The following is a 288,358-nucleotide window of genomic DNA, read 5'->3' as shown; positions in this document are numbered from 1 at the left end:
AACTGCCAGAAAAAACAAGTCTTCAGCTATTCTTGGATATAATTTGTCTATAGCCTATATATGTCTGTCTATATATATATATATATAACACACACACACACACACACACATATATATATATATATATATATATGTGTGTGTGTGTGTGTGTTGTCAAGGCTCTTGGACTGGCATCTGCACACAGTAATGAAACCTCTGCTGTGGGGATCGATGCAAGCTGAGGGCCAGGATTCTCCATATTGTCAAAGATGCAGCTTGCCTCAAGAGTTCTAGACGCTCAGACAGAAACACTTGTTTGAAGGAGTCACACACATCGGTAGAGATACATAGCACTGTTCTTGGGTTGGCTTACATTACACAAACACTAAACATCACACTATTTAAAGGGATATGTCAACCTTCTTAGATAGTACTTCATTATTCCTTTACATACTGCACAAACTGTGAGTAGTCATCTTTCTCTTAAGTAGTTTCTAAGGCTATGTTCAGACTGCAGGCAAATCAGATCTTTTCAGGCGACAGAGACGATATGCGAAAGATCAGATTTTGCTGGCAGTCTGAGCATAACTTTACTTCCTGTTTCACTGATTAAACTGATTCTGTGGTGAAGTAAATACTAAAGAAAAAACAAAAGTAATTTCTGCCTGAATAAATGAGTTCAGGCAATAATTTAAAAAACAAACTAAATTCTGTATTAGTAGCCTACTCAATTTAAGCTTGTAGAAATTAAAGCGTAAATATCAATGTTATAAAATTAAAACTTAGTCAACTTTCTGATACTGGTGCTCCCATCATGTACTGGGGCACGAATAATTTATACGGTTGAATTTTTCACTGTTTCCAGCTGTATTTACACTGTTTTATTATTGCTTTTGTTGTTAGGTTTAGTAACTTGCTGTTTTGTGACATCTCATTTTCTACTCAAAATGACACATTCATACTCAAAAATGATCCAGCGAATGTTACCGTTAATATGTATTGAGCACCAAGTATTGAGATATCTGTGTTCGGGTGAGTACCGCACATTACTTCTGTTATAGACATGTTGCCTACACCATTTTTTCTGTATTATTTTCTTAGATGTTCTAAGTAAAGCATACACTTTAAAAAGCATGGCTTAATTCAGTGCTATATTGTTTGAGTAATATGTACTTGAAACAGAGTTTTGCAAAGTAAATTTCAACTAAGCAGAAATAACTTTAATTGGCCAAGTTAAAGTTACTTATTTTGTTTGTTATTTTTACTTAAGTTAGTTAAAAGATTTTACTTAATTCCATTGTTTTATAAAAATATGCATGCAAAATGTTTTAAATGCTACAAGTGAATTTAGGCATTGCAGTATTATAATGTACAAACGCAGCATTTCTGAAGGATCATGTGACACTGAAGGCTGGAGTAATGACTGCTGAAATTCAACTTTGACATCACAGGAATAAATTACAATATTTATTAAGTGATAATGTACATCCAGACGGTTGTTATCGCAGAATAAACCCCGACAGAGTGATCAGGACCCCGAAGCGGTTCGGCTTATTACACGGCTGGTTGCCACATAAGTAAATAATTAGACACAAAATATTGACTTGAGTTGAAATATTTTACTAGGTCTTTAAACGCAAAGCTTCTGCGAAGAAAGCATTTGCTAGCAAGCAGCAAGTTCAATATTGGTTTGAGATTAAACTGTTTTAAAATCTTACCCGTTTGTTATCTTATAATCTATTACAGTGGACAAAAAAATCGTCGCAAAATGGCAGCAGCTGTGTTTGTATGAATCAAGAGAGCGAGTCTGTGATACCCAGATGACATAATTAAATAATTGTATACAAAATATTGATTTGAGTTTTAATATTTTATTAGCTCACCAAACACAAAGCCTTGATGAAGAAAAACAGTTCCTAGCAGGCGTATAGCTCTGACTTCACCTGGATGAGCCTGTGTTATCAGTTTTTACCGGTTGTTATCGGGGAATAACATGCCGCTGGATGGCTCAATTGACCAATCTGAATCAAGTATCCCACAGAGCCGTGTAATAAAATATAATACAATTAGAAAACATTTTACAATTTACAATATATTATAGTTTTTTTTCCAAATAAATACAGCCTTAGTAAGCATTAGAAACTTTTTTCAAAAAAATCTCAATGCCCCAAAATGATGAGTGTGTGGGTGCACTGACATGTATTAAACATCCTATATCCATCGGGAGAATGCTCTGTGAGGTCAGTCTAACAGCAGGCAACATTTTGAAAACTTCTTTCAAATTGATTATATACAGAAATCTTATACTTTTTTTATGTATAGTTTTTGGAATGACTAATGCAATCACCACAGTGCTTCTCAGGCTAACAGGAACTTTGAGTAAACTAATGGAAACTGTGACATTTTGTGATATTGTATTAGAGTTTTGGCCAGGTACTGAGAATAGCTTGATTAAAAAATAATGCCTGTGACCTCCAATGGGATAATGCAAGAGCTGGATGTGATCCACAGTAATACACCATACAGATGTTACAACTCTTTGTATTTTAATCTAGAAAGTTTCCATTTAAATCTTTGTTTTAGTATTTGTCTAATGTTCTGTCGTAATGCTCTTTCAACAGTGGTCCTTTCTAGGGCAAAATTCACAATTTACCCATACAGTATTTGATCACAAGTTGGGAAAGAGGTTGATAAAGTGGCACACCTTACACAAATCATTTCTAAAAGGCGAGTAAGTCTTTGCTTCTGCGTTTTGGGAGTTTTTGTTGCAGATCAGGTTATGCGGGCAACCTACACCCAGGGTAAATGCTCCCACAGGGGTCCTTAACCATTTGTTGGCAGTTTGCATAACAGACAACTAGGGCTTGAGTTCACTTGGCACAATTTATCACACACCGAATAGGTCACTGCACTCGTACTGACTGGGCTGATTCTCATCTCATTCTTTTTCTAGTCAGCTCAATTTGCACCTTGACAAAATCTTTGTGGATTTGTGTTCCTGATCTCTTCTCTGTGGGGTCATGATAAAAAGTACAATCAAGCTCAATAATGTCTCAAAAATTACAGTTGGCTTTAATGATTATCACCTTGTGCTGTTTTCTGCTATGCTTCCCACCATTGGCCTATTTAATGGAAGCATTTATATTCGCACTAATGTAATGAGTTGCATTTGCCATTAGATGGATCGTGTGGCGTAAATACTCTCTTTAATGTAGCTGCAAGGTGCAGTGATACTGAATGGCTGCTAAACGGTCATTATATACTCAGCCAAGATTTGCTTTGGAATTAATTTATTGTGTAGGTGTTATATTGCCTCTTTTAAGCAATTTTGCAGAAGATACCGTCCATTTATTTCCCACCGTACTTTTCAAGTGTGTGTGTGTGTGCTTCCTGGAAAAGCCCTGACCTCTTCATGAAGTTGGAAAATATGCTGAGCAAGGTAAAAAGAAAGCATCTCTTTTTTTGAGCGTAGACTAATTTAAAGGCACTTACTCCACCTAGCTGGCTTATGCCATGGAATATTTAATCTAATTATGCAAGCAACATTTTGTTTCCATAGAGAGGTGCAATAAAGTGTATTGCACTTTACAAGTGCAATATTTCTCCACAATCTTTTGGTTGGCTGCTCTGCTCACATTAACTGTTAGCTGATACGTCTGTTGCAGTTCCAGCACAATGCAGGGGTCTGTTTGTAGTGAGTGTCTTTATGAAAGGCAAAATATTGATACCAACTGTGTAATTAATTAAACCACATTCATCACACATTTCACTAAGCACATTTGGTGTTTAGATGTTGATTCAGAACATGAACTGCTTTGAAATGAAAAGACAAATCAATGCTCCTAATCTCATCGTCTCACTATCAAAGCTAAATGTGATCCATTTTCAACACTCCTCAAGTCTTCTACCACAAAGTTGGTGCCAGGATGCATAACTTTAAGGGGGTGATTAGTTCGGATGGGGGACTCCACTGACATTCAGTTGCTATTCTTGCTCTACTGCTATTCTGAATATTGGGATATTTTGTATTATTTTACCCAAGTAAAATAACAACTGTTTGTCTGAAAATTTTACTTAGGTTTCTTAAAAAAAGTAGTAACTATATAATATGTCACATACTGCTCTGAGACAAGAAGGTTGAGGATCCAAATGCAGTTTTATTGAACAGAGGGTAATTCAAAGATGCAATCCAAATCCAGGCAAGGGTCATACACAAACAAGTAATCCAAACAATAACAGAAAGGGGCTGAGGCAAGGAGAGAAATCCAAGGGAACAGGCAGAGAGTCAAGGTAACCAGGACACAGGAGAAACAGGACAAACACTAAACAAGACTTCGCAGGGGATGAATGTGAAAACCAGGCTTATATGGGGTGAGCTAAACAAGGTAATGACATACAGGTGAATGTGATCATGGCTGATTAGTCTTGGCAAAGGATTATGGGAAATTTAGTTTTTGGATGTGTGGTGATTGTCCGGGTTGGAGTGCCCTCTGATGGTTATCCCGGGCACTCTCACTGATCGTTACAGTATCATTTTTTCTATTTCTATTTCTATAGAATTTTCTATTTCTATAGCTATTTCTATTTTTATTTCTACAGCTATTTCTATAGAATTTTCTATTTCTTTAGCTATTTCTATTTTTATTTCTACAACTTTTTCTATAGCTATTTTTATTTCTATAGCTATTTCTATAGCCATTTTATTTTTATTTCTATAGTTATTTCTATAACGATTTATATATATTTTATTTCTATTATTTCTATTTCTATAGCTATTTTTTCTATAGCTATTTATATTTTTTATTTCTATAGCTATTTGTATAGCCATTTCTATTTCTATAGCAATTTATATACTGTATATATATATTTCTATAGCTATTTTTATTTTTATTTCTGTAGCTTTTTGTATAGCCATTTCTATAGTGATTTATATATTATTTTTCTATAGCTACTTATACAGTATAGCCATTTCTATAGCTATTTCTATAGCGATTTATATTTTTATTTCTATAGCTATTTGTATAGCCATTTCTATTTCTAAAGCTATTTAAATTCCTTCCTTCCTTCCTTCCTTCCTTCCTTCCTTCCTTCCTTCCTTGGCATCATACCAAGAGTCATGAGATGTAATGTGTCACTGTGGAAAGTCGTACTTCATGAATGTTTAATTCTTTAATAGTATCACAGAGAATATTAAATTAATAATGGACTAGAGTATCATCTTTTAAAAAGGCATTCATAATCACACTTTTGTCTTTGAGACCAGAGAGAAATATTCAGGGTCAGGACTAAAAGTTTTGCTGGATTTGTTTATTATGTGATTGTTTCAGACTAATTCTGCCTAGAGAATATTTGTCCCTCTTTGGGAGCAGACGTGAGCTCAAAGTAAAGGAAACAATGTGGAATGAGCTCAAGCCAAACAAGTAAAGCCTATGATCGATTACTTTTCCAGTAGTCTTTAAAAAAGCATATTAATCATGTGGAATCTGATGCAAGTTGATTTATTAAAAAAAAAAGAAAAAAAAAGGAAGACTGTATAGTTTAGTGGAAAAATATGGAACAGAACATTTTTAAATATATTGCATAGTATATGTAAGGGTTAATGTAGAGCAAGGCGATTGTTGTAGCGAATACAACCCCGACAGGTTGATCAGGTCTTGAATCAGCCTGAAGGGGTTGTATTCGCTATAACAACCACCTCGCTCTACATTATCCCGCTTATTACACGGCTACCTACCAAATTAATCAATAATTTAACACAAAATATTGATTTAAACGATTATTTTGCTTCCGCTAAAGAAAATAGTCCGTTCCGTCTCAACGGTTAGAATTAGGGCTGGGCGATATATCGCATGACATTGTTAGGAGCATCTCGTCAGTAAAGCCGGTTCCTTGATTAGTAGTAAATCGCCATCACCTGCTTTCAGATGGAGCGGCATTCACTACAAAGAGCCGTAGTTAACTGACAAGCTGAGCCATATCGCATTAATTATCGCGGACATACTACTAATCTTTTACTACTAATCAAGGAACCAGCTTTACTGACGAGATGCGCCTAACAATGTCATGCGATATATCGCCCAGCCCTAGTTAGAATCCTGCGTCCATAGCAACGCTCTGTTTTTCATGGCAACGGTGTGTTATACTTAGCAGTATACTTACTTTCTACATTAGAATTCAACCAAGCCATGTAATATATATATATATATGTTATGTAATATATGTGCTATGTTAGCATGCTGTCAGAATGACATCTACAAAGAAAGTATGATGAATCGTTCACAATCAGACCAGCGACATGCATTGAAAAAAGGTCCAGTTTTGAATTCATGTTGACTTTAATGTGTGCCAAATCAAGTATACCAGCTGATAAAACACACGCACACACACACGCACACACTCACACACTCACACGCACACACACACACACAGTCCGTCTCACCACAGCAAGTGACTGAACAAACAACCCTCTCCCCTGTTTACCAGAACACTGATGCGAGGCGAGCTGTCAAACGACTACCCATCAATTTTATCAGCTCAACAAACAGCATTAACCCTATAAAGCCTCTGTTCGCATATTTCTAAGGCCTCTAAATTATCAACATGATCAAAACTTTGATGTTTTGAAAACCTGTTATACCTACACAATATATTAAATGCATTCTGTCTTATCTGCATAAATATCTTATTGATATTTCGACTTTTTCAAGTATCAAATAAGCTTTTGGGGAATGTTAATTAGTACATCTTTCAATTATGGTATTGCATTACATTATATCAACCCCCCCCCCCCCCCCCCCCCAGCTTTTTATCCAACGTGACTCACAAATGAGAAGAGCGAATGAGGCGAAAAGAAAAAGGATTGAACCAAATATTAAATTACCAAAGACATCAGCTCGCATGAGAGAGAGACCGTTTGTTGTGGTACTATAGATCTATTTTATATAAGCTTTGGAAAAACTTTGAAAAACAGCTGCTTAGTAATGCATAGTTGTCCCATAATGCAACATGTGATGCCAAAAATATAGCTTGGTACATTTGTAATTCATCATGGCATGATCCAGACAAATATTAGATATGATACTGATTCAAATTCAGAGGAAAGCATCTACGGACGAGAGCAAAACCCCAACAATGTCCAATACAACCCTCAAAAGCTGAAATGATCAATAAACCATCAGGCCATCTGTCACCAAAAGCAGATTCAAGGGAAAGCGGGGTGTGAGATGAATGATCGCATTTCAGCAAGCTGAAAAGAAGTGATTGCGATCCAAGGTTTCTTTTTCAAATAACATGAAGGGAGAGTCACAAAGGTACTCCGGTAACTGAGAGAGTCTGAGTATGATTCATTGTGGAGGGAAAACTTCAAATAGGCCTAATTTTAGAAAACTATGAGAAGAGAGAGCAGTGGCACTGAGATAGGCCTGAAATAGAGGTAAATAAGCAAAAAGTGATAAAAAAAATGTCACTTTTAAAAAAATGTATTATGTCAGTCATTAATTACTCACTCTCATGTTGTGCTAAACCCAAATGATGATGTTTTTTCTCTCTCTGTGGAACACAATATGTTTTTGTTTGACTTTTTTATTTCAAAGAAATAGCCTATGTTTTGAGTCTTTTTTTCCCATTGTAATTGCACTGAAAGAAGACCATTATTGAACATTTCTCAATGTGTGTTCTAAAGAAGAAAGTAAACCATTCAGGTTTGAAAAAAATATATATGATAAATGGAATGTAGTTTATAATTCATTTTACTTCCATAATCTAACCTATTTCAAGTAAAATAGGATGAGAAAATGGCAGGATTTTAGGCTACTCATTGATTGGATCATGAAAAGTGCTTGGAGGAGTGGGGTTATGACTTTTTTCAGATATGGATACATTTAGATTTTTGAAGATCTTGCACAATACCAGTACTGAGAAAGTAAATATAGAGGTTTCTGCTCCGTTATGTTTACTTTCACATTGAAAGAAACACTTTGACGAGCATCCGTCGCTTCATAATAGTTTCAAGGAAGGCCTTAAGATTTGTGATATTATATTTCCCATTAATGTTTAAACCAGCAGACAGCGTCTCTCTGTCACAAGTGCAATATTTCTGATTTGCGATGGGGAGCCGTACGTCTATGCAAATGATCCAGGGGATTAGCGGTTGCGTTTTCCGTATGGAACATAAATACATAAACATGCTGCCTCTTTTCTATCATGTAGACCTGCCAGACTGCAATGAAAAATGTTGCAGGATGAAATTACGCTGTTGTTGACACAAAATGGGCATGAAAGCATATTCCAGTTGTAGTTTCCATACTGCAGGGCTAAATCCTGGCAGTCGACGTTAAATATGAAAATTGAGCTCCCGGTTGTGATTGATTGCAGGAATGAGAATGAGGGGGATGGGGGGGGGGGGGGGGGGGGGTACTGAAGAGGTATACTTTTTTTGTGGCAGTAATATTTCTGAGTTCAGATACAGATCAAACCTGAGGCAAAACAAAAGAAACAGGCCTATTTAAAACACTGACAGTGACATTGTGACTTTGATATGTATTTTTTTTACCCCATCATCACTGTGAATTTGGACATACTTCTTTTGTTACATACTGTTTTTCACCTGCTCTATAGTAGGGAAGTGTGCTAGTGTACTTAATAAATAATCTATACTTCTATCTATACTTCATAAAGATTTGCCGCCACCTGCTAGACGTAACGATGCAACTTGTAAAAAAGTCACTGAACAATACCCACCAACAAAATATTGCATTTTAATTTTTTTTACATACTTTTACCATTCTTTTAGCAAAATTGTCATTTGTAATTTTTCCTTAATTGACAATAAAATCAAATTGAGCTGTTTCTAGTGGTGCAAAATTATCAGGCTAATACAGCAAATGAATCGCTTCAAGGAAAACAATATATTTTTAAGGTTTTCTTTTCGTTCTTTCTTTCTTTCTTTCTTTTTTTCAAAGTAACTGGAGAAGCTGTAACTTGCCTCTGGCTAAATGATGTTACAGACCATCCTCATTGATCATGTCACTTGGGACCATTAGCGGACTGATATGAAATGGTTTACTCGTTTCCTTTTATTTTTCTGCCTAAGAGCAATTTACTTGCTACCAGCTTTGTGTAGGAAGCAAGCATTTACAGATACGGCATTCTGATCAAGAGCGGGCGTAGGTGGACATGCAGTCAAGTCAGACACTATAGTTAATCAAAAAGAATAGAGATGTAAGAAGTTCCACAAGGCACACCACTTCCTGCATTCACTGATACTTAAGTGGATGTGCATCTAACAAGCAGTTACTCAGTATTTCTATTCAATACATTGTTCAACTTGATTCTCAGTTTAGATGGCATTCACACAACCCTAGGCATTTCTAGACCTTATTCAGGCCAGTTTCTGACACTTTCATCTCAGCCCCCAACTCTACCCCTCAAAAATTCTGCAATTAACAAATCTGTTATTTTGTGATCTGTCTTCATTTGTTTACTGGAAAAACAGCTGAAATCCTTATATATGATATATATGATTATTAAATCAGTATATATAATAAACAAAAAATCATTAAAATCAGTCAAAAGAACATTTTCCATCTGTCTGTCATCACTTTCACAAGATGTGTTAGCCTGTTTCTTCTGCTCTCTCACAAGATATAATTATCCCTCCCTCTGAGTACTGTGTTTTAAGTTGTCCTCATATTTACCTAGGCTTCTGTGGTATTCTGTCTCCATCATGCAATATTCACCAGAAAACTCCTTCCAATATTTCCGGTGTCAGGATGGTGAGAGATGGAGTAATGAAGTCCCAGAGAACAGGACAGAGCGCCTCAGCTGTCACCACTGGCTGCTGATCGCATCTCTTCTTGCTGGTTTAATATCTCGAAAAGGCATCTTAAATACAGTTTAATGAGGTAAACAAAGCAAATGAGATTTAATTTAGTTAATCTTTTAGCTTTATTTAACAAGAGCTGTCTGTATTTATAATACCATTATGTATTCTGTGTTAAGTATGTGTTCTGTGAAAATTCAAGGATATTTTTACACAATAGCTGTATTTATTTAAGAATAATGTTATTGTATATGATTTAAAAGTTTGGGGCTGGTAAACGTTTTTGTTTTTAAAATAAGTATCTTATGCTCACCAAGGCTGCATTTATTTGACCAAAACTACAGTAAAAACAGTAATATTGTGAAATATTATTACAATATAAAATAATACATTTTAATACATTTTAAATTAAAATTTATCCTTGTGATGCAAAGCTGAATTTTCAGCATCATTACTCCAGTCTTCAGTGTCACATGATCCTTCAGAAATCATTCAAATATGTTGATTTGCTGCTCAATAAACATTTATTATTATTATTATTATCAATGTTGAAAACAGTTGTAAAACCACAATATATTTTTTTAAAACAACAATATTTTTTCAAGATTCTTGGATGAATGAATAGAAAGAAGTAGGCTATATACATTTTTTGTAACACGTTTTTACTGTCACTTTTGATTAATGTAGGCTATATTGCTTCCTTGCTAGATAAAATTATTAATTTCTCTCTCTCTGTCAAAAATTAAATTAAATATTGTACTGTGGCTATATAAAGATCCAGAACACATCCGGTCGCCAATTGTGTGTTTTTCGAGCTAAAACCGTCCGGTTCTGATTGATGCAATCTCTAAAAGACCTTATTATGTGAGGGATAGTGTGTTGTGATGTTATTTAATGTGTTTATGGATTGTTCTGCTTATGAAACAACACTGCAAAAATATCTTACAAAGAAATTTCAATCGAGAATGCGAATGTGACATCACGCATTTCACTCCGCGTTGCATTTCGGGAAGGTGCCGCCATCTTGGCAGGATACGCTATCCGTTGCCATGGTTACTTCGATAGTGAGACCAAGAGAAATAGCGGCAGAGAGAAAGAGAGCAGCTTGATATGTTTTGCAAAACAGCGCAGTTTCTTTGGAATAAATGGAGAAAGAGGAAGCGAAAGGAAAGGGGCTCTATCGAGAGAGACTACATAACAACGCCGGCAGCTTTATTTAGAGAAACTGCTTGACATCAACAACATGGACCTGTATGACCTGCAGCTACAGAAAGGACGAAAACACTACCACCTTTCACATACCCTGACATTGTCAATTACCATGGTTTATGGTATCAGTGCCTACACATTGCAAGAGTTCAGAAGGTTTAAGTCATTAGAAGCTTATGAACAATTCTGCAAGACTTACAAACCCACAAAGCTGTAAACAGAGAGAGCTCAGTCATATTTGAGGTTTCAGGCCTCATTCATTATGTGGAAATAAATGTGATATGAATTGGATACATGCATTTGCACCTGACGTGAAAGCGGACAGATCGGATATTCCCCTGTCAATACGAGTCGTACGTCATTGAAACATTTCGCGGTACAGATATATCTAATTTAACAAATTAAACAACTCTAGTTGACTAACAGAGTATTCATTTTGTTTGTTTGTGCTAAATAAAAGGCGATCTGGCGCTGAAATGTGTTGCTTTTGAAATCATGAGTGCTTGTTGTCGCTGCTGTTAGTTTAGTGACAAGCAGTTTAACTAAATAAAACTGTTGTTATTTAGTCTCTCCCGATAGAGCCCCTTTCCTTTCGCTTCCTCCTTCTCCATTTATTCCCAAGAAACTGCGCTGTATCGCAAAAGGGCAAACAAGTATCAAGCTGTTCTTTCTACTCTCTCTGCCGCTATTTCTCTCGGGCTCACTGTCGAAGTAACCATGGCAACGGATAGCGTATCCTGCCAAGATGGCGGCGCCGCCCCAGCATGCAACACAGCGTGACGTAGGTTCGCATTCTCTATAGACAACAAACTCCGGACAACAACATGAGGTGTGGACATTTATAACTGATCTAGGATTTTAATACAGCCTTTTACAGCGGATGCCAGTGAAAACACGATAAATCTATCCAGCACACGCCTCCTCTGAATAAGGTAATGGTCATTTTTGACAACTTGCTTATCTTTTTTTTTCTACTAGGCCTACAACTGATTCTTTTCAATGAATCACTTGAACTGGTTCACAAATCACAAAGAATGATTTACTCGTGACTAACGCATTCTCGATTGCCAGTGTTGTGCTAAGAGAACTAATTGGTTGATTCAGTGTAGAGACTCAAGTTAATAACTCAAAGAATTTGTGATAAATCTACTACAAGCTTTACTTATACTTTTACTGAATTATGATGTTTACAGGATTTGTGTATCATGGAGCACCACTGAATTTTTGTACCATGCTATGAAATCTACTGTACTGAGATGGTACAGTATAACAATACCATCTCTGTACCACGGTACTACTGCCACATTATTTATTCGTTTTTGGTTAAAATCTCTCCAGCTCTTCCAGTCTTTTCCATCACATACAATCATCAGTTTGTGCAAACAAAATCAAAGCTCCGCTGTCCTGTTATATGTGATCAACTCAAGTGTCTATGATAAACAAGGAAAGTCATAATGGACTGTGAAGGAAATAGACTGAAGCAAGGAGAGGAAATAGTGAATGATAGCTTCTTTGTCAGGGTTTAAGTGCAGTGTGTGAATTAATCCTGTTGTGGTGGCGGTCCTAAACCGTGCATGGGAGGCTGTGGGAGAATGATAGATGTGGAAGCCAGAGCTGCTGTCTATCTGTCAGCCAAAAACAGTCTGCACATCTGCTAACATAATACCGTGGAGACCGGTCTGGCACGGAGGAAACAAGGGGGGGGTTAAGAAAAATATTTCAGGGGCAGGAGAATACAAGGGGTAGCGAAGGAGGTGGCAGTGAATCAGAGAAATGTCAGCGCCAAAGCCCTTGATTGATTATTGAGTGAATTAGCATGGCAGCATTAGCAGCAGATACTCCTCAACAACATTTCCAGACCGGCATATCTAATTATCTGTGCTTTTGCCAGGAATTATTATCACTTCTGAGTAAACAAACAGACTAGCGTTAGCCTGCGCATTCAAAATATTTCATTTAGGCCCACAAAATCTTAGCCGAGTCGCTCAAGGCTAGCGGATCCATCAGGTCAAGTGTGCTGGCAGGTCTTGTCGTAAAACTGTCGAAAGATCCACTCTCCTTCCATTACCTAATAAATCTATGAAGCGCAGTGTAGCGCACAGCTCCACTGTTCTGTAGCATAGCATGCTAACCAGAATATCTTTTCACGGCTAGATATATCTGAAAAAATTATGCTAAGTTCAACTCAGAAAAAAATACAATAGTTATAAACATCAAGTATAAACATCAAGATGTGCTTCTTAAAGTAGCAAGGGTTAGATGTTTTCTGGCAAATTGAATTTAGCTGTCAAACTTAATATTACTTGGTTTGTTTCTTAAAAAACTTATTTATGAGGTAAATAAAGCAAATGAGATTCAATTGAGTTCATCTTTGAGCTGTAACAAGTGCTATCTGTATTTATAATACAGTCACGTATTGTGTGTATATTATAGTGATATTATTGCAAGGTAATTATTATTAGCTCTGAGTAAACAGACTGACTAGCGCTAGCCTTCGCGCTCAAAATGTTACGTCCAGGCCCCAAAAAAGGTGTTCAAGGCCATCGGGTCGAGTATGCTGGCAGGTCTTTTCGTAAAACTGTTCAAAGATTCACTCTCCTTTCATCCCCTAATAAATCTATGAAGCTATTCCGTAGCACAGCATGCTAAACAGAAGCGAGTGCCAGAAAGTCATGATGAAGTGAGTGGATAAAAAAGATTGCTGATGACTCTGTCCCCAGTTGCAGTACATCACCACGACTGGGCATCTCACAGAGATGACCTGGACATGTCATGTCCTGTTTTGCTCTAAGGGTTTAATTCGCGCGTCCAGCAAGCGTGTATGAGATGAATGAGCATGTCTCTGTCTTTGAATCTTTCTCTATCTCTCTTTCCCACCCTCTCCTTTCATTTTGGCCTGGCTTGTGTAAATTAACCAGCCAGCATGCTGGTACTCAGGAACAGTGCTTGCCTGCATGCTGGTGCCTGACAGTGCTCAGGAACACTGATGCAACATTACAAAAATTGCTAAATCATTGGTGCCAGCCTGGTCACCCACATCTGTCCATCATCTTCTGACAAGATGAATTCGCCTGCACTCTGACAATAACTTACTGGCGGCTATGTGGGTCTGGGGTGCTGCTATAGGCTGGAGGGGACCTGGTGTTTATTGGAAGATTACATCCCATATATTGCTGTCAAATGTGGGAGTGCTACAGATCGGATAAGACACAGACATGTGACATTTGATGGGAGAACTGCTGTTGTAAGGATGCATAGTACCATATAATTATTGTTACATTAATATTACATTAATTATGGATGTACACAGGCCCCTATAATCACATTTTGTTTATTATAAAAAATTTAATTTAAGATTTATATATATATATATTTTATAGGATTTATATATATATATATACAGGATTTATATATATATATATATATATATATATATATATACAGGATTTATATATATATATATATATTATATATATATACTTTTTTTTTTAATTCTATATATGATATGTAGCCTACCTGCGTGCAGGTGCATGTTTTTCAATAAACCATTGTTAAAGTTGGCATGAAATGGAAAATCATTATTTCATCTGTTTTATAAATGCACCTTTTGATCTTTTTGTGAACGATTCTGTCATAAACAGAAGAGGAGACAGCAGATTCACAGAAACAGGTAAACACAAGGAATGAATCAGGGAAGCCAACTGTATTAGAGAAAGTCACTGATTCACCACTTAGCTGGTAATAGAAAGTATCATTGTCCTTTGCAGGTATAGAGGAATGAAAATGCAATGCATGGAAGATGATGATGAAGATGAAGATGAAGCAGTCAGGAGTCCATACATGGTAGTGAGTGACGAGACCAGACAAATTGATGTGTGGAGACTGGTGAGTATTTAACAGAGTTCTTGGTAACACTTTACAATAACAGGGCATGAATAATCATGTACTAATACCTGAATTAATCCTTAACTACGTCAGGAGTCATAATGATTCATGCATGAATAACAGCAGTGTGATAAAGCCAAATAGTAAGGCACAAGGACACAGGATTTCTAACAAACAAAATGGGTTTTATTTTACCCAAAAATAAGAAAAAGTCACAATTAAGGAATACAAAATAAATCAACTTGTTCTAACAAATAATCTAGCTAGACTTAAATAAACTAAGGTCAACAAAACAACTCAATATAAAGAAAAGCTAAGGAGAACTGAACTGACCTCTTAACTGAGACAACAAACAGGTATTTATCACAGACGGTGAGCTCACTTAAACAATACAGGGGAAAGCATACAATCAACATTTTTATAAATCAACAAATTATTTACAATTCAACTAATCAAAGTAAATAGAACAACAAACAAAACAAAATAATAATACAAAACAACGAATGTTCAAATTCCATTTCTTTCACCCCCCTATGACTTAGCATCTAGTTGGTATCGGCGAGCGGAACGCTCAGACCAGAGCCGTTAAATATGCCATTTCACGCAGTCTTAAGCATGTTAGTACATGTTTGATAGTTAATGCATTAATTAACGTTTAGGGGTAAACTAAATCAGTCAGGCTCCGTAAGAATAAATAATAAGTAATCTAAATTTGAATTAAACATAACTCAGACAGCAACATGGTGTCGACCAAGACTCAGCCCACATCTGGTATGTGTCGAATCCACATGTACCAGATGTGGCCCGGATCTGGGCCGACACTATGTTGCTGTCTGGGAAATCCTTAACAACACTCTTTAACTATTAATTCAGGTATTAGTACATGATTATTCATGCCCTGTTATTGTAAAGTGTTACCGAGTTCTTAATGAGTGTGAACAGGTGCAGCTGGTTAGTATTCGGGTGAGTTGAAACGAGTGGGTGGACCTGTAGGGTCTGGCGCTGATGTTGTTGCTGAGTCTGTGACAGATTCATCCATGCTTGCTTTTTTTTTTTTTTTTAGCTTGTAATTATTAATCAAAATGTCTTAAGTGCACCTTGAAACAACAGACTTCTTTCTGGTGATGTATGCAGGACTAATTTAATCTGCTGAAACCCATAGGGTGTACTATGGAAGTAAATGGGTCTCATCAACTGTTTGGTTACTGATATTCTTAAAAAAATTTTTTTGTGTGTGTTCAGCAGAAGAAAGAAATTAATTCAGGTTTGCAGTGTTTCCTCTAGAATTTTTTTCAGGGGGGGTGGTACTTCTAGTGTACTCGCAGAGCGGCCGTGTTATGGATACGTGGTGCACATTTTTTTTTAATCAAAAAGCATGTCTAATTAATTGAAATCATGAAACATATACAATTATTAAACAATTACAACAATTATTTAATTATTACAACATTTAAAAAACAAATTCTATGAAATGTTTTTTTTCCACACAAATTCAGTGTTGTATTTTTTCTGGTAATCAAATGAAGACATAAAACATTAATTTAATTTATTTTAATCATATGAAATTAAACAAACGTTTTGTCTAACAACGTGCTGCACAATGAGCTATACTGTTAAAATTAAAACATGGAAGAAAAATTTTGATTATATCTTAAAAAAATAAAGTTTTGATGATAATTTATTTGTATTAGTGTTAGTATTATTATTACATTGAGATGTATCTAAATTCTACTGTACAACAGTAGCCTAATATATTTCCGACAAGTTAAACCGAACTTTTATTTTGACGGGTTGCCGTGAAGACCTTTGAGTTTCTGTTTATGACAGATTTTCTCAAATGAAGCAGTTAAATGCTCACGAAGTGACTTTCAGAGCGGATCTAGAGTCTGGAGATGAAGTTCATGCATTTGTGTCCTCATAGGCAAAAAACAGTGCGAGCGTCACACATGCTTCAGTGTGTGTGTGTGTGTATGTGTGTGTGTGTGTGTGTGTGTGTGTAAGAGAGTGTGTAAGGTAAATTAAACTGTATCGTCTGTACCATTAATTCACACAGAACAAGCAGGATTCGTATTTAGATAGTCTTTCTGCGGTTTAAAATTTACACACACTAGTCTATTTTGCGATTTGATTTCAAGTGTACTGAAGTAAGTCTCAAGTTCCAGCTGTCGAACAGGTGGAATTTTATTTCAAAGCCATACACAGTCACTGTATGTGTGTGTTGTTGTTTTGTTTGTTTTCAACAGGATGGATTATCAGTGGAGAGTGGAGTTATGATCAGGCTGGGGGAGCTTCCCAGTAAACAATTACCATCTTTCAACGTTGAAATATGGTTGAAAATAAGGTCCACCTTGGACTGATTTACGACGTGATTTCAACTAAGTAGTTTCGGGCCGGACTGTTTGACTATGTGTTTTCAACTGATCATCTAAGACAGGATAATACATTCTAAAATAATGGAGAAAAACAAACTACCAAACCATGTTCATTATTATCTGAAATAAATTTAAAGAGTTTTACATATTCCATCAAGACGTTGAAGATCGACCTGTTCTCAACGTTGAAAAGTCGTAATTAGACGTTGAAGATGTACGTCTATTCAATGTCTAATAGACGACTATTTGCTAGCTGGGTTGCCATTCCTGTTAGCGGTGGAGTGATGATGAAGCTGGTTAGTGGCGCTATTGGAACGGTGGAGTGCTGAAGCTGGTGGGGTGATGGTGAGGCTGTAAGTGTAAGATAGAATATAATATTGTTTGAAATAAGTCAGAAAATCATTGTCAAGTGCCAAAGATACCACAAATGGTGTCCTGGAGAAACTTAACCCTCTGGGGTCTGAGGTGTTTTCTGGGCCCTGGAGGTGTTCTGACATGCTCTGACATTTGTGCTTATTTCTCTTATGACATTTTCATGGCTAAAGTCTGATTACACCGTATTCAGCATTAACTCTGCTACAATAATATGTCAGCAGCATGTATTCAAAAGTTTGTAGTTTTGAGATAAATGGGCGTATGCGCGTGGTTTGTGAAAAAACAGAAAAAAATTGTCACTGAAATAAGGTCATGAAATATATATATATATATATATATATATATATATATATATATATATATATATATATATATATATATATATACATACACACATTTTAGTCCGGCACCAGTTTAACTAGTAGCTACAATGTAAAGTTTATGCAACAATAACATGCTTACTATTATGAGTGGAAACAGCACAGCATAAACACATTGTGTCTTCCAAACTCAATGAAAAGCAGAGGAGTACTGAAGTCTCTGATTCTTTGTTTTGAGGTAATGAGGGCATTTACAGGTCTGTGTTCCTTCACGTGGATGATTTGCATGTGAACAGCTCTTGTGCGTGGCTGTGGTCACATTAAAGTTAATGAGCATGCGCTTGAGAAACTTGTTGCTTTCATACGGATTACTTAAACAGAGAATATTTGTTTTTGATATAATTTCCATCATTTAAAAAATAGAGACTTCAAGCTTTGTAAAGACATATGTCTCATGTCAGTGTGGCAAGCATTCGCTGAGTTACAGATCATTTTCTGCCGCGTTTCAGAATGAACTTCACATTGAGAGGTTAACCCCAGAGGGTTAATGGCCTTCTGCTACTCCTCTATTTTGTTTGTGCTCAGTGCCATTACTGTGTGGCGAGAGGACATGATGTCAAACCAGTGGTCCACCTGCTCCAGAAACCATGCTGTTGTCCAGTAAGAGGGGGTCTTTGTTCCTGCTCCAACATGTATTTCAGGCCTGCACTTGTTGCCTTGCTAAAGACATTCATCGCAGGGCCCACCTTCATCTTGTCAAAATGACTGGACTGAAGGGTTTTACTTGATAGATTTGGAGCAATTTTCAATGTCATCCCCTTTTGAAAATCCACCAAATATTTTAGTGGACCAATTGAAACCTCATTGAAGACAAGGTTCTCCTTCTCTACCGTATCTGGAGGAATCGTAAACATCTGTCCATGGACCAGGGCGCTCTTCAAGTTCTTAACCAGATGTGGGACATCTGGCATGAAGTATAACCTCTTGTCTGGTCTTGCAGGATGTGGGACAGATGTTTTGTTTTGATCCACTCCAAAGGCCTTCCACATTGCCCGATTTGGGCTGCCCATGTCGGTGGTGACGTTAACCACATGAAGCCCTATGGAAGCTGCCTTGTCAATAATGATGAGGATGATAGGCTTGTAGATTGCCCCATTAGTGGAGTTGCCACTGTAGTGGTAAGCTACAACTTGCTTCCATCGTGTTGTGGTCCCTGCCAACATAAAAACACACGCATATGTTGCTATTCCTGTGTGGCCAGGTAATGTCACGTCCCCATAAAGCTTCCCTCTTCCCAGGTGCAGATCCGCACTTGGTGTAATTGCCATCTCATCCAGAGTTAGCACACATTACGTCTCCATCTCTGTCAGGCCATCTACCTTCAGCATTATCTCTTGTTGTCTCTCCCTGGACTTCTGTTAAAGAGGCCAGTTCATTGCAGGACCAGGAGAACGACACACCCTCACAGTAAGGAGGTTGTATACACTTATGGCGGGCATACATGGTGCGAGTTCGGACACTTGGCAGGTCGTGAGATATTGCACACGTTACAAGTCAGTTAAACTGATAATCGTGTCAAAGCAGCTGGTACACGGCATGACTGTCCTGCACAAATTTTATCCCGAGCTGGCGGCAATCACGTGAGCTTTCGCGCTAAACACAGAGACTGGAGCTTTCAATGTTGCAGGCAACTATAGCTTCATGTAGAAAAATGACAGAAATGTGTGTGCACATGATTTGTTGAAAAGCAGAGAACAGTAGCCATTCCTTTCAACATAAAAACTTGAGAGAAAGAGAGAGAGAAGTGTGTGTGTGTGTGTGTGTGTGTGTGTATTCATATCAGATTTATAAATGCATGTATAAATGCATGTATTCATATCAGATTTATTTCTGCATATAAATGAGGAACCCATGTGCTTTTTTCCTGCTTATATTGTATGGTCGTGGGTCATATCCGCTCTGTGTCACATGGGAGGAAAAACATCGGAATTGGGTCACTTGAACCATGTAATGTACGGTACATGCGGCCTAACTGTCTGCTTTGTGTTCTGTGACACAAATTTGTGTTGCATTGGAACATTGTGTTGCATTTGTGTTGCATTCCTTGTTTTGGCCACCTGATTGCAAGTGTGTCAAATGAAGTAATCTGTGTGCTTCAATGTGTTCTGTCTCTATTTTCTGCCTTTATACTTTCCTTAAATGCTGAAATGTGCCCTGGTTTCAGATAGAAAAAAAAAGACTCATATGTACTACTGTACACTCAAAGCGCTTTACAATCATATCAGGGAATCTCTCCTCAACCACCACCAGTAGTGGATTTGATGCCATTGCATCTGTTAGTTTATAATAACAATGCTGGTTGCAAATGACAGCAGTTTAGAAGATCAGGATGAATAGTTTAAAACAGTTTCAAGAGTCTCAATGCTGGGGAAGAAGCATCTTGTGCAGAGAGATCATGATTAGGGTGTTTCTCTGGGAATCAAATGCAATTATGCTGTGATTGTGTACAGCCAGATATATTATATGCAGGCTGCAAAACGTCATCCTCCTCTAACCTAAATTTCTTCAGTTATTTACCATCTGTTTTGAAAGTGTTTTCAATGAGACACCAGGTGAGAAAGGGATTTTTGAAAAGACGGAGAAGATGTTTTGAAAGTGCTGTCGCAATCAGTAGGTTCTCAAGGAGACACCAGGTGAGCAAAATTGCTTGATCCTTTTAGATGGTACAAAGAAAGGGATATTTAAAAAGAGAGATGGGAAAGTGTGCTTTAAGTCACCCTTAGGTGTTAACTTACGAGACAATGCAGGTTTACTGAGGAAAAGAGATAGTACAGTCAAATATGTGAAGTACCTAGATTCTTCAGTGATGGTGTTTAGTGATGAATGATAGACGTACATTGCTTATCCGCAAAGATAAAAACCATAAATTGGTTGTACAAGACAAATGGAAGAGTTTTGATTCTAGTGCTACAGTGGAAGTGAATATTAGATGGAATTTTGATTCAATTTGTGTGTCCCAGTTTAGGCAGATCACCCTCAGAGGCAGAGACTTTTAGGTAGATATGAATGTGTAGCACTGCGTCTACCACTGTCAATTAACTGTGGTCTTTGAACTGTTGAAGCTGACAACCAGATCCTCTTATAATAGCAAATGTACAGTGTACAGTATATGTGTTCAGCTCTGAATAAGATCCAATTAGGCTGATAATGTGCCTAGTATGTTGCCCAACACAATATTCAATGGACTCCCATTTAGGCTAAGGTATTTTCTCCAGTATTTCTGATGTAGTTATGACATAGCTGCTTGTTTTCAAAGTTTAAACTACATTACGTTAAAATAATAAGAGTATTTTAATATAATTTATTTTAAGTAATTTGAAATCTTTCTGTGGCCTCCTTTCTGTGGAAATTTGCTGAGGCTTATTAGTGGCCTCTGGGCCCCTGATTGAGAACCACTGTTTTTGAAATTCTTTAAATTCAATTTCAGACACTTCTTCCTCCATTCAATCTCCCAGACTGATAAAGTAGATGTAGGAGAAAGCGTACTCTATTATCCTGAGGTCTAAATTGGTTTCACTCATCAGATGAGGCTTTGAGATCACAATGAAGAGGCAACAACAACAGCAACCTGGCTCTCCAGGCTGCATCTGTCTTAAAAAGGTGGTTATATTGTGTTGCTGGTATAATTACTTTCGCTTTTTTTTCTTGGTCTTACATCTCGATGGATTTTGTCACTGCAGCAGTCTCCATCAAAACTCATATCATGGTGGTGGACAGATTTTCCAAAGCCTGGCATTTTGTGTCTCTAGTCATTACTCTACTGCATAAAGAAGTTGTTTGATTGTCTAATACTATTAAATGTAACACTGTGATGCGTGAGTTTGGAATCTAGTTGTCACAAATGATACTTGAATACTGAATGCTAATTGTGATGCAATAATGGTTCATTGTAAATGTTGACAGGTCTCAAAAGTTGCCCTTGGGTGCTGTCAAATTCCAAACTCAAGCATTACTTGCCTGATTAAACACTGACGTAATCACCAGTGCATCCAGAGCAGCTCATGATTTATGAAAATAATTTCACATGTGGGCAGCCATCGGAAAAAAGGAGTGATCAGAGCACCGAGTGCGACCTACGTGTGTACGTGCCTGCCACTAACCAAGGACTCATTTGTTTGATTGAGTGTCGTGTGTGCACAACTATTTTGCTGAGACCTCCACTGCATGATCTCTGAATGTTGTTATGGCCTCTTTGCCTGAGAGAGAAAGATGTTTTCTGTGAAATCAAGTGGTCTGTTTAATCAGAGACTGTAAGGGACCGTTCGGTATTTATGGAATGGACCAACAGAGGAAAATAGGGGAGGGTCATGTCTTTTTATTCTTTGTTGAGGGGAGGGTCATCCAATTTTTTTTAGTCTAGAGGGAGGGTCACCCAACTTTTGTATTCATGAAAACAGTAAAATTTCAAAGTGGCTTGTTTTGTGCATATTTTCCATGTAGTTCCATGTGGCTCTCTCAGTCTCGGCCCCTCATCGCTAGCAGATGGGTCTGACCCAACAAAAATCCAGTTTGGCGCTGTTTGACTATGCGCATGCACTTTGGGCTTACGTACGCGCTTAGAAAAAGTGCGTCATGTCAGAACAGAAAGCCAATGAAATGTTTACCCGGCAAAGCTTTAAATATAAAAGCTTTGCCGGGTAAACATTTCACGAGCAAACAATGAACTTTTGTGATTGCGAATAAGTGCAGTGTCCTGTGAGTGTAACTCTACTGCTGCATTAACATGTGATGTGAATGTACGTCAGGTTTTACAGTATTGGGACTGAGGCGCCAGAACTGCAGCTGATAGAATGTGCGCTGTAGCACGATACTACCATATTAGTTTCCATGCTTATTGTGTTTCCACAACAATGTTAGTGAGTAAATCTACTGAAATGGCCGCCATAACAGTGGAGTCTAAAGCCTAAAAGTCTTTGTTACAAGATACATTTACTTGAAGTAACACTGCATGAGACTTGTTCACATAGATTGAATGTGGAATGTGTATTTTGTCAATTTTTCATGTTATATTCATAAATATATTCTCTAAATACCTGTAATGATGTCTTTGCTATGTTGTGTCTCTAGTGAATGTTGCAGTGTTTTTTTTTTTTGTGTGTTTTTTTTTTTTTATGATAAGGAGACAAAGTTATTTCAAACACTCGATTAATTATTCTCTTTTGTTGGACAGCAGGTTTGTAACCATAGCGCGTCGGCCCTGGAGTCACGCCTCTGGCAGGCTGAAGAAAGAGAGTTGTCTCCACGTTAGTGGAAAACCACACTTCGCCGTTTCTCCCAATCCACCCAGATCCAGGATCCTCCGAATCCTCCTCGCCTTCAGTGGAAGCTAGAGAGGATGATGAGGGTGCCACATCCAAATCAGGATCTGACTCTCCTGAGTCTGTGGTGTCAGAGGGAGAAGACGATACATCCTGCAGCTCGCTGGAAGGGTCAGGCTGCATAATCATCTCTGAAACTTCACTACAAGTCAAGCCCTTTCTCATGTTGCTTGCTGCTCTTCTCACCATCAAATGACCAGCAGGCTTGCATGCACGCGTTTAAATCCACATGCTTTGTGTTTGTTTAGTCTGCATTTCTCACCATCAAAAGGCAGCAGATGCATAAATACACTTACTTTGTTTTTGTTTACTCCATGTAGTTCTGAGAGCTGAGGTGCATATTTTGATTATCTCAGACGCATCAAGGTGAGTTCACACAAACACACACACACACACACACACACACACACACACACACTTTATTATGCTATTATAATCCATATAAACTGCATATAACTCCATGTAAAAGCCAGAAACTAAGCTTTTTTTTGCACAGGCCTATCTAAAGGGTTAATGGTGCCACCTGGTTATCAACAGTAAAAATTACAAATTTTACCTCTTCCCAACAGGGAAAACCACCAACAATCAAAAATGCATGATTATATGGTGTCATGGCTTTGCAATCAAAAAATGTGGTTATAATGGAAGTCAATGGGGCAAAAACAGCCACGAACAGTAAATGAGGGAGAAAAAGTTAAAATCTGATGCTGCACAAAAACTAACAATGCATCAAAACCAGTGTTGTTTCTAATCTTTGACATGTCCAAGACTGTGATAAAAGGTTAAAAAAAATCCAGTCTACAATCACATTTTATATTGAAAATTAGTCATTTTGTGTTTTTTTTTTCCAAATCGGTGACATCATTTACAAATTTGGCAATTAAAGAGTTAAAATCCTGATTTTTTTTTAAACATTTAGTATTTTTGAGCAGGACTGAGGTTGATTAATAGATGTATGCAAAAAAATTGAAAAAAATATTTATCTGATACATTTTTACAGCAGTTTAAAGTAGTGGCTGTTTTCAGCCACAAACATAACGAAAGGTTGTAAATTTAAACAATGCACAAGGGTTAATAGTGCAGCCCTATATTAACCTCACACACAAACAAGCACACAACAAACTTTAGCTTCGCACCAGAGGTTGCGTTAACTGAAAATTTTGGGCCTTAATGGGTGGAGCTAGAATATCCAACGACACCCTAAGTCTACCCACAACTCTATCCCCCCACCCCCTTAGAGCTCCAGAGAGGAGGAGCTGGACTAATCCCACCCCATTGGAGCTCCAGAGAGGAGGAGCTGGTCGTTTTTTGACTCTGCAGTGAGTACCACTTGGATCTGATTGTAACTTGTAACTGTAATTCTCACCCCTGCCCACTTGGTGGCGAGTGCGCTCTTGCTGACTGTCAAGTTAATGGTCAACAAATGTCTTTTCTGAGTGACTCTGACATTGTTTACAAGTCTTTCCGTAGCTGAAACACTGATTGAGCGATTACATGAGACTGATTTCGGTAAGTTGGACTATCTTGCACCATATTTTCTGATGTTCATTCATGTTTATTTCGTTCTGTAACGTAGTACAGAGGAAGATTGCATTCACTCGCGCTTCGCTTTACTTGAACGGCGGTACAGCGATCTCTCGCGCAAAAACGGCATTGTTTGAATTTTGTGATAAAGTGGACAGAATTTGAAAGCTGAGACTTTATTTAATATCATAAGTAAATAAGCACAAAGCTTATTGCGATTTATTGGACAAACATTCATGATATAACCTACAGTAAAAAGTGACTCACAGTCTCTGTTCAACTTTCTTAATTATCATAAATAAATAAATGCATAATAGTCTAAATGCTTGTCCTGTAAGTTCGGGAATAAATTTGAAAATGTGAACAAAAACAGAGCCGATTAAATGGCGTACTATCAAAATTAAAATGACGGACAATGCGAAGTCTAACGCGACCTATGCTTCACACCATCAAGTGGCCCTGTCTCAGACACATGCAAAAATGTATTAAACGCATGATAAGGTGGTACATTGATTCATTGCACAGACTGATTTTTTTGTAACATATAGCCTATGTTGCACTGTACAGCCCCATAAATTTCAGCATTTTCAGACGCTCAGTTTTTACTACTTTTGTGGATTATAGTTGTTTTCAGCTCTTGGTTTGCTCTGTAGGCATGCATATTTTGTCAAAAATGTTGAATAAAAAAAAAAAGGTGTCATTTGAATGTATGAAAACAATTGAACATGCTGTCTAGCTTTAAAGGAGCCATATGTAAGATTGTGGCCAAAACTGGTACTGCAATCACTTTCAAATTACTGTAGAGCGGTGTATCCCCTCCCCCTCCCCCCTGACTCAAGGTTGCCAGATAGGCTGCAGGATCCAGCAGGAACGTAGGCTGCTACGTAGCTGTGGTAACTAGAGCAGAGCTGGCAACCCGGATGCCGAAACACTACTGACTTCTGATTAGTAGATAGGTGGAGGGTGGAGCATCAGGCCAAAACACAACATGACAACATCAACATCAGTTGAGGGCTGCAACTTCACTTTTTAAATGACAATATCCTGGCCGGACTACTGTTGTCAGTGATATAAGTATTTGAAATGAACATGATTTCTTAATGTCTAGTGACATATCAGGGCCTATATACATATAATTGAAATACATTTCTTACATACAGCTCCTTTAAGTAGATCTACAAACCACTGCTGTTCTCACTGATCTTATATATGGAGCTACATCAGCATGCATTTACTTCCTCAGTTCAATCTAATGGGAAACTAGAAAAGTACACCATCTGTTAAACACCCAAGCAGTTTTCCCAACAGACAAACACTCTTTAAAGGTCAAGCCTTCTTGCTAGTGTACTATATAGTGCTGTTAGAACCTCTCCTATCAACTTATGCAATCAAATGTAAATTTTTACCTCTCTTCACAATCATTTCCATAAAAAGCTTATCTGTAAAGGCTCTTCAGTAATACATATAGCATCCACTCTTCCATGTAGCTGTTTTGTGGAGAGGTTGAGATTTCAATTCTGTGTTCTCAAATTTTAAAAGCCTTTTTAAACAATCCTGCTCTCCTGACTATTATATGACAATGCCGTGCCAAGGAATCTTAGCTATTCTTCTGTCAACAGGAGTGCTTTAATTTCTCTCTACGTTTCCTCTAATATTATTTGCTAATATAATCTAAACAGTGTTCCTGAAGAGCCCTGATACTCAGGCCCCAAACTGTGAAGGACTACATTAACACCGACTGCTGTTATCCATGTAGATAACGTTAACAAAAGCTACCATTTCAGACTCTTCAGCATTTATTAACAAAAATAATTGTCTGACCTCCATAATTACATGTGCTCAGTCTAATCAAATTAGATTGAATACCTTGCCTGAACTTTACCTTCTCCAAACCAGCCTGAGTAGCGCGTAACAGTCAATACCCGTTATCTGGCTTTCCAATGATAAATGCCAGCATTGTATTGACCCTACCACGGGTCACTGCTTAGCTCTCCACACCTGTCTTACTTTGACAAATAACCAAAGAACTTCCAGGTCTTTTAACCTTGTCAGATACTGTGCCCAACAACATCTGCCAAATTTAGAATGCCATCTGCTTGCAAAGACTTACATACTAAAACCCTGGAAAGCCGCATGAAAACTCTGAGCTTATAACTGGTGCCAGCTATGAAGAGCTCTGTGAAGATTTCTGGATGTAGGCCACTAAAATGTACATAATACACAATTTAAAATACGTTGTTTTTTTGTCTCTCTCTCTTTTTTCTGTTGGAATATATTTTAAAATGTAATTTATTCCTGTGATGGCAAAGCTGAATTTTCAGCATCATTACTCTAGTGTTCAGTGTCACATGATCCTTCAGGAATCATTCTAATGTGCTTATTTGGAAGATTTCTTGTTATCATCAGTGTTGAAAACAGTTATGTTTTTATGATTTTTTTTTTTTTTTTTATGTGATTATTTGATGGAATAGAACGTTCAAAAGAACAGCATTTATTTGAAATTGAAATCTTTTCTAATAGATGCATTTACTGTCACTTTTGATAAATGTATTGTGTCCTCACTGAGTAAAAGTAGGAGTGTACAGTTCCTATTGATGCTTCTAAGATTAGTCTGTAGTAGTACAGAGCAGGACGCTGTTTTTTGCACACTATCAATATTTTGATAGTTTTGCTTATGTTTATTTTTTTTTTTCCATTGGTTCTTATTTTGGCTCTATTGTCTCTGTTAATTTACATGAAAACATATGCTGCTTGAGGATTTGGTAACTATTGCATTAAGCATTACAGTAAACATCTAGAAAGGTTTCTTGAAGCTTAGCACGCAAAGTACTTTTATTTACTCAACAGACATGAAAAGACTTTCAACCATCCAACCCATCATAATGTTTAATGTAAACAAGGTTTGTTGATTCCTATAATTACATGCTTTCAAAGCATTATGAACGGCGTAGTATGTCTTAATCATTTACAGCAACAAAGGACCTTTATATCCCATATATAATTATGCGTGATATTAATGTTATTTTCTACTTGACTGTCCCAGATCTACTCTCTGGCTTTGGCAGGGAATTTTTGTACTTTTGGAAATTATTGGACGTAAATGCAATGTTCAAAAGTTTTTTAGTTATGAGTACAGGACTGTGATAAAGACTTTTGGAAAAAGGTGGCTAGTCACCTCTTATGTGAAGTTTAAAAAAGTTTGCAAGAGAGAAGACAGTGCGGATGTCTTTTCTTTTCAATAATTTCAATGATATTTTGCATTCTTTCAATTATATAAGTACTTTTTTTGTTAATATTAATATTTATTAACACATTATTATTATTATTATTATTATTATTATTATTATAGAAGTAGTAGTAGTAGTAGTACTAAAAGTAGAACTAGTAATGTTATATTTTAATTTCAGACCTTTAGGCTTCTGAAGTTCACTTAACATCTTTGAACTTTCACTGACTTTTTGACATAGAGGGCTGTTCTCACAGGATACATTATTTGTTTTACATCTATGCTCCACTTTTCTTTTCTTTTTACTAATACACTATTTTATTTGTATTGTAAGTTGTTGAGTTTTAGGGGAATTTTTGACACTGCTGTATATTTGAAGATTATAAGCGAACTGCAGATCTCATTTTTGACATTCTTTTTACCTTAATGAGTGACTGAACGCATATTCCAATGCCAAATTGACAACTGTGATGAATTCTGAATGACCTTAGAGGCTTCACATGGAGCTTTGTTCCTATCTTGAGTGACACATGGCAGATTGGGATAAAAAATGATCCAATATAATTTTTTAAGTCTATCTCTTTGTGTGTGTGATGTATTATTCACACTTGCTGACACATCCTCTGCAGTTTTATAAGACACTGATATTACACCTGTTTAAAAGGCAGTACTGTCCGATAGAGGCATTTAAGTTAACATTGATCCACACTCATTTCCATTTCAAACCTGCCACTCAAAAACCTTGTTGTGATTCTGTGCTCCATGTGATATTCTGCTTCCTCTGCCTCAGCTGAATTACTCGAGTTTTTTACACCTGAGAGCGCACTAAGAACTTGGCCTCGTCTTTGAAGTGATATTTGCTGTGCATATATATGCATATCGTGAAAGTTTAAGTTTGAGTTTAGCTTTTAAAAAGCTATTACCTTCGATCGCTTAGCGCTTCAAAGCTTAGCCAAGAACCATAGTAACTGCAAAGTGGTTCCTCAGAGGACTAAACAATTATTGTTATGGCCAATATATTGAAGTCATAAAAACACTTTACTGGGGTAATCAGTAATTACTGGAAAAATAAGCATGTTTACAAGCCAAAAAAATTGCTTACGGTGAGAAATGGGCATCTAAAGAGCATGTAGCTAGAGTCAGAAAGTGTATTATTTTCAGAATGCATCCATTATTAAGTGAATGGCTGAAATTCAAAACTGTGGCTGGTTGCCTATTATGTTGCCTATATATGTTACTAGTAGCCTATTAATCATCTAGTTTTTTCCAAGACTGGTTCTGACCTTTTAAAGTCACTTACATAATGTATATTGATCTGATTTAAGTAAGATTGATTATCTAGCTGATCTATCATTTTATCTGATTATCTACTGATCTAACTGCTATTGGTCAAACTAATCCTTAAGTTTATGCAACTGAACGTTTATATTATATTTTATGTGCCTACTAGTAATGGATGAAGCTGAAGTAGGTTCTCCACATATTATTGGCCATGTTGTGTTCACTCTGCAGTTGGAGGGCAAACAGAATAAAAACTATAGAAAATGCCACCAGTCATGGCAGGGAACTAATAACACACAACATGCTGCATTCACATTCCCATTAAAACATTTACTGAGGAAGTGACATTTAACATGTAAATCTCTTCATGCCTCAACTCTCACTCCTAATGTAGACTCTAGAGAGTGCGTCGTGACTCTGCACTGGCCGATAAATAGATTACCGCAAATATGGTGAGGAAATGAATAAGCCACTGCACACAATACACTCTGCAACCACTTATACAGGTTCACTCTTCCGTCGAGTTTATCTGGAGTAAGAGTGAAGAAGAAACATTGAAGGCAGAGATGAGGGAAAGCCACAGACATATCACCTTGTAACTCAAGACTGATTGCCCGCTGAAGCTAAGCAGGGTTGATCCTGGATAGTACCTGGATAGGAGACCTCCTGCGGAAACCAGGTTGCTGATGGAAGAGGTGTTAGTTTGGGCCAGTAGGTGCTCACCCTGTGGTCTGAGTGGGTCCTAAAGCCCCAGTATAGTGATGGGGAATATACTGGAACAAGCATCGTCATTCAGAGGAGATGTTAAAGAGAGGTCCTGACTCTCTATGGTCATTAAAAATCCCATATTCTCATTAAACAGTAGGGGTGAAAACCCAGGCGTCCTGGCCTAATTCCCTCCATTGGCCTTTCTCAATCATGGCCTCCTTTGAATTGACTCTCCATGTTCTCTCTCCATGTATAGCTGGTTAGCGCACTGGCACCTTTGATCTGTTGCTACTGCACACTGGTGGTGGAGGAGGAGACGACCCCCTGTGATTGTAAATTTTTATGATTGTAAAGCGCTTTTGGTGTACAGTAGTACAAAGCGCTATATAAATGCCTCCTTGGTCTGGAGAAAGTACCTGGATAAAGCTATATGTTCTCATTCATGTAAATGGTAATATTTATAATAGATAATACAGTATTTATTATTTATTTAATATTGCAGCCTGTCACTCGCATGAGATCACAGCAATATCAAACTTCAACGATCCAATCAATACCCGATGGACAAAAAAAGTAAATAAAAATAAATAAAATTCAGGTAGGGAAGAAAATACTATCACAACTTCCTTTTCATGCCGACTTTATCATCTATAGAACTTTCTATTGTTTAAAAGGGTGATACAGTTCTTTGGTCTAAGGTTCTTCAGACTAAGAAAAATGGTTCTTTTAAGATTTTTCACTGACAAATACAACTTTGGAGAGTTACAAATGTTTTTTTTCTGGCACCTTGATCTTTTTGTTGTGGGCTTTAGACTTTAGAGCTGCAAAAAAATGTAACAAAACATATAGTACTAATTATACTATAATGCAATATATGTTATTGAAATATTGTTTAAAATTAAAATTTTCTTCAGTAGCCTACTCACATTTACGTTTGAGTGGTCATCAATGGAGAAATATACTTTTTGGTAGTAGAATGGTGTAAGTATGACCAGAATTATCTACCAGCAGGGGCTAATATGGTTAACCAGCTAAATAAAATCTTAATTTTTGGCCAGTGGAGAAGTCTTCTCTTTAAATATGTAATAGTGTAAAATAATAATTTCTTCAATTTATTTATTTATTTGTTTTTTTATACCCAAACAAGATTGTCAAATCAGCTAAACAGATTTAACATCAGAAACAAAGCCACGGGATTGTCCAGATGCTTAAACATCTGCTACAGCTACAAAACCTACTACAACCAGTTTTCAATAAATCTCAATTGCTCACCATATGAGCTCATCCAGGCACATATTGTGCCCTAAATTCTAACAATTTAAAACAAGTTTCAGTCAAGTCAAGTCACCTTTATTTATATAGCGCTTTTTACAATACAGATTGCATCAAAGCAGCTTCACAGTGGTAACATGAAAATAATACAACAAAGTTTGTTTCTAGAAGAAAATTGCATCATCGTCCACCCTAAGTAAGGCAGATCAAATTGTTGAATATTAAATGTCCCCAACTAAGCAAGCCAAAAGCCAAGGCAACAGTGGCAAGGAACCAAAACTCCATCAGGTGACAGAATGGAGAAAAAAACCTTGGATGAACGGGGGCCAGTTCTCCTCTGGCCAACGAGCGAACAGTGTATGATTATGATCCAGGCAGCATTACAGGTCAGAAGTCAGATGGGTCGTGTCGATGAGGCCTTCACAGGGCTGATGAGGCTGGCACTTAAGGGATGCGTCATGGATGGGTCCAGGTGCAGGTCCACCATCTGATCTGGATATGGCCGGGATCCAGCTGACTTCAGTAAACAGGGAGGGACTGGCTGACACTTCAGGACTGCATGCCCATCGTGTTAACCCTGTTCCAGCTGACCTAAACTATGCATCCTAACATTGAATTATAGAAGTCTATAATGTGTTATGTGTATGCTAGGTCAAAGAGATGTGTTTTTAGTCTAGATTTGAACTGAAAGAGTGTGTCTGCTTCCCGGACAATGTTAGGAAGATTGTTCCAAAGTTTTGGTGCTAAATAGGAAAAGGATCTACCGCCAGCAGTCGATTTTGATATTCTAGGTATTATCAACTGGCCGTAATTTTGAGATCGCAATAGATGTGAAGGACTATAATGCGTTAAGAGCTCGCTCAAGCACTGCGGAGCTAAACCATTTAGTGCTTTGTAAGTGATCAGCAGTATTTTAAAATGTATACGATGTATAATAGGGAGCCAATGCAGTGTTGACAGAACCGGGCTAATATGGTCATATTTCTTGGTTCTGGTAAGAACTCTAGCTGCTGCATTTTGGACCAGCTGTAGTTTGTTAATTAAGCGTGCAGTGCAACCACTCATAATAGCATTACAATAATCTAGCCTTGATGTCATGTATGCATGACTAATTGTTCTGCATTTTTCATTGAGAGCGTAATTTACGTAATTTAGATATATTTTTAAGATGAAAAAATGCGGTTTAACAGATGCTAGACACGTGACTTTCAAATGAAAGATTGGTATCAAAGAGCACACCCAGGTTCCTAACCGACGACGAAGACTTGACAGAGCAGCCATCAAGTGTTAGACAGTATTCTAGATTATTACATGAGGAAATTTTTTGTCCAATAATTAGAATCTCAGTTTTTTTCAGAATTAAGTAGTAGGAAGTTGCTAGTCATCCAGTTTTTTATATCAGCTATGCATTCCGTTAATTTTGTGAATTGGTAAGTTTCGTCAGGGTGTGAAGAAATATAGAGCTGCGTACCATCAGCATAACAGTGAAAACTAATGCCATGTTTCCTAATGATATCTCCCAAGGGTAGCATGTACAAGTGAACAGCAACGGTCCTAGAACTGAGCCTTGTGGTACGCCATACTGAACTTGTGATTGATAAGACATCTCTTCATTTACTGCTACAAACTGATAACGGTCAGATAAGTATGATTTAAACCATCCTAATGCAATTCCACTAATGCCAACATAATTTTCGAGTCTATTTAAAAGAATGTTGTGGTCGATAGTGTCAAATGCAGCACTAAGATCGAGTAACACAAATAGAGAGATACAACCATGATCGGAGATAAGAGCAAATAATTTGTGACTCTACTGAGAGCTGTGTCAGTACTATGGTACGGTCTAAATCCTGATTGAAAATCCTCACAGATATCATTTTTCTAAAAAGGAACATAGTTGTGAAGATACTGCCTTTTCTTAGCCTGGATGCCAGCCGAATTTAGCCCCGCAAACAACATTTTTAGGTCGGGAAGTTCGGTCTGGACTTGATTCGTTGTGGAGCTATTATGCCCGAACCAAAGCTGTTTGGACCAATCAAATTGTCAGGGCGGGCTTTATACGATGATGGACAGATGATCAACAGTAACGTAATCATCCACGTCACCAACAAGCGCTTGGGTTGAATTCGTTTACAACAAAGATGACTGGCGCTGGAGAATTGAGATTTCACACTTACAAATAAGTCAGATAGAATAAATGCATATTTGGCGTACTGTCTGAGGAGAGGGCTCCGGGATCGGTATTCGGCCCGAACCCAAAGTACTCCCCCGTATTCCAGGCTGTGGAGGAACAGGCCAAGAGTGAGTGGAGGGATGCTGAAAACTGTCAAGGAATGTTAGGTGAGTTGACAGAGTGAATAAATATATGCTTCCTCTCATGCTGATAGGGTAGACATGGTAATTGTTTGATAACAAGTTGATTGGATTGATTATTTGAACGTGCTCCTCCCGAACTTTGTTTATGAAACATCATGTGTAGATTCCGCCATCGCGTCTGTTATAGAAGATTAGCCTAGGTTTCCCCATGCTGCCTTGCGCACAGCGCGATTTTATTCACGCTGCTAGGCAGCCTGGACACCATGGACCAGATTTTCCCCTCAAAAAGGGAACCAATCACAGAACGGGGAGGGAGCAGCAAGACGATTACGACGTCTATGCGACACACCGAAGCAGTTTGTTTATATCTATGGATCCAACATGGCATCAGACGCAAAGTTACCTTTCGATGCAGCCTTAGATAGTGTTCTAAGTAGTTTAGAACGCAAGTTTATTTCGTCTTCTTCCTCGTCAAATTTCTGTCGCTCTACATACGTCATCTGGTATAATTGAAACGATTGGCTATGAGCTACGTACAGGCGCATTTGATAGACATTCGTAGCACCCAATAAACGGCTCTGGGCATTCGTAAACCACGCCTCAAATACGAGAAAATGAACATGTGGTTCCCAGACCACGTCTCAATGAGACGAGGTCTGACGTTAGCCAGGCTAATAGAAGATATCGACAGCGCATTAATTTGAAAAGAGGAACAGAGAACCGCGATCAAGGCATTTGTCGATCGGAAAGATGAATGAAGAACATACGTCACTTACTCCGTTGCTCTGATTGGTTGTAGGTCTATCCAATTGAGTGCGGAGGCATTTTCCTTCCTGGCTAGCCTTTTTCGAGATCGGAATCAAATCAAAGTTTATTTATAAAGCACCTTAAAAAACACAGTGTGTGCCAAAGTGCTGTACAATTTCAAACGGATTAGATAAAACACAGTAAAATAGATAAATAAATAATACAATATAAAAATGAAAAAATAAAATAAATAAATAATAATAATAATAATATAAACATAAAATCACAGCCTAACGGTCCTTACAAAGTAGCAAAGGCCTCATCAAACAAATATGTCTTAAGACGAGTTTTAAACATGGTTAGAAGTAGAGGATCTGATAAACATTGGCAACCCATTCCACAACTTAGGAGCAGCAACTGAGAAAGCATAATCTCCTTTAGTTTTTAAGTGTGACCAAGGAATTTCAAGGAGCAGCTGATTTTGGGATTTCAGAGATCTCTGTGAGCAACTAAAATGTATAAGTTCAGAAACATATTTTGATGCCAGTCCATGCAGAGCTTTATATTAATTGACTAATTCTGTAGGATCAAGTTGTGTTTTTTTAACAAGCGGTTTAATCATAGCCAGCTTAAAAGTTTTTGGTACGTATCCTAGAGACAAAGACGAATTAATGATATTAAGAAGAGGATCTATGACCTCTGGGAGCATCTCTTTCAGTAGCTTAGTCGGTATAGGGTCTAACATACATGTTGTCGATTTAGGTGATTTAACGAGTTTAGCAAATTCTTCTTCTCCTATAGCAATGAATGAATCGAATTTTTCCTTAGGGAGACTACAATGCACTCCCTGATGCGATACTGTAGTAGATGGTGGCATAGTTATAATTTTCTCCCAGATATTATCCATCTTATAGGTGAAGAAAGTTCATAAAGTCATTACTGCTGTGCTGCTTGGAAACTTCTGGGCTTGAAGCTTTATTTTTCGTTAGTTTAGCCACTGTTTCAAATAAATACCTAGGGTTTTGTTTATTTTCTTCTAATAGGGTTGAAAAATAAGCAGATCTAGCAGCTTTTAAGGCCTCTCTGTATGCAATTGAGCTCTCTTTCCATGAAATGAGAAATACCTCTAGTTTTGTTTTCTTCCAGTTGCACTTCTTCCAGTGACTTTTCTTTAGTGTTCCTTTATTTTTCCTATTTTTTTTTTTCAGTCGTTCTCTTGAAATATCAGATGTCTGCATGTACAAAAATGTGAACATGACGTCCTGCTGATTAAGACAGAGACAGGATGTTGTAATTGTAAAGTAATTCTTTCAAAGATTTAATTCTGACATTATTATTATTTGTCACAATTAGTATTATTTGTCATACTTTTGGATAAGAATTGTTTGCTAATTACCCGAACTTTCTCCTTTTGTGTTGCATAGAAAATGTGATAAATAATGTGTATAATGTGGCACAATTTTGTAACCTTTAAAGAGTGAAAAATAATAGGCACTGTCCTAGTGAAAAATAAATATACTAAAATGTATTTGAAATACATTTATTTTATGCTAAGTATACTGTAGCATATTTTTATGCTACAAATACATTTATATTTATGTACTTAATATAAATATCCTGCAATTGTACGTTTATTATGCTAAATTGTAACAACTCATTTTGTACTAAAAGGTGATCTATTATGCCCATTTTCACATGATGTAATATAAATCTCTGGTTTCTGTGAAGTTTCAGCTTTTATTATAGTGTCAAATTTGCCCTTATGTGGGTGTGTGTGTGTGTGTGTGTGTGTGTGTGTGTGTGTGTGTGTGTGTGTGTGTGTGTGTGTGTGTGTGTGTGTACCTTTAAATGCAAATGAGCTGCTGTCGTTTTTGGATAAAAGCATCTGCTAAATGAAAATGTAAATGTATTCAGTGGCATAGGCCTTGTTCTCGATATGAAGTTAGAGCACAGTGTTGTCAAATATCTATTCCGAAGCTGTAGGGGGAGCTCTATAGAGAAACCTACGAGCAAAAAGCGATTTAATGCAAGTGCTGAGGTCCAACTAAAGATATACTTACAGTGGTGGCCAACATTATTAGAACACTTGCCATATTTAAGAGGTTTCAGTTGTTATTTTCCAAGAGGACAATGACCCTAAACATTCCTCTAACTATTGCCGGAATTACCTGTGACGGAAGGAATCTGCTGGAACATTGAAAATTATTGACTGGGCCCGTCAAAGTCCGGACCTCAACCCCATCGAGCAAATTTTGGGCGAGTTGGAAAATAAACTGGACAGATCTATTGTACATTCAAAGGAAAGCCTTTGGCTTCAGTTTCAGAAGGCATGAGATAACATTAGTTTTGAAGTATTCAGGAAATATATTGACACTATGCCAGAGAGATGTGCTGCTGTAATTGCTGCAAAAGGTGAACATACCAAATATTAAAGTTAAAAGTGGATCAAAACAGTACGACTCACTTCATCTGATATTTGTTGTGCTCAGAGGAACCATCTGCATGTTTCATGAATATGAAATTAAAACATGTTTTGGAGACAATTTTTCGCCCAAAATTTTCAGATCTGTCAGGTGTTCTAATAATTTTGGCCACCACTTTAAGTATATTTGATTGTGCTGAAGTGGAACTATTGCAAGTATACTTTAGGTACACTTTAAATATTTTGCATTTAAATAATTATATTATACAGAGATCATACTATCCTTACTAATAGTGATATTAAAACACATATTAGGCTTAATATTAAGAAATTAGCATTTTGCAATAAAGAAGTACTCCAAATAAAGTTTAATTATAATATTTATATCAGTAAGTCTTAAGCGATATGTCAGTAAATACTGTATGTTAATAGATTTGCAGTATGAAATAAATGTATTTTAAATAGATTTCCGTATAGGTTTTTTAGGTGCACATTGTAACATCCTGCTGTTACATTTTCCGTCAGTCGGACGTCATGTACAAGATTTTCTGTAAAAGCACACAGACCCCCTGCTGCTGTTTGAGCATCCTGACATTTCAGATGTAGGATTGAACAAAAAAAAAAAAGAAATTCGAATTGAACATGCAGGACATGTATTTTTGGAGGTTTAAGCTTGTTCTAGTTTGTTCCACTGGGATGTCTGTTTAGCATCAGGAGCTGTTGAAAAAGATTTAGGTCCATTGGGACCACACAAACCAATGTTCCAACACAGTCCAAGATGTGCATAAAAAAAAAAAACAAGAAAAAAAAAAAAAAAAAAACATTTGCGGCTGCAGTGTTAAGGGATTTATTTGTTTACCCTGTTGTCACAGTGTCTTAAAATAACTAATTTTTATTGCACATCATGCTAAAAATTTGCTACTGTGAAAAAACCCTGGGAAAGTGTTGTGAGATTGTACAAGATGAATGACTAGCGTCCCAGATTCAACGTGTGGGTGTGTGTCTCTTTGGGTATGAGTGTGTGTGTAATTCCATGCATGGCTGTCTTGCATACAGATTATAAAGTCACTGAATTGCTGTCTCTCACAGTCACACTGTGTGTGTTTATTGCATGTATGTGTGTTTATTGCTTGTGTGTGTGCTTGTTTGGATTTTTAAAGCAGTCCATTCTCTCTGTTCCATGACTATATCTAGTGTGTGTGTGTGTGTGTGTGTGTGTGTGTGTGTGTGTGTGTGCGCGCACACTCAGCATGATCTCATTAGTCAGAGATTCTTCAATTAGGGCAACTTTTCTGCCTGGATGTTTTAATATATATATATATACATACAGTGAGGAAAATAAGTATTTGAACACCCTGCTATTTTGCAAGTTCTCCCACTTGGAAATCATGGAGGGGTCTGAAATTGTCATTGTAGGTGCATGTCCACTGTGAGAGACATAATCTAAAAAAAAAAAAAATCCAGAAATCACAATATATGATTTTTTAACTATTTATTTGTATGATACAGCTGCAAATAAGTATTTGAACACCTGTCTATCAGCTAGAATTCTGACCCTTAAAGACCTGTCAGTCTGCCTTTAAAATGTCCACCTCCACTCCATTTATTATCCTAAATTAGATGCACCTGTTTGAGGTCGTTAGCTGCATAAAGACACCTGTCCACCCCATACAATCAGTAAGAATCCAACTACTAACATGGCCAAGACCAAAGAGCTGTCCAAAGACACTAGAGACAAAATTGTACACCTCCACAAGGCTGGAAAGGGCTACGGGGAAATTGCCAAGCAGCTTGGTGAAAAAAGGTCCACTGTTGGAGCAATCATTAGAAAATGGAAGAAGCTAAACATGACTGTCAATCTCCCTCGGACTGGGGCTCCATGCAAGATCTCACCTCGTGGGGTCTCAATGATCCTAAGAAAGGTGAGAAATCAGCTCAGAACTACACGGGAGGAGCTGGTCAATGACCTGAAAAGAGCTGGGACCACCGTTTCCAAGGTTACTGTTGGTAATACACTAAGACGTCATGGTTTGAAATCATGCATGGCACGGAAGGTTCTCCTGCTTAAACCAGCGCGTCAAGGCCCGTCTTAAGTTTGCCAATGACCATTTGGATGATCCAGAGGAGTCATGGGAGAAAGTCATGTGGTCAGATGAGACCAAAATAGAACTTTTTGGTCATAATTCCACTAAACGTGTTTGGAGGAAAAAGAATGATGAGTAACATCCCAAGAACACCATCCCTACTGTGAAGCATGGGGGTGGTAGCATCATGCTTTGGGGGTGTTTTTCTGCACATGGGACAGGGTGACTGCACTGTATTAAGGAGAGGATGACCGGGGCCATGTATTGCGAGATTTTGGGGAACAACCTCCTTCCCTCAGTTAGAGCATTGAAGATGGGTCGAAGATGGGTCGAAGATGGGTCGAGGCTGGGTCTTCCAACATGACAATGACCCGAAGCACACAGCCAGGATAACCAAGGAGTGGCTCTGTAAGAAGCATATCAAGGTTCTGGCGTGGCCTAGCCAGTCTCCAGACCTAAACCCAATAGAGAATCTTTGGAGGGAGCTCAAACTCCATGTTTCTCAGCGACAGCCCAGAAACCTGACTGATCTAGAGAAGATCTGTGTGGAGGAGTGGGCCAAAATCCCTCCTGCAGTGTGTGCAAACCTGGTGAAAAACTACAGGAAACGTTTGACCTCTGTAATTGCAAACAAAGGCTACTGTACCAAATATTAACATTGATTTTCTCAGGTGTTCAAATACTTATTTGCAGCTGTATCATACAAATAAATAGTTAAAAAATCATACATTGTGATTTCTGGATTTTTTTTTTTAGATTATGTCTCTCACAGTGGACATGCACCTACGATGACAATTTCAGACTCCTCCATGATTTCTAAGTGGGAGAACTTGCAAAATAGCAGGGTGTTCAAATACTTATTTTCCTCACTGTATAGATAGATAGATAGATAGATAGATAGATAGATAGATAGATTTTGGTTGCCGTTAGAGTGACTGTATAACAAACAATGTCTTTTTCTTACAGGATAGCGGGAAAGCTGGAGCTGGAAAGCTGGAGGGAACAAGGAATTCAGGAACTATATCTCAGGTGAGTAGACAGGTAAGTAATCTATGGTCCAAGTCGTAGACCAGACAAATGCCTGAGGCTGAGGTGTGTGCTTATACTGTGGTGATGAGCATTTGTCATGTGATGCAAGTGATGAGTTTTGAGTGTGAGTGCAGCAGTGAGGGAGGACTGATGCACTTGTGAAAATTATATTATATTATATTATACTAGTGCAAAATCAGTTATTGTGTGTGTTTTTAGTAATTGTTGGTTTGGTGTGTTTGAGTGCTCATTGTTACAATTACACAGAAAAAGTTCAGTGACATTTTTATTTGTGCATGGTAGAAAGCCAATGAAGAGTTTGGTTCCAAAACGCGATAAACGCCATTTTTCAAAAACATTGAGTTCCTGCAAAAATCAGTTTTGTATAGGGTAGGTATTGAAAAGTCAATTTTTAATTTTACGTAAAATGCCATATCCGCTGTGTTATTTTGTCATGTTTTCTCCCTTTCTTTCCAAACTGAGACAAACGCCAGTCTCCTTTCTCTGCAGAATGCGATAAATCCGCTCAACCAATCACAGCGCACCATTCCACGCATTGTAAACAGTAACGGCGACACTTTGAATACACCCGGCATCCTAGTTCTACTTATCCATTTTGTACTTTTTGATCAACAAACAAACAAAAAAAAGAAAAAATTTGACGCCATTGATGAACCTGTGGTGGTTTCTGCGGTAGGGAAGAAACGTACGCCATCAAAATCTAATCATTTACGTGAGGAGATTAAGAAGATGAGGCACGCGGGAGGAGGAACTTGTTCTCACACAACAGCATTAAACTTCTGTCACGCTGACACGTTGACCCCAGGGGATCTTTTGAAAAACGTTCAATTGTTTTACTTAAAGTCAATGAAAACGAGCAGGACCAAGCCATTTTACAGCTGATCGCCATCAGAAAAGTTCAGGAGGCATTTCTTAAGGCCTCATTATACTTCTGCGTCGGACCTACGCCGGAGCCTATACGCCGTAGGCAACGTGTTGGTTTTAATTTATACTTCTGCGTCGTTGTCCGCGTTGACGCGCACCTAGGGAGCATGTGAAACCCCGAGGGAGGGGTTCTGGCACACCAATCACAGCGTTTGCGTCCGCGTAGAATTGACGCGTTGTTACATTTTTGGAGAGGTGCACGTCAGGGTACGCCGTACGGTACGCGCGCTACACACAGCCTACGACGTAGCTACGGCGGCAGTTCGACGCAGAAGTATAAATAGGCCTTTAGCGGTGGCTGATTGAATGTATTTTTAGTCCAGAACGTGCCTGTATATAAGATTAACCGAGTTCAGAGGCTGTCATATGTGGATCAACTGATCAACTTAATTGAATAATTATTGATTAATTATTGATTGCATTATGAAAAAAAAAAAAAAAAGTGTCATGAATTTATTGCATTTTGGGGAAAAAATTATCTGTTTTTATAATAAATCTTTGAAAATCAAAATCTGGATTATATATTTTTTTGTTATTATAACCTAAATATGCTATGTGAAAGTTTTAAACAGAAAATAGTGGTTTTCATCTGGCCACTTTCTTGGTAAAGAAAACACATTTTTACTCAAATTAAAATTAAAATCGGCTTCTTTGACCGATATATTTAATGATATCTTTTGCATTTCTAATCCAAACAACGTCAAACTTGGCACTGCACTTACTCGTGCCGTAGTGAGACACCTGTCAAGTTTGAAATCCATCGGACTAACGGTTCGAGAGATATGCTAATAACAGACATACTAACTGACAGACAGACAGACGTTTCTGTAATTTATATATTATATTATATTATATATTATTAATTTTAGTTTTTCCAATTCACTTTGTAATTTAAAAAAATAATAATAATAACTTGTAACAATTTTTTATGCTGCATGAGCTTTTATTAATGTTTAGTGATGTTTTTTCTATGTGTGACTTCTAGTGTGGATTTATGAAAGCAGTTTTTGCCACATAATACGCCTTTATTGTTCTCTGCAAACAAGGTTTGCCCTTCATTTCACAACAGGTTCATTTGAATAAAACTACCATTGTACCACACTAGGGTGAAAATCAAAGGTTCCTGTCAGACAGCTGCAGCTCATACAGAACGCTGTTGCCAGGATTCTGAGCAGAACCAGAAAATATGAACATATCACACCAGTCCTCGAGTCTTTACACTGGCTCCCAGTTACATTTAGGATTGATTTTAAAGTATTATTACTGGTATATAAATCATTCAGTGGCCTAGGACCTCAATACATTGCAGATATGCTCACTAAATATAAACAGATCACTCAGATCATTAGGATCACATCAGATAGAAATATGGTTCACTCTAAGCATGGTGAGTCCGCTTTTAGCTACTATGCCAGCCGCAGCTGGAACCACCTTCCAGAAGAAATCAGATGTGCTCCTACACAGTCACATTCAAATCCAGACGTCCGACTGATTGCACTGTATTTTATTTTGCATCCTCCTTTTTATTCTAAACTGAACTCATATGGCACTGAGATTTGGGTAAGAGAGATGAAACCATGCTGATGGCCTGGGTCTGTGTTGGAGTAGTGAGGTTGACGTGATTAAACTCAAGGCTCTGTGGGGTGTGGACTGGATTGATTCCATTCCTAGAGCTTCCGAACAAATGGGTTTTTGGGGTGCGGACTGATGAGGCAGTGAACCCGAGGTTACCCCGTGAGTCAGTCCTACAGCTCCTCCTGTCCGATTTTAGGGGAAAATTGGGTCCATCGAAGACGTCCAATAGATTTCTTAGGCGTGCCGAAATAACACCACAGACACAGTGTAATTACCATGGGAAAATCTCAGAGTAAAACTGGGAGTTGTGAAAAATATGATACACGGGAGTTTTGCCTATGTATCATCTTTTTACTCTTTTAATTCATTTTATAACTGTATCTTACATCTCTTTTAATTTCTTTTATAACTGTTTTAATTTTCCTTGCTTTTATTTTGTGATTATTTAATTCCTTTCTGTAAAGCACTTTGAACTGCCATAGTGTATGAAATGTGCTATATAAATAAACTTACCTTGCCTTGTCAGCAAACAATGTCCTCGATAGCAAAGAGAGCAATATTTCTTGATTGTTGCAGGCCATCTCGACTTCTGGACTTCAGATTCCCTCTTTGGTGTGTGTGTAATATTTATATTTATGTAACAATACTTAGACCAGTGGTTTACTTAGACCAACATTCTCGTACAACCTAGTCACAATGTTGCTCTAATTTGTTCGATTTTGATATCAAGACTGTGTGAGTGACATATTTTGATTTATATCAATATTTTTGTATTTAAGATCAATCATGGTTGCGCTTTATTACCACTTTATTATGTACAGAATTGCAACAAGGTGAACATATTTAGACAGGTTGTGAACCCTGTCTTCAGACAGTTGAATATAATTTTCAAAAAAGTCCAGTACAAACGTTACTGCCGCTCGTCAACGGCAGTTGTCGCAGTTGCTATAGGTGACAATAACAATGTTCTGTAGGCTAGACCATCCCATTTAACAATGCTTGGTCTGAACTTCGCAGCCTCTGAATTGGGTCACTGCTATATACACAGGTTAACTAAGCAGACTAGAAACAGGTGTTCAACTTAACCAGTAACCATGGCAACAAATGAAGAGCAGGAAAGTGGGAAACAAAGGAAACAGGAACAGAACACATAAAAAAAAAGCCAAGGTGTTACAAACTAAAAGTCCATGAAAACAGAACTTAAACCTGACAATCACAATGCATTTCCATGTGTTCTGCCAATTTTGCAGCCCAAGTTGAACATAAACATTACAATACATTTTAGGTCAATGTAGTCTATAATAAAACTTCTGCATTTCTAGAAGCAATTGGAAATTCTAGATCACTCTGTTTGCATTATCAATCAATGCCATGCTGAATCCAATGTTTCTGAATCAGCTTATCTTCATGAAGATGAACATCTAGATGCTTTTCACAGAGTTGGAAGGCAAAAAGTGCAATGTCTCACAATTTTTTTTGAATCACCTCAATTTTATGCCATTCAGTTATTCCATTTTAGCAGAATAAACATATTGTGTGATCAGCTCTGTCGTATCAGCATGCAGCTTGAGAAAGATTATCCTATTCACATCATGCATTACAGAGGTTAGAATGTATGCTATCCACTAAACTTATTAAATTAAAATCAGAAATGAGAAATTATATTGAATAATTCCATATGTTGCATACATGTTATGTTACAAAAATGTACATGAAAATGCCAATGGTACAAAAAATAAATAAAAAAATCTCTATGACCAGAACTGAAAAGTAGAATTGGAAATCTCCAATCCACAATTACACATAATTTAGAGTATGTAAATGAGTCATTTGTTGTCTAAAATCACATCAGTTGAATGAATTCCTAATTAGATGCTAAAAATATCCATAATCATCCTCCTCCTCCTTTTCCCCACTAGGACCTCTGGAAAGATTGCACTCGTAATCCGGGTTACACGTTTAACAATGAGAGGGATTTATTACATTATGCAATCTCTTCTGTAAAGTAATGATCAGATTTCATCACACTGAATGTAAATGTAGACACATATACAATCTCTCCTTCATTACAGTGCCAGGGCAGATGGGAGTCTTAGTGCGGTGCTGTTTTTGAGGCTCACAAAAGAGCCTGACAGCTCGATACTGTTTCAGCATGATGACTCTAAATTGAAAGGAAACCTAACAATGCTTTCCTAAGGGTGGTTCCACCAAGGAGGCACAGAGGACCATACAAACTGACATGACCACCCAGACCAAGCTCTAAGAACGGAGACCTCAGCAAGATGAATCTCTAAAGCGAAAGGAGGCCTAGCTACGTTCTACACCAAGGACTGCTTACCAAGGAGGCTCACAAAAGAGCCCAACAACTCAATACTGCTATTTAGTCAGAGCTGTGGGGGCAGAGGCTTCAGCAGGATGACTCTCTAAAGTGAGAAGAAGCCTAACTGCTCTCTATGCTAAAAGACCACCTCACGAAGGAGACTTGCAGCGAGCCACACAACTTGAACATGTCATCTTATTAGGAGCTCTGGGGAGCTGAGGTCTCAGTATGATGACTCTCTAAATCAAGAGGAAACGTAACAACACTTCCCTAAGGGTGAATCCGCCAAGGAAGCTCACAGAGAGCCATACAACCTGGCATAGCCACCCCAACCAAGCTCTAAGAATGGAGGCCTCAGCAAGACAACTCTCTAAAGCAAGAGGAGGACTAACTACGTTCTACACTTAGGACTGCTTACCAAGAAGGCTTGAAGACAGTTAGCCAGGGAGGCTCAAAAAAGAGCCTACCACCCAGTCCACTGCCTCCATGGAGCTCTCAGAGTGGAGGCTTCAGCATAATGAACTGTTATAACAAGAGGAAGCCTAACTATGCTCTTCCCTAAGGACTGCTTACCAAGGAGGCTCACAAAAGAGCCAGACAACTAGATACTGCTATCCAAGCGGAGCTCTGGGGAATGGAGGCCTCAGCAGGATGACTCTCTAGAGTGAGAGGAGGCCTAACAACACTCCATCTTAAACAGAGTTCCACCAAGGAGGCTCACAGAGCCACTTGATGTCACAGTCTATAATGGAATGATGCTGAAGTCAGAACGAGTACATTACAGGGAGCAGAGGACCTTGCCCATAACCAGGAAGGTTCTACTCCATGCTCATCCTAAATTATCAATGGGAGCTAACAGCTGTTGTGGCAAAAATTCATTAAACAATCATCAACTGTGTAAGAGACACTCTGAAATTCAAATGATCATTAAAAAGTATTTTATTCTTGCAAGAAGGCCCAGTTGCCACACAGAAGTCACCAGTAGACTGTGAAACAAGTGTGACGATGAGAGGGAGGGCAGAGGAGTATTTATACTGCTTTCAAGGTCTTCTGCTTACAGGCCCTTATCTAAACAAGGAGAGGCTTCCCTGCTAGTTTTCTGATACTGCTAAGTTTGTTCTTACAAACTCACATGTTCTAAATTGGGCGAGAGGTCCCTTCTCATTCTGCCGCCTCCTGACGTCCCACCTGTTACCCAGCATTAAGAGAAACACATACACGTCAGTTTTACCACGTAGACCACGTATAGAAGGTCATTTCAATGTTTTACTGAAAGTCAATGAAAATCAATACTGCAAACCATTGTAAAACCTGAAATATGATTTGGTCTCTAGACTCCAGCATTCTAAGAGGTGCCGTACAACAGGAGGGGTTGTACCCTGCCCAGCAATCCTTGGTCAGCAGATCATAAGAAAGTATAAGTGCTAGCCGCGCCAATATAAATGCTGTACTGAGACTCCAGCAACAAACTGAGCTCACTCACAAGGAGTCGGGAATCCAACTATTATGTATTCCACTTACACTCAACCTTGAAGACATTGCCATCAAAGGGGAGCCAGCTGAGTTCCAGCTGCGACCACTCGGAAACAAATGTCTTCGTAGGATCTCAAGACTCCAGACATTCCTGAAGGTGCCTTACGACAAAGAAGGGTTCGCAAACTAGGGCGAAAAACACCTTTCCTGTCGGGTTCTTGAGACAAAAGGGCTCATACCAGGGACTAGAGAACCCTGCTTCAAGACCCGACTCAAGGGGAGGGTTCTGCTCTTCAGTCAAACTCAAGAAAAAACAGGCTCTCTAGACTCCAACACTCACGAAGGTGTCTACAACTAGGAAGGGTTCACAAACTAGGGTGTAGTTCAGGTTGCAGATATTACCACCACCGAGCAATGCTATTGTGCAGGCCAGCGGAGGGGGCAGATCGAAAAATAACACACGCCTGCAATCTCTTTGCATCTAATTCCACAGATTTAGGCCTCACACATTAGTACTAGCAGACTGGAAAGGCAAAGAAATCTTATAAGACTCTCCCTTTGCCCTGCCCACCACCCTGTGATCGAACCTGCCTGCCACTATGGTGGCCGCGGAACCTGAACCATGGAATGCAAGTGATCTATTCTCAACCCTCAAGAGAGAATAAAAACAAAGGAGCTTATCACAGCGACCACATCATAAAGAGTGCATTCAACTCCCTTGAGAGCTGGACGTGCTTCACTCAATTCCCAGACTCTATTACTGATTAATAATCATGCGTAGAACAGTCACAAACACATCACAGTGAGTGTCTTTGACTCCCCCGAACGCGCTCCTGCAAACGATAACTACTATTCCTCAGGTGAGAACAAATAAGTAAAAGCTTCTTACCTGTCTCTTTCAGTCAGTCTCGCAAATGCATCACAAAGAGCACCTCACAATGAGTGCATTCAGTTCCCTGGAGAATTGAATGTGCGTGCTTCTTACCCAAACACATAACACGCAAGTTGTGTGTCCTCAAGTGTCAATTCTGATACGGAAGTACATACTTACTGAAACGCTTGGCCGAGTGATCTTCTTCACACGTACATAAACAAACGGATCCTGAAGACAAAAGAAATTGTTGACGTGTACTAAAGGCACCCTTTTATACTCTGGTCACACTGGTAGTGTCGCCAGCCAATGTTATTGTCATGTTTAGACACACGCTTCAGACACCGGGCACACTGCAGGCTTGGAGGCAAAGTGTCCCATTTCGAAAGGGAACTTCACTATAGTGAATTTTATCTTGCATCACCTAAATTTCACTATGCAACGCTCGTCGCCACAACATCGCCTTGGTCTCCTGCACCAGCGATGTTGTTTAGCTTCATCAACTCTCGGTCTGCACCATCGGATCCATCAGTTCTCTCTTTGTTGGTCGTCCCCCAGATGACAATAGCCAAGCCAGCTACATCTTGGCTCCTCCCTCCCTCGTCTCCGCCATGGGCTTTTGGCACTGGAAAGCTCTGGGTCTGCGTCATCAGACTCCCTCCACCTTTACCATCTGGTTCTCGTCGTCCTGCCATCACCATCTCCTTTTCTCGTCCTGCAACCACCATTCCTTTGCCTGCTCCTTGCCCACCTCCCAAGCCTCCACCATCCCTCTCTCTGTCCAGTATTAGTTGTGGCACGAGGATGTGCCTTGCCGGGAGGGGGCATATTGTCACAGTTATGTTTTGTTATTTTCAGACATTTTCATTCGTTTCCTGTTTCCTTTGTTCAGTTTTCTCGCTTCTCATTTATTTACATTGGTTTCAGCTGTGTTTAATTAATTAGTCTTGTTTGTGCTCCTACTTAAATTGTACCCTCACATTCATTCTCTGTTCGGTCACGTTCACGATTGGTGTGTTTTCTCTGCCCTGTATTGGATTATTGCCTGTTTGGATTAAACTTCGTATTGGAATTATCTTCTTCTAAATCTTCGTCTGTCACGCACACTTCATCTGCTACACACAGATCCTGGTATTATGACAACCCCAAACTCTTAAACGGTAGTATTAAAATATAACATGAGCATTTTGAGCTTGAGCCCATCAGTGTAACCATATACATTTTTAATAATTTAAATAGATGATTATATCTTAAGTGTGTGCATGGGTGGCTGCATAAATCACACGACGATGGAGATAATTAACCAAACAGTCTTTGATGAACAAATCCAAAAGGGGAATCTCAGGAAATATTACACAACCACAATAAAACAACAACACCGAACAAATAACTGTGAGAAATGAGGACTATAAATACCAGGGTAGCTAATCAACAGAAACTGAAAGAGGTGAGTAACATAATCAGTAACCATGTAAACTAAATATTGAAAAGGGCAGACAGGGAAAACCAAAACTAAAGCACAAACAAACGGAACATAAACCTGACATGAAGATTTCAGATGCTTTGACTGAGGGGAATATGTCACCCCAGCGACATCAATGTTTCTTTGAAAGACCACCATTGAACATCAGACAGTCTTTTGAATACAAAAAATGCATTGATTCAAAGCAGTGTACTGGATTGTAGAGAGCAATACTCATTGAAGGGAACATCATTATCCAAGTAAAGCAAATGGACCTTGGCAGGTCCCATGGATTAGTCAATATTATTAGGGTCTGGAAATAGACATTTAGAAAATATGAAACCCTTTTATGACCAGGTGAAAAGAGGAAAGAGACAACAATGCTTTCTCTGGACTGATAACCTTTATTAAATAGCAAATCACCCATATGACAAGAGAATGGCTTGCTATAAGAAAACTCAATTTTACATAATTAAGTTTTTGCTATTTAGAGCCACCACTGTACTATTCTGCAAACATTGATTTATCGAAGTCGTGTTTATTGTAATAGAAATAAAATGATGGCTTCATGTGACAAAAGTGACATTTGGGTTAAACAATTTGGGGTCGATTTTAAATTTGATCAATGGCAGTTTTATTCATGAACACATTGCAGATTTAACAAAAGTGTTCAAGCTATGTATGTATATGTATGTATGTATGCATGTATGTATTTATTTATTTCCTGTTTAGCACTGAACAATTGTTTTCAAAGGCAATGTGTATTGACTTTAAACATAAATGAACTTTACTATTAAATTCATAAAACAATGTGAATTTGTATAGCTTGTCGATTTGAATCAGAGCACAAAGATAATTTCAGACAGAAAAAAAGTGTTGCAAAATATTCAATGTTTAAAATGATAATGTTTACAATAATTTAAATGATTTAAATTACAGAATAAACACTGAGTGAAAACCAGAGCAGAATATAAATTAATGTGAAAGTCACAGGTTATAGTTGTTGATTGAATCCAGACCTGCAAAACTATATATTTTTTGATCTGTCTGCTCAGTATAAAAGTTACCGTCCCTAAATCTAGGGCCAGCTTCCAAGTCTCAAAGACTGCTGAACAGGGAGAAAGTGCCTGCTATATTTAGCCCACATGGCTTGCTTTGAAACATCAAGAATGCAGAGAGAGAGGTAAGGAGCAAGGGAGAAAGTGTAAGAATGGCAGAGAGCCAACCTTTTGTCACATGAGTCATTCTATAGATGGATTGTTTTATATTTGTAATTTACTCATGCTCCTTCAGAATATCGGAGGAGTTTTTAGCGCAATTTTCCACCGGACAAAATTGCGCTTGTTAACTCATGATTTCTGTTCTGTGCGTCTGTGCGCACCAATCTTGCACTTCTATCTACTCCTTATGGGGTGAGATTTCGGTCACAATTCTGCGCGCGCAAGATCACATTTTGAGCGTGCAAAAGGGCATTTCGCACGCGCGTGAACTGAGTTTTGCGGAGAAATGTTCGTCTCGCAGATAAGAAAATATTGCGAGCGAACAAAATCAATTTTGCATTTAAAATAAGTATTTGGATGTGCGCGGACGTTCTCTTTCGCGTGTGCAAAGTTTCACTTTCTTGCTCCTTTCATACCAGCCGTTGCTTGCTCAACACAACCCAACGTTACAATATGCCATAATTCCAGCCAATCAGAGATGAGACTGCTAAATTCTGATTGGCTGGCTTGAAAACCAATCACAAGACTCCCTGCATCACCGACTGCGGAAGAGAACTAGTGCAGTCATAGACAGTAAAAGAAATGGACACAGCGACCCCATTGGATTCAACGGAGACAAAGTGAAGCCCATTAGAAACTCTTACTTCCTGGGGGTCCAGCGTACTGCGCAGACTCAAACTGAGCTTGACGACGTAGATGTGACGTGAGCAAACCGTCTGTCTTCTAGTAGCTGTGCCAAAGGAAATCTGAATCATTCCCTTCCGAAACTTGCAGAGACGGAGAGCGTGAGTAGGAGCTGTCCATGAGCGAGGAGCAGGAAAAACTTTTAGTAGGTGTTCTGATTAATTACTTTGTCATTTTGCCTCCAGGTCCTCCCGATTGCCCGCGAGCTTCTCCTCCTGTCCATACGGTAATTTCTTACTGTGCGACAGAGAGTCGTGTGGCTATGACGCAATTATTAGCCTACTTTTACAAAAACTGCTTCTACAGGGCCATAACATAAGCTACAAGGTAATGGAGCATTTTATACATTGTCGTGTTTCTTTAGAAATAAATAATGGACAAATGGAGTCTTTAAACGCCTCAGATGTAAAGTTATTCGCTGTCAAAGTGACGCCAAAATGAATGGGAGTCAATGGGATGCTAACTGCAGGTGGGGTTCCGTTAGCCAATGGCGGCGTCCGGGGGTACCTTCAAAATAATACAAATCCCTGCCCCCTTGAGTGCAGTTGAGTTTATTATTTATGAAAAATATTCAAAAACTTCACTGTAATTCACTGTATTGTTGGCAAATTCAGTTCACACATCACTGCTGTCCTGATGGTTATACTACAACGCTTATTTTGGGAAAAATATAGATTTTAAATTGTATATACTATTGTAAATGTAGAAGTTTTATGATTTTTATGAAAAATATTCAATAACTTCACTGTAATTTACTGTATTGTTGCCAAATTCAGTTCACACATCACTGCTGTCCTGAAGGTTATACAACAACACTTATTTTGGTAAAATATATATTTTAAATTGTATATACAATTACTGTAAATGTATAATTTTTATGATTTTTATGAGAAATATTCAATAACTTTACTGTAATTCACTGTATTGTTGCCAAATTCAGTTCACACATCACTGATGTCCTTATGGATATACTACAACACTTATTTTGGAATTTTTTTTTTTTAAAGTTGTATATACAATTGTAAATTTATGATTTTTTTTTAAATGATTTTTATGAAAATATTCAATAACTTTGGACATCAGTGATGTGTGAACTTAATTTGGCAACAATACAGTGAATTACAGTTATGTTATTGAATATTTTTCATAAAAATCATAATAATTATACATTTACAATTGTATATACAAATTAAAATATATATTTTTCCCTAAAATAAGTGTTGTAGTATAACCATCAGGACAGCAGCGATGTGTGAACTGAATTTGGCAACAATACAGCGAATTACAGTGAAGTTATTGAATATGTTTCATAAAAATCATAAAAATTCTACATTTACAATTGTATATATATATTTTGCCTAAATAAGTGTTGTAGTATAACCATCAGGACAGCAGTGATATGTGAACTGAATTTGGCAACAATACAGTAAATTAGAATATTTTTCATAAAAATCATAAAAAATCATAAATGTACAATTGTATATACAACTTAAAATATATTTTCCCCAAAATAAGTGTTGTAGTATAACCATCAGGACATCAGTGATGTGTCAACTGAATTTGCCAACAATACAGTGAATTACAGTGAAGTTTTTTAATATTTTTCATAAATAATAATCATAAAAAATACGCAAAACAATATTTATACAAAATAAGTCTTGTAGTATAACCATCAGGACAGCAGTGATGTGTGAACTGAATTTGCCAACAATACAGTGAATTACAGTTAAGTTTTTGAATATTTTTCATAAATAATAAACTCAACTGCACTAGTTCACTCTTCCGCAGTCGGTGATGCAGGGAGTCTTGTGATTGGTTTTCAAGCCAGCCAATCAGAATTTAGCAGTCTTATCTCTGATTGGCTGGAATTATGGCATATTGTAACTGGGTTGTGTTGAGCAAGCGAGCTGTCTGCGCTTAGAGAGCGCTCACGGCTGGTATGAAAGGAGCAAGAAAGTGAAACTTTTCACAAAGAGAACGTCCGCGCACATCCAAATATTTATTTTAAATGCAAAATTGATTTTCGTTCGCTCGCAATATTTTCTTATCTGCGAGACGAACATTTCTCTGCAAAACTCAGTTCACGCGCGTGCGAAATGCCCTTTTGCACGCTCAAAATGTGATCTTGCGCGCGCAGAATTGTGACCGAAATCTCACCCCATAACTCCTCAACCAGACCACCTAGAGACTTCGGGTTTTCGGCATTATGTTAAGGAAGGTCTAATCTCGGGAACGCACAAAAAAAATCCAGGAAAAGATTTACTATCTCTTAGTGTTGTGATCCCATGAGGTGAGAAAATTGCGCTAAAACACTCACCGAGTTTTTATTACTTGTTTTAACAGAAGCAAGTTGCCTTGCTGCCTATGGCAAGCCGTTTTAACATTTAATCATTTCAACTGACTAGTATCTATTTTCATGCTACTTATTTTTTAGATACTAGTATCTATTCCATTAAGTAGTACTTATTCATTAGGTACTAGTGCCTATTCTTTAGATACTAGTGCTTATTCTTTAGGTACTAGTACTTATTCATTAGATACTAGTACTTATTCATTAGATACTAGTTCTTATTTATTAGATAATAGTACCTATTAATTAGATACTAGTACTTATTAATTAGCTACTAGTACTTATTCAATAGATACTAGTACATATTTATTAGATACTAGTACCTATTAAATAGATACTAGTACTTATTCATTAGATACTAGTACTTATTTCAGTAGTGACTAGCATGGGCGTCGGAAGAAAAAAAAAAGTGGGTGGGTCCTCCCCCAGAAAAATGTTACTGGAGTAAATACCATTTCATGTATTCTGGTGCCTTTTAATTAAAACAAGTAAACTAAACTCCACGTCACTTCGGGCGGTTCTTTGCCTCCACGTCGTGCATTAAATGCACAGCTATCCGTGGATTATCCTGCTAATACCATGGTCATTTGCCAGCAATGACAACTTAAAGCTGTTATTGATGTTTGCAACGCAGTATTTGACTGAAGGGTACAACGGGCGGTTACTTTAGTCAGTTGCGGCTCGTTGAGAAATATTATGTAGCGATTCAGCGGAATTGGAGTTTAGGGAATTCCTCAAGTGGAATGGATTTGACTGACGGCGAACAGACAAATGCAAAATAGAGAAATTTGAAATAGAGACGGTAAAAGTAAGTGGGTCCAGTATCATTGGTCTTAAAAAGTGGATGGGTCTTGTCCCACCCATATACAATGGTGCCGACGCCCATGGTGACTAGTAACTATTCTTTTGTTACTAGTAACAAATAATTTGTTTTGCCATTGACTTCTATGGGGATCTGTCATTCATTCATCAGAACTATTCGGTTCTGACAAGTATGTATTCCATTTGTGACTAGTACATATATATTAGGTACTTGTAGTTATTTATTAGGTACTAGTACTTATTTTTTACATACTAGTACTTATTCATTTGATACTAGTACCTATTAAATAGATACTAGTACCTATTCATTGGCTACTAGTACTTATTCTTTAGATACTAGTACCTATTAATTAGATACTAGTACTTATTAATTAGCTACTAGTACTTATTCAATAGATACTAGTACTTTTTTATTAGACACTAGTATCTTTTGTAATTGTTACTAGTAACTATTCTTATTTTACTAGTTACAACTGCTATTTTACTAGTCTTATGTTTTGACTAGTCAGAACGGCCACTGGAGAGTTAAATTAAAAATCTTACTAGTAAAATAAAAAATCTTACTAGTAACATTTGGAATAAATACTAGTATCTAATAAATAGGTACTAGTATATATTGAATAAGTACTAGTAGCTAATTAATAAGTACTAGTATCTAATTAATAGGCACTAGTATCTAATGAATAAGTACTAGTATCTAATGAATAAGTACTAGTATCTATTGAATAACTACTAGTAGCTAATAAATAAGTACTAGTATATATTTAATAGGTAGTATCTATTTAATAGGTACTAGTATCTAATGACTTAGTACTAGTATTTATTTAATACATACTAGTATCTAGTAATAGGTACTAGTATCTAAAAAATAAGTACTAGTACCTAATTAATAACTACTAGTATCTAATATATATGTACTAGTCACAATTGTAATACATACTAGTCAGAACTGAATAGTTGATATCTGAATGACAGATCCCCATAGAAGTCAATGGCAAAAAAAATATTTGTTACTAGTATCTAATGAATAAGTACTAGTCACTATTGGAATAAGTACTAGTATCTAATGAATAAGTACTAGTATCTATTTAATAAGTACTAGTATCTAATGAATAAGTACTAGTATCTAATAATAAGTACTAGTAACTAATGAATAAGTACTAGTATCTAATAAGTAAGAACTAGTATCTAATGAATAAGTACTAGTATCTAATAAATTAGCACTAGTCACTATTGTAATAAGTACTAGTATCTAATAAATAAGAACTAGTATCTAATGAATAAGTACTAGTATCTTTAAAAAGGTACTAGTACCTAAAGTATAAGCACTAGTATCTAAAGAATAGGCACTAGTACCTAATGAATAAGTACTAGTACTTAATGGAATAGATACTAGTATCTAAAAAATAAGTACTAGTAGCATGAAAATAGATACTAGTCGGTTGAAATGATTAAATGTTAAAACGGCTTGCCATTTGCTGCCTGATTCTCCTATATGTGCAATCAATTCTGCATTTTGTAGATTAACCCGGTCAGCCTCTCAATGAACTCCGAAAGGGGAGATAATTTTAGAGCTAAAAGCCGACGGACATTTTTACAAGAGATTCATCTGTAATTTTTGAACTGTGATGATGTCCAAACTGAAAAAAACAAACAATTCTTCAGAATAGAAAAATATGATCCATTCATTCATTCGTTCGTTCGTTCGTTCGTTCGTTCGTTCGTTCGTTCGTTCGTTCGTTCGTTCATTCATTCATTCCACTTGTTTAAGTTATTTAATATGTAAAAAAAAGCAGCCCAAGCAGCCGCTTAGTTCACTTATGCCTCGGCCGGCCCTGTTCTTTAGAATGAGATGTGCCAGTTGGTAGTAGCATTAAATTAGGTGACTCAGTTGAACAACCAGAATATGTGTGCTTATATGATTAACTGCTTGTATGTTTAATTTTATGTTATGTAATTGTTGGTTTGATTGCTATTGTTCCATGTTCACTCATGTTAGGTCACAGTGCACACTATTAATTTGTTTTTATTAGTGAATATTGCAATTAACATGAACTAACAGTGAACAATATGTGTACGTTTATTAAAATGGTCATAAATGGAACCTTATTGTAAAGTATACACTTTTTTGGAAAAATCTACTTCCTAATGGCTTATACTATAGTTGTCTCTGTATATTAATCTGAGATAGAGTATTTAAAAATGACACACTTAACCTTTAAAATAAAAAGATTCTGCCATAGTACAATTGAATTTGGAAAAGGCTGACGTAGATCATTGACATGGTGAATGACTTCTGTCAGTGCTTTATATGTCGAGTGGTCATGTATTATTAAGATCTTTGATCTTTCATAACCTCAGTGGTTCCTGGCTAAGAGGATCATAAAATCGATACGAGACAAAAGAAATGGAATATCTGTGCCTCAAGGCTGAGAGAAATCAATTAAGATCTTTGATGGAGTGAAGTTGACCTGCATTGTGAGATTGCGATGTCAGGTTTTTATGGTATCTTATGCAGGGAACAAAGTAAAGATTTGCAAATCTAAGCTCAAACTTAGTAAGTAAATCTAGTTCAGTAAGATTGGGCTGTTTTACCCAATATGTGTGTGTGGTATGTATTTGTATGCTCATTAGAGTTGATGTTGTTGGCTTAGCAACATGAGAAGAGCAATATTGAACTGCTGTCTTTGTTGGAGTTTTTATTTCAGTTTTGTTTTCTTATAAAGCAGATGAGTATGTAGGCAGTGTATATAGCTCATTTAGTTTGGGAGCTGAGCTTTAAAGTGTGGAGAAATGTTCTTCAAACTTCAAAATGTCTCAAACTTTGCTTAGCTATCGGACAGAGAAAAAAACTGGACTCTACAGGTGTTTTTTTCTTACTGTGATGTGCCAAGGCACGTTATTATGACCTATAATCCAAGTATAAATATGGGCAATTGAGTTTGGTTATCTGTTATATTAAAAACTTACTCGGTTACTAGCATAACCTCGGTTCCCTGAGAGTAAGGGAATGATTATTGCGTAGCTTTACGCTTATGGGACGAACCTATGGAGAAGCGACAGAGGGCACCTATCAGGGCATCTTTGTGCGTGACAAGGTCCGCCAAAATGGGCATGGCTACTGACTATGTAAGCAGCCCATTTTGCCATAGGAATCAGGTTTAAATCGACTGAAGCGACAGCACCTGAACCAGAGCGTAATAGCATGGCAGGCTACGCAATACTCATTACCTTACTCTCAGGGAACCGAGTACGTTCCCTTTAGAGAATGGTCTCTCGTATTGCATAGCTATACGCTTATGGGAACCCATTTTAAAACACTGTGCTATTAGCTACCAACTTCAGCTGAGAAGCCCGAGGCTAATAGTAGAGTTAAAAGTCAGAATCCAATGGGGACCAGACAAATGTTGGGCCCCACAACAGGATACCCAGAGGCTTGGGCCCCCCCCGGGGCCAAGACCTCTATATAGAAAGAACTCGTGCTTGCAGAGCAGGAACCTCCAAGTTATAAAATCTCACAAGCGTGGACGGCGAAGACCAGCTGGCCGCTGCACAAATGTCTTCATTTGGTACACCACTGGACCAAGCCCATGAAGAGGCCATGCCCCTTGTGGAATGAGCCCTGATGCCTATGGGGCACTGGCGGCCAATTGAGGCGTAGGCTAGAGAGATAGCGTTTACTATCCATTTCGATAATCTCTGCTTTGTGACCGGGAGCCCTTTGGTGCGGCCGCCGAAGCAAACGAACAGCTGTTCCGATTGCCTGAACGGGGCAGACCGCTCTAAATAGACTCTGAGAATCCTAACAGGGCAGAGTAGATTCACAAGAGCTGATATGACCTGATTCACAATGACCTGATCTCTGAACGGAGTTGAAAGCACTTTGGGTACATAACCATGCCTTGGCCTGAGGATGAATTTGGACTCGCCGGTCCTGAACTCAAGGCAGGAAGCGTTCATGGAGAGTGCTTGCAAGTCACCTACTCGCTTGACCGATGCTAGGGCTAGCAGGAGTGCGGTCTTAAGTGACAGAGGCTTTAGGTCAGCCGACTGAAGCGGCTCAAAAGGGGGTCCTTTCAGGGCCCTGAGGACCGTGGAAATGTCCCAGGCAGGCATAGAGGGAGGCCGAGGCGGGTTCAGCCTCCTGGCCCCTTTGAGGAAGCGCACGATGAGGTCGTTCCTTCCCAGTGATTGGCCGGCCACAATAGCTCCTGAAGAAAGGAAAGTACCAGTGGTACAGCGCGTCCTTGTTCTTCGAAAAGAATGCTGGGCAGTGAGAGTTGTCTTCTGAGGCAAAGAGGTCGATCTCTGCCCTGCCGAAGACACTCCAAATCAAATGCAACTTCTGAGGGTGGAGAGACCATTCCCCCGGGGGGGATATTGTCTCGGGATAGCATATCCACACCCTGGTTCAGAATGCCTGGTACATGTGCCGCTCTCAGCGAGCGCAGGTTGGCATGTGCCCATAGGAGGAGGTGTTTTGCCATGGTGTACAGGATGCCCGACCTGAGACCGCCCTGGCAATTTATATGAGACACCACCGACATGTTGTCTGTCCGGACCAAGACGTGGTGCCCTGCCAGGCTTGGGAGAAAGGCTTTTAGGGCTAGTAGAACTGCTCTCATTTCAAGGCAGTTGATATGTAGGCGCTTCTCCGGGCTCAACCAGAGAGCCACGCTCTCATCTGCAACGAGTCAATAACTGTTCCCAGGAAGGTTATACGTTGGCTGGGAGACAGTACACTCTTGGAAAAATTTATCCTGAGCCCAAGGCATTCCAGATGGCTGAGGAGCTAGGATCTGTGGGTTAGCAACTCGACCTCCGATTGGGCTAGAATAAGCCAATCGTTGAGGTAATTCAGGATGAGCATTCCCCGCTGTCTCAGGGGGAAAAGAGCTGCGTCCATGCACTTCGTAAATGTATGAGGTGCCAGGGACAGATCGAATGGCAGGACTGTATATTGATAAGCCTGCCCCTCGAAGGCGAATCTCAAGAATGGCCTGTGATGGGGGCTATCTGGATATGAAAGTAAGCATCTTTCAGATCCACTGACAAAAAAAATCTCCTGGGCGAATCTGCGTGAGGATTTGTTTGGTTGTTAGCATCCTGAATGGCCGTCTCATGAGGGCCTTGTTCAGGTGTCTGAGATCTAGGATGGGTCTGAGGCCGTCATCCTTTTTCGGGTCGAGGAAGTAGCGGCTGTAAAAGCCTGACTCGCTTAATGACAGGGGAACTGTTTCGACAGCTCCTTTTGCTAATAGATTTGACACTTCGGTTCGAAGGATGTGGGCCACGTTGCTTCTCACCGATGTCTCGACCACGGCATGAAAGCGCGAGCGATCGGTCTGCGAGCGAATTGGAGCGAGTAACCTTGTTTTATTGTATTCAGTACCCATTCTGACATGTCGGGATGTCTTCCCAGGCATTGGCCCAAGTGACTATGGGTTGAATGAAGTCTGGGGACGGACCGCTGTGCAATGGGGACCCGGCCCACCTGGTGTAGTGAGTTAGAAAAGTGCTCTTTTTGTGCTTTATTTGGGTCGCTGTTAAACAGCGTTTGTTTGCAGGGGTGCGTGTATTACAACGGGCCCATTGACTGCAGTTTGAACATCTCCAGCCGCCTGAGCTAATGAGGAGACTGGGAGAAGCGTAAAAGCTCTTTTCGAGGGTGGTCCGGCCGCAGCGGGACTCGACCCCTCTCTTTTCCTTCCTGTCGTCCAACTAGGAAGGCTTCTGAGGCTCAGGGTCTAACACAATCTTGGGTTGGGGGCCCTGGCGATCCGGAAACTGGTAGCGCTTGGCTGGCTGTGGGCGATGGGTTTCAGCCGCTGGGCAGGCCTGAGAAACCGGTGGCGCAGGCTTAGCTGGTTGAGAGGGCGGCATTTTCTTGGGGCGGCCCGAAGCCGAACTGGAACGCTTCGGCAAGATGTGTCGCATGGCCTGCGAAGACTTCTGTGCTTCGGTGAAGCACTCGGAGAAGCCATTCACTGCGGGACCGAAGATGCCGGTGCTGGAGATTGGAGAGTCCAGGAAAGCAGTCCTGTCTGCATCCTTAATCTCCATCAGGTTGAGCCAGAGATGGCGCTCTAATGACTAGACTGGCAATACTCCTTCAAATCGCCTGGGCGGTGGTCTTGGTGGCGCGCAGGGCTAGATCGGTGGTGCTCCGCAGGTCCCTAAAGTCTTCGGGGTCCATTCCAGACTCGTCCATGGAGCGGAGGAGCTTGGCCTGGAACACCTGGAGGACCGCCATGGATGCAGCTTGTCCAGCGGAGGTGTAGGCTCGGCCGGCGATAGCTGAGGTGGTTCTGCAGGGTTTAGATGGGTGAGCCACCTTGGATCTACATCCAATACCGGTAGGCGGGCAGAGGTGCGCGGGCCACCGCTTCTTCCAGGGGGGGGCAGCTTCTCATACCCCTTCTCTTTAGCGGCGTCAAGGGTAGAGAGCGTTACGGAGGTAGATGTCTTCAGGCAGGCTGAGTAGGGGGCACGCCACAACTTGGTGAGTTCATCGTGAACCTCAGGGAAGAACGGCGCTGGTCTTTGAAGAGGGGCCTGCTGGCACCCCAGGCAGGAACCATTCATCGAGCCGGCTCTTGGTGGGCTCCTCAGGAGAGGACCACTCGAGACCGAGGTCTTCAACGGCCCTCGCTCTGGCGCCACTTCCGCTGGACTGAAATGGAGGGATGGGGTCAGCCTCTGAGCCCGACCACTCCTCGCCCTCGGATGCAGCCAAAGACAGGCTGTCATCGCCCTCCTCCTCCGATCCAGAACAAAATAGTAATAGTAATCTAATGTTTAGATGTGATCCTGGGATCATGTTATTAAAAGGATAGTTCACCTAAAAATATAATACTATTTATAAGTAGTATTTATAATACTTTTATGATGCTTTTTGAAAGCTTGAAAGCATTAGTCCACATTCATTATAATTTCTTGGAAAAATGATGTCTTCTTTTTTGCTTCATGGAAAAAAGTAAGTCATACAGGTTTTGGAATGGGTCAGACGATGTAAAAGGGAGGGAACAATCAAAATGGATTGACTGCATTTGGTCGGCACACACAGACAACATCAGATGCTTGTGATTGGTTGATTAAATGCTGATACAGGATCAACAAAGGATGATGATCCAGGAACATATCTTGGCAAAATCACAGTGACCTTTTGGAATGACATGACAGTGCATTCTGTATTATGATAGAATTTCCCCTTTTTGAGTGAAGTATTCTGTATTATGTATTTGGTGCAATGGTCTTTTCTTTACAGAAACATCATTCACACACACGTTCCTCTTAAGAAGTTAGCAATGAGACCAGATGTCTTACTCGAGAGTTAATGGCCTTCATGGCCACTTGGCAGGAGGCCACAGTCTGAATTAGCTGATGACAGATTTGGTTAATGATACATGCTGTGGCCATGTGAAGAAATGAGGGTTTAAGCCAATATGGCAAGAGGAAGGAAAGGGAAGAATGAGTGCTGATGAGTGCTGTGAAGCATGAACCAGTCAACCCTGAAGAGACGAGAACAGTGTCCAATTGTGAAGCCCAATCGATAGCACTCTGTGATTACTCGCCTGCTAAATAGTGGCCACCCCGAGGACATGAGCTTCCCATCACCAGAGAGAGTTAGAAAAGGTTCAGGACCACTGTGAGATCAGCAAATGTCAGTCAGGTCCCAGTCAGCATCAGTTCCACTTTACTGATCGCTGCAAAAAATATGGCAGCTAATCAAAGACTGTTTCATGAAAAGAGCTCTTGCCCATATGCCTTTATGAATGAGCCAGAGTTGTGCAATAAGAATTATTCCTTTGAGTGAAGTGTTGTGATTATGCTGACTTGTAAGATGTTGTCTTTTAGGCAACATCCCATCATTCACAGAGAAAATCCCATAATGCACTGTGATGAGCTAATCCATCTAAGACAGAAATCATGCTCTGTATGATGCAATATACAAAACCAGAGTATGAAGTACTTGACTGCCGATTATGTTGAAAACAGTTGTGCTGCTTAATATTTTTGTGAAAACAATAATACATTTATTTTTTTATTTTTTTGTTTGTTTGTTTAGCATCTTTTAAAAAAAATATAACCAATGCCAGTACTGTTATTACTGAAAGCTCTGTCATGTGGCTTTATTTCAATTTAAGGATAAAATGAGAGATTATGTGTGAGGAAATCAGAACGGATACAATTGCAAGTAAAAAGGCGTTTATTAATGGTCAGAAAAACGCACAAACACAGGTCGGGGAAAACACACTCAGATGACGATTGTGGCACAGGGACTTCGATGGCCTCCGGTGGTGGTGAAGTGAAGCGTGCTCAGGAAACCAGGAATCAGTGGAACATCCAGACGAGGTGACGAAACGCAACGAATCCACACGACGAAATCCACAGCAGGGAAACAGAGAGCCACACGGGAACAGGACACGACACCGGGGAAACCACAACGATCTGACAACATGAGATGGGAATTACTGCACATATAAAGGGAACGGGGATTGATCACAGCTGGCAACACTAATCACTACAATGAGTAACCACGCCCACATACAGACACACACACACACATCAGAAATGAGACAGCCGATTCATGAACCGTGACAGTACCCCCTCCCCTAGGAACGCCTCCTGGCGTTCCCAGATAACCTTACCTGTCGATTGTAATCATCGATAAGGGAGTGATCCAGAATGTCTCTAGCAGGTACCCAACTTCTCTCCTCTGGACCGTAACCCTCCCAGTCCACCAAGTACTGAAATCCGCGTCCCCTCCGTGACTTTGGACACATGGAAGGCGGGGTGAATTCTCCTGTACGCAGGAGGGAGTTTGAGTCGGACTGTCACCGGACTAATAATTTTGGTGACAGGAAACGGGCCAATGAATTTGGGAGCTAACTTGTTAGACACGGAGCGGAGCGGAATATTCTTGGTAGAAAGCCACACTTTTTGACCCACGACGTAGACGGGAGGCTTTGACCGGTGGCGGTCGGCCTTGGGCTTCATGCGCCCCCCTGCTTGGAGTAGAGTCTCACGGGCTCTAGTCCAAGTACGGCGGCACCTCTGGATGAATGCGTGAGCGGAGGGGACCGCGACTTCGGATTCCAGACTCGGAAAAATTGGTGGCTGGTAACCTAAACTACACTTAAATGGCGAGAGGCCCGTGGATGACACTGGTAATGAATTGTGGGCGTACTCCACCATAGAAAGCTGTTGGCTCCAGGACGACGGATTCTTGGCAACCAAACATCGCAACATTCTCTCGAGGTCCTGATTGGCTCGTTCAGACTGGCCATTGCTCTGGGGATGATAGCCCGAGGACAGACTGACCGTGGCCCCCAGTAATTTACAAAATTCTCGCCAAAATTTGGATACGAATTGGGAACCCCTGTCAGAGACCACGTCCATCGGGAGGCCATGTAACCGAAAGACGTGATCTATGACTGCGACCGCTGTCTCCTTGGCTGAAGGTAATTTGGGCAAGGGGATGAAATGTGCCGCCTTCGAGAACCGGTCCACTACGGTTAAAACAACCGTCATGCCATTGGAAGGCGGGAGGGCGGTGACAAAATCTAGAGCGATATGGGAACAGGGTCTCGAAGGGACAGACAGCGGTCGAAGTAACCCATCTGGGGGTTGGTTAGATGTCTTACCAGTGGCACAGACTGAACAAGCCAACACAAAATCGTGAATGTCGCGAGCCATTAATGGCCACCAGAATCGTTGCTTAACTAAAAAACTGGTACGAGTCACTCCTGGATGACAAGCCACGTTGGAGCAATGACCCCATCGAATAGCGTCGGACCGTAACCCCTCCGGAACAAACAAACGACCCGGTGGGCAACCAGGCGGAGGCGTTACCCCTTCTAGGGCTGTCTTGACCCTCGATTCGACCTCCCATACCAGAGTGGAGATGACAACTTTCTCAGGTAAAATACACTCGGGAGTCACCGGGCGTTCGGATGGATCAAAAATACGAGATAAAGAGTCGGGCTTGATGTTTTTGGAACCCGGGCGGTACGAGAGAATACTGATGTATTCCAGATTCTTATGATCGGTCCAAACGATAAAGGGTATTTAACATGATTAAAATATATATATACTGTAGAAATCCATTATATTACACTATGTCTTGCGCTAGCTGAGCAACTGCATCGATGAATGGTAATGCAAATAGATAACTTCTCTATATTATAGACCTGTATTAGCATTAACACTCACAGCACATCACATTTTAGTATGTACTATACATCACACCCTCTTCCACAGATTCTAAGAAAGCAGCTCTCATGGAAGGTTACAGAGAGAACCATGTCACATGAACCCTTGAGCAAGGCACTTTACCCCAGGATGTCCCAGGGGATTGACCCTAATATTACCGTGCTGTGCACTTTGAAGGGGGTCATTTAATGGCATGCTTTCTGAATTAAAGTCACATTAACAGTATATACATCATAAGCATTATGATATTAACATTGGGAGTATACTGAGTATTAAATGGCTGTCGTGCTCTGCAGGAGAGCTGTTAACCTTTATGCCTCGGTTTAATTTAGAGTTTTGATGTCCATTTAGAGAATAACTGTGTTATTAATAATGGTCATATTAGACATGAAGTGAGTCATAGTTTACCTTTAAGGTTAAATGTTTAGGATTAAATTTAGGTAATTTTAGATAAGTATGTTTCCCTGTGGAAGGATTCACTTTCATGTATGTAATGTATGAGTTCAGAAGCATAGGGATTTTAAATCTGATTGAAAGAACATGGTTGAAGGCAACAAGAGGAGATACTCTGTAATGTATTGATTAATTATTTTACATTTCTTGCGGCAGCCTTGGACATGCAGTACCTCTTCTCAAAGGATGCTTTCAGAGAGTTTTTGTAGTTCTTAGATTGACTTCTAGAAGTGCTTTAACACAATGCATATCATGAAAAAAAATCCGCTCATGTTCAGCAGATGAAAAAAATCATATGGGTTTGATGTGACATGAGGGGGAATAAATGATGACAGAATTTTTTTGTTGTTCATATTTCTTTAATAGTGCTACTGCAAAGTAGTATAAGTTTTTATATACACTGTTATTTAGATATTTTAAAAGCTATTTTCTATGTTGAATGGATTTTTGCAACACAGAAGCTTATAGAACAATGTTAGTCTATTTTCTTTCAGTGAATAATACATTTTCATTAATCAGCAAATCAATGAAAACCAAAAGAACACCCCAGTGCAAACTGATAACCCAGTTTTCATGTTTATTATGATTATTTTGAGTAACGTTTGGCTACTGAAAGTTTTTCTGGGTTCAGTAAATGAGTTCACATTGGTTGCTTAGGGTGGGTATAGTTTGGTGTTGTATTTCAGGATTGCATGATATACAGCGGGGGAAATAAGTATTGAACACGTCATCATTTTGTGAAAAATGATGACGTGTTCAATATTTATTTCCCCCGCTGTATACAGTATTTTGCAGTTTTCTTTCATCAATTACAGTATATAATAAACTAAGAAAGAGAACTATTTTATATGATATTAAGAAAGTGGTTGTTTGTTTTATATTTAGTATTGATTTGGATAGTATTTTGTATTGATTTCTCGAGCAGAGTGGATGTTTGCTGCATAATGTAGCCTACACCAAATTGGAGCCATATTTGAAATCAATGTTCTGACATTCAGCTTCTTTGGATGGAGTAAATTTAACAGCGAATGGCTCACTGTGCTATAAAAAGGACGTGATTGTGTACCTTGATGTCTTAAAAATGAAAGTTCTTATGTTTTGCCGATGCACCGTTTGAATCCGATCTTAACGGAAAGTGTTTGAGCGGCTTGCTGTTTGTGTTGCTATGGTTCCCTTCACAGGTGAACGTGATTCCAACTGGCAAAAAATCTATTTGTGATTTTGGATGACAGTTGTTTGAATAATGTTCCTTATGCTCCATGTACGTAGAATAAAACTTTTTTTTTTTTTTTTTTTTTTTACTTTGGAAGATGCCCAACAATTTCTTTTGACATGCTTTAGTGGGATTAAAGGCCCCATTCAAAACCCCAGGTAATTTGCACAATAGAACACACAACTGTTCACTTGCCCACCAAACTTGATTTACAGCTGGTGTTGACCCTGAGAGAGGTGGTTTTGTTATAAATACTATGAGGCTGACAGCAGAAACATAATCACACCATCCTCCTAGTGTGCTTTATGTCTTACTCTGACTGAACTGTGTGAAAATTTAATTATCAGTATGCACATGGGTTTAAAGACACAGCTGCAGCAGCCAAAGAAAAACTAATGTTCAAAAGTCAAGGGTCTAGAGCCCAACTAAAGCAAACACTGATCACCATCATGGTAACATCATATAAAAATAAAATGGCATCTAAACCTCTGTCACCTTTTAATAATAACTTCTTTAGATGTCTGACAGAAATAAAGTCAAACTGGTTAGTAATAAGTGAAGCTGGTAATGCTGTATCCTCTGCTGAGATCTTCAGAGATTTAATGTCTTTTATCTTCAGTAGATTTTATATATTTTTTTCTGTTCTTCTTGTTCCTCTTTTCTTCAGTGATTCTGCTTGTTAACAGCAGGTGTTCATCTGTGTCTGAATTAACTTAGAAAATTAACTGAATTAACTATGAAATTGTTCACTCAGTCAAGTGGACTATATTAGTGAACTAATGTAGGAAATAGTGAATGAGGGTGTGATTTTGAAAACAGCCTCTGAGTGTCGACATTGAGCGCTGTTAATTCACAGTATATTCCTGTAGGCTACTTTCTCGAAAACGAGAAATATCACCCAGAATGCATTTTTTTCTACGGTACATTACTGTTTTAATGGAAAACAGCATGTTACTGTAAAAATGTGGCCGTTTTTTTCTGTTACATGTGCTCAGACACTGGTCACGCCATGGGCGTTCCTCACAGCATCAACACCAGGGCTAAACTCAGCCTGGAGGCTGTCGTAGATTTTTCTTAAATCTAACTAAGTCCTATGTCATCTGACATAAATCTACCGGGGCCGTCTCCAATCGACGATCTCCCTGGGCCGTCTCCAATCGACGATCCCTAACGTCTCCAATCGACGCTTAATAAACACCTGGGCCGTCTCCAATCGACGATCCCTAACGTCTCCAATCAACACTTGATAAATAGCTATTTATCTAAACTATCTTACCTGCTGCACAGCAGAAAATGACAGACAGACTTCAGCAAATGTCCTTTGAGTTCTTTATTTACGGCCGGGAGAGTACTCGAGCAATTCTCAGAGAATCTCTCTCAAGAAAAAGAATACATCAGGTTTTTATAGGACAAAAATACAGACACATCAAAATAAACTCAGCATGACTAAAATCACTAACATATCGTCACCTTCTATCAATATGATTGGTTCAATTTATAAAGCAAGCCCCTCCCTTCTTTACCCTCTGTTACTGGCATATGCAAAATCATCAAAAAAACATTGTACAGGGTTAACAGTCAGTTGATTACTCAATATATATATCATGACATAATGCAGGCTAAAAACAAAAGGTTAGTAAGACCTGTTCCTAAAAGAAGAAGTAAAATTTAGTTTGTTATTTTTTTAGACCTAGAGGAGGAAGTTAGGTAAGTGTTTGTCATAATGTTAGACTCAAAGGAGAAGTCAGGTTAAAAGTTTAACAAGTTGAATTAAGGTTAGAAGTTTAACACAGGTTAGATTCAGAAAAATTAGTTTACTATCTTATTTATTAAAAATCCACCACAAGGCCCACTGTCCTGCAGAGTTTAGTTCCAACTTGTCTCAACACACCAGCCTGGAAGTATATGCCTACCTTGATTCAGGTGTGTTTAATTGGGGTTGGAGCGATACTTTTCTGGACAGTGGCCCTTCAGGAACTGGATTGGACACCCTTGGTCCACACCTAGATGCAGCGTCAAAGTTCCACTTCGAAAGGACACAATGCAGTTATAGGAGTGTCTTTGAATTTCAATTTATTTTAATTATACCTCCTTACAGTATAGTAAATTTCAAATTCAAATTGCCATTCTGTAACCTGTTTGCTACTGTATATAAATATATATATATATATATATATATATATATATATATATATATATAGGAATTTAACAGGTTTTCTCAATTAAATTCTGAATGACACATAGCCCTGCTTTTGGACAGAAAGAAAATCTGATACCAAAGTTTATACACATTTATTTATTTGTTTATTTATTTGTTTGTTTGTTTGTTTGTTTGTTTGTTTGTTTGTTTGTTTGTCCAAACAGGAAGAGCAATCAGGCAGTGGGGAGTGAATATAATAATAGCATGTATATCACTAGCAAGATTTAATGTGCACATAAGGTCAGCAATTCTCATATCGGGGTTCATGATTCACTCTTATGCACTCATTCAAAACTACTCAGACCTCTGGTTGGGCAAATGTAAATATGATACTTTCATTTGGATTATGAAGAGGTAATTTACCCCAGTGTGATCAAATTGTAATGTAAACTAAATGAACTGCAACAGGTCTGCTAGAAGTATTTGTTTCCTGCTTCATTATGTGAGTAAACACCATTACGAGTTGTATATTCAAGCCTAAACACAATTATAAGGTAAAACAAGCCTTGTCCACAAGGCTAAACATTAGTTTCTGATGATGCCCATGATAAATATTGTATTTGCTCTTACCATTATTGTTTGCGGTTAAAACCACTTAAAATGCAAATTGATTTCTTATTTTCTAAAATGGATAGGAGGAGAGATAATTTCCATCTCATTTTTATGTGTGGGGCTCCATCCCCTTTAAATGTCTTTTTATCGCCATCTCAAATGGCATGCTCTGATCTCATACAAAAACAATCTGGATTTGATTAGCATTTTAAAGACCCTTTGCTCGCGCAGTGCTCTAAAACCGTGCTTGTTTCATTGACTGTACTACAAGTTCAGCCCTCTGGCCATGGATGGTTCAACTCATTGTCAGAATTCACAATGTAATTGGATTATGAATGATGATTTAGTCATTTTCTGATCCATGTAACTTCACATCCCAGTTCACAACATGCCCAGTCAGTACACAGTGTAAAAAACAAAAAATGCTGCTGATCAGTTAAAATAGTAAAATCACATCTAATTAACCCTCCCGTTCACCTAACCAATTTCCAACGGAGCACCCAAACTCAATGGCATGCTTTAGACTGTGTTTGTGTAGGACACAAAGACTATACTTTTAAAATACATTTACTATGGCAAAAAAGCAGAAAGAAAACAGGATCAGATGACAATGGCTGTTTGTTAATGGTCACAATCATCATCTAGTGGTCCGATTCACTGATCTCATTTGTTTTCAAATGTATTTATATGGATGATGTTTTGTTATTTTTAATTATTGCATCACTGTGATTTGACATCCAGAAATATTTTAAGAGATTTATGTTCAGAACATTTTGAACTTCTAGATCAGCCAGACACACACAGACATCAAGCATCGGTGTATGAATCTCAACAATGGTGACAATCAAAAGTTTCATGCTGCAATGCATGTTGGGTACCAGCATAGTACAAAAAAATTGTCCATTACTCCCAGCATGCATTGCAGAATGAATAAATTATGCAGCTGAATTGTCTGGTTATTTTCTTTAATCTTTACTTTTTGCTTTTATTTTTGCTGGTGGTTTTGTGTTGACTTTTAGTAGCGTGTTTTGTGATGTTCAGATTTGATGTTGATTGTCACCATTGTTGAGATTCATTGGCTGATTCTTGATGTCTGTGTTTGTCTGTCAGAAGCCATAGATCAAATTTCTTTAGAGAATGATGAGTTCAAAAAATCCTTCATAACTAATTGCGCAGCACTGCTCGATCTTTTTCTGTAGTTTCTCTGTGTAGTAATAAAAAATAAGCTGTATTAAAACAACACATTTTTGATAAAGGATTAGACACAGGATGACAGTAAACATTATGTGATGACATCATAATCAGCAACACCTGATCTCATTTTTGTTGGCTTTGTTTCTGCCACAACAAATGTCTCTTAAAAACACAGAGTTACAGGAGCCAAAGAAAAACTAATGTTAAAGTCAAGGGTCAAGAGCCCAACTAAAGCAAACACTGAGCTCCATAGCGTCAAATGAAACAAAACAACATCTAAACCTATGTTAATTCTCAATAGGAATTTCTGTAGACATATGTATAATAGACATATAATAATACAACAATAAATAAAGTCAATCTGGTTAGTAATAAGTGAAGCTGGTAATGCTATTTTTGGAGTTGTTTAATCCTCCTCTGCAGAGATTTTCAGAGATTTAATGTCTTCTGTGGCTGAAGTCAGTTGTAGTTCTTGTGTTTCGCTTTTTTATCTTCTTGTTGTTCCTCTGTCCTTCAGTGATTCTGCTTGTTAACATCAGGTGTTCATCCCTAATGCTCAATCATCAGCTAATTAATCACTGAATAATATCATTAACTTCAACACTGCTCCAGTTCCTGTATGGAACAACAGTTCTGTAGTGTGGACACACAAGTGTTCATTTAAAACTGAAGATTTTGCAGTGGGGTTAAAAGGGTTAAAAGTGTTAAATAAATAAAAAACAGAGTGAAGTGTAACATTTCTCCTTAATCCCCCGATCTCACATGTGACTCTGCACTCTGGACTCACTCGCTCTGGGACCTCTGTTGAGTCAGTGGTGGGGAGATTCAGGGAGGTGAGAGCACATTTAGCAGCCTTCAGGAAGTACATCCCGTTAAGATTCGATGCGATGCGATGATGCGTAATAGCGCCCCTATCATATAACAGTGAAAACATGGATAGTCTGAAAATTCAGTCAATGGAGGGGAAAAAGTAGATTTGAAGTAAATTCCTATGTAGGCTACACTACCAGTGGACTAGCCTACACAAAAATTCTTATACTCAGAATTAAGCCGGGTGCACACTGTGCGATTTATAATAGTCCTTTACGCTTGTTGCTTGTCAGACTGTACGAACATGATCATCGCTGTAATCCATGTCACACTGTAAGATCTCAGTTGTCATTAATGTCAGACTGTACGACAGTCAAGACCTGTTAAAAACGGATGCACGCACGCAAGAAAAAATGTCCGGAGTTTTACATCGTCAATCAATGACACGTTCGTTCACAGTGAGCTGCATTACACGCAGGATTGAAATGGTGGCTACAAATAAGTCTCTAACGTTAATTTTGCTCATGGCTTGTCTTGAAAAACGAAGACAATTTGACGATCGCCGTAGGAGAGTCAAAATCTTCTGACACTTCCAGAATTTCGTCGGAGGTAAAATTTGAAACTTCAGATTTTAGCCTAGGAACAGAGGATTCTTTTAGGATTTGCAAAATTTGTCTCAGATGGCCAACTCACGGCCAAAATCGCACAGTGTGCACCCAGCTTTAGGAACATATCTGTAGAAAGTTTTTAATAGGCTACTCAATCAAAAGTGTAAACACAACAGCCAAGCCTATACTAGAATATTTTTAAGTTAATCTTGATCAAAAGGTGGTGTACAAGTATAGGCCAAATATACTTAGACTTTTCTGTCAGTATGTCATGCTTAAGTGCAATTTTAAGTTAAATTTCTGAGAAGTACATAAAAAGTACACTGAAAGTACTTTCTTATTTTTAGTTTAAAATTAGTATACTGATAGTACACTTGAATAAACTTCTTTTCGTAAGGGTAACTATTTTAAATATATTATTATTATTATTATTATTATTATTATTATTATTATTTTGGAAAGTTCAGGGAGAGTGAGGCTGAACAGGACAGGCATATAACGTCTCAGGTTACGACTGTAACCTATGTTCCCTGAGAACAGGGAACGAGACACTACGTCAGAATGACGCTATGGGGAACGCCTCAGGCGTGACAGGTGTCTGAAATCACTATCAAATCACGGCAATCACATTGACCGGCGACAGCCCGTGAATCATTAACGTGAATGATTAACGTGCGACCTGCAAGTATAAAAGGGCGCCTTGCAAACATGACAAACATCCTATCGTCTGAAGGGACTGTTGCAGGCAGGCCCCGAGGCATGGCAGGAAGACGTAGTGTCTCGTTCCCTGTTCTCAGGGAACATAGGTTACAGTCGTAACCTGAGACGTTCCCTTTCGAAAGGGAACTCTACACTACGTCAGAATGACGCTATGGGGAACGATATACCAACGCCACCATGCTAAGGGGAGTGCATGCCCAAAGGCAGTGACAACTGTCAGAACCGGCAATTCAAATGAACGCTAGAACCACTCACCCCCAGGTCACACTGGGCTGTCAGTGACAGCACTCCCTACGGTCATAGCCCAAGCTATATGATACCACAGAAAACCTTCATAAACATAGTTTAGTGAAAGGTCTACCTGGGCCTGCTCAAGGGCCTAGGACCACAACTTCAACTTCTTAGAAGGGGTCCCTTCTAGGGAATGTGGCTAGGGAACCTGAGGGAACCCCAGCCAGTCACTATTCAGGGGAACGTGCCACCTGAAATGCCACCAGGCAGGCCTGACCTGGTGTCACTATATAAGACACTGCAGTCTGGCCACTTCCTGTCTGTCCGAAGACAGAGCCTCTGGACACTTACCTTTAGGAAGGCATCCAACCCGAGGGACTGCGAAGCAGGCAGTGAACCACTCGGACCGGATCTCAGAGACGGGATATCCTGGAGAGTATGACTCAGCATAGTGCTTTACAACCCTTGCCATCGAGGGGAGTTTCTCTACTCGATCCACGGATCAACCCAGTGTTTGTGTTTCAAAACACTAAGGAGGCCTGTGAGGGCCTAAGGACTGATCTAACTGGGAGGCCTCATGAGAGGCCTACGACCGACTGACCAGGCCCAGGAGACCACATACTCATACTGACCCTCAGTGAGGGGAGCATTAGATCTACCTGGTAGGCAACCAGGCTGTAGCAGGATAAAGAGGTTCCAGGAGGGAACCCGTAGCAGAGAATAAAACTTGAGTCGAGCCAGGGCGCAAGCTCACCTTCGGTAGCTGCCTGATAAGGTCTGCTAAACTGAAAGTAAGCGGCCACTAGCTTACAAAACCCAGCACCACAGTGAAACTACTCAGGGAGACCTGGAGAGGCCTACTACCTGACAACCACAGTATGTGGGAGCTCACCTTCAGAGAGGCCTGGTGAAGCCTACTATCTGATAACCACAAAACGTGGGAGCTCACTTTCAGAGAGGCCTGGAGAGGCCTGCTACCTGAAAAACCATGCTCAGTGGAACACACAGTCAGTGGGAGCTAACCTTCCAAGGAGGCCTGGAGAGGCCTACTACATGATAACCACAGTATGTGGGAGGTCAACTTCAGGGAGGCCTAGTGAGGCCTACTACCTGAAAACCACAGTGCATGGGAGTTCACTTACAGAGAGGCCTGGAGAGGCCTGCTACATGACAACCACAAAATGTGGGAGCTCAACTTAAGGGAGGCCTAATGAAGCCTACTACCTGATAACCACAGTACATGGGAGTTCACTTACAGAGAGGCCTAGAGAGGCCTACTACCCGTTACCAGAAAACCACATTAAGTGGAAACTCAAGGTATGTTGGAACTCAACTCCAGGGAGGCCTGGTGAGGCCTACTACCAGAGAACCATGACATGAAGGAGCTTACTTTCAGGGAGGCCTGGAGAGGCCTACTACCTGAAAACCACAGCTGACAGTGGGCCAGACTGGCAGTCCAGTTGACTGTCTATGGGGCTTTGCCTTCAGGGAGGCCTTATGAGACCTACTACCTGATAGTTCAACCCCACTTAATACCACAGTATGAGGGATTTAGCCCTCAGGGAGGCCTAGTAAAGCCTACTACCTGATCACCACAAAAAACGTGGGAGCCCATCTTCAGGGAGGCCTGAAGAGGCCTACTACCTGAAACAGTCTAATCAGCTGGATGTGACTGCTGCTGGGGACTCGCCTAACAGGGAGGCCTGGTCGAGCCTACTAGCTGATAGCGAGTCTATTCTGCTACTTAAACGAACACTGCTGGAACCATACTATTAAAAAACTTTTCCTATAGTTTTGTCCTAGTGTATGTTCCACAATGTTGTGACCCACCTCCGAGGAGGCCTGTTAAGGCCTACTACTCGGCAGTGAGCCTTCTGCCCGAACTACCAGGGCCAACCACCGAAGGTGAGCTGGCCTAAGAGCCCTATTTTAGGGGCTACCCGGTCAAGGAGGCCTGCTGGGGCCTACTACCTAACTGTGCAGCCTTCAAGGCAGAAAAACTGTTACTACAGCGCTTACAGCATCCTGGTACCTAATCACATTGCCAAAGGCAGTGTACTCAGCAAAAAGCAATACCCTCATAGCAGGGGAGTACAACATACGCCACTCTGCCTAGTGGAGGCCCCATTTTAAGGGCCTACCTACTAAATGCATGGGCATCAGCTCATGGCAATGCTCTGGCTTCAAGGGAGCGGAGTTCAAATACCGGAATGAAATGTAGTTAGAACTCCCTGCTCAACCGGAGCCATCATGGTGTGAGGTAGATAATACAGAGCTGAGAATGGATTACTCAAAACTACCCTGCGTTAGCGGGGGAGTAACACCATATGCCCCTGAAATGTTAGACAGGGAGCGGGCCTGCAAGTGGCTCCAAAGGGTGACAGGGATTTGTCCTGTGCCCAGCCTGGGGGAGCGGGGGCTTGCTTGCAAGCCAACCAACTTTCACCCATCGTTCGAGCGGTTCAGCTCAATGGGCTGAGTGGAGCCAGCTCTAGAGGCCTAAAAACAAGTAGCTCTGTTCGGCAGGGTCTGGCAAACTATCACATCGCAGAGCGAAAGACAGCCTGACCCTGCCTGAAGGATCATACCTCAACTACCACCCTGCATTACTCTATCACCCCTGAATGCAGTGAAAGGGGCGGGCCTTGGCCAACAACTCCCATTTAAGGGAGGAGGCTGAAATCTCGGGGAGGAAGCCTAACACATAATGAATGCGGCAGCTATACTTAGCAGAACGCCTCCAACATCCCAAACATAGCCTAGGCCAGCTACAGAGGCGGCCCGGGTTAGGGCCGACCTATAAGCATAGATCTACCTGAGGGCTCGAAGGAGCCACAGCCTACTTGATTGAGAGGCTGTAAAACACTCAACCTACTGACACCTCTTTTGCAGAGCTCAGGGGAGCGAAGTACTCAGGATACCAAGGTCACAAACCAATAGGTAAGACCTAAGATCTATCTGAAGCACCAGCGTCAGTCTAAACCTAAAGCAAAAAAGCTCTTTTTTTTTATTAGGAAGACCAACTACTCTATCCCTAGGTGGCTAAAAGCCCTGAGGCTAAATAGAAATGAGTGGTGGCCCACCACGCATAAAAATGTCATGACAGGAAGGCCATCTCATACTCACACGGGAGCAAAATCTTTTTTTGAGCTTCTCCCTAAATCGTTCTAGCCACAAGCTGGGGGGGGGGGCTTCAGGGCCCTGAAGTTCCAATACCTTACCTCTCATTGCTCCTCTAAGAATGACTCCCTAGGTCTATACAGGGAACAAGGTCTGTAGAGAAATACAAATCAGTGTTAGTATACACACAGAAATTATATTAAAAACCAACCAGTTCACCTGCGGCGTGCGGAGTGAAGACTCGCCAGAGAGTTCTTTATGAACCTGGGGTCCATCACTTTACATGCCTGAAAGAGGCGCTCTCACCAACCAAGCCGAGGCGGGCCATCAGAACCTTGTTCTCATCATAGACCCAGCCCCAGGCCTGGTGTAAGAAACGCCTGGGGAGTCGGGAAAAAGAGGAGAGGGCTGGGATAGTAACAGCCCTCCAGGAGATGATCCATCACTAACGCTGTGATCGTTTGTACTGGATCACCTCCCTCAGATCCTTCTTTTTCCTGCGGGAGTCACGCCTCCTCTGTGACCTGCTCCTACATGGAGGGGGTGCACGAGAGGCGACACTAGCTCTCTGACCCTGTCTACGGCCCTCGGGTCGTGAAGGGCCAGGCTCTCCCGCCTGTCTGGGCTCGGATCCGGATCTCAGCGGTATACAGGTCTTAAACGCCGCTGAGCGCGCCTTCGCCTCCCTGAACTTTCCAACCACCGCCTCCACGGAGGTGCCAAAAAGTTCAGAGGGCGAAACCGGTGCATCAAGGAGAAAGGCCTTCTCTTTCTCCCCGATGCCAGCCAGGTTCAACCACAGATGCCTCTCCGTGGCCACCATTGCCGCCATCGATCGACCGACCGCAGCGGCAGTTTGTTTAGTGGCACGGAGAGAAAGATCTGTGGTGCGGCGCAGCTCAGCCACCGCCTCAGGGGACAGCCCTGCCCCCTGGTCGAGATCCCCCAGCAGGTCGGCCTGGTACGCCTGCAACACCGCCATAGTGTGCAGGGCAGCACCGGCCTGACCCGCTGCCGTGTATGCTCTGCCATTCAAACGCGCTGTGGTCTTGAGCGGTTTGGATGGCAGGGCTGGAGCACTCAGTGCCGACGCCCGCCCAGACACGAGATGGTTCGCAAACGTCTCGTCAATGGGCGGCATCGACACATACCCATACTCGCTGATCCCCTCAACATCAGCGAAACTAGCCCGCTGATGTCGGTGGATCCGAGCAGAGTATGGGTTCTTCCATGCCCTCTCGATCTCAGTATGGAGATCAGGAAGAAATGGAAGGCTCGCCTGAGCTGGTGGTCTATGGCCGGGGAGAAATCGATCGTCCAGCCTGCCACGAACAACTTCTCCCCTAACGCGCCGCCATGGCAGTTGCAACCTGTCAGTGGCGCGTTCCATTACATCCAGCAGCTCAGCATACACGGGGCAGGGTGGCTGAGAGGGTTCAGGGTCCACCTGAATGACCTCCTCATCATCCATCACCTGCCCGTCCTGAAGAGCATCTGTTGCAGGAACAGTAGGAGAAAAATCCTCTTCGTCATCCACCTGCAACTCACCCTCGTCATCCGCCGAATCATCTGAGAGGTTAACAACCCTCTCAAGACGATCGGCGAGATCCCTCTGGGAACCCCATGACGCGAGTCGCCGCTCTGCCTCAGCGCGAGCGGGACCTGAGCCACGAGGTACAGATGGTGAGCCCTCCTCACTCGAGAAGAGGGCTAGACGAGAGCGGAGCGTTTTCAACGCAAAACGCTCACAGTTTGCACAGACAGCTCCCTCAAGAGCCGCCTGTGCATGCTCTTTGCCCAGACAGAGAACGCACAGTTCGTGTGAATCACCCGGCGTCAAATACCTTGGGCACGGATCCGCACACTTCCTGAAGCTTTCAGCCTTCTCCGTGCGTTTCATTTTCTCTTTCTTTGCCGACTTTTCCAGCGATATTTTCAAACAGACAGTCCCTGAAGACGAAAAAGATGTTTGTCATGTTTGCAAGGCGCCCTTTTATACTTGCAGGTCGCACGTTAATCATTCACGTTAATGATTCACGGGCTGTCGCCGGTCAATGTGATTGCCGTGATTTGATAGTGATTTCAGACACCTGTCACGCCTGAGGCGTTCCCCATAGCGTCATTCTGACGTAGTGTAGAGTTCCCTTTCGAAAGGGAACCCTGGGCGAACTCAAATCCATGCCACAGCTCTGACAGAAAATCACAGAAACTCATTTCAAAGTGCCATTATTTTACAAACACGATTTAACAAAAAAGTATCATATCTGCATACTGATAGTCAATCCCATTTGTATTAATTTATCATGGATGCTTCAGTAGTATGTGCAGAAAATGAAAACATTTGTTTTTGGAAAAATAATAGCGGTGTACAGTGAGACAGCAAATAGGATTTGTAATGTAGGAAAGCAGAAGCAATATAACTGCTGTTTGATGAAGATATAACCTGTCTCTAGCTAAGACCTTGATGACATGAACCCCAGATCTTCCCCTGTAAGAACAAACTGCTCCTCTGTTATGCAATCTGTATAGCTTGCTGAGGTGGTTAACCCAGACATTTCCAGTAGGATAACCAGGGAAAATCGCATGCAGCAGAAGAGGGTTATCTGGGGGAACACTGTCAGTGTCTGTACATGAAGTATACAGTAGGACTATACTTTGTTGCTATATAGTGACGCATGTTGAATGATTTTATTTCATCATATGTATGCTGCAAAAAGTGAAAACATGCAATTATTACCGTAAAGAGCTATCTGATCTGACCCTTAAAAATTGACTTTTTTTTTTTTAGATGTTACAACATGAAGCACATTTTAAAATGCACTTTTTTCTGTGCACATAATGTGCACAAAGAAAGTTTATTTATGTATTATGATGATGAAAATGATAATAATAACCCATTATTACTACTGTCTTGGGGTGTTCGATATTGATACAAAAAATATCTAGATATTTTCTGGATTTGTGTAGATAAAGAGGATTTGACAGTATTTTGCCGAGTGTGTTTTTGTGTTGGTACCTTGGCAGGTTTAGGACTGCTGTGGACAGCTGGCTCCTAAAGATTTTGTTATTCTTCATATTTTGTGTGGTGGTTTCCAGTAAGTTTAAATGATTTTTACCTTTTATCTGCATTTTTACCTTTATAAGGGGAATTTATTCTTACCTAATTAAATGTAGCCTATGCATCATTGATGTTATTATGTCAAACTATTACATTTAAAGGTAGGGTAGGTAGGAATTGTCTAAAAAACTTCTTTTCCAAATTTGTTTAAACTTTATTTATATATCAATACATAATTAAAATGTAAGTACTCTGAAAAAGAAAGTATAAAAATCGAGTGTCTGTAGACCTCTCACGACTGTTTTAAAGACAGCTCATTATTTCCATTCACTCCACCCCCTCCCTTCTGGGCTCCTTCCAAAGCCACGCCCCCAAAACACATGAACGCGTGACTCCGACCGCTGAACTGGAAGACGCATTATTTACCTGAGACGAGCGGAGAGGAAGGAGCACCGTGCATGTAGTGACATCATGTCAGAATCACATGTAATAAAAAAATCGAACTTTATCATTATGAATATAAACAAATAAGATGTATTTTAGTACTCACTATCAAGCTAGCATATTGATATTGGTAAAGTTTAAAATATATATTTTTTGATTCGCTAACGAGCTAGTTATATCTATAAGGCAAAGCTAAACACAGGTTGCATTGCATACACGTTTTTCCATTACCATCTGTTACACTGTGATGAAGATGAATTTCGTGTAAGATTCATAACATATATGGTGTTCTGCATGTAAGAGTTTCCATGATGAAAGCATTGTTGACTCTGATGAGGACTACACTCCAGAGACAAGTACCGCATCGTCAGCTCGAGGACAGGTCCGGGGTCGAGGGCGAAGCAGAGGAGGTCGTGCAAGAGGCCGTGCAACTAGGGTCCGAGGATATTGACACGCGTTTTATTCAAAGACTTTTTGTTCATGCCATTGTTTTGCTATTCCTAGGTTCCGTGCCTCTTGAATTCCTCAAATCAAACGGGTGCGCGCGCATATGGGCAGATCCTGTGTGTCAAAAGGGTGGTTGCCATGGTTGCGAGAGAGTGACAGTCACCTAAGCCAATCCTTTGTTTCGTCCCGAATGGAAATAATGAGCTGTGTTTAATGCAGATTAAACGGTCTAGAGTCACTCGATTTTTATACTCTTTTTTTTCAGAGTACTTACATTTTAATTATGTATTGATATAGAAAGTTTAAACAAATTTGGAAAAAAGTTTTTTATAAAATTCCTACCTACCCTACCTTTAATCAATAAATTCAATTAGAATAATTAGAAACAATGGGGCTGTTGCCAATCAAATGAAATCAGTATCAACAAAATCTGTCTTTGCAATGCAGAGAAAACACTGAAGCTGCATCTGAAGTGACATTTAGATGTATTTACACAAACTGTTTAATGCAGCACAAAGGTGACATAAATGCATATAACCTGACATTAGCACATATGAAAAAGTGCATTCATCTTTGTTGTGTAAAGGACTTGTTTCCCTCAACAGTTTATGAAAACACAAGTGTATTTGACCAAAATCCTGTGTGCTTTTCATGCCTTAGAAATCAAAGGTATAAAAAGTACAAAGAAATTACACTCAAATACAGGCACTGTGTCGAGAATTTTCTTACTTTACTTAAAGGGTTAGTTCACCCAAAAATGAAAATTCTGTCATTAATTGCCAACCATCAATATCGTTTTTTGAACCCATAAGACCTTCGTTCATTTTTGGAACACAAATTAAGAACCAGCCATAGGCAGCAACATCATTGCAACTTTCAAGGTCCAGAAAGGTAGTAAATACATCGTTAAAATAGTCCATGTGACTACAGTGGTTTAACCTGCCAGCAGCCATATCACCCTGTAGCCCAAGACTGGTTGCTCACTGAAGCTAAGCAGGGTTGAGCCTGGTTAGTACCTGGATGGGAGACCTCCTGAGAAAACCTGGTTGCTGCTGGAAGAGGTGTTAGAGAGGCCAGCAGGGGGTGGTTAGGACCCACCCTGTGGTCTGTGTGGGTCCTAACACCACTATACTGTCAAAGAGCACCGTCCTTCGGATGAGACGTTAAACCGAGGTCCTGACTCTCTGTGGTCATTAAAAATCCCAAATTTGCCCCTTGGCCTCTGTCCATCATGGCCTCCTAATCATCCCCATATACTGATTGGCTTCATCACTGTCTCCTCTCCACTAGTAAGCTGGTGTGTGGTGGGCGTTCTGGCGCAATATGGCTGCCGTCGCATCATCCAGGTGGATGCTGCACATTGGTGGTGGTTGAGGAGATTCCCCCATCTATGTAAAGTGCTTTGAGTACCTAGAAAAGCGCTATATAAATGTAACAAATTATTATTATTAATGTTATGAAATGACAGGAATACTTTTTGCGTGCAAAAAAACAACCAAAAATAACAACTTTATTCAAAAATCTCTTTTCCTCAACGTCATTCTCCTATGCGATTCACATAGTAAACCCAGTGCAGTGCTTCCGGGCTATATGTCAGAACGCTGGCTAACGATTTGGTACTCAAAGGTATATAGGCTTTTGGCTTTTGTTGTCTGCACATAATTTCCTGTAATATCATACTTTTCTTAAAGTCTTTTCTATTTAAGGCTTTAAACCAAAACCAGATGGTTTTGTTGTTGTTTGGCATTTCAATATAGCTGCATAGATGGTAACCTTCCTTCACTAAAAAGGGACAATGTACACATCCTGCTTTAGGTCAAAGATGATGTTGTGGTTACTGATGAGACTTCTTTTCACTAGGTTGAATGACACTAGGTTGTGGTATCAGTGATACAGGCCTTCATTATAGTGCTTAGTAAAAAGGTGCCATAACAAACAAATATTTAAAATACACTATATTTATGTTGTTTCTAAGTTATTTCGGCGATTCAGTGTGAAAGTATTACAATATAAAAATATATTTAAAAAATGTAATGTTTGGTGTGATTAATCGCGATTAATTAACTTGTATGCTTTGATCAAAAATACCATAAAGGCAATAATATTGTGAAATTATTACAATTTGAGATAACTATTGTATTTGAATATATCTTAAAATGTAATTGTTTCCTATGATGGTAAAGCTGAATTTTCAGCATCGTTACTCCAGGTTCAGTGTCACATGATCCTTCAGATCAAAAGAACAGCATTTATGTGAAATGTATATTTTTGTAACATTATACATGCTTATTTACCGTCAGTTTTGATCAGTTTCCTTGCTGATTAAATGTATTAATAAAAAAAAAATGTCCTGTTACTTACCTTCCCAGCATCCATAAGAAGAAGGTTTAGTAATACTACTGAAGTATTTTACAATTCTGTTGGAAAGTCACTTTTCTAAAATCATTCATAGCCAATTTGCTTGAAGATCCTTTTCACATAAAAGCAACAGGTGTTTGAGTGTGATTGTAATGTTTAATATTGTCTCAGTTCTCACTCTAACGGGAAATGGGTGCACCCAACACCGATAGATGAGATTCAGCTAATTTCAGGTCTTATTAGAAATTAATAATTAATTAATTAAAAAAATATATTTCCTTGTCCAAAATGTGTGGTGTAGAGTAAAAATTACGCAAATGCACTGCTTTATTCAGAGATGATAAAATAATGCAATCAAAATGCAAATGGTATAAATTTAGCATTTCCTCTCTTTTTATTGTGCAGTAGTCTAGTCTATCTTGCTTCTGGTGTGGTTCGGCACATCAAACTCCTTGACTCAACATCTTTCTCCTGATAATTTGATGGTTACAATCTATTCATTTTCTTTCTAGTTGAAATCTTCATGGAATGAGATTTGATATAGAATTCTTTAACAGATACTCCAGATCAGATATCTGCCTTATCTTTTACAGTCAGTCTCTGTTCACCAATAAATACAATGCTTGCATTCCATACATATAAAACTCTATTCCCTGGATTTTATGCAGGCAACCTTGTGGATGAATCCCCTTATGAGTGTGGAAGAACACTTATCAATATTTGGACTTAGATTCCCCCACACTGGGACTACATAATAGCATTTCTTGACTTTCTTGGCTGAAGCTGTTGCTTTAAGACCCTGTTTTCTGGAATATGAAATGACTTACAGGAAATGGCTTTATAACACCCAGAGGACAACATGAGTCTGTTAAAGGTAAATAGCCATGGGAAGACCGGAAAATGTGTGTTTTTAGAGCATTTAGCCTTTCTGGACCTCGTAGTGACAAAGTGTCAAAGAAAACAAGGTTGGCAAGCTTTTAAATCTGTAAGTCAAGCTTCAAAAAGATGTCTTTGAAACACACAAATACACCTTCTGGGTAAATGTCAAATCTTTTACAGTTGCTTTTTTCTTAAAAAAGCAAGTAAAATTAATCAGAACTACCTGTACACCCACTCACTATGTACCAAATGACATTGTTGACATTTATGAGCATCCATGTTATGCTTTTGACCTTAACTAACTATAGAGTGAATAACATACAGCGGTGATTGATGGATGAAAAGAGGAAAAGAGAATGAATGAAAGGGAATCCTTCTTTCTTCATGGCCATCCGACTGAATTGAGTGGAGTGGTCATATCTCTCGCCCCCTGATGCCCGATTTCTCACATGTCAGATTAAGGAAAAGCTTTCTGTGGGAGAAGTGAGGCAGATTTCGGGCTGAAGGTGACTCTCCGTTGGAATTCAACACCATTTCAGAGAGCCCTTTTCATTATTATTGAGTTATACACACTATGACCTGTCAGACTGATTGAATGTTGAGTGTTTGTGTGGTGGGACTTGGTTCACTGAACTTAAGGCTTATTCTTATTCAACTTGCACTCTGTTTACTTTTACTTCTAAAAGCAAATAGCCTGTTCGGCCCGTAGTGACTCCCTGCTCATGTACAAATTGGATATATGATTCTGTGGCTTGAAACACTCACTGCATGTCAGTTATTAATATTCATTCGTCAAATAAGCCTTTTTCATGCATTGCAGAATTTGTTTGTATTTGACTGTGCCGTAGTTAGAATCACTAGTGTTAATATCTGCAATGTACATTTTAAGTTAATTTTTTAATATGTTGTGTATAACAAACTTTTTATTGGTAATGCATATTTTGAGAAGGGTTCTTTAGAGAGCATCCTTGTCCTCAGAAGGAACAGGCTGATGTGTAATGTAAACTTGACTGAGCTGAGGAAACAGTATTTCTATGTTGTCTGTCAAAGCAGTATTTCTCAACATCAACATCCAAACAGCAGCAACAGCCCTTCACATGATTATCACATATTACTGCACATTTCCCTCTTTAACATGAAGTGGAAGTATGAGGTCTTATCTCATACATAAATAAAACATGTTCAGCATTACTTTTTATATCTCATCCATCCACCTGGAAAGGAGTCCAGTTTAAGTTTAACTTTTACTTTGACATAACAGGCAATAATGCCCTGTATATATGTTATCTGTTATGATGAGGCAAGGACGAAGCAGAGAGAGAATCCATACGCAAAACTAATTTAATGAAACAAACAGGAACTCCAGGACAAACAAAGGAACACAGAACTCAGGACAGGAACATGGAAACAGCTACAACAACCGACAAACAACAACTGAAGCACAGAGGTTTATATACACAGGCAAACAAGATAACAAGGGGGTGTGGTTAATCAGAAACACCTGGGGAGACTAATAAACAAGAAAAACTACAAAGGACTACAAAACATGGCACAGGACAGGAAATAACAAGTCCACACAAGACAAGGGAAACACAGGACAGGAATCATGACATAGCCCCCCACTTAAGGAGCGGATTCCAGACGCTCCTCAGGAAATAGTTCAGGAGGATGGTGGAGCAGAGGCGGACCCGGGGGCGGGATGGAGGGCCAGGCCCGTGGAGCGGAAGAGGGCCTGGAGACTGCGGTGGTACGGGAGGCCAGGGCGGAGCAGGCAGTGCAGGCGACCAGGGTGGAGCAGGCAGTGCAGGTGACCAGGGCGGAGCAGGCTTTGCAGGCGGCCAGGGCGGAGCAGGCAGTGCAGGAGGAGACGACCCTTCGGGCGGCCAGGGCGGAGATGACCCTTCAGGCGGCCAGGGCGGAGCTGGCTGAAGAGGCGAACATGGCGTCGAAGCCTCCATGGTCCAATCGCGGGACCTACTGCCCCCCCCCAAAATTTTCTTGGGGACAGCTACGGAGACATGGGCTGGAGCAGGCGCCGGCTCAAGAACAGACACCGGCTCAAAAACAAGCACGTCGACGGCCATCTCTGGTGAGGGCTGAGGTTCTGGCATGCTGGCGGCCATCTCTGGTGAGGGCTGAGGTTCTGGGATGGAGACAGGCTCAGGACTGGGCAGAACCAGCGGCGGAAAAGTCTCTGTGCTGGACGGGAACAGCGGCGAAGGAAGCTCTGGGCTGGACAGGACCAGCGGAGAAGGAAGCTCTGGACTGGACGAGACCAGCGGAGAAGGAAGCTCTGGACTGGACGGAACCAGCGGCGAAGAGGGCTTTGAGCTGGGCAGGACCAGCGGAGAAGAGGCTTTGAGCTGGGCAGGACCATCACAGACTCTGGCTCGGCGGTGGCGGCCATCTTGTCCAGAGACACTGGCTCGGCGGCGGCCCTCTTGTCCTTAGACACTGGCTCGGTGGTGGCGGCCATCTTGTCCGGAGACACTGGCTCGGCGGGCGTGACGTGAACAGTCTCTGGATCGGCAGACGTGACGTGAACCGTCTCTGGATCGGCAGAAGCGACGTGAACAGTCTCTGGATCAGCAGACGTGACGTGAACAGTCTCAGGATCGGCAGACGTGACGTAAACAGTCTCAGGATCGGCAGACGTGACGTGAACCGTCTCTGGATCGGCAGACGTGACGTGAACCATCTCTGGATCGGCAGAAGTGACGTGAACAATCTCTGGATCGGCAGGCATGACGGGAACAATCTCTGCAGACGTGACGCGAAAAGACTCAGGCTTTGCAGGCATGACGCGAAGAGACTCAGGCTTTGCAGGCATGACACGAAGAGACTCAGGCTTTGCAGGCATGACGCGAAGAGACTCAAACTTTGCAGGCATGACGCGAAGAGACTCAGGCTTTGCAGGCATCCTGGGGATAAGAATCAGGCGTAGACGCCTACTTGGTTGGAGATTACAATTTAAAGCTGCTGGATTCATCGTTTGTTCGGTCGTTCTGTTATGATGAGGCAAGGACGAAGCAGAGAGAGAATCCATACGCAAAACTAATTTAATAAAACAAACAGGAACTCCAGGGCAAACAAAGGAACACAGAACTCAGGACAGGAACATGGAAACAGCTACAACAACCAACAAACAACAACTGAAGCACAGAGGTTTATATACACAGGCAAACAAGATAACAAGGGGGTGTGGTTAATCAGAAACACCTGGGGAGACTAATAAACAAGAAAAACTACAAAGGACTACAAAACATGGCACAGGACAGGAAATAACAAAAGTCCACAAAAGACAAGGGAAACACAGGACAGGAATCATGACATTATCCTTGTCTGTCTTCCTGCATAATAACCTTGTATGTGTTTAGAGGGATTTGCATTGAAAATAAAAATAAATAGGCGAAAGGTTATAATAGACAGTAGGTTTGGAATGACATGAGGGTAAGAAAATGATGGCCGAATTTCAACTTTTGATGAAATATCCCTTTAAGATTTATTGTCCTGAGAATAGTGTTTAACATCTAATTATAGATAGCAACTGAGAATTCTAAGGCCAGCAAGAAAGGGTATCTAACATGTGTTAATTGGTCCATACACACACAATATAGAGTAATTTGTTGAATTTCTTAAGCTGATTATAATGTTATGCCGAAACAATCATTTAGTGACAGGCATTTTAAGCATCTTTTAAAGGGCATGTGAGTCATGTTTCAGGCCTTGTCAAAATTATCTTCCTGTTTTCTGAGCCACTGTGCATGAGGAACAATCTAATGAAAGGTATTGAATGGCATCTAGGGGGGATTTGTCTCATTTTCTAGTGCCACTGACAACAATGCCAAATGTAAATCTCTGAACAAATATGGATGTAGTTCTCCCATGCAGAAGAAGGTTAAGTGATCATTGAAAACAAGAGAAAAACACATCAAAGCAAGGTTGCCTCCATTAGCAAGGGGTATGATGCACGTTCTTCAGCATTTGACCATGGGCTCTATTGTAGTTCATTGTATTCCTCTTCAAGTGTTGATTGTGTGGACTAGTGGTCTTCAGAACATTGTGCTGTAGTGTTCAGAGTGGTGTGAATTTGTCCTTTTGAAAAGAGGTCAAGGTCTATATAGTGTTCATCTCAATGGCAGTTGATCAGGTAGTACAGGATTCCCTGGAAGTACATGACAAGAAATGTTTGCTCTAATACACTGAGCTGTTAAAAAAAACAACCATGTTACTAATGATTCTATAACTGGTGGAAAATGTCATGAAAATGTTGGTTAATGACACAGACAAACATTGGTTAATTGACTTGTGACATTAAAGTCCCCCTGAAATAAAATGTTTAGCTTTTTAGCTTTTAGGATGAATATAGCCTTAAGGTTATGAATAAGCTGGTGGGTTGCAAAACAATGACACAATTCGCATTTAGGAGATATAAGCATTCAAAACGCTCCGGTTACGACTGTAACCTCGGTTCCCTGAAGAGGGAACGAGCGTTGCGTCGAGTTTGACGCTATGGGAACGCTTTGCGTGATGACGTCTTGAAGCACATGTAAAATCAGTCCAATGGCGTGGCGGAACGTCAGAGGCGGGTGACGTCACGTACCAGGAAGCTATAAAAACCGGCCCGAAACAGAAAATGACAGCTTAATAAAGTCTGAAGTCGTGCTGACAGGCATGAAGGAGATATGGCAAGGTGACGCAACGCTCGTTCCCTCTTCAGGGAACCGAGGTTACAGTCGTAACCGGAGCGTTCCCTTTCAAGGGAACTCGCGTTGCGTCGAGTTTGACGCTATGGGAACGTCTATACCAACGCCTCCATAGCTACAAATGTCTGTCCTGTGTGAAATCTAGTAGAGCAGCACTAGGATGACAAAACATGAGACCCTGGAGCAGAGTCTAGATCCAGAGAGTAGAACCTGACGAAAGTGTGCGGTGAGGACCAGCCTGCCGCATCACAAACGTCCTGTAAAGAAACTCCTGAAATAAGGGCCTTAGAGGCCGCCATACTCCTAGTAGAGTGCGACCGGACAGCCAAAGGAGAAGGCTGCCCAGCCGCCTCATAAGCAAGTGAGATAGCCTCAACCACCCACTTGCTCATTCTTTGCTTAGACACCGGGCCTCCCTTGTTAGGGGAGCCAAAGCAAACAAATAACTGATCACTTCTACGCCACAGGGCAGCTCTGTGGACATAGGCGTCCAACGCCCGAACTGGGCAAAGCAAATTATTAGCCTCCTGGTCCGCATTCTGGAAGGGAGGAGGACAAAAGGCCTGCAGAACGATAGGTCTGACCACATTAGTGGGGACCTTGGGGATATAACCCGGTCTGGGATGAAGAAAAGCTTTCACCATACCCGGAGCAAACTCTAAGCATGACGGAGCAACCGACAATGCTTGCAGATCCCCTATTCTCTTAAGAGAAGAAATAGCCAGAAGAAAAAGAGCTTTCAGAGTTAGAAATTTCTCAGGAACCTCCTCAATGGGCTCAAAGGGGGCCAGGGACAGGCCTTGTAGTACAATGGACAAGTCCCATGGTGGCACCCTAGAGCGAACTGCAGGCCTCAGCCTCCAAGTGCCACGAAGGAAACGAGATATTAAAGGGTCTTTCCCCACAGACATTCCACCCAAAGGAATGTGGTAAGCACCTATGGCCGCCACATAAACCTTTAAGGTGGACGGGGTCAGACCTGCAGTGAACCGGTCCTGCAGGAACTCCAGCACTGTACCAATTGGGCAGTTAACTGGGTCCAACCGACGGTCACTACACCAAGAAGTGAAGACTCTCCACTTCAGGGCATAAAGTTTCCTCGTGGAGGGAGCTCTGGATTGTAGAATGGTCTCAACAACCTCAGTTGAGAGACCTGACTCTATGAGCTGGGCCCCCTCAGAGGCCAAGCCCACAGGTTCCACAGTTCTGGGCGGGGGTGAAATATTGAGCCCCCTGCCTGGGACAGAAGGTCTCTCCTGACGGGTAACTCCAGAGGATGCCCGTCGAGGAGGGAGACCAGATCGGGAAACCATACTCTGCCCGGCCAACGCGGGGCTATAAGAAGCAGGCAAACCCGGTCCCTGCGAACTCTCTCCAGAACTCCCGGGAGCAGAGCAACTGGGGGAAAGGCGTACAGACGTAGCCTCGGCCACGTCTGAACCATAGCATCCAGTCCCAGAGGAGCTGGATGCGTGAGGGAGAACCAAAGTGGACAGTGAGACGTCTCTCGAGACGCAAACAGATCCACTTGTGCTTGGCCGAACTCCCTCCATATCAGCTCCACCACCTCGGGGTGGAGCCTCCATTCCCCGGGCCTCGGCCCCTGCCTCGACAGAGTGTCTGCTCCTATATTCTGGACCCCGGGGATGTAGGCTGCTCTGAGTGACAGCAACTTCCCCTGGGACCACAAGAGGATATGGCGCGCCAGATTGGATAATGGGCGCGAGCGCAGACCCCCTTGGTGGTTGATATAGGCGACTACCGACGTGTTGTCCGTATGCACTAACACATGGTGTCCCCTGAGATCTGTGATAAAGCTCCTCAGAGCCCGGAAGACGGCTAACATCTCTAGGCGATTGAAATGCCAGGAACGATGATGGTCTTCCCACAGACCTTGAGATGAGCGACCCTCCAGGATCGCTCCCCAACCCGTGAGGGAAGCATCCGTCGTTAGCAGTTTGCGACGACAAGGAGCTCCCAACACTGGGCCCTGGGACAGGAACCAAGGTTTCTTCCACATAACCAAGGCACGTAGGCATCGCCGCGTGACCTTGATTGTGCGAAATGGGTTGCCCCTCGGGGAAAACCCCCTGGTCCTGAGCCACCACTGCAGGGGCCTCATGTGCAGCAGTCCAAAAGGTATCACGTTGGAAGCTGCCGCCATGAGACCCAACAGTCTCTGGAACTGTTTGACAGTGAGTAGCTGGCCTAGCTTTACACTTTTCACAGCTGCAAGGATGGACTCTATACGTGGCGGTGACAGGCGCGCCTGCATCGACACTGAGTCCCAAACCACGCCTAAAAAAGTGGTCCTCTGGAGTGGAGAAAGCACACTCTTCTTGGCGTTCAGCCGTAACCCCAGCTCTTTCATGTGGGCGAGAACAACATCTCGATGTTGAACCGCCAACTGATGCGACTGAGCTAAAATCAACCAATCGTCGATGTAGTTCATTATGCGAATACCCTGGAGGCGCAGCGGCGCCAGAGCTGCATCCATGCATTTGGTGAAAGTGCGGGGTGATAAAGCTAGGCCGAATGGAAGAACACGATATTGGTAAGCTTTGCCCCCGAAAGCAAACCTCAGGAACTTCCAATGACACGGACGGATGGAAATGTGGAAATATGCGTCCTTGAGATCTATCGTGACAAACCAGTCCTCGGATCTGATCTGTGGCACGATCTGTCTCAATGTTAACATTTTGAACTTGAGCTGCATGACTGAATCGTTCAGAACTCGAAGATCTAAAATGGGACGCAATCCCCCGTCCTTTTTTGGAACTATGAAGTACCGGCTGTAAAACCCGGTTTCCCTGTCGGAGGGAGGTACATATTCTATGGCCCCTTTCTCTAACAGAGTGTTCACTTCTTGTTCCATCACCAGAACCTGCTCGGGGGCCACCACTGTGGGCAGGACCCCCATAAACCGAGGAGGGCGTTTCTTGAATTGTATCAGATACCCTCTTTCCACGGTCTGCAGGACCCAACGAGAAACATTTGACAGTAGTTTCCACGCTGTCAAAGATTCTACTAGAGGTACCAGCCTCTCGAGACTGGTTTCTGGATTTTGTTGTTGTTGAGCAGTCAATTCGACGCCCTGTAACGGCGCACCGGCAGGGAGCGACCGAACAGACTGCTCTAACACCCTCCTCGGAGGGGGCGGGCATCCCGAGGCCACTACGTTTCCGGGTGGTCCTTGAGATATGTGCTCGCCGGAGACCGCTGCGCCCTGTAACACCGGAGGCGGCAGGGTTAGCAGAACGGTCCCCTGAGGCTACCGAAGAGAGACGGGCACCGTAAAAAGAGGTGTTAACCGCTCTGCTTCGGGGGGGACTACCCTCATTAGTCCTGAGCCCTCGGACGTCAGGATTTCTTCCCAGCAGCCTTCTTGGCGGTAATAACGGTCCGCAGATCCGCTTTACCCCTCGAAGACTGCTGGGTTTGAGCGCGCCCTCCGTGTCCCCGAGATTTTTGTGGGGGAGCACGGGAGGACACGCTCTGCTTCTGAGTGGCACGGTGCTCAGCGCCCTTTTTAGAGGAGTGAGGCTGCTCCCGCTCAGCAGCCTCATAGAAAGAACGGCGGGGAAGAAGCTTTTGGAGAGCAGCTGCTTGTTTAGCGGCTTCTTGAGATTTTGCAACCGCAATATTCACTGCATCCCCAAATAACCCGGCAGTGGAAACCGGAGCATCTAAAAGAACATGTTTCTCTTTGTCCTTTATATCGCTTAGATTGAGCCACAGATGCCTCTCAGTGGCCACCAGGGCTGCCATAGACCGCCCGATAGATTTAGCGGTCTCCTTGGTGGCCCTGAGAGAAACATCTGTGGCTCTGCGAAGTTCAGCTACAGTGTCGGGACCAATTCCCCCGCCCTCCTCTAAATCCCCCAATAATTCTGCCTGATATGCTTGCAGGATGGACATCGTATGCAGACACGCTGCAGCTTGACCAGCGGCTGCATACGATTTATGTACCAGGGACGAAGTCATTTTTACTGGCTTAGAGGGAAGTGTAGGAGCCTTCAGGGAAGATGCCGTTGCTGGAGAGAGATAGCCCGCGAGCGTCTCTTCCACCCTCGGCATCTCCCCATAACCATACTCTTTATACTTTGAAATAGAGGAATAGAGAGAAGTGTGTGGTGTGTATACTCTGTGAGACACTGGTTTCCCCCACGATCTCGACACCTCGGTGTGGAGATCGGGGAAAAACGGCAGGCTCCTGCGCTGGGGCTGAGCACGAGATGGCAGGAAGCGTTCGTCGAGCTTACTTTTCGAACGAACGTCCTGCCGATCCTCTGGCCACTCAATAGATAGTCTGTCAACCGCTCTAGTAATGACATCGAGCAGTTCCTCAAACGCATGAGACTGAGGTGGCGAATCCTCAGACTCAGCTTCAATACTCACAACATCCAACTCCTCAGAGCTGGATAGTTGCAGTACTGGTACCTCTATCGGGGGGGAAGTAACCGCAGCGCGTGCTTCCACACCCTGATAAGAGGCACTGGATCTATCAGAAGGATGCTGAGATAAGGCAGAGCCCGTCTCAACATCCACTGATAAATCCATTTGTGAACCCCAGGACTGAGATCGACGCCGTGCCTCGGCAGCGGCGGGACCCGAGCCCTGGGGAACGTGGTCGGGATAGAACCGAGCCAGGCGGGATCGGAGTGTACGCAAAGGAAGCGCACAGCAATGCTCACAGTCACCACCCTCGAGTGCTGACTGGGCATGCTCCTCTCCCAAACAAACAACACAAAGAGTGTGTGTGTCACCTCCCGTTAAATAACGCGGGCAGGGATGGACACACACTCTAAACTGCTGCTTGCTCGCCATACTGAATAATATAAATATATATACAGACAACACCAAATAAGACAGACAGATTTCAACACAGAGCGCAACTGAAGACTCAGAAAGCTGTCATTTTCTGTTTCGGGCCGGTTTTTATAGCTTCCTGGTACGTGACGTCACCCGCCTCTGACGTTCCGCCACGCCATTGGACTGATTTTACATGTGCTTCAAGACGTCATCACGCAAAGCGTTCCCATAGCGTCAAACTCGACGCAACGCGAGTTCCCTTGAAAGGGAACTTACAGTCCCTCACTTCCGCTAAAATGGATCACTGATTTTTATGAACCTCTACAGGGCCAAAAGTTACAGTGTACCTAGCTTTAACTCGACTTTTGTCTTAAAATATATTCAATAATTTTAGCATTTCTCATTTGCTATCTATAACAAATAAGGGGTTATTAGATCAGCCAAATTTCCATGTGCATCGTGAAGCGTGGATGTTTAGGAAAGTGCTGTGCCAAGTTTTTATTTTATTTTTATTTTTTACTTTTTCTGATCAAATAAATATTGCCGTTTCTGTTCTAGTGATTGCTGTTAGTTAATTGATTCTGTTTGTGCTGTTCCCTTCTCATCAGTTACCATGGTTACACATGGTTTGATTCACTGAGTTCAGGTGTTCATCATTTAGTTTGGCTTGTTACTTTCACTATTTATACCTTGAGTTTCTGTCTGTTCCTTGTTCCTGTAGTGGTTTAGGTTTTTCCTTGTATTCCACATAGTTCCGTGTGGATTTAATAAAGACTTTTTTGGAGCTATTTATCTTCTTCGTTGTGAGGTTTGTGATTACAACCACCCAGTCGTGACAAAATCTTCCCCAATTCCTGTACTCTGTGTAGAATATGCCATTTTACCCATTGGCATATGCTAACAGTCGTACTATCACATCAATAATGAAAAGGCACAGGAACAGGTCTTCCATTATCTTACAAAACCTAAAGTTTTCCAATTAACAAAAGCTGCACTTACCCACATGCAGTGATTATGTTTTCTTAATAAGTGCACTCTTATCATCATGGAAACAGTTGGCATGGAAGTTTAGCCCTTCTGTCCCTCCCCCAATCTCTATTTAGACAAGCAAAGAATTTGGCAACAAGAATGCCCAGTAAATGAAAGGCGTTTACAGTGCCTTCAGCCCTCATCTACTTTATGACCCACAGCTGTCATTCCAGGAAAGTAGGTTCGAAGGAGAATGGCATATACCGGGTGCCTGGTTGCCATAAAAAGATCAAACAGGAAAATAGACAAGGTTTGCCAGAAGTTTACCACCAACTCCACCGTGACCTTGTTAAGTCCTGCCATCCCACAACTCACAGGCATTGCTGATCCTTCATCCACATGTCATGGCTGCGTGACTGACATGTACTGTGAAAGAAATTAGTCTTGTGCTTCCATGGCTGACTACAAAAGCAAGGATGACAAAATGATGACACAAAGCAAGGATGATGGGAAAGTAGATACTCTATTCTGTGCCTGATTAGAAATGGTACAAAATGACTTCAGCATTGGTGAGCATAAAAGACTTCTTACCAACTCCAAACTGAATGGTAGTGTACATGTCACCAGAGGTGGGAAATCCAGGGGCCAAAGAGTAGAAGTCCTGCCATATGTTTATTCCACCCATAAACTCAGTCAGCTGATTTCACTAATTAGTTCTGTCTCCTGTTTTATAAACAATATAATTGCGTTGCGCATGATATTCATATGCTATTTTAAGGGCGTATGCTTGGCCATAATCAATGTAGCGTGTGCACAACGCGCATACACTTTGATTCTCTCATCTACACAGAAGCAGCAGTTTTCATTTTTGCAAATCATACATTATGACAATATATTTATTATAAAAGCATACATCTAGCTTTCACATTTACCCAAATTATCATACGCCTGTTTAACCGAAGCTAATTTGGGTGGGTTTCTCCATCCCCAATGTAACTTCTCTCTCTTTTACGGCCGTGACGAGAGCGTTGCTCTCCTCGGCTGTAAACCGCTCCGGGCGCGCCTGGCAAATCCTCCGTTATAATAGCAATCCGCCATGGAACAAGCGTTCCTGCTCTTAAAGGGAATGTGAGATGTCGCTCTGATTGGTTTATTTCACGTTACGCCCAAACCACACCTATGAATAATGAAGCTACTTCAGACCAACCCATTTTAGATTTGCGTCGGGTGCAAGAGTCATTTATCCCGCCGGTTTAATAGCAACAGCGCCCAAGACCCGCCCACAAAGTTACTTGCGTTTCGCGTTTGATACTTGCGTTTCAGATCGTTAAAATAGGGCCCTATATATTAAGCTAAAAATGTCAAATTAACATTCACTTCTTTGTGTTTTCTGTTTTACAACTTTGCCTACAAGTTAGCAGTTTTCTGCTAGGAAAAGCTCTTTTATTGATATATAAAAAGATATCAGAATGACATGCTAGGTTTTTGATTTAGGCATTAAGTAAAAGAGGCCCAAAAAATGCTAAGATTATGTTTTATTAGTATTATTTAATTCGATCATGTCGTTTCTCACCATCAGGGACAGCAAGAGATCCTGAACTGCCACTCGTGCTCCCTAAAAAAATATGCCTATGTCATCCCTGGTGTAGTCAGTCCTTATGGGAGTCCTCCATGCCAGACAGTCACGTGACCCTGTATTGAGGGCATCTAAGCTGATAAGGACTGACAGTGAGGTTGATTGAACAAACAGATTTCTCTTGAGGTAAAAGCATGTCTCTGTTACTAGCATCAGAATTTGCAAACTACATCTGTAACCATAATCTGGGCCATTGATGTAGAAAGCAAAACTTGTCTGAGTTCAGCATAATTTGACAACCTCCACCAACAGCTAGAGCCTACTCAATGCAGTCTTGACAGCCATTCTCAGTAATTCAAAGAATTCAGTTTTGATGGTAAAGAAAATGTAGTGGTGGCCGCACAAGAGTGATAATGTGTGGATGTATCATCTCACACACACATGCTTCCATATGCATGCGCGCACACACACATACATCTACACAAATTACATGCTTTCATTTAAGAATAATCTTTATTTAAACTTCCCTCTTTTGTCATTCACATTCATTTGTTTCAGTATAATGATAGCTCATAATAATCACACAAAACAAACAATATTCATTAATTCTTTATTGTTAGGTTTGCATATGTTTACATTTACAACACATTTTATATGCATTGTTACTGATTTGAAGTGCACACAAATAAGTTCCGTTGTATCTGTTACTTAAATTTGTTTCTATTTTGAGTTTACCGGTGATGGACCACTGCAGCCGCATCCTGGCGCAAACTGGAGTCCGGACAGGAACAGAATTTAAGCATTATTGGTTTCCGCCTGATATGATATCTTCAATAAAATGCTGCATTCATCATTGTTTTTAATTCTTTTATGATTTCATTGGTTGTTTAAACAAAGGCTCAATGGGAAAACTTGTCTCTATGTTTTTGGAAAACACCAATAATGTACTTTTGCATACAATTCACTGCAGTCTCCAGCTGAAATGAACGCTAGTGGCAGTAAAGTAGTTTGTTGAGGGTTGATTTGTAAAGAAGGACTACACACCAGTGCACAAATATATTCAAACGCGGAAACCTATGGACTGAACACATGATGCGCATGTGCACGACATCTGTGTTTGCCCAGAGATAACTGATAATCGTTTGCACCTTGGAACCTATTTCCAGGAGTGCATTCTCGAGCCGTCAGGCACTGTTTTGTGCGGATTGGTGGCTGCTCTGGCTTCGTGTTGAGGGTTTTCTTTTAGAACGATGTTTGTGTTAGCGACACCTAAGTTAATAACTAATGATCTTCGCAACGGAAGTGAATCAATCAATTAAAACTAACTTTAGCTTGGATAATAACTTTATCCTGGAGCTGCTGTAAAGCCAAAACAATCTCTGTTACTGTAATTTCCTATAAGCCTATCACAGTAAAGCTGCTCTGAAACAATTCATAATATTGTTAAAAGCTCTATATAAATGAAGGTGACTTGACTTGACTTAAAGGATAATTCCAGTATTTAGCACTTTGAGTCTCTTTTCTGGTTTGTTTTGGATGAACTAGAGCGGTGGACACAGAAATTTTGATGATGGGTCCTGTCTCGACTTTTTGACTCGTTTAGAATCGCCTTTGACCGCTTCAGAGTGGCTAGCTATGGGCATGCACGAACATGTCCTTAAAACAACCCTTAACGTTGGTTTTCAAAACTGTGCAACTCACCGAATATTGATATTAATGCGCTTCAGACTCAAATATCGAGCGGAAGTTTATACGCGGTTGTGAGATATCTGAAAAAATAGTTCCACTATAGCAAATAACATGGATTAAAATCATACATTGCGCCGATATATTTGTTTTTAATCATCAATGAACACCACTAACCACTCGGTGAGTTGCACAGTTTTGAAAACCAACGTTAAGGGTTGTTTTAAGGACATGTTTGTGCATGCCCGTAGCCAGCCACTCTGAAGCGGTCAAAGGCGATTCTAAACGAGTCAAAAAGTCGAGACATCGTCAAAATTTCTGTGTCCACCACTCTAGTTCATCCAAAACAAACCAGAAAAGAGACTCAAATTATCCTTTAAAACACCAGCATCTTTTATTCCTTTTCACACAAACGATTAGTGACAGATTATTGATAAAAAAAAGAAGTTATTTTCACATGGTCCCTTGAACAATAGTTATGTTATGACCTCAAAACACTTTTACCATAGTGCATGATTTGTAAATTAAGTACATTTTTCTTTGGTTTGTATCACATAACCAGCTCAGTATGTTTTGCTTTTCTAACACCATAAACTTGCTTGGTACTTCACCTGGTACAGCATTGCACTTTCCATGCAGTGGGGCAAGAAGTCCTGTGAAACAACAAGTTCAAAGACTTTTACTAGCTTGTTTTAGCAAATGTGTTTTTATCTCACGGTTGCACTTAACACTATTGATTATGTTTAGGGTAGGGTTTAGTGTAGATTATTTTCAAACATGATAGAGCGTAAGCCTTTTATCGCCACTCGCCAGACATTTGATTTTCCTGAACTTCACTTCCGTACAACAACAAACAATGTACTAAAATGTACACAAAATGTAGATTCACATTCTTTTTTTCTTTTCTTTTTTTTCTTTTTCTCGGATAACGCACTTTTAGTGCCACTCTCCTAATATTTCTCTTTAAACATGTTGTGAAGCATGCAAAAAGCAATGTAATATAATTTTGCAGAAATGCTGCCACATGCACGTATTCCCAATGAGCCTGGCATGTTGTGTTTGGTGTGCATTAGGTTTGATGCTGTCACCCTAATTATTATCTTATAATATTGTATATTATAAAATATTTTTGTGACATTAACTCCTTATATGCAAGTTGTAACTACTTTCTGTTAGTCTAGTGAAACTAGCTACTTAATTTAAAAGCGTGACCATAGTCAGCTCCATTATGAGCAACGTATAGTCTGACAAGAAATAGCAGCTTCCCTAATACTAGTTCATGACAAATCAAAACGTAAGAGCTCAGGTGGATTGCAGTGCAAGAATTCCCACTAGCAATCCAATAACAGAAAGGTGCATTCTAGATGGACTATCAAAAGTGTCATAACTTATTATGCTCAGTTTTGAAAAGGGAATATATAGTTTCACTGTTTTCATGAGCAAAGCCTTAAAGGATTTCCGCAGGGCATTTTTAAAAATTCATATATACGTTAATAAATTAACCTTATGTGACAGAATGTGCTTGCGCCATCTCAGAGTTTTAAATATTTATGTACTGCTCTTTGGACAATGCATTGTGACCTACAGTAGTATCGCAAATCTTAAACTATTTTACACAAAAATCATTATGGCCTGAGTACCGATGGTGTGAGGACCCTTTTGGAATTGCTCCGTTTATTTGTCCATGTTTTTTGACTCTACCATTCTTAGTGTCTTCATTAAAATAGATTTCTTCTTTGAACAGACTGTGCTAAGCCTTGCTAGATGAACTGCAGAATCAAGCCTTGACATACCAATTTGGCGAACAGTGTCAGTATAACCAGGAATGAGGATAAAGGGGAGAAGCTTTACCCCTAATAGGTGAGCCAGAGGATTTTTTGTGTGTGTGTGTGTGTGTGTGTGTGTGTTTGTTAAAACAAGAAATTATTGACTAATGGTCTAAATACAGTAATGTTTTTTCATTTTATTATGACCTATATGGGGATTGTCAAAGTTTTTTTTTTTTTTTTTTTTCCGTCATCTACTGAATTTTTCGTCAACGATACCAGGGACACCGAAACACCGGGGAACATGAAATTTGGTGGGCATGTAGCCCCACTAGACATTTACGGAAAAATTTCGTTTGGTCCCCGGGGGCCACTCCCCCCCCGCGCTGGGCCCCCCCAAATCCAAAAAATGCAGTTTTTCCTAAATAACTACCTGAACCGTGGCACCGAGGATGAAGACATTTTTATGGTATGTTGGTCTTAAGGGCCCACATCAACCTAGCCCATAATCACTCATTTGTGATTTGCGCCCCTCCCATAAAAAATGAAAATGCAATATTATTCTGCTTTAATCGCCCCTATCTTCAGTTGAGATGTTCAGAACTGCACCATATTTCATGTGTATGATTAACTTGACATCCTCTGGGGGTATGCTAAGTTTCGTAGATTTTCATCCATGGGGGGGTATAAAATAAATTCATTTATGTGCACATTTAGTGACTGTACACTCATCGGCCTGTAGATGGTGGTGTTGAGCGAAGGGTTGCTGGTTTAGGATGATACTGTCACTAAGGTTGCCAACTGTCCCGAATTAGGCGGGACGTCCCGTATTTTGGGCCTAATTTATTTGTCCCGTGCGTGACCTCCCGTGTCCCGTTTTTTGACAAGCTGATAAACCACTGACTGATACTACAGCAACAGCAGCAGCAGTGCTGACCACAACACTTGAGAATGATCACCGACACCTGTCATCATCCAATCACAGCTTTTTTTAATCACTGTTTTGAGACAAATCATTGTTTGATTTGCGAACATCCTCTGCCGTCTGGTCGCTTCCGCTTCAAGCCGGACTCGTCTCGCGCTAACGGTAATTTCCTTTCACTGTCCACGTTTTGATTTCGGCTAATCAATTTTGGCGAATGCAAACAACGTGATTATTGTTCATGAGTCTAACATCCAGCCACGCAAGAAAACATGTAATCTACCTGAGGGAATAATATGCTCAAAAAACATTTCTGATTATTATTAATGTTTTAAAGCTTTTAGAAAGTACATAGAAAGCTTTTGTAACATTATCTTAACTGTCACTTTTGATTAATGTAATGCATCCTTGCTGAATATAGGCAATTACTTTCTTTATTTTTTTTCCCAAAAAATAATCTTACTAACCCCAAACTTTTGAACTGTAAGCCTAGTGTATAATGTTAAAAAAGCTTTCTATTTTAGATAAATGCTGTTATTTTGAACTATGGTTTGTTTGTAATGTGACTTTTTTCATGTATGACATTAAAATTATTTTTAGAATTAAATACATAAATAGGTTAAGCAATGCAAATGTGTTTATGTCTGATAACCTTTTAAACACAAACTTAACTGCAGACACTGAAATGACGTACACTGTGTGATACAGTACAAATATTTTGAGTGTCCCTCATTTTCCTATAAATAACCACGATTGTCCCGCATTTTCCTTTTCTGAAGTTGGCAACCCTAACTGTCACACACACACATGCAGGAATACAAACAAACGCAAGCATGCACACACACTGACATCCACACGCACAGACACACACCCATACACACACATACAAATCCACATGCACAGACACACAAACACACACGCGCACACACATGTACGCACGCATACATACACGCACAGACACACACACACACACACAGACACACACATACACAAACACACACACACAGACAGACATGCACATACTACTACTTTTTTTAGGTATATACATAAACACGCAATACAGCCAAATTGCTCCACGTCATTTATTTTTGTGGAAAGCCAGTGCAGGCCTGAGCGGCGGTCATATTTTGTACCGCCATGCGGTACATCTAGTTTTTAACATTATTATATTTATTATGTATTGCTATTATTCTTAATAGTAAGACCACATTATTATTGTTGTTGTTAAGAAGAAACAATAAATATAATGAATGTGAATGTGAATGTGAAAAAGTGAAATTGATATGTGAAGGCCAAGTATGGTAACCCATACTCGGAATTTGTCTTCTGCATTAACCCATGCAAGTTAGTGAACACATATTAGGACATTTACAGTTTAGTCATTTAGCAGACGCTTTTATCCAAAGCGACTTACAAATTAGGACTAAAATAAGTGAGTAATTGTGAAGAGGCAAAAACAAAGCAAGAAGTGCTCAAAATACAAAGTGCAGGCAGGCATTGCTCAGAGTAGCATAAGCCAGACAAGGGAGGATTAAGGGAAAAGGACAGTAATTTTTTTAGGAGGTTAAGTGCTCACGGAAGAGATGAGTTTTAAGTTGTCCTTTGAATGTTGTCAGGGATTCTGCATTCCGGATGAGGGTGGGGAGAGCATTCCACCAGCATGGAACCGTGAATGAGAATGTTCTGGAGAGTGATTTTGTGGCTCTCTGTGATGGTACCATGAGACTTCGCTCATTGACTGATCGTATGCTTCTGGTAGGGATGTAGACACGTAGGAGCGACTGGAAGTAGGAGGGAGCTGAGCCTGTGATAGATCTGTAAGCAAGCGTCAATGCCTTGAACTTGATGCGAGCAGCGAGTGGTAGCCAATGCAGAGAGATGAACAGAGGAGTGACGTGGGCCTTTTTGGGCTTTTTGTTGAAGACGAGACAAGCTGCAGCATTCTGAATAATTTGTAGAGGTTTAGTTGCACATCATGGAAGTCCAGCCAGAGGAGCATTGCAGTAGTCAAGCCTAGATATGACCAGGGCCTGGAAGAGAATTTGTGTAGCATGCTCAGTTAGGAAAGGGCTGATCTTCCTGATGTTGTGCAGTGCAAACCGGCATGATCGAGTTGTCTTTGTAATTTGGTCTGTGAAGGTCAGCTGGTCATCAAATATTACTTAAAGATTTCTGACCAACCGATGGGGTAATTGATGATTAATCTAGCTGGATGGTGAAGTCATGTTGTAGAGAGAAGCTCAGTCTTTGCCAGGTTGAGCTGCAGATGATGTTCCTTCATTCATGCCGAGATGTCCGCCAGACAGCTTGAGATCCATGCAGCTACTATGGGATCATCTAGTTGAAATGAGAGGAAGAGCTGTGTGTCATCAGCATAGCAATGGTAAGAGAAACCATGTGCCTGTATGATGTGTCCCAGTGATGTGGTGTAAATGGAGAAGAGGAGGGGTCCAAGAACTGAACCCTGAGGAACCCCTGTGGTCAGTTGATGTGCTTTGGATACCTTGGCTCTCCATGCAACCCTGAAGGATCTACCTGGGAGATAGGACTACCTGTGATGCCCAGAGATGAGAGGGTGGACAGAAGGATCTGATGATTCACAGTGTCGAAGGCAGTAGACAGATCCAGGAGAATGAGAACTGAAGATTTGGAAGCAGCTTTTGTGGTCCGTAGGGCTTCTGTGACCGACAGTAATGCAGTCTCGGTTGAATGCCCTTCCTTGAAGCCAGATTGGTCAACAGGAGAGGAGAGAGTTGAATGTCTTGAAAAGTGATCGTGTGTTGGAGGCACTGTTAATATTGTTGTGGAAATATTAAGATTTTGCAGCATGAACATCCACAGAAAAGGAAGAGAGCAGAGATTGATACATACTCAGGTCAGATGTGTCTTTTGATTTTGTGCCATTTCCTCTCCGCTGCCCTGAGTTCGGTCCGGTGTTCCCGAAGAACCTCAGATAACCAGGGGTTAGAGGGAGTAGCGCGTGAGGAGAGGGGGCAGATATTGTCTAAAGAAGATGTTAAAATGGAGAATAAGGTATCTGTTGCAGTATTCACATTTAGATATGAGAATTGTGAGGGTGAGGGAAGAGAAGATGACACAGCAGAGGAAAGATGGGAGGGAGAAAGTGAGCGCAGGTTTCATCTGAAAGTAACTGGTAGGGGGGTTGGTGGTGCACGGGTAGAAAAGTGTAGTTTGAAAGTAATGAGGAAATGATCTGAAACGTGGAGAGGTTTCACCAAAATGTTGTCTGTGATGCAGTTGCGTGTGTGAACCAGGTTCAGTTGATTGCCTGATCTGTGAGTACCTGTGGTGATGAGCCGTTTGAGATCGAATTAGGCTAGGAGAGAGATGAAGTCTGTTGCATACGTCTTCTCTAGATGAAAGTTGAAATCACCAAAGACTACAAGTTGGGGTGCCATCCTCAGGGAAAGAGGACAGCAGCACCTCCAGCTCCTCTACAAAAGCTTCCCAGTTGACCTGGGGGGCGATATATGACTACAGTATGGATCTTAATGGGAGTTAAAAGTGTTAGATCAACACCAGAACTTGAACTCTGCTAGTGTTTGCTACAAAGCTGCACCCAGCTCTGTAACAGTGTTGTTGTTATCTGCATTGGTGTTCATATTTTACTCTCTTAGTGTTCATGTTGTAACACTGGGTCGGTGTTGCGAGAGGCAACACTTTTGAAAGTGTTAAACTTACACTTTGTGGGTGGTTCCCATATATACACTTTTAAAGTGTTGAAATTAGCTCTATTGGTGTTGATTTCCGGATTTCAAATTTACTGTGTCCCGAACTAGCTGTTTGACAGAGCTACACTTCAGTGCAATACAATTTAAACCGCAACACTTCTCAGGCGCGGCTGTTATTTTAAATAGGAACGCGTCTAATTAAAATACAGATCTTTGTGAATCAAAAATTAAAAAAATAAGCAGAGAATCGAAAATAGCCTTACCTTGTGGAATATAATAAACTGAGCAACAGGAGATATTAATAATATAAATTAAAATGATTATTATTACAGCATATAATATAAATTCAAGTTACCTATAGCACTGTATTAGTTTGTTTTATTACTAATATTTTATATTATTTTTATAAATATTATTATAAATATTACTATTTTTATTTATTTAAATATCAATTTTTTTTTTTTTTTTTACAGTGAATAAATTATATTTCACAATAATTTAAACTGGAAATTATATTAGATTAAACAAAAAAAAAAAACAAAAAAAAAAAGAAGAAAAAAAAATTCAGAGAGGAGACTTTGCCGCCTCATTTCAGAAGCTACCATTGATGTTTGTGTATGTATGTCACTGTAACCAGGTCAGATCTTTCTTGTCTGATAGGCACTATGCTCAATTAGTGCTGACCTTGAGGGATTGAAATCGACTGAAGCCATACCAGAGTATGTTTTGTTATGTGGACAACAGGCTCATTTCAGTGTGAAATTAAAGCATTTCAAGTCACATTACCTCCGGTTTGTGCCCACCTGGCTCGCAGACTTCAGGACTTTAACAAGAGCCGATTTGTTTGGCTGACAGTAAAATTATTGAGCACAATAAGGACATGCATGCAACAAAGCAAAACACAATGATCAATCTCAAGCACAACACTGGAAGAACAATTGGTATAAACTAAATACATCATAATAAATAATAAAGAACATGAAGATGGGCCGCAGCATAACCATCAGGGAGTGCAATTGAGTTACTGTGGGCCAACCAGTGGGCACAGTGGAGACGACTGCATGAAGAATACACGCAGATCACCTCATTAGCAAGCCCTCAGAGGTATCCAGTGACAAGGACCTAAAAATAGTGGATTCCTTTCTGGTCTGTCTGAAAAGGTTGCATTGTACCTTGGCATTCAGAATTTGAGAGATAATATAACTGACTTGAGCATGCCGTTGCGGCCGGTCCTCAGGTGACGGTGAATAATTAATAGACAGGAAGTACTAACGGCTATAAGATTATCATATTCCCAGGATGTAGAGGAAGACAGCAGGAAGAGACATTATTAGATTGTTCACTGAAGAAGTCATTGCATTACAGCTGCATTCATTTGAGATGCATGTATGCTGGAATGAGATGGTTCATTCTGGTTATGAAATACCATTTGAGCTTTGTAACATTAAAAAAAAAAAAAATGTAATTAAGTATTTATATCTATGTCCTCCGTTATTTTGAGGCTCGTAGACCTAGAGCTAACAGTGATCAGGAGGGGAGGCTGATCTGCTACAGCAGCGCTCAGTGTCTGACATTACACCTGTAGCTCTACAGGAGAGCAGCAGCCATGCGGATGCCCAGTATAAACTTAAATAAATGAATATCAATATCGTGTCATATAATGCCCGAGGATTGCGCGTTGAGCACAGTGAAGCAGATAAATCGTGCCGCTTTGAAGTGGATAAACTATTGGAGACCTGTGATGTACTGTGTGTTCAAGAGACTTTTTTTACCTAGGCAGCACTTGGAAAGACTGAACTCCATACATAAAGACTTCTGCCAATGACTTGAACACTGAAATGGTTTGTGGCAGTATACCTGGCGTTGTTGCCGTACTATTGCATAAAAAGTTTGATCAGCTAGTTAACGTGTTCAGACTGGATGTTGACTGGGCTATAGGAATTGAGTTCAGTTGTGGTGGAGAAAAAAGCAATCTTAACAATTGACTTGTGTTATGTCTTTTATTCAGGATAATGCTTCCACATGCTTTTTTTTATTGTGGGTGATATGAATGCGGATGTTTCTGATGGTAGCTCTTTATTTGCCAATCATTTAATGCAGTTTTGCTCTGATAATGGTTCGATTTTCTCCAGTAAATTGCATTTACCTGATAATAGCTACATTTACATCAGTGAGGCGTGGCACACAACTTCATGATTGGATCACGGCATCTGCACAGCCGATGCACATGACTCCTTAGAGTCCATGAGGATTAATTATTAATTTGCCATTACTGATCATGTGCCCTTTTTGTTATCTTAAATCTGGGCAATTTACTTATACTCTTTTGTCTGTGAACAACGATATGCGTTTGGGGTCTAAAATACAGTCTAAAATAGGCTGGTCTAATTTGACAGGAGGATCTTAAAGTATATTTTGTTCAGTCTGACACATTGTTGGATAACATCGACTTACCAAAAGATGCAGCTGCATGCTGTGATGTTAACTGTAAGAACCCGCAACATGGTATTGAGTTGTGTTCCTTGTATGATAATATTGTGGAGTCCCCTCTTGCCACAAGCAGGCCTTTGCACAAGACCAAGAGGTATAAAGCCAAGCCTGGAATGAATGTTGAAGAGCTTAATTCTGAGGCTAGAAGGGCTCTTAAAGTCTGGGTTGAGTCAGGCAGACATAAACATGACCCCTTTTTTGAATATAAAAAACAGGCAAATGCAAGTTTTAAATATGCCCTACGTTTCATCAAGAGGAATGAAAAGACAATGAGGTCTGACTCACTTGCAAGGAAACTGCAAAATAATAACCCAAAATGATTTCTGGACAGAAATCAGAAAAATGTATAACTGTAAAACATCTTTACCAATTAATATTGATGGTGTAAGCGGTTCAGAGGAAATTACTCAGGCAAAGGCATTATCACAAGCTGTTCAACTGTGTTAAAAGTAATTTCTTTCTAGTTGGCTATATTGATTAATGATGAAGATGTGACTGAAGATTTTAGATTTGTATAACAGGCATACTTCCACAATTTTTATGTGTTTTATTGATGCCTCTAAAGCCTTTTATCGTGTAAATCATGACAAATTATTTTACAAGTTACACAACAGAGGAGTTCCCAAATTTCTAATGAGAATTCTGTTTTTTTGGTATGCTCATCTGTCAATGTATGTAAAATGGAGCAACTCTGTGTGTGCTGCTTTCAATGTATGCAAAGTAAGTCAGTGAAGCATTTTGTCTCCCTTTCTTTTTAATGTTTATATGGACGATTTATCAAAGCTGCTAAATGGCTGTGGAACAGGTTGTATGGTTGGTAACACGATCATCAACCACTTGATGTACGCGGACAATATAGTGCGGGCCTTCAACAGTTGCTGAGGGTTTGCTCTCAATATTGCTCAGACTTTCACATTATATGCAATGCAAAGAAGAATAATATTATGATTGTTAGGAGTAAGAAAGACAGGAAACTTTAATTTCCTGAATTCTCTCTGTTTGGTAGTCTCCTTAAAGTTTGTGATGAGGCTAAATACTTATGACACTATATAACTGATGACCTGTCTGATGATAGGGACATTCACAGACAGTGTCGTATGATGTATGCACAAGCTAATATGTTGCTTCACAAATTTAGTATGTGCTTAGGATCTGTGAAGACTACACTTTTTAAAGCATTCTGTACTCCTATGTATACTATGTATACTGCCCAATTGTGGCATCAATAGAGAATAAGCAGCATGCAGAAACTGCATATAATGTGTAGCATATAATGATGGAATGAGGCTGCTGCTTAGGTGCCACGATGGAGCAGTGCAAGCCAAATGTTTGTCAGTGTTGGCGTGCCCACCTGCTCTGCTGTGCTGCGCAATAGCATGTACAGATGTATGTGTGGGTTATCTGACTCTGTAAATGGTATAATTTTAACACTGACGAACCCAACACTAAGTTCAGTCAGGTTTTTCTCCAGTATGTGGAACCATTGGCGTTTTAGCCTATACGTAAATATGTGATATTGTTTTTTGAAAGTTTTTTGAATTTAGTATTTTTTCATGTCATCACATTGTTTAGAGAAACAAATAGTAAGAAACAAATATGTTATGCTATTTCCTCTGTAGTGGACACCAGGACTCAGTTGTTTAGAACATAAAATTACATGAAATTACATGTACTTTTTCAACTTTAGTCAGTGTGTAATGTTGCTGTTTGAGCATAAAAAAGATCTGCAAGTTTTCAAAGCTCAAAGTCCACTTGAAAGGGAGATATTTTTTTAAAGGAATACGCCGACTTTTTGGGACTTTAGCTTATTCACCGTATCCCCCAGAGTTAGATAAGTCCACACACACGAGTGCTTTGTTTGCACACACACACACAAAAAAAACATAATTTACCACTTTATTTACAAAATATTAATCTCCAACGAACGTTCACGCAACAACGTCTGCTCTCGCATCAACACGCATGAGTCGTGGTGCTCTCGTGAACGAGCACTGAAGATTAATATTTTGTAAATAAAGAGGTACTTTTTTTTTTTTTTCACAAACCAAACACTCGCGTTACTTTCATAAAATTGAGGTTAAACCACTGGGTCACATGGATTACATTTATGATGTCTTTACTACCTTTCTAGGGCTTAAAAATGTGGTAGTTGTAGGCTGCCAATGGAGGGACAGAAAGGTCTCAGATTTAATTAAAAAGATCTTAATTTGTGTTCTGGAGATTAATGGGTTTGAAACGACTTGATGGTAAGTAATTAATGACAGATTTTTATCGTCTAACCAGACTAACCTTTAAACTAACTAAAATAATTTCTATATTTAATTTGTATATTAATTTTAATTCAATATATATGGGCATATGATGGGGACATGAAAATGTACTTTATAACAGGCAAGGTGCATCTGGTCTCCATCTGCATCAGCTGTGACCTTGACTCTTGTGTTGTAGAGCTCAGCACTTCATGTCAGGTATGATGCATTTGCATTGGGTTTATTGCTGTCCTTACTGTTTATGCTTTTCTTTCTGGCTTCAAACCAAACGCGGTCACCTTTTTTGCTGGCTTGCTGCAAGACAGACAGGACAGGTCACTCTGATTGTCAACAATCTCTGGGGGCTGGGATCTGGGTCGAGGGTTTGTCGTGTGTGAGCATTTCTGTAGACCTCTCAGGTTACGCTATGGTCAATAAAACCACAGTAATGGATTCACACAACACTGAATAAATCAGCAGAAATGGGAGACTAAACTGTGCGTGAGAGGCAATTATTCATAGAAGAGTTTATTGTGTAAACATTCTCTGTTGTCTCATTCAGTCTGAAATAAGCATTATGATATGATGCATTTGATGGATGATATCCTGAATACATTAATGTCAGTGAATGAGAAATAGTACAATAACGCTCAACTCAGTGGATTAACCATTTCAAAAGAACTGTTTAATCATCCTTCACTCTTTTCATTGATTCCCTACTGGAGATATCCAAAGTATCAACATGAAATCAAAGGTGTCCCTAATGCATGTTCCTAGTCTTATTGTGCACTATGTAATGCCTTTATATTGAAAGATTTAGCATTTTTTGCTGTCACAATTGCAATTGTGTCAATCCAATACATTTCCAATGGATGAAATCTCAAGGAAAGTTTAGTGAGAGAACGAATGGTAAAATAGAGAATTATAAAAAGCAGCATTGTATACTTCAGGTCTAGCAGGTTCTGAATCTGAGAACTCACCCTTAAGATGGATTTTGTCAGATTTACAGTAGTATTTATTGTGCTGTCAGATTGGACCATGCCTTGTTTGTTAATCTTTTTAATCCAACAGTTGACTTCAACAGTGTACAGGACAGGTAAACTGATTTTATGTTTTCTATTTGCATTTTTATGCTGTTGAAAATGGTCACTAACATGCCTTTACTAGCATTTGTTTACAGTTTAGAGACAACAGGCTGAGGTCTGAGCTGCTGTCAAAGACCAGAACGAGGGAAGCAAGTTAGACAACATTCTGGTCATTAACTCCTCTGGAGAGGAATACGTGATTGTGTCGACTCGGGGACCTACAAATGTCACTCTCAGTCTGAAAACTGGGACATAGCATATCTGCATGACATATGAGTCACAGGCAGTGCATTATTTCCATTTCTGAAACTCTGTAGAACAGGATGGCAAAAGTCATAACTTGATCTAATTTTCATCTCAGATAAAGATTAGAGACTTGTGATCTCACAGGCTCTGCTTTACTGCTGGTTGGTTTCTGCAAACTAAAATGATCTGATCATTCGTTTTGCAGTGCAATCATTCTTTTCTTCAGGAGGCATAAAAATGTGGTTTGGCTTCAAAAGGGTTAGCAGATCAGTTAGCCTTGTTTTTTCCCCCTGACATGCCACTTGTCATCACCCCATTCATAAAAAAACTAAAAAAAGACTTGCTGGGTATCTATACTTATATTTCACATTGCATTACACCTGGGTTTATTTTAAGGTGGCAGGCAAGGTTTGGACACGTTTAGTCTTCCTGGATAACATGCAAGGCATTTATCTTCATATTTACTGAAGGTTTGCAAATCATAGATCTCAATGAACTCTCTATGAATGCATGCTTAACATTTAAAAGCCATTTTGAACATTTGGAGTGTGATGTTAAATTCAATTCGCCATGGAACTTTGACCCTTTCTAATAATATTGATGACTGCCCTTTTTATATGTCATTGTGTTTTTCATTTATGATGACATAAATTCAACAAGGCTGATGAAAGTGGCAAAGCAACAAGTATGTCTACCTTTTATTCCAGAAGATAAAAAGTAAAAGTTAAAAAAAAGATCAATGGATATTTTATTGTATTTGTTGTAGTTTCCTTGCCATAGCTGAATATACATCAGTCCATTGCAGTGGAAACCGTTACTGTTTCTGAAATGCAGTCAAACTAATTTAAAATTAAATAATGATGTAAATGATATTCTGTATACAGTACAATTAAAGTAAAAAAAACACACACATGTATATACAGTACCTTAAAATTCTTCATGCCTTAAAATAGCTTGAATGTAACACCCTTGCCTCATTTCTATAAATATGCAAATTAGCTCCGCCCCACACACTCACACCAGCTCAGAAATCCACTCACTGACAATCACACATCGTTATTGGTTACGAGGTAGTTTGTGACATCAGAAACACCAGCGATTTCAAACCACGATTATGAGACTGTCTTTGGTTCACTGCAGTTTTAAGGAGAAAATACAGGAATGGTGTTGACTTATGAATTGTATACATGGTTTATCTTAAAGCATATTAAAAACACCACATAAACAACATTATAAGCTTGATTTTCACCCCAGGGGGACTTTAATGAAAAACAAGATTTTTGTGATTTTTGAAGAATATCCATACAGTGAAAGTTGGTGAGGTCCAAAAAACACTAGGAAAAAAAACTGAGAAGGAATAAATAAATAAATACATGTTTGGTATGACATAAATTATGACAGGTTTACCCCTTTAGGTAGTGCTGAGCAATAGGGAACAATGAGTTTTTAAAAGTGTGTGTAGCTAGAATGACTCAAACTTTTCTCTGCAAGTCTGAGGACATCAGAGTATTACTTTAATGCACTTGACCTATGACTTTAAGGAAGAACGTTCATGATGTCATTCTCTTTCTCTTAAACTAGCAGTGAAGACCAAGACCAATTAAACAGAACAACCCCTGAAACCATAAAAATGCCTTGAATCAAATTAAGCTGTTATGTTTAGACTGAAATGAACCATTAGGATGCCTTATTCCATTTAAAATAGGGGAGGTTTGCTTTTAACATGCCATATCTATACAATTGCCTGTGTGTGGGTCGAATCATTTCCTAAATAAATGGTAAATGGAATAAACATAAAAATAATCACTCTCCAGTCTATTAAAAATGAAAAGAGCTCTCATTTCCATTTCCCTAAAAGTAAAGGAAGTCTAAAAGGAAAACTAAATCTGATCTTGTCAATTGCAGAAGTGCATACTTTACTAATGTCTCTTAAATTCTTGAAACTCAGTCCACCTAAAAAGGCCATTCCTTTTGGAAAGAAAAGATCACCCTTACCATTTCAAGAAAATGTCCCAGTGACGATTAATGACGATACAGGATGAATGAGTCTGTAAGCCATGCAGAAAAGTCTCAAAACGGATGTCAATATTTCACTGGCGAGCTGACAGCATACCATAAAGTAAAATGGACGTATGCACAGCAGGTGTTGTGATAATGAATGGTTTCGTCATGAATGGTTCACTTGGAAAGTGTGGGAGAGAGAGAGAGAGAGAGAGAGAGAGAGAGAGAGAGAGAGAGAGAGAGAGAGAGAGAGAGAGAGAGAGAGAGAGAGAGAGAGAGAGAGAGAGAGAGAGAGAGAGAGAGAGAGAGAGAGAGAGAGAGAGAGAGAGAGAGAGAGAGAGAGAGAGAGAGAGAGAGAGAGAGAGAGAGAGAGAAAAAATATTTCTGACATCATGACATGAGATGTATGTGACAGATATAATATAATATTATATCCAATTAATAATTTAAATAATTGTGATGTTCATTTATTTGGAATGTATGTAGTCTGCATCTTTTAATGCTTTGAATTTTTATATTAAGCTGGTTTAAAATTCTGTTGCAGCTATAGGTTAAAGAGATAGTTCACCCAAAAACTCATTCAAACATTCACTGAAAAAATTATTTACTCACCCTTATGTTGTTGGGTATGCAGTGACGTAACTTTGTTTTTAAAAATGGGTGGGACAAGAATGTTGGGGGTTTGGTGGTTGGTGCTGGTTATGTCATAAATGTACAAAAATAAAAACATTTTCTATAATTCAATATATTGTTAGTCTTGAGACTATTTACATTACTGAATAAATACATAGATCCACATTAAACATTTGTTTGGCATAATGGACTGGTGGTATAGAATTTTTGTTAGGTTCTGAGTTCTAAGCCACCCTTGAATATTTTAGTTTTTTTTCTTTTTTTTTTCTTTTTTTCTCATTAAAACCAAAGTTGTTCACCAGTGATTGTATGAGCAGGGACTTGTTTGTGTGCATTTAGTTTTGTGATTTCACCAGAACGAATGTCTCTGCAACAGCCTTAAGCGATAGATAGAAGCGTTCGTTTTTGTGAAGCCTGTGCAAGAGCAAGAGAACACTGTTGCTAATCAAATGGAGATGTTTCTTTTGTATAAGGTACATCCGTGCTGCAAGATGTTTCAAAAAATGGTGGGGACAATATCAACACTGGCAAAAAATTGGTGGGGACATGTCCCACCCGCAAATTACGCCCGTAGGCCTACATTTATGCATTTCTTTCAAAATAAGACATTTTGAAAAATATACAGTGAAAATCAATGGGGTCCAATGTTGGGCCTCACTGACTTTCATTGTATGGACAAAAGCAGTTAAAAAACATTCTTCAAAATATCTTCTTTCATGTTCCACAAAGGAAATAAGTTTTAAAAAGCCAACTTGTAATACAGCTTTTTATATGAACAGTAGACATTCCTGTCAACACTCTCATAACAATTTTAATAATGCAAAACGAGTTGAATCATCAGGTAGATCTCCGTCCAACTCCTTAGATAAGCTTGTGGAGGGTCAAGCCTAGTCAGAGACGGCCTTTGCCCATTTAGTAATTTCTCGTTAGAAATTACATCAAACGTGGAAAAAGTTGGTCAAAAAAGTACATTTACACACAACCTTCAGGCGCCATATTTTTAGCTCTGCACTGTTGTATAAAATCAATATGCTATCAAGTTTGCAATAGTCCTGATGTTCGGGAAAACAGCACTCTATACCCTGAGTTATATGAACATATAAATAGGCTATTATAATTATTAAAAACAAGAATTCATACAGGGATTATTCTTTTGGGTGGCAGGACTCTTTTTCGAGTGCAAGCAGAGGCCCCTTCTGTTGCCAGGCCCGTTTCAAGTGAGCTGACCCTGAGAACACATTTACATCTAAAGAGGACAGTGTGTGGAAATACATGAGAAGGATTTGCTGTGCTGTCACCTTTAAGCAAGAGGGGTCAGTACCACAAACAACACTGAACTCAAAAGCTGAAAAATGACAGGTATTACAGGTATTCATTTGCTTAAGTACAAGTTATTATTAGATGTCAAAATCTAATAACAAGTTAGTACAAGTTATAGATGTCAGTGTGCAAGATCTTCGATAACTGAAGTATTAGGAGAGTTTGAGAAATTAAAAATTTAGAATGCTGAACTGATAATTAAATAGAGATTTAAAAGTAAATAGTTATGAAAAACATTTATTTTATTTATTATGTTTTTTATGAATTAATTAATACATTGAATAAGATTATAAATGGATTCTCATTGATTTATTGTTTTGCTTATTCAGATAATATATGAGTCAGGCTGAATATTAACTCCTATCAGCAGGGCATTCCTGTAGAGAACTTCATTCCAATTTAGCGTACCCAATCTGTGTAATCTGCGTCTCACACAGCCCAGATTGTTATTTGTCCTGATCAGCACAATAAGACTCAAAATATAGCCTATTAAACAAAACACTAAATCTAAATTAATTGCAAATACTCACTTCTATGGCAATGGTTAGGTGAACGCGACAGTATAACACGTGGAAAATAGGGGTTCTGATTCAAATTTGTAGTCTAGATTTTGTTTAGGCCTAATGAAACACGTTCTTATTTAAAAAATTTAAGGTAGGGCTGCGATTATATGGGAAATATTGCTTAGACCTACATATATAATTCTTTGTTTGTTTTTTAATGTTTTTAGGGGGCACATGACAGTATCCTACACTATTTGAAATATATTTGAATGAAGGACAAATAGGCTAGACTAGCCTATCTGTTATCGAGCAAACTTTTTCTTTTTTTTTTTTTCTTTTTTTTTTTTTAATTGGCGGTATATCGAATTTTCAACGTTTTGTGTCCATTCAGCATAACTTTCCGATGAAAAATAAAAGGATAGCCTACTCACGAATGCATATGTTTTCGTGTAGGGTGTTCCAAATAATACAGTAATGTGCCCGCGCTGTTCCCTTCAGAGTACTCACTTCAAGTGCTCTCCCCCTTCGGAGTGAGCATGGTATAGTGATGCTCACGTTCGAAATGAATTCACTCATTATGAAGCCTGTTCAGCCCTGAGTCTGCTGCTGAGCGCACGCGAGAGAGTGGACCGGTTAGGATGAAGACGCATAGTACGCGTGGGAACTGCATGGAGAACTCTTCTCGCGCTCAGCAAGACTTATTACAATATTGTCGTCACATTGCTCGCATTTAGCCGCAAGCGCGCAAAATCTAAAACGTCTATTCCTTTTATCCGCGCGCAGTAGGCTACGCCTCCTTGCTGTCATGTAGGGCTTCATGTGAACGCATTACTGTTGACCGATGGGACACAAACAGAGGGTCACTCAGTGTGAGGAGGCAACGTGAAGAGGGTCCACCGTGTTTACAAGGATCGAATAATTTTGGAAAAGAGAGCAAATTGTGGCAGTACTCTTGGGAAAGTTCAATTCCAGCCGCAGGGGAGCAGGTCGAAACGCTTATCATATCTAACAGGGAACACTGACTGAGTGTTGCGCGTGACTGGTATAGCGTCTGAACAAACCATTTACACCTGCCTCCGAGGACCTTAAAAACTCAAACTCGACATTAGATTATTTACCGTGGATTAAGTGTCAATCGGAACCCCTAAAAAGAAGGATATATCGACTTTAATTATAGTAACTAATCTGCAACTGGGTGAAAATGAGGCAGCGATTCAAATGCGCGCAGAATTCACCAGTTTATTTCCAGTTGTAAGTGCTACACTTAACATCATTGGGGTGCATATCTATTGTTTTTGAAACAGAGGTCTGTCACCCCGGAGCGGAGCATCCGGACAGCTGCATCTGGAGCAAAGGAGCGCTGTGCTGTTTGAAGGTTTCTGCAGACAAACACTGGAGCAATGAGTCGCATCCTCCACACACAGGTACGACTATTACCCCGTGAAAGCGTATAGAGGCTTAACTTAAATTGTTAGTCATTTTGACAGAGAAAATAATGTAAAAAGGCTAAACTCTGAAAATGCTGGGTTGTTTCAAACCATGTTTGGGTCAGATATGAACAAACCCAACCGTTGGTTTAAATTCTTAAAATAAACGTTAAACTCAACGGTTGGGTTTGTCCATATGTGAAACAAGCTAGCATTTTTTAAAATGTAAAACATTTTAATTGGTTAAATGTAAGTTCATATACGCTGAAAAAAAATGTAGAAGAAAATAGCCTACATGAAATTGTATTGTAGCCTAAATGCAAAACATTTTTTTTAATGTTTTTTTTTTAAATTTATTTAATTTTTTATAAGGACAACGTATTACCTCATAATTTTCTAAAAATGGCAATACGTATATGGTAAAATATTGTTAAAATAATGTTATTGGAAAAGAGGGATTCCCAGAACCCCCTACACAAACAATCACGTTTGTTTAGGTGTCATTTAGAAGATGCTTCTTATTAGTGTTGATATGTGAATTATATTAGATTATTAGATTGTTTCATTTTGCATTTTATGTTGCTTTGTTTATATTGTGTGTATTAACCTGATGGTGTCAATTTGGTACTTGTGACACTACACAGGCTATTTTTTATGCATTGTGTTGCTTTCCATTGTCCCTAGTGTTGGTGTCAGTAACTGTATAGTAAAAAAAAAAAATATTGTCATGGCTCAAGTATACCAGGATATTTACGTAATTTACATATATAGTTATAAAAAATGCCATCACATTTTTTACCGCAAACTTCTGGAAACCAGAGCTTCCAGTTTTATCCCCCCATAAGTATAATTTTTTTTTTTTTTTATTTATTTTTTTTTACAGTGCACATTTTAACCATTTAACTTTTTCAAAACTAGCTGCATTGATTTGTCTCACCAAAAGCTCACTTAGTTCAGCAATTGTAATTGCTTTCTTAAAATGATGTTGCTTGTCATAGGATTTATTTGTTCTCATTTGTGTTCTGTTTTGTTTTGTTTAAATGTCTAAGTTGAATGGCACTTAAAGTGTGTCATTAATCTATCATTTGACACTGAGATTTTAAACGAAACTGTGGAGGTAATTAATGACTATCCTTCGACGGGGGAGATCATTGCCAATGTGACTCAGCAGTGTGTGGGTGCTATTGAATTCTGTAGACAGTAAATACAAGCAGGGACAGGACACAATCCCCTGCCAGTCCTCAGCTGAGCCGCAAGACATTTGAAAAGAATGTCAATTCTAGCTTATAATAGAAGCTTGGCACTGCATCACAAGCATATCATAGATTTTAAATTATATAAAATGACATCACTGAAAGGTAAAGAAAAAAGAAGCTTTATTTTTAGCCCTAAAAAAAAGATGCAGCAAGTTTATCAGTCTCCGCTCTGGACTGTGGCCCGGTTTGGCACCATTACGGAGTAATGTGCTGAAACTCTGACAGTCAAAACATACAAGCTTTCAGCTACCATTAATATGTGTTTTATCACTTTCAGCGCTGTGGACTGCTTGAGCTGCGGAGAGTATTTTGCTCTGAAAATGATTTGAGTGACGATTGATCGAATGTGTGTTGTGAAATACTTACTGAGTGAAGACATGGCCCTGTGATTTTCGCTGTGCAGCTTTTGCCAATGTTATGAAATGTCTCAAGAGGCTAGCAGGGGTGCAAAAAAGCAATTAGGATTCGATACAACTGCTAATCGACTTTCAAGATTTAACTCTTTTTCTTTGCTCAGTACATCAGTGTGGTTGCTGTGATCTTTCAAATAATGCAATACCCATGAACGTTTCATAGAATTTAAAGACTGAATAACTTTTTTTTGCGTGCAGCTAGAGAGGTTGGAAAGTCAGATCTGAGGCGACTGACTTGTTGTGCTGATGATTATAATAACACTGAGACCAGAAGAAAACAGAGCCATCTGTGAGAGAGAAAAGCTTACACTGTAAAATGTAATTAGTTGACCTTACTTAAAAAAAGTATGCAAACTCGTTGCCTCAAAAAAATTAAGCAAAGTAAGATTAGTGAGTTAGAAAAGCTTGTTTATTTTAAGTGTGCAGTACTAAATCAAGTAGTACCACTAGCACATGTTTTTTATGTTCATGTAACTTAATAGCCATGCTTAGTGTTAACTTATTTTTTTCATTTTGTGTGGATTGCTTGATATAAATTTAACCCCACTTAGAATTACTAAATACCTACAACTTAACACTTTTAGTTCTGCTCACTCATTTTTCAAGTTCACTTAAATTAAAGAAACCAATTTCTGAGTTAGGTTTGCTTTATTAATTATAGCAGCACTGTCCTTGTACAGCATAATAATTAGAATTTCTTAAAAGTTTCCATTATACAAAAAGAATATATATTTTTTTGTTTTATTTATTTTTTAGACACATTGACATCTGCCTGTGAATCTCAACAATGGTGATAATTATAAAGCATGTTGCAGTGCATTCTGGGTGCAACCAATCAAAACACATTCATGGCTCCCATCATGCATTGCTGCATGAATAAATAATGAGCTTATGATCAGAGGTGATCTGTTTGTCACCATTGCTGAGATTCATACGTTAATTCTTGATGTCTGTGTGTGCCTACATAAAAAATAAAATAAAAAAATTGCAGTTTTTTATTTTTTATTTGATTATTTGCATTTCATTGAAATGGCTAAAAATATTATGCTGTACCAGGACAGCGCTGCTATAATTAATAAAGTAAACCTAACTCAGAAATTGGGCTCTATATGAGTTATGATTATATATGATTATGGTCTATATGATTATGTTAAAACACAACCAACACCATCAGATCACCTTTTCTCATTGTTCATCTGGCTGTTATAACTCAGGTACAGCAGCCAAACAAATTCTAAAGTTAATAATATAAGGGTCAAGAGCCCAACTAAAACAAACACTGATCACCACAATGGTGGCTTAAAATTACGGTTTTCTCCTTCAGCCAATAGTAGCTATTCAAGGGCGGGTCTTGGCGTGGCCATATATCGCCGTCTAGCGTAGAGAGGACTGATCTGCGCATGCCCACAGGTCATATACTTTTTCTAAATTAATCCAGCTCAAGTAGACTGAGCTGGTAAGACTTTTCAACCTCAAAGTACAAATTACTTACTAAAAGCGAGTGTTAATAGCTGGTTGAAAAAAAATGATTAAGGTCAATTTACTATTTTTAATTAAATACCATGTTTGCATTGAATGTGTAATCTTGCCCTCTCAGATACCAATGACATCGTTATCATTTCGTTCTCCTCCCTCAATGTATCTCTTTTGATAGCATATTTCCATCACAATGCTGCTGCTATTTGTTATACCTTGTTACACCTGATGGGAGCTCAGAACGCATCATTTTCTACGCATCTGTGAGTTTAGATCAGACTTCCAGGAGGAAAAGAGAGCATTTGAGGTCATTTGCCCCAGAAGACGTGTTTGTTTGTGTGTTTATACCACTCCACAGGGAGAATAATTTCACCTGTACACACAACTCCTTCAGCCTGGTTATGCACAGGGAGCTCTTGTTAAATTACAGTCAACCCAGTGCAGTTCAATAAGCACGGCTTTAATTAACTCATCACAGAAATGTAAGGAGCGGAAAAGCTTCTCGCTCTCCACAGATCCAACAGCTTCGAGCTAAAGATTTTAGCGTGCAGGGAACTTATCAGTTTCTCCTCAAGGTGTCAGAATTTGAGCTTTTTGTTGTGGTCTGGCTTGCTTATTTGCTGTCTTGATTTGTTGTAGCTGTGGTGGCTTCTCTTCATAATGGATCTGAATAGTGTCTGTTTTAAAGAAGAGTCTTTCTTCTTTAAAACACACTATTCAGATCCATTGTGTAGGGAAGCCACCAAGCCACAAGCTTTATCATACGTGATTGCTGTCTTTTGAGAAAGATTAAGTCTGCACCGATGGAACAGCCTTTTTGAGGGTAGAATTGAGGTTTAGGGGCTTTGAGGTTCCAAGAGCTTCCAAAGGCATTCAGCACTCACTGTGTCTTAGCAACAACAGATACTGCCCATTATTTTTTAGTTTTAACATCCCAGAGGTCAATATCGTGTCTATGATTTACATGGCTCATGCACCACAGTGTATTTGCGTGACTAATCTAACATGCACTGAGTATAAAAACAGATGATGATTCCCAGAGCATATTTTCTTCTCTGTGAGACCTAAAATTTAACTTCTCGTTGGGACACATTGTTCTTTTTGACGATAGTCTCACTGTCTATTAACCAGTCCAGGCGATGTTGCAGGCAATTTAAATGGTGGCTTATTCAGTGCTGAAACCCTACTAGGTATTTTGTAGCAGTGCTGTATCTCTTTTGGGAGCTCTTTTAGTGATTGCTCCTCTGCTGCATCTCCTGGAAATGTTAAGCTGTTTGGGAGTTTATTTTTTGAATGTATCCTTTCAAATATCATCTGCAATTTTCAGACTCTGAAAACGAGCTTGCTGCCGAGAATTGCAGGATCTCAAGCCTTCAAGATCGTTGCCATTAAGGGATAGTTTTGACCTCGTGCTCTTCTGTCATTCAGAATTGAACAGTTCCTATCATATTGGTCTGGTTGTTTAAATATTTCTTGATTCTCTGCGTTGGGTGTCTCGGGTGAGATTTGGAGCAAGTATGAAATTAATGTTATGAAAACAGAGATTAGAAGCAATTGTTCACATAGCTTTCACCAGTGCAAACTGCATTTATGGTATTTTGCTCATTACCAGAACAGGCAGGCCACAGTTTTAATCAGTAATTCCCAACCAAATCATACTGTGTATTTAAACAGTTTCCAGGGGGTACTTGTAAAATTTTTGATTTTGCTGCTTTTAAATCTATAAAACAGAAGAAAAATATAATTAATACATGCTTACGTACACACTGCTGTTCATGAGATTAGTAAGGTGTTTTAACTGTTTTTGAAATGTCTATTGTGCTTAACTGCAGTATTTCCATATAAAATACACAAAACAGTTGGTTAAATACAATACTAATATTGTATGAACAAATATTATAAAATGCTTTGTGTTTTATAGAAGCTTTGTGTTTAATTGTTTAAATAGTTTAACATTGGGAGAGCAATGACTTCATTTTAGCTCTTTTCACCAAAAAGACGTAACAGATTTAAAGTTGAGCGCTGACATAAAGACCTGCTTTTATCACCCCCAGACTGTCGTAGTCAATTTTAAAAGCCTATAGGGTTATCATAAATCAGTTAAATTATTATTGTGCTTTAAAGTAATTTAGAAAGTTTTGGAAGCTTCTGGACATTTTAAAAGCTGGACGGCTTGCACAAAATGTATTTGTTCTTTAAACTCAGTTTATTAGTCTAGGCATGGAGCATAGTCGGTCTGTCTGAAGTAGCTGGCAAAGGAAAAAGCGAGAATGTCTAAAGAGTGCCAAGGCTTGTGCAAATGCAGAAATATGTGATTGTGAACATACTCCGATGCTTACAGAGATGGGCTTTTGATGAAGGAATAGGAAGCACACTTTTGTTAAAGGCTGAATTGCAAAGGCTGAGGGTGCAGTAAAAGTTTTTGGATATGTCACTTAAAACGTCTGTTTAACCAGATGTCACTTAATGTCATTTTAACCCTGTGGTTATAATCAAGTTTTTAATGTTATGCTTTAAGATAAACCATGTACAAATTCGTAAGTCAGCACCATTGCTGCAGTATTTTCTCCTTAAAACTGCAGTGAACCAAATAGTCTCAAAATCGCGGTTTGAAATCGCTGGTGTTTCTGACATCACAAACTACCTTGTAACCAATTAGGTCATCGTTTAATCGTCAACGAGTGGATCTCTGAGCTGGTGTAAGTGAGTGGAGGCGAGGCTAATTTGCATATTCATACACCTGCATATACTAAATGAGGCAAGGGTGTAGAGTTACATTCAAGCTATTTTAAGGCATGAATACATTTTTTCAAGGAAAAAAACATTTAAATATGTAATTTTGGTGATCAAAGATGAGTTATAAGGGATAAAATTATTGACTACAGGGGGACTTTAAAGCAATTACGGAGTATGTTTAAAGCTAAGATGAAGCTGGCAACCTAGGAGTCCTTAAAAGCAATAGACCAGAAACCATCAGAAATGCATTAGATCACAAGTACATTAAATGTAGCATTCTATCCTTACTATAAACCTTACTTGAAACACTGTGAAATACAGTACTGTGCAAAATGACAAATTGCATATTTCATTATGCTCTAATTGTTCAGTTATTCAGAGATTTTTACCTGTCCCATTGTGACTAAAAAAGAGATGAAGTTTCAGACTTTTCCAAACTTCTTGAGTGACAATCTTGGATGCAGAAATATTTTGGAGAAATGTTGGACATTTTAAAATTAAATATTAACTGATGCATGAAGGTGATCATTCCAAAATATGATAAGGTTATTATTGCCAAGTCTGGAGGATTTCATAACTTGAACGTATTGTTCCATCCTTGATTTCCCATTAGTAATCATGAAACACTTCATTGAATTAGGTTTAGCCATTGAAAGCAAAAATGGCACAAGTGGAAAATGACTGTTTATCATATTATCATATCTGAACTTGGTTTCAGTGACGTTTCAAATTAGAATGGGGGTTTTCTGCCACACATGCCACCTCATTTTTGATGGGCATAACTTTCTGTGTGGTTATGCAACACGTTGTTTTGTGCAACAGAGTATGGGATTCTCTCCCAGCTTGAGAAAGAAAGATATTCTGTTCGCTGAGTCAGAAATCACTATGCTTACTTTGTCCTAGATCCTCGTCCTTTTTAAATTAAATGAGTGTATTAACTCAATTAGCCTGTCAGTGGCTCTTTGCAAGCAGCTGGTACCTGGCAGCTCTTGCATAAGAGACAAAACCTCATTCATCCCTTTCTAATCGATTTTCCTTTTCCATCCGGCATTTTTCACAACTTGCGTCCCACTTAAAACGGAACACATTTACATCAGAGGAACTTGCAACGGGTTCCCAAAAGGCATGTCTTCTTTCATATTGGTTGATCGCAATGCTGCACCATTAGGAAAGGGACGGATGTTCTTGTTTTTTTTTTTTTTTTTTTTTACTTTTTTGGTGTGAAATGTATTCTCACAGTAGATTATGTAAATTAGAAAAAGATGTTGTTTTGAGAAGACTAAATTAGATATCTGTTGAAAGCATATTTTGCTTTTGCATTCTTTTGTTCTTCCTATTCTGTGAATATAATTTCTATTTGAAGAGATCTAAATATGATCTGTTTAACTGTGTCAAATCCAAGATGAAAAAGTACAATATTAGCAAAGACTTTCATCAAATGTTTCTTCCTCTTCCCCTGTGTTTATCGCTGCATCTATTTCCTCACATTCAATTTTCAATTTCATTTTTCAGTTTTATTGGTAAGAATAAAGCTAATGGCACATAATAATGCACATCGGTTTAGCAACGATTAAATAAAATGAGAATGTTAACAGTTATGCTGTCAATCAATTTTAAATGGTTATTATTCATAATTATTTATTAGATTATAGAAAAATACATTTGTCAAATGAATTACATGATATATGGATTAATTGACTGAACCACTATTTATTGCATATATCTGTCACGGGTGGTTGCAGGTAGTGTTGTCACGATACCAAAATTATTGTTTCGATACCGATACCAAGTCAAGTATTGCGATTTCGATACTTTTTCTATACTTTTCCTGAAAAGGGAGAAACACTCTCAAATATCATTGCTGTGCTTTATTTTAAAACCGGGACAACATTCTAATCATATAACACACTAATAAATGAACATATGAACAGCAGATATATTAAACATTTGAACAAAATATGAAATATCAAAATATAAAAAATAAATTAGAGCAATGTAAATTTAGCAGCATTATCTCATTTATCATAAGAAACATAAGAGCTTTATCTTGATTCTGAACTTTGAATAAAAATATGAACAGTGATTATATTAAACAATGTTTAATATTGGTAACATATGATAAGCCTCATTGGTGATATATTTGACATGTGGGGAGAGAGTTGTGGAAGGCCTATACTTCATGTTAAACATAAATATATAGCAGCAAAGACAACGTCGGCAGTGTTGACGGCAAAATAGGCTACAGAATAATTCGTTCTGTATTAAGAGGTGCAATATTTGAAAATCGATAATATTTTTTTAAATTACATTTATATTGTATTTATGTCAAAACTTTCAAACATCAAAATGTCATTTATTAATATGTATTCGTGTCAAAATGACATAGAAACATCTTTTCCTATTCTATTTTGCCTGGAAACGCTTCCAACACGCTTGCGTGTCGCGTGAAAAATAGGCGTCGGTTCTATTTCTAGCATGCACAACACAAATGAGGATGATTAATGAAACACAGCTGAGCCAAATGAATTCATAATGATGGTGACCATGGTAACAAAGGAGTGGTGGGAAAACTGAACAAAGGAAAACATGTTATTAATGAAAACAAACTGAAAGTCCATGAAAACTAAACACACTGAACATACTGTGACAGAACGCCCCCTCCCGGTAGGCGTGACCTCGCGCCGTAACAGAATAAGTGAGGGAGGGATGGAGGAGGCTTTGGAAATGGCCGAGGCGATGCCGCAGGCAAGGAGCCAGGAGATGGAGAAGGGATGGCGAAGGGTAGGCATGCCGGCAGAGGAAGCTGGAGGAGGTTCAGGTGGAGGAATGGCTGACTGGGAGGAGACAGAACTGAAGGGTCCAGGGTGGTGCAGACGGTGGTGATGGCATGGTGGTGAGTGGACGACGATCCCCTGGTGGTGAAGGTGGAAGCAGTCTGATGGCACAGACCCAGAGCTCCCCAGTGCAGACAGCCCACGGTGGAGTCAAGGGAGGGAGGAGCCAAGGTGGTGTAGTGGCTGACGACAGCTGGGGGACGACCGCGGTAGACAAGGCTGATGGATCCCCAGGCTCAGACTGAGGGTTGAGGGAGCTGAGCGACATCACTGGTGCAGGAGACCCAGGCGATGTCACAGTGATGACCGTTGTAGGTGGATCCAGAGTACCCGAGGGCTGGGGCGGCGACGGTGTGAGCGAGGACAGAGGCGATGCCGACAGGAAGGAGGAACCTGCTGCAGCTGAAGGGGTGGAGGGATGGAGTGCAGTGGATGGCCCAAAAGTCCGTGGCAGAAATGGTGAGACGACTGACCAAGGGGGAGCCGGTGGAACGAGGGAATCCGGAGGAGCCGGATCTGAGTCCCGCGGTCGATGGTGGTGAAACGGGCTCTGGATCGGGGCGCATCGCTCTCCAGACACCTCACTACAGCTTCCCTCCAACTCAGTCCGGTGGTGTCTGGAAGGTTGATGGTGTTGTGGAAGTTCACCCCAATCCAGAACAGGTTCTTTAGGGTCTCGTCATCCAGGGAGCTGGTGACGGCCAAACAAACAAAATCTTTGAAAAAAGAAAAGAAATTATGGCTCTCCTGAGCCAGGATGATAAACTTTGCCCGTTCGTCCATATTGGGCGGTCCTGTCACGGGTGGTTGCAGGAAGACAGAACAAGATGAAGGTATCTTTTCAACTAGTGATGTTACATATGGCACTGAAGCTTCAAAATGCGTATCGAGTACACAGTGCAATTTCTCATGAAGCTCTGTGCCGGAGCGCGTATTGTTTTCAGAGAAACACGTGATCAACGAAAAACGAAGCCTCACTTTCTTTCCAGTCATGTGAATGCTTCACTTTGCATGTCGGAATGTTTGAACCCAGACCACTACCCTACAGGTTTTTGGAAGTTTAAGTCCATTTAAGTCAAGTCAAGTCAAGTATATTTGTATAGCGCTTTTCACAATACAGATTGTATCAAAGCAGCTTCACAGTATTAAATCAAAATAGCACAACAAGGTTTGTTTCTAGTGGAAAAAATGTCCACGTTTGGTAAGGCTGATCAATAGTATTATAGGTTGATTAAATTAAATTAAATATCCCCAAATGAGCAAGCCAAAGGCAACAGTGGCAAGGAACCGAAAAACTCCATCAAGTGACCTAATGGTGACCTAAAACTCCATCAGGTGACCTAATGGAGAAAAAAAAAAAAAACCTTGGGAGAACCCAGGCTCAGTCGGGGGCCAGTTCTCCTCTGGCGTTTATGAACTAGAGGCCGGATTTAACTGTAAGTTTAAAAGTATTATATGAATGCCTGGCTGAAGAGATGCGTCTTTAATCTAGTTTTAAACTGGGAGAGCGAGTCTGAGCAACGAACAGTATCAGGAAGGCTATTCCAGAGTTTTGGAGCTAAATGTGAAAATGCTCTCCCTCCTTTGGTGGATCTGGATATCCTAGGTATGACCAAAAGCCATGAATTTATTGATCTTAAAGAGCGCGATGGATTATAGGGCGATAGAAGATCCGTTAAATAGACTGGAGCTAAGCCGTTTAGGGCTTTATAAGTCAGTAGCAATACCTTGTAATTAATACGGAACTTTATAGGTAACCAATGTAGTGATGATAATTGTTAATTGATATAATTGATAATTATTTACTAATTGTTTTTTATAAATAAGCCTATAGCCTATGTTACATGCTCATATATTCTGCCATATAAACAGCATATAAACCATAAAATAATTAGACCACCATTTACTTGCATCGATCAAATCTTTTGGTATTTTTATAATTAGTATTAATATAATTGTTACATTTAATTTATTGACTCACTTTAATATGAATTATATTATCAGAAAACTGAACATTTAGCGTTGTCAGGCTTTTATTTGTGCTTAATAGATAAAACGACGGAGGTGAAATACGCTGCGAACTCAGGTTTATGGCTGCTATAAATTTGACCTGCCACAAGATGGCACTGTTTTCGACACTCATGATGCTTCGAATCTTTTCCCGGAAACAATCAAGGGAAAGCCTCAGTGCTTCATGAGGCTTCATTTGCCAATCCCTATTTTCAACACAAAGGTTTAATGACGATCAAACCACAGGACAGCAGAACAGGCAGCAACACACACTATTTACAACAGTGATTGGACAGAGAATGGATGTGAGGGACCAACTTATACAGCAAACACAAATGAGGATGATTAATAAAACACCATGGTAACAAAGAAGTGGCGGGAAAACTGATCAAAGGAAAACGTGACTAATGAAAACAAACTGAAAGTCCATGAAAACTAAACACACTGAACATACTGTGACAATATCAGTATTTGCTGAGATTGTGTCAGGAGCGTTAAGCTCTCAGAGTTACAAAAAAAGTAAATATATTGCACAGCGCTCTGTGTTGTGATTTATTTAATTAGCTAATTTTAGCATGTTATTTTTGTTATAATTAATTGCACTAAATTAACATGCTAAATTGAGCCTTAATTAAAAGTAAAGCAAGCAATAATTCCTCATAATAGAGAATAATCTTTACAGTCAGAAAGCGAGACAATCAGATAAGACTGAGATGCATAGAAGCAGGCAAAGACTAAGTGCGCCGACTAACTAAGGCTTTGTTTGTCTAATAGATAGGGTTATATTAGGCATCAGCTTTCTACATTTCTGTCTCTTTTGTTTGTACATTTTGAACAAGCAGAATAGTACAATTTCATAGAGGTTTTACACAGCTTTATGCTGATAGTGCACTACATCTATGCATGGTTGACACTGACACAAACAGAAATATACTTTACAAATATGGACTAGTGTTTATAAAAGTCATAAGCGACTTTCTAAACCATGATAACATATCAGTTATCATAATATTTACAGGAAGTTTCAGACCCTTCATCAGATCATTTGAACTTGATACTTCAGAATTGAGCAGAGAAAAATATAAAAATGGTTTGGGTCCAAAAATGGTCCAAAAGAACACTAGTAACAAGTGCAGACTCTTTATTGAGTCTTCAGTTTATTCCATAACTTTCCTTTGTTTTAAACTTTTCAAAATCCTTAAACCTTGTGTTTGTTTGTGGATTCTGAATCCCAGATTTTCAATGTGGTCTTTTGGGCCCTGTGTGTCCCAATGGAATATAGTCAATGACAACATCCTCTTTTCCAAGCATACTTGAGCAGTGTGTTTATTTGTGTGAGCTTTCCTATGTTTAAAAAAACGCTTGCGTGTTAGTAACAGTCATATTCACACGCATTCACACAGATTTTGCACATTGTGTTGGGGAAATAGAAAACACCCATATTTATGCCTGCACAAATTGACAAATGTAACCCACGTACTGTATGTACTACCTCTCTCTCACTCTATCATGGGATTATTGAATGAAGTGTGCAGGCAGGTGGAGGGGCACTGCATCCAAGCATCTTTCATTAATTACCCAGCTATGCTTGTGTGGAACGATGGCATAAAATATATTGACTCCTTGCGCTAACACTGCAGCCTGTGTCATCTCCATTTATCACAATTAACACCCCCACAACAAGTAGAGCCAAGCAGTGCAGCCTCAAGGTCAGGGGTACAGTACACAGCGTTATCTTATCTTATCTTATCTTCTTTTGTATAGTTTATTATTTCATTTTATTTTAAAAGATTATTATTATTATTATTATTAAAGTTATATTCTGGGGCTTTTTGCCTTTATTTAGATGGGAGGACAGAGAGGAATTTGACCAGGAAAGGATCTCGAGCCGGGACTCAAACTCTGGTTGTCAGAGCACTTGCCTAAACAGTTGTTTTTTTTTTGTTTTTTTTTTCATTTCTGGCATCACCTTTTTATATCATCAGTGGCCAGATTTGTTTTAAACAGATCAAACTATCAAGTACTAGAACTTTATCTCCTGCAGTCCAAAGCACAGTCTAGTGTTTTTAGAGAAGAAAAAGCATGAACATTTGAATTTATATATATATCTAAAAGCCGCTTTTCCGTTGGGCCAAACCATTCTCTTTGCTTAACCGTTCCATTCCGTGCCAGCCAGTACGGACATGGTTTAATTTTCCACTGTGGGGCTGATAACGACAGTGGTTGCCAACACAATGGTTTACTGATGATATGAGATGTAAATAGCGAACCGTGTAATGGAGGATGATCAGATATTTCATTTAATTTTATTATTAATTTGTATTTACGTCACTCAAATAGCGCGGTTAGCCAGCTACAGAGAAACTGATACCCAGGCAACGGACATCTGACCAATTCTACCAGCACGGTTTGGCACGGTTAGCAAACTGTGCTGAGAATTCCGGGGACAAGAATGGTTTGTAATTGTGCCATACCATACCAGGCTCAAGTGGAAACCGTTCCTAGAACCGTTTGGCCCGACAGTGGAAAAAAAACGGCTTACGTTATTTTTGTAAGCTTTAAGCAGTACATTAGCATATAGATAGCTTTAAAGCTCATAGAAATAGTCTAAATTATGATTTCATGGGACATTTAAGAGTTTTGTTTGCTTGGTTGCTTGCTTTGTTTGCTTTAGCTGGCCGCATAAAGCAGCATCTTCAAAGCTGAGCAGAAGCCTTTGCTAACTAACTTTGAGGCATTGGGTTAGACTAAGGTTAAGTTTAGGATTTGGTTGGGTTTATTTTTAAACAGGGTCAAGGTCAGGTTAGAAACTAGATTAGGCACATGCCAGCCATAAAAAAAAAACTTGTTCTAGTGAGTTATACGACAAGGAGAAATATATAATGTATAATATAGATCTTGAGTTGTTCTCACACCATGTCATTGTGCTGTTTCAGCACTGAAGTTAGAAGTCTCTGATTTGAGTCTAGTTTTGGGCTAAATCAAGCATGATTTGCCTAATGGAAGCCTGCTAAGTTGATGTGAAAGGCATTTCTGTAACTCTTAGTTACTTGTCATGCTCAGACCAGCTGTCATGTTAGAGCAGTTCACAAATGATTTTACACTACGGTCACGATTAGTCTCCAACTTGTGTCTGTAGACATCCATGCACACATACACAAATATGAACTATGACACACTTAGTACACTCTGTCCAAATGCCACACATGGTTACTCATTCATCTGCGTCCTACTTGATCGCGAAGCATCCCAAGTCTGCAAGCACACACACAGATAGTTACGTCACATGTCTGTCCATGTACTCTAGCAGAGATTCACAGTACACACACACACACTTACATAGCACCCATGTCCTATGAAAGGACTGCCTCCTGAGTAAACATACTCACACACAGGACTCAGATTATTACGGGATAAAGAAGCAATAGGGTAATGGAGGGCAGCCTGTGTAAATACTATTATAGTCATAAACAGGCTCCTTCACACAGACAGAGAACAGCAGACACATCTTAAACAAACAGACTGGACACAAGCAAATGCAGGAATAAAACACACTTTCCATGAATATGGTACATGTGGGTTGCCCATGGCTTACTTAAGCGAAGACACCCCAGGTGAATAGGGAAAAAAAAAAAAAAACTAATAGATATCAGCATGAAACTGCCCCAGTTGATTACTGACATTAAGACAAATATCTTTTGTATTACAAGTTTTTAGAATATTTATGTTTAAATATGCAAATTAGGTATTATCTCATTAAAAATGTGCTAATTTGCATATATTTCCAGAAGAGAAAATCTGAACATTGGATAAAGCCAGATTCAAAATTCTTGTTTCATTTTGTTGACATATTAGAGTCAAAGGTTTTTAAAGAGGGGATTTTGGATATCTCTTTTTATCACTCCATTTATCAGAAAAAAAACTGTCAACAGCCATAAAAAATCCATTTTCGCCCCGTTTTTAGGTATAAAATGTTGTATAAATCAGAATCTGAATGATATATGAACAAACTCCTCTGTAAAAACCTTAAGAATATAGATAGGAATACAACTGGAAAGTTTGGTTTATGTAAGTGCCGCTGAAGTGGAGATTTCTGGCTCAGAGTATGAGAACAAACCCATTTTGAGAAAATGGCCTTTAAAGATTTGTATGGTATACAAACCACCTAAAACGAATCAAAACTTATAACACAGCATTTATGGCCTTCAACTGAAAAGAACCCCAGTCAAAAACAGTCAAAAACACACTCTGAAAATGTCAGAGCACGTCACGTGATGCATCTGAACGAATCACGTTGTCAGAAATTGACATCAGCCAATGAGATTTCGCTTTTAGAGTTAAATGCCCCATTGTACTTTCATGATTGGTTGCTGATAAAAAAGGAAATTGCCATATTTGGATCCGACAACATTGTACAGGAGAGAGAGAGCTTTCCAACTGAATATGTGATGATGACAGGGTGCAGACAACGATCGCCGAGCAGATTTAAAACGCCAACTTTTGTTGAATTTAGGAGAAATCTACAGATGCAAATAGAGAAAGTGTAGTAAAATAAAGACCTAAATGTGTATTTTGGACTTTTTTTTCACTACAAGTCTAAAAGAAGACATGTTATTGTTATTGACATATAGTCCAAAATCTCAAAATTGGCCAGTGAAAAAAAACAACGTTTTTGCCTGCCGTGTCTCCCCTTAATTTATTTGTTCATTTATGTATGCATTTATTAGTTTTTTTGTTTTGTTTTGTTTATTTGTAGAATTTCTATTTATTAATTTTCCCTCCGTTCTTTTTCAAAGGCATTAAAGGAAGATTATCAAAGCATAATGCTGAATGCATTTTTCAAGCTCAGCCATTTATTTTCCAGTACGATGAGAAAAAATATCTTTAGTTTACTGGCAATATAAGCTTATTATTAATTATAAACCAACATTTGGTCCCAGATTAGTTAGATTCTAGTGGCAGCTTTATTTTGGCAAAATTTGCAATTTTATTTATTAAAATAAAAAAAAATATATATAAAATTATTTATTTAACTTTGTAAAGAAAAAATAACTTTAAAAATAAAATAATATCTAATTTTAATTATTAGAGGATTAGTATATTTAAAGGCACAGTGTGTAAGTTTTGCTGCTAAACAAATAAAAACAAATTCGCTTGATGACGGCGTGAATGAGTGTAGAATAATGTGAGATGTCGTCTTCACCTCCACAGCCGATGGAAAGCAATCTGATGGGACTCAGGCAGAAATCATGTTCATGGATGAGCTGATGTATTAAAGTTTTATTAACGTTACTGAGCTGTGCGGGGCCGAGAGCTGTGGGAGCGGAACGAGGCCGGTGGAGTGAATGATAATGAGAGACAGATCCCTGCGCAACACACCAGTCTCGAGTCCCATAGAGGAGCTCCGGAGCTTTTATTATGCTTATATGCTGTCGGCCACTGCCGCTTCTTTTGTTTTTTTGAGTGTTCATTTTACGATTAAAGTTACGTTTAACGTCCACCTCCTCCTTCCTTGATCTTGAACTATGTTTCTGTTATGTTTGATCACTTAAAATCACATTATTTTTTTAACTTTCTAATGAAAGAGCTGCATGTGCTTAATTACTACTCATACAGGTAACTTTATTTGATTAATTAAAACTGTTGGGTAATGCAGCTCTCTGTTTTACTTGGTCAGAACAATACTAAAATACATTTGAGTTATGTTAATGTTACTCTGTGTGTTCGCTTCGTGGCTGGTATGAGACACTTGTTGCACATTGCAGTAAGCTAGATTGTATTAGAGTATCATATAAATTAAAGCTGGATGACTTTTGCTGCTAAATGGCATGCAGTTTATTGTAATATACTGTATATTGTATGGTGGAGAAAATGCTGTATTACTGTTACTAAAAATAAAGCTCTTTCTCATTATGCTATGTTAGCCACTTGACAAAGTAGTGTTGTCTCTGGTACAAACATGTTACTCGCAGTAAATCAAGAAAACAAGAGATTTAAACAATAAGACTAGCCGTGTTGAGCTATATAACAATGATTAGTTTCTGTCGATAAAGGTATCCAAACTGTTGATCACCTGTCTAATAAAACACATAATATATTAAAGCGTCTTTGGAAAATCACAGGTAAGGCAGATATGACATCATTGACAGGTGACAATGACACAGGCCGTTAAACTTGCTGATTTCTCTGCATTTAAACATTAAACATTTGTGGTAAAGTAAGAACACAAGTCAACAAAATATATAACATTGGTCTAGTGGTTTTTGGATGTTTTAATCCAAAATTCTTACATATTGTGCCTTTAAAACCAAGTATATGTCCCAAATCTTGTTAACAGTTTCAAAAATTGCCTCATAACAAACTGATAGAAACTAAAACAGTTCATGTAATATTTAGTTTGATCTAGTGAATTTCTCAGTTAACATTTTATAAACGTTAAGCAGTGACAGTGAAAAAAAAAAGGTTTCAAATTGAATTCTGCACCTATCTTTCTCTGTTTATTTGATGGGTGCAGTTTCATTGAACGTCCAAGCCAAACCCCTCCCCATATCATGCCAGTTTCCATGGCATCCATGATGCCTAGTGACTGGGCAACTGTTCAACAGCATCACTGGTGGAGTGTGTCTTAACTGTGGATTTGAGTGGAGGATCATTGTCTCACAGCCGAGCCGTGTGATCGGAGAAGAGCTAATCTAACCCTGACCACCTCTGAGGATTGCTTCCTCCTTTCCACCGAACCCCCATGGACCTGCGTTGAGTGCAAAACAATTCAATTTTCATCGCTTACTATCAGGTTCTCCCACAACTAAAGGGCAGCAGTGAATCCATGGATCAGTTTTAGGGCTTTGCAACAAGTTGACCTACATATTGAAAGATTCGGTTCCTATTGCATTTCGCCTGCAAAAGCAATCAGCAGGAGCGCTCACACGAACCAGATGGATTCACAGCACGCTCTCTGAACCTCTCGGAGTCACTCACTGTTCTTTGTATCTCCCTCCCCTTTACCTTTCAGCTTTCGGGAGGGCACAGGCATTTTAAGTGTTTGAAGGCCCCAGAACTTGTGTGTTGTTGAGAAGATACTACCTAAGCCATTCATCACAAAGACCTATACACGTGCATTTCTGTTTCTTACTCTACTAGTTTGGCTTTTTCACTTCAGCTCTTAATATATTGTTTGTGTCATGCCGGGAGAAGAAAAGGCAAAGCGAATATAGAATCTCATCCCTCACTCCACAGACCTTGGACGTTCAGAGTAATTTTTTAATCACAGTTCACTGAACTGTCCTGATCTTTCAGGCAGCAGCAGCCATATCCTCATCATTTTAGTTTGTTCTTGAATTAATGAGGTCTGTTTAATTTTTTACACTTTGTTTCATGGCAGAAACTCTAAGAGGAATGCCAGAATTTTGAGCTCCCCCTAAACTTTTTGTGGTTTGCAAGCATGAAGTTGCTTTCTGGCAGCCTGGCATGTGTTTTAACCCCTGAGGTTAGTAGTTTGGTATTCATTAGAATGGTGCTGAAACCACAGATGTGTTTAACACTTTCAACACCCTCTTTGACTACCACTGTGACAATTTAATGGCAGTTATAATTTTGTCATCTTGTTGGCCTTCTCAGAATTGTAATCCAACATATAGTTAAGCTGTAAATTTGAATCACTAATTCCTTCACCTCTTTTAGGACATTGAAAAAATTCTGCTAAAGTTCAGATATGTTAATAACTGGCTGTAGAGTTTAGTTTATCCCATTCTCATTTTTTCCCCCTGTGCTGATGAAATGCGAACACCGGTAATTAAAATAATGAATGTTTTTGAAAACACTCCTTTATTTAAAAAGTGGATGGATGGATGGATGGATCATAGGATCATTTCAAGAATCAGATTCATCTGATCCTAGGCTACAATTTATACTCTTTGATCTCTAGTCAGAGTCAGAAGATTTTAAATCACACTTCTGCAGTGTGGCTTCTCCTAGGACAACGGTCATGTCAAAACCCAATAGGAGTGCCGAACCTGATGACGCAATTAGTGCGACAACTACAAACACCACTTGCTCCATTGCCTTCGTTTTTCCCTGTACATGTCAGAGTACATAATACAAATCTCGTTCTGATGTCTTGTTTATCATCTTTGTTCAAAGCCAGATGTTTTAACAAGCAGAATTACATGAAACAAACTATCTGCATCTAGGCAGGACCTTACTGAACAGATTTTAGGAGAAGTTAGTGTCTCATAGTCTCAAAGCATCCTTCAGTCGTCCTCCTGCATTCACAGATAAATAGCCCTCAGAGACTATGCCTGAAGCTGTCCACCGCTGCCAGAAAGACATGTGACAATTGAAAGCATTCTCTTGTTGTTGCCATGTTTTTAGTGTAAATGGACCAACATAATACACAGTGAAAAGAGAAAGTGTGAGCCTGAGGATGATGAACAGAGAGCTCTTATCCTGAAATTATTGCTTCTGCTAGGGTATGACACCATAAAAGCAATCATTCTTGTTAAAGGGACGGTTCTCCCCACAGTGAAAATTGTCATCATTTGCTCGCTCTCATGGCGTTCCAAACCTCTACTTTCTTTATTTCGACCACAAAAAAAATTGTTGATAGGATTGATGATGAATTGCAAACCACGTGCTATCAAAAATATAAAATAAAGTGGCCAATCCACTCTTCTGTGGAGGAACAGAAGAATATTCAACAGTCATTTTTTACGGAAAAGCTTGTCCTGTGCTGTAGCTCTCGAATCACATTACAATGATTTGAATATGCACATATTTAACCTGGCTGCGGCATGATCAATTGCAACACACAAGAAGCAGATGTTTGCATCATTGATGTCAGAGCTATCAGGTGGCTTCAGAGGACTCAGAATATAAAGCCCGAGTCATTTTAACGATGATTTATTTGTCTGTCTTGGTGTTTTACAGCTCATGGCCACTATTTAAAGAGAATTGATTTGAGGGTGACAAATGAGAACATTTTTCTTTTTAGGTGAAGCTGTGAAAGATTTTTCTAACTGCAGCATCACACTCTTTCTCCAAAGACATGCCATCCAATCCGATGTCAACAACCCTGAAACAAAGCAAAATTATTCACTGCCCGAGAGCTTTTCTGATTGGCTAATATTTATTTATGTACTGTTTACATAGACGTGTGATGTCACAGAGATTTGTGATGTCTGAGAACACAGATTTCAGTAATATCTGTCAGATAGGATATTTTATGTGCGGTAGTCCAAAAAAATATTGCCTACAGCAGATTTAACTCTAATTATGTTATGTGTCAGCTTCAGTAGCATGTTCAAACATAACGCTAAACTATCTCAGGTGCAAGCAGAGTCGTTCCAGATTCCAGATCTTGCCTTTAAATCATCCTAATTTAGAATAGAGTGAATTTTTGGCAGCCTTAGTTTTCAAGTGTAATGGACCTCATCTGAAGAGATGAAAGTAATCCCTCCTGCTTCTGCTGGAGACATACTTACGACTGAGGTTTCCGTGGTTTCTACGGTTAGCATATTTAAAAGAATGTAATAGTTTGTTTTTACATGTACATTTACCAATTTTATGGAAGCTTATGTTTACAGGATGTGCAAACATTATTGCAATTATTTTTATTATAAGAGTTTTGATTATTATTTATAGAATTATTCCAATTCAAAAAGAGACAATATGAGACAAAGGCTACGTTCACACTGCAGGCTGAAACGACCCAATTCCGATTTGTTTTGCCCCTATGCGACCTGTATCTGATCTTTTCATGACAGTCTGAACGACACAGATCCGATCTTTTCAAATGCGACCCAGGCCACTTGGGTATGTGGTCCAAATCCGCTACGTATCCGATCTTTTGAAATGCGACTTCAGTCTGAACGGCCAGGTCGCATGTATCTGACCCGCACGTCATTGATACGCGACAAACGTCATAAGTCTGCGTTGAAGTAGTCGTCGGTTTGAAAACGGACTGCATATTCGTCGAGCTGAGGTAAATCTGCCGAACGGGTCGACCTCGACGAGCCCGTTAATTAAAAAAATAAATAAAAGCCCACGGCCACCATCATTATATATCCAATGTGAATAAGAGTAGACTAACGTTATGTTAACTTATTTGTGCTGATATTAGATAGGTCAGCGGCTGCTGTCTGGCACTTGTGTAACGGTCGCTGCGCGCGCGTGTGTTGTGTGTGTGTGTGTGAGAGTGAATCACAGTTAGTTAAAGTTTAGCTACTTCCGCAAACAACAAGTGACGTCGTTGACCGTTGAGTACTCTTCTGCGCATGCGGGTCACTTCTGGGTCATTTCACGTTCACACAGGAGATCACAAAAGGTCGCATTTAATTGGAAATGTGAACGGCCTTGCAAAAAAATCGAATTTTTTCAAAAATTCGGAATTGAGCATTAAGCCCTGCAGTGTGAACGCAGCCAAAGACTACATCACTTCATTAACCAACACTAATTTCGTATTCGGAGAGGCAAGGAGAATGTATAAAATTCCACGGAGCCCCTAAAGTGACATGGTTAAACTTGCTGTGGTAGTCGGTTACATTAGCCGACATCAGATTTCATGTGAAGAGAGTAAGGAGAGATGACTGACAGGATGATGTCAGAGGATTTGGTGCCCAACAGTGTCATTGACTAATATCTTATCTTGTAAAATGTGCAGTCAGTACTACCGCTCCCTATGCAGATTCCTCCCATCTCTTATTTTTTTCCATCACCATGTCTCTTTAGGGGCTTCGTATTACGTCCTTTCCAAACATGGTTCGGCTTTGAGCACACCCCTGTTGGAAAGTACTTAATAATACTAGTAATAATGGATGTTTTAGTGTTTGTGCTTGCATGCGTGTGCACTTTCTCACACAAAAATATGCGCACACATACACTTATCCTTCTTGTCCTAAGCTCATCTGCCCCGGTATAATATTGATGCCAGCGAGTAGACACCCAGACACACAGGGGATGAATGGCTATTTTTATCCTGCTTCCATAAGCATCAATATATTCTCATTCATTTCTTAGAGTTGACTTGTCTTTGAAGTACAAAAGAATAAAGATCAGCTATTTCAGCACTGAGGCTGACACATAACACATTTGGATTTGGAGCCAAATTGGTACTTTTTGCCTTACTTTAGCTTCTGACAGCCTATTAAAATGTATGACCGTGTGGATTCCCAACATGCACTGGTTTTTGTGTAGAAACTAGCCATGTTTCTAGAGCGCAATGTCTTTGATCCTTTAATCTGCTTAATGTTCCAGCTGCTTAATTTCTTATCATTCAGCGATCATTCATTAAGCTGGATGAGTTTGTGTTTGATGATGCAGAGAATCTGCCACAGTGCATGATGACTCAAATCAAGCCCACCATCATCCAGACCTCATGCGAACAGAGCCAAGAAACCTTACACAGATATTTGATGTCCAAATATAGCTCAATAGTTTTCTGCCATGCAAATCTGTTTACTGCTTCTTGCGCCGCTACTGAATCTGCCGTGTCACAACAAAATCAGTTGTGAGCTTATGAATTGTAACTGATGAACAGTTAGACTGGGTGCAGTGAAAAAGTTTTTTTTTTTTTTTTTTTTAGATAAACATTAATGCTAATTTTATTTTAAGTGAAACCTACATTAGTGTAATTTCTGACTAATTATTTGTATGACACTTTGTAGTAAGAGAACATTCTGTCATTTTGTTATTTACCATTTACAAATGATTCAAGTGAATTGAGAAATATGCAAGTGAATTAGGGTGACCACCCGTTCCGCTTTGCGTTTTACTGCACAGTATTTTCACCCCTTGTCCCGCGCGTCGCATATTGAGAAAATGTCCCGCATTTTCATCAGTCTATTGGTTTTTAATTATCATATTAAGAAAACATGCATGCGTTCTTTTGCCTTTTTAAGAAAGCATTTTATTCATTCTTTTTGCGGCATAGTTTTTCACCTATATTTAACAGCCTTCGTCAGAAGTACAAATACAACAGCCGTTTTTTAAAATCCTATCCAGTGGTTGAAAATAAAGGAGTAAACACGGTCATTAGTAGGTTGTGACGGCTGTCAATCAAAATGTGGACCGGTGATTCGTTCCATGTGTTCCCTGACAGGAAACAAATGGATAATACGGTCAATTAAAATTTTAATTTAACAGAATTGATCAACTTGTTGCCTGCTGTGGTTGATTTAATTCACATCCTTTCTAAAAATGTTAGTTTTGGTTTAATATATTCTTAATATATAAGACTGTCAATGATCTAATTTCATGTTGTTTTATTTTTTATTTGTTCATTGTTTATTTTGTTGGATTTTAGTTGGACTTTGTCAGAACTGTTTCAAAAAAATAGTTATCTGCATGATGCCTGCTGCCTTTGGGCTCAGTGATATTGAATTTAAATGACATGTAAAATAAAGACATGTTATGTTACATTGTGATGTAATGGTGTTTTCTGGAAGGGACTAACGTACAAATGATTCATTCATAAAGACATTCATAAAGTAGGTTCTGTTCAGACATTGTTATCTTTCACATACTGTTTTTCGCCTTCTGTTTAGTAGGAAAGCATGCATATTCAGATATAGCCATCCACTTGTTTTTGTTCCTCAATGAATCAGTATTTTTTAATTCATTTGTTGCCACCTACTGGTGTAATATTGTAAAAGGGCCCTATGATATCCACAATGCATAAAATGTGGATGGAATTGTAGAAATATAGTCAGAAAAATGGCAGGAAACTGCCAAATCTGAGCCTGATGGACTTGTTCACAAGCCACTTCTTGGTTGTCTTTGCACTTTGGACAGGAACATTGTCTTGGACAAAAATAATATCTGATCATTCCTCTTTAGATAACAACTTTTCAGTTCAGGGAAGCAAGCCATTCTGCAATATTCTCTTGCACTCCAAAGCATTAAATGACTTTTCACAGTGAAGTATCTCACACATACCAGCAGCTAAAAAGGCACAGTCTCTTCATCCATGCTTCACTGTGGTAGAGATGCTATTTCTAACCAGACTTTTAAAGACGCCACTCTGGAGCATCACCATGCAACTTGTGTTTAATTGTGATTCTTTTACAACTTAGCATATTCTGCCAAAAACTTCATTCTGTCTTTGATGTTTTTCTGAGACAACACTGGCTTTTTAAGTAGTGCATTTGCTTAAATTTTGCAAAATTTCTGACCCAAAATTTGTGGTTAAGACAATTAACCATTGTGGGCTTGGCCCTTCTTCTTTTTTTTTTTCTTTTTTTTGCCAGGTTGTCCATGTTTTAATTTAAATTAAATTAAATTACATTAATGTTGTTTAGCACTTTGATTGCCAAAAAATGACAGGAATTGTTGAAATTGCATTTGATTACATTTCAAAGTATTATTTATTAAAATAAAAATAAAAAAACTTAAAGTTTTATGCAATCGATTGCCAACATGTTTGATAATAAATTTGTGTTAAATCACAGAATCCAAAAACATTAAAACATAAAATACAGAATTTGTGGAAAATAATAAAACACATTTCATAGGCTGTAATATTACTAAATTTGTAATTAATTATTATATTGTTGAATTTAGTTTATTAGACATCCTTTTTGAATATTTTGAATATTGGGCTCAATTGGATGTTGGGGGAGGGCATTGACACCCCAGGGCATTGATAATTCCAAATAAATCCTGTAGGATACCATGATCACTGCCATGTTATTCCACAAATAGTTTCCAAAATGAACACCAACAGAGTTCCTCTGGTGTTAGGCCTCGTTTACACTGCAGGTCTTGATGCCCAATTCTGATTTGTTGCCTATATCCAATTTTTTTGACCGTCCGTTTACACGTTCTTTCAATTGTGACCCATATCCGATTCATGTGTTTACACTTGACATACTATCTGAAACATTGCGCATGTTTAAAGGGGGTTCTTGCACAGATGGACAAACACGAAATATGTTTGATGCTAGCTTTGCGATATATGCGAAGTTCGCCAACCATCACCATGATTTTGAGGCGGAGGAGGACGAAAAGGCATCATTGCAGCCTGCGCATATGCTTCAGTTATTGTATGCGAGAGAGATCTCAGGACTGGTGGGAACATATAACACGATCTCATGAAAGTGCGTATCTATACCACTCATTTTATTTCTCATGCCATTTATACAGCAAAAAAAGTTTTGCTTTTTGGTAAGTTTTGTAAATGGCACGAGAAATAAATTTCATGCTATAGATACGCACTTTCATGAGATCGTGGTGGGCTTTTACGAGGAGCAGTGGGTCCGAAATTTTAGGATGAGCAAGCCAACCTTTGATACGTTGTGTCAACGTGTGTCCACATTCCTCTCCTACAGCGACACAACGTTTCGTCGGGCCATTCCGTCCCAGTTGCTCTCGTCATTAAACCGCATAGACGTAGCCTAATGCCTCAGAAAATCCGATCTGCCTGTTTACATGACAGTTGCATTGGCACATTTCTGATTTATTTCCACATATGACCAAGGCCTGGAACCGAAAAATATCCGAATGCATGCGTTTTCTTCCTGTTTAAACGGTCATAGAACACATCCGATCTGTGTCACGTATGAGCAAAAAATCAGAATTGGGTCACATTTCACTGACAGTGTAAATGAGGCCTTAGTCAGCTATAATAAAGTTCTTTTTCATCCTGCCATCAGTCCATTCCCATGTTGATGGCCTTGATGCAAGATTCATAATTTGCTATATCCATTACTAGCTGGGCATGAATTAGCTGTGAATCCACTTGACAATTTGAGCTTCAAGCACTCAGAATCAAAATGACTTGTTCATGTTCATGTAGTGCTAGATGATTAACACTTCATATTATCAGGGCTAATTATCAGCATCTCTTTTTATTTTATATACAGCATCAATGATTGTTCATAGTGTTAATGGAGGTTATTGTTCTTGTAACCTGAACAGATTATTATGCATCCCAAAGAGTTTTTCAGACTTCTACTTATTGCTTGTAATCAAGCAACATGAGCGTGTAATAAAAAAAAGTGCTTGAAGGTCACAACAGATGTTAAAAAGGCAAAGTGCAATGTATGTCTATTAGTATTTAAAAACCACCAGGAAGAACACAAGACACAAGAGACTGACACTTTAAGGCTCCTCAGAGAGTTTCAAACAATACATTTTAATAAATAAATACCAAAACACTAATGATTATTGGCACTGGTAGACTTAAAAGCACCAACAATTGGTAGTCATCGAGATCATCGTCAGAGGTCTCATTTTTGCCCTGCAAGTAATTTATGATCTTCATGGTTTTGGGTCACAGAGCTCATTAATTAAAGTCAATTTAATTAAAATGAGAAACACTCTCCCCTTCCACCAATCACGTCACAGAGGTCCCCAATGCTGAAGACGTTCAGGCAGCCAATCAATAGACACGCAGCCGAGGTTAAAGACCAAATTGCATGCTCACACGCAGACATATTTGCTCAATTTATTGTCACCCACGACAAAGCTTCTGCATGCTAATTATGCACGCAACTAATCAAACACATACTCGCACACACGACGGCATGTGCATATGAGCCATCCTCGGCAGGCAGACCAGTCATTAAAGCAGATGAAGAGACAGGAGCGTGCTTTCTGTGGGCAGATAGATGTATCATCAACACTGTGCGAAAAAAAAAAAAAGTGACACCCTCCCCCATACATCTTCCTGGCCGTTTAAGTCAGCCTAAGATAGATGGGAGAGTTGTTTTCTTGCACCTTTTCCAATTTAGCACCCATGAGTCACACTGGTTTCAGAACAGTAGATGGGAAGGATGGGTTGAGCATTTTAAGTGTAGGGGATTGCATGTCTCGACGTAGTGATGACGCACTTCTTTAACTAGTGATGTTGACGTTTTTGAATCGCAGGCCAGCAGAATATCGTCACACGATGTCCTCGTGAGGACAGCACTGACCCTGCCTAAAAGTGCATATGGCTGTGAGGAACATGTGTTAACTTTTGGTAAAGAGGAATTGCTCTAATATTGGATGTTTCCATCTTCCTGTAGTCATATATTATGAATGCTTTTCTCTCTTTATTCTTTCTAGGTCATAAGTATAGTATTGGTATAGACGCTAAAGTTACTACTGAATCCCCACCAATGTTTCTAATGATCAAAGTTTTTTTTTAAATCTAATTTATCGTTTTTTTCTGTAATGTTTTTTTTTGTAACAGAAAAAAAAAAAATCTCTTTATAAATTAGCATTTGGTAGGGATTCTGTCTTAGCATGTAACTGTGCGTGAGTTAAGCCGTCTTTGAATCACTTTGTGAATCACCTCTGGTGAACGCACACCTGCTCTGAGAGGTGTTTATACTCGATTCGTTCTCCTGTCGAGCTCTAAAATGACACAAAAGACACCATCAAAGTGTCATGGAAATATTTCATATGACGTGTGCTCATATGAAGCCATATGATAGCTTTGAGTGAGGAACAGACTACATTTTTGAAGTTATTTTCTATATTGACATCAAACCTTGCTCTTATTAAGGTCAACAAAGTAGTGATATACTCTACTGTTCAAAAGATTGGGGTTGATAAGATAAAAAAATATAAAAAAAGACATTAATACTTTTATTCAGCGAGGATGCATTAAATTGAAAAAAGTGACTTTTACATTGTTACTGAAATTCCTATTTCAAATAAACGCTATTCTTTTGAATATTCTACACATCAAATAGTCCTGAAAAAACATATCACACTTTTCACACATACACTCACCTAAAGGATTATTAGGAACACCTGTTCAATTTCTCATTAATGCAATTATCTAATCAACCAATCACATGGCAGTTGCTTCAATGCATTTAGGGGTGTGGTCCTGGTCAAGACAATCTCCTGAACTCCAAACTGAATGTCAGAATGGGAAAGAAAGGTGATTTAAGCAATTTTGAGCGTGGCATGGTTGTTGGTGCCAGGCGGGCCGGTCTGAGTATTTCACAATCTGCTCAGTTTCACGCACAACCATTTCTAGGGTTTACAAAGAATGGTGTGAAAAGGGAAAAACATCCAGTATGCGGCAGTCCTGTGGGCGAAAATGCCTTGTTGATGCTAGAGGTCAGAGGAGAATGGGCCGACTGATTCAAGCTGATAGAAGAGCAACTTTGACTGAAATAACCACTCGTTACAACCGAGGTATGCAGCAAAGCATTTGTGAAGCCACAACACGCACAACCTTGAGGCGGATGGGCTACAACAGCAGAAGACCCCACCGGGTACCACTCATCTCCACTACAAATAGGAAAAAGAGGCTACAATCTGCATGAGCTCACCAAAATTGGACAGTTGAAGACTGGAAAAATGTTGCCTGGTCTGATGAGTCTCGATTTCTGTTGAGACATTCAGATGGTAGAGTCAGAATTTGGCGTAAACAGAATGAGAACATGGATCCATCATGCCTTGTTACCACTGTGCAGGCTGGTGGTGGTGGTGTAATGGTGTGGGGGATGTTTTCTTGGCTCACTTTAGGCCCCTTAGTGCCAATTGGGCATCGTTTAAATGCCACAGCCTACCTGAGCATTGTTTCTGACCATGTCCATCCCTTTATGACCACCATGTACCCATCCTCTGATGGCTACTTCCAGCAGGATAATGCACCATGTCACAAAGCTCGAATCATTTCAAATTGGTTTCTTGAACATGACAATGAGTTCACTGTACTAAAATAGCCCCCACAGTCACCAGATCTCAACCCAATAGAGCATCTTTGGGATGTGGTGGAACGGGAGCTTCGTGCCCTGGATGTGCATCCCACAAATCTCCATCAACTGCAAGTTGCTATCCTATCAATATGGGCCAACATTTCTAAAGAATGCTTTCAGCACTTTGTTGAATCAATGCCACGTAGAATTAAGGCAGTTCTGAAGGCGAAAGGGGGTCAAACACTGTATTAGTATGGTGTTCCTAATAATCCTTTAGGTGAGTGTATATTAAGCATGTTGCTTAACTGTTTTCAACATTGATAATAATACAAAATGCTTCTTGACCAGCAAATCATCATATTAGAATGATTTCTGAAGGATCATGTGACTCTGAAGACTGGATTAATGATGCTTTGCCATCACATGAATAAATTACATTTTAAATTATCTTAACATACTGTAGAAAACTAGTTATTTTAAATTGTAATAATATTTAAGAATATTATGGGTTTTAATCTTTTTCAAATAAATGCAGCCTTGCTGAGCATAAGAGACTTCTTTCAAACGCATTTAAATATCCTGCCGACCCCAAACTTTTGAACAGTATATGATTTGTGAACGAATCATTCTTATGATTCAGACTTTTTCAATAAATCACTTGATCCAGTTCCACTAAAATCTGAATGATTAGTTCATGGATTGATTCAGTTCTCGAGTTCAACTCTCTCACTCAAGTGATTAAAGACTTTAATTATGATTATCAGTGAATAAAGACTTAAATTTTAGTCTGTCTGTTGCACAAAACTATTGCATGACTATGAATAAAATTCTTACTTTTATGTTACTTTTTTGCTGTTTGTTTCTTCTTAGTGACAGTTCTACTTATGGATATCTAGATTGTTATTAGTAGTTTCTTCAAATTAATTATTTCATCCTCAAAACTGTATCAAAATTCGGTAAACTCATCCACGCAGATTAGAGTTTGCCAGATTGAGAAAGTGCTTTTTTGTGTGTGTGCAACATTGAATGAACTGTGGGCTGTCTGTGGGCATGCAGCCGGAGACTGAGACTGATATCGTAGTAGAGTGTTCCACCCACATTGGCAGACGAATGCAGACATTTACAATTTGTTAATGTAAACAAATGTCATTAAAATTATTTGGTTGGAGTATTTTTTCCTCCCCCAATCCTATTTGTCTTCCTCTCTCTTTCTCTTTCTCCTGCTTTGGCATCCCATGCCAGGCCATATGGTCGTGGTGGTCTGTGGCTTGGCACTAAGGCAGTCAGGAGCAGGTGAATGACATTGTGTTGGATTGAGAAGTCTAAAGTCACAGTGAGACAATGCATTGACACCTCATCCGACAGCCCATTTAGGTTTAAATGGAGGGAAAGCTGAAAGCTGATCAAATCCCGAAAGAAAGAAAAAAACACACAAGCCATACAAAAGTAATTTGGTAATTTGTGCAGTGGAAATACAAGTCAGTTGCTTTTGAGTTTATTTTCATGTAGTGAGTAGAGTCAGTCTTCTCAGTTTGGTTTATTGCTGAAATTATATAAAAGAGAAATTGACAATAATTCACCTATGAGTTTAAATCACAGTCGAATGTTACTGTTGGCAAATGTTAGATTGTATTTTAAGATCCTTTAAATTGCATGTGTGAGGTAAATTAAGGTTGCAAGGCAAATTAAGGCCACGTTTACACGAGAAAGATTTACTAAAAACGTAGCGTTTTTCGTGTACAGATGACAACACTGTCAAAACGTTCCCCGGTCACACGGATCCGTGAAAATGATTAAAAACGCTGTATTATGCCAGGCCAGTAGTTGGCGATGTCACTTTGTAAAGAAACACTAAATGTCTTTAGACTGAACACGTAATACGCATGAGCATGACGTCACCGTTTTCACGAATTCACATTTTTGTAGTTGACCGTATCGTTTTGAAAAAATTGCCATTTGAAACTCGTTTTCACAAGTTTGTATTTTCAGGGCTGCCAAAACACCATTGTCGTGTAAATGAAAACTACACAACATGTATTCTATTGTTTGTGTATTTATTTATTCATTCATTTATCATTTATCATAGCATATGTTGACTGCATTTGTCAAGTTCAGCCATTCATTTATTTCAGTGTTAGTTTTTAATTTTTATCCCTTTCATACACACATTTTATTCTTTACTGTTGGTTTAAAGTGTAAAAAAGTATACTTGTCATTTGATTGAATTTGCACATTTTTGGTGTCAGTTTAATGTGCACTCTTGCAAACTTTTGGCTGACAATTTTTTTCACTTATATTTTTGTTCTTTGCAATAGTTGGATCAGTTGGACCGTAGCAGTATGGAAAATCATGTAGCTGGGTTTTTAATTATCATGAATTTTAATTGAAAACAAATCTTTTTGAAAAAGAAAAAGAATATTTAAAGGCTCAAGAGCACAGTGAAATCAGTGATCAATATCATAAGCTACACACAGTTTTATTAACCCATAGAACATTTAATAAAAAGACTTTATAGTACCTCTGGCTCTCAGATTTAAATCCCCAAAGACTAAAACTGTCAGATGGAGCTGTGGGATCACACTAGCTTTACGCTTTCAACCAGCAGGCTGGCATCAGTCCCCAGGATTTCTAGCCATTGTATTCCAAGATCATCCTTCCTTTGCTGGCCGGTGATCTCCAGTGCCTGTGGCTCAGCAGCCCGTTGTGGAGATTTTTATGGAAGGATCCAGGTTTATGCTCACTGCTTTAGACAGCAGCACACTGCTTTAGACAACACAGCGCCTGGCACCAGCCAATCAAGCCATTTGTCTCAGCGCAGGCTAGGCCAGCGGACAGAGGAGAAGCGTGTGGAACACACCGCTACACGTACATGCGTTCTTGTGTGTTAAAGGCTATTGTTAGAGCAGGATTACATATTACCAATGGTGCTGCCAGTGAACCGCTGCCAGTCTCCTCAGATGACCTCAGAGAACTGACCACTGTAAGAAAAGATGATGAGGACGTTGAAGATCTCAGTGAAGAAGTTGACAAAGGACACGAAGCACCATGGGTTTAACAAAGTCGGAATGAAGCCCGAACATCCAAATCTCAAACATTTTTATCCCATGACAGTTTACCACCCCTAATGAAAATTAAGTTGCTTCTGTTGGAACAGATGTGGTCTGTATGCTAATGATGTTTGAGATTGTTCTCAGGGTCCCTCACCTGCTCCCATTCTACAATTGATGACCATTTGCTCACGATGTGATCACCCCAAGTGGTGCAGAAAAAACAAAACCATTGACTTTGTTCTTCTCTATGATAATTTAGCCATTTTGGGGATTGAGCTTGTTTTAACATCTACCTTGGAGTGGAATCTGGATTGAGGAAGACATTGTCACTTATTACACCACAAACTATAATATCTCATTTCAGACAACGGCAAAACAGGGTCAACACAATGCTTACGGTTGTTGTCCTTACTGTTATGAGAACAGAATCTCCAGGGTCAGAAATTCAAATGGACTGAGTCAGATTGAGATGGTTTTGCATAATATGTGTGTTCTCTTAAACCTCAGCTCTGAAATATTTATTCACAAAGCAAATGCTTCAATAGTAATTTTAATATTACATTGGGATGGACATTGATGTATAGTCCTTCTGGCACACCGTGCTTATTAATATTTGTTGGAATTTGTACATAAAGTGTACACGCACATTGTTGTACATTTGGAAAGACATTCAAACGTACAATATCAAAATGATGACAGCATCTAAAATGTTTAGAGACGTACGAATCCTCTGACGATTAGACGGGACAGAAATTCCAGAAACCGGTGTCTGAGTTTAATATTTCTATAGAACTCTCATTTATCAGAAATAATAGCAAACTTTTGTTAATTTTTTTTTATTTTTATTGTAAAGTTATACTAAAAAATACATATTTATGTACAGTAAGCTTCAAGCATTATGTCAGTAAATATGTTAATGATTTGTAGTATACTTAGTATGAAATAACTGTATTTTGGTGTAGGTTTTTTTTTTGGTGTAAGGTATTTATGAAAGAAATTTAGATGGAACTAAACAGTAAAGTCATACACATAGAAAGTATTCAGATTCACATTTATAAATCTCAAGAGTTGTTTTTTTTTTTTTTTGTAAAAAGTTTTGTGTTGAGATGCTGTCAATATGTTGATATTGTATTTTTCAGAGTCAATAAAAACATAAAATGTATAGTATGTGTAGAAAGAAGGGACTACTGAAGAGCAAATACACTATATACAGTGGTGTGAAAAAGTGTTTGCCCCCTTGGTAAATATGATCAAATATGGCTGTAAAAAATAAATCTGCATTTTTAATCCTTTTGATATTTTATTTTAAAAATGTGCAAAAATCTAACCTTTCATTGAAGTAAAATAATTGAAAGTGGGGGGGAAATCACATTATGAAATAAATGGTTTTCTCCAAAACACGTTGGGAACAATTGTTTGCCCCCTTTTATTAAATACTTTTTTCAACCTCTTTTTTCCAAGATAACAGCTCTGAATTTTCTCCTATAATGCCTGATGAGTTTGGAGAACACCTGACAAGAGATCAGAGACCATTCCTCCATACAGAATCTCTCCATCCTGTTCTCCATTATAAGATTTATAGCACAGGCTGTCAGGTTTAGATTTTTTATCTGTTGGTATTTGATCGAATCCGTGATGCCATGTATCTTTAGACTAGGTTTTTTTCTGGTCTGTGGCGGAATTGTTTTCTGGAACTGCAAAATAGCAACAGGGAACGTTTGCGCCGGAACACGCCTCCTCTTTTCGCTGAACCGCCTCCGGGAGTGCAAGTTCATTCCCTAATTTACCGGCGTGCGTCTGTGGAGGGAAAAGTATGCTGTGCGTCGGGTGCAAAATAGGAATGATACATGCATCGGTGTACAAAGTCAATTGCGCTGGGTGCAAGATAGGGCCCCATAAATTCAAATGTTATCCCGTCTAGACCTTCCCTCTTGATCTTTTAGCCTAGCCTCGAGCTGAGTCTGAAGTTTTAACAGTTCAGACAGCACCTCTCCTGTCAGTTGTATTTGTTCCTTGGCATCCGCGATATGACCTTCAGTTTCCTCAATCCTCTTGTTTGTATTGTTAAAATCCTCAATGTCCGCTGGTTTTTCATTATTTTTCTTCCTGAATTCTCTTAGCTCTTTGAGTATCTTCCCCAGCCTAATTTCCCTCTTAGCAATAGCATGCTGGAGAGTGGTCGGCTACATTTCGCCAGTTGCTTCTCCAGGTTCTTAGTGCCAGGGTTTGTCATTAAGATTTTGTACAATGTTTAGTTTCAGTCCACTAATTTGATTGGACAAGAGGTGTTCCAAGAGTTCCCGGGATGCTGATGTATTGTAACTGCACTTGGAACATTGTATTTATATCACCGTTCCAATTCTATTGTTTGCCACATTCTAACCATTTGCAGTCGCAGAGCAAACATATAGACAGTACACTACCATTCAAAAGTTTGGGGCAAGATTTTTTTAATGTTTTTGAAAGAATGCTCACCTTTATAAGGCTGCATTTATTTGATTAAAAATAGAGCAAAACAGTAATATTGTAAAATTATGATTTTATAATAATAATATGTTTTAAAATGTAATTTATTCCAGTGATTACAAAGCTAAATTTTCAGCATCACTACTCCAGTCTTCATTGTCACATGATCCTTCACAAATCACTGTTCACTGTTATATATCACTGTTTTTTGTAAATGTAATACTTTTTTATGAATAAAATACTGTATCTAGCAACCTGACCTGGCTTTTGCAAACATGGATTGAGTCGATTAGCTACCACCTCTGTGTGGCAGCGATAAAAGACTTGTGACCAAGTCTGGTTATTGTTTGCTAAATGCTTTGTCGTATCACACACAACAGCTCAGTGCCTTTCCTTTCCAATTGCTTACAATCTGTCGGATTGAATCTGAAGAATTTCAGTATCAAGAGCACGGTGGAAATAGAGAGAGAAGAAAAAGAGCAGGGATAGATGGCAAGACAGAATCAGAAGGAAAGAGGTGGATATCGTTCAGTGTAGTTTGGACATAGCTAGTTAAAATGTGGCTTCTTTATCCTCTCAGACTGTAAGGAGGATTAGATGTTTGATTCTCTGCCCAAAATAGACCTGCCTCGGAGAAACATGCAGGCAATGCTGGATAGAATTTGATCTTCTCTAAGCTGCTCAACAATGGCTTTTAAAGAGCCAGTCTTATAAAGTTCTGCTAGAATACAGATCAGTTCTAGGGGTGGGAGTTGAAATTGCATTTCCTTTACATCCTATTTGCAAGTCACAATGGGGAGATGGAAAGTAACGGTTAAGAGCCATTAGGTAAATTTACTATAAGATGCCATCTTTCATATATCTTTTCCTCATAAATAGTTTATATACTGTGCCAGAGCATGGGGAATTCTGTCACATCTCATTCCTGGTTTAACCAAGCATCTAACAGCATATACCCCAGAGAGTGCTGTATTTTAGGATGTACCAGGGGAAATTATGACATGTGCTGTCAATAGGTTTAACTATTTTGTGTGTGTGTGTGTGTGTGTGTGTGTGTGTGTGTGTGTGTGTGTGTGTGCGTGCGTGCGTGCATGCGTGCGTGCGTGTGTGCGTGTGTTTAAGAAAAGAAAGTGAATGATACTTTTTGTCATAAGTCAAAATAATCTTTTATCATCTGTGGATGATATTTCATGCCTGGTAATTAAATTTCACCACACAAAGCTTGCAATTGACTGTGACCTCTGTTATCTAGTCATCAAATCAATAATTTGCTGTTAGCTCTTTGGGAAAGATTATTGTTCTCAGAACTATCCAAACTTGTGATACACAAGCACAAGCATCTGACTTGGTGAGTCTGCGGTAATGAATGAATTAAAAAAATAAAAATAAAAATATTTTTTTTTACATTTGTTTATTTTATTTGATTAATTATCTATTTTTGATTTTATTATTGATCCATATTTTATTTTATTTTATTATTGATCCATATTTTATTTTATTTTATTTTATTTTATTTTATTTTATTTTATTTTATTTTATTTTATTTTATTTTATTTTATTTTATTTTATTTTATTTTATTTTATTTTTGTATTATTATTTTGTTTTTTGAAACAATGATAAACAAACATAAGGTACAGTTTAAAAATGAATTATCTTCATAATGGCCACTTAAGTAATATTAATGATAGTGCTAAATGATGTCCAGTATGAATTAAAACGAACATGTTTTTGGTCAATGAAGGGGTACTTGAGCTTTCCTCACAGGGCTTTGGTGGAATATGTAAAAAAAAAAAAAAAAAAAAAAAAATGATGCACTGTTTTAGGCAATTATAAAAGCATATATTTAATCTGTTTAGGTTTTATAATCAGAGATCAGAGCTTTTTCATCCTTTCTTTTTTTAAATGACCTAGGTTTCTGCTAAAGATTTCTGGCTCTTCTCAGGCAGTTAGTACTCTTTCCTTGTCTACCATTCTTCAGGGACCGGCCCCCTACATGCGTGATAGGGGAGTTCTCACCTCTGCTTTGCTGAAGGGGGTTCCTTCGAGGTCAATCTCAAGAGTTCCTTGAGAGAGACATAACGACACAGCTAACAGGGAATGTTCCCATAACTTTCACTAACGTTATGTTAAAAGTTATGTAAATGTTAGTAAAAAACTTTCCTGAAATAATGTTTCTGGAACGTTCTTAGAGTTAAAATACATTCTCGTAACGTTGAGAGAAAAACTTTCTTAGAACAAAGTTTTTAGAACGTCCTTGTGATGTTATTTGTTCTTGACTGATGTTCTCATAATGTTGAGTGAAATCGTTCTTAGAACAATGTTCATGGAATGTCCTTGTAATGTTATTTGTATTTGACTGATGCTCTCATAATGTTGAGTGAAAACGTTTTTATAACAACGTTCATGGAACGTCCTTGTGATGTTAAATCGGGTGATGGACGGGCCATCTGTTCAGGGTGATGTGAATGTCCAGAAAACATTAAAAAATAACATTTCCAAAATTATAGAATGGAATGTTCTTGTAACGTTCACATAAACCAAGAAAAAAACAGATGTTTTGAACGGTCAGAAAACTTTCAGAAATAATGTTTTCAAAACATTTTCTAAATTATTGAATGGAATGTTCCTTTAACGTTTACATTAACCAAGAAAAAACGCTCTTAATACATTTTTTAAAAAAACTGGACATTTTCAACGTTTAAAAAACATTCAGAAATAACGTTTAATAACATTTTTAAAATGAGTGAATGGAATGTTACTTTAACGTTCACATTGACCAAGAAAAAAACTTTCTTAATACATAAAAAAAAAAAAAAAAAAAAACATTTCAATGTTTAAAAAACATTCAGAAATACCGTTTTCCTGACCTAATGGGAATGTTAGCAAAACGTTCTGACAACTTATTTTTGTTAGCTCGGGAGGCAAAGGCCATGAGGTAAAAGAGTTTTCTTTGTTTGAAATGTGAAGTGGGATTTAGTAGTTTCACACCTACAGCATGTAGAGAAGATATATTGGAACAACAACAGTTAATTTCTGGACTTGATGCCTTTTCATTAGTTCAGTTCTATCTTGTCTCTTAGGAGAAGCATCAGAGAGATGTCTAAGAGGCTCCCTGTGGAAACTGTGGTGTTTTGATAATGAAAAGTAATGTGTGTTTTGCACTGATCTTTTGAAGGAGATCAAAATACACTGGTGTTCTCCTTGCTAAAAAGATCACATTAGGCCTACATGAATACTGGTTATGGCTTGTTTGTGATTACTAGAGCTAATTTGGTGCTCATCTAGCTGGTGCAGTTCGCCAGCCAAACCGATATGCTTGGTGTGGTGAAACTGGTTGACCATGGTTTACTAAAGAAAATATTAGGTAATGTGCAGACGGGTGTATTTTGAGATGTATCAATCTGTCAAAGGTTTAGGTAATTTAGATAACTGATATTTTGGATCATTTTGATTATATTATTTGTATTGGTTTCTATTGCTTTAAAGACTAGAGAAACTGGAAGAACTGGGAGAAAGGGCTACTCTCTGAGAAAACAAAGGAAATTAACATTTGAACTCTCTTGCTATATTACCATCCCCATTCGAGACACGATCACACTTAAGTTGATCACCTCCCAATTTACACATCATTCCCTTCACCCATCCCTACCTGAATTCACCCAAAAATCTATATGGTTTAAGATGAGCAATTATCATACAGTATTAAACATGTTTGATATAATTTGAAATGTCTCAGTGCGACTGGTACAAAGGTCTCATTCCCACAGAAGTAAACCAAAAAGGTAATAAGGTGTGGGGAGTTTAGAGATATCTTGTTAACTGCTGTGGGTGTGCACCCATGTAAATCAACTTCAGTCCCCAGTAAGTCTGAGACGGTGATTAATGCAAATTCCCACTGTGAACTCATGTTTACATTTGAAATGAGGTTTCTGCCTTGGTCTGGGTATTTAGGGAGATGCTGAAGAAGGCTTGTGGCGATTTGTAACTCAAATTAGCCTGTGATGCGGAGTGTATGCAGGCACTCCGCATCATGTATTTTATAATGTCAGGTTTGCATCTTCTCTCATTATTCCAGAGCATTTTATGTTTTTTTTTTTAATGTATTTATTATCTTTGAACTGATTATGAAATTGGCATGATACATTTACCTGACCATTGATTTTATTCCGACTGACTCTGAAATTGTTTTCCCAAGTAGATTAAACGGATTTGTATGTTACCGGAAGTTTTGCGTCAGATTAGTGACGACTAATATTTGGCGCTAATTCAAGTGTACGTTTTTGCAAAGACAAGAAGTGAATTTCCGTTTAGGGCAGCAAAAGTGTTGCTTGACCAACCTTAATCTGTGTGTGTCTTACCACTGTTTTAATTTAATGTTACCCTAGATAAGTGTACGTGGGAAACCATGGCATGGCCAATCCAAAGCTATTATAAGACAAGTGAAGTTGGTTGACATATCTGTAGTAGTGTCCATACCTCTACTGAAGTAAACTTTACTTTAAACGTTACTTTAATTTCAAGTGTATGCAATCACGGGGGCTATACCAAAGTATCTTTGATTGTGTAAGCGTGAATGCGACCGATCTTAGGTATATGGCAATTACCTGTGTTTGGTGACCGAAGCTGGCGAGCTTGTGATCGTGAGACCCGCGTTAAACAAGGCGTGAGGACCTCAGCGACATAGCTTCCTAATACAAACGGGTAAAATATAAGTAAAGAGTTAAATAGAACAATCAAATGTATTGCTAAACTATTATATAACTGACCAATAACCAATTGGCAATCTAACCAAAATTCGAGGTCGATATAAAATGGAGTCAGATAAAAGCTTAAAGGGTTAGTTCACCCAAAAATGAAAATTCTGTCAGTAATTACTCACCCTCATGTTGTTCCAACCGCGTAAGACCTTCGTTCATCTTCGGAACACAAATTAAGATATTTTTGATGAAATCTGAGAGCTGGATCACTTCTCCATAGGCTTCTAGGTGACCGACACTTGCTGGCCCAGAAAAGTTATTAAAGAGATCGTTAATATAGTCCAAGTGACTACAGTGGCTCAATCTTAAGTATATCAAGTGACGAGAATACTTTATGTGCGCAAAAACAAACAAAAATAACGACTTTATCCCACTATTCATTTCCTTCTCTCTGGGCCTCGAGTTGGTTCACATAGTATAATAGCACAGCGCGTCTGTGTTGCACGTCACACGCATCACACACATGACCAGCGTCGGCCAATAGTGAGCCTACGTGGTGACGTGTAACACAGACGCGCTGCGCAAAAACACTACGTGAACCAACTCGAGGCCCAGAGAGAAAGAAATGAATAGTGGGATAAAGTCGTTATTTTTGTTTGTTTTTGCGCACAAAAAGTATTCTCGTCACTTGATATACTTAAGATTGAGCCACTGTAGTCACTTGGACTATATTAATGATCTCTTTAATAACTTTTCTGGGCCAGCAAGTTTCGGTCACCGCTTTTACTGGCAAAAATGTTTAGTATATGCAAAGTCAATTTTTCAATCTTTTTTTGGCCAATTATATATTTTTTGCAATTATTCAATATGCATCTGGTTACTATGCACAATAATCTTGAATTAATGAAGCAGCAAACTTTGCGAAACACAAAATTTGTCACTGCCAAAATGTTTGGCCACGGCTTTACATTTAATTTCTTGTTATATTTTATGCATTTTAATACTTTAAAATTTGTATTTGTTTGTTTATGTGTTAGACTTATTTTTTTTAATCCCATTCATACACAATTTTTTTTTATCTATTTCATTTATTCACAAGTAATTACAAACTAACAAAACATTTTTTTATAAATAATAATAAAAAACACGGATAAACAGCAGCATTTAACTATTATTTTGAAAATAATAAATATAATAGTATTATTTTTTATCTAGGCTGACATCTTGGCAGGAAGTCAGTGAGTCCTTTGTTTGAATGAGTTCATTTAAATGTTTCACTTAAATGACTGAATTGCTAAAATGAATCAGATTCTAAATGCTTAAAAAGTGAAGGATTGTTACTGGACAAGTTACACTATTACTGAAATATGTAGTTAAATTAGTAGCATCATTAGTTTTGATTAGTTACTCCCCTGCTGGTCATGTCAGCATGAAGCTCTCTAGCGGTTTGTCAAGCTATTGTGTGTGTACAGTATGGGTTGAAGCCCTCATGGGTAATCCTGTCTGTCCAGCACATGGGTTCTACAGTGGCCCTACAGAAGCCACCACCACGGCTGAGGGTGATGAAGTGAAACTGTTCCAAGTGACAGGAAAGTCTGAAGGCACAACCGTCCCTCGACACAAAGCCAGCCTTCAGCACCCTTGCGGAACAAGCGAGCCAGGATGAGGTCTGTGAAAGAGACAGAAAATGGATTGGGACAACCAGAAAAAAATAGCAAGAGCGTTTGGGATGTTTCTGGAAGGACCTGAGGAAAAGGCAGTTCGAGGCTTCAAGAAGATTACTGCCGAGTGAGCCAGCAGCCGACCAGCGAGATGAGTGTTAGTCTGCCAGCTCATAAAATACACCAGGGGCTGTATTTCTTCCGTTTTTCCCTCCTCAATCCCTCGCTAGTTTGAGTATGTGCTGCAGACGGTCTTTAGAGCTATCAACACTGAACTCTGTAAACCTGTCCTCATGTGACTGAGGTCAGAGAACAGTAGACAGCAGAAGGCAGGCTAGGCTGTTCACCTCATGCCACTGGGAACTTTCAGTCATTTTTAAACAGCTAGTAAAAATTTTAGTGCTAAGCTGAAAGTCCTCACTCTGCAAGACAATGCTGCTTTCCGTTGACATAATGCGTTTGTGGTGATGGTGTAAATTTTCATGGTTTCATTATGGGGTGTGGATGGATCATCCAGCTCGACCTGAAAGCTTTTCGAGGTCATGTGACCATGCGGGGCCTTTGCAAACTTTATCCCTCTGAGAATGGAGGGGCAGTGTATTGGATTCAGTCATGGGCTGCTGTCCCTTTCTATTTTAAGAAGGTGATATCACTTCATTTATCCCTATTATCTCTCTCTCTGTGTGTGTGTGTGTGTGTGTGTGTGTGTGTGTGGGTGTGTGTGTGTGTGTGTGTGTGTGTGTGTGTGTGCGTGTGTGTGTGTGCGTGTGTGTGTGTTTTCTTTGTATGCTGTTAAGGGTATTTGCTTTCCTCGACACCTCTGTTTCCAGGGCTATGAATTAGAGGGTCTCATAACAGCAAATCAAACATGGGCAGAATCTCTCCGTCTCTCTTGCCGTTCAAAGAGCCATTAGTCTTAAAGCTGTGGTTAAGTTAAATATGTCTAATGGATTCTGCTTGAAAAATATAAATTGCATTTAGTTCAGTTACAGGAAATCATTTAGCCAACTTGATGTTAAGGCACAAGGGTCATGTCTGTGATTTTCCCTCTCATTTCCTGAACGTAATTTTGAAATGAAAGCCCTGTTCTCCTGCACATTAAATCTTAAATCTTTTAAATCAATGCTGAAAAGAATTTTAGTATGAGATAAATGAAATAACAGGAAAATGAAGCATGAAGAAAAAATGAGTGCTACGTTGTTTAGAAGAATGAGAGCTATCCCTTTAAAAAATACACATAAAATAAGTAACTGAGTCACAAATATTGTGTATAAATATATTAAACATGAGACTCAACATTGTAGTAGATATTTGTCATGGTTTAGTCTGACTTTAAAAAAAACCAACTGGTCTAAAATCAGTTAAAATGAAGGGTTTACATTACAGTTTTAAAAGATGAATTACTGTTTAAGTCTGACTGAAATGTAGTCTTTTAAAGTCCAGGAAACATACAGCTAGGGAAGGGCAATACATCAATATCAACAACAACAACAACAATAATAATATATATATATATATATTTTTTTTTTTTTTAAGGAACATCATACAACCAATACATTTTTATTCATATTTTCCATGTTTTTATACAGTATATTGTTCTATTGTGCAGCACCTTATTTGACAAAAACAGAAATGCAAATGAATTTACATATTTTCAATTGATTACATTTGATTGGAAAGAATACAACTGATTTCATGGGGCCCTAAATTATAAATAAATAAATAAAATTAGCTTATTCTGTGAAGACTTGTAAACTATTTTTTTGAGGTCTGACAAATATGTAGAATGTATTTCCTTCCGCTTTAATGGTGTGAAATGACTATTGTGATAAATAGCAGTATCAAATGATAAAATATTGTGATAATGTTTTTGTCCATATCACTCAGCTGCAGTAAGAAAGTAAAGCTGCACATCTTAAATGTCAGTCTAGCTAGTGTTTGACTTCAGAAGCACAACTGTGTACCCGAGCGCACCTGCATTATCATAAGACAGATGTTGACCTGCTTTACTATTCCACTGTATGCCGTGTCTTGCTAGATGTCCAGATGGATGCTAAAGCCACACTTTTGTTGTCCCCCCACAAATTTCCTTTTTTTTGCACCACCGTTGCAGGTGTTGACCATCTGGATTACACTAATCTCCAGGGCAACAGCTGACCTGACCTGCGACGCTCTGCTCCTACTCTCCACAAATCTTACAGGTAAGTCTCCATAACTGATCTGAAACCAATTTTGCTTGGTGGTATGTAAGGGCTAAGGTTTGGGGAAGCGTGGTCATAGATCAGTTTCGCGAGTCAACTTAATGGCCTCTGGTGTTAATGGTCTCCCTTTTGAGGTATTGATAAAGTGTCACGCCGGCTGATGGGATTTGTGGTTAAGCTGCATATCACCAGTACATCTGAAAACGGATTCTGTTGACCTCGAGAACCTTTACTGAACACATTTCCAGGAGATTTGGGTCTTTATTCATGTCGTTTTAAAACCTGTACGGCTTTCTTTTTTTCTTTTTTCATGACATGAGTGTGAGTAAATGATGACAGAATTACATTTTTTTTAAATTAAACTTTCCCTTTAATATAAAATAATACTATTTAAATCAAGACAACTCTCAGAATAGTTTTAGCATGTTATTGAATATGGCAATGTATTTGGTCTTGGCATTCTAGATCTGCTACGCTGTTTCTGCTGCTGTTGATTATTGCTAGATATGTAGTCACACTGCTGTGAGCATGTAAGATATGCTGCTGCTGCATGAATAGGCATACATAAATCCTGTAGCAGATCTAGGCAGGTGGAGCTGGGGGAGGTGGTGGATTTCAAAGGAACTGATGGCATGCTGCAGGACTAGCTTACAGCAATCAATGAACCAGACTATTTAAATGTTGAGCTAGACTGCAGGATCAACAGAGGCCGATCAGCTCGTGCCATGCAGTAATGCGATTGCTTGCAAATTGAATGTAAAGGGCCCAGCATATTATTGAATATAGCAATTAATGTATTTGGTCTTGGTGGAGTAGATCCCCCGACAAAGTAGGAACAAGAAGAATTACACAATACAAGACAACACTCATGCCTGGTGCCAAGAGTACGTAAAACATGCTGGTGCATTAATAGACATAATCCTCACACAGAGACTATAGGAAGACAATAGGACAATACAGTCCCCCAAACAAGCAGATATATCGCCAAGACATGTACTGCTGAACATTCTTCATAAAAAAAAGAAAAAAAGAAAACGAATTTCACTTAAAATGGGTTCTCATGCAAGCTTGCCTATAACCTCGCAGAAAGAAAGGCTGTCTTCCTACAGCTGTTATTATTTTTGACGCAAAATGCATGTTATTATGCTAGCTTGCTTATATGCTTATATTATACACTCCTTGTATCATACGCAACTTTAAAACATCAAATATGATTTTGAACAGGTGTATTAACTGCTGCTGCTACCAACTTAAAATGCATAGTATCATGCTAGCTTGCTTATATGCTTAATTTGTATCATAGGCAACTTTAAAACATCAAACATGATTTTGAACTGGTGTATTTACTGCTGCTGCTGTCATCGACTCAAAATGCATATTCTCATGCTAGCTTTGCGCTTAATTAACTCCTTGTATCATGTAAAACATCAGAGGCCAATCAGCTTGCACTTTTGGTAATGATGTGATTCCTTGCAGATTGCATGTAAAGCTCCCTCTAGAGTTTCCTGACTGAACTAGACATAAATATTATGAGTGAGGCCCTTGTGGCTAAAAGGATCCGGTTTTGTGGCCCCTGAGCTCTCTAAAGTTGAGTAGCCCTGATTTAATGCTTTTATATTCTGAACTCAGAATTAATTTTTCCACAACGAAAGGGGACATACAGGGTGCAGCAAGATTTATTGATTGTTATCCCATGGTCTTTCATGGGATAGCTCTATGTGACATTTACTTTTCAGTGCAGACGAAACTTCATGTGCTCAGAAAAGGCAATATAAGGAGATGAAAGTTGTGGTGGCTGGATTCAGTTGGTTGTTTTCTGTGCTGCTTTGTAAAGCCCAAGACTTACTGGGGTTTATTTTGGTTTGCAGTTGAAGCAAGGGTATATAGAGAACTAATGCATGCTAGAATACACCACAGATCTGTTTGTGTTCAGGGCTTTGCAATGGATTAGCGAGTGTGAATTGGTGTGAAACACTAAGGGAATGAAGTAACAGATTTTCTGTATACAAATTCTCTGCAACTAAAGTTTAAACAGTAAAATGCTGCATAAACTCTGTTTACGTGTTGTGTTTTGTTCATTGTACAGAGAAAATTTCTTTACGGTTGCTTATTTATAGCTGTGCTCACCATTGTGTTTAATTTAAGGATCAGCTCTTGAGAAGAATATAAAAATAGGCAAAAAATAAGACAAAAGATAACATTGAGCCAGAGTGAAGAGCAATAAAACCTAATGCAGACAGCATGCCCCACATAATTTGATCTCGGTACAACTTTTGATTGCAGACCATACCAACGGTAATTAACAGTAACAAAAACCACTGCCATTTGATAATACAATTTTTAGACAAAATTGGCGTTGGAGCAATTGGTTAAAGTTTTTTTTTTTAAATCGTATCTGCTTGAATTTGGCACAGAGGATGCTTGTTTCAGAGAAAAGAGACCTGAAATTAACTATGGCCTTGTACACACTGCAACATTTTGTGATTGGCAGCCACATTTAAATATGTTGTGAATTACATAAATTATTGTTCCTGTTCTTGGAATACAGGTGTTACTCCTGAATAATAACCCATAGATACATTTAAATTCGCTTAACTTTGCTACAAGCATAACATTCAGAATGAATAAAATTCGCTTCAGTTATTGCCAAAGCTGTTAGGGATCTTCTGGTTTCATGTTTGTGGGATGTGTTTTCTGTGTTTCTGTTATTTTCCATGTTTTTTCTTTGCTTTATTATCCATCACACCTGATGTTAATTTTGTTAATTGATTAGTTTTGTCTATTTTAGCTCAGTGTTGTGTTCAGTTCAATTGTCCGTTATTGTTATGTTGTGCTTGGCTGTTCTGTTCCTGCCTCAAGTTTGGTCCTGAGGGTTCTGTTAAATCAAATGGTTGTGTTTAGATCCATTTCATCTTGGTTCATCAGTCGTGACAGATTAACGGACCCTATTTATGGATCTAGCGGCAGTCAGAATCCTCCTGCTCTCGCAGGGGAAACAGTCCCTAGAAACACACACGTGGGCTTTCCTGGATTTACAACATCTAGTCAACGATGACGACACCAGTCTGCGTGTGTTTTTTTTGGGCGTACCTTAATGAGAAGACCAGGGCGTGTCTGCCTGGAGATGAGACTCTGGGGAGCTTTAAAAAATACATGGAGTAGGTATTCCTCCACGACGGTTCCCCAATCACAATCTGCACGAGCTGGGAGGAAAGCAGAGTGCCAGCCACCAGCCCAGCAATGACAAAGCACTGCCACGATCGAAGCGCCAGCATCATGGACTGAGCAATGGATCATCCCAGAGCCTGAGCCCGACAGTTCGTCTGACCAGGTGTGTGAGTTGGCAACATCGCCCGTGCCAGTGGATTTATTGGTGGAGTTTGAGGGGATGTCGTGGAACCTCACCCCCTCAACCGTGGCTGGCGAATCACTGCATATAAACTTAGAGAGTGAATGCATCCTGCCTGATTCTGTTTCCTGCACCGAGCCTCTTCCTGCACACAGCACTGAAATTTTAGAATGTGAATTCCCACCATGCCTCCCGCTCCCATCTCCTCTGCCTGTTTTGTATGAATCTAGTTTCCTGCCTGTACCTCGTAGGCCAGAAGGGCCATTCATGTTGTTCATTCTTGTGTTCTCCTGTGAAGCCTGTCTGTTCACCTCTGCCTGTATTGTCGCTGCAGCTCTGCCCTTCCCTCCAGGACCTTCATCATTGTCCCTACAGTCCCGCGACTTCACCTGTATCTCCACTAACAGCTCCATTTCAGTCAGTTGTCTCCCTGGATTCTCATGGCTCCCCCTCCATCATCTCTGCCATTGACCTTCATCCTGACCATCCTGCTGGAGGTTCCTGCCTTGCTGCTTCTGCTTCCGTCTCTGCCCTGGTCCCTTCTGCCTCTGCCCTGGCCCTACCAGTGCTGTTTGCCTGCCATTTGCCCACTTCCTAACTTCCCAATTTTTTTTCTTCTATTTTCTCTTCTTCACTATGGACAGCAATAGTCACTTGCAGACCTATTTAGACACTCTTTACCTAAATTATTATAGATGTTGACTTCTTGCAGTAGTGGGTACTGAAAAGTTGATCCTGTTTAGATATTCAGGTGTAACCAATCTGGTGTGAAATCAAGCGTTCCATCCTCAAAACTTCAAAGAGTAAATCTCTCACATAATGCTGTTAGAGTGGCTTTCCTCTTAAATACAGACAATACAGACAGATTAATGGATCAAGTTTACACCACAGAACTATATATGTGTAGGGTCATACAACCATTCGGCGAGTCAATATGTGTTGGTAATTATTTGCAGTTGTCAAATATCTGAATCATCTTACAGTCGTATTTCTTTGTGCAGAATTGCAACACTGAAATTGAGCGATTTTAGCTAAGATTTTCCAGGACTAAACATCGCTCACCATTTAACGCATAATTAATCTGTCCTGAACGCCTGTAAAATCAGAACCTTACACTGGCCGGCTCGTCCAAGTGATGATATAATTACACAAGTCTTGAAGAATTCAACCACTAATATCCAGCACAGCTGCGGCAACAAAGCCTGCTGGTGCCAGTGCAACAATTGCAGACTCACAGGGAGTCAATGTTGTGTAATTTTACTGGATAAAAAAAAAAAAAAATACAAAAAAAAAACACTCACATTGGCTATCTGAGCTGAAAAATTAAAAGTTCTTAATGGATGTGCTATGTCTGCCAGTCTTAGATTTAATATTGAGTGTTCTGCATTGCAAGGAAGGAAAAAAACAGGCCAGGGATGTGCCTGTTTAGGGATTGCTGGTCCCTGTAGGGACGATTATGAAATGCAGAGTAATACCTTTAACCCATCTGTCACGCTCAGTATCGACGAAAAGAGACAGGTGATGTCGAATGTTACTTCCTCTCCTAGTTGCTATCGGAGGCTTTCTGAACAAGATAGAAAGGTCTCTTGAATATCTGAGTCTGGAATGAGTGTCATACAGTCCAAAATACGTGGACCTTTACTCTCAAAGAAAATTTATTTTAAAATTATGCCATCTTTAGGGACAGATGAGGGATGGATGTGTCGTGTTTATTCTGTACCAGAAACCATATCATTGGCTTTGCTATCCTATTGGATCTGTGTCTTGGTAGGTTATTTAGTAAAAGTTTGTAAACGTAGAGTTCTGTGCCGTCTAGTTCTATAATTAGCTGTAAACACTTCACAGTAACCTGCAGAAAACAACACCCATGTTGACGGTCCCTCACTGGCAGCATCAGCTGGAAAAAGGACTGTGTTTTAAGGTGAAATGGGCTAATCAAGCATTTCTGACTAACTGGATTTATCTGATTTGTGTGTCTGTGGTAACCTTAGTGATACTAATTGAGAGTCTTGACGAAGAGAAGTTTAAGAGTCATTTAACAAGCTGACCTTTGAACACTGCCTGTTGTTTTACAAGGGGCTGTTTGTGTTTATATCAGGATGGGTCAAGAGCTTTGTCATGGATTACTGATCTCAAGAGGATTGTTGGATAGGAAGCATTATTTGAATTAGGGGTGGGCGATATGGCAAAAATATCATATCACGATTTTTTCAGGAACATCACGATTCACGTTTTTTTTCCGGTTTTTTTTCACGATTCTTTTTTAAGTTGGATTTACTATTTTGCAAGTGACTGAGCATTACAGCCAAACTAATGTCCCTATTTTAAAAAGCCTTAGGTAACAAAAATGTAAAATAAAAAAGAATGGCAGACATTTAGGCAAAAGTGGCGTAGATAAAGATCTTTTTCGTAATTTTCTTTGTTATTAAAAAAATAAAGATACACATTACACAACTTAATATAGGTTACTATTAACTTAATCCAGTAACCAGGCGCTGTTTGACAGGCTGTTAGTTCCTGTGAGCTTCACGTGCACGCGCTCAGAAAAGTGCATGTTAGAACAGCATCAGCACGCGAATTAAATGTTTAACCGTTAAGGCTTTAAAGCACATGATGCAAATAATGAACTTTAGTGTCCCGTACCTCTGCATTAACATCTGATGTAGGCTACAGTATGTTTGAGACAGAGGCGCCAGAACTGATAGAAAGCACTGTGGCACGATATTACGATATTTCTTCAAAAGCAGATCGTGGAGACATTTGAATCGTCCACAATCAAAAATCGTGATATCGCACACCCCTAATTTGAATTTGACAGCTGAAATTAATGAAATTACAAAAACCTCAAATGCTTACAATGACTTCAGCCATTACTAGAGCTAATTTGAGACTTATCAGCTAGTCATAGAATGATCAGTCTGTCAGTCGAATTTTAAATCATACTAAATATTGCATAAAACAATTGCTATTGAAATACACTATGTTGATTACTTTATCAAATTAATTGCAATTAAATTTAGTTTTTTGAATTTGAACAGTTGAATGACCATTCCATCCTGTCCAGTCCTGTAACTTAAGACATTACATTATTGTGGCAGATGAAAACATTGAATACAGTGTTTAAAATAAGTAAACAGTAAGTAAACAAGAAAGATATTGTTTATTTTTTTGCGAAAATATATTATTTTTATTATTAGGATGACACTTTGCAAAATTCATCTTGAGTTCATTTAAATGCATTTTCCTAACCCTTCACATTTATGTATTTTAATTACACGTATCGCAAGTGCAGTCCGCTTCATGCATAATAAATTATGTATGCTTGTCTTAAAGTAAATCAAAAGCTGAACATGTGACCGCAAATACGTTTAGTCTGTTCTGTGAACACTCGTAATTCCTTCTCTCATATACACACAAACAGAAAAACACAAATACATCTGCACACAAACATTTCTGTCTGTTCACACTGTGAGCCATGGGTGTCCTCAGCATCATTCTGGCATCGATATCACAATGTAGTTTGACCTCAAACATAAACAACATAGTGGGGGCTGAACATCTTGTTTTTGGGTTTTCAGTACAAAACACATTCTGAAGGACATGCATTCAGTAACTCTCCTTTTCTGTTTCAGAGTTGTTTAAAAGCTGAGAATCAGTTCGAGTTGTGTGTTTGAATGAATTGATTCAAAACTTGTTTGTTTGCGTTTTGAGTAAAAAAATAAAAAATAATAATGTAAATATTGCTGATTATTACAATTTATTGTTGTAAAATAATATAATTAAATTATAAAACAGCTTACCATTTTCTTGTTCATTTAGTGGAAACACATTATGAAAAAACATTGTTTTGATTGTATTTTCCTTTTACAAGATTTTTTAAATAAAATGTTGTGAGTATAACATTTGATAATTGTTTTAGCTATATCATCTAGCCATAAATTGTATAGGAATATAAATGTATTTGATGTGTGTCCATTATCATGTTTTTTTCCAGCTCCTCAGATCAGCAGATGTATTGAGAAATTTATGAAAGTAAACTTCAAACTATCAGTGCAGTTTTTCCAAGTATCACATCCAAGAATAGTTTTTTTTTTTTTTTTTTTTTTTTTTGAGATATGTGCAGTAGGCTAGCTTGTATAAAGCACATCAAGATCATATGCTTTTATTTCCTAAGAGGCGTAATGTTCCCATAAAATCTCTGACATAAACACAAACATGGATGTTAGGATAAATTACGTTTGCAGAAACAGCAATGTCCCTCATTGTGCTGCCAAATAAACAAACTTCATTCTGTAGGGTGGAACCTCATTTTCAAATCAATATGTTTACAGCACGATAATGAGAAAACATTGTTTTGCACATCCGTTTCTGCGATTTGAAAAGAAATTGAGATCAGGGCTGCTCATATCCTTTATGAATTATTCAGCATGGATATCCCTGTCCACTCACCTGTTATTTCCGGGCCAGAGGATGAGCAGACATGCTAGTGTGGGTTATTAGGACCAGTGTGTTCTGCTCCAGCCGAACTGTTCATCGTATTTGTGGAGTAGAAGATTAATAGATGTGTGCTTGTTTTATCTTGCTGAACAGCGGACAGGAGGGTGAATAGAGAAACAAATTCAACCATATATTGATAGGCAAAGGATTGATAGGCAAACAGAGGCAATATTGTACTGTTAAAAAGTTTGTTTTACTTATTTTTTTTCCACAATGTCTATTTGTATTTGCTTTAAACATCCAAAATCTATGTTTACAACTTATGAGACCTTGTAAACATCATTTTGACTGCAGATGCACAAAAGATCTGATGAAAACAACAACAATGAATTTTATTGTTGCTCAGCGGCTTTGTTCATATCTCTGCTGAAAAGACCAGCTTAGACCTCAATGAATTTCTATTTCAAGCTTTTTTATTCTGGTTGGGTGCTGCCAGTACTGTTTTAAAGATACAGCTTCAAATAAACAGTATAATTCAACTTTGGGAAATAAAAAAAATCAAGATTCACAAACACAAACTATTGCATTCATGTTGTACTTCAAGCTTGAATTGCTCTGTGGTAAAAAATATTCTTGAAGTTGAATTTTCATAATGGTCAAGGGGTGTTTTTTGAATCAGTGTTTTTGAATTAATCAGTTGAGTGAATGAGACAATGACTCACTTATAAAGAGAGTCACTCTGGAACACAGAGTCGGTGTCACAGGATCACGTGAGAGTTAGCTGGCCAAATTCCAGGCACGATTCGTCGAACGAAAATGCATGCAGGTCCCCTACCCTCTTGATGGAGGCCAATGCAATCAGGAGTACTGTCTTACAGGACAGAATTTTTAACTCGGCTGATTGCAAAGGCTCAAAGGGTGGTCTCTGAAGAGCCGAAAGGACCAGAGACAAATCCCAAGAGGGTATAAATAGGATTTAATCTCCTCGCCCCTCTCAGGAACCTGACGATCAGGTCATGCTTTCCCAGTGACTTTCCCCTCACCTGCATCGTGATGTGCGGCGATAGCGGCAACATACACTTTAAGGGTGGAGGGAGACAGCCTTCGCTCCAACCCATCTTGCAGGAAGGAAAGCACAGCCTTGATCAAGCAAGTTCGGTGGTTCTCCTGGTGAGAAGAACACCACTCAACGAACAAGTTCCACTTCAATGCATAAGAGGCGCCTCGTAGAGGGGGCTCTAGCGGAAGTGATGGTGTCGACTACCGCCTGGGGTAGGTCACCTAGAACCTCAGGGTCTGTGAAAGAAGGCTCACTGGGGGAAACGCATACTTGCGTAGGTCCCGGGGCCAGCTGTGTGCCAGTGTGTCCGTGCCGAGGGTGCCCTCGGTCAGGGAGAAGAACAACTGGCAGTGGGACGTGTCCGGAGAGGCAAACAGATCTACCTGTGCGTTCCCGAAGCGCATCCATATCAGCTCGACCACCTGGGGATGGAGTCGCCATTCTCCCGGTAGCACCTGCTGCCGTGAAAGCTTGTCGTCAGCTAGTTCCAGTAATATAAATGGCACGAAGCAACCTCAGATGCTTCTGACTCCAAAGGAGGAGATGGCGGGCGAGTTATGACATGCGGCGGGAGTGTAGAAGGTTGATGTATGCAACGACGCAAGCGGCGTTTTGAAGCAGCCCAGTGTGAGATGTACTGCTAACAACTAGAGGCAATTGATGTGCCAATGCAGTTGAGGCCCCGCCCACAGACCTGAAGCTGCATGCCTGTTGTACGTGGCCCCCCAGCCGGTGGCAGAGGCATCCGTGGTGACCATAGAATGCCTGGACACTTGATCTAAGGGAACACCTGCCCGCAGGAACGAAGGGTCCGACCACAAGCTGAAAGTTTGGCGACAGTGCGGGATAATTTAGACCCGGCACGAGCCGCTCTGCCATGCCCATCTTGGGACTCGATCGTGGAGCTAGTGTTGGAGTGGCCTCATATGAAGCAATCTGAGCGGCGATAGTGCGGCACCAGATGCCATATGCCCCAGGAGCCTCTGAAAAAGTTTCAGTTGTTTCGCTGTTCTGCGTCTGAGTGAGCTCACCCAGTTCAATACTGAATGGACACGGCCTCTGTGAGGTGCGCTGTCATGTTGATCGAGTCCAGCTCCATACCGAGAAAAGAGATCCTCTGATCTCCTAAGAGATCCTAAAAGTTTGCTCTTTTCCCAGTTGACCCGAAGCCCTAGGTGGCTGAGGTGACTGAGCACCCTGTCCCTGTGTTCGCACAACTGCTCTCTCGACTGGGCCAGGATAAGCCAGTCGTCGAGATAGTTGAGAATGCGAAAGCATCTTGAACGGCAGCCTGTGAAGGGACCAGTTCAGGACACGCAGGTGCAAGATTGGTCATAACCCATCACCTTTGTTGGGTACAAGGAAGTATGGGCTGTAGAAGCCGTTCTTCATATCGGCTGGAGGGACTGGCTCGATCACGTCCTTCGCCAGTAGGACTGCGATCTCTGTCCTGAGCACAAGGGCATTGTCCGCCAGAACAAGGGTGAACTGAAGGCTGGGGGGCGCCGGGCGAACTGAATCGCATAGCCGAGTCTGATGGTACGGATGAGCCAGCTTGACGGGCTGGGAAGCGCTAGCCAGGCTCCCAGACACAGTGCAAGCGGGACCAACGGCACCACAGACGTACCCGCGGTGGGGCAGCGCGGCGGAATGCAGGGACCCAACTCAGACGGCATAGTGGCCCGAAGTAGAGTCTGAGAGTATGGTGCAACACCTACCTGCTTCCATCGAAGGGCAGAGTGAGTGTGCGGAGGCCTCTTGAGTGCATCTGCAACACAGCCACTGCTGCTCGCTGGCGATGAAAGAGGGGCTTGAGGGTGACAAGGCATTGCATCGTCGACCGCCAAGCGCTCTGTCTTGGGATCCAGAGGTTTCAGAAACTGCTCTTTTATTAAAATTGTGGGGGCCAGTGGTGGAACAAAAAGAAAAGGAAACAAAAGATTCTCCGCCCGGCCCTCCACCGGGGGAAGGAGCGGCAGTGTTCACCATCTCCGGAAGATCAGTCTGATCCACCTCTGGGTCGCCCGTTTCAGGGTCGTTTACACCTCCGCTTGCCTCCTGGTTTGGCAGCGGCCTGGACAGTTGGGGCCGACTTCCTGCGGCTTGCTCCATGCTGAGGCCTGGGTGATGACTGCTGCGGTGGCTTAGCAGGAGTGGAGGACGCCACAGGAGGTCGACCTCGGCGATGAGCAGACTGAGGGTCTGTGGCCGTTGGACGGGTTGAGGCAGCAGCGGTCCGTCTGGGCAGGATGAAAAATTTCATTGAAAAATAATACCCTGTTTATTAGTTGATTAGATTAGATTACAAACAGCCCTACCTGCAAGATCAACTTTTTGTATAACCTGTATATTTACATAGGGACATCTGCAGGCTTTGATCAGTTGTCAGTGAGAAACCAAGAAATATGTGCTGTAAATTAAATCTGAAGGCAATTTGTGTTGAGACGAAAGAACGAGAGAATGTGGGAGTGTTTTTAAATGTCACACTTTCAGCAAGGATCGACATCATCCACCAAGTCATCAAGCAATATAAGGTGTCGCAAATCATTAAACCTATTAATGGAGAAAGGTTCTGGATAAGATTGTATTGTGTGTAAGAAGCTCTGCACTTATATTTCTGTACAGGAAATACTGATAAGTGGCGCTTAGCATTTATTTGATCATGTCACTATTTTTCATTTAAAATGTTTTTATTTTATTTTATAATATATACTGTATATATAGTGTATGTAAGTATTTAATATAATTTTTAAAACTATTTAAAAGTCACATATCGCAGACATGACCCCATACTGTACATCTATGAGGTTAATTGTTTTTCTTTTCTTTCCCAGCTCGCACTTTGATCCTATGGAACCAGACATCTAGTCCCACCAACTCTACAGGTCAGTTTACACCTCAGGTTTTTACAATCTGTAAACGGAAACAGAAAAACGGTGTTACAGCCAGTTGTGATATTCCCTAGAAAATATTTAGTGTAGGCTTTGAGCATGTGAAATTACTTCAGACCCTGCAATAAATTTGGCCATGATATCACGCACTTCATGTTTTTAATAATAAATTACAAATAGTAAATTCAGAATTTGAAAGGTGAAAGTATGTCATTTCTGTGCCTATAGCATAACCAGACAGAACTGTAAAAATAAAATAACCTGCTTTAAAACAGGTTTGCCAAACACAACCTATGTACAGTCTGTCATTGGTTGGTAAAACAGATGGTCACATGATGTTTAGATCCTCTATTGGCCAAATGTATTTTCTTTCTGTGAAAAAATTATCCTAAATTCAGTAGACATATATGTGGAAGTCTCCTGGGAGGATTAAGGACTCACGTTTTAATCTCCGCTGGGTCCCAGAGATCCGTTTTGATTAAGGAAAAACTCTAAATTCTGGAAAAGAGGCCTGAAAGAAAGAAAAAATCATTCTGATTATACAAGTGTGCCCTGCAGCTAACATAAACACATAGAAAAAAACACAGAGATAAAGATGGATAAAAAGATATTCAATTTAAACCATCCTCAAGAATCCCACGTGTCTCCCATGCAGCAATCACCACTAATAGCCTTAAATGCTTATGCCAGAGCCTCTCAAGTTTCTAGAGAATAACGTTTCTTTAGGAATTGTGAGATTCGATCGTTGCCAAGATACCACATAGAAAATAACCAGTGTTAAATGATCTCCTTCATATGTAATGGGAAACACATGGAGCTGATTGACTCAATTTAAAATATTGATTGTGTGTGCGCGTAGTGGAAAGCTCAGCAGATTTCAGCAAATATTGTAACACAAGTCATTCACAAAGTTCTACACATTATCTTCCATGTTTGTTTAATAAATATCTTGACTGATCAGATTATGCTTTCACTTCAGCAACCAATGAGATACTTTCAGCTTTGTTTAAAATATTTAAGATTATATTTCAACATTGCATTTTTTCTATTTTTTTATTGACAATTATTATATAGAACAGAACAGGGAATCGTCCGAATTCACATCGGCACAGCTCAATGAGTCAGAGCAACTTAGTCCAGCTAGAGTCCAGCTTTTTTTTTTTTTAAGTAGTCAACTAGACTATAAGCTATTAACACCAAAAACCTAAAACCATTTGATGTATTAAGGAATGAACATCTTTTAAATATGTAGCAGATTATAACATTTCTAATTTAATCAGATTAGGGTGACTATATTAAACTTAATCAGTTTAATGCTAAATGCTGTACAAACCTAGAATATATTTGAAAACATTGTAGCGAACAGCAGCGTTTAGCTAAACATTTAGCTATAAAAGAGATGCTAAATGCTGCACAAGGTAAGTAAATCAGTGAACCGTTGTTTATTGAACCGATACACTAAAACGAAATAGACTTCCCAAAATTACATATGAGAAAGTGTCACGGACACACAGGAAAACAGGAAAAATAGATCCAATAGCAGTATGTAATTATTTATTAAGGGTAATCCAATATCATAGTCATCCAGGCAGGGGTCAAAGTCCATATAATCAATCCAAAAACAAATAAACAAAACAAGAAACAAACAAAACAAGAAACAGACTAGAAACACATACCTCAGAAGTGTGGACAATATACAACGACTCCGTGACAAACACTAACCAGACAGGGTATATATACACAGACACTAACAATGTGATAGGGAACAGCTGAGTGCAATGAACAGTGATCATGGAACCCTTTTAGAAAGATTTTTTCCAGCTGATGAAACAATCAGAATTCACCTGACTTTAAAGAGCTGCAGCTGACGATATAGCAGCAACGTGCTTACAATAAACAAAATGTTATCATCGACGCTAAAAGTTATTGGTGTGAATGGGCTTTTACACTGTGAATATTAAATAATATTAAATCTGTGATATTCATTTTTTTTTTAAATCAATCAATCATTACAATAATAATAATTACAATATTATGAAAACAGCTGAACTACAATAACACTACTGAAAAAAATATAGCTAGTTATTAGTATATAGTAATATACTTTCACTTTTTATATACTTTTTATGTTTCAACATTTCTTCACATTTAGGCCTGAAACATACTTTAACTAAATAGAAAGCTCATATATATGTGTTTATATGTTGCATAATTTAACACGCCTGGTTTCACAGACAGGGTTTAGATTAAGCCAGGATTAAGCCTTAGTTCAATTAGGACATTTAAGTAGCTTTTATAAAAATGCCTTAGAAAAAAAGTTAATATTAATAGTGTGAATCTTGAGACAAAACAAGGGCACTGACATATTTGAAGATTTGTCAGTGCAAGTTGCTTTCAGTTAAAACAGCTCAAACTGTGAAACTGAGGGCTAATGTTTCAATCTCAAAGCCTTCCTTCTTTTTCTTCCTCCCTCTATCTTTCAGGTTTGTTTTGTAACACTTCGATTGATGGCATTGGGACATGCTGGCCCAGGAGCAGTGCTGGAGAAGTGGTGTCCCGCCCCTGTCCGGAGACTTTCCTCGGGGTTCGATACAACACCACCAGTAAGTGCCAAGCATCTCACATTGAATCACTCTTTCATGCTAGTCCCATCTGGACGGCTCCGTCTGCTCTTGTTTACGACAGCACAAGCAGACAGTTTATATATCTGCTTTATAGAAGTCCTAGTCACTCGACTCATATAGTCTTGCATCTCTTGTCAAGCTGATGTTGTTGGACTTCAAACAATGGCAGGTCATTTGGGATATTTCTGTGCCTGTGACTTCTGGAAGTAATGTTTTGGATGAATGTATACATCTGGCACTGCTTGATAGGAACAGCAGCAGTCTGAGCACTGTAACCGAGCAGACAGCTGAGAGCTACAGTACATTACAAGCTTTTAAATTCATGTCTGAGTGCCAAATTGGCCTGTGTGTGTTAGCATGTAGGTCAGTTTTTGAACTCTTGCATGCTACCATGTTATGTTTTACCATTGCTAAGTCACTAATTGTTCTGCCAATGTGAGTGTACCGACCATATCTTCTTTGGTGAAGGAGTGTGTGTGTATGTGTGTGTGTGTGTGTGTGTGTGTGTGTGTGTGTGTGTGTGTGTGTGTGTGTGTGTGTGTGTGTGTGCACTGTAATGAGAGAGACACGCTGCTGTGACAAATTTGTTACAGTAGTCCTCAGAGACTAACACCAAGTTCTAAATGTTCCCTGTGGACGGAGGTGTAGTTTTCTTTCTTTCTTTCTTTCTTTCTTTCTTTCTTTCTTTCTTTCTTTCTTTCTTTCTTTCTTTCTTTCTTTCTTTCTTTCTTTCTTTCTTTCTTTCTTTCTTCCTTTCTTCCTTTCTTCCTTCCTTCCTAACTTCCTTCCTTCCTTCCTTAATCATTTTATCCATCCTTTCTTCCTTCCTATATCTTTTCTTTTTCCTTTTTCTTTTTTAATTTGATCCTTCCTTCCTTCCTTCCTTCCTTCCTTCCTTCCTTCCTTCCTTCCTTCCTTCCTTCCTTCCTTCCTTCCTTCCTTATGTTTTCTTTCTTTCTTTCTTTCTTTCTTTCTTTCTTTCTTTCAGTTTATCCTGTATCTTTTCTTTTTCCTTTTTCTTTTTCCTTTAATCTTTCCTTCCTTCCTTCCTTCCTTCCTTCCTTCCTTCCTTCCTTCCTTCCTTCCTTCCTTCCTTCCTTCCTTCCTTCCCTCCCTCCCTCCCTCCCTCCCTCCCTCCCTCCTTCCTTCCTTCCTTCCTTCCTTCCTTCCTTCCTTCATAATTTTATCCATCCATCCTTTCTTCCTTCCTATCTTTTCTTTTTCCTTTTTCTTTTTTAATTTGATCATTCCTTCCTTCCTTCCTTCCTTCCTTCCTTCCTTCCTTCCTTCCTTCCTTCCTTATGTTTTCTTTCTTTCCTGTCAGCCTGCTTTTCTTTTTTGTCTTTCTTTCCTGCTTCACTACCTTTTAAATTTGTTCCTACCTTTACATCTTTCTCTCCCTCATATCTAACAATTATCATACTGATTTTTGTTTTCTTTTGCGTTGTTAATTCAGTCTGGTTCTGTCTGGTTTACCTCTGTCAAACAAGCCCTGTGGCTAAAGATTCACAAGCTATTGCATGTCTCTTAACCAGAGCATGTGAGCGGAGTGGAGCGGTGAGAATCTCCGCTCATCGCTCACGGAACTGTTCACCCCTCCGCTCCCCCGCTCAAAGCTACATCAGGCCGCTCCGCTCATTATCGCTCAGCGCATAACGAGGTTTGCTTCGCGCTCCACTCAAATCGCCCCCCGCTCGCTCCAAAAAAGGAAAAAAATCTACATGTATATCACTTTTAGCTTAGACCACAGCCTTACCTCCTAAAGAACTAATGAGTAACAACAACATTTTTCAAATAGAAATGTTTTATTTCAAGTTACAGGCCTATGTAAGAAGGAATATAGCCTACACAAAAAGTCCTGTAAAATTAAACGAATAAATGGGCCTAATAATCTAAATAAAAATTATATAAACAAAAATATGATACATTTTTTAAAAGTAAATTAACTATAAGGCCAGAATTTTGATAAGTGAACTTCTGCGCAACGCGCACGATTAAAATTTAAATTGGCTTCCATACACACAAACTGCTGTAAAATTAAACGAATAAATGGGCCTAATAATATAAATATTATTACGGACGACACAAATTCGGCTAAATAAAACAAACCATTAGGTCTACTTGAATGAAAAAACGAATTTGTTTGAATATTATGCTATATTTAATTTACACTTTGTTACAAGTTACCATATTCAATTTGCTAACCTTTTGTTTTCTTCCCAGCGTTTTCTTCCCCCATGTGTCTTTTGAGATTCCAAAATGAATCTTTGCTGACTGAAACGATGTCTCCACATTCGTTTTCTTGTACCACATTATCATTGTTAGTTAGTTATATTAATAGTACACACACCTGACCTGTATGACTTCTCATTTTCCTTTTTGAAATAGCCTACTTTTTGAACTCCATTATTGAGCCGAGTTTTGACTGAAAATAGTCTGATGACTGTGCAAGACAGATGGATCCTGGTTTAGGTTTGACTGAGCATGACTTCAGACTCGTGGTGTGAGCGGAGCGAAATTGGAGCGGGAAATAAGGCGACGCTCCGTCCTTTTAAAAATGCCGCTCTGCGCTCTGTCCAAGATCCGCCCGCTCCCGCTCCCCGCTCCCGCTCCACTCCGCTCACATGCTCTGCTCTTAACTCTGGTGTTTCAAATGTTAAACATTAAACTTGAATGCAATCTTAATTTTAAAGGTAACTAAAACTTAATTAACAAACTAATATCTCCACTTAATAATGAGTACCACATAATCTTTCTTGTGGTAACATCTTCCAATTTACAAAACTTTTTGAGAGCAAATAAGCACAACAATATGCATCACCACAATAAGTGTGAGTGGATCTGCACTTCAATCCACTTATTTGTACAATCCACTGACAACAGTGTCCAGACTAGGAAATCTAAAGAGGAGGAGAAACTCAGAGAGTAAAGATAAAACATTAATTATGAAATATATGAGAAATATATGGGGCTAGGGGACAGAGTGAACTCAATGATTAAAGGGTTAGATCACCCAAAAAGTTTAATTATCCCATGATTTACTCACCCTCAAGCCATTCTAGGTGTACATGCCTTTCTTCTTTCTACACAATTGTAGTTATATTAAAAAATATTCTGGCTGTTCCAAGCTTTATAATGGGAGTGACTGGTAGCCTACCCTAGACTTTGAACCCCCAAAATAGCACATCAATCCATCATAAAAGTAATCCATACAGCTCCAGGGTGTTAATAAAGGCCTTCTAAAGCGAATTAGCGTTCCGTATTTATAACTTTAACTGTAATCACTTGCTTCCGGTAACATGTGGATTACTTTTATGATGGATGGGTGCACTGTTTTGGGCTTTAAAAAAAAATGCTACCATTCACTTCCATTATAAAGGTTGGAAGAACCAGGATATTTTTTTATATAATTCCGACTGGCACTGGATTGCAAATTTTTTTTGTTTGTTTGTTTGTTTGTTTTTGTTTTTTTGTGGTTAATTAACTCTCTCATACACACTAATGAATGGCCTTACATAGATGCTGGTTTAGTTGTAGTGTTGTCAAAAGTAGGCTACTGGTAGGCCTACTTCGGTACCAAGTTAGTACTGAAATTTTTAAAATGTGACGATGCCAGTTTGCTGTAGTAACGTTACCTGTACCCACTAATAGGCAGCTGCTTTCCGTGTTTATCTAAGCGCGGGGCTCCAGACTAACTTTTCTACTAGATGCACTGTAGCACAATATATAGTGTCTGCGTAGCCTATATTAAACCGCAAAAAGGCTATTTAAATATTAACCCTACATGTTCTGCTGGCCTCTGTGTGAATAAATGGCGCAGTCGCGCGGACCGGTTTCATTTACCTCACACGCGCGCGCGCGCGCACACACACACACACACTGAAGCACGAGTTACGCTCGCGCTGTTTTCAGTCTCTGCTGACTCACGATATTATGACCAGATGAAATTCATCTCCAGAGCTCTGGAGCATCCGCTCTGAGAGTCACTTAATGAAAATTTTACCGTTTCATTTGAGAAAAACTATCGTCATATCATACACGCACAGAAACTCCAAGGTCTTCACGGCAACCCGTCAAAATAAAAGTTCGGTTTAACTTGAAGAAATTGACAGAAATAATTATATTAGGCTACTCCAGTAGATTTAGCAACGTCTCCATGTATTAAAAATATTACTACTAATAATAATAATGTGTGCATTGAAGGTTGCTAATCTTTCACTTGATTTTTTTATAAGCAATATTACAATCATTATGGATTTTATGTCAGTTTGTTTGGGTAATGCAAGAGAATTTTGTAATATGATGACTACATTTAAGCAGTGTAGCATTTTCCATTGATTTTAAATATGTATCTTGCATGTAGCCTTCAGTGCTTATGTATTATTTACTTATGATTACCGTCATAAATAATAAAGTCATTGAATTGAATTTAATATTTTTTTCAAATAGTTAAATAAAATAGAAAAATAGTTCCAACAGATTTTGCTGTGATACTGAAATTGGTACCGAGAACCGTAAAATTTGAATGGTATCGGTACTGACTACTGGAATTTTGGTATCGTGACATCCCTATTTAGTAGATTAGTGTATATTAAGATTCACTGGAGCTAATAATTTTTTTTTTGTTAAATTTTTTTTTAAAGTCCTGTTGGCAGCAGCATATTGTAGAGCTTCAGGCACATCAGGATGGAACATATATAATATTCACAGCACACTGCACAAAGTCTGTGCTCTTATATCGGCTTTTCTCTGGTTTTTATACCCCAGTGGGATGAAATCTGTGTGTATTTAAATGAGAGAAAGAAAAAAGATTGGAAGAAAGAAGATATTTTATCTTTATGCTTTTTTGTTGGAATTATTTTATTCATGTTGGTATAATTAAAAGTTTTAATTATTTTCAGTTCATAAACAAAAGTACTATTGTGTTTCAACACTTTTCATTAAAAGGTGATCTTATTGGTTAATCAACAAACCTTTAGATGTTTTTAACTATGTCTGTTTGTAAAGTAGGCCTATCAACCACATAAAACCATAATGAATTAAATTAATTTAATAATAATGAATTTTCATTACAGTGTCGCCAGTTTATTTGAATTGCCTCTATTGATCACTATATGCAGAGTGTGTTACTCGTTTCAGCATTTGCATTTTGTCGACAGAAGGGAGATGAACAAATCAATGAGCCTGTGGAAATGAGGCCTGACAGAGAGGTTAAAGAGGTGGGCATTAGTTAAATCAATAGCAAACAATGCAAGATACATATTTAAAATCAATGGAAAATGCTACAGTGCTGAAATGTAGTCATCACATTACAAAATTGTCTTGCATTACCCAAACAAACTGACATAAAATCCATAATGTTTATAATATCTAATGACACCACCATGAGCTTTTGTGCCAATTCTGTCAGTAGATTAGAGTAGTATAACTCTATAATCTCTCTCTCTCTCTCTCTCTCTCTCTCTCACACACACACACACACACACACACACACACTTTGAATGTATATGGTAAACATCATATAAGATAAAAAAAAGTTTGGTTATTTAGATATTGAGACTACACACACAAAGCCTTAGGGTTACGTAGGGTTATGTAACACCGGTTTCTTGAGAAAGGAACAAGACGCTGCGTCAGCTGCTGATCCTTGTGGAAACCGGTGTCTGAGGCACACGTAAAGGAAGACGTGCAGGCTTGCGCGAAGCATGGCAATGCAATGCAGCATCTCATTCCCTTCTCAGGAAACTGGGGTTACATATTTGCTAACGCTACGAGGACGTCAATACCAGCTACGTCATGCTGACCGTTTAGCTTATTGGATAGAATTAAATAACATTGAAGTGTTTACTGTAAAGAAAGTGTTTATCTTGTGAGTCTTCTTTTCTAAAGATCATGCAGCATGACACAGCTTTGTTTAACAATCTCACAGTAATTAAAATAGTGCATTCATTTCAATTGACTTTAACATTGAATGATCAAATCCAAAATAATTTTGAGCACAGCAACAGGACTTGACAACATTTAAGGTTCATCACATCTAGTAGTGTTGGAGAACATATGTGTGGTAAAATATACTTAGTAAAATATACTTAGTCTTAGTAAAGTGAGAAAATAAGAAAAACAGGCTGAGAAAATGGTTAGTCAGATTTTGAAAAGTATGCTTTTTTATAATCTTGAAATGAAAATTCCAGCATTTTTGCAATCACACACATGTACGTTGGCTATTTTTAACTTTTAATTCAATATGGAGCTAGCAACAGATGTTGTATTTTATGTAGTACATAGAGTTCAATCAATGGGTCGGAAACTACAAAGCCTGCTTAATGCTACACATCTGCTGATAACAACATGAATCAATATCAGTTTAAAACCTGTAGCAGGTGCAGTATATTGCTATAGATTAACTATAGAGACAATGTCAATTGTAGTTGTGTAGTTGTGCAGAATATACACGTGCTAAACAAAAACATTTACAAGATATACTGTCTTTAGTTATTCAAATGAAGCAATAGAATGTATATTTTGTTCAATGCCTTAGTAAAAGACTTAATCTCAGCCTCACGTTTCTTTGTATTTGCAGTTTGATTATGTGTGTGGATTTATTTTATGTTTTTGATTTATTCATTTTAAATCAATACACACAATTACTATTTAGTATTAGGTTTTTTTTTCCACTGAAGTTTATTTCTCATTTTATTTATTTAATTGTTTGTTTGTTTGTTTGTTTGTTTGTTTGTTTGTTTGTTTGTTTGTTTGTTTGTTTGTTTGCTTGTTTGTTTGAATACCTGAAGTAGGCTCTGATTGTAGTTGATTATGGAACACTTGACAATGGAACATTTGTTTGAGGCGTAACCTTCAACACTAAATCAGAATAGTAGTGTGCGTTTTCTGGTTATTTTTGATCAGCGGTGTTCAATTATGTTCCTGGAGATCCATCTTCTTGTAAAATTAAGTCTAATCAAATGCACCTGAGCCATTTAATCAAGCTCTCAGCCCAAAATTACTCTCTAGTAAGTATATCTGATTACGGCGACTCTGTTCTTTGGATGCGGAGATGTTTGATTGGGGATAAAAATAAGGTAAAATATTGCATGCTATTCTATGTGTTGATTCGTGTTGATTCTTGTTTTTATTCTCCTATATTTTATTTTTATCAACAAAAAAATTAACAAGAGACAAAATATGTTTTTATAGTTACAAATTGTATAGAATTATTTTTTATTAAAAAAAAAAATAACAATGTTTTGTCCTGTGATTAAGCAGTGTGCAACTCTCCAGCACACAGGATTTACACCAGCATCTGAAATTACTTCATTGTGTTCACTTTATAGTGATTAATGACTAAGGAAACAATTTTGGGATTTATTTTAATTTTTTTTAAATAATGTTTTGTCCAATAAATAGCACGTTTATGATGAAGCCGTTTCTTCAACTCTCCAGCACACAGGATTTACATATCAGTTTTCATATCATTAATGAGTAAGTGAACCATTTTAGACAAAGATGCAAATATATTTTTATATATTTTAGTAATTTGAGTGCTTTCTAGCATACAGTATTTATATAAGAGTCTGAACATACTATATATATATTTATTTTTTTTATTTTTTTTATTCATATATATATATATTCACTAGGACTACTTTCCCTTGTAGTGCACTTTGTGTCATTCACTATATAGAGAACAGTGAATAAGTAAACATGTGAGTGATTTTGAACCGAGCAAAGGCCTTAGGTCCAATTAACTTTTCTTTAGTTCACAGTATTTAGATCAAAATTGGAATTAGCAATACTTTTCATTTGCTACTTCCCTATATAGTGCACTCATATTTAAATTATAGTTTAAAAATAGATTACTGTATAAAAGGCTTGTTTTAGAACATAACGGCCCTTGGGAGAAATGTGATAAAAAAGCTTCAACTTTTGAGTTGCTACCTCAGAGCAAGTGTGTGATAGTTAATTACACTCCCACTGTGGGAGGAGGATTTTACATGACATGACATAAGTCCTCACTCCCCCCTCTCTTCCTCTTCCTGTCTCACTTTCCCTGCTTTCCTTCGGGCATTGTCAGTCTTTCTCTGACCTTGACAGACTCTTTTATTGCCTGGCCTTTTTTTTCTTCTTTTTTTGGCAAAGCCTGCAATTCAGCACCGTTTCAGCGAGCTCTTATGACAGGTAGAGAAATCCAGTTCAGTGGCAGCTGAGCAGGGTCTTTTTTCATTATGTTAAGTGACATTTGCTCTCCATGGGTTACCAGCGAAGCATGTGAGAGAAATGGAGCTGTGACAACATTCTGTACGGAGTGATGCATTTTTTGCCATCATTCCTTCATTGTTTCACAGTAAGCTTTTGAGTAACACTTTAGAATATTGTTGCGTCATACACAGGAACACATTATGAATGTAATATTTACATTCTAGTAATTACTATTAACTAAGAAGAAAATTTGATTAATGTATTAAGGAATAGCGCTCAACATAAAACAAACACAACAGTTCTATATAAAGGCTATTCACACAAGCACGTTTAAACTAAAGGGTTTATACTTTCATTAATTTGATATTCTACTCCACATAGGAACAACAAACATGCCAACTAGTTACTGACCTGATACAGACACATAGCTGAAGCGGACTGATATCGTCTTGGGCTAGAGCGAGGTTTATGCAAGCTAATTCGATAATAAGCGGGGCAGCCTGAAATCTGCCCCAATGGCTCTCTATGAGAGCATACTGCAGTTCCATTTTTCACCACAGATTTACATTGGACATATTTGGGTCACTGTGGAGCTAGGGAGGGCTCAGAGACCTGCTGCCCTCGCTGAGTATCATAAATACATGCCTGTCAAATCCATGCACTACATTTGAATATGTCCTGCTCACTTTGCAGCAAAATAGTCTAGAAAATCCAAAAAATATTTGTTGCAGAATGCTGAACACATTTAAAATGTATTTATTCAGCTTAGTGGTCTATGTTTTGGATGATTATATTGTTGGGGCTCTGCCCTACCTGTCCATACAGACAATCAGCGGCTGATTATACCTCTCAAAAGTTTGAGTTTGGTAAGATTTGAAATGTTTTTGAAAGAAGCCTTTTATGATCAACAAGGCTGCATTTTTATCATAAGTACACAACAATCGTAATATTGTGAAATATTATGACAATTTAAAATAACTGTTTTCTATTTGAAAATATGTAATTTAATTTATATGTAAATATGCTGAATCATTACTCAAGTCTTCAATGTCGCATGATCCTTCAGAAATCATTCTAATATGCTGATTTGCTGCTCAAGAAACATTTCTTATTATTATGTTAATAAAACAGTTTTTGTGGAAACAATGTAACATTTTGTTAAAAAATAAAAAAATAAATAAAATAAAATAATATATATATATATATATATATATATATATATATATATATATATATATATATATTGTTCTAAATGCCTTTACTGTCACTTTAGATCAGCTTGATGCATCTTTGCTGAATAGTATTGATTTGTTTTATTGATTGTGGTATTTCATAATATTCATAATTTACCATGCTCATAAAAACCCTACCTTTTTAGAGTGCTGTATGTCAGAAAAGATTCCATGCTGCATCCAAAAGTAGTACAATAGAATTTTCACCCCTCTTTGCCCTTCATCATACTGTTCCTCATAATCGCACAGCAACTGTTTAACAAATATTTTGGCACTCTGAATACTGAATTGCACTCTGAATACTGAATTGTTTTCCAGTGACGTTCACTACTCATCATCAAAAAGATGGCTGTGCCAGCTGAGAAAGCACTGACAACCGTCTATTTGTTTCGTCACACCATCAGATCTGCTTCAGGCAATTGTGTGGTTGCTCAGACAGGCTGGATGTGGAGGTTTACAGGAGGCAGATGACTCACCGTGTAGCGGTTCCTCTGTGCCTTGTTGGCTTGTGTGATCTATGGAGCTGCCATTCACCTTCAGATGCTCAATCAATATCGCCATGAGCAAAAGGCAAAGACGAGATGAAGTTAGTTAGAGAGTAATGGAAAGAGTGTTTCCTTCCCTGCAGTAAGTGTTTGGGTTGAGTTCACTTTTCTTTTCTTTTTTTACCTGTAAGTGAGTTTGAGTCACTATTTCAAGGCTCTCTCTGGGATCTTCAGCTATTTTTAAGTTCAAGTTTTTAGTTGCATCAGAAGTTTCACAAGGTGCTTCAAATTACCATTGGTTTATTTACTACTCGTTTATGTTAGTATTAAAATCTTTCCCAGGAGACAAAACAGTTATGAACTCAAACAAATGTGCTAACAGGAAAATACTGGTGGTGATTTTCTATTTATTATTAATTCATTTATTTTTGGTGTGAAGGTAACAAAAGACATTTCTAAATGTAATTTATAAACTGCTACATCAGGGATGAGCAAAATTGTTGTTAATTTGACCAGGGACACAATCGAGCTGAATCAGCACATGTCTGTGAGTTATTGTGACTGTGAGCAATTTTTATATCAGTGTCGGACACTTGAGAAGCAGGCTATAATTTTATTAGATGCAATAGTGACTCTGCACATGGTCAATTTCATTGCCAGTCAACTCGAGAGACAGATATGTCTGATTGGTTTAGGAGGATGCTTGTAAGATGTTGACTAAATAGTTTGCAGCTGACCAGAGAAATGGTGAGTGACAGTTTAGACAGATAGATAAAGTGTGCAAAGTGTGTCTCCTGCCTGCATGGTTTGAGAGAAAATAGCCATGTCCTTTAAATTCCATTGACCTCTACTGTCACAGCTCCATGATGGATGGTCATCTCTTGCTGATATCATTCCCATAATTGCGTCTTGTTATGATGGGTGCTGATGCTGCGCCCATAGGACAATCAGGGCTCTAATCTTCTTGCAGCATCACCTCGGCTTGAATCTTTGCTCTACATACCCGCACAAATTGACAAATTTGCAACAGTTGCAGCAGTTCCCATGGAAACTATAATAAAGTATGAGACAGAAGATTCTGTGACAAAGGTTTTTTCTTCTTTTTTTTTTCAAAATGGTGGATGGCTCTCATAATAGCTAAAAGCCTTTGTGCACACTCAGATAGTTCAAAAGAAATGAATATTTAGATGCATCGTTAAAGTATTCCAAGGGAAGCTATACATGGTCTGAATGTTTAAATATGTGTCTACACTGCACTGAAAAAAAAAAAAAAAAAAAAATATATATATATATATATATATACAGTAAATACAGTGCTGTGCAAAAGTCTTAGGCATGTTAATGATTCTGTCTTATGATTCATCTATGATTTCTTATCGTCATGTTTGTGGTCTCACATTTTGAAAATCTTGCCGTGTGTCCACCAAAACGTTTTTTTCACGTGGCTGGCGTGTTTCTTCAATTGTTTTCAATGGGAGCGCCGCGTTTTTAAAACGCCATGAGCGTAACGAGGTGCTGAACGTCTTTTTCACACTGAAGCGCTGAGCGCTCGGTGTTTTTTACTGGTCGCCGAGAGTTGAAGAATGTTCAACTTTTGGTAAAACGCAGCGCACTTCACTTGTCACTTTTTACCCAACCGTCCAATCACAGTGGAGGAGGTGCGGGACTAATACCATACCGACCAACCGCCACATTCTGCTTGTACAACGTCAACAGATGACAACAAGAAGCATAATAACGGAAAAAAAATTATTTAAAACAAGAGCCAGAGAAAATACATTACATTGTATCAACATTTTAATATACAGGGTGGGCCATTTATATGGATACACCGTAATAACATGGGAATGGTTGGTGATATTAAAGTCCTGTTTGTGGCACATTAGTATATATTAGTACACACCACCCATCTTGAGGAGTTTGCCCCCTCACATATACTAATGTGCCACAAACAGGACTTTAATATCACCAACCATTCCCATGTTATTACGGTGTATCCATATAAATGGCCCACCCTGTAGAATCAACACAGAAACAAAAAAGGTATGTGTGAAATGAGATACTAGTAACACTTTCACGGATATTACGTAGCCTATCATAACGAGCAAAGTGTCTCAACTGAAAAAAACGCAACGCTGTGCATCTTTGGAAGCGGAGGCAGCATAAATTTTCGGCCTTTTTTCTCTTTTGGCCAAAAAACGAAAATGCCATTTTTCGGCGGCCGAATTTTTGGTGTATCTCAAAATACTAACCCCATTTCCAACCTTAATACTGTAGAGTGAGATGCTTGGATGTTCCTGCAGGAGTGTAATATAAGTGTCTTTGGATAAAATGCTCACAGCTCTTCTGTATTTCAACATTTCTGTCAGCAGAGTTCTGGAGTGCTCAGATTCTCTGTGCCCCAGATTCTCATGTTGTTGAATTTCAACCTATTTTATGGGATTTTGAAAACTTTCACCAGATCTAACAAAAGCTGTTCAAAGCACAATATAAGCCTTGTAGAGGAAATGTACCACAGTGAAATGGGAATCCACTGAAATGGAAATGGGAAATGAAACCTAAAATCATTTTTTCATTCATACATGCCTGCACCCATGACTGATTTTTACCACAGACGGTTTATGTTTCAGAAGATGTTTGTAAACTGTAATTGAGCAAAAGATGTTTGATGTCTTTCAATATTATGTTATACTTCATGTCGCTGCACAGTATGGGGTGTAGTGGAGGGTTTGGAATTTGTAGATCAGTTTTATGTGAGAGATTTTACCACAAAGTCCAGGTTCAACAGATATCCATGCTAAGATCAAACCTATGTGCACTTTGAGATCAGATATTGATTGAAGCCCTATTAAAGGGATAGTTCACTTTAAAATGAAAATTCTGTCATCATATACTCACCCTCATGTTGTTTCAAACCTGTGTGAATTTCTTTCTTCTGCTGAACAGAAAGGAAGATATTTAGAAGAATGTCAGTAACCAGACAGTTTCTGGGTCCCATTGACTTCCATAGTAGGAAAAAAATATACTATGGAAATCAATGGGACCCAGAAACTGTCTGGTTACTGACATTCTTCTAAATATCTTCCTTTGTGTTCAGCAGAAGAAAGAAATTCATACAGGTTTGAAACAACATGAGGGTGAGTATATGATGACAGAATTTTCATTTTAAAGTGAACTATCCCTTTAATAGTGTTTTAGGTCATATTGCATAACTTTTTAATTATGTAATGAATTACATGTCATGCAATGAAGAAGTGACAGATCTGTCCGCAGATGTTCAGAATAAACATTATATAAACTAGTTACATTATCTGCCTTAGAAATAAATAAATATGGTGGGGATTGGTCAATAACCAGTATGATATATGTATTTTTCCCCCCAGATAATGTGTACAGAGAATGTCTGGCTAATGGCACCTGGGCAAAGAAAGGAAACTACTCCCAATGTCAGGAAATCCTCAACGAGGAGGTATGTGGTTCCACATATACATTATACATCGTGATAATCTTCATAAATGAACAACTTTGAGTTGAAGTGTAAATATAATCGGCAGAAGTCAAAAGCTAAACATAGGCTATAAACGAACTACACCACGGTCGCTAAGTTTATGACAACTAAGTTTATGACAACACTTTCAGTCTTTGAGAAAGCAAACTAGTGAGTAGATGAGTTTACCTGTTCAGCTGATGATATTTAATGTTTCCAAAAACCTCTGTTTAGACACTCTAAAAAAAAGTAAAAGTAAAAGCTTTTTTTTTTTTATCACACGAGGGTATTTTATATAGTTGATTATACATGCATGGTCTGTCTGAATACTTGATTTTGATAGTTAGTTCCAAGTCAGTTTAATCATCGTTCTGTATTAATGCACTGTTTTCATTGAAGCGTGCACACACATGTCAACCGCACACAGAGAGCGGAGATTGCGCTGCCCATACAGAAACATTCAGGAGCACAGAAACTTATCAACGCTGCCCGGGACTTTTATTAATACAATTGCTTCGCTACTGAATCGCCACATTATATTTCTCAGCAAAGAGGGTATAACATTGCTGGTTTTGAAGTAATTAATCTCACTCCTTTTTTTGTTAATGGAGATAGATGCTGAACATCGTGGGTAATTCACACACGCTTTAATTCAATTCATTAATTCAAATAAATATAATCTTACGCACTACTTTATCTCTGTGATCTGATTCAAAGCAGGCAGAATGCTAGATCTAATGAGCCGTAACTGACAAAAATAACTGTAAATTTTACCCTTCCGGACAAATATTGTGCTGCAAACATCAATAACAGCTTTAAGTTGTCAATGCTGGCAAACGACAATGGTATTTGCGTGATAATCCACGCATTGCGTTGGGTGGTTTGGGTGGCCCTCAATGTCGTGCATTAAAATCGTTTAATGCACAGCTAGCCATGGATTATCCCTTAAGCCGGGTGCACACTGTGATTTATAATAGTCATTTGCAATTGTTGCTTGTCAGACTGTATGAACATGATCATCGCTATAATCCATGTCACACTGTAAGATCTCAGTTGTCATTAATGTCAGACTGTACGACAGTCAAGACATGTTAAAAAATGGATGCACGCACACAAGAAAACTTGTCCGGTGTTTTACATCATCAATCAATGACACGTTCGTTCACAGTGAGCTGCATTACACGCAGGATTGAAATGGTGGCTACAAAGAAATCTCTAGCGTTAATTTTGGTCACGGCTTGTCTTGAAAAACGAAGACGATTTGACGGTCGTCGTAGAAGTCACACTGCAGGACTTTGAGTCAAATCTTCTGACACTGCCAGAATTTCGTCTGAGGTAAATTTAATTTGATCGCAACGGTCATTAATCGGCTGTCGGTGAACATCTTAAACTTTGTCTCAGACGGCCAAATCGCGGCCAAAATTGTACAGTGTGCACCCAGCACCCATCTTTACATAAAATGTGAAAATGTCATGAGCTTGTGTTCACCATGGACCTTATTTCAAGCATTTAACCAACAGCCCATTCAAAAACCCCATTGACTTTAGGATAGTGATGCACCGATGTGAAAATTGTAGCCGAAACCGATAACCGATATTAATATTGCTGTTATGGCCGATACCGATATTTACCGATGTCAATATCTCTGTATAGAAAACACATTTTTATGATAACCAAATAAAGAGCTATTTTCCAAAACACTTTTTTTTTTTTACTTTTGTAATTTATTTTCAGAAATGACTGATATTGGGCACCTTTACCTGTGTGCAAAATATGTCATCAGATTTTCAGAAGAAAAAATAAATATTTATATAAAAATAAATTTTTATAAAGGATACAAGTGTGTCCTGAATTCACACTATGAATAAGGATGAAAAGGCAATGAATAGGCAATGTCAATGTCTGAGAGTTTTGTATAAGTTTTGTATATCATTGGGTTAAATGGTGAGATTGACAAGTGCTGAAAAACTGTGCTGTTGAATTTACGCCTCCAGCCTAGTTCAACGATTGTGTAGGCTGCTCTGTACCTAACCTCTGTCATTAAGAAACATTAAGAAACATCCAGAAATTTCCCAGATATTTATAAACACCCCTCAGCAATCTCTGATATATTAAGTGAATCCCAACAAAATCCCAGTGCATAAACTTTCAATTATGTCCATGGTTCACGTCAACACACGCTGAACACTTGCTACGTGTACATGCTACGTGTAGGCTAGAATAAAGTTGGGCTGCAGCTACAGTGGATATTTTAATTGTTAGCGTGCTTTTCATCCATTCAATGGTGAAACGAAACTCTTCTTATCACTCAAGGAAGATATTTTTCCACCTCCACATAGGCTGTTTTTTTTACTAGGGTGACAATACATCAAGACTTTGTAAAAGCAAGCTGCAGCCGATCGATACTGTATAGGCTACTGACCCGGCCTGGAAGTGTACGTGCATAGCCCGAAGGACGTTAGCTTAATTTCTACTATTTCGCCAAATATATGGATTGCGCCAAACTGGACTGTTTGGCAAGACAACTGCTGTTCTTTGCAATTCCTATTACGACCATATAACTACATTCTGCCTGATACTAGTGCTGTCACTTTTGAGAAAAATCAAATTCGAACGGGTATCAAATATCAAGCAATGTATTCGAATATATTAGAATATCTACGAGTCAAAAAACGCGTCATGAAGAGGAAAAAAACATATATAAGTCGCACTGGACTATAAGTCACCTTTATTTAGAAATTTATTTCACAAAAAAAAAAAAAATGTTACGGACGGGACAATTCTCCCTTACGGACGTGAGCGCTCTGAAAGCGGCACTAAAAGACTGCTTTAAAACTTTCACAGAGACCTCAAACAGAAAGCACAAAGCCTGTCTTTAAATTTTCGTTTTGCATTAATTGTATCTTAATTTTAATCAATGTTTCATCAACCAATTGCCTGGATTTAATAAATAAGTATAAGTAAATTAATAAGTAAATATAGTAGAAAATATTTCATCACGACACGGAGGCACCGGCGTGTGAACTGGAGCTCGTCTCATAAATGAACCGAAACTCAGCGTATAAGGTAGCCTACTTGACTCACAGACCTGAGACATATATAGAAAGCTTGAAATGTCTTCTTTTAAACAGAACAATTCAAAACGAAAGAAAATAGACTGTTCTCTGCTCATGTCATCCGTATGAAATGTGCATTTCTCTCAGGCGCGTTCATTACTGCGAAGATCGCGAGTCAGCATCGTCAACTTCATCTTCAACTTCACACGTCAAATACACAGGAATGATTATCGGCCTGTTCACGTCGGCCCTATTTTGACATCGGAACGATACCGATGTGTAAAAAAATGACCATATCAGCCGATATTATATCGGCGGCCGATATATCGTGCACCACTACTTTAGGATGATGAAACCGGAAGTGTTAAAATGCTAAATTGTTTCTGGGTTTTGGCCTTCAAACATACATCATCCCATCACTTTTTAAGGTTTTAATGGTTTTTAGTTGAAGGATTTGGATAAAGATGAAAAAAAAAAATCCATGTGAACCTCTTTGTGCAAGAGGTCAGATGTTCTTGCTTTGCATAGAAGCACATACTACTCATTATATAGTTTGAAGTAAAAATGATTCTATTAAATAAGAGTTAATAGTGTGTGAAGTGTGAAGCATTTTCAATTGTGGCCTTAGACATTTAGACTCCATACATACAAACCAATGCAAAAAGCTTAGCTGAAGGTTACTTTTCTTTGCACTCTGTATCAGTTAGTTCCCATTTTTACTACCTTTAGACTTTGTGAATCTAATGTAATGTGAAGGTTAAAGTAGTGTTATTGAAATAGTGACACTTGTTGTTTTCAGGAGAAACTGAGGCATTTAGCGTTCTTCATTCAGGAAGCTAAGTCTCCAAAGACTGCTCAATAGAGTCAATGCATTCTTGTTGAGAGTTGTCACTTGGAATCTTTAGCAAGACTGTCATCCGACCTTCATAGACAGACATGGTTTGCTTTTTATTTGTGGCTTATCTTTATGCTGTTTTATGTGTTTCAAATGTCCCAGCTAGATGCTGGTTGGCAAAGTTAGTTGGATTCTTGGATATAAATAGCAAATGCACTCATAACTGGCTTTTTTGGCTTCTAGAATTTATTTTTAGAATTTACATAAATTGTCTTACAAATTTAATACATATTTCAGAAAAAAAAGAAAAAAAAACTTCTAAAGCCTTTAGAAACCTATATATATATATCAGCCCTCCTTCCTAAATCTTGATTAATGGTATTATTTTGACATTTAGTATAGAGCATCCAAACCAAGTGTAGTTTATTTGAACATCTTTGCAGGTGAATCTCTCTGAAACACAGGCATGGCTGTTAGACAGAGACATTGATACTGCATGTCTACAAGATTCATTAGCTGTCCTTTGGTGTAACAGAAGTAACATGGGGGGGTTAATAATGTATGGACTTTTATCTTTCCTCAAAGGAAGCAATTTAACCAGGCATGCTAAGCCTTTGTTCACACAGGGCCGGCGAAAAGAGAAATCGCTCATCCAATCGTCCCAAGTCGGACAGAGGAGTGGGCTAGCAAGGATAATGCTCAAATTTATATTTAGACAGCAAGGGAGGGCTTTCACCACAGCTAGTGACTTACTGGAGCATGTGATTACCACTAGATGCTGTTTTTTAGCTAGAGATTTTTAGCTTCACTACTGAGAGTACTGTTGGAATTCATATGTATTGTATTTAAAACTAGAAGAGAGCCCCATTATATTTAAAACTAGAAGAGAGCCTCTTAATCGTGTCATGCTGTTAGCATGTGATCTGCTGGAGGCTTTGTTTAGTAGCCTATTCTAGTTAGTAGCTACTCTTGATCCAGGCAAGTTGGATACTGTGATGGTCATGCAGGAGTTGCAGAGTAGGTTCAAATCTGTGTCTGGTCTTACCAATAATTGTATTTCTTTAATAAGATATGTATATATTTTATAATATATACAAATATAACTATAATATATTTTCTTAAAAATAGAGGAGACTGAGGCCATTTATCACTTTTTGAAGCTAGTTTTGCCACAAAAATGCATCATTTACTAGCTTTTTTTCTGCAAATATTGATATGTGATTAATTGCAATTAATGTATTTAATTTATCAGCATATTATATCATTTAATATTTTAATCAATTGACAACCCAGTAAAAACAGCTGAAACATATTTTCAGAAACATTCTGAAATAATCTGGCTTGACAGATTCTCTGCGATGTAGAGTTTTAATAAATGGGGCTTGTTTGTGTTAAAGTATGTTTTTAGCAACACCATCCATTATAGTTTAGTGTTGATCCATGAGCTGTGTGCTGTAGAAGCAAACCACAGCGTGAGGTATTCATTCATGTCTCTTGATGCAAATTGAGAGTGTGTTAAAATAAACACAACAGTTGTCACAAGCAATATATATCTCAAATTTGTATTGTCACATTGGGTTTAAATGTAATTTAACTAGGCATTAACCAGCCTTTGTTCACACAGGGCTGGCGACAAGAGAAATCATTCATCCAATGTACAATTGACACTATAATTATTTTGGTTTGCCAAAGTAATACTTCGATATTCTTGAATGCTACCTTTAACATTTTTGCCTTTCATAATTTTCTTTATGCCCTTAATTAAAAAACTAAAACTATAATATCCTATTTGGTGGCACGGTTTCATTGTGACATCTTTCTCCACAGAGTGTGACAGCATGCAACAGCAAACGACAAACTTAACTTTAATGACAAAATAAACATAAACAACAAAACGAAAGTATTCTTGGCCATAATCAATGTAGCGTGTGCACAACGCGCATACACTTTGCTTATCTCATCTACACACAGACGCAGCAGTTTTCATTTTTAGAAAACCATACATTATTAGGAAAAAATATTAACACATGAGGGAAATCATTGTGGTGTCCATGAAGATGTGAAAAAATAGGCATAAATCTAGCTTACACATTTACCCAAATTATTATATGGCTGTTTAACCGAAGCTAATTTGGGTGGGTTTCTCCCATCCCCATACAATGTCACTTCTCTGTCTTTTACGGCCCTGACGAGAACGTCGGTCTCCTCGGCTATGAACCGCTCCTGGCGCGCGCCTGGCAAATCCGCCGTTATAATAGCAATCCGCCATAGAACAAGCGTTCCTGCTCTTAAAGGGAATGTGAGATGTCGCTCTGATTGGTTTATTTCACGTTACGCCCAAACCACACCTATGAATAATGAAGCTACTTCAGACCAACCCATTTTAGATTTGCGTCGGGCGCAAGAGTCATTTATCCCGCCGGTTTAATAGCAACAGCGCCCAAGACCCAAACACAAAGTTACTTGCGTTTTGCGCTTGATACTTGCGTTTCAGATCGTTAAAATAGGGCCCCTTGTCTTCTATTGCCGTTCCTCCTTCTTATATCCTTCTGGAGCTCCTTCATGAGACTTGAGACCTGTGTCGCTGTGTGACTCACATGGTGCATTTGCTTCGCCCTGCTCGTCACAATTATTAAATTATTATATTTCCTTGCAGTTTCTTTTCTTGCCATCTAAGACATCTTGCCGCACATTGTCTGTAAGGGGAAAGGAGTGCAATAAATGTCAGAATATCAAGTAAAGCAGGGTTACCAGGGCTTTGGTATCTTAGCCTGAAAGCATAACAGTGGTACTCAGAGGAACGGCAGTCTTTAAATCTTTTTTTTAGCCTTTCTGCCCTAAGACAGAGTCCCCAGTGACCCGCCTGACATTTGGGCCTGGCACTGCAGGGCAAATGGAAGTGGACTATGTCCTTGCTGAAGAATATTTTAAATGTGGCTATCAGAAGAGCTAAATGAATGATTGTACTTCGATTGTCATTTGGCTTATTGTAGATGTAAATGCTTTCCAGCTCCCCCCTGCTCTTCTGTAATTGTGTCTGTCTATTGTGGTCTTTGAAGAGTACTTCAAGACGCAAGCTGTTGCCTGGTCACCCTCAGCAAACTGTTGTTGCAAAGTCTTTGGCATCACTTGGCAACTATTTGAGAATCATGTTTTAGCAGGATGAAAAAAAAAAAAAGATTCAAAACAGAATGAACACTGATGATAATGCCATTCACATTCAAATTAAATTAGAATCAGAAACAGAAGGCAGTGAAGCTCACAGAGAGAGACCGTCTGCTCTAAGGAAAGCAGCAGAGTTTATCAAGTCAGATTTGTTCAAAATCAGCATATGATTTGCAAAAGCGACTTTCACAGAACACATCTCCTTGTCAATTAACAAAACTCACTTTACCATGAGAAAATATATTAAGCCAGTTGTTCAACATTAGCTGCACCATAAGGCCAAGTATATTACTATGCATTGTGGGTGAAAAGTGTGACGTTCAATTATTTTGTGAAATCCAGTGAAAAACGTATACCAGGAGTGTCAGTTTACGCTATTAATTTAGTACAAACAATTATTAAAAACTTCTGAAGCTACTTTTTGAAATTTCTATTCAGCGAGTTACCTTTTTGCCACAATAATGCATCATTTACAGGCTTTTATCGGCAAATATTGATATATGTGATTAATTGCAATTAATGTATTTAATTAATCAGCATATTATATAATTTAAGCTTTTAATCAATTGACAGCCCAGTAAAAACAGCTGAAACATATTTTCAGAAACATTCTGAAAGAATCTGACTTGACATTTAATAAATGGGGCTTGTTTGTGTGAAAGTATGTTTTTAGCACCGTCATCCATTATAGTTTAGTGTTGATCCGTGAGCTGTGTGCTGTAGAAGCAAACCACAGCGTGAGGTATTCATTCATGTCTCTTGATGCAAATTGAGAGTGCCTTAAAATAAACACAGCAGTGTTTCGTGATAAAAAAATTAAAAAAGTTAGTTAAACCCGAGGTAAAGATGGCTTTTTAGCAGGTGATGATGCCTTTTTAGAAAAAAAAAGAAAGAAAAAAATGACTATTTTGTTTGGATTTGAAACCAATTAAAACAAATAAAAAGCTATTGCAATTATCCTCTCAAGTGATATTTATGTGATGCACACAATTCTGCATGCAAGCCAACTGGCACAAGGTGCCGCTGGGACATGTGACAGATCCTAGGTAGTCTAAAACCACCCACTTACCTACTGTATCACACACAAAATACCAGGCAGACGTACGTTAGCTGCCCGCTATCAGTGCCATCTGTTTCCTGCGGGATTGTTGATTTAATAATTAATAAGTCCGCTCACATAGGCGAACATGTGGTGACTCCCTGGTGCTCACAGTTTAGGCAAATGTGGAAATGGAGCCAGCAGGGGAGGCTGCACTTGCGTGCGTTTCGTCCTGGGGGATGTACACGGGCAGGCAGGTTGAAAATCTACAATCGCTCCACTCAAGGCTGAAAAGAAAAGACTGAGAGACGTTGCAGTGTGGCAGCTGTCATGGAATTCAATCAGAATGGACTACTTTTGACAGTAGATCCATTATAAAATATTATTTTTCCACATTTTAAATACAGATTTATGAATACATTACATATTTTTTTACCCAAATTTTCAACACACCAAACCCCCAACCCCCCCCCCCCCCCCCAAATTATTTTATCTCGAACATTGTAGATGATGATGATGATGAAGTTTTATTTTATTTTATTAACATTAATGACAGAGACAACAGCAGGCTGCTGTCACTTTAAGACTGAATGCACGGCCCGAATATACTGACACACATCTGGTTTCATTCTCAACTGTTCACTTATGACATAACCGAGAGAATAGTTGTCGAGACGGGTATTTTGACATCATTTTGTGTATATGTGTCTGTTCAAGTGCAAGTAAACGCGAAAGAGGAATCAATTTGGTGTTTGAGCGCTGTCTGAAACACACCTCCCTCTCTTTCTCTCTGCGTGCGCGCCCTTCGGGGTGTGTGAGGCTGTGTGCACAGTTTATGCAAAAAGCATGAAAATATTATTTATTTATGTGCATTTAAGATATATAACATGCTGTGTATAAAGTTAGACGTTGTCAAACAAAGGAGCCGGACATTTTATTCCAAAAATGTTTAAAAAAAAAAATTTATTTCCACCACAAAATGGATGGTAGAAATAGCCTTTGTTCATGATTGTTCAGGTGGGAAAAAAAATACAGAATATGTAAGCTGATTGTCACTGTTAGTAGACAAATTATATAAACGAGTGGGTTTGAAATGTTAATGGCGTTTTTATTTTTATCCACTGGACTAAAGTGCCCATAGTTGAAGAAACATCCAGTAATTGTCAGTCTGTTATGACATGGTACATTTTGATTTAATATCCAGGGAACCAGTCCTTCAGCCACTTTTGACGATCACCATTATTCAAAATTTAAAGGAATTTATTACTAGAATAGTTTATTGCTCATCTGTTTTTCAAGTATCAAAAACTGAAGATAGCCAAGATCTTTTAGTTCAAGTTGCTTTATTGCCATGACATTTGGAATATAGTATTGCCAAAGCATTTTAAGTATATGAAGACTTCAGATGCAAAAGTTTTTCTTTAATATTAAAAAAAATTTCCGGCTCCTATGTATAGGTTTCTACCTAACCGACATGGGCTGAGGCTGGGATTTAGTGAGTTTGAAGTGAAAGTATTTGATGAATGTATACTATGTGCAGGGAGCATTCACTCAATATTATTATCTCATTTTTGACATAGGTGGCTTTTAGAGGCTTTTATCAGAGGTCTTCATATGTAAATACAGAATAAAATTACACCACCAAAGTAATATTAGGGGAAAAAACAAAACAGAAGAGGAACAGTAGATAATATAAAAGCAACAGATAATATCTCTATTCTAATATTAATTATAAATTAATTATATGCTATAAAGAATATAGAATGCAAAGTATAGCAAACAAATACAATGGATTAACCATTTTGTATGGAGTGCAAGGTACTGTATATACATATTTTTCAGCTTGTTTGGCTGCTATGTTATCCTTTCCGAGTCATTTAGAGTAAAGAATGAAAAAGTTAGTGCTGCAAATTGTGGAAAAATATTCCCCTTGTAGTGGTATGCTTCCATATAAAGTGTTTCTAATCCTCCATTTGATTCAAATTACAGTATTTGATTACAAATTACAGTATTTGAATTTCATTCAAATGATATTGTCTATATTCTCTCTCTCTCTCTCTCTCTCTCTCTCTCTCTCTCTCTCTCTCTCTCTCTCTCTCTCTCTCTCTCTCTCTCTCTCTCTCTCTCTCTCTCTCTCACACTTTTTGTGTCTTCCCCTCTAAAAGATTCAAGACATATTTTTTGAAAACTAAGTTTGGAATAGCCAGAGATGGTCTGGGGATTGATTTAAGCAGTAAAAAGTAATTTACTTATGAGCCAAAAATATACAAACTGAATCACAGAAGCACCACATAGCAATCCAGTGTCTCAGAAATACTGTAATATGATCTCAATTTGAAACACTAAAGGAATCACCACAGGCAGAGTGCAACAAGTTAATGAAGGCCAGTGACTGGTTCAGGCTGTCTGAGGCCATCATGTCTAAAGATGCTCTTAATCCAATTGCACAATTTAATCATTACCTTCAGATGTTCAATGAGCCATAAGATTTTGAGGTCTTTCATCTAAAGTTTATGTTTTGTTTTTTTTAAATCACAGATTGTCATTATTTCTAAAGAAATCATATTTCCCATAATAAAATCCAATTTCCATTCCCCCACCTCTCCCGCCCTTTTTGATAAAAAAACAAACAAAAAACAGAACAAATGTTGTGTGTTTTTAATGAAATGCTCCCTGTAGCAGGAAGGACATCATAGGGGACGATATTAGATTCGGATAGTGCTAAACCTCAATGAGCAATTGCCCTCAAACCACCGGGTTATGAAACAGAAACATGCAGAAGATCAGTGGAGAGGAGCAATAGCTGATTTGTTTCCTGTGGACTGTGTAAGTTATACCTGCTGGTCTGAGAAGTTACACTCTTAAAAATAAAGGTTCCAAAAGGGGGTTTCCGCAGATATTGCCATAGAAGAATCATTTTGCATTACAAAACCATTTCAGTGTACAGTTCTTAAAACAAAGACTCTTTAATAATTTTAAAGTGGCCCTGTTATGCTTTTTTTTTGGATGTTGCCTTTCGTGTGTGTTTTTAGCTGTTTGTGAATGTAAAAGATCTGCAAAGTTTCAAAGATCAAAATGCATGATAAATGGAGATATTGTCTCACAAAAGAAAGAACAGATTCTGAACTGCCTGAAACAAGTCCAGTCTTACTTTTTGCACAAACCTACGAAGGTTTGTATCAAATATGCATTATGCCAGCCAATGCTCTCCGTTGGCTGCCAGCAAACAATGTCTACTTTGACCCTCCCTCAAACAATGTAGTTGTAGGTGAGGCCTGAAAAGTTTGGTTCGACATGTTGAGAAGACGCTGTTTTCTGCAGTGCGAAAGCAAATCTACTGTGCATGCACGTCCAAGGGATGAGGACTCAGGCTCGAATTGATACGGTAAAAAACAAAGTAACATGTGACAAAAGAAAACACACTGAAAGTCCATGAACTAAACTGAACTGAACCTGACAGTAATGCCATTCAGGCATTTTTAAGTGTCCTAAAATTCTTGTTAGTCTCACCGTATGCGTTTTTGCCCAGGGGAAACGTTGACATGTCCAGCTAATAGTTGAATTTCCTGTGGATTTTGTACTGGAAATGTTTTCAAAAGCAAATTTATTTTCAGAAATTTGACACTATTTTAAATATTACTGATGAAGTTTCCGTCTGCTTTGTAGTCATTTATAGACAGAAGTTAAAGAGCCAAGACATCTCTAAAAGACTGTTTCCTCTTTTTAACTGCCTAAAGTATTTTTCAGGCTGCATTGGTGCTAAGATTGCTAAACCCCCATGCTCTCTCAACACAAGAAAGCACTCTACAGAGGAAAGTGCAACAAGAGGGCATCGACAATGTGTCTTCCATTGCCTACAAGCTCCCTGCGGGGTCTGTAAGAGATAGGGTGCTAATGCAAGAATGTAGTCTGCCCCTTCCCAGCTTGCATCCACAGAGAATGCCCCACTTTTAGGAAGCATTTCATGTATTTAGTGAAGTATAAATTTTTCCAAAAGCCTGCAAGAGACTTTGTATTATAAAACACAAAATGACAGTAAAATTCTGAATGTGAGTGCAAGCGCTCCCATAGGCTCATGGCCTGTGAATCCATCTGGCTATAGACGACTCGTAGTCTAGCCTGGAGACAGCAGCATCCCGAGGGGGAACATCTTGCGCTGTATCGGTGAGCATGCCACGGGTGTGTTGGTGCGCCGAGCCTCCTCTTAAAATGGGGCAAGCTTGATACAATGCAGGGATCAGGAGAGGCTGCTTTGAAAAGCCCTTCTCTCAGGATTTAGTTAAAAGAAGTGGCATCAGACGGGGAGAGTGTGAGCCCCTACTAATGCCCAAATCATTGAAAACGTGGAGGGTTCTTAAAGTCCTTTAGTCTGACAGTTGAAAGGGAAAGTTTAAAGGTAGAGTGTGTAATTTCAGAACAGCACCCAACAGAATTGTAATGTTTTCGTTTGTTTTCGTTTTCGCTGGGGGGTGCGGGGAAAGTCACCATTCTCACCAGAACAGGTTATTTAACCATCCAAATGATTCCTAAACGGATTTATATATTGAAATAGTTATTTAATCAAATAAATGCAGCTTTGGTGAGCTTAAAACTGTTGCAAATATACTGTAGCAGAAATATATAAAAAATTACACCAAACCCCAAATTTTAAATGGTATTTGTGCAAATGTGAATCCGTTATTTTTAAATAGTTAGTCCACCCCAAAATGAAAATGTTGTCATCATTTACTCAGCCTTATGACATTCCAAACCTGTCTTCTTTTATTTAGAACAGACAAGAATACGATTATAATTTTTTTGTGTGGTGGGTGTCCACTGTTGTTGACCCCATTGACTTACATTGCATGGCCAAAACAGTGGCAAACACTCTTCAAAATATCTTTGTTTGTGTTTGCGTATGAAGGTGTTGAAACATGAGGATAAGTAAATTGAGATTGAGTTTCTTTTTGGATGTAAACTATCCCTTTAAATTGTTATCAGATGTTTTTACACACACAAGCCTTTTAAAATTGATCATAGTGCTTTTTAGATGATGCATGCTTTGGCAGACATCTGGGTGACGTATTTATGCATTAAAAGTAATGTATAAAAAAGTAATATTTTTAATGCCTCTTTGGGGGACTGCTATGTTATGTTGAGCAAAAATATGTATTCATTGTTCTCCAAATTCTCTAAAGTATTACCTCATCCCTAAAGCAATAAGCACATCCGCTCTTGCTGTTTCTGATTGATTTGCCGTCTGAGCAATGTCTTCTGGGTTAAATTGTGCTAGCTGGCTAGTTCATGAGCCTTATAGATTTCATAGGCACTTGATTCCAGAATTGCCTTTCCTCCACCTGCTTGGACAGTCTGGTCCTCTAGTCTCAGTGGTCCGCCGGGTCTGCAGTGACCAGTGGGGGTTTGCATCACAGGCCTGTCCTGTGACGACCACAGGAATTCAGCGACAGATTTTTGCACCAGGAGGACACAGTCAGGGGCAAGAGAAAGGAAAGGTGCTGGGCCCATGATGGAAAAGCACATGATGCCTATATGCTCACACACACACACACACACTAACCTGAGTGTTACGTGATCAACATATGCTTCCTGGAATCATTTGGCCAGGCTTTTGATATGATTTTGTCCAAAAACATAACATTTTAGGAAAAAACATAGGCATAGGCATAAACTTCAGCTTCAGTTGTTGTGCTATAAGCAAGCAATCCATTTGACTGAGCCAAAGCTAATCGCTTAATTAAAGGAATTATGTCAGGTTGGCAATCATCATGATAGTGGAAACCATGAACATCTGCCTCACTCATCACAGAGCAAACCATTCATAAGAGTTGGAAACAGTTGCTGGTTAGATGCTGTTATCATTAGTGTCAAGCAGAGCGGTGGAATGTGATGTGCAAGGCCATTGATTATGGATTAGGTTAAGGGTCAGTCTGTGTGATGTTAAATTATTTAATGCGTATTTAATCAATAATGCCACTGAGGGACTCAAGTCTAATGTGGCAGCACCAGATAAGCATAATAATCTAGAAAATTTAAAGATTAAAGGATTGTAAAGGCAGTCAATACAATCAGTATGAAAAAGGACTAATGGGAGTGCAGTTTCTTAATTTAACAAATACAAATGCAAACTTTTTTTAATATGACACTGCATATTAAACCAGTTTTATTTGAATAGTTCAAATAAGAAAATGGATGCTGCTTTGATTATTGACTAAGGATCTTTTTCAATACCTTCCAACTGAATTTTAAAATATTATTTGTCAGTGGTCTTGACACTGTCAGAGTTCCTGAGTCCTCATATATATATATATTTTTATCCCGCCAAGTTTTTTCTTTTTCTTTTTTTTCTGTCCCTGTAATTCCCCAAAAAGCTTTTAGGAGTTATTCCATGTTGGGATTTAGATGTCAGATATCTACAGGACATCAGTCTCTAATCTTCCTAATGTGTTCTGTGTGTCCCTTTGTGATCTTTTAGAAGAAGAGCAAGCTGCATTACCACATTGCAGTCATCATAAACTACCTGGGACACTGCATCTCTCTGGGAGCCCTGCTGGTCGCCTTCATCCTCTTTATGAGACTCAGGTGGGTGAGTGCCTCGGCTGTGAGGGGTTTTCAAGAGCTGAGTGAGTGGAATTGAACTTCTGTATTAGTCACACCAGTGGACTTGCATGAAAGATAATCATGTGTGAGCTACTGCTGCTGCTACTACGTTGTAAAGTGAGTGGACAAAGGGATCTCAGGACAGTAAAGGATTTAGTTTCTTACCTTGCACAGATTCTTTATTACTCAGGAGTCTTAATGGAGTCCTTAGTTATGTTTCATTTAAAGGTGAACTGTGTCATTTATTTGCCACTAACTAAATGGAAGTGCAGAAATATCATTTCAAAGAAACTTCCACATCTGCCATAGGATAATCATACAAATCACAGCATTTTCCTTCAATGGCAGCTTCAGATTTAAATCTTAGGTTCTGTAGATCGCTTTTCCCTGTGCAAATAATCCCAAATATCCCAATATCCCCACGAATTATCCCTTTTCTGGACAGCTCTGCTATTGTGTTCAGTGTCCTTTGCTTGGATCATCTTTAAATCAGTTTAACTAAGAGGGACATGGGCCCAGCCCCAAACACAAATATAGGCTGTCTTCTTATCACATCTCATCAGTACATCAATTGATTTTCCGGCTGCTGACAGAAACTATACATCCAACTGAATGACAGGGAACAGAGAATTATATATTCCTCGGTGAGATCACAGGCGGCAAGCCCTTCTTGGACTCAGGTTTCTGAGGTCCAAGGACAACCTGTATAGGTTATCTCTCACTTGTCAAGGCACCTGAGAAATCGATATGCCATGGGTCAGCGGAGTGCTCCCCGGCAATGAGATTTCAGACTGATGGTGTAGAAATGAAGATACCTTACCGAGATATCAAGGGCATACAGAGTCCTCTTCATCTTGGGTTATTCCAGTCCGGAAGTATCATTGAGCTGGCTCTCATTATATTATAATCAATCAAACTGAGAGACTTGTTTTCTGTGGGATCGTGTCCAAGGCTTAATTAGCCTGGATCAATGTCGTGGCAAACTGGATGTGAGGAGGAGGGTCATCACAAATTTCAGCATTCCCACACACTCTTTGGTGTTAGTGCCACAGATTGGGCCAAGTGGACAGATGAAATATCCATGCTGTTTAGGATTATTTAGACTAGATTATCTCAGACTTAATCTGCCTTGATTAATCCGGGGAAGATATTCTGGCATCTTTCCCTGGATTTCTAATCAAAATCACGCTAGGAGTCAGCTTATACACAGTTTTACTGGATGCTGCTTTTCAAAACAATGTGCCCTACTGATTACCCTCTGCCTGTCTAGCTAATGTTCCAAAGTCAGTGTGCCATGGATGGATTGAGGTTGGGTGCAAGTGTACAGAGGTTGTGAAGTTGCAGTTAGGCTGAATTGGGTCTTCTAGCAGGGGAAACTGTGTAATGAAATACACGGTGAACAGATGTTCAGGTTAAACTCCAAGTGTTCTTGTGCTCAGACCTTCCAGCCATGCTGTGTCTGCCCACAAGGACAGAAGGACAGGAGTATTAAATTGGCTTATTAATGTTTTAGCAAACAGCATTTGCACAGTAAGGGTTCCAGGATTTGGCAGTGTTTTTTAGGACACCCTCCATGAATCATAAATATTAATTTAATAAAATGTTATTTTTTAAAAATGATGTATACATTAATTATAAATGTTGGCTCAAGTGCTCTGTGTTTTGTTTATTTAAAGAGGTCCCAAATGTGAAGACCCTGAAAGATCAACTGTGTGAAATTGCATTATTTTATTTTGGTAGCATTAATATTTAAACAGCAGCATCAATATGGGATGTTGTATATCATACTGTGATTGCAATATTTGTCAAATAATCTAAATAAAAACAAACCATTCAGCTGTAGTGTTTAGACAAGATCCAGTCAGGCAATCAGAATGAAGTACTCACTGAGCTAATGGACCTTACCCTCATTAAATGAACTAGCAATTTTATTTAGTTAAGAACTATATATTTAGGACTTACTGTATTAGGTAAATACAGTTGCAATGTTTGGTGCCTAACTGCAAGGGCAGAAAATAAGACTTATAATCTGCATATTAGATAAAGGCATCCTATCTAAATGTTAACATGCCGATACTGACAGTAGCAAGAGGGAATTGACTACACTCTCACTAAGATGACAAAACACTGTAACCTCAAAGGTAATATTAGGAATGGCCTGTGTATTCTACACCAGTGCTCACCTGTCAGCGGAGTTTACCCCGGCTCCTCTGTCATTCACAGAATGAGTGGTGCTGGGTAAAAAACAGGGGGCATCAAAGTATGAAAGGAGAGCAAAGCTGCTGTGGCATAATGACAAGCAGCGGTTGGCAGCTAGCTGTTTTCATCCTGTTTCTTGACAAAAGGCTAGACTGGGAGGACCTTCCTGTCCTGTGTGACACAAAAACCTTCTTACATGTGCCCTGAGGGCAGAGACAGGAGGGAATTCAGTGAAGCAGTTTGACAGTAAACACACCATAGCATTTCTCTGCATATAATGCCTCAAAATAAACCAAATAAATGCAAGTTGAAAATAGAGGCTGCTTTCATAATCTTTACCCCACAGGGGAAGTGTTTACATATATATATATAATACTTTTCTTGGGAAAGTAGTACATATAGTTTTTCTTTGAAAACGGCATAGTGGCTTTGATTATGTGTATCTAACTAAATTGAATAATGCTTCATTATTTCAAACAATCAAAGCTTTCATTTAAAACAAAAACAAAACAAAGCAATTGTGCTTATTACTTTCTCTAACTAGAATAGCATGAGTCCTGTTAAAATTTGCTGAAGAATGTCCATTAGATGTCCTCTGGCAAAAACAAATGTATTGATAAAAATGACGACATAGCACTTTGTTAAATCTGCCCCATTAGTAAGCTTTTTAACAGTTTTCTGGTGTAAATGTTCATAAAGATAAAGCCTATTTGGACAGGTCTAGTTTTCCCTCAGGTGGTCATGTAAATGTGTGTTTCACAAATCCATTTTGTGTTGTTAATCCTGTCCGAATCTAACATGATGGTGCTTTCCCTCAAACATCCTCAGTTAAAATAATGGAATAATTATGGTCCTCTGAGAACTGTAATCCTGTCTGGATAGGAAGGTCTGTGATTGTGGTATAGTATTATTTCACAAAGCTTTTCCTCATTTGTTTTGACCTTTGTCGAATACTATGAGCTGAAATTGTTTTACTGCCTGCTGCTCCTTCAATATGGACATTTTTGCCAACTTTCTGGGTTTAATAATAGTTGGTAGTACTGTTGGCTTCCCATCTGAACATTACATACATACAAACATACATACATATATGCCTACGCTTATACAGTACCAGTCAAAAGTTTGGAAACATTACTATTTTTAATGTTTTTGAAAGAAGTCTCTTATGCTCATCAAGCCTGCAGTAAAAAAAAAAAAAAAAACAGTAATATTATGAAATATTATTACAATTTAAAATAATGGTTCTCTTTTTTAAAATATTTTAAAATGTAATTTATTTTTGTGATGCAAGTACTCCAGTCTTTGGTGTCTTATGATCCTTCAGAAATCATTCTAATATGATGATTTGATACTCAGTTATTATCAATGATGGAAACAGTTGTGCTGTTTAATATATTTTTTTGGAATACTTTTTTCAGGATTCATTGATGAGTAAAACGTTAACAGCATTTATTCATAAAAACAGCATTTATTCAAAATAAAAACATTTCTAACAATATAAATCGTTACCATTTTATCAATTTAACGCATCCTTGTTGAATTAAAGTACTAATTTCTTAAAAAAAAAAAAGTTATTGTTCCCAAACTTTTGAACGGTAGTGTATATTGTTACAAAAGATTTCTATTCTAAATAAATACAGTTCTTTTGAACTTTTTATTCATCAAATAATCCTGAAAAAAGTATCTCAGGTTATAGAAAAAATATTAAGCAGCACAACTGTTTCCAACATTGATCATAAATCAGCATATTAGAATGATTTCTGAAGGATCATAAGACACCAAAGACTGGAGTACTTGCTGATGAAAATTCAGCTTTGCATCACAAAAATAAATTACATTTTAAAGTATCTTAAAAAAGAGAACCATTATTTTAAATTGTAATAATATTTCATAATATTACTGTTTTTTTTTTTATAATTTTTTTTTTTTAACTGCAGGCTTGATGAGCATAAGAGACTTCTTTCAAAAACATTAAAAATAGTAATGTTTCCAAACTTTTGACTGGTACTGTATGTACGTATCAATCTATATGTATAGATACGCATCAAAAGTGAAAGTAAAGGCATTTAGAAAGTTATTTAAAAGAGACTTTTTACAAAAACATTATAAAATGTTACCGACCCCAAACTTTTGAACAGTACTGTACTCCCATTTGAATAGTGCTTTAGCGATGTGATAGCCTCCCATTAACCTCTTAAATGTGAGTGATTTTTCTCACTCCTGAAACATTCAGAAGAAAACTTATTCTTACTTTAAGCAGCACTAGATAAGGAGGACCTCTGCTCTTCTATTTCCGTACATGCTTACGCAATGAGGGTCAGCAGGGGGATAGAGTCAGCAGACCTCGGAGCACATGGCCGCTGTATGGGGCGATGGCACTTCGCCAGCACCCCCACTATTCTGTGCGAGTGGACAGACAGGTCGCTCTTACTGGGCCCCAGCACGGGATGTTACCAGTACATCTGCACACCATTTGGGCTCAAGGACGCTCTAGGGTGCTCGTTCCCCTAGTGCCGCAGGCCCTGCGCAAAGCGGCCACGGCTTGTTAGCACTGACCCCCTGCGGAGCGGCCTGAAATGCTTTAGCTCCCTGAAAGTTTATAGTTTTTGTTTATGGCTTAAAATTGCATCACTCTGTGCTTTTGCCTGTGACCCGCCTCAGTATTAGCCGCAGAGGATCTGATTGTGGAGCCCGACTGATAGCAAACGCTCTGAGCGGGCGATTATTCTTGAAAGGACACATCTTAACCGGAAAAGGCCTGGGGCAGTGGATCAATAGGAAGCGAGTGATGAGGGGGAGGACTTGAATAGACAGCTGTGATAATGCACTCCTATTAGTGCAGGCAGAGGGAATACTAATAACCAAAACACATGCAGTCGTGAGCAGGCGCCGGAAGATTGCGAGACCCTTACAGAGACTCAGAAGTAAGAGGCGTGTGAAAGGAAGAGATGCTTAAAAAAGCATGGAGATTGAATGAGTGGGGATTAAAATGTTTTAAGGAGTGATTTTTGCACTTAGGCGAAACCAAACTGAATGGAAATGAATCAACAGTGAACTGACTCGAACTGAATAACGACACTTTTGTCTTCTGTAGGGCTGCTTATTGCTGAATTTAACTCGTTTCATAATTGATGAACTTTACACAGTTATTGAACTGAACTGAATCAACAATGAAATTCAGCTGAATAATGACACTGTTGTCTTTGAAGAACGTCTCGGGTTACGACTGTAACCCTTGTTCCCTGAGTCTGCGTCGTATGAACTTTTGCATCTGAACTCTTGATATATAGATTTATTCAATTTAAATAAATTCAGAAATGTATTATTTCTTTGGATATTGAATATTAACATTATTAAACTGCAGGTTAGGTCATATTGCAGTTCAAATATCTACAGCCATAGAGGTAGAAATTCAATTTCAGTCATAATGTTAATAGTTTGTTTCATGAACGTTACAGCAGGCACACTCCCAGGTTTCCACTGGGGAGAACTTATGGCCACTTGTAACCAGCACTGCCAGCTTGTCACCACCACGAGTACCCCCCTTACCCCCCACCCTCAGCTGCAATGGTGATGGTTGGCAATATGAGCACTCATGCCCTGTGTGTGATCTGAGTGTGGACTGAGCAATTAAAGATTTGCTGACCTCCCGCTTTGAGGTATTGCAAACAAATTGTTAAGGACACCATTTTAGTCCTTAGGGGTTATACTGGTATGAATGCTTTATTAACCTAATTATTACAATTCTTCCTCAAATCTGATTAGCCTGTGAAAATGTTTTGTTCATACAAGACATGAACATTCCTTTAAAATACCAAGATTAAAATCTGCTTAATTTTTCTCTCTCTCTCTCTCTCTCTCTCTCTCTCTCTCTCTCTCTCTCTCTCTCTCTCTCTCTCTCTGTGTGTGTGTGTATGTGTGTGTGTGTGTGTGTGTGTGTGTGTGTGTGTGTGTGGCATAATGGACAGCTTAAGAAGTGGATTTTGTTCTAATAGGTGCCAGCCAATTAGAATGAGAAGAGATTTTAAGGCACTCACTCTAATTATTAGCTGCTTAAAAGAATTATACGTTCATGTCTGGTTTATAAATCAATCACAATTTTCTCATCCTCTGTTGCTCAGTCAGTTAAACTTTACTTTTGACAACCAATATTAGTACTAACAGTGAGAAGGCCTTGACACATGTTATTAAGCCACTCTAGGGGGGGAAAGGTGTAATTAGTCTCCACTTTGTCAAGGTGAAATCTGTGAGCTGTCATGGCAAAAAATAGTGCTCTGATTAACTGCTTGGGTGGTAATTGGAGAAGGCTTGTGTTCCTGGCCCATGATCCATGTCCTCACATATGGAACCCTTGGAGTTAAAAACACTGGCTGTTTATTTATATAAAGAATACTCAGACACCTATCCCAGTAAGCCAAGTTATTTATGAACATCATCAAAATTATTTTTGTACACAAACCATTAAGCTAGCTTCTTTGTATGAATAGGAAGTACAACTTTAAACTTATGTGGATTTACTAAGAATAACAAAGTGCATGAATACTAATTATCTTATTAATTAGTTTGCTTGATATTTTTTTCTTGACCATCCAGTCACATAACAACATTTAAGGAAGGGTAGGCAATTTTGTAGAGGCTAGCAATAGCAGGCTAGCTTTGAAACCATAAATTGTTTATGAATGAAGAGCAAAATCCAGCATCTATTAGTTGTTTCTTTTTTCCTAATCTTACATCCCGAACCTCATCATCTTTTCTTTTTTTGTGCTCATCGATCCAGAAGGAACTGCGTCCTTTATATCTATTATAACACTGTTTTTTTCCGCTTAGATCAGGAATGGGTTTTCCAGTGCTTGATGTTTAATGATGAATAATTTAGGTGTTTCACACAGCTCCTCATACTAAATGTGTTGCACACAAATACGCTATCAAATAGAGGTTCATGTCCAGATGATGTAGGCTGGATTGGTATTGCGTGTGTGGCCTTTTCCTGCGTGGCTCACAGGGATTTAGAGGCTTGTTTGGAGCACAGGGGGATGGGAAACAGGGTCAGTCACACTCCAGTAGAGCCACAGTGGACATCCATGTGCACGTCTACTGGAAGGTCATTGGAAGATACGAGTCACTTGCAAAAAACGTCACTGAGCTTCAGGGAGTTGGTCTGATAATAAATAGTTCACACAAAAATGACAATTATGTCATCATTTACTCATCACAACGTTGTTTCAGACCTTTGTGGTGTTATTTTTTCCCAACAACACGATAGTCAGTTCATTCTCCATTTCACATATTCAGAGAATATTTGAAACATTCTCTTTTGACACATGCACAAACTAATGCCGTTTTGTTGCCAATATTGTCAAACATGGTGTGATGCATTGATAAGGCATCTGTGATTTGACACAAATACATTTCAGGGAAGAATATCAATGATTTTCTTTTAATATATATATTTTTTAAATCAAACAAATCCATTGTATGGCTTCAGAAGATTATTGCTCACTAGACATAACAACATGGGCTCATTTTATAATTGTTTAATTTATTTAAAACTCCAAAAACTTACCTATACATACAATTCACTGCAGTTTCCAGTTGAAATGAACAGTAGTGACAGTAAAACACCAACCATTTTTATTTATTTTCACAAAAATGATGATTAATGGAGCAGATTATTGAATTATTGAACTTATATTCACACAGTTCCTTGCAAAGTACTATGGCCTTATGTTTTGGGTAGGGTTTAGTGTAAATGGTACATTAAAGGTGCTGTATGTAGTTTTCAGCGACCTCTAGCGGTGATGTTTCAGATTGCAACCAATAATTTTTCAAGCGCGTGCTCTTGCGCGTGCTCGAATTTATGAGCGAGCACTGTGTGGGTACCTTCCAGACTGAGACGCAACACACCGGAGAAAGCATCACACAACATGCTGGAAACTAAGGTAAACTCCCACTGCAACGTTACAATAATAGGCTACTTTTATCAGCTTGACGTTCCCAGGTGAAAAAGACGTACTATTAAATATATAAAAAATGTATTTGAGTATGTTTTTAGTACAATACAAATATACTTTAATGCATTTTTAATACATTTAACAGTACGTCTTTTTCACCTGGGTAATGCTCCATGATAAGTATGGAACCCTATCAACCGTGCCGAATTTTGCCACTGCAAGCACCACTTCACATTTTCTTCAGGAAATGTACATTCTAGGTTTGTAGATAAGGTTTCTCCATGATTCAAATGCCCTGCCGATGTTGAGCCGTGTTTTTTCACCCGAAGTTCATCCGATTCACGTCTGGCCTTACGAGCTTCAGCAGAAAAAGTGAAAAACTTTTCTTTTTTTTTATCAATATGTGGAGTTTGTGTTGGAGTCTGTGTTGTGCTGGGAGCAGGTCGTTTCTTAGTGTTATCAGACATGTCATAAGTTGCATAAGTCATAAGTCCATGTCATAAGTTGCAGTGTCGTCGCTGTTGAGTAGGCTAGACGAGGCGAGAGGCTCGGGAGCACGCGTGCAGGTCACGTCACTGGATTTTGCGGTAAATCCGACCCGGCACCTTCACATAAAAATAAGAATACTTGCTTTCCGAGGTAATAGCAAAACCCGCAAAGTGGATCATTTTAATGTGAGATTACAACCCCTTCACACACAGGCAATAAAAAAAGGATTCATTTTAGTAGAAAAGTTACATACAGCACCTTTAAACACGACAGCATATTAACCTTTTAGCGCCACTCACCGGACATTTTATTCCCGAACTGCCACAGTATGTGCAACAACCAATGTAACGTAAAATGTTGCCAGATTCAACTTAAACTGTCGCACGCCAATCACTGCACATTTCACTTTGAAATTGAAGTCTGGTTTTCCGGTTGCGATATACACTACTTTTTTTTTCTTTTTTTGACATGATTAAGATGAACTGTCATTGTATGGGAAAAAGTGAAGTGTGTGTGTGTTTCACAGAAAAACAACAGCATATGGATTTAAATACAAATTAACAACACATTTTAATGACTAGCACAATTTTCTTTTATCAACAATATTTTCTACACAGATATTTATGTTGTAAACACAAAAAACATTAATGAGTTCTCTTTTTGAAGTGGCATAAAGCAACTGAAAACTGCAGGGGGTAAAATGAATGAGTTATGCAGTAAGAGTCAGATCTGTTAGCTGGTGGTTGTATGGGAAAACACATCCTAACAGAAACATCTCTAAGAATATACCATGTTAACAGGACTTAATTAACAGAAAAGTAGTGCCACATTTATCCACAAACACTTGCCAGCATAGTGTATTTACACTGACTGTGTGTGTGTGTGTGTGTGTGTGTGTGCGTGCGTGCGTGCGTGCGTGTGTGTGTGTGTGTGTGCGTGCAGTTTGTTCATCCGTAACTAATGAGAAAGTAATGTCAGAGGCAGCTGCTCAGAGTGTTGTGTGAACGAGGTCAGGGAACTGCATAAGCAGCAGATACTCTGCTGCTAAACGCCCAAAGCTTCTGTTTCCACAAGGACAACACTGGCCTCACAGCGTCTTTCCTCAAGATAAAAGTCATCCTCACCCTCCACCATTGTTTGTCTACATTCATCCATCACACTAGCAATTGCAGCTCAGCCAAGCTTCCATCAGTTAACTGTGGAGGAAATTAAATCAAATAAAGACTTGAGGCGAAAACCTTTGGAATGCAGCGTTTTCAGTAGCTACGGCTGTTTTTGAATGGCATGCAAGGGAAATTTTGTTTGTTTGTCTTTTAAATGTAATAGTTGGGGCTTTCATTATAAAAATATTAAATTAACATTAACATTAACATTGTGTATATCAGTATTTGCTTACATATATATATATATGTATGTATATGTATATATATATATATGTGTGTGTGTGTGTATATATATATATATATATATATATATATATATATATATATATATATATATATATATATATATATATATATATTCAGTCAATATATGAATCACTATTCAAGATTAAAAGTCAATGTATTATTCATTTTATTTCCATTTTGAAAATATTCACTGGCCTTCAGCAAACAGAATTCTTTCTTTTTTTCCCCTTTTTTTTTCTTTTTTTTTTTGAAGTTTGGTACAATGGATTCTTCTTTGTATTATCTTTTGTTTTTTTTATAATTAATTGCACTAAACGAATGTTTTAAATTGTCAGCTCTAACTGTAATATGATTAATCAAATTAGATGAAAAAGATATGAAATGAGAAAGCTTGACAGCACATTTGGCACTCAGTCAGATAACCTTTAATATGCAATTATAAATCAGAGGCACTATACAAAAACATCAGTGATGACTTGAGTTTAGACGTCAAGTCTCATCTCATCTCTTCTTCATAAATCTCCGAAGCTGGCGATTACCATTCAGAAGATGGCACGCCTTCCCATCTGTCACAAAGAAAATTGCATCATCATTTTCACAATCCATCCTCCAGATGTCAGATGTTTTTTTCTCCCCACCGTGTTTATCACAGATAGTTTTGATAGACGGGAGTTTATTTATATCCCTTCTCAAACAAAATGTCGTTTCAGTACTTTGATCTTGCTGTACAATCTGACAAACAGTAAAAAATAATTAGCTGAGGTAGAGCTTCCAGCTGAGAAATGTTGTTTCGTCTCATGTGTGGGTAAAGGATCTGCTTAAAGAATAGTGACTCCATGTCTGTGTGAGAGAGGCTTTTACAAGGAACATTCACGGATACTTTTTATCCTTATTCAAGGCCTCTAATGGAGCCACTCTCCGATGTCACTTTCAAGACATCTCATCTCTTTGATATGTTACCATCACAGCTGAATGGGTGTTTATATATCTCAAGGAGGTCTGTAATACCTGGAGAAAGATATCTGTCCATTAGCATTCCCATTCATCAGTGACAGATGGGAAATCAAATTGGGCTATATATAAAATATAAAAAAAAATTGTGTATACTGAAAGGAGTCTCTTATGCTCACCAAGGCTGTATTTATTTAAAAAAACAACAACAGTAGAAATAGTAATATAGTACAGTTCTATCTGTCTGACTATCAATGTCTTGATGCTTAAAGCTAAGAAGCTATAAATCCATTCTGTAGATTTTCCCCTATTGGAAAAGGTGAAACTGCCCGCCATCTGGACCTGCCTACAATTCAAGCATAAAATTGCAGACTATAGCTCATTTAATTAAAAACTTATGTTCTTTTTGCAAGGAAATGTTTAGGAAAGTCTTTGCCTCTCATGCTGATGTTGTTTTCTTTTTAAGTTTGATCTGCTAATGAGATACACAGGCAGAGAGATAAAAGCTTTGGTGCTGAGCAATGTCATAATTTGTTTCCTTGCATCCCTTGCAATAAATGAATTTCCCCATGACTAGCATCTTCCTGCTGAGATGACGCTCAAATGCACAACTGAGGCAACTGCTAACTGTGTGTTTATGGGATTTGTGTGTTTCAAATGTGTTTATAGATCTGTAGTGAATGTGAAATGCATTAGTTTAATATTTACAAAAATAAGCATTCCAGAATGTTCTGTTTTTTTTATTTCTTTTATCGACTTTATCACAGCATATTACATAGTAATTGAAACTCCCAGGAAATGTTATTGGTCGGAGACAACATGAAAATGACACATTTTTGATTGGTTGAGGTCAATTCAACAAAATCTCCCATCTCTCTGTTTTACATTTGTTTCCTTCGAGCTGTCAGGATTAATTGGAAAAGAGGTCAGAAGTTCATAGAGAGAGTGAAAGATCAGCTCTCATGAGCATAAACACTTCAGCAGCCAATGGAACTTAAACTAATCAATGACATATGATAAACTGGTTTAAATAAGTGATGTAAAATCAATGCCATGTGTCTATTTATCATCACTTAATAACCCTTAACAGGTTAACATTTCCAGAGAAAGGATAAGGAATAAACCCTCATGTTTCAGGGTACATTTCATCTGGCATAACTCAACTTTCAACATGCATGGAGAACGTCAGCCCATTTTCCGTATGAACTGGTAATATGTCACGTGATCCATCTGTCCTTTGCTGTGAGAGTTACATTTTTAAAAATAGAGGTTATTTAATGGTGCATACTTCTCATTTTTTGGCTGTTACATGATTCATAGATGATTAAAACCGAATTTTCTATTGATTTTCGTTCCACTTGGTTTTCGTTTGTGTGCAGTGAGAAACTGCCCTAAGAGTTTACTCATACATTCTCGTCCTTATGTAAGTTATTCTTTTATTCTTCTGATCTGGGAAGTTTTGCTGCTTATCTAATAATGATGACAGCTTTGATCTGGAGGTCACGGTTGGTCTTTGGTCAGTCGTAAATACCGGCTCCAGCCTGAAGCTGATATCACAAGCAAGTTGACCTCTGAATCGCACTTCTGTTATGTATGCAATAACTATAATAAGAGAAAGAAGCAGAAAAAAGGGTAAATTACAACACACGCTGTGAAAGAATAAAAATGCATGAGGATCACTGAATGTCAAGATCAGATGCGATTTTGATTCATCTATTTCAGAAAATGTTTGGTCTGGTTTTGAACCCTAGTCTTCTTGCATTCTAATCGAAAACTTGACCAACACACCTGACTTCTAACTATTAAAAGTGGGGGTTTTTTTTCCTCTTTGTTTTATCATGTTTTATCTTGCTTAGGCACAAAGTTGAGCCAAAACTGGCACTTAAGTCCCCTCATAAAAAATAGCAGTATGACACCCCAATAGATGTCACATATCACATAAACAGTCCTGAAGCTAAAGGTAATTTAATAACAAATTCTCTCTCAGTTGTTCCATTTTAAGGCAGAGGTAAAACAAAACATCTGATAAAAATTTTAAGCAAATGTGTTTGTAAAAATAGAAGCTTACAGAGAAATGCATCTTGATGCTGTTCTATACCAGCACACATGACGATATACAACATGATAACAAAGAATTGTGTGCATAAAATATTCTTTAGCCTTTCTGACTGTGTTTATGCTGTGATTTCCATTAGGGCAAAACCTTTCAACGCTTGATGACACAAATCTGGGTCGTCAGTCTGAAAGCCAAGTTCACTCAAAGTGCATTGAGTTAGCCTTCAACTTCTTGAACTGCTTTAAATTTTTACATTCTTTAAAACACTATCCTGACTGACAGTTTAGTGTGTTGCTTATAATAGCAGCTTCTTCTGTCTGCTGAAGCCTTTCAGAACCAGGAAACGTGTTGTAAAATGCTGAAATGTTGGAGTGTAGCTTTTCAAAGCAGCAGCCTGATCCAAACGTTTCTCCTGAGGCACTGGTGACATTTTCTGCAGTAAAAAACACACAAAGAAGGACTGTTAGGCACAATGTTTAATATTGTTTTCAGTACCAAACCATTTTTCTTTGCTTTTATCACCCTGACAACAAAATTCTAATGGATGTGAATCAAACGGAAAGAATGACGATGGGAAAACAACACATTTCACTGTGAAGTGTTGACAAAAAATTCAACTTTGGTCATTATTTACCAAACTGGTATGACTTTCTATCCTCTGTGGAACATAAAATAAATATTTTGAGAGATGTCTCAGGTTTTTTTTTTTTTTTTTGTCCAAAGTCAATGGTCACCAAAACTGTTTTGTTAGCAACATTTTTCAAAATACGTATTTTGTGCTACATATAAGAAAGTCAGTCATTAAGTCAGTCGGTTTTTAATCAATTGACTCCCTTTGTATATATCATACGAGTTCTGAATATAAACTCTGCGTACTTGAAGATGCAACCGCTTCACACAGTCGGTGTGCCATTTAAAGATAAATATAATGTGCTCTGATGGGACTGCATGCTGAGAAAACTCAACGACACAATGGATCTACCAATACAACAAAATGAAGTCAAGCTGCGAGTGTATTCACACCCTGTGAAAAAGACAACTAAAAGCCTTGATAAGAAGAGTGTTTTTCATCTAACATCTTAACTCTTTCTTTCCATCTTTCGCCTCCTCCATCTTTCCTTCCCCTCCATTCTCAGGAGTATCCGGTGTCTGAGAAATATCATCCACTGGAACCTGATTACGGCATTTATCCTGCGAAATGCCACCTGGTTTGTGGTGCAGCTCACCATGAATCCAGAGGTGCATGAGAGCAATGTGGTGAGTAAACACATACGAAGACAAATATTCTCTCCTTCTCCTATTACCGTTCCTTTCAAAATTCACAAACAGTGCACACATAATCTGTTATTCTTTCTCACAATATGTGCACACCCGCTCTTTTGTTCAATCCATTGTTCGTTCTCACTATTTCCCTCTCTTCAACCCACTGCCATTCCCTCATTCTGTTGGCACACATGCAGAGAAACACAAGTTTGTTGATTGCATTCAAAAACTGTCCCTGACACCTGGGTCTCCGTTTCTGCACTCATTACAGGCGTGGAAATCTAACTGGCACTAGATGTGTATCTGTGGGTGTTTTGGGAGGAATGCAAACAGCTCATCGTCCACTATGCTTCCCTGAGAATTAATTACCCTCTACATTTCTGTGCTTCCTTAATCAACTCATCTGAGTCAAGCAATTAATTCATCTACCACCACGTCTATTTCAGTCCCAAAGGGCTCTTACATCTTACATTCAAATTCAACCATATACTCTAAGATGCACATGGCTTTTCGGATGGTATCAGAGTTTGATTCCACCATGTTTGTCCTTGATACTTATCTTTTGCTGTTGCCAAAGCATAATTTGCCTGTATTTTATGCAAGGGCCGACTTAATTGCCTCTTCATGCTAAGATTTTGCACAGCAGCACATTAATTCTACCTCTGAACTCCCCTAGAGAAAAACTTGCAAGGTGTTTTCAGACGGAAGTGGTTATTATTACACATTCCTCTAGGTCTGTATATAGATAGCAGTGGCCTGATTCTCCTAGTTTACATTCAAGTAAAGCTCCTTTGGGATGTGATAAGAAATTATTTGAAGACAAATGCTTACTATTGACCTGTCTAGATGAAATAAAATTAGCCTTCTTGGACAAAATGGAGAGCTGTCTGTTTAACTGTGAATAAAATTGTGTAAATGCACGATGTCATTGATGCAATTGTGTTGAATCGTTTCAATTACGGTTCAAGCAAGTGATCCCAGTTGCCTTGTGGTTTATACAAAGAACATCTTGACTCATCCGATCCGCTTCGCTTAATGAGGTTGAGCTTTGCATTGTCTTTTTTGCTGTATGTACAAGATGCATTCGTTTAGGAAAGGCTCACAAGTCAGAGCCAACAGCTTTTCATTGATTTTTATAGCGCAAAATGACACATGTATTGTGAAAAGTGTCACTTTGTGGAGAATTTACACAATGCCAGTTAATGAAAGACATTGTTCCGTAAATAACTGCAAAATTAGCAATAAAGATCCTACAGAAGCTTGTAATCTCTACGAGGTCCTAAATTCCTGTCACACCAGGGGGGCCTATTATGAAAGAGGGTTGTAAAATTCTAAATAAGTACTTCTGAGAGCTGGAAGGCTTTATGACTAAGAGAGCTTTTCATTTTTCCCACTATTTCACATGTTGAAATAAAATCGTTACCAGAATACATGTAATGGTCTATGGACTATTAGTTTGCTGATTAATGCCTGGAATAAATGAGTCTACAATAGTTTCTCAAGCCCCTATAAGGCTGATATAAGTGTTAGACTGACATTTTGCATTCTCCTACAGACTGTGAGAAAAGTAACCCCTTTTAACGAGAAGCCTTAGGTCTGAAAGTTTATAATCTTTCAGTGACACTTGAATTCCCACTTCAGTCATAATTCACAGCTGTGATCTTCAATCTTGAGTCGAGAGTGACAGATTTTTTATCTTCTCGTGAGACAACATGACAGAGCTCAGTTATGAAATATGACCAAAACAAAAGAGCGGAGGCTAGGATTAAACAGGATTAAACAGGGCCCTGACACACACAGAAGCCAGTATGACTCTGGCAAATATCAGGAGCGTCACAGCTTTTTCATCCAGCTGCAGTACTGTCATACTGTACTGTCCATTAAACATCTGTCATTCACATGTTTTTGATTTTTTTTTTTTCTCTGTCAGTTGGTTTATTAATCAGCTTTGTTTATATGTGTATACAAAAGGTATATACCCTATATTGCACAAGAACATTGGGTCTCATTTCCTAAAAATAGCGTGGATTATTTTGCATTTGTATGCACATGAGAACTCACGAAAAATCTCCACCTAATTCACAACACGTTCGTATGCACATGAATTTGTTCTTAACATCGTTCTATTGTTAGGGAATTTGGAGTATTCTAAATGAGCGCCCACGTGCACAAGGTTATTAATTTGCATAAAACACGCCCAAACCATCTTCTTATAAGAGCTTTCCGCACACGCTTTCCTTACAGCCTTTCGTCACACTCGTCAAACTTGACGCTGTTTGCAGACGCGCTCTCGCCCGATCCTCGAGCAATACCAAGTGTGCCATTCTCACCAGTTCTCACAATAAACACCTTTTATACAGACCCAGATTACAGACCTCTCATTAGCCAGCTGTACATATGCGTATATCAGATTTTCTTACTCTTTAACTCTATGATGGAATGTATTTAAGATGAAATTAAATTGTATTATTTCATAACTGTATTATATAATTTTATATATGGATTACATAATTATGGAAAATTAATGCAACATACTTTAATATAATTATAGTCGTGTTAAGGATGAAATATAACTTTTATAACACGATTATAAGGTCGTACAGAGTAAGTGCTTTTGGTGTACGTGTGGTTTCAGTTGTTGCTATATTTTTTCATAAATTTAGTGGTAAAGTAAACAGCCTTTAATGATCTGGGTTAAATCATTAAATCCAGTTAAAAGTAGATCTACGCGTTTCGGCAACACAGTCTTCACTGTAATCCCGAATAAATTGGCAAAACTCAAATAATTTGAGGTAATCAGTGACAGTTACAATTGCAGATTTTTATTTTGTACTCATATTTATTTATTGATCTTAACTTGAAATATTTGAGTAAGCTAATTCATACACAACTTAAAATTATCAGTACTCTCATACATATTTAAGATACTTCAATAAATGCTATATTGCTAATTGGTAACACAATGCTTTGATAGTATGGCACTTGCTGAATGAGTACAGCGATTTAAAACATTTAACATACACTGTTCTCAAACCAAGATCATGCTCCACTCAACACCATGATGGTAAGCCAATAATTTGAGTTGGCTCTACTCAAACCAATTAATTATTTTGAGTGTTAGGGTTTACAGTGTTCTTCGGGACACATATCAATTGCTCAAACAAGTATTCTTAAACTAGTGGGGATTATTGGATCATCAAGGACAGCTGCTGGTTGATATGTGGGTGTGGCTAAGACAAGTCCATACAATACTTGGAACAGTTATACATTTCCATCCAGCCTAACTTTGTAAAAGAAAAAATCCTAAACACTCAAAATAATCATCAAAGATGAGAATCTTGGGCCAAAGTATACGTCTAAGAATTTTTACCAATATAAAAAAATACATACTTGGGGTGCAGGGTTTACTTCTTATATATATATATATATATATATATGTGTATGTATGTATGTATGTATAATAACTGTTGTTATTATTACTTAAGTATTTACTGATAAACTATTCATAGGAACTATTTCATTCATACACCTATAATATTTACAAAAAACAACACTTTAAAGATTATATATGAAACCTTATGATTTGTGCAGCAGTTAACGTTCTGTAGTGTTCTCTACTACGTTTGATCTGTCAAACCCATAAATATTTTGATATTCAAATAGGACCATCTGAGAGGTATTGTACTTCTGATAGTCCTGTCATGAGAAGCGATAACCCACGGGCTTTTATCATACTTTCATCTAAATCTGTTCCACCCCCTTCCCCCCCCCACACACACACCACACCCATCTTTAATGTCCCTTCTTTTGGAGTAGAAAGGTTTTATCCCCTGCTTGGTGTTTGAACTCAGCTTCAATCATAAAGAGTAGACATTCCACACACACGTAATTACGCACAAGCTTTCATTTCCTCAAGCTATAAAAATAAAAGCATTTTAAAACAGATAATGCTTACAAGAAGTGGTATGGTGATCTCATAGGGTACAATTTAGGACAGTTTCTCATCTAACTTGATTTCTCTCATCGCTCTCAGATCTGGTGCAGGCTGGTCACAGCAGCGTATAATTATTTCCATGTGACCAACTTCTTCTGGATGTTTGGAGAGGGCTGCTATCTGCACACAGCCATAGTACTGACATACTCCACAGACAAACTGAGGAAATGGATGTTCATCTGTATAGGCTGGTGTAAGTATCCCATGATGCACAACTCTGGAAATGATCCAGTTTTGGATCATGCACCTGTTTCATAGAATTACCCTGAACATGTCCGTTTGCTTTAAAGTTAACGTGACACACAATACACAACCCATATTACGTACATAATCTAAAGTATTTATGTGTCACATAGCATAATAGGGTTGGATTTAAGACATCAGTGAAAGAGGAAAGTAATTTTGATTAAAGATTGAAAAATTCTGTCATCATTTACTCACTCTTGTGTTGTTCCAAACCCCTAAGACTTAGGAACACAAATGAAGATATTTGTTATAAAATCTGAGCCAGTTCTGTACTCTCCATTGACAGCTACGCAACTACCACTTTGATGCTTAAAATTGTTCATAAAGAGATTGTAAAACTAATCTATATGATTTTAGCGGTTTAGTTCAAATTGTCTGAAGAGACATGATCGCTTCATGTGCTGAACAGATTTAATTTGGGTTTTTATTCACATTTAAACATTGATCAGTGAACATACTGTAAACAGAAGCTCAACCATACCTGCTTGACACGTGAGAATAAACCTCTTGTGGAAGCTCAACCAAGCTGCATAACACAAGAATGAACCTGGTTCTCACACGTCAAGTGAACATGCTTGAGCTTTCGTTTTTCATAACTGATGTGTGTGTTGATGAATGTTTATATGTGAATAAAAGCCTACATTAAATCTGTTCATCATATAAAGCGATCGTGTCTCTTCAGAAAATGTGGACTAATCCACTCAATTCATATGGATTAGTTTTACAAATCTCTTTATTTTTTATTTTTTTGAAGCGTCAAATTGGTAGTTGAAGCTGTCAATGAAGGGACAGAAATATCTTCATTTGTGTTCCGAAGATAAACGAAAGTAGAGTAAATTATATATTTTTTAAAAAGAGTAATTAATGACAGAATTAAAATTTTTGGGTGAACTAACCCTTTAAAGGCAACAGAAAATCAGAACTGACCTGTTTTTGCTTTCTTAGTTCATGTAATGCACAATCCTGATCTTGCTGTGTTTGTCACCTTAAAGTACATCATTGGTTAAATTACTTTTGATTAATAATTTGAAAAAGAGACATGTCTACAGTAGTTGATAATTACACTAATGAGGACTGCAATTTGATCAGGTTCTCTTCTGAACCATGGGCGAGTTATTATGCGAATAAACAAGCCTTGGATTTTCCTCATTAAAAATGCATTGCAAATGAGTCATTGCCGAGGATTTATCACACAGTCCCTTAATAGTATCAATTATACTGTTTGTACAATGTCTTTGATTTTCAAAGTAAGTGAGTGGAAATTTGCTCTGCTTTTTTCCAAAGGTATTCCATTCCCCATTATCGTCGCATGGGCCATTGGCAAGCTGTACTATGACAATGAAAAGTGAGTTTGCTGACGCTTTCTGTCATTTTCTTCCTTTTTTATCTCTGTATAATATCTGCATTTTACTCTACTCACACAAACTCACTCACCTCATTTACAATAAAAGCAATTAAAGGTTAGATTAACCCCAATTATCTCCATCATCTATCCTCGTCTTGCTCGTTAAACAATCGATACATGGTAAAGCCAGAGAAGTGTTCTGTAAATGATGCTAATTAACGCCTGCTACTCACGGAATTGATGAGTGACACTAATGTAAACATCCCAGTTCAATAGTTCAATAGTCGTCAAGACTTGATATATACAGTTAAAAGATCTTCTAAATAAAAAGACACTTTATAATAAATCTAACAACTGACTAACAAAAGAAAATGTATTTTATTAGACACTTTTAAAGAATGGATTAGGGTGGATATTCTACTAAAGCCCACATTAACTTCTTTAGTCCCAAGATGGGACACTACAAAGACATTTTTTTTTTTTATTCATATTAAATTGGGGTAGAGGGGTATATAATGTCCATTGTCCAGGCTTTATATTTGGGGTTAAATGCATGAAATATGGCATTATTGTAATATATGAAAATATTTTCTCCATTTTTGCAGATTTACTGTCTTCTGCACGTGAAATACTAATAGTTTTACCATGTATAATATGAATTAAATAATAGTTACATTAATTAGATTTATTGTGTCATTATGTCACAAGTAAGTAGGGAGTGTGTAATAATGGATGGATGGATGGATGGATGGATGGTTTGGGTAGATGGATGTTTTGGATGGATGATTGGATGGAAGGATGATGGGTGGATGCATGGATGGATGGATAAAAAGTGAACTTTTTATTTTCTTTAGACTGAAAAGAAGAAACATTGCCAAATTTAAACTTAATATGTGCATTTTTGTTAAACAGAGCCTATGGCAGGGGTGGGCAAACTACGGCCCGCGGGCCACATACGGCCTGTTAGGCTGTTTAATCCGGCCCGTCGAGTATTTAAAAAATTGTCTTAAGATCGCATTAATTTTGCCTTTTTCTTGCAATACTTTGCGTTTATATATATATTGCGTTGCATAGGCTATATTTGACAATCGGAATATCAGATATTTCATGCCATAGCTAACAAATGTAAAAAAGGAAAAATGACATAAAAGCAGATCATCATTCATTCAGCGCTGTTGTGGCTGCGGTGTGTCACGTAACAAGCAATGACGCGTCACCATAGAAACCAAACAGACAGCGACTTAAGCGCATAGACTTGTTGCACGTTAATGTTTTTTCCTTTTTTGGAAACTCACAGAAAAATGTTTGGTAACCGCTTGCACACCTGTTTAGTTTTTCCTTTGATTTGTCTGCTATTTAGTTTCTTTGCTCCTCTGGATTTGTATCCTGACTGATTCCATTTACCGACCTTTATCGCCCGGCTCCCCTGTGTGCCATGTACAGAACCCGGTTTTGTTCATTAAATGGTCTGATCTGCCTTTGCTTTTTATGTTTTATTTTATTATTCTTAAAATAAATTTGTATATTCGTTTATTTCGTTTTTTTCCACAAATGTATGACTTTTGGAAGTGCAAATTGATTGCCATATGCAGTTTTAATAAAGTTGAATTAACGTAACCTTCTGTCATTTTTACTCTTCTAAGTGTACACTTGCAGGTGTTTTGTTTCTAATTTACTGTTAGGCCCATTAAATAATAATAAGGATAAACAATATTTAAAAAGTATAGGCTATAATTATCTAACATCTGACTAATTAAAAATTAACCTCAAAACATAACATGCTAAATGGGGGATATCTAGCAAAAAAAATGTATTGTCAGAATGTCATTACTCAGTTGTTGAATGAATTTCGCCCAGACGATGCCACAACGTAAATGTGTTTGTGCAGCCCGATCTCATTAAAGTGCGAATACCACGAATTGTATTTGTAGTGCTTATGATACGCAGTTTTCGCGTGCATATGATACGCACTTTATGGCGTGTAGCCTAATAGGTATGCATTCCGCACCCCTAATCCTAACCAAGGGGTTTACAGTGCGTAGCATATGCACACAAAAAACATTTTTGGCGTATAAATGGCACGAGAAGTAAAATTCGTGGTATAGATACGCACTTTCATGAGATCGTGTTTCATAATCTGCTACTGGGCCGGCCCTCTGTCAAATTTTAAAACCCAGTGTGGCCCTTGAGCCAAAAAGTTTGCCCACCCCTGGCCTATGGGGTGCTACCAAACTAAACAAATTAATTTTCGCATAATTAAAAAGTCTCTCTTAACAGTCCTTAACACCTCTTTAATTTACCTTCTCACTTACATCTGCTGAACACTGTGGAGCAGCGCTTCTCCACTGGTGCATTGTGAGCCAAAAATGGGTCACAGCTTTGCACAGAAAGGAAAAAACAATGCTAAATGCCAATTACAAAATGCAGCTAACCATACAAGTGTACACAGATTATGTTGTTAATATCAATGGCTGTACATCTACTCCGGGTGTTCAGTTTTGAAAATGTATTCATCCCTTGGTAGAGGCTTGCCAGATTAGTCTAGCCCTTAACCAACTGCCTAAACCAAATTCATCTCAATGTCATTTTCTTTGACCTTTGGGACAAACCCAAACCTGATGTAGATGACCCCAGCAAAGTATTTTTTAAACATGCGCATTTAAAAAAATCTAGATGAATTTGTGCATCTCTTTGGTTGAGCTCCACAAATGACAGCATTTTGCCATTCAGACGTATCCCAAAAGCCAGATGTTTCTCCCTTCCTGTAAAACTGACACACTCAGCCGAGACAGTCTTATGCCGTGTACCCAACTGAAACTGTAAGATTAACAAATCTGGTGCATATCTGCCCTAGGGACACACTTTCCTTCTCTTCCTTGCTTTTTTTCTTTCTTTTCTTTTTATGGAAAAGATTCTTTTTAGATATTTTCCAGTGGATCGTCTTTAATCACTTTACTGAACTTGTTTTACTAGGCTTGTTTAATCATTGTACTATAATAATAAACATTTATCTCCAAATCCATTTTTATTGTTACACAGTTACGCTGTCTGAAGGAACGGGGTCAAAATATTATACTTTGTAATAATTTTTAGGTGCTTCATCATTAGGTAAGGGATCTTACTCTTTCTGTGCAGGTGCTGGTTTGGGAAGCGGGCCGGCATTTACACTGATTATATTTACCAGGGTCCCATGATACTGGTCCTGCTGGTGAGTAAGCACAGTCTTGATTCATGTCCACTTACACAAACGTTTCATGAGATTTGGTGTGTACAAGTAATTTAGCATTTTTTATTTGTGCTTCCTCTTTCGCATGAGTCTTATTATGTCTTCCATGATTTATGTGTGTAATTTCATATGGATGATAATTCATATGTGCCATTATAGTGTGTAAAATCGAGTGCCTTTTCTCTCTATCTTTCTCTCCATCTCTAGATTAATTTCATTTTTCTCTTCAACATTGTGAGGATCCTGATGACTAAACTGAGGGCCTCCACTACCTCAGAGACCATTCAGTACAGGTGAGATAGATTATTCAGCACAGACAGATCCCAAAAGAAAGGTTTTGCTCAGAGGTTGCTCATTGTAGGGCTAGGAGACATGCAGACACATAAAATGCCCCTGCCACATAGGTTTTAATTTATTAAACATTTTGGCTAATTAAACTAGGCTGTTACCTACCAAATGAGTTTAGTAATACTCTTAGCAATATACACTACCATTCAAAAGTTGGAGGTCTGTAAGATTTCTTTTTTTAAGTTTTTGAAAAAGCTGCACTTAGCATTTATTTGATCAAAAATAGAGTAAAACAGTAATATTGTTAATTATTATTATGATTTAAAAACTGTTTTCTTTTGGAATATGTTTAAAGATGTAATTTATTCCTGTGATGGCAAAGCTGAATTTTCAGCCTCATTACTCCAGTCTTCAGTGTCACATGATCATTCTAATAAGCACTGATGCTCAGGAAAAATGTCTTATCATCAGTGTTGAAAAAGGTTGTGCTGCTTAATATTTTTGTGGAAACCATGATAATTTACTTCAGGATCCTTTGATGAATAGAAAGTTCAAAAGAACAGCATTACTATAGATGGCTGATGAGTAAAAGATGACACCAAACATGGTACTGTATTTTACGAAGTTTAAAGCCAAAATTCTGGATAATTTCCCTCAAAATGAGTGTAGAAAATGTTACTTTACCTCAGACACTTATCCTAAACTCCTTATGTGAAATAGCAATGAATACAAAAGGATAGGATAGTAGACAACTGCTGACATACAATAAGAATTTAGAGCTAGAATATTAATCTGGAAAGCATAACTCTATTGTGTAAGCAAATGTTGCAGTGTTGGGCTGCTCGGAGGCTCGGGCTAACAGAGCAGTTTTAATAGGTACACACTGTTTACACTATATGGGTAAATCATAGAAATGGCTTACATCTAGTTGCCTCTGCATATTAAAATGTGATATTTTAACATCCAAAACATTGCACGCTGTGATTTGGCTTTCCTGTTGGGTAGATGGAGGAGGATGAGCAGACTGAGATGCTGAATTTAATCATGTTTTGTGTCTGTTCTGAGTTCTGGAACTTTATAATAAGCTGTTAGTTGCTGTGCCAAACTGTTGTGTAAAAAAGAGAGGAAGGGTTTGATGGATGATTGATGTGTTGAGGATCTCTCTCTCTCTCTCTCTCTCTCTCTCTCTCTCTCTCTCTCTCTCTCTCTCTCTCTCTCTCTCTCTCTCTCTGTGATACTCATATTCCCTTCAGCTATGACTAATGTCCTTTACAGTCACAGTCAGTCGCCCATAGCAAATGCAATACATACTGATTAAACCAGATTCATCTCAATGTCATAGCGTTGAACTCTTTGTATATCAGCAACTGTGACGTTACTCTGTGTATCATCATTCAGACACCACCTGGCTAAAAATATTATATTAATTATATTTTATGTAGAATGTATTGCTAAATTTATGTTAAATCTAATAATATTTGTCAATTAAATGGAAAACGTTAAGTCTTAAGAACTAGTTTGACCAACTATAGTAGCAGTTAGACGAGAGGTAATCTGTCTTACTTACAAATCAGACCAATCTTCTTTTTTATGTAACTGACTTTACAAAGTAAGGACCAGTCTTGAAGAAAAAATTAGATGACATAGGGCCAGATTTACTAAACAGGGCAAATTAGTGTGATAGCGCAATCCCATAAAATGCAGATGGGAGTGGAAAGAAGCACTCTGGAAAGGGTTAACTGATCAAAACTGTACTGTGAAACTTTTCACAAATCAGAATAGTGAAGTGGAGGAATCAGAAAAGGGTTAACTGACAAAAATTTTACTGTGAAAGATATCACCAATCAGAATAGTGAAGTTAAAGACTCAAGGAATGGTTAACTGACCAAAAATGTATTGTGAAACATTTCACAAATAGTCTATTTGAGCCTAATATGACCGACTAGCTGACTTGATGACCATTTTTTAAATTATAAGCTGATTTATCTAATGGCTTGGAGCGTTATTCATTGGAACAGCCTGTTTTTTCTGTGAACAGAAAAAGAGTATTGAGAAACACTGAAAAAGTTTTCAGAAATCAGGCTCAATCTAAAACAAGTGATTTTGTCTTAATGCAGGTCTGCGTGTTTATTGGAAATACACGTTAAACATGAAGATTGCCTATTTTTCACTTTCCTGACTAGTGGACTTACCAAGGGGTTTACAAACAAGTACTTTGCTGTGATAAAAAAAGAAAAAAAGAATCACAAATCAAGCAGGTCAAGATGACACTGGTTTCAGTCTTCTAAGTGTATGCATTATAAAATTAAGATGGAGATGGAAATTAAGAGGATTCACAAATCATGAATAACGACATGCAATATTATTTGTACATCTATGACAGCACACAACGGATTTATAGCCAAAATAAATCTGAATATCAAACCGCATTTACTGCGGTCAAAAAAAAGCAATGCTTCCATCTCGTTGCTGAGAAATATAATGTAGCATATAGTTTCAGTAATGAAGCTATAAAGTCGCAGGCAGCGTTGACAACAGGTTTCTCTACTCCTAAATGTTTCTGTGTGTGTGCTGCACGGTCTCTGATCTCTGTGAAAGCGAATGACGTCATAGCTTTATGGATGGAGGCAGGGCCGTAGCTAGAGGATTCAGGGCCCCCTGAAAAAATATTGATGTGGGCCCCCACCACCCTCCACCAATATCGTATACTGTACAATAGATGAGCATGGAGGCCCACATATAACAGAAGAAACTTTATTTTAAAAGTTAAATTTATATAAAAATTACAACTAATAAAAAGAAATTGTTAAATAATAATAAAACCAATTTTTTAAAAAGTAACAGCAAAATAATGTTTTTTTCCCCATCAGTCTGTTATAATTCATAAATCAGAAAGTAAACATTTATAAATTGACAAGCCCTAACCCTAACCCTAACTCTAACCCTAAATTTAAAAAATAAAGTCATTTATTGTCTTATTTTTTAATAAAGATAATATTATTAAATAAAGCTAAAATGTATTCATTCAAGTGCAGTGTGTACTCATGTTTTATTGATGTAATACATACATCAAATACAACATCTGTTTAAGTTATTGTAACCTGTTACAATGTGTCTCTTTTGCATTGTCCCTGATAAATAAACAAATAAATAAAATAAATCATCAGCCGGCAGGTTAGGTGCATAATGCAATGCGTCGTGACTCGTGTCAATTTTTGAACTCTATTTACAATAGTGTAAAAAGACAGGAATTTTGACCATGTAATCATTCGGTCGATTGTGGAGCGCACCGATAATGATGAGTGACAGGACCCGGCAGGCTGTAGACGGTAGTTTTCTTATTCCCAGCGAAATAACAATACAACCTGTCTTTAAGAACGTCTTGATCGACTGAGATACAACAACTCTCCTGACCTCCCTCTCATTCTTTTCAAGGCGTTTCTGGCGCCCTGATTTATGTTTTCTTTTCCCCGACATTTTGACAGTCAATCTCCTGCTCTTCCACCAAGTTCATCGTTAACTTCAGGCACTGCCGCCTCAACTCTGATTGGTTCTGTTCACGAGCTGGGGTGGGACTTACAATTGTATTGGGTTCATCTGATGTTTGTCACTGACTGAATAATTAATAAATACTTTAGATCGGACTAAACCATTAATAGGGAGGTAAGAGAATATTTAAAAAAAAATATTTTACCAAATTGCATGTTTTTGTGGTTTTCATTTAAATCTCAGGCATACAACTAATATAAATATTAGAATTATTCATACAACAGGGGCCTATATAGTATAACTGTAGATTTTGTGGGGCCCCCTGGGCAGCGGGGGCCCCTATAATTGTCACCACCTTTCACCCCACTAGCGACGGCCCTGGATGCAGGCTCCAATGCGCCCAGACCCATATGCACATGCATGCCCTGCATACCCAGACGCTAATCCACTGCTACCGACATTGTAACAATACAAAGCAGGTTGAAAATCTGAGAAGTTACACTGTAAATGTAAATGCTGGCATTAAGATTAGATTACACTAAACTTATTTCCTCTAAAGCCTGTCTTAACATATCTTTAAAACATTAAAGATGTGTATATTTTTTAGCACAACGTTCTGGAAACCTGTTTGTATGTTTTATTATTTTATTAAAACTATTAGGGCAGAAATTACAGCAGTTTTTAATATTGCAATATCTGAGACATGACTTTTATTTATAAGTCTGGTTTCCATATTCACATCTCTTCTTCTCTGAATCTCACAGGAAAGCAGTAAAAGCCACACTGGTTCTTCTGCCCCTGCTGGGTATCACATACATGCTGTTCTTCGTCAACCCTGGCGAGGATGAGATCTCACAGATTGTCTTCATATACTTCAACTCTTTCCTTGAGTCCTTTCAGGTAAACAAGCACAGTTTTGACCCATATTAATTGTGATAAAACAGATCTGAATCTGATCTTTACAACTCAGAGGTGGAAATTCTGAGAATGAATTGTACCCACTAAGAGTTATTAAGAGTAAATATAAATAAGAGTTATTTATTTGCACATGCTGTCTTTTACAAAAAAAAAAGAAAAGTGCTGCTGAGTTAATGAATAAGTCTGAATAAGTCACTAATGAGCCTAATTTGCACTGAATATAATGACAATGACAGAATCTAAATATACGTCTCAGTGCTATTTAAGTACATTTAGCTCGTGGTTAAAATGGATTGCAGATGCTTAATGAATAAGATGCAGGTTTTGTGCTGAAACATCACATGCTGAAGTGGTGCAGCTCTTGCTACTAATCATTAAATGCATTTGTTTTTGCAAAAAACAATCAGGTCAAACCAGTTGCACAGCTAAATGTTTTATAATGTTTCGTTTTCTCTCGCCCACGTGTTCGGAAATCGTCATTCTATTTCCTCGTGCTGCATTTCTCACATCAGTCGACAGTTGTTTATGTCACCCGAAGCACACAAGGTCAACTCTATCCCGTTTTGCACCATTTGCATCCTGGTGTGACCCGGGGGTCTCTCATGAATGTTGAAGCCATGTTTTCCACAGATTCATCTGGCCCCACATCTGTCCAAATCCTCATGGGAATGATAATTCATCTGTGCAGAAAATTGTATGTTAGGGTGCTCTCGTTAGACAAACATGCTGAACGGTTTATTAATCTGAAACATGCTGAAACGGATCTTATGCTGAAAACTATCTCATTAATAAAATAACTATTTTGAAAATTAAGATTTGGGGAGGTCCTTTTTAGGTATTTTCTTGGAGGCAACACTTTGACAATGGAAAGAAATTCATCAAAAACAGATTTTAATATTATTACATTTTATAAAAAGCTCAAAGCTTACTTAATGTTAAAAACAGCAAATGTTGATAAAATACTAAAAAGGCAGATCATTTAATAATGGATAAATAAATTAAAAAACACCAAGTTCTGGCATGAAACTCTAGATGGCGCTGGCTGATAGGTCCTTGACTCAATTTGGTAGCTATCGCATCATCATCTACATAGCGCAGCTGATTGGTTGCTGTTACTGACAACCAAGGGGGTAATCTTACAGCCGAAACTGAAGCTTCCCCGGGCGCCGCCATTGATTATCAGACCATCACCTGTTGTTTGCATTCCATTGACTCCCATTCATTTTGGCGTCACTTTGACAGTGAATAACTTTACATCTGAGGCGTTTAAAGACTCCATTTGTCCATTATTTATTTCTAAAGAAACACGAAAATGTAAAAATGGCTCCATTACCCTGTATCTTACGTTATGGCGCCGTAGAAGCAGTTTTTGTAAAAATAGGCTAATGATTGCGTTATAATCATGCGACTCTCTGTCACACGGTAGAGAAATTACCGTATGGACAGGAGGAGAAGCTCGCGGGCAATCGGGGGGACATGGAGGCAAAATGACAAAATAATTAATCAGAATACTTAGCAAAAGTGTCTCCTGCTCCTAGCTCATGGACAGCTCCTACTCACGCTCTCCGTCTCTGCAAGTTTCGGAAGGGGATGATTCAGATTTCTCTTGGCACAGCTACTAGAAGACAGACGGGTTGGTCACGTCACATCTACGTCATCAAGCTCAGTTTGAGTCTGCGCAGTGCGCTCAGCCATCAGGAAGTGAGAGCTTCTAATTGACTTCACTTTTCTCCGTTGAATCCAATGGGGTCACTGTGTCCATTTCTTTTACTGTCTATGCTGACAACTACTAAATATTTTATAACTAGGCTACCTGAATTAATCACGGATTACAGTAAGAATGTCTGTTAATAAAGCATTTGTTAACACACTGAGTAACTATTACTATATGTCTAAATAATAAGATGTTAACTATTTTTAACTGAGCCTTTAAATCTCCTTTGTAAGCGCTTTACGAGGCATAAATAATCCTCACATTTAATGAGCTCGCAAAAATAATTAACATCTTATTATTTAGACATATAGTAATAGTTACTCAGTAGTTACAAAATATAGTAGATGTCTGTATAAATGTACATTTAAGTAGTTTAATCATTTACTTACACTTTCTAAAAGATCTTATGAACCACTGACAACTCCTAAATAACTGGTTTGTAAATAATGTAATACTTAATTTAGAAATTATAAATTGATAATTAATAAAGTATGAATTGTATTTTCATACTTTATTAATTATCAATTTATAATACACGCTATATATACACACGCTAAAAGCAATAAAACAAACAGACATGTAAGAACAAACCTAGGCCTGCATGTTTTAAACAATAGGCCTGTTATTTTAGAAACGTGCGCTTAAGTGATGTTTTCTGGCGGATTTCTTTCAGAGTCATTGGTTTAATTCACTTTTATACTCATGATATAGCAATGGACAAGAAAAACATAATCTCCCCTTCATGTACCGTCGCTATTCAGGGAATACAAGCTGTACCTCGGGGGAAAATACATTAAATGCGATTTAAATCGCTTTAATAAATGCGTTTGCTAAATGAAACAATGTAAATGTTTAATTGAACATTTCTATTGTCATTTTTGCATAGGCCTTATTGACAAAATTGAAGTTTGGAAATGAAAGAAAAAGTTCATGTTTTTTCTCAGATTTATTTTAATCAGACATCATATTGCATAGGCCTATTTCATTTTTATTTTAAGTCGGCTACATGTGCCTTTAAAAACTTTTAGGCATTTATTTAGCCTAATTTGTTTATTTTCAATCTCAATAAAACATTTTTTTTAATTATTAATTTGACTGTTTAGTTATAGATATAGATATATATCTAAGTCTATAGATATGCTTATAAATCAAGAATAAAGCATTTATAGCTGTATTTTTAAACTACTAATGTCTATTAATGTAGTGTCAGTGCTTTATAAATGATTAATTAACTATTTACAAATGCTTAACTAATGATTCATTGCATGCGGTTATTAAAATGTTACCCATAATATAACAAATGCAATATTGTCCATAGTGTCTCTATCCTTATCCATTCCACTGTCACACAATATTAGGCAACGAACAAATTTAACAGTTCCTTATAACATGCAAATAATGAATTTAACTGTAAATGTTTTAAAATAAAGGAAACTAATTAACTCATTTGAATTTTTTTTTAATGGGTGGAAAAAAAGGTTACTGGGCGCATTATTGTTATACAATTTCCATTGTCCTCCACAACATGTGCCATGCCAGAAAATAACCACCAGGATATAATGTGACCATATTGACAATGAAACTCTTTATTGGTTCATTCAAAGACTTTTATTAGGAATCATCCCATGGAGGGTTAATATCATCCATCTCAGATAAGTCTATGCATTTTTCATCATTTGATGAATGAGATTCAGAAGGGAGAGGTTGACAATTGGTTCTCTTTTTTACAAAATCATATGCATATGAATTTTGGCTTTTTGTTGTTTTTGATGAGCTGTGTATTACACAAGTGTTTTGGAGTGTTTATGTAATTTTCACATATTTTCATTTTCCCTCTTGAAGTTTATGTTGAGAGGATTTTTTATTTATTTATTTTTTTTAATCATATTTTACAAACTCAACTTTAGAATTGATTCATTTAAGATTGACAGCTAATAATTTAGGAAAGGTTGAAATTGTTCTTATTTGTTCCATTTCACATTGAATATCCTATTTAACTTGAGACAATATGTGAGATAAAATGGGTTGTGAATGGTGAACGAGTTGTATGTGAAATTTGAGTGTTACTTGAAAAAAAAAAAGTATCTTATAAAGTGTAAATGTCTCTCGTTCTCTTTACAGGGCTTCTTTGTGTCAGTGTTCTACTGCTTTTTGAACAGTGAGGTAAGAAAGCTCTTTTCCCGATCTTCTGTTTACGTCCTTTTTTGCACAAATGTGCCCTCTGCTTTTGACTCGTAGTTCTACAACAGCGATGGGTCTCTTTGAAGTGCTACGAAAACAGTCTAGGTAATTCGGGTAATTCAGATTTCCTCAACCATGGCAGCCCGATGAGACCTGGCCAAAAAAAGAATCACATCAAGATCCGTTAACCAAAAGCCATGCTTCTGGCAGTCAATAACTATAAAAACCTACTCCACTCATAAAATATTCATTCCTGTGAAGTCTAAATTTGGCTTGTATTACATGCCCTTTGAAAAAAAACTTCCAGCCAAAATATTACTCTTTAGCGCTGTGCCCGGATTTCAAACGTAAGCACATCTTAGGCATCATGTTGTCCCTCTAAGTGAACACGCTTAAAGGTGCTGTAAAGGGATCCAGGATCGGATCCGTCTGGGCTCTTTTGTTTGTCATTTTAAGTTCAAGGGAAGCAGAAAAGTGTGGGGCTTGATCTGAGGTCACCCTGAATCACAGATAGATATCAGAATACACGAGCAAAGTAGAGCGTACAATGTTGCTTAAAGTCAAAGTGATAACATTGATCTGTTCCCGGTACATACAGTATGAAAGGTACACCGCGATGTCTGATGCATGACGTTATGAACCTTGAGAAGGTGCCTTTGGCTCCAATGTGTCTACGCAAACATGTTCAGAACTAAAAGGCCTGTGGTACTGAATTACAGCTACAATAATAAATACTTGCCACAAGTTTTTTGATAGCCAAAAATGATCTGGCTTGGAACTGCAATAAAGCACTTTCTTTCGTTTGTTCACTTTCTCCCAATGTGTTGCATTGCAGTTTATTAATGTTAAAACTATTTAAAAGGATAGTTTTTTGTTGTTCATTGCAGATTTTTAACAAAATGTCCGAAATATATTTTGCATGGAATAAAAAATGGATGTTTATTCACATGTTAAGACTCTAGGATCAGAACATAAGGTATACAAATTACACATGAGAATTAGTGAAGTTTGAGTATAGCTTTAATGGCTTTGACTGGTTCGGTAACACTTTAGAATACTGTTAATTAATAACTACACAGGAACAAATTAGTATTGCATTATTAACACTCTAGTAACTTACAAAAACTCTGATTAACGAATTAGCAAGTAATAGTGCTTAGTCGAATGTGGTAGTTAATTTCTTTCATTTTTTTCTATTTTTTCATAACTCTTAGAAAACTACTAAGAACTACTACAGGTTAATAATGAATGTGAATAATGCATAATGATTAATTAATTCTGAAGTGAAGATCATGGGAACCCACTCTAGTAATAACTCAAGTATTTACCAAATCCTTCAGAAGCAATTACTAATTTTGGATCAGTATTCTAAAGTGAAAAGCATGATAACTCTAAAAATCTTTGTAAACTTTTGAGTTTTTTGTAAGGTTTTGGATATTAATGTATTTTGTTACTACATCCTTCTTGTACATGTACTTGGGAAAGCAGAGTTTGTTTATCGTTCTGAAAGGAAAAAAAAGAATGTCAGGGATTATTTTCAGCAAATGCTCTGAAAGCTGTATTTGAAACCTTGCTTTAAGTGTCAGCAGTCACTGACCCAAGGGGTTTTATGTTTTTACAGAAAAACATAAAAAGAGAGAGTCAAGCTCTTAGACCAAAGTAAGAAGTTTCTTTTCTAGATGGATTTTTGATCGCGATTGAGTTTGACCTCCTCGATCTTCTGAACCCCTCACTTGACACCCACCACAGAAGTTAATTACATACAGCACCAGAGCTTTACTGTTCACTTCTGATCAACTGTGGAGACTGACCTTTGACCCTCACAGGCATGGGCAACTGTTCATGCTGTGCCACGGGCTGTCAGCAACTATTTCATGCCCATTCAAACTGCGGCCCCTCAGATTTTTGAGCTAAGTATGCGCCTTGAATGCAGAATAAATATTTTATCTTTGATAATTCAGTTCACTAGTGATCTCAGACTTTTGTGCTCCACTAAATTATATATAAATACAGTACACACACACACACACATACACAAGTCTACTCAATATAAAATCCTTCAGCTCCTGAGCATGAATAACAGTGACTTGAATTATAAACATGTTTGGAAGTTTTCCATGTTTTTCTGCTTCAGCGGCTTGTGAAGTGTTTACTGGTTTAAATTCCAGTGCAGGCAGCATTGTTGACACATGCTTTGGTGACTACGAATCAAAACCTCAATCTGGTCAGAGAGCAACCGGCGTGGAAGCTGTGCACTATCCATTGCGCATTGGAGCGCCCACAGATATTTGACCACCGACCGTTTCGAAGACAGGCCCCCTAAGAAGTACATTAAATGAGGTGGAGACAGAGAGGAGGTTTAAATGTTTACTCTGACATCCATCTCATTGATTTGTGGAGAGAGAGACCTTTTACAGTACTCAGACCCGTCTTTCTGAAAGCCAACACATTGATTCAGTAAAACGCACCCCCTCTGAATTACTGTCTAAAGTGGTCTGATTTTTCTCACACGCTTGGTTCGACCACCGGCTTCTGGTTACCTCCCCTATATTTGGCATTTTAGTTGTCAAAGGACTATAAAAATTTCAACCTTTTCTGACAGCACAGCTTAAAGGCCCACTGAAGTGCCTTGAATAATGCAGCTTTGTATGATGCGTTTATATAATTTCCACTGAAACAGGAAGCTAAGGCGGGACATTTTGAATGGCTCCTCCGCCTTTTCAAATAGCTAATAGCGTTTAGTTTACCTCACTGACAGCGAGTCGTACTTGACAGCATCATGGAAACGAATCTAAACGCTGATACGTTGGATTTAATAGTAACATTAGAGGTGTGAATAAATTCTAGCCATTTAATTCTGAAAACGGAATAAAACTTGAGCGTTAGAGCAACCGAACACACATCTCCAACCCATATTGTTCCGTGACGTGACAACAGTAGTGATGTCCGGTTCGTGAACCTTTGTCTTTTTCTGTGAACCGGTCGAACCAGTTCAACAAATCGAACTGAATCGTTCAAAACAGAGTCAGTGCTGATCCAGTTTTCTAAAGTTACTCACTTTCGGACGTGCATGACAGTCACTCCGACTCGAAATAAACAATATCCTCCGGGATATGTTTATGTTACTCCAGTAACTCCGACAGTTAACTGATGGAACTGATGAGCACGAGCAGCTGACACTGAGCATTCGTTTACTACCGAACGTACAGTCAGGTACAGCCACGGTCGCTTTGGCCTGGTGGTATTTATAGCATAGGGAGCAGGACGCTTCCGATTCTAGAGAGCAGTTGATTGGACAGAAGATGTGATTAAAAGCTGAAGTCCGCAGTGACGTCATAAAAATCCGTGATCCATTTTAGCGGAAGTGAGAGACTGTAGTTTTGAATGATTATATCTCCTAAACGCATATTTTGTCATTGTTTTGGAACACACCAGCTTAAGGCTAATATATTCATCCTAAGAGCTAAAAAACTTAAATTTTGATTCCAGGGGCCTTTAAGGAAATGTCATAGGTTTGGTTGCTAGGGAGAGGGTCCCCTGGTTGCTATGATACTACGCTGAGTATGCAAACGTTGCAGGGTTTCATTGATGGCATATATCACACTGGTGTGATTTAAATGTTAATTATTTGATGATCCTAACCTTTGACAAGTCCTGATCCAAATCCAGATCTGGGGCCATATTCACAAGATATATTATGGCTAAAAGAAGCTCTTAACTTGCCGATTTAGGAGAAAATCTTAAAATTAATGGGTGTGTCAATTCCAATTTTTAGGACTAAAGATTTAAATCAGAAGATATAAGAGACAGTAGATCCTGATCCAGCAGATCACTTGAGCCATTGACTTACGCCTGGTTCACACCGGACGCCGAAGCGACGCGGAACGGAAAATCACGCGCAGTCCGGCGCCTGCCTGTTCACACCAGACGCGTATTCTCCGCGGCGGTCGACAAGCGCTTCTGCTCCGTTGTTGTTTATTCAGTGCTATTTTTTACATCATGGGTAAGTAAATAACCTCATAAAATGAATACACCGTGTTTCTGTAACCAAGAAGTTTGTACACTTCTTTTATTAATCCGTTGTCGAGACACACACGCAGCCAGAGAGAGAATATGGTAGACAGTAGTAGTGTAGATATACCGTTGAAATATACATCCTCGCTTCAAATTTATTAAATCTATTTTGTTGTGTTTTTTCTTTGTTTGTTTTCATCTTTCTAGTCTGTTTAGATACACAAATATGATCGCATTTGTCACTCGCGGTATTTTAATTTTTGAAAATTGCTTATATTTTGACAATTGACCGGATTGTCTCGTGTTTCTTGGTGTGACTTCCTGCCGGAATTGACGCGGATCACTCGCGGCTCGCGCAAAAAATAGACCAGACGCCGAAACTGGCGCTTCACGGCGCGGGCTGGCCGCGGCGCTCCGCGTCTGGTGTGAACGACACCATAGGTTAACATGGGCGCCGAAAGGAAGCGGCCTCCGTTCCGCGCCGCTTACGCGTCGCTTCGGCGTCCGGTGTGAACCAGGCCTTAGCCATACCTTTCTCGAACTCCTCAGCCAGCTTGACCTGCGATCCCCACAACTTCAGGGGCCCAAGCTGTGGGGCTCAAACACTTGTCCTATATCCCTTGAGAATAGGACCAAGTGTGTACAGAGCATAGTCATTGTGAATTTCTCACAATGGGTGCATTCAGAACCATCGAGAAATTAATGCACATGCTCCTCACCCAAACACAAAACCTGGGACATGGAGGCACACACTTCCTGAAACACTTGCTTGAGTGTTAATAGATGATGATCGCCTTTAACGTGCTAATACAAGCAAACGGCTCCAGAAGACAAAGCTGATGACATAGATTGCAGACACCCTCTTATACTCACGGGCACTCCGGCAATGACGTCATGGACTGTCGTCGGCCAATAAAATTGTCATGTTTACACACGTGCTTCAGACACCGGTCAAGCTGGTGATGTTCCCTATAGTGTCAATCGAAGTATGCAAAGTGTTGAGTTCCATTTCAGAACTGCCATTGTATATTTGAATGTATATTTATTTATTGGATTATATCGTTTCACTCATAATGTGATGATAATAATAATAATACTTTATAATTATTATTTATAATTATTTTTAAATGTTATAAATATTATAATAAATATATTTATTATACTACCTTCTTTCTCACTCACCCACTTGGTCCATATTTTTCTCTATATTAGCTGTAAATTAAACCTCTTTCCTCTGACGTATATGCTCCTCACACACAAACACACACACACACAGTCGCTCACACATGCACCCACACAGATACACAGGTTAACATGTTCATTTCCTCTTTCCCTGCCCACGTAAGCACATATACACCTGTTCTCGCTCTTTCTCACTCACACGTGGGAAAGTCAGAATACACTGTAAGTCATTATTAGCCTTGTTAATATTACTCTTCACAATGAAGATGAGTTATACAGTGGTGTGGTATTCAAAAAGAAAAACTTCTTCCATCATGCGCATAACAATCCCACACATTGCATTTCAATATAACTCTTCTTCATTTTGAAGAGTAAAATATATATTTTAAAAACTTCCCACATTTTTATGTTTTTTCATTAAATCTTTTTGAACAAAGATAAAAGTTAAAATTGTTAAATTGGGAATATTTTGAATTAGAAATTTGTATTTAAATATAAGAACACTGACCTGTCTATTAAAAAAAAAAAAAAAAAAAAAAAAACTGTCACTTCTCTCTCCTGTTATTTTAAAGCATAGTAGGATATCTGACAAGGTTAATGCAATGCAAATTCTAGCGCTGTTATGACGAACAGTAGCATGACAGGTGACAGGTTTGACAGAACATACATGCTGCTCTTTGTTGCCATGTTTGACAAATGAATGACAGAACTATACATTCGTCACGGGTGACTATAGAGCGCACAGAGATGAAGAATGCAAGGAAATAGTCTTTTAAATCCAATAATCCACAGGATACAGGGCAGAAACATAGGGTAACACATCCACTACACAAAGACAAAACCGGAACAAAGAACTGAATGAAACGGAGTATATATGCACATAGTAAATTAGGTAATTAACGTACGACAGGTGAACGGAATGATTAATCAAACACACTAGGAAACTGGGTCAAATTAGAGGGCACACAGGCAAACAGGAACAGTACTAAAACACATTAATAAATTGTAATTAATGTAATTAATAAATTAGGCTGAATGACTTTAAAGTCACTTAATTTTTTTGTTTACATCAAATATTCATAACTTGTCTGACATTTTCATGTAATTTGTCATTTTCACGTAATTTGACTTGATATTCAGAGCTTTCTTTAAAAAAAAACTGCAACACTAACCCTAACTGTGCCTCCTGTATGTATATATTATGGTTTTACTAGTTGTGTTTAGTGTTAATTTATGTTTTATGAGATTATGAGATTGTGTTATGGAGACCAAATGTCCCCACAAGGATAGCAATACAAGTCAATTTTGACCTTTTTTTTTTTTTTTCTCCAATGAGGAAAACAGCTTTTACATCATACTAATTAAAGTGTTTTGAAAATCTAAAATTGCAGAAAGTTTTCTATGATGGCTAGGATTAGGGGTAGGGTTTGTGTAAGGGGATAGAATATACAGTTTGTACAGTGTAAAAACCATTATGTCTATGGGTAGTCAGAGTCCCCATAAAACATGGAAACTAGTGGGTGGGTGTGTGTGTGTGTGTGTGACAGATCAATACTGCTGTTTTATGTGAATTGTGTCATTTGATAAGTATGTAATTTAAATGTTATTCCCCTCATATATGGCGTGAGCTACATTTTGTTACTAACTTGCAGTGAAACGTTTTTATCTATAGTTGAGCTACATTCAATTATTAATATTATTAGTAAAGTGTCTTTTTTTGTGTGTGTCCGTAGGTTCGCTCAGCCGTTCGTAAACGGTGGCATCGCTGGCAGGATAAGCACTCCATTCGGGCGCGGGTAGCGCGGGCCATGTCTATTCCCACCTCTCCAACGCGAGTCAGTTTCCACAGCATCAAACAGTCGTCGGCCGTCTGACCTTAACAGAAGCGAAGCGTCCATCCCCGTTTCTTCTGCTTCCGCTCTTTCTGTCCTCAGCTAATCATCCATGTCCTCTGCAAAACCCAGGGATAACAGCTATGGGCCAAACAGGGTATGATCCTCAGCTGAAACACTGATGAAGGGTGGAAATATACACAAACAATGAGGTCCACCTGCCAAACACAGAGAAGAAGAATCTGTTTCAGAAACAGATTAGAGCATCGGTGGTCTCAGACAATGATAGGAGACTGTGGAAGGATCCTGATATACACACAAAAAGTTTGATAAAGACAGACAGAGTGTATTTATTCAATAGCTAAAGTTATATGTCACATTATCTCCTCCTGATCTGCTTTCCTATCTTCTCTGATTGGAGACCTCAGTTTATTCCTAACTTGTTTCCAGAACTGTCAGAGTAGGATAATATTGAATATGCACTGCATGGCCAAAAGTAGTGTGATTGTGAGCCAGAACTGTGTTTGAATGGGAGTAAATCCCTTCATCCATATTCTAACATCTATTGGAAAACCTTCCAGAAGAGTGGAAGCTGTGAGGGGGAATAAACTTTTTAATGCCAAAAGTTTTGAAATTAAGGCAAGGAAGCACATACCCACTCTTATATAAAAAAGGTTAAATGCGGTTATAAATAGATTAGATTAAATTAATAGATTAAAGAAACATTTATGCCAAAATGACTCTATATAAGGAGAAATGTCTTAAACTATTCCATAATACTTTCATGTTTAATAAAGTATGTTTACAAGCTGCTTAATTCCTATAAATTTATTACAATGAAAACAGAATTAATTCAAACTAAATCCATAAAATGATCCCATGATGGGAACCCTAAAATGGTCTATATATCAAGCACCTGACAGAACCCTTATAGAACATTTTAAGAGTGTGAGTTTGGTTTTCAGGTGTCCACAAACTTTTGGTCATATAGTGTATTAGTTTTAGGTTTTGGGAGTATATTGGAATTGGAAAACAAACTGAATATCTTTGACAGATCTTCAGTTTGAACTTTCATTATTGTTATTGAATCTTTTGACTCGATACTTTGGAGATAAATGTATAGAGTTTTCTCCGAGTTGTTAAGTTTGTGACCCTTATGCTTTTTCTCTTCACTCGCTGCTCTACACGTTACTGCAGCTAGTAATAGTTTCCTCTGATTCTCATACATTTCTGTGAGCTAAATCATTCAACATGGATGCTTTTGCTATGAAATTATGAGTACATCTATGGCTGCATACATCACGCAGTGCAAGTGCGAAAACTGTAAACAATTTTAACAAAGACGAAAGGTACGTGTTAATGCTCTCTAATCCAGTTTGCATCCAGGGACTCAATGATATATCTAAACCCCAGGGAGAAAGAGGAAGTAAGCTCACAGGAAAGAGAACAACATCATGAAAGACTCTGACGCGTGCTTAAGTAGAAGACGGCACGCTCCGATGCTAAACACTTAACACAATCTTTTAAATAAGGGGTTTATCTCAGAACAAAGAAATGATTTTGATTTTATCCTGCATTTGGAACCTCAGCCAAGCAGGCAATTGAATGTATTTCAATTAATCACTCCAGCTCTCATTTCCATGCATAGTTTCATATAAATTCCTAGTTACCATGCAGGCTTACGAGATGATCATAGTACTAAACACTTGGGAAATCGGATTCTGGAGACTCTTTAAAAAAAAAGATTAATTCTAATCACACATGACTGGAAGTTGTTATTGTTATTGCACAAGGTTATAGGCATAACTGAACATTTTACTCACCCTCATGTTGTTCCAAACCTGTTTGACCTGTATGACACAAAATGAGAAATTGTGAAGAATGTACCTGTACACTACTGTTCAAGTTGGGGTTTTTTACCGAAAATTAGAAATCTAATTTTATTCAGTAAGAATGCATTAAATTGATCAATAATAATAGTAAAAGACAGACCAAAAATGGTCAGTTCACCAAAGGATTTCATGATTCAAAAGGATTTGACTGTTTTGACGATCTGTTTACAAGGGGTTTGTGCTTTTCAAGATGGAAGGTCGAATGGGTTCAGAGCAACATGAGCGTGACTAAATGATGACAGCTTTCATTTTTGGGTAAACTGTTCCTTTAAAAATGTCAGTTATTTATTTCAAACGAAGTGCATTTCAACATTTACATTGCTATTGGTGGACCATATTTGTTTTTCTAGCTTCTCTGGATAGCTTTTTTTGTGTGGAAGGAAATCTCTAAATTTAACAAATAGATGAGTAGTGTGCTTTTGTGTTGATCTAGGACCAGCTTCTCCCAACAGTTCAAATCCCAACAGAATCAGTCAAAAGAATCACCTCAGCAAAATCTGCTTTGTTATCATTAGAGAGTCAAGGGAAATCTGCATGCCTCGCATAGGGTCATTTAACGTTTATCCATGTGTTAAAACCCTCGCTAAGCTGAGCCGCCAATGACCGAGTCCTGTGACCGCTCACTGCTGACTCAGCACAGTAAAGCAGATTTAGCTTTTGTGTCACATACATCCAATCAATCACATCTGATAGGGAGAGCAAGGTTGTTAAAAAAAACTGACTCAGGACCTCCATCTATGCCTCTGTGCTCTTCTGACCTTCCTGAAGTACTTGTACAGAATCATTTGCAAAGGCTTCAGCAGATTCCACATTTGTTGTGTACATGTCCATTAGACATCTAGTTGTGTGTATTCCTGTCAAACCGAGGACCAAGCTCATGTCACTGCTAGAAAACAAAAACACAAGGTTTGTTTTAGTGTTGCTTCTACGTTAAGGCTTGTTCAGTTCTTAAATCTGTTTTTAGACTGTGCACACTGTCATTTTGCAGTGAAATCTGATCCGTTTGTTCTGACAATGTAGTAAATATCCGGATGCCAAGAGGCTATTTCATACAACATCCAAGAGTTGTTGGCGGAAAGAGAGGATGGAAAGCTGGAAATTTTGCCTCTGCTTGTGTCTATCATGACATCTTGCCACTGTGTTGAACTCACAAGGCACATTAGAGAACATCAGTGATGGGTATTTTACTCATTCATGCATATATACTGTGTCCAAAACCACTTATTTGTGCACAATTCAACACATAGTGAAGGCTTTCATAGTTCGCTATGCTGTATGAAGAAAGAGTGAGAGAGTGTATTCTGACACAACCCAAGATCAAAGGCTTTTACATTGTTACAAAACTAATTTAAAATAAATGCCTCTCTTTTAAACTTTATCAAAGAATCCTAAAACAAAAACAAATGTATTACGGTTTCCACATAAATGTTAATAATTCAGCTTTGCCTTTAGAGGAATAAATTACACTTTTAAAATATATTCAAATATATTATTTATTTATTTCATAATATTAATGTTTTAACTGTATTGTTGATCAAATTATTTTAGCATTGGTGCGCATAAGAGGCTTTTTTAAAAGACATCTTGCAAAGGCCAAACCTTTGAATTGTAGTATGTATGTGATGTAGCACTCCAAATGATGATTTTATATATATATATGTATATATATATATACACTCACCTAAAGGATTATTAGGAACACCATACTAATACTGTGTTTGACCCCCTTTCGCCTTCAGAACTGCCTTAATTCTACGTGGCATTGATTCAAGAAGGTGCTGAAAGCATTCTTTAGAAATGTTGGCCCATATTGATAGGATAGCATCTTGCAGTTGATGGAGATTTGTGGGATGCACATCCAGGGCACGAAGCTCCCGTTCCACCACATCCCAAAGATGATCTATTGGGTTGAGATCTGGTGACTGTGGGGCCATTTTAGTACAGTGAACTCATTGTCATGGTCAAGAAACCAATTTGAAATGATTCAAGCTTTGTGACATGGTGCATTATCCTGCTGGAAGTAGCCATCAGAGGATGGGTACATGGTGGTCATAAAGGGATGGACATGGTCAGAAACAATGCTCAGGTAGGCCTGGCATTTAAACGATGCCCAATTGGCACTAAGGGGCCTAAAGTGTGCCAAGAAAACATCCCCCACACCATTACACCACCACCACCAGCCTGCACAGTGGTAACAAGGCATGATGGATCCATGTTCTCATTCTGTTTACGCCAAATTCTGACTCTACCATCTGAATGTCTCAACAGAAATCGAGACTCATCAGACCAGGCAACATTTTTCCAGTCTTCAACTGTCCAATTTTGGTGAGCGCGTGCACCTATTTCCTATTTGTAGTGGAGATAAGTGGTACCCGGTGGGGTCTTCTGCGGTTGTAGCCCATCCGCCTCAAGGTTGTGCGTGTTGTGGCTTCACAAATGCTTTGCTGCATACCTCGGTTGTAACGAGTGGTTATTTCAGTCAAAGTTGCTCTTCTATCAGCTTGAATCAGTCGGCCCGTTCTCCTCTGACCTCTAGCATCAACAAGGCATTTTCGCCCACAGGACTGCCGCATACTGGATGTTTTTCCCTTTTCACACCATTCTTTGTAAACCCTAGAAATGGTTGTGCGTGAAAATCCCAGTAACTGAGCAGATTGTGAAATACTCAGACCGGCCCGTCTGGCACCAACAACCATGCCATGCTCAAAATTGCTTAAATCACCTTTCTTTCCCATTCTGACATTCAGTTTGGAGTTCAGGAGATTGTCTTGACCAGGACCACACCCCTAAATGCATTGAAGCAACTGCCATGTGATTGGTTGATTAGATAATTGCATTAATGAGAAATTGAACAGGTGTTCCTAATAATCCTTTAGGTGAGTGTATATATATATATATATATATATATATATTATCAGATCTGACCATTTAGACTGAAAGGCAGATTTAAAGGGGTCATATGATTGTTCTAAAAATAACATTATTTTGTGTATTTGGTTTAATGCAATGTGTTTACGCGGTTTTAGGTTAAAAAAATTTTTTTTTAAAAGACTAAAAAAATTAATATTTTACACATACTGTACATTATTGTTGACATAATTACTGATTATAACGATTTATACTGTCTTTTTATGTGTCGCACCGTGCCACGGGTGTGAAAACACTATATAAACATAAAACTATGTCTGCATTTGTGATCATAGAAACGACAAGCAAGCGCTACTCTATACTGCTCAAAACTCGCATTTGAATGGTCAGTAGCAAATTCTTAAAATATGAAAACGTACTTGCAGGCTGTGTCTGTGAGTCAGAAGCGCCAGAATGTACTTGCAAAGATGGAATTGCCCCACTTTTTAGAATCAGCCTTTGTGCACAGCCGGCCTTGTACTCTCCCAGGTTCTGGAAACAGTCCTCCGAAAAATGCGCAGCACAGTCGAAAATTTTAGTTGTACTTTTCTCGAACAGTGTTGTAAATAAAGCTTAAGCACTATTTTCTAATTTTTCTTATTTTTCTAACAAAGTAGTTTGGCTTTCGCGACGAAAAACACAGTGTCTCCACAACATGGCGGCGCCGGCGGCAACAATAACACAGCGAGAATAAAAGTTACGCCTTCTTTCTTTGCGTTTACATTTGGGCGGTGTTATGAAACTCTGACCCACACACTGACGTAGATTTGTGGGGGGGTGTTTGAATGAAGCGTTTTAGGAAGGCGTTGAGCCTTAACTTTTATAAAGAATATCTCTTTAGGTTTGACATTTTGAGCTTTGTAACACTACAGATCTTATACATGCACAAACAGCTACATAACACACTAAAGACAAACAAGAAATCGCATCATATAACCCCTTTAAAATGTTTTCAAACCACATATGGATATTGTTGTATTGTTGTCAATCCAGTCATTATGGGTTTATTTTGAGATTATGGCCGTATAGATAATGGTCTTACATTATTAGATGTCTGCTTTTCCTTTTAAATACATAAATGGATATGAATTAATATTGACTTAAGTTGAAATTATTTGATTATGTCAGGAGGAAGAGTCTGGAGTGCTATTGAACTAGAACACAAGAAATTAGTTTTGAGGGACAATTGTGAAGTAAAGTGGTCAAAAATATCTGACCGCAGCTGACCAATTAGAATCTAGTATTCCAGAAAACCATGTAATGAAAACAGAGAAATCAAGAAACCAAGCTGGATGCTGAATAGCAAGACTCCACAGACAGTGACAGATATGATGTGTACAGAAATGAGAGAAGCTTAGGTTACTATTTGTGTCGAACAGATCTGTTTGCTGGTGCTTGTGTCATCTGAGGGATCTGATTTAGCATCGTGGGTATGAAGACTTTTACAGCACTGCTCAGACGCACTCCATCAGCCTTTGCCTCACTATTTATAGCCGTTTGACAGTAAACAGCTCAAGTGTTCACTTAGTCAGGGTTCGTACGGGTGCTTGAAATCCTTGAAAGTGCTTGAATTTTGATGTTGCGTTTTCAAGGTTTGAAAAGTGCTTGAATTTTGGATAAAATGCTTGAATTTGTAACTGTATTTCTTTCACAAGAAATATCTTTCTGACGAAATAGTTCTTTATTAAATGGAGAAAAAATGTAGCCCTTCAGAATCAGATACAGATTGATTTGCGTTACGCTGGCCAGAGCAAAAGTAGGCGGAGTTTTCATTTTGATTTCCGCGGTTGTTTGGATGCACCGTTTTTATTGGCCACGCAGCGGCAACAGTTGAACTATTTTAAACTTTGACCGCGGCGTGCGCGCGAGCTCGCTGAGCTCCGCTTTGGATCGAGTCGCGCGGCGCAAGCCATTGAAATATATCGGTTTCATTTCATAGCGCAGCGCGGTCCGCGTCCTATCTGAAAGGGCCATTAGTGACTGAGAGTACTTGGTGTGATAATGTAATGTAAGTATTGCATGTCCGTTATGTTCATTTGTGGAATATGCAGTGAACATTGCCAAAATTACAGAACTGTAACGTGCAAATTAACCTGCAAACGTTAGCCCAGTGCATAACAACAGTCGTTGATTGCTGAACTGAAATCAGTCAGTGTCATAAGTATTATACTGTTACTGTAAGGTTTAGGATGGCCCTATGCAATATTTACACTGCTCTATTCCAGTAAATGTATTAGCTAACTAACGTTATGTCTTGGCCCAAGACATCTGAAATACAGCTTGGCAATGAAATACATTTATCAGGCAGGTGCCTGTGCACTCAGATATTGTTCAAACCTTGTCTATATCAAGAATGTGTCCCAAAACGGGAAGGCCTGTCAAATATTTCTGAATATTTCTAAGTCTTCATATTTGAAATTAATTCAGTTTTACAGCCTATAAATCACATTATCTGGTCAGCAATATTTGGACATTAATATAATGAAAAGTATATTATTCATATACTTAGTGATACATTTTGAAGAATAAAACTTGTGATTGGCTTAAATATTAGGGCTGCACAATATATCGAAATATTGCAAATGTATATATTACAATATGCATAATTGCATATCGCAACGGCTTGCGATAACTGGGGTCATGAACAAAAGACAAAGAAAATCACTCACTGGCTAACTTTTGTAGCTTTAATAAGAATCAGTATATTTAATTCATGCAGTGAAAACTAAGCAGTGTTTATTTTTACATTTGATTAATCAGTTTCTGTTGTTAAATAAACCTAATGTAGGATAACCTGAACCCCTAAACCCCAGTGATGTTAAAATAACACTTCTTATGCTATAGTAAAACACTGATGTTCACTGTCTTGAAGTTGTAGGGATATTTTCTTATCACAAAAAGAATGTGAAACACGTATGTGTAGGTTATATCATTTTAAAGATAATTTAAGTTAATTTGACACACTTTAAGCATTATCGTATCGCATATTGAATATCGCATTATTTAATGAGTTATCGCATATCTCATTTTTCTTCTATATCGTGCAGCCCTCTGCTATTATGAAACATTTGGCTGTTTATCTCTTTTGATGTGATAAAAACACTAAATAAGAATTTTAACTATGTATTGGTATGTAATTTACGGTAGTGTAAGGTGCTGGAAAAAGCTTTAAAATGGACCTGGAAAGTGCTTGAAAAGTGCTTGAATTTGACCTTGGAAAAAGTGTACGAACCCTGCTTAGTATACAGATCTAAGGGGGTACTAGTAGAAGGGCCCTTAAGAGATGCATACAATCTATACAACATAAAATGATATTATAGTGTATTATCCTCCTAAAGAGCTAAATTAGTCATGTCTAGTGAATTAGGTGTTAGTTGGAGCCATATTCTTGTGTCTATTAGTATCTGCAGTGTCTAACAGTACCTAAACCATTCATGTACCACATAAGACATAATCCAGTGATGTATATTATTTACAAATCATTAATCAATCACTTTTGAACAGTATTGCCACCGTTTTTCTACAGTCAGTGGCATTAGATACGAATTGATGGTTTCACTATTCTCTTTCTCAGAACATTAAGCTCTTCTTTAAAGGTGAAGTGTGTAAATGTATGCCATTTTAATATGCAGACAATTACGAAAAATGTGTAACACTATGGCGCTGTGAAACATCGTTCTGTTTGCTCTGGCGGATTTGATTCAACCATTGAATTTCAGATGATACTGCCTGGTGTGCTGTTAGCTTTCTAGATGAACAGATTCTTGATGTTCTCTTGGGAGGTGATAACACGAGTGAACAATCCCATAGACTGACATTTAAGGAGGCACCTGAGCCATATCTCTTTCAGCTTTGGCCTAGCAACCACCCAGTGCTTAACTCTTTCATAATACCTTAGCAAGCACTAGAGGCACATAAATGACGCACTTCAGCTTTAAACCACAAAAAAAAAAAATTGTAAAAAATTTGTCATTTGATTTTGTGACGTGTGTAGTAATACCTCCTGTTCAGTACTCACAGTATCTCTCTTTCCCTTTGGCTTTTGTTGGTAAGTCAGACAAAAGTCACCATTCCAAAGCAAACCACAATTCTCCATACCCTCGAACATATGCGATATTCCAAAGGCACACTCGTTGTGCTCCTCCAACGTGCCTCAAAAAAGGCCTAAAACACAATCTCTGCTTATTACGTGTCATTTAATCTCTACACATAACACAAATACTTTCTACTGCTCAAAGATAAAAATGTTCAGACTCACCATTCTTGGTAAGGTCAGTGTCTGTATCAGATTTGTTGGCCGCCATCCTCCAGCCGGAATTGTATATCAGTATTAGTTCAGTCATTTCTATTAGTGCTGTCTTTTCTGTGTTGGTGAGCTTGATTTTCTATATCTGAGAGAAGCAACACTGGTGACTGTGTTCTTTTGTTTGTTTTATTCACAAAAAAATAATTTTCTTCATCGCTATTTTTGTCTCGTTTTCCAGTAAAGATTTGATACATTTGAATACATTTAAAGCATACATTTAAAACGTATGACTGTGTAAATCTTTTTTTATTATTATTTATTTATTTTGCTTTAAGCATAAATGTAACAAGATTTTCTTAGGTTTATTCTTAAAATAATTATAAAAAATAACGATTTATTTTGTAAAGATGTTTAAGTTCTTCACTGGAAAGCAACACAAAACTAATTAAAATGATTAAGAAAAATATTTTTGCTAAGTTTATTTTCCCTTTTTTAGAGGTTGTGAAGAAGTTCTTCCAAAGTTGTGAAATGTACAGGAGGTCCGAACAAGTACAAGCTGTGTAGCTGTATTTGTGTCAAAGATGTCAATATGTAATTTTTTTCGGGTATTTTATGTTGTGTTTAGTCGCTGATGTGAAAGTGTACAAAGAAAAAAATATTTATTTATACATGTATGGCACAGAAGAAGAAAAAAATCTATATATTTATCTCACTATTTAAATAGGTCAGAAAACACAACCCTATGTGACTCATATCAATATATCCATAACATAAACGTCCAGAATGTGTGAAGACAATGTAATCTTGTATGTATTGCTTTGTGTGATTCTGTAAGACAATCTTTGCCATCATTTCTGTCATTTCCTCCAATGCTTCAAGAACATTCTATTTATTACTTTAGCATTTGTTCCTCTTTGTTTTATGACTTGATTTCATGTTTGACAGAACTGTACAGAAATTTATATTAAATCAACTACACAAAGATTAAAGTCATATGTTGAAGGCATATAGTACTGTGCTGATCAAGATGTGCATTAAATTGTTTTTCTTTTCTAAAATCCTTTTCTTTTGTGGTGTGTTTACGTCCACAGGTTCGAAATCATGCTGTACATAGCAACATCACGTCACTTCAAAGATATCGAGTTTGTTGAAAGGGCATGGTGTTTCCTTTCAATTACATCATGTTTTTTGTAATGCTACAGAAATGTCTGAAAGCCTTCTTTAGGTTTACATGACATATGAGCTATCTGTATTCAAATGCTGCTATATTTTATTCAGGATATGCTCTAAAGCGCTGAAATAACATGCAATCTGAGCCAGAACAATGTGAGAGGGAGAAAGATCTGTCTCAGAAGAAAAAAACGTGTTCTCGCGTTTCATAGAAAAAAAGCTATTTTTATCTGGTTCATTTGGCTTGAAAAGCTCAAAATAGCATTTCTTTAAAATTGTGGGTTTCCTGCTCAGGTTCCCTTGTTGTTTCTCATTACAAAGATAAGCATTTGATTACCTTGACACCCCTTTCAGATCCGTCCTGTAGACTTTCACCTTCAGCTTCTTTAATGCTTTTGCAATGACGGATAGTAAAAATGACCGTGTTCATTGCAATGAATTCAATTGATTGATATACTGTGTGTGTGTGTGTGTGTGTGTGTGTGTGTGTGTGTGTGTGTGTGTGTGTGTGTGTGTGTGTGTGTGTGTGTGTGTGTGTGTGTGTGTGTGTGTGTGTGTGTGAATCAAAGAGAACTATAATAGATAATGGATCATGTAGGGCTGGTTTTCATTTGAAACAAGATAAATGCCTACGGGATCAGGATTATGCATTAGTATAAAATGCATAAATGGATACACATTTTTATTAGTTTGATTAACCTATTGTGAGATGGATTTATTTTATATGATTACGGCTACAATTATGCTTTTGAAAGCAATCTGCTTCAGAGAAATTGCCATAATAGTCCTGGAAACTGTTAGAACGTCATCAACATAATAAATGTAAAACCTAACAAATGGATGCAAAAATATTCAGCAGGATTTTCTGCCTATGTTGCTTTTTTACTAATATCTGCACACCATTTACTTGCCCTCATGTCAATCTAAGCCCATACGCTGTTATTTTTTCCGTGCATGAAAGCACATAGCTCTTGGCTTATAATGACAGTTCATAGTAATCACAGCTGTCAAGCTCCCAACAGAAAAAAAACCAAAAAAAAAAAAAAAAAAACAAATACACATAATGAAAGCAGCTGCATGGAAATTACATTAGGTTGAGTAAATAAGGACAAAACTTTCATTCTTAGGTGAACTATTTCTTTAAATAACTTTAGATTTCCACATAGGCCAAAAAAAAAAGAGGTCAGAGCAGAGGGTCACTTTACAATGACCTCAATAAGTCTTGAAAGCCCGCAGAAGAAATTGGTTTTGAGCATGTAGAGCTTGCCCAGCTCATTCAAGACCACCAAAATCCTGCAGAAATCTTCAGAATAATGTCAGAGACAAAAGAGAAGGACATATAAGTGCATAAATGAAAAATGTGATACATTTTATTAACCATTACCAGAGCTACAACAGTGTTAGAAAGACATTCTCAAATTTCATAATACGTAGGCTACTTATGTCACATCTCCAAGGCCAGTTGTTCTATGCTGCGCAAACTTCATTAAAACTGAAAACTAGATTACTTTCGTTAACAATTGCAAGCTGAAGAGTGTGTAGGTGTTTATGCAAAAACTCTCGGTTTAGATTGACATGTCTAATGCAGGTTCAAGAGCTTCTCGTTAAACTCTAAAGTCTTTTATTTGAATGCACATTTGTATTTTAACTTTCAGCAAATGAAAATGGAGAGAAATGTATTTTGAAAGTCACATCAAAACAGTTTGTCTAATTGACGTTATCTCACCTGAATCGGTTAGTAACCTCAAACTCTACATCAAACTCAGTATGAGCAAATTGTGCAAATTGTAGAGTCATCTAACTAAAACTGGAGCCATCAAAGCATAATTTGTTTCTTTTCAAATGCCATTTGTGATTGAGTCAATGAGCTGGATATTTATGACAGATGGAGTGAATTTGATATTGAGTTACAGTAATGGGATTTGACCCATGTCACCAAACTACATATATCTGTCAACTTAATGCTGACGAAAATTGCATATTTACAGTTTACTGTCACCTATTAAGTATGCACAAACAATTAATAGATGTGGCATTTTTCACATAAATTCACTTAATAGCAGAAGATGATGGCAGCTTTGGGAGATCACAGCTCGCATTTGTGACACATTTATATGCTCTAATGCGGCAGCAATGCTTTTAACAGTCCCTCGGTCCCTGCTTGATGTTAGGAACAGCGTCATGACTTTGCCCAAGGGCACATTGCCCTCTAAGACTGCCAGATATGAAGATGCTCACTTCCTGTTAACTTCATTGTTATTCATCTTTATCAGATTGTTGTAAAAAGCTGGCAGAAATTAGAGGGTCTCAAAGCCAATACACAAACATTCATGTTCTTCAGATGTAAATTCCTTTATTATAATTTAACGCAGTGCTCTGATCTCCACTGTTCAACAAATGATTTCATTTCAAATAAAGATGATTAAAAACATCAAATTTTCTTCATTTTTAAGGGCAATGTTTTTTTTCTCGCTGAGTCTTTTTGTCTATGAACACATACATCTATAGAGGGAATGCAAGTTAAATGTTTTATATATATATATATATATATATATATATATATATATATATATATATATATATATATATATATATATATATTAGGGCTGTGAAATGATTAATCGCATCCAAAATAAAAGTTTGTGTTCACATAATATATGAGTGTGTACTGTGCATAATTATTTTGTATATATAAATACACACACATGCATGTATATATTTAAGAAATATTTGCTTAAATATACTGTATATATAATTTGTATTATATATAAATATAAATATTTTATGTATAAATAAATAAAAAATCTTAAATATATACATGCATGTGTGTGTATTTATATATACAAAATAATTATGCACAGTACACACACATATATTATGTGAACACAAACTTTTTATTTTGGATGCAATTAATCGCGATTAATCGTTTCACAGCCCTAATATATATATATATATATATATATATATATATATATATATATATATATATATATATATATTTGTTGATGGTAATTGATTCAGATTGTGAGTGTGTATTTATTCAGATTCTGTGTCTTAGCACTAGTTTATAATAAACATTTTGATAGCTTTATATTCTAATTGCTGAACACATGCAGAACACTTTTGGCAGAATTCTAATGTCGTGTTATTCAGCCTGAGGGAGGCGCTCTAATGATGATTGACCATCTTAGAATTGCCTTAATGTATTTATTGCATCCGAATTTTAGAATGTTGCAAATTGTGTAGGAATTCCAGTGAGGGAAAAAAAGTCATGTCTATTCTCAGAATAAGCATAAAGCACACAACAGAACTACTGTATAAAAGCTATTCAAATGACCATGTTTAAACTAAAGGGTTATACGTTCATTAATTTGATTCGCTACTCCACATTGGAAGAACAGAGCACCTAGTTACTGACCTGATGCACATATACACATAGCTGAAGCGGACTGATATCGTCTTGGTCTGGAGCGAGGTTTACGTAAGATGTGTTTATCTAACGTGAAAATAAGCAGGGCAGACAGAAATCTGCCCCAATGGCAGGTCCATTTTTCACCACAGATTTACATTGGAAATTTGTGGGGTGCTGTACATACATTTGAATTGCTCAACTTGAAGTATAAGATAATTCACACATTTAACTAATCTTAACTATTTTTAGTTGTGGTAACTTGTCTAGCTTTAATAAGCTAATTTAATAAATGTTAACTTGCTAAATGGTAACACAGTGCTAGGGTGACCATACGTCCTGTTTAACCAGGACATGTTTGGCCAGGATTTCGAGATCGCCCAAAATGCCTGGGATTCGGCTTTTGCTTTCTACAGTCACCATTCATTATGTTTACATTATTACATTATTTGACACTGACACGTACGTGCCAGCTTTGCAGGTCATGCATTCTGCTTCACACGGATCCCGATCGAGACGAAAACACAGGAATTTTCTTAGCAATGCTAAAACGCACATCAACCGATCACTTGTTTAGCGTTCATGTAAACACTACATTCAGATTCACCAATCGGAATCAATTCAGTCCTACTGAATCAAAAGGTGTGCATGTAAACAAAATGAATGGCGACGATAAAGCAAAAGCCGTATCCCGGATATTTTGGGCGATCTCGAAACCCCGGCCGGACATGTCCTGGAATATGGTCACCCTAGGTGCTTTGATAGCAGGGGCATTAGCATAGCATAGCATAACAAAACAACATAACATAGTAAAGCATAGCATAGCATAGCATTGCAATTGCTGAATGAAAATGGCATTAAACAAATATTAAACACGTACCTGTTCTCAATCTAAGCTTGTCACCATGATAGTAACGTTAACCCCCTAAAAAAAACACATAACAGAAACATTAAATACTATTAAATCTCCCACTAAACATTAATCTTGCACCAAAAAAAAAAAAACATTATATAACACTCAATTTTAACATTTACTCTCCCAGCTCAAAGGTCAAGGTTCAAAGGTCATAAAACTCAAAACAATGAAACAATTCAGATTACTTAAAATGTGTCACTTTTGTGAACTCAAAATAAAAAGAAAGTTCTAAATACTCATAAAAGATAATTTAATAGAACCAATGTGTTTAAATTTAAATGTACCTTACTTAATCCAATTAATTCTTTTGAGCATTAGGGTAAATATATATATATATATATATATATATATATATATATATATATATATATATATATATATATATATATATATATATATATGAAGAGTTCAGATGCAAAAACCTCTAAGTGCCATCTGAAATTTTCTTCTAGAATGATCATTTTTATGAAGCTCGTATATTTAAGTTCAGTAATTTCACTTAAATGGCAATGAAAATTACCTATATGAAATTACTGAACTTGAACAAGCTTGATAAAAATGATCATTCTAGAAGAAAATTTCAGATGGCACTTAGAGGTTTTTGCATCTGAACTCTTCATATATATATATATATATATACAGTACCAGTCAAAAGTTTGGAAACATTACTATTTTTAATGTTTTTGAAAGAAGTCTCTTATGCTCATCAAGCCTGCAGTTAAAAAAACAAAAAACTAAAAAAAACAGTAATATTATGAAATATTATTACAATTTAAAATAATGGTTCTCTTTTTTAATATACTTTAAAATGTAATTTATTTTTGTGATGCAAAGCTGAATTTTCATCAGCAAGTACTCCAGTCTTTGGTGTCTTATGATCCTTCAGAAATCATTCTAATATGATGATTTGATACTCAGTTATTATCAATGATGGAAACAGTTGTGCTGTTTAATATATTTTTTTGGAATACTTTTTTCAGGATTCATTGATGAGTAAAACGTTAACAGCATTTATTCATAAAAACAGCATTTATTCAAAATAAAAACATTTCTAACAATATAAATCGTTATCATCACCTTTTATCAATTTAACGCATCCTTGTTGAATTAAAGTACTAATTTCTTAAAAAAAAAATAGTTATTGTTCCCAAACTTTTGAACGGTAGTGTATATTGTTACAAAAGATTTATATTCTAAATAAATACAGTACTTTTTAACTTTTTATTCATCAAATAATCCTGAAAAAAGTATCTCAGGTTATAAAAAAATATTAAGCAGCACAACTGTTTCCAACATTGATCATAAATCAGCATATTAGAATGATTTCTGAAGGATCATAAGACACCAAAGACTGGAGTACTTGCTGATGAAAATTCAGCTTTGCATCACAAAAATAAATTACATTTTAAAGTATATTAAAAAAGAGAACCATTATTTTAAATTGTAATAATATTTCATAATATTACTGTTTTTTTTTGTTTTGTTTTTTTTTAACTGCAGGCTTGATGAGCATAAGAGACTTCTTTCAAAAACATTAAAAATAGTAGTGTTTCCAAACTTTTGACTGGTACTGTATATATATATATATATATATATATATATATATATATATATATATATATATATATATATATATATATATATATATATTTGCTTAATGAATGAATGCAGTTTTAAACAATGGGGCATTAATTGCATTTACTGGAATGTTGAGGTGTGGTACAGGATGACATATAGCTTAAAATGTCCTCAGTGAACAACTTAAACTATATTTTTTCCATCAGTAGGGTCACCTTTACCGGTGTTATTTCAGGCTTCTCCTCTACTAATAGTCAGATTTAAAAATAGCTAGCTCTGCTACTGCACCTCCACACCTATATTTAAACTTTAGCCCAGAAGAGGACCTGAGAAGGTAAATTAATTTGTGACCTTACAGATGCTATGAACTAAAAGATCATTAAAAGCCCTACAACTATTTTTACATTAAAGCTACACTGTGTAAGATTTTCTCCCATCTAGCGGTGAAATTGTATATGATTACCAACTGAATATTACTTTCTAGCCCCTCCCATTCCGAGGGCGTTTTAACTCCTACGGTGGCCGTATTATTCCTAGACGCCGTTTTAGCGTTATGCACAACCATGTAATAGTTAGCCAAGCAACTATAAAACTTCAAATTTACACAAATAGGCTGAATTACCTGTCGAGAAGAAAGCAGGCAACTTCGGCGTCCCTTTTAAAATCTTTGCTTCTCATGAGCTCTTTCCATCTTGGAAAAGCCACTCCAATATTGACTTTGGTCTTGTTGATTTGCCTGTCGCATTGTCATTTTAACTCTCTCTTTCGCTTCCTTGGTGACTCTGTTATATGTCCTCGAGAATAGGCGTGATCCTCCATCTTCAACAGGCTTTCAAATCTGCTGGCAGTCGCGAGTAATCTCCCCCTCGCATTCGTCACGGTGCCACTGAGTTTAAAAGCGTGAAAGACGAAGCTTGAATTTTCCAGGAATGTCCCTCTTTGGCTAATGTATTTTCAAGATGGAGGCGCAACGTGGCTGCCACCATTCGAGCGACTCACTCGAATGTATTCTGAATGGCAGATTCTACGCTTACAAGAATACTTAATTGGGGGAAGTAATTACATATGAATGAGCACATATAATTTTGAAAGAACAATATGTTTTTTTGCTAAGAATCAACTTAAAAAAATTACACAGTGTAGCTTTAAATTCCAGGTCCATTCTGGGACATTCAGTTCATACTGACCGATAAGTCTGGCCATTGTGACTAAAAGAACATCTGGCTGCTATTGATGTGTTCTGTGTTATTTGTGTAATGCTGTAAGTAGACAAATGTTAGTAAAGCATCGAAACATTTATAGATCTTTTATTGCAGTTTTCCATCCATCATCCAATGCAGCCCAACTTTTAGGTTCATAGCGATGCCACACACACACCTTATCTGCACACTGCGCAGAGCTCAGGTGCAGATAAGGTTAAGTGCTCATGGTGCAGGCCTTACTCTGAAACCACCTCTTATCTGTCCAACCACCCCAAACACCCTGGTTGTGCTTTAGGATACACACTGCTTCATAGATTAAATCGTGGTTGGTTGATAGCTACAGATGGAGAATGTCAGATAATGCTGTGAGCTGTTGAGAAAGGAGCTGGAAGCTCACTGGAAGTCAGGTCTGGTCAAGAAAAATTTAACAGCACTGAAAAAGTAGTGATACACCTTTGTTTGGAATCTAATGCACATCTATTGAATTCTACATTAATCCAAGTTGCTCTGCAATTGTAACAAACCGTTATGCTGAACTGTATTACTTTTCAGCAGAATTGTTTACTGTGATTTTTATAATTAATTTATAATTATCATTATTTATTTAACATGGGTGTCCTTTATCATATTCATTTATCATATTGCCATTTAAAGCCATACATTACATTGATTTTACCATAGTGGGTATAAGTTTAAATAATACAATTATAAATACATTATTATATTATTTTATATAGTAAAATGCTTAGTATATAGCACTGGTTTTTGTGTGTGTATATATATATATATACAAATCAGTGTTTTCAGAGCTTATTCATGATTGAAAAATCTTAACATGTGTGTTGCTTTGCTTTGACAGACAGCTTTTACTACCACACAGACTTACACTGACATTCCATCACCAGATACCTCATGAGGGAACGTTTCAAAGAGGAAAAATAGACAATATCCAGGCTGAGATGGTAATATTCCTAACATCAGTGGAATGCATTAAACGTGTTAGAGCTATTTCTGAACCTCATGGTTTCTTTCGAATGAATAAATAAATGTACAAATCTGGAAGAATGTCACTCGGAATTACATTCCTCATGCATCCACTTAACTGTGTCTGGAAGCACATGTAGGATCCCTAGAAATCAGTGTCTAAATGACCAACAAAGCACTGTTTTAGCTCAGACAGCAGCATGAATAATTTTCAGAGAGTACAGATTATTTAAAACAATGCAGTCAAATTAAAATAAATAGAAACCAGGCTGGGTTTAAATATATATATATATACAAAAAACACAAAGGTTAAAGTTGGATATATATATATATACATATTGAACTTTAACCTTTCTGTTTTTTGACATTTACTTAAAATTACAGTAGGGGTTATAAATTAACCTGGATCTATACAAAATCTCAGAGGCCCCCCCTGAAACCTCCCCAATGGATTTTTGCTTTGTAAAAATTGATTTTGTAACCAAAAAATTTGCTGAATGAATCAATATCGTTAAGCAGAGCTGGCATTGATGTCTTTGGCTTATCTTGTGATTCATGCCATCAAAATTGCACGCCATGCAAAGAGGGTGAAGGACTAATGACATCAGTCAAAGGTTCAGTTGTGGTGATAACTAAGAGGGCGGAGGGCAAGGGGTGACCTTGCCTTGTACCCTAAAGTATCTGAAAATGGTCTGGTACATTGGTTGAAATGGCTGCCTGGGGACTGCAATATAGGACCTTCACCCAGCTAATAAAATGATCAATAAAGGCCAATTTTTATTGAGTTTGATTAATATTACATTTTAGTCTAAAAAAGCCTGCAGTGTATGTAAACTAAAATTTAAGAAACAAAAAAAGTAAATAAAAACTAAAATAAAATAATTGAAAGAAAGAAAGAAAGAAAGAAAGAAAGAAAGAAAGAAAGAAAGAAAGAAAGAAAGAAAGAAAGAAAGAAAGAAAGAAAGAAAGAAAGAAAGAAAGAAAGAACAAATTACCTCAAATCAAATCCACTCCAAATGATCGATTATGATTAATTTATTTTATTTTATGATGGAGTTACTGGAGGAACCGTTGACCATCTTTTTAGTTCTTGTAGGAACTTTTTTGCTCCATGATCTGAGAAACCCCAAATGGTGCCTCGAGTATCTTATAATTTTTACAGTGTCTCATTCTATCACACACACAAAATTTCCATATATTACCCATTAAAGCTTTCAGAGTGAAAAACTTTTTCAGTGCTGAAAAAACACTTGATAAAACTTCACTTGAAAAAAAATAAATACATTAAAATCATTCTATGATGTTGTTTTTTGTTTAGTTTTTTACATAAAAGTTGCAGAACTTCAATTAAGAGTCAATATTTTTTATATAATTATTATGGAGATTCTACTTAAGCTATCCTAATAGCCTCATTATCAATAAACAGTTATTGCTGTCAGTATTTAAGCATTTCAAATCCTTTAGAAAGGTTCATGGACCCCTGAAAATCATTACACAACACGAGTCATTTAAAGCACATAAAGCCCCAAACGTGGAGAGAAAATAAAAGGAGATTTCACAGTAAAGTAAGATGATAACCACAGTTGAATATGAAATGACTGCACTAGAACAGTTTGGACGGGTCAGGCGGTGTTGCAACAAGGTCGGATTTATTTACCCAAACGCAAAGCTTACTGGGTCAGATGTTAGATCACATGTTACAGCATGCCAAGTTATATTAATGAAACTGTCTACAAAAGAAACATTGCAGTGTATTTTAGGGACGGCACAGATTAAACACTAAACACACTGGGGGATTAGTCTCATTCTAAATGCCAAATAAGTTATCAAAATCTATTGCCTAACCTGCTCTCTCTTAGTGCTACAGTACTTGACATGTCAAGACAAATACTGACAGACATCAGTCACGACTGAGCTGAACACTGACTGACAGCTAGCTGAGGATAAGTTATCTTCCTTTGCAGAACAAAAATCATTTAGTGATTATCATTATAATGGTACTTGCCTTAATCATGTATTGATTAACAAAATCATTTTTTTTTTTTTCACATGCTACAGCACTAAAATCTATGGAAGCTTATTTTCGCCATGAAAAACTGTAATTGCACCTTTTTACCTCACATTTCTGACTTTTTTTTTTCTTTTTTTTTTTTTTTAATTGTGAGATATAAACATGCAATTGGAAGAAAAAAAGTCAAAATTTGAGCTGACTTTTTTTCTCAGAATTGTGAGTTTATATCTTGTGATTTGACTTAATAACTCACAGTTACGATCTCACAATTCTAGAGATAAAAAAGATTAAAAAGTTGCAATTACAGTACCTTTTTTTTTATTCCATGGCGAAAACAGGCTTCCCTGAAAATCCAAACTAACCAGCACTAAAACATTTTTTTATGAATTTCAATTGATTAAATCAAATCCAATAAAATGTTTTGTTAACCAAGTCTTACATTTTACCCAAAAACACATAAAATAACAATTAAATTATAGTCTTCAAGATCCAGTCCCATGCATACTGGGATTTAAACCCATTGTCAATTTTCAGTTGCCAACAAAAGTAATTTTAAAATAATTGCTTTGTTCTAATATCACTTAGACAAACTCTCCGCTGCACTTCCAATCTGTGTCACTCACTTACTCTGGAATTCAGCAAACACAGACACAAGCGCAGTGTGAAAACGGTGAAAAGTCCTAATGCTGCTGTATATCAGCACTCTTGGAATGCAGCCCGGCCATTGAAATTTGAGGACCAGAACTAACTGATGCATGACTAGTTTTAAATGAATCAATGCAAGGGCAATACTGGATCAACCCACAGAGAATTAGACAATAACATCTAAAGTGCAATGCAGTTAAAGCAATTACACCCACAGAAAACATTTCCATAAAACCTTTCAAACTTAAACAAAACTTTATTGTTTTGCAATAACGCTCCAGGCCCTGGATGGCAAAGTAAAAAGCTTTTTTAATGGGGTTGGGCACAAATGTCAAAGCTTTACATGATTAAAATGTGTCAAGTGTCTTCCTGCATTACTGTCCATCACCCTCCGGCTTTCTTTTCTCACATTTCTTTCAAACAAATCTCTACATCCAAAATGATCTCATAACCATGCATTGGTATTTTTTGTTTGTTTGTTTGTTTGTTTGGAGAGACACTGATAAACTCGTTGCATTAACTTCAAGTAATTAAGTATGTTTCACTTAATTAAATCAAGTTAAATAGAAGTCACTGACTCCCAGAATACAGCAAATAGTTTAATTTTATTTTCACAAATTGTATTGTTCCTAAAATGCCTGCATGTGTGGGAACTTTGTACAGTACATCCCTCAAAAAATGGACAAAAGTGGATGTGATATCATCACAAGACTCGAAATGATAATGAAATATTGTGGAGAAATATCCCAATGTTTGCTAATATTTAACTGTTTTGTATTACAATTACAATTAATTGTATATATGTATAATATTGTAATTAATAACTGATTTTGGTGATGTGTATATTGTTATTGTGATTCTACATAATCAGGTCAGCTTGAAGTTACGATAGTCTTGTCTTCCCTATTGTGGCATACAGTGAGGAAAATAAGTATTTGAACACCCTGCTATTTTGCAAGTTCTCCCACTTAGAAATCATGGAGGGGTCTGAAATTGTCATCGTAGGTGCATGTCCACTGTGAGAGACATAATCAAAAAAAAAAAATCCAGAAATCACAATGTATGATTTTTTAACTATTTATTTGTGTGATACAGCTGCAAATAAGTATTTGAACACCTGAGAAAATCAATGTTAATATTTGGTACAGTAGCCTTTGTTTGCAATTACAGAGGTCAAACGTTTCCTGTAGTTTTTCACCAGGTTTGCACACACTGCAGGAGGGATTTTGGCCCACTCCTCCACACAGATCTTCTCTAGATCAGTCAGGTTTCTGGGCTGTCGCTGAGAAACACAGAGTTTGAGCTCCCTCCAAAGATTCTCTATTGGGTTTAGGTCTGGAGACTGGCTAGGCCACGCCAGAACCTTGATATGCTTCTTACAGAGCCACTCCTTGGTTATCCTGGCTGTGTGCTTCGGGTCATTAAGACCCAGCCTCGACCCATCTTCAATGCTCTAACTGAGGGAAGGAGGTTGTTCCCCAAAATCTCGCAATACATGGCCCCGGTCATCCTCTCCTTAATACAGTGCAGTCGCCCTGTCCCATGTGCAGAAAAACACCCCCAAAGCATGATGCTACCACCCCCATGCTTCACAGTAGGGATGGTGTTCTTGGGATGGTACTCATCATTCTTCTTCCTCCAAACACGTTTAGTGGAATTATGACCAAAAAGTTATATTTTGGTCTCATCTTGAGACATGACTTTCTCCCATGATCATCCAAATGGTCATTGGCAAACTTAAGACGGGCCTTGACATGTGCTGGTTTAAGCAGGGGAACCTTCTGTGCCATGCATGATTTCAAACCATGACGTCTTAGTGTATTACCAACAGTAACCTTGGAAACGGTGGTCCCAGCTCTTTTCAGGTCATTGACCAGCTCCTCCCGTGTAGTTCTGGGCTGATTTCTCACCTTTCTTAGGATCATTGAGACCCCACGAGGTGAGATCTTGCATGGAGCCCTGGTCCGAGGGAGATTGACAGTCATGTTTAGCTTCTTCCATTTTCTAATGATTGCTCCCACAGTGGACCTTTTTTCACCAAGCTGCTTGGCAATTTCCCCGTAGCCCTTTCCAGCCTTGTGGAGGTGTACAATTTTGTCTCTAGTGTCTTTGGACAGCTCTTTGGTCTTGGCCATGTTAGTAGTTGGATTCTTACTGATTGTATGGGGTGGACAGGTGTCTTTATGCAGCTAACGACCTCAAACAGGTGCATCTAATTTAGGATAATAAATGGAGTGGAGGTGGACATTTTAAAGGCAGACTAAGAGGTCTTTGAGGGTCAGAATTCTAGCTGATAGACAGGTGTTCAAATACTTATTTGCAGCTGTATCATACAAATAAATAGTTAAAAAATCATATATTGTGATTTCTGGATTTTTTTTTTAGATTATGTCTCTCACAGTGGACATGCACCTACGATGACAATTTCAGACCCCTCCATGATTTCCAAGTGGGAGAACTTGCAAAATAGCAGGGTGTTCAAATACTTATTTTCCTCACTGTATATCCGAGTGAAACAGTGTGTGTGTGTGTGTGTGTGTGTGTGTGTGTGTGTGTTGTAATTGTGTACGTACAATTATGTAATTTCCCCCCATGAACAGAGTTCTACCAATCTTGCAATAGCCTACCAAGGGACTTGGAAAATATACATAATTAATTTCATAATTAATTTTTCATTCATCAATAGTGCAAATATTTCATTTGGGAATTTGGTGGGCTCTTAAAACTGTGAAATGGACATATGTATGCCTAACTTTAACTTTCCCCCGCCATTTACGGAAATTTCCGTCATTTATGAGATAACGCTTCCTCGCTATTGACGGAATTTTCTGGCTTTCTTTGTTTTCACTGTTATACCGTAGGGGGTGCTATTACACATCTTCTGAAAAGAGTACTGAATATGCAGATACATATCATATGTAATCACGCATATGTAAAATAACACGATCATCAACATTAAACCACATATTAATCAAAACTGCCTAATTTTACTGAATGAAATGTCGACCCAGTACGAGCTATAGGACTGTGCAAGCATTGGGGTGTTGATGGACTCGATTTACTCAATCTATGTTTTGATCATTGTTTTGAATCCGATCTGGATGTAGTCTTTGACTAAAACACAATTTTCCATGAAAATTTCCATGAAATTAGTCACCATTGAAGGGTTTGAGACTGAGTGTGTTCTTATGGTGTCATCTGCCATGACATCATTTTTCTTGTAACTGTAGTATCATTAGTCACATTGTGGCATATACGTTCAATCCAGAAGCCTAAAAATTAAGAGCTGTAAAATAAAATGGGAGGTGAAAAACTATCTGACTCACAAGAGAAGTTTAATTTCCCCTCAACCTTGAAATGCAGTGATTAAAATTTGATCTTTCTAGTCGGGATTTAGGGCTTTGTTTTCTGTGATTTAATAAAATCACTGAGATCAAAAGGGGTTAAGATTGTCTAAAGGTTAAGTGCTGTCTTGAAGGGCACATAAGATTTGGGATTTAATTCATAATGTTTTTGCGGCTTTTTTTCTTTTCTTTTCTTTTTTTTTTTTTTTTTTTTTGGCCTCTTCAGCACATTCATTTAGAGAAGTCTGTGAACTCAAATAACAAGTTGCTTAGGCCACAGCTCAAACTTTTCATTTCACTTTTCAAATAAATTAATAAAATCAGTAGTTTTCTCATAACAAGCTCAATTTACTTGAGAAGCAAAATTGTGTAAGATATATTATGACCAAAGAAAAACTGAAGGCCCTTATATACTCACTGCAAAGTTATTTTTCATTCTTCACTTTGGGGTAAAAAGAAGTTCGAAATACAAGACCAGCAATATACCTTTAGCAAACAGTGTCATTTAGATGAATATGTAAATATGTGCTGCGCGCTTTCCTTTCAATAACAAAATAAACACAACAAAAATTAAGAAAGCATCTGTTCATAAGCAATGTGGATGTTTGCAGGAGCTCTGCAATTCGGCACATTAAGTTACGTTTATGTATATACCACTTTTACAATAGATTTACGGTATTAAACATGAAAAAAAAAAACATTGTCAGAGTCTCTTTCAATTAGAATTGCAACTTAATTTTCTACTGTAAAGCGGCTTTCCAGTGTGTTCATGTTTTACTTGAGAACATCCAACCTCGATGGAAGCGGTTTCGAACTCCCGAAACGAACACAAAACCAACATCGTTTTGTCCTAATTTTGTTCAAAATCGATTAAGTTTAAACTCAACACGTTTCAAAACAGCACTCAATTAATTGTAAAATAGCACATTCCCATGATGCTTTGCAACATGAGGAACTAACCAGAACTATTTAGTTATGCTGGGATGCTACCCCAGCCAACATTTCCATGTGGGTTTTTGAAAGGCTGTCACTTGAGCCCTGCACTGGCAACCCAAATGGGGCCAAGAGAAATTTGTCTACCGGCTCCACGTGTATGTTAGCCCATAGGGGCACATGATGGGTCCACAGTGGGCTCTAAGTGGGGCCCATTTAAATGTTCATTATATTGGCTCACGTGGGTCCCAAATGGGTGCTAATAACCTTATGGGGCCCACATGGGGGATTACATTGGACCCACAAATGGCCCCATTATGTTTTTGGGGGGGGGACCACAGTGGCTGAAAATTGGGCCCCATTTATTAATTTCTTTAAAGATTCCAGTGGGTCAAACAATGAGCTACTATGCAGAATTCACATCAACCACCTAGACATGACCAAACAAAAAATGCCTATTTTCACCTGATTTTATGTGGTTCTCTATATATTTTAAATTATATGATAACATTTTTGATGATTTTTTTTTATTTATTTTTTTAACTCATGCACCAGCATGAAAAGCTCTTACCAATTCCTCAGCTTCATACCCCAAAGAGTAAAGAAAGAAAATACATTGAATTAGTAATATTCAGCTGGTCAAATGTGCAAACAGCATAAAACATTTATTCTAATGCAGTGGTTCTTAATCCTGATTCTGGTGACCCACCGCTCTGCACAATTTTGTGTCTCCCCTATTTAACACACCTGATTAAGATCATCATCTTGTTAGATGAGAGCTTCATGAATTTAGTGTGTCAGATTAGAAAGACATACAAAATGTGCTAGTTAACTACCAATATTATCATTTTCATTCTTTACTTAACTGCAGTAGTTTGGCTGGCTTCGATAAGTTCGTTAATTCTTGAGTCTGCCGTTACTGAATTCCAAAATCTTTCAAAATTATCCAATTATATAAAAGCAACAGTAAACCTTGGTTAATATAAAATGAAATATACTGTACATATCTTACCTTGATTGAGAGTTTATGTCCCTTGACACGCAGATGTAAACATGAGTTTACAAGATGAGTGAGGGGCATTGTTTTGGTTTTTTGTTTTTGTTTTTTTTTGCACACACGCTGAGCATTTTGGCTCATGGGAAAGGTGATGCAAGTGCATATGGGACCCTCAAATAAACAATAATGGACAACCTAACCCTCACCTTTAACTAAGCTGGGGCCCACATTCAGCCCATTAAAGTGCCCACTCTGACCCCATGTCCATGATGACACCCATATAACCCAGATAAAACCCATGTGGGGCCAACATGGATATGTTGGCAATATTAAGATTTGTTCAGTACCTATTCAATACCAATATCAAATATCAGATATAAAATACGTAACCCTTGTGCGGCCTTCGTATAGGGGTATACACGCATGGTCTTGGGGTCTCAAGAGACCCCAAGCAACAAAATGTAATTTTGTAACAAAATAATAGTTTTTTTAGTTTTTTTTAAACAAATTTAATTTTACTCTGTTTATTAATGTTTTTACATTTGTGCAGTGTTTGGAGGATTTATGAAACCTTTTAAATTTATATTAATAAATAAATAAATATTTTTAATAAGGTTTTTTACAAAAAAAGCTTTTTATGTAAAATTGACTTTATAAAAGACCCAAATTTCTAAATTTATGGGGATAACATGGATAATATGACATGGTTTAGTGTAACATTGTTGACCATCTTTTGGACAATGCAGTTTTAAAAATAAAAAATATATAATTTTAGCCAGTAGATGTCTATAGAGCTCTTCTAGTTATTTGACTAACTAAATCTTTTCACAGGTTTTTCAAATATTATATATAATATAAATATTATGAAATAACAATTATAACAATAAAAATTGCTTCTTTTTTTTTACTGTGCCACTTGTGTGTTCTGCGTTGTTTATGATTTTGATGAAGAATTTTGTCCATTTTCTAAGCGGGGTCTGTGATTTTATTTTATTTTTCACACTAACATAAAAACAGATATCATTAAAAAAAATTGTTTTTATTTTTGTTGAGAAAGTGTTGAGAGCCGTACAAAGTTTCATGCCATTTGGACAAAGAGAACATTTAAATTTTTTTAGCAAAATAATGTCATTTGCGGGTTAAAAAGACTTTGCATTCTCTCCAGTAAAAATGTGTACAATTTTACTGAAAGGAAATCCTTTCCTAATGTTTCATGAAGCAGAGCTCTCTGATGGGTATGTATGACCATTCCAGAGTTTCTCTGGTGAATCTGTTAGTGATGGCTGGATGAACGTTAGAAGGGACTCCAGGACTGTGTCTCTGGATTTGTCCATGGGTGGACAGCCAACAGTCTCAATGACAAACACAAGACCATCTGTTGAGCTCTCGTACACATGAGAAACTTCCACCAATGCTCGTCCTCAGGGTAAAAAAAGCCTGACATGAGCACAAGTAGAATTGACAAATGCAGTTACTTTACTCGCCTTAGTTTCAGGCATTATGAGATCAGCGGGCATGTCTGGTGACAACAATCTCAAAATGGTTCAGACAGGGCGGAAACATTTGACTGGAGGCACTGCGTGAGATCGGTTGACTGATTTTAGGTTAAGCCTACATGTATTGTAAGACGAGTCGCAAAGAAAAAGAATAAAAATTATATCCACAATATGTACACTTTCTTGACTCCAGAGGTTATTCATGAATAATTATTAGATATTCTGACAGGAAATGAAAGGATCCAGTCGCAAATGCAGAAAAGTCAGCTTATAAACAGAATAGTCAAGCAAGATGGTCAGAACTGTGGGTAGAAGATGGTGAATGGCTGGCCTTGGCAGTGAGGAGGCTGCAAAGGGATGTGCGTCGTCTGCTGGTAGATAGTGCCATGAAAAACCCAGTGAAGTGATGCAGAGATAATACAGACACAAACAGGGAGTGAAACAAACGGCACAGAGAAATGGAAACAAAACTGGATAGGGAGAAACAGCAGGCACAAACACCAAAACGATCTGACAAAAGACAAGAGCAAACACAGCACATTTAAAGGCAGTACTGACGAGCTTCAGGTGCGCTGAGCTGATTAGCTCATCAGCTGAGAAGTGTTGCCCAGCAACTCCAGCCGCCAACAGGTGACAGACAACACAAGACAAGCAAGATGAACACACAAACCTGCGAACCGTGACTAAATGTGATTACATGTCACTTATTATGTTGCAGTTATTGTCTGTAAGATGTTATTTTTGTTATTTAATATGTTTTTTTTTTGTTTTTTTTGTTTTTTTTAAAGCAGTGCATTTCTTATTCCAGGCAGTGACACTGAAGGATGGGGTAAAACGGAGTTCATCCACAATTTCTGTCTTTGCCTAATTAAAAATAGAGGCTGTGAATAATATTAGCTTTCAACTGAAAGGCAGTTAAGGCATAAAGCTTTACAACACATTGAATTAAATCATGCCAGTATGTCCTTTGGTCATGATTAGGTAAGTGCAGAATGTTTGAATGTCTTACACACAACACTAATGTTATCTTGATTCTTACCATGGCATCTGTCAGAATAATTGTTGTAACTTTGGTGACCTCACCATTTCAATAAATAGATCTGTAAAGGATCCTTAAAATACTGTTTTGAAACACTTTTTGATTAAGCAAGCAAAATGTAATAATATTGATTATACAATATTCTGTTTTTGAATATTGAATAAATTAAAATGACTTTACAAGCCAATGGTTGCAATTTTATAGATGTTATGCTACAAAGTCACACAGTAGGCTACAAACAACATAATACAAGTGTTATATACAGGAAGAAAAAAAGTGATTCATGTAACCCTTTACAAGTTGACCAAAGATTTGCTATTCTTTCTACTTTATATATTTCTATTTTATTCTCTGAACATGAATTAAGACTGAACAAAACTTCTACAGCATTTATTGGTAACACTTTAAAATAATGGTCGGTCATTAATAAGAAACTATGCAGGAAGTGATGCAGGACCAATGATTAGTACTGCATTAACACTTCAGCTACTACTATTAACTAATATAGAAACAAGCTTAACTAATCAGTAAATAATATCAAATTTAGGAGATAGTTCCTTATTAATAATTATTAAAATGCATCACTAATTACTACTAGTGATCTGGACCATTATTTTAAGGTGGAAAAGATGTTTTTCACTGTCCAGATCACTAGTAGTTCCTGCATAGTGACTAGGTAACACTTGAGTAATTAGTGATGCATTTTATGACCACGTTGAGAGTAAAAAAAACACGTTAATGTTATGATTAGTAGCCTAATTAATTAGTAATTCTTTATAGTTTGTCACAATTACCTATTCTTAATGATTCCAATCTCATTAAGTAATTATTGATTTCCTAATAAGGAACTATCTTAGTCCTAAATTTGATATTACTTACTGATTAGTTAAGCTTGTTTCTATATTAGTTAATAGTAGTAGCTGAAGAGTTCATGTAGAACTAGTCCTGCATTGCTTCCTGTATAGTTACTTATTAATGACCGACCATTATTCTAAAGTGTTACTCATTTATTAAGTATTAGTTATTAGGAAATCTATTAGCTAAACAGTGCTTTACCATAATACCAGAATTAGAAACAATAAACATAAATTAGAAACATTTAGCCATGTTTTTAGTGATGAAGTAACAGCTGAGGGAGTTGAGGTGGACTAATGGTTAAATACCTGAGTTGCCACTCCAAAACAGGTAGCAGGTTTATTTCTGGACATGGGCACAAATATGGCTTGTGTCAACATTTTTGCAGCTTTTAGCCGTTCAACACATCTTGCTGACAGCTTTTCCATTCACACCTCACAGATGGGCTCCTAACTGCACATCCTGGAAAATAGACAGCAATTTTTAACGAGAAGACTAACTGTGGTGAAACAGAAGAGAAATTGACCAGAACCCATGTGTTGACATTTTAAGCACATAAGCAGGCTGAAGCGAGATAAAAATGTATTGAGAGCTAGAGCTGGACCAAGTTAGCATCTCTGACATTGCTCCATATCATCATTAGACATGGAGAGCTGAGTTTCTGTATTCACTCAAGGTTTAAGGACATTTGCAAGTTGTTCCTTTCATTTACTCTTTATGGAGAGTTTTTTTATACAACAGATTTTTTGTGAAAGTACAAAGCAAGTACTGTATCACTAGGCTGGTTCAGTGCAGCACACCTCAACAAAACTCTCATAATAAATTTTACATCACATCATAGTAAAATTATTATAGTTATTTACAAAATAATGATTGAAGACATGCACTCAAAGAGCTTACGGAAGTCTTGTCCTTCAATCAAGGGCAAGGCAAACTTACAAAAGGTGTACAGGTTAGTCATGAATCTGCTCCTTAAAACTTTTCCAATTTGGCATCCATCTGCCATTAAGAATCTGATCTTATGCAACCTGCTGGTGTCTGTAATGTAATACTGGTCCCATGCCAGCATTGTGTTTATACTAACAGTTCAAATAAATCCCAAATTGCCACTCTAGAAGCTCTTAAGCTGGTCTTGGGCAAACCACTTAGCAGTTGCCATGGGCACTAAGAGTAATAGGATTGTTCTTCTGTTAAAAACATAGATACCACATAATTATGGTAATTATGTTGAGTGATAGCAGAGCGCTTCTTTACTAAATCACCGGGAACAACGAACACACATCTAAAGAGTAAATACTGCACACTTGGATGGTTTAGTACAATGACGTGTCCCTGTTCTGAATGCAGAATTGCAGGTTTATTAATTCACCACTCATCCAGCATTGTGTTAACATGCACAATATAATACCTTGCGCATCAATACACTCCTCCCTGACAATAAAAGCTGATAACAATAATGAACACAAAGTCTAATTTATATGTCAAACTTTGTGTCTGTGCAGGGAACTGGCTGCTTATAAATACTTAGTATATTATACTCTTTAATGGTACAGTTCACTCAAAAATAAAGATTCTGTCAACATTTTCTTTTGTTCCAAACCAAAAGATATTTTGAAGATGTTAGTAATTAGACAGTTGACAGTAGCCATTGATTTACATAGTTTTTAGAAGTCAATGGGTGTCGTCAATTGTCTGGTTACCAACATTCTTCAATATATATATATATATATATATATATATATATATATATATATATATATATATATATATATATATATATATATATATATATATATATATATATATATATAATTATTATTATTTTTTTTATTTTTTTTCTGTGTTCAACAGAAGAAACTCATACAGATTTGGAAGAACATGAGGGTGAGTATGACACAATTATTTTTTGGGTGAACTATCCCTTTAATGTTTAAGTACCTGTGACTGATCACTTTAAAAGAATGTGTCATTTCAAACATATACTACTATCTATCTGTTTATTTGTCTGTCTGTCTGTTTAACATTTTTTTTTGTTTTATATATAATTTATATAATTCCTTGTTAGTCTTGTCAGCTGTGTCTCATTTCCCTGATCTGTTTCCCTATGTATTTAAGCCCTGTGTGTTGCCTTGTTCATTGTCTGATCTATGTCGTATTAAGTGTGTGTAAACCTTCTGCCCATCTTCTATGTACCTGTATGATTTATATTGTGAGTAAAAGTTTGCATTGGAACTTTTGATTCTTCTTCGTCTTCTTCTGCCTGCACCACACCATGACAGAAGATCGGACCGCCCAAAATGGACGATAGGGTTAGAATTATCTTCATGGCTCAGGAGAGCCAAAACTTTTTTTCATTTACCAAGGACTTTTGCTGCCTTGCCATCACCAGCGCCCTCGACGACGAGCCTGAGGACCTTGTTCCAGATCGGGGCCACATTCAACCATCCCATCGCCCTCCCTGACACCACCGGACTAGACTGGAGGGAGACCGTCATCCGGTGTCTGGAGAGCATTGTGGCTCGACCCGGAACACAGCCAGACCCAAGGCTTTTTCACGTCATGCCTGACCAGCCTGAGCTGACCAATACCTGTTCCTGTTCCCCGTTCTGTTCCTCAACCTGTTCCTGTCCTTAGACCTGTTCCTGCCCTAAGGACTGTCCATATTCCCAGACCTGTTCCTGTCCCCGTTCCAGAGCCTGAGTCTTCTGTTCATGAGCCTGAATCTGTTCCCGAGCCTAAATCTGTTCCCGAGCCTGAATCTGTTCCTGAGTCTGTTCCCGAGCCTAAGGCTCAATCCCAATTCACCCCTTGGCCCTACCCCTCTGTTTTGCGTGTTCCCGTGAAGGGGTAGGGTTGTCTCGATTCTCTTTTGGTTGGAGGGATAGGGGTAGGGGGAAGGGCCAGATAGCCCTTGAAACGAAGATTTTTCGGGACCACACTTCAAACGAAGGGGTATGAGAAATGTACCTGCATACACCGGCTACAGAGGCAACATGACTGCCAATAATCATTTTCTTTATGTCACATTCAATCTTGTGTTCATATTTACGGCCATGTTCTTCAAAGAAACGGTTGCAAAAAAATCGCTAAAGTTCGTTAACAATATGACGTGTGTAAAAAGCAAAAGTTTGAAGCAAAGTTTGAGGCGTGAATTGCCTCATTTGCGCCGCAAGACCTCCAGATGAGCGTAAACGCGTCTTTACATTGACTTAACATTGAAATCCCTTGCGCCAGACACTCTATTCGCGTTTGTAGGCGTCGAAGATATCGTCATCTCCGTTGTTTTCTGCGAACTTCAGAAGAAAAATGCAATAAAAAATAGCTGTAACTCACGCAACTGAGATGACTACAGCTGCCGACGGCATCTTGGAAGTTTGTGATAAACATTGGCGCATCTCCTGTGACGTAGGCGCTAGCAACGATGTATAATGATGTGTAACGGTGTAATAGTGGTGTCCCATTTCTTAGGGGAATATTTTCACCCCTACGCCTTGCCACTCTGTTTCAAGGGGCAAGGGTAAGGGGTAGGCGAAGGTTAGGGGTAGGCGAAGGGGTAAAAAATAGAATTGGGATTGAACCTAAGTCTGTTCCCGAGCTTAAGCCTGAGTCTGTTCCTGAGTCTGTTCCCAAGCCAGAATCTGTTCCAGAACCTGAGCCTGTTTCTGAACTCCCACCCAGCCTCCCTCTCCCACCTCCTCCTATCATCCATCATCCATCATATTAAGTGTGTGTGAACCTTCTGCCCGTCTTTGATGTACCTGTATGATTTATATTGTGAGTAAATGTTTGCATTGGAACTTTTGACTCTTCTTCGTCTTCTTCTGCCTGCACCACACCGTGACGCTATCCAAATGTATAAAATGTACATGTATACTAATATCTACGAATATGAATGAGATCGCCCTTCAAATTTGTCATGAAACTATTTATATATCTGCAGAATATGCAGTTGAAAGCAAAATGATTCAATATACTATATATGTTAAGTTCAGAACTGAATTTTGTCAATGATTTTACAATTTGCAAGTGTCTCTCACCTCTCTCTCACCTGCTCACAATTGCTGGAACTGAATATCTTATAACAGTCTGTTCTCTAACCTGAGTATCTACCTGCACACCCACAATGCACTTATGTCACTTCAATTTGGACGTCAAGCCAGCAGAACGAACATGAAGTGCATGAATCATTTAAACATCTGAGTTCATGTTTAAAGATCATAAAGAAAGCTCTTTCTTTATGGGGGGGTGGGGGATGTAAGTGTGCATATTTCAGCTGTCAAAAATCTTGCTGATTCTCTGTAACCACATGGAAAATTAGTGTCAGTATATAAAAAAATAGCACTGCTTTCTGCTGTCAATTAAAGGAAATTCTATTTTTCATTTTCTGTAAAAATCTTTTCCACATGCTACATTGTCTCAAGAACAGACATCATTCTGAATAATCAGATTGCAGCGCTCTGTTTCCTATTTACCTTATAAACTGGGACTGCGACCAAAAATCCACATAATATTTAACATCTCTGCACTTGTCGGCAAAATCTCTGAGGGGGGAATCATCCATTTTAGTGGTTCCAGAAACTGATGGTAAACCACGACTTAAGATCCCCCAAAGAAACCATGCTTGTGATATGTTAAAATGAATGTACTGTACTGCCTTCTGCGGGTCCTTTTGTTCTCCTGTGGCAGAAAAACTGCTTGACAGGATGTTTTCAGTAGTCAATACTGTAAACACATCTCAGTGTCTGGAGGCCTTTAAGTACATTTTATATGTTGCTGATTGGTCAATCACAGCACGTTTGATATTTTTACATATTTGCCATTGTCCAATGCAACACTGTGTAACAGTTCGCTTATCTGGATAATATACTTGTAAAATATACAGTATACATTTGCATACGGTAGATTTAAAGTGCCTATATATTTTAAGTGCTATTGTAAAGGTTTCTACTTTTGTTTTGCAGGTCTCCTACAATATGTTTACATGCATCCAAGGTAAAAAAAAATATATATAACACTTTAATTTCCTCATATTATATTACAGCATCACCTCTTTTCTCAAAGTGTCTGAACTGATTCGATAAAGGATTCAATCTCTCTAAACCCCTCCTTTCCGAGAGCTACTCTGCTCTGACTGGTAAGATGGACCTTCCTTATCACTTAATACACAGTGATAGAGTAATGATGGCGTCGGTTTTACCTTATCAATTCAAGTCAGATTCCTTATCCTTTGGAAGTGCATGCAAAGTGGATTGTGCTTTTGCAGAGCAGAAAACAGTGTCTTCTGGATATGCCGACAACACGAACCAAACTCTTCCAAGCATCAGCTAACTACTTGTTTGAGGGCGGGTCAAAGTAGACGTTGTTTGCGTGCAGCCAATGAAGACCATAGCCCAGCCAGCACACCCATGTGGGACCGAAATGGGCTTGACCTGGGCTATCTAACTGGGGTCCAGCTAGTTTGGTCCTCAGTTTCCATGTAGGCCCCACAAGGGTTAGCCCTGATGAAATGAACACTGCTCAGTGTGCACACTACAGGGTGTTAAATGTAACACTGAATCAGTGTTGGAGTTGAACTGAAACCGCCTATTTTTTAGCAATAGCTTCAAGATTAAATATAAAGGACTAGGTAACATTTTAAATTATTTATCATAAAATCATAATAATAAATCAATATTTAATTTCCACATTTTAAATTATTTGATAGGTGTGGTCATGGCAGTCAGTCAGTCATTACAGCAAAATAAATCCTTGGGTGATACAAGAATGTGTGTGAAGTGTTTGTTTGGTAATTTATTCCCTCGTTATATCACACAAATGAGCTTGAATCTCAAACCTTGACAGAGAGTCTAAAGCTCTCTCTAAATGAATATCGACAAACTTTAAGTGGCATCTTCTATTTAGGTTAAATCAATTTGCATCAGTGCATGTTAGCATTGGTGCACGCATAAAAGCCAGCAAATGAGTCTCTGTGGTGGCAGATGCTAATCTTGGCCTCCTTTACCACAGAAATGTAGTAAAGCTGGCAGCATTGAGCATACAAAACTTCCATTAAAAATATATGAAGATTGGACATGCTCGGTTCGGTTGTAATCTACTGCATGAGTATACAACGAGTAAAATCTTTGTTGGAAATGGGATCATTTAACCATGGATAAAGAATGCTTTGCTGGTATTTCAAATAAAGACTTGCATAATTCATATTTCTTCTGCTGTAGTGGTACAAAATGATTCATGGTCCAGAACTGGAGTCTGGAGACTGCACACATAAACAACTGCAAATAAAGAAACAAATAATTTATATGTAAATAGTGCTGCATATTTAAATTAAATCATTGTCTTTTCATCTTTTCTATGCAAATTAGACTCATTATAAAATGCACCTTATTCAATGTTATTTCCCCCCATGTTATTTCATTATTGTGCTGAAGTTACGATGACAGTTTTGAGAAAAGTGAAAAGAATTCTCCTTCATGAATAAGTAGGACACGAAAGAATCTCTTACTCGTTTCAGATCAGCGTTGACATTTTTGATGGTATGATAAAGGTTAAAATTTGGATACAAGAGAATGAATCCTCATGGGATCCTCAGTTTGCTGGAAAAAGTACCATAAAATGTTCATGATAAAGAATGCAGTGACATATACACCCTCTCTTCTGTCAAACAGCACACAGTTTTACATATTATGTCTGTGAAATAATGACAAAGAAGGTCGGTTCTACTTATAGGCTTATTTTTATCAGGGAAACAGGGACTTTCACTGAAAGACTATCCATGTACATTATAGTTTTTTTTTTAGCTGAAATCATAGAGAGAGAGAGAGAGAGAGAGAGAGAGAGAGAGAGAGAGAGAGAGAGAGAGAGAGAGAGAGAGAGAGAGAGCCTAAAAGTGGCCCAGTTTGAGGAAAAAAAATAGGTCAAAGAGTGTGCAGGAGTCATTAGATTTTGTTTTCAAGTTAGAGGTGAAAGTGATGAAACCTCATATAACAGATAACATGTGGTTATCTGTTGTCCTTCAGGCCTGAACTGAAAATGTGTTTGGCTTTTAAAATAGGTTATGAGTTCAAGGGTATTGAGGTGGGTATAATAAATACTGGACATGAGACAGAAGTAGGTTAGGTCTGTGAACAACAGAAGCAGCAGCGCTAGCTCAATGTTTTATGTTTTTCAGTTCAGTTAAGTCAGGAGATTGTCTGAGAAGGTAATTATTTTTTAGCCTTATCATTGTAATTCATCATTAAATTAACTGAATTCATCATTCCAATGTGCACTTAAATGGAATTCCAACACTGCACTGATCCTCAGAGGTAGAGGGATCCTTCTTCAGTTTGAATAATTCACTCAAAAATGTATATTCTTTCATTATTTTACCCTTGTGTCTTTAACTGGCATTACTTTTTTTTATTATTATTATTATTTTTTAGCTGCTTTCTGTTATGTAATGTAAGTGGATGGAGACAATGAGCAAAAATCACAATAAAACATCATAAATACTTAAAAAAATACATGGATGCAATAAATTGATCAAAAGTGACTGTGAGGACATTTATAATGCTACAAAAGATTTCCATTCCACAGGAAAGCTGTTCTTTTAAATCATCAAAGAATCCTAATGTATGAATTTTGGGCTCAATAATATTTGTAATGTTATTGGAAGAAGTCCCTTACTGTAAAATATTACAATTTAAAATAACAGTTTTCCTAATAACTGAATTTTCAGCATTATTGTCACAATGATCGTCTTGTCACATGATCCTTCAGAAATCATTCATGCTTATCTGATGATCAAGAAACACATCTTATTAATAATGTTGAAAACAGTCATGCTGCTTAATATTTTCGTGAAAAAATTAGGATTCTTTGAGGAATAGAACAGCATTTATTTGAAATAGAAATCTGTTGTAAGATTATAAATATCTTAACTGTCACTTTTGTACAATTGCACAATGTCCTAGCTGAATAGAAATATTAATATTTTACTGAAAATAATCTCACTGACCCCAAACTTTTTAACCGTGTACATGAAGTAGCCGTTTTTACATTTTCCCTATTGTTAATCTAAGCCATCTTCTCTGGATTGTATACATGTATGTTACAGAATACTATTTATTCACAGGCAAAAACTAAAGAAAATTCCCACCCAAATGTTACTGCTGCTCACCTGAAGTTGAATTATTTAAGGGACTTTTGCGGAGCCAATTTTTCGTGCACAGAAAAATCTTTTCTTCAGTGGAGAGGTGTGGAACGGCGCCAGATTGACACAGTTACTCAGTAGAAAATGGGCTTATCCCTACTGGTTATGTCCCCACATCCAGCTTATGCTGTTCTCCATTTGATAGCTTCTGGCACTTTCACAAGAGCCTTGAATCGACTTTATTCAGTAGTGTTCCTTGGTTGACACACCATGCTGGCCATGTGCATTTGTCATTCAGGGAGTAGACCTGTATGTGAGCGTTTGGAGGCAGACAGCTTTTAGATGTCCACCCAAATTAAGCAGAAAGCCAATGAAATATGACTAAAAGTCTGTCGGAAAAGACATTTTGAAAACACAGCTTCATTTGTATTGCTTTTCTTTGCAGGAGCTTGAAGATTAGACAAACAGAGATCACCGTGCTGTGCACATGCTGTGACAAATGTCATTTCCACAGAAACTGTCCTGAATGTTACAGTTACAGTTACAGTTAGTGCAATGCAAATGCTGCACTGGTGTAGACTACATAAAAGTTACATAAAAATACAAAAACACACCCACATACACGTGTCAGAGCCAAGGCAGACAAACTGTACGAACACAATGTATTTTTTGCTATATACACCAAAGTTTTTAAGCTTGGTTGTAGAACAGTGAAAGCATACTTTTATGTGGCCTTGGTTTTAGAGGTATATTTTTAATTCACTAGTTCTGCATAGCGTAGCGTAATCACTTCTGAGGTCAGGTCTTCTGTCACGCAGGTGTGTTGCAAAACACACACAAACATGATGAAGAAGATGCAAGGCAGTCTTTAATAAATCCATAGGCAAGTAATACAAACGGAGAGAACAGCTACAACCATCTCACTGCATCTGTTTATGCACCATTTCCGCTGACAACCATCTCAACAGGGAAAATGTACAAACTGAAACAAAGTCCAAAGTGAGTGAAAGTGTGACAACTTTATCCTTATTTTTTTCACATTGTACATTGTTATTTTTATTCTATTTATTTGAAGAAAGACTAGTGATACATTTTTTGGGAGATGTATTAAATTAAAACAATCTGACCAATCTTATGCTCTGTTATTGGCATAAAAGAATAATTATTTATAACAATATACAGCTGTTCTACTTTGAGAAAAAAAAAAAAGATCATATAAGAGTGATTTATAAGAAGAAAACCACTGGGAAACAAAAGTTATGTAACTAGATGAACTGGCCAGGGTGTTTCCCTGCCTGAGATGCTGGCATAGGCTCCAACATTCTTGCAAACCTAAAATACATAAGACAAGCATTTTGGAGAATGGATGGATTCATGGAAACTTAATTCCTCAAATGTCCATAATATAACACTGTTAACTTAACTGTGATTGACAGTTTAAATTGTGACTGGTAATGTAATGACAGCAGAAAATCCTCCCGAGTTGATTTAACACATACCGAGTTGACAAGATGTGGCTGGACTCAGTTATGCTCTTACATAACTCCCTATACACAGTTTTTGTTGAACTTGTCCTCCATGTCTATGATATTTTAGCAATATTACATCTTTAAAAAGTACTTTAGCATCTCCAGTGGCTACATTAACTATTCTGGGCAAGTTACTTTTGAAGGAGTTCTAGGAAACTTGAGTTCTAAGCAAGCACAATGTCTCAGGTTACGACTGTAACCTATGCTCCCTTTCGAAAGTGAACTCGCACTGCGTTGAAATGACGCTATGGGGAACGATATACTGCCGCCGCCATGCTAAGGGGAGTGCATGCCCATTGGCAGTGACAACTGTCAGAAACAGCAAATTCAAATGAGATGCAAGAACCACTCACCTTCGGGTCACACTGGGCTGCCAGTGACAGTATTCCCCACGTTCATAGCCCAAGCTATAAGCCTCACAGGAAAACAGCCATAAACATTGTTTACCGAAAGGCCTACCTGGGCCTGCTCAAGGGCCTGGAACCACAGCTTCAAATTAGAAAGGGTCCCTTCTAGGGAATGGGGCTAGGTAACCCAAAGGAGCCCCAGCCAATCACTATTCAGGGGAACATACTCACCCAAAATGCCACCAGGAAGGCCTGACCTGGTGTCATTTACATTGGATACATCAGTCTGGCCAAATTCCTGTCTGTCTGAAGACAGAGCCTCTGGACACTTGCCTTTAGATAAGGCATCCAACACGAGGGACTGCAAAGCTGAACAGTGAACCACTCGGCCAGGATCTCAGAGCATATCGCTTACAACCCTTGCCAGCGAGGGGAGTTTCTCTGCTCGATCCACAGATCTACCCAGCGCTTGTGTTTCAAAGCACTGAGGAGGCCTGAAAAGGCCTAAGGACTGATCTAACTGGGAGGCCTCACGAGAGGCCTACGACCGTCTGACCAGACTCAGGAGTCCGCGTACTCTTATACCCCTTTTCCACCAAGGCAGAGTTGGTGCTGGTTCGGAGCCAGAGCCTAGTTTCAAATCGGTTCTTTGTTTTTCCACCGCCAAAGCACCAGCTCCGAACCAGTAAAACTGGTTCTTAAGTAGCACCAAATCATTGCAGGGTCTAGAACGGAGCCAAGAAAGAACCGCTTGCGTCAGGGGCTGGGGGCGGGGTTACCGTGACCAACAAGACGAATAGAAACTTGTGACCGCCATTTTTAAATAGCAGCTAGTCGAGCTAATAGCAGCTCGATTATAATATCCGTCTATGTAAGTTACGGCGAGCTGCACGAACGCGTTGGATTCCGATGTATTTTTGTAAACCCATGAGCATCCATAGTATTGCAACGTCCGTTATTGTTGATGGCTTGTTCGAGATGCATCGGAGCGGCGAGGACCGATCAGCTGCGGGAGTGTTGTGCTTTTAGATCGCTATCGCAGTGCTTTGATGTCATGCGGCGATCGATCTGCGAGAAGCCGATGCATCTCGAACAAGCCTGGCGTGTTTGTGTTCGGCGCTACCGCACTAGCGGTTGCTGGGCAACATGAGACGTATACAGTGACGTAAGATCTGGCTCTGTTGTGGCTCTCTAGCCGGTGGAAAGGCAAACCGGTTCTTAGTAAGCTCGTCAGTCGAACCAACTCTGAACCAGCTCTGGCTCTGGCTCTGAACCAGCACCCGGTTCTTGTTGGTGGAAAAGGGGTAATAGTGACCCTCAGTGAGGGGAGCATATGGTCTGCTTGGTAGGCAAACCAGGCCGTAGGCAGGATAAAAAGAGGTTCTGCTAGGGAACCAGTAGCAGAGAATGAATACTTTAGTTGAGCCAGGGCGCAAGCTCGCTTTCAGAAGCTGCCTGCTAAGGCCAGCTGAACTGATAACAAGCGGCCACTAGCTGCCTGAACCCAGCATCACTAGGAAACCACTTACAGGGAGGCTTGGTGAGGCCTACTACCTGACAACCACCACATGTGGAAGCTTCGTCTTCAGAGAGGCCTGGTGAGGTCTACTACCTGGTAACCACCAAATGTGGAAACTCGCCTTCTGGGAGGCCTGGTGAGGCCTACTACCTGATAGCTAGTCAGGCTAGCTGTCCAGTTGCCTGTCCTTGGGACTTAGCCCTCAGGGAGGCCCAGTGAGGCCTACTACCTGATAACCACCATATGTGGGAACTCACCTTCAGGGAGGCCTGGTGAGGCCTACTACCTGACAACCACCCTATGTGGAAACTCACCTTCAGGGAGGCCTGAAGAGGCCTACCACCTGATAGCAAGCTAAACAACTGGTCGCTATGAACCCTGAATCCGGGTGTCAGTCCCAGGGCGGCCTGCTAAGGCCAGCCAGTCCTGGGGCTCAGTCTCGAAGCGGCTTGTTAAAGTCGGCTTCCTGAAAGTCTTCTTATGTAAGAAACTAACTGCCACGAACCAGAGAGGTTGGGGACTGAGCTACATGGTGACCTGATAAGGCCAACCGCCTAACAGTGGTCAAACCTATTTGGCTGATCGTAATAGGGGCTCGCCTCCAGAGAGGCCCACTGATGCCAATTGTCTGATTGGCCAGTTAAATAACAGTCGAGCACACCATGATGGGGCTTAGGGTGAGGAAGGCCTACCAAGGTCAGAGCCTGACCATCAACACTGCTGTTTGTATATCCATCACTCGAGACTCACTTAGAGGATTAAAGAGGCCTACTAGGCCTGAAGCAAGTCAGTGCTGTCAGCCATCTTCACACTGCTGGGGACTCACCTATCAGGGACGCCTTTTCGGGCCTACTAGCTGAAAGCAAGTCTATTCTGCTACAAACATACACTGTTGGGAACCATACGACACCAAAATAACTATTGAGCCAACCCACAGGAGGCCTAACACGGCTAGCTACCTGTTTGTCCCACAATGTGTATGTCGCACAATGTTGGGACTCACCTTTGAGGAGGCCTGTTAAGGTGTACTACACATCAGTGAGTCTACTGTCCGAACTACTAAGGCCAACCACCAGAGGTAAGCTGGCCTCAGGAGCCCTCTTGGGGGCTGCCTGGTCAAGGAGGCCTGCTGAGGCCTACCACCTAACCGTGCAGCCTTCGTTGGCAGATAAGCTGTTCATACAGCGCCTACAGCATCCTGGTACCTAATCATATTGCCAAAGGCAGTGTACTCAGCAACAAAGCAACACCCTTTAAGCAAGGGGAGAACAACATACACCACTCTGCCTCAATGGAGGCCCCAGATTCAGGGGCCTACCATCTGTACGCATGGGCGTCAGCTCATGGCAATGCTCTGGCTTCATGGGAGCGTACTTCGAAAAAGGAAGTGAAGGTTAGAACTTCCCGCTCGACCCGAGCCATAGTGGTGAGAGGTAGAATAATACAGAACTGAGAGTGGGGTACTCACTAACTACCCAGTATCAACAGGGGAATACCACCACCTAACCCTGAGATTCAACAGGGTTTGGGCCTACCAGTGGCTATTGGGGTGACAGAACCTTAACTGTGCCCAGCCTAGGGAAGTGGGGCTTGATTGCAAGCCACCCACCTACAGCCCATCGCTCGAGTAGGTATAGCTCAGCAAGCTGAGTGAAGCCTTTTTTCCATCACAATTTTGAGTTTATTCCTCACATTTCTGAGAAAAAGTCAAAATTGTGACTTCATATCTCATAATTCAGATTTTAAAACTCACAATTCTGAGAAAAAAACTCAGAATTGTGAGATATAAACTTGACATTGTGAGGAAAAAAAAGAATTGTGAGATAAAAAGTTGCAATTACCTTCAATTTGACCTTGACGTGTGCCATGAGTTGCAGTGCAAAAAGTTCACTAAGAAGTAACTCAAAAAAGCTGTAGTAGAGAAGCAACTTAGAGACACAAATATGAACAACAAGTTGAATTCATGGTTGGTCTGTCGACTGAAAGCCTGGCCACAGTAACATAGCCCCCATCAGTTGTTGATACGGACACTAATTAAATCTGAGAAGTCCATCCAGGATCTCTGCATTGGACCTCAGCTCCCCATTGCATTCTGTCGTGAAATCCCCCTTTTCAACATATTTGGCATCTTTCTTCCACCCTCCACATCTCACAGCTGTCTCTCTGGGTCTTATTTTCTCCAGAAGTCTCTCACCCCTGTCAACAGCAGCTCCGCTTAATTTGAAAGGACAGCATCTCTCGCAGCACCCAATAATCGCCCTTGACGGCCTCAGAGCCTGGCATTCCAAACTGCCCCTCCTCCTCTGGATTTACATTTAACATATGCCAGCCTTAATTACCCATAATCTCGCCCATATTTTGAATGGGGAATGAGCTATTGTTTTACAAGGGTGAGTGTTACAAATTGTATATATATTGCAGTGTGTATGTATGTATGTGTGTGTGTGTGTGTGTGTGTGTGTGTGTGTGTGTGTGTGTGTGTGTGTGTGTGTGTGTTTATATATATACAGACACAAATATGACTGGATTTATGTTTCTCATTAAAAACATTTTGATTCAACAGTTTGGCCTCAATTCTTGCTAATTCTTTTTATAAATTCATATTAAATTATTTTGTTATTTGAAATATTCAGGCTATTACTTAAAAAAAAAAACAAGCCATTTTTAGGATCCATTTTATTTAGATAAAATGATTAACATATGCAATTGATGCATTAATAACATATGCAATTATTAATTAATGACTGAAACTGTATGTACACTCCTGGACAAAAAAGGGCCAAACTCAAAATGGCTAAACACTAAGCTTTTAATTGCCTTAACCACAAATCATTGGTCAGGAAATTAGCTAAATTTAAGCAAATGCACTACTTTAAAATCCATTGCTGTCTCAGAAAAACATTAAAGACAGAATTAAGTTTTTGACAGACTATGGGAAGTATGTAGGGATTAATCACAATGAAACATAAGTTGCATGTTGATGCTCCAGAACGATGTCTTCAGAAATATGCTAAAAAAATATATAATAATAAATGCATCTCTACCACAGTGAAGCATGGAGGAAGAGACTGTGTCATTGTGTGGGGAGCCTTTTTAGCTGCTGGTGTCACGGCTCGTCGCAATGAAGAAGAAGATAATTTCAAACGCTTTAATAATACAAACTCAGGAACAGGAGATCGGGTGAGACATTGACAAACAATACCGGACACTGAACTGAATACAGGCAGGAACTAAATACACAGTGGTGATGAACACAAACGACAGGCAGCTGTAAGGAAGGTGATCAGTGTCCATGGTAACAGATTGGTGGCGGGAAACAGACAGGGAAACACAGGTGATGAATGAAAACAACTAAAAGTCTATGAACTGAACATAATGGTGACATTACTCCCTCCTCCGGCAAGGTGCGTCCTCGTGCCGTAACGGAACAACGGAGGGAGGACCAGAGGGGGTTCTGAAGGTGGACGAGGTGAAGGTGAGAGGCTGGAGAGACAGGATGGTGAAGGGATGATGACGAATCCCTTGTGGCGCTGATGGAAGGGGCCTGGTGGCGCAGACCCAGAGCGGTCCAGTGCCGACAGTCCACGGCGGAGTAGAGGGAGGGAGGAGACTAGGTGGTGAAGAGGCTGACGGCAGCAGGGGGGCGACCGACAGAGACTAGGCGGTGGGATTCATAGGTGCAGACGGAGAGCTGGTGGACGCAAACGACGTCACTGGACTTGGAAATTGAGGTGACGTCGGGGCGACAAGCGCTGGAGGTGGAGCTGGAGTGCCCGAGAGCTGAGGCGGAGTGAGGGAGGACAGAGGTGACGCCAAGGGTAAGGAGGAGCCCGCAGTAGCCGAAGGGGTGGAGGGACGGAGCGTAGCTGACGGACCGTAAGTCCGTGGCGGAGGTAGAGTGACGACTGACCAAGGGGGAGCTGGCAGGACGAGGGAACCCGATGTAGTCGAAGGTTCGAGGGTCTCAGGCAGAGCTGATGGTGGGAGGAGCCAAGACGGAGCCAGCAGGTCGACAGGCTGAGATGGAGTGCAGAGGACCGAGGCTGGAGGCAGAGCCGTGGGATCCTCATGCATGGGCGCTAACTGGATGGAGGGCAGACCTGTGGCTCGACGTCAGGGGGACTACCCAGAGGCGGTGCAGGGCTGTGGACATCCAGCAGCGGCGGGGTTGGAGGACTAGCTGAGCTTGGTGGTAAGATGGTAGGGTAGATGCAGTCACTGGAATGTGAGAAAACGACGAAGATGCAGATGACGGGTGGGATAGGGTGGGAAACAATGTCTCTCCGGAGAAGTCGATCAGCCAGTCCTCAGGATCCGTCGATTGGGTTCCCTCGTCTGCAGATGTCGTGGGCTCACACCCCTGGTCAGACTCCTGTTGGAGCTCCTCCTCCGGGGCGAGGGTCAGCTCTGTCTTCTTCGTCTCGGGCACTGGCTGGCGCGTCGCCGCGGGTGTTAGCTCTCCATCTGCAGGGGGCACGCACGAGTTCAACGTGGTCGAGGGTTGCAATCTGGGCTCTGGGTCTGGCTGTGTTCTGGATCGGGGTGCGACGCTCTCCAGACACCTGATGATGGCCTCCTTCCAGTTCAGGTTAGAAGTGTCTGGGAGGTCGATCAGATGGTGGAAGTTGGCCCCGATCCAGAACAGGGTCTTCAGTGTTTCGTCGTCAAGGGGGCTGGTGACTGCAAGGTAAACAAAGTTTGTGGTGAAAGACAAAAAATCCTGGCTCTTCTGAGCTAGGGCGATGAACTCTACATTATCCATTTTCTGGTCCGGTATTCTGTCGCGAAGAAGAAGAAGAAGAAGAAGATCATTTCAAACGCTTAAATAATACAAACTCAGAAACAGGAGATCGGGTGAGACATTGACAAACAACACCAGACACTGAACTGAAAACAGGAAGGAACTAAATACACAGTGGTGATGAACACAAACGACAGGCAGCTGTGAGGAAGGTGATCAGTGTCCATGGTAACAGATTGGTGGCTGGAAACAGACAGGGAAACACAGGTGATGAATGAAAACAACTGAAAGTCTATGAACTGAACATAATGGTGACAGCTGGTATGTGTGAGATACTTCACTGTGAAAAGTAATTTATTGCTTTGGAGTGCAGGAGAATATTGCAGAATGGTTTGCTTCCCACAATTGAAAAGTTGTTAACAAGGAATGATCAGATTATATTTTTCGACAAGACAATGTTCCTGCCCAAATTGCAAATACAACCAAGAAGTGTCTTGAGAACAAGTCCATCAGGCTCAGTTTTGGCAATTTCCTCAGAGTCCAGATTTGAAACCCTTTAGTGAATATTTGGTCTCACATTAAAACTCAAACTATCTGGGAGACATTTTTTAGATACTTGTGAACTGTTTGAAGCACAATACATACTCTTCTTCCTAAAAGCTGTCTGCAAGTTTTCCCACATGGCTTAAACATTTAAAGAAAACAAAGGGGAAGGCTATTCCGTGTTTACTTTATCTACAGTATTTGTGCAATTCCTGCTAATTTCCTGACCAGTGATTTGTGATTAAAATGGTTAAGACCATTAAAATACCACAAAATACTGAGCAATTTTTTTGGCTTGGCCCATTTATTTTTTGCCCAGGAGTATATATAATCTCTGCTGCAGGGGCAGACAGAGATTATATCCCAAGTCTCTCAGTGTTTTGAACCCTTTTCTAAATGTCACCCACCCAAACTGGACTCAAAAACAGTGGAAGGCAAGGCAAGGCAAAGCAAGTTTATTTATATAGCACATTTCATACACAATGGTAATTCAAAGTGCTTTACAAAGAAGAAATTAAAATAATCAAAATAAATCAGAATAATTAAAACAGTTTAGAATAAAAAATAAAATAAAATAAAATACAGTGTAATCAGTCGGACGCACAGTGGAACAGTACTCATTCAGTAAATGCACATCTAAACAGATGTGTTTTGAGTACTGTAGGAGCACATCTGATCTCTTCTGGAAGCTGGTTCCAGCTGCGGCTGCATAATAGCTAAAAGCAGATTCGCCATGCTTAGAGTGAACCGTATTTCTATCTGATGTGATCCTAATGATCTGAGTGATCTGTTGGGTTTATATTCAGTGAGCATATCTGCAATGAAATGAGGTCCTAGGCTAGGCCATTGAATGATTTATATACCAGTAATAATACTTTAAAATCAATCCTAAATGTAAATGAAGCTCTAGCATAAGTTCTGCCGGGAAGACTCAATTGTTACGTCACTTATTACCTTCTCATCTATCCAATCATATTCCTATACTTGTGGTATAAAAGACTGGTACTTACACACATCTGAGTTCGCAGATGCTAATGCTTCAATTCACCTCCACCCTCCCCACCACCACCAAGATGGGTCTTTCCCTCCATCCTCCCCAACACCATCAGGATGGTCTCTTCCCTCCATCCACCCCACCACCACCAGGATGGTCCCTTCCTATACCTCACAGGGGGTCGGCTGCGCCCCTGCCTTCGTCTTCAGGCAGGATATGCAGATCCGGACCCTCGGATTGCAAGCTACGGACGGGGCCTACGCCAAAGAACTTGATTGCTTGTTGGGCTGTTAATAAATGTTTAATTGTTACAGTATTTATTCTCCCGAGTCTTTCTGGTAGAACTGGGAGTCAGTGTAAAGACCTGAGGACTGGTGTGATATGTTCATATTTTCTGGTTCTGCTCAGAATCCTGGCAGCAGTGTTCTGTATGAGCTGCAACTGTCTTATGGTCTTTTTGGGAAGGCCAGTGAGGAGTCCATTACAATAATCCACCCTGCTGGTGATGAAAGCATGCACAAGTTTCTGTAAGTCTTGACTGGAAACAAAGCATCTAATTCTGATTTAGTTATTGCTTTGACATGACTACCAAAACTAAGGTCTGACTTTAGAGTCATACTAAGATTCCTGAACTGATTTTTAGTTGTTTGACCCCCTAGAGTCAAGGTATTCATTCACCTTGAGAACGGCATGTTTGTTTCCAAATGCAATGACTTCAGTTTTTTATTTGTTTAACTGAAGAAAGATTTGACACATCCAACTGTTTACTTCATTGATGCATTGACACAGGGAGTCAATGGGGCTGTAATCGTTAGGCAATAGGGCTAACTAGATCTGTGTGTCGTCTGCATAGCTGTGGTAAGCAATTTGGTTCTTTCTCATTATTATATCTCAGTGGGAGCATATACAGGTTGAACAGGAAGTAAGTTAGCCTGTGACAGAAGTTTACCTTATAAACATTTATTTTTTTCAGTTTTAGAAAAACAATTACACTGGCTGTCCTCAGAAAACACACAAAAAACATGCATAAATTCATAAATTTAATATGCACAAATACACAATGCACAGATGCTGAACTGTACTTAAAAGGACAGTCTCCAACAAATAAAAATTCTGCCATTTACCAACCCAAATGTCATTATACACCCATAATATTAAAAAGAGTGTTCTGAAGATTAAAGAATGATAATAAATTAATAATATATTAAATGATAACAGAATTTTCATTTTTGGGTGAACTGTCCTTATAAAAGCTCTAAATTGACATCTGCACTCATTGCTGAACACAATTAATGTTTCTGCCACACAATGTACAGCAATCAGATGGCCCCAATTTCGTGACTGGGATCTCTTCTTTCGCTATCATGTATGCAGTGTTGAATTTTAGCTGTCGGAGAGCTTCTGCGTTTGTACGGCTAATTTGCCTGTTAGCGGCTGCCTGAATTGTACAGGGATTATTAGGTTGCGACCTGTTAATGAATATGTCCCTGCAGCGTAAATGACGCTGGGAATTGCCATGCTTCACTAGCGATTCTCGCTTGAAGTGTGAATGTCCGCACTCAAACATTGTTGGCCCTGCTAATTCTGCACTGGCTTCTTTACAGTATTTGCACAGCATAACTTCTTTATCTTCCTCGTATTGTAGCCACGGAAAAGCGTCTATAGCCATTCTTTTTGGAACCTGTACTGTTTAACGTTACCTGTCACTGATATTTTTTGCTTCTTACAAGGAACAGCACCAACATATTGTTCTTGTTCAACGTCTGTTTTTTTTTGTTTTTTTAAGCTACTCTGTTCTGCCTCATTTGAGACAGAACTTTTAAAGTAAAATGTGATACTCTTCATCCCAACACAAGACAATTTCAACGTCACAGTCGTCTCGTCTCGTATAATTTTTCTCTCTAGGCCAATTCAATTAAGCTTATGAGAAGTTAGAATCAAGGTTACAGGCTGTATTGTCATTGCACTCTTTAGAAGTAGCACTTGTGCAATTTTACATATCCCTTTTCCTTAGTTCAGTGGTTCTCCAATTTTTTTTAGAGTGCCATACCCCCTGGGTCCCTCTCTTCCACTAGACTGCAGTCACACCTTTTCCACTTTAATCGATTTTTCCAGTTCATTTTTTACCAAACTTCTCAGTAATGATTTCATGTTTAAGTTTTTAATTCCATTAATTTGAATGGCATATTTAATCTAAATGTTTATATCAGAAGTAAAACATAGTTGAAATCATTATTTTATTTATTTAAACTGTTATTTGCATCAGTTTCACTAAACGGCCCAACGCGTTCGCTGGCGCGGACATTTAAGAAGGGATGGATATTTGCTTCAAGTGATAGGTTTGGTGAGTGAAATTATATTTGTATTATCTTTCTGTATATGTTTAATTTTCTTTCGATTTTCTGTCTAAAAGTGACCAAAAAGACATTTAAGTCCAGCTCACCATCGGTGTCGCCAAACTGCTCCATCTCCAAAACGTTCGTACGCATGGGTCAGAGTTTGCGTGCAGGTGCGCAAATTTTCCCGTCAAGTTTGTTTTTATAAATCACAACTTATGCGTCGGAAGTGGTGTACGCCTCTTTCAGGGCCTGTTTTGTGTGCACGCAATGGTTATAAATGAGGCCCCTGGCCTTAAAGGACAACTCCGGTGAAAAATGAACCTGGGGTTAATTAACACATGGTTACTGAGTCGATTGTTCCCTGGAATGCGTTTTCATGATTATAGAATGTAAAGAGTTTTATCTTTAAAAACAGATTAGCTTATAACGCTAGTATATGGGGCACAGAGTAAGTAAAAGTAAATCGCTAGTTAATACCACTAACAAGGCTCAAAATAGTCCCGCACTAACACGGTAAGTGTACAGACAGTTTAATAAGAAGATACTTTATAAAGACAGTACATTACGCGTTTACAGACAGGCGTCATCTTGGACAACAGTCTCGACTAATCGAGCCACGAACGCCGTGCTACGTTAGATTTCACAAACGTAATTCCTATCGACCAGCTCACTTAGCACGGCGTTCGTGACTCGATTAGTCGAG

The 288,358-nt window shown here is 38.5% G+C and overlaps 2 protein-coding genes across 2 annotated transcripts; one reads left to right on the top strand and one right to left on the bottom strand.

Moving 5' to 3' along the window:
• Nucleotides 1-71,527: 71,527 nt before the first annotated feature.
• LOC311081073 (uncharacterized protein) lies at nt 71,528-76,885 on the bottom strand (the record flags this gene model as incomplete). Its single annotated transcript, XM_084111469.1, has 2 exons — nt 71,528-75,138; nt 75,205-76,885. One exon carries the CDS (start codon nt 76,883-76,885, stop codon nt 75,431-75,433), a length of 1,455 nt encoding a protein of 484 aa, XP_083967595.1. The 3' UTR covers nt 71,528-75,138; nt 75,205-75,430.
• A 36,741-nt stretch (nt 76,886-113,626) lies between these two features.
• crhr1 (corticotropin releasing hormone receptor 1) lies at nt 113,627-239,622 on the top strand. The gene is made up of 14 exons (XM_084089492.1): nt 113,627-114,251; nt 156,601-156,688; nt 168,369-168,419; nt 170,909-171,028; nt 184,346-184,431; nt 199,017-199,123; nt 213,333-213,453; nt 217,493-217,646; nt 218,984-219,044; nt 222,180-222,252; nt 222,478-222,563; nt 226,812-226,947; nt 230,801-230,842; nt 237,790-239,622. Exons 1-14 carry the CDS (start codon nt 114,228-114,230, stop codon nt 237,928-237,930), a joined length of 1,290 nt encoding a protein of 429 aa, XP_083945618.1. The 5' UTR covers nt 113,627-114,227; the 3' UTR covers nt 237,931-239,622.
• The last annotated feature ends 48,736 nt before the right edge of the window (nt 239,623-288,358 follow it).

This window comes from Abramis brama (assembly GCF_963993115.1).
Source record: "Abramis brama genome assembly, chromosome: 1".
In the NCBI taxonomy this organism is placed as follows: Eukaryota; Metazoa; Chordata; class Actinopteri; order Cypriniformes; family Leuciscidae; genus Abramis; species Abramis brama.
The sequence above is the reverse complement of the archived record's forward strand: the minus strand, read 5'-3'. Positions and strand labels throughout refer to the sequence as shown.

Bases quoted from the DNA above. Each gene is read 5' to 3' on its own strand.
- crhr1 (XM_084089492.1), top strand. From the start codon at position 114,228: ATGAGTCGCATCCTCCACACACAG. The intron at 156,689-168,368 runs GTAAGTCTCCAT...TTTCTTTCCCAG, and splicing joins ACTCTCCACAAATCTTACAG to CTCGCACTTTGATCCTATGG. The intron at 226,948-230,800 runs GTAAACAAGCAC...TTCTCTTTACAG, and splicing joins CTTTCCTTGAGTCCTTTCAG to GGCTTCTTTGTGTCAGTGTT.